Source organism: Sciurus carolinensis, chromosome 2 (assembly GCF_902686445.1).
Source record: "Sciurus carolinensis chromosome 2, mSciCar1.2, whole genome shotgun sequence".
NCBI lineage: Eukaryota > Metazoa > Chordata > Mammalia > Rodentia > Sciuridae > Sciurus > Sciurus carolinensis.
This window is the reverse complement of record NC_062214.1, coordinates 154,919,476-155,182,469: the sequence shown is the minus strand read 5'-3', so window position 1 is coordinate 155,182,469 and position 262,994 is coordinate 154,919,476. Positions and strand designations below refer to the sequence as shown.

The 262,994-nt window shown below is 42.3% G+C and overlaps 1 protein-coding gene across 2 annotated transcripts; it reads right to left on the bottom strand.

The window, feature by feature from the left end:
* Positions 1-38,606: 38,606 nt before the first annotated feature.
* Positions 38,607-247,516, bottom strand: Samd4a (sterile alpha motif domain containing 4A). Of its 2 annotated transcripts, XM_047542032.1 has the most exons (13): positions 247,216-247,516; positions 245,314-245,939; positions 125,113-125,631; positions 89,854-90,117; positions 78,836-78,945; positions 76,617-76,703; positions 69,058-69,391; positions 65,698-65,783; positions 60,391-60,509; positions 56,135-56,336; positions 54,713-54,839; positions 47,091-47,174; positions 38,607-41,411 (listed from the first exon to the last, which is right to left on the bottom strand). In XM_047542032.1, the coding sequence occupies exons 2-13, from the start codon at positions 245,507-245,509 to the stop codon at positions 41,383-41,385; spliced, it is 2,157 nt and encodes a 718-aa protein (XP_047397988.1). In that variant the 5' UTR covers positions 245,510-245,939; positions 247,216-247,516; the 3' UTR covers positions 38,607-41,382. The 2 variants fall into 2 exon arrangements, with proteins under 2 accessions (XP_047397988.1, XP_047397989.1); XM_047542033.1 differs by lacking the exon at positions 89,854-90,117 and having other exon boundaries at positions 247,216-247,509.
* Positions 247,517-262,994: the final 15,478 nt, after the last annotated feature.

Here is a 262,994-nt window from a genome sequence, read left to right as displayed (position 1 = left end):
CTGGCTGTGGCCCTCACCACAACCTGATGGTGCTGGCACTCTGATCTTGAACCTCCAACCTCCACAACCGTTAGCAATGCATTTATATGACCTGGTCTATGGTACTTTGTTATAGTAGGTGCCTGTTCTGTAGATGAGGAGACTGGGGAAGCTCAAGCAATTTGTTCAAGGTCACAGAATTACCAGTGACTGGGTAGAGAAATCCTTCTCCCTGAACATCCCAGAGTGAGGATATAGATCTGCTCATAACCCTTATAAAGTCTTGGCCCAAGTGAAGAATGACATAGTAAAAGAAAACTTTTCAGGGCAAGCAACACACACCTGTAATCCCAGCAGTTGGGGAGGCTGAGGCAGGAAGATTGTGAGTTCAAAGCCAGCCTCAGCAACTTAGCAAGGCCCTAAGTAATTTAGTGAGACCCTGTCTCAAAATAAAACATAAAAAGGACTTGGAATGAGGCTTAAGCACCCTGGTTTCAATCCCTGGTACCAAATAAATAAATAAAATTATACAAAAACTTTTCAGGATCCAAAGGCAATTTAAAAGCAGCTCAAGTCCTTTGCTTAGACTTAAAAAAAAAAATTAGCCTTTTCTTCTTGCTTGATTGAAACTTGGTCAGTAACTCCTTATTTTCCCCTTCTCCAGCCCCTAGCAATCACCATTCCATTCTTTGAGTCTACCAATTTGACTATTTTAGTACCTTATATAAACAGTGTCACATAGTATGTGTCTTTCTGTGATTGGTTAATTTCACTCAGCATAATGTCCTCAAGGTTCATTTGTGTGGTTGCATATTGCAGAATATTTTTTAAAGCTAAATAGTATTCTATTCTATGTATGAAGCACATGTCTTTACTCATCAGTGAACTTCTAGGTTGTTTCTATATCTTGATTATTGTGAATGGTGCTGCAGTGAACTTGGGAGTGGAGAGAACTCTTTTAGATTCTGTTTGATTTTTTTTTGGATAAATACCAACTGGGATTGTTGGATCAGATGATAGTTATATTTTTAATGTTTTGAGGAACTTCATACTGTTTTCTCTAATGGAGAAACATTTTGCATTCTAGCTTAAGGATGGCAGATCATGGAACTTCTCAGCCTCCATGATTGCATGAGCAAGTCCTCATAACCCGTCTCAAACCGGTCCGGTCTCTCTCTCTCTCTCTCTTCACATGAACCAACCACTTCCTCCTTGTTGGAGAAGTTGGGAGCTAGGGAGTCTCTTCCTAATTGTATGGCTCAGTGCCATGGGTAGGGGTTCTGCCAAGAAGGTGACCTGAATCTCCTTCAGTGAGTCTGATTTTGCATTTGCCTGGTGTCCAGAAAACTCTCAATTAGTTTCTGGATTTCTCATGAAGGACCTGTATCTGTGAATTGTTGTTGAATTAGTGTTCTTATAAAGGAGTAGGAGGGCCCAGGTCTTCTTATTCAGCTCTCTTGCTGATGTCTCTCTGGCTTAGACTTTCTGTTATATAAATCACAGAAGTAATGGTGAAACCTCCTGCCTTTACTTCCCACTTCCAATGTACCTCCAACTGCCCCAGAACATCCCTCTTCATAATTTGAGCTTTCCCCATATCTACTTTCTGCTTAACAAAAACTTTTCCCTCCTTTGTTTGTGTCTGTCTACTTGGCTTCTTGGCTATGCTCCCTTCCTGAGGAAGCTTCAGCTTTGGGAAGGGTCAAAGGGGCATTCTGGCTTGCCCTCATTGTTGTGAGAGCAGGAGCATTTGTTCAAGGGAAGACAACTATCCAGGGCATCACCTGTGGCTGATGGGTATGGACCCTGCTCCAGAGATAGGTATGCCCAGATCCTGCTGAGAGCTGGCCTTGCTGTGGTAGGCGTAGGAAACCCACAGCACCCATGGAGGGGTCCTGTACTGAATCTTTGCAGTTCTGTCCAGACTTTTCGGAGGATCTGGGCAGAGTTGAGATTATTCAGTCATTATATATTTTTTTGTTCCTGATTATGTGAAAAAATATGAAGGACTGAACTGTATCTGTCTCCCGATGATAAATGAACTTTTGAATAAATACAGAAATAAAAATAAAGCCAACCAGTAAGCACAAATTCTATAGATAAATAAGTAAAGCTGTTTTATCCACTTTTTTGACAAAGGATTAAAAGTTCCACCCTCACACGAAATCTATCATGTCTCATTGAGACTAATTATAAGTTTATTCAGCATCTTGACAGAGCTCTTGGTCTGCCATCGAGGGCAAGACACTCCCAGGACACACATTACCATTTGACACAGCAGGTAGGTGAGAGCCCTGACTGCCTTCTTGCCCTTTTTCAGCCAGTAATCAATGCCGTACCATACTGAGCTCATTCTGTTAAGCAGTGGCCATGGTGCAGGTGGCAAAGTGTAGCTAGCTCACGGATGGGCCTCCTGTCTTTTGGGTGCATACAGAGTGAAGAGGAAAAGACAAGGTCAAGGCTCAAGCGATAACCAGAGAATGAAGCTGTGTATCATAAGGGAACATGGTGTGGATCATTCATTCCTTCATTTATTTAACACATATTAATGAATTTTGGCTATGTTCTAGGCATGATTCTAGACACCAGGGATAGAGCAGAGAAGAAAAAAACACTCCCTACTTTTGTGGAGCATGCATTCTGGTTGGAGGTTAGAGACTATCCACCCTGATAAATATGTGGTGTGTGGTAGCCTTAAGTGGCAAGGGCAAGGGACAGGACAGAGATGGGGTGATTGTTTTTTTGCATAAGTTATCCAGGATGATGTTTCTAATTAGGTAAAGACTAAACAGAGCAAGGAGAGGGTAAAAGCCAAGAAGATGCCTGGGGGGAGAGCTTCCGGGGTAGGAGTGAGTGCCCAGGGCCTGAGTCTAGAGCACACCGGGTGTCCATGGAGAGCACGGTACAGGACAGAGGTGGGTGGTGGGCTGGGTCATGAAGAGCCTTGTGGGCATTTAGGACACTGGCATTCACTGTGTGAGATGGGAGTCTCTGGAGGGGGTTGAGCTAAGTGGCAGGATCTGACTAAGGCTGAGCAGGGGTACCTGGGTTGTTCTGGTGAGAATGGGATAAAGGAGGAAGTGGGGATCACTGGTGGCTCATGACATCTAGGTCAGAGATGATGATGGCTTAAGCCAGGGTAGCCAGTCAGGGTGAGGGTGTGAGAAGTAGTTGGATTGTGGACACATTTTAAAGGCAGAGTAGGCAGGATCTGGTGGCAGTTAGAAGTAACCCTGGTTGACACTCAGATTTGCAACTGGAGCAACTGGAAGGACAGAGTTACTCAGTGAGATATGACTGGACGGAGGGACACTTGGAGGTCTGGGACACCAGAAGCAAAGACTTAAAATTGGATTAGATTGGGGCTGCAGTTGTGGCTCAGTGGCAGAGCACTTGCCTAGCATATGTGAGGCACTGGGTTCGATTCTCAGCACCGCATATAAATAAATGAATGAAATAAAGGTCTAAAAAAATTAAGAAAAAAAATTGGAGTGAATTTATGGAAGATAATGTCTGCCTTCTCTAATGAGAAGGAAGTTGCAAACTGGTGACTTCCCAGGCCAGATAAGGTGGATTTTGTTCTCATGGTATTTATTAAACAACTTCATTACTTGCTGATGGATTTTAGGTAAATTTTTGGATTTCCTGCTTTTTTAGAAAAGCAAAAGAGATGGTGGTACTGGTTGGTACTGAACGACAGGTCCTTCAGCAGGGCGTGTCCTGTTCATGGGCAGCCATGTCTTCCACTCTATTGTCTTACAGCTGGCTCTCACCCTCTCTGTACCCTGGTTTCCTCATTAGAAAATGAGAGTAACAGGAGTTCCTGGCTTCTGAGGATGTGAGGAAAATTAACAGAGATAATTGATGTACAGCACTAGAACAGTGTTTACTAAGTGCTCAAAAACATTAGTTATTCTTGTTGCTGTTACTATTTTTGTTGTTATTATTACCTGTCTGGTCTTGCCAGGCTTCGAGCTTGCGTGAGGATTCCAGAAAGCTGGAAGATGATTCTAACAGGGGTTGAGAGGTGAGTGAAGCTTCCCTTAATGAACGATGGCACCAAACCAGAAGGCAAAAGGAAAGGAAGCATAGCTCCCAGACACTAAGAAAATTGTGTCCGCCTGAGTCGTATCAGCCCCACAAATCAGAGTTCATTTCTCTCCTTCCGCAGAGCCCGGCACAGTGGCCTGGATCACCCAGTGACTCATCTAATAGTCCTGTGAGTTTGCCCAGCTTGCAGCCTCACAAATTACATCTGCAGCCTCCTTATCAGGCAAGCTAGGAAATTAAACCTAAACGGCTATGGTGTTGCTAAGTAATATGGCATCGTACACAGACACCCGAGGCTCAGCCCGTCACAGCCCCATTAAAGCATCATTTCCCACTGTGGCTAATAAGGTTTGAAATCTTCTAAGGAAACCTGCTGTTCTTTTTTAAGGTCAGAAAACGGGATAATTTGGTTATAAGCAAGAGATAGAATTTCCTTTCTTAGATGCTAGGTGTGCGTGTGTGCGTGCGTGTTATGTGTGTGTGTGTGTGTGTGTGTGTGTGTGTGTGTGTGAATTGGATATCTACAGTTTTGTGTTTAATAGAAGCAGGGGGAAATCAGAGATGGTCTTCTTACCCTCCCTGCACCCCCTGGCCCTGGGCAAGGAGCGCCTTTTCTGGGTTACCTCTGAATCCCTCACCTGGTACTCAGGAGTGATTGCTGAATGAGTGTGGCTTCCCTCTGCCTGGGATACTTCTGAGGGAATATGCAGTGCCAGGGAATGGAGGCATCTGTGGGTTTCTCTCAGGTCTGCTCTATCTTCTATAGTAGGGCCCTAGAGCCATGAGTTGGGCTCCTGGCCCATTGAGTGCTTGGGCAGTTGAGCTGGACCTAGGAGTGGGCTTTCTTTTCCCATTTCTCATCACTCAGACCATTCGTGTCCATTTTAGAGTTTGGCTCCTTGAGGCCCCACAAAGGTCAGAGCCTTAGGGTGCAGCTCGAGAGAACAAGGCAGTAACAGATTTGCCCCTCTGTCCTCTGTGGTCCCATAGCTTTGCTGGACAGCTATGTGTGTTCAACCTATCGGGGCTGTTTGCCCAGGGGTCTTCCCTAGCTCTCCTTTCAGAAAGGATGCCCCTTACCTTCTCTAATCTGGGTTGGGTTGGGAGAGTGAAATCCCCTCCTCTTTAAGAAGTAGCTTTAATTACATCTTTCCTACAATGCTGAGGGTGATTTTCAAGATCCATTCGTGAATGTTTAGCCTCATACCACTTCTGCATGATGACAAGAGTACAGAGCTTATGGGCCACCTGGAGGGACATGCCTACAGCACAGTGGGTGTGTTTGTCCAATCTCGGTCTAAGGTCAGATCTGAGCTCCATCGTCTGGTACCTATTTACAATGGTACCTATTCACAATCTGGCCTAGCTAGTCCCAGTCTTCTCTATACAGTAGAAGGTGAAGGAGAATTCTAGAACTGCCTTCTGACATTTGTGTGATAGAGATGCGGCTATATCCAGAAAAGATAAGAATTTCATATTGGAGATGTCTCCCATTCAAACCTTCCAGAATTGAGTACATGCTTTACATTTTGTGGGTCTGCTGCAGGCTCAGATCCATCACCCTGGGAAAAACTGCTCTGCTAGAACCAGATTTGTGGGGGTCACACAGGCTGGCCATGAATCTGACTGATTACCTAGGTCCCCGTGTGCCTTCCTCACAGGGAGGAGGGGATATATCATGCCATGAAACACTGGACCAAGCAGGGATAGGATTTCAATGTGGTGTTTTATTTTAACATATGCTTAATTTTAAATATTGACCTCCAGTCCTTAAACCACCAACGCACTCTGTTTTGTAAGGCAAATCTCGTATGCTATGATTTCTGATTTGTTTTATGCAAGTGTGCATGGTGCCTGGGTCCCTAACGGTCACTGTCATTTGACTCTTTTTGCCAAGTGTTTTCACTCCTAAGTTAAATCAAGAGCTGCAAGGTTTCCATTCTCTCTCCTACTATTTCCGTGTAAGGAAATGTTGGCCATATTTAAACAGCACCCTTTTCATTTCTCTGGAAAGCTGTCACTTGCTTGGTTGAGTATGTGCTTTCCTTGGATGATTCTTACAACTCATGTTGATCGTGCTGCCGAAAAGCCTTCCTGAGGGTGCGTTAATCACAAACCAAGTGTCTCCGTGACTCTGTTGACCTCCTGAGTGATGGATGTGTTGCTACACGCACGTATCTGCAGCCCTATCCAGTTGCCCTTTCCTGGGTTTACCAATTCCAGCTGAATTGCCTTGGTTGGTGCACAGACCAACCTTTTCCAATGGGAACGGAGACCACTGCCTGGAGTTGGTGGGGTCCCAGGGCAGGACCCAGAAGGTACCACTCCCAAATCAGAAGGCGGTGTGGTGGGGAGCAGCCCATGCTCCTGGGACATTCCTACCTTATTCAGGCTTGTTTTCCTCTCGACCCTGGTTGAAATGTCCTGGCCGATTCTAGAGTTCCCACCCTTCCTTCCTTTCCTGTGAAATTAAAACTGGCAAGAACCCTAAAAAGGCAGATTTAACCATGATAGGTTTTTAGAAAGCCTGAGTTTAAAATTCTGATCATAAACTATTGCACATTCATGGTGGAAAGTGACAATATAAAAAAGCACTTTAAGAAAATGAAATCACTCCTAACCTATCCTTCACCCATACACAACCACTACTAATCTTTTGAAACATCTATTTCAGGACCCTCACCCCACCACACACAGAGTCTCTCATACACATTTATGTAATTTAAAAATGGGAATATCTGATGTTTGCATTTAATATTGTATTATAAGAGTATTTGTCTGCCGAGGGTGGTGGTGCACGTCTGTAATCCCAGCTGCTTGGGAGGCAGAGGCAGGAGGATCGCAAGTTTAAAATCAGCCTCAGCAACTTAGTGAGGCCCTAAGCAACTTAGTGAGACCAACCCTGTCTCAAAATAAAAAGTAAGAAGTTATAGAAAAAGGCTGGGAGCGTGTGGCTCAGTAGTTAAGTGTCCTTGGGTTCAGTTATTGGTACCAAAAAAAAAAAAAAAAAAAAAAGGAGATGATCTTCCTATGTTGTTAAATTATTATATATTATCATTTCTGATGGCCTATCATTCAGGACATTATAGTTTATTTAGCCAGTTCCCTGTTATTTAACTTTTGGGGTGAAGTCCAATATCTTTTTGTTACTACAATCATATCCATAGTAAACATCCTTGAAGATGTTCATTACATCAAAGTTCTTTACATGAACATTTAGCACATGTTTAAAAGGCTTTGATTGATATTGCTAGATATCCCCCTGAAAGGTTGTACACATTTCTTTTTTGTTCTTCCTCCTCCTCCTCCTCCTCCTTCTTCTTCTTCCTCCTCCTCCTCCTCTTCTTCTTTTTCTTCTCCTTCCTTCCCTCCCTCCTTCTCTCTGTCTTTCTCTTTTCTCTCTCTCTCTCTCTTTCTCTCTTTCTTTCTTTCTTTCTTTTCTGACGCAGGGTCTTGCCCTGTTGCCCAGGCTTCAAGCCTGCCTCAGCCTCCAGAGCTGAGACCACAGGTGCATGCCACCACGCCAGGCGATTTAAAATACATTGGTCTGTCTGATAGGTGGAAAGTGGGCATTTCATTGTTGATTTTAATATCTCAGATTACGTGACGTTCAACATTCTGCTTGGGGTAATTGGGCATCAGGGCTGTTTTGAGCTCCCTGGCTTCCAGATGGTAGAGTTTAAGTGTTGTTAGTTATCACTTAGGAAGATGAGATTGGGGCTTGCTGCCAGGGAGCCCAGGGCAGTCAGAGTCATCATCAGCCTTCCGAGCATCAAACCAATCTCCCCGAGTGTCTGTTTCCAATCATCCTCGAGTGGGCCTGCTAATCGGGGCTATCTTACTCCTGCAGGCCCGCAGCAGGGCATCACTGGGTGGAATGTGACACAGGACCCAGCAGGCCTGGTGGCTTTAGCACGCAGTCAGTGCCTGGCTGACTGGTGTTGATTTTCTGCACCTCCACTCTCCCTCCTTCATCAGATAAGCAGATAGCCATACCTCTCATTGCGTTCTGTGGTGTCTGTTCCCTTCCGTGTTGGGGTAACGGGTGTTTGATCCTTTGACATTCCGAGTCTGAGGTGGGTGGATCATCTGCTGAGAGGGTGGCATAGGAGCTTCCCTACTGCCAGGCTTCTATTTTTTCTAGGAATGCAGGACTGGTGAGGGGACAGGTCAGAATGGGAGAGCCAGATTTAGGGAGTGGCCATGGTGGGCGGGGATACACCTTGAGTCAGACCTGCAGATACTCTCGGTGATGGGAGAGCCAGGTGCCGTGGCGGGGCACTGAGAGCAAGTTGATCTACGCTCCTGTCACAACAAAAAATGGCTTTCATGTCATTCCTTACAGTTAGAAAATCCAGGGATGGATTTGATTCAGGAAGACAAAAATCAAGAAGGTGTTTTGCCAGTCTCAACAACTGAGTTTCTGAGAAGAAAATCAGTAGTGATGGGGAGTCCTGGCCTCCCTCTGGCCGGAGCAGGCAGGGGAGCTGATCCTGAGAAGGCCAGGTCCAAAGAGCCCTTCCATCCTCCGCAGCGGCGGGTGCGCCCCAGATTGCTCCCCAGGTGCGAGAGAGACTACATCATTACCTGGCAGTGGGGGAAGGAGACTGGCGGTTTTAATATAGTTTCCAGTCCTGGGAAACAGACACAGGCATAAATAACCGAGAGAGGCAACCGGCAGGAGAATTCACCATGAACATGCCTTTTGTTACTAAGGCTCTGGAAGCTGAGAGGAATCCAAGTCCACCTTTCATTCTGGGTTTGAACTCTGAAGTAACTTGGCTGCAGTTAGGGGATGAAAAGACCCAAGGGGAACCTAATGCCCGGGGTTGAAGGGTTTTCACCAGGTTTGGCTTAAGTGACCCCTGAACTCTTCTGAGGTGATGATCCTAGAGTCTCCATAGATCTTTGGGAATTAGGGGCTAAAGAGGAAGCATCGTGGCAGGAATTGGTGACAACTCTCTTGGCTGCAAGAGGACTTGTGAGCTTGCAGTGGAGTCGGGAGGGAGTGGCACAGGCCATTGGCCATCACGGAGAGGAGGACTGCCTTTGAGAAGAATCTGGCAATTGGTTGAACTTAGTGGTATGCCAGCACTCATTTAATCACCGTGCAAACCTTCATGTTTTTCATAGTGCTTTCCTGTAGATTGGACTTGATCTTCATGATATATTTTCCATAGGATTGTGAAATTTTCATCAGTCTTTGAATGAAAGGAGCTGCTGTCTTTGTTGTGTGATCCTCGGCAGGACATTTAAGCTTGGCGGGCCTTAGTGATCACACGGAAAATGAGATGATAACAGTATCCATCTCAGGGAATTGTGTCAATTGAGTCAATATATTAAAAAAAAAAAAAAGAGCACACAGTGCATATTAATTATTATGATGACAGCGATCATGACAACAGTAGTAATAACCACGGATATTGGATTTCATAGATGGAAGCCGCCTCGGGTGGTTAGTTTCCTAGTCCTCCTGCATGGTTTCAACAAATACCCACTCTTCACCTTCCTGGCCTTGCTAGAGACATGGTGACAAGCATAAGCAGGAAGATGCTTTTGGAAGAGTAACCAGGCCTGTGATTTTAAGAAATAACAGGCCCAAATGAGAAACTTGACCTTGAGAATTTCATTAAGCTCTTCAACCAAATCCAAGGCAGCAGGGAAGTGACTTCTCATGTGAGATCCCAAGAATTGAAAGAGTGGATGCTGTCCTTTAATTTGGTTCTACTACTTGCCAGCTGTGTGACCAGGGTCAGTCTCTGAACCTGTCTGAGCCTCAGCTTCCTCATTTGTAAATAGGAACAATACTTAATAGAGTTTTGGGGATTACTAAATCAGGTGACATCTGCAGCGTGTTTAGAGAGTTAAGTTCTTGGAACCTAGTGAGGGATCAACAAAAGCACATTATTATGTTTGTTATAAATATGCATATTGTTAGAAGCCATCTGATAGTTTACAATTTAGAACTCGGGGAACAGATTGCTTTCACACCAGGGCTTGCCTCGTGATGGCCTCTTACCTTGAGAGATAACACTCCTAAAAATTCCCCACACTGTTGGACCTGACCCTCTGACCTTGCCCACAGGAAGATGGGGAGAGAGTGATGCTCCCTGGTTACACGGGGCTGGATCCCAGAGGTCCTGTGTATCTCTGGGTGTGTGTCTCTGCGCCTGGTCTCTCCCTAATCCAGGAATGGCTCATGGCTCATGGCTCATGGCTCCTACTGCACCATCGGGGTTCTGAGGATCTCTGAGGTGTCCAGACCCAGACTCTCCTTGCCGTCGACTCCTTCCGAGCTCTTCCCCTCTACCCAGCAGTGCTTCTTTCTCAACTTCCCTTGAACGTGCCTACCTCTTCCATGGCTCGGCTGCGCTCGGTGGCTTCCTGCCTCCTGCCTCCAGCCCTTCTGGTTTTCTCTGTCTGCCCTGGGCAGTTGCTCTTGCCTGTCTAGCTCCTGGTTCCTGTTCCTCTGATGACGGCACCAGACCTTCCTTTGGGAATGGAAAGTTAGGAATGCGTTCAGCAGTGAAGAACAAGGAAGCCAAGTAGGGTGGCTGCACATAGGGACTTCACTGTCGCTGCACAAGTCTGAAGTAGGTGGTTGCTTGGGGTGGGGGTGGGGTGATGAAGGGAGGAAGTGCAATTGGCATTTGTCTTTTCTTTCTTTCTTTCTTTCTTTTTTTTTTTTTTTTTAAATAAGAAAAGTCATTGCTTTCCTGGTTATTTCCAGCATCCTTTCATTTATATCTCTTTAGCCAAAACCATGTTAAGTTTCTCTCTAGCTGCAAAGTGGGTGGGGAAAGCTGACTTTTCATTTTTCTAGCTTCCAAAAGGATAATAGGAAAGGGAAATGGGGCTTGGGGTTGGGTTTTCCTGGATAACCAACACCACAGACTACAGAAAATAGCTTGGGGGCGCAGCCCACAGGGCAGTGTTGACCCCCACCCTGGACATGTGATTGGTGACCAGCCGGAACCTGGCAGTGCTCTGGTCACAGTGATTGGCTTGTGGAATGGCTCATGATCAAGGCAGGAAAGTTGGAGATGATGAGACTCAATACCAGACTTTGGTTGAAACTATGGGGAAAGAGAAGCTCTTTCATGTGGTCTTCAGGATGACCTGAGCCTGCAGCCTCTGGGGTCATAAGCCTATTTCATAAAGAAGCTGTTCTATTCCCTGCTCTTGACTTCACCTCATTAAAACTAGTTTCCTCCTTTAACCATTTCCCCCCGACACTTTTGTCAAGATATAATTGATGTAAATGATATATTCGAGGTGTACAATTGAGTGAATTTTGACTTACATATGTATACCTGTGACATTTCTTCTTCCTGTTGTATCTCCAAAACAAACTCCCAAGCAGACCTGTCTTCTGTCTTTATAGTTTAGTGTGCACTCTCTAAAATTACCTATAGAGGGAATCATACGGTATGTGTTCTTTTTTTTTTTTTTTTTTTTTTTTTTTTGACCGTTTTTTGTGCTGGAGACTGAATCTAGTACCATTTAGTATATCCAGTGCTGGGTAAGTGGTCTGTTACTGAGCTGTAGCCCCCAGCCCTTTTTTTTTTTTTATTATAAAATTGTAAACAAATGGGATACATGTTGTTTCTCTGTTTGTACATGGCGTAAAGGCATACCATTTGTGTAATCATAAATCTACATAGGGTAATGTTGTTTGATTCATTCTGCCATTTTTTCCCTTCCCCCTCTCCCTTCCCACCCTTCCCCTCCATCTATACAGTCCTTCCTTCCTCCATTCCTGCCCCCCTCCCTAAACCCAACTCCAACCCCAACACTAACCCTTCCCACCCCCCATTATGTGTCATCATCCACTTATTAGCGATATCATTCTTCCTTTGGTTTTTTGAGATTGGCTTATCTCACTTAGCATGATATTCTCCAGTTTCATCCATTTGCCTGCAAATGCCATAATTTTATCGTTCTTTATGGCTGAGTAATATTCCATTGTATATATATACCACATTTTTTTTATCCATTCATCAATTGAAGGACATCTAGGTTGGTTCCACAATCTGGCTATTGTGAACTGAGCAGCTATGAACATTGATGTGGCTGTATCTCTGTAATATGCTGATTTTAAGTCCTTTGGGTATAGGCCAAGGAGTGGGATAGCTGGGTCAAATGGTGTTTCCATTCCAAGTTTTCTAAGGAATCTCCACACTGCTTTCCAGAGTGGCTGCACTAATTTGCAGCCCCACCAGCAATGTAAGAGTGTACCTTTCTCCCCACATCCTCGCCAACACCTGTTGTTGGTTGTATTCTTGATAATTGCCATTCTAATTGGGGTGAGATGGAATCTTAGGGTGGTTTTGATTTGCATTTCTCTTATTACTAGAGATGTTGAACATTTTTCCATATGTTTGTTGATTGCTTGTATATCTTCTTCTGTGAAGTGTCTATTCATTTCCTTAGCCCATTTGTCGATTGGATTATTTGCATTCTTGGTGTAGAGTTTTTTGAGTTCTTTATAGATTCTGGAGATTAGCGCTCTATCTGAAGTATGATTGGCAAAGATTTTCTCCCACTCTGTAGGCTCTTTCTTTGCATTGCTGATAGTTTCCTTTGCTGAGAGAAAGCTTTTTAGTTTGAATCTATCCCAGTTATTAATTCTTGCTTTTATTTCTTGTGCTATGGGAGTCCTGTTGAGGAAGTCTGGTCCTAAGCCGACATGTTGAAGCTGTGGACCTACTTTTTCTTCTATAAGATGCAAGGACTCTGGTCTGATTCCAAGATCCTTAATCCATTTTGAGTTTAGTTTCGTGCATGGTGAGAGATATGGGTTTAGTTTCATTCTGTTGCATATGGATTTCCAATTCTCCCAGCACCATTTGTTGAAGAGGCTATCTTTTCTCCATTGCATATTGTTGGAACCTTTGTCTAGTATGAGAAAATTGTATTTATTTGGGTTTGTGTCCATGTCCTCTATTCTGTACCATTGATCCACCTTTCTATTTTGGTACCAATACCATGCCGTTTTTGTTACTATTGCTTTGTAGTAGAGTTGAAGATCTGGTATTGCGATACCCCTGCTTCACTCTTTCTGCCAAGGATTGCTTTAGCTATTCTGGGTTTTTTATTCTTCCAGATGAATTTCATAATTGCTTGCTCTATTTCTGTAAGGTACATCATTGGGATTTTAATTGGAATTGCATTGAATCTGTATAGCACTTTTGGTAGTATGGCCATTTTGACAATATTAATTCTTCCTATCCAAGAACATGGGAGATCTTTCCGCCCCCAGCCCTTTTAAATTTTTCATTTTGTGTGCTAAGTTGCTCAGGCTGGCCTCAAACTTGCCATCCTCCTGACTTTGCCTCCTGCATAGCTGGGATGACAGGCATGTACCACTGTGCCCTGTTTGTCTGATTTCTGTTACTTGCCTTAATTATTTTGAGATTAATCTATACTGTTTTATCAATAGCTTGATCCTTTTTATTGCTGAATAGTATTCTCTTGTACAGCTATTCCACTATTTATCAGTTCAGTTGTGGATGGACATTTGGGTTGTTTTCTGTTTGGGGGTTTCAAAAATAAAGTTACTGTGACTATTCGTGTAAAAATCTTTTATAGAGACATGTGCTTCCATTTCTCCTGGACAAATACCTGGGAATAGAATGTAGATTGTAAGGTAGGTATATATTTAAAATTTTTAGAAACTACTGTTTGCTAATGTGGTTGTAACATTTCAAATTCCCATCAGTTCCTGTGGTACATCCTCTGTGTACACATTTTCTATTCTTCCCTATGTATCAAAGTTAGTGCAATATATTTATTTTGGTACTGGGTATTGAACCCAGGAATAGTTTACCACTGAGCCACATACCCAGTGCTTTTTATTTTGAGACAGGATCTTGCTAAATAGCCTTGGATTTGTAATCCTCCTGCCTCAACCTTCCAGGTTCCTGGGCTTACAAAGGTGTGCAACAACGTCACACCCGACCAAGTTAGTGCTTTTTAATCTTAAAAAATTGTTTAATCACAAACCTTAAAAAATAAAAATTAATAAAAGGTCTTTGTCAGGCATGGTGGTGCATGCCTATAATCCCAGCAACTTGATTCCTGGAATTGAGAAGGATTTGTTTGATGTACATGAATGTGCAATTGATTGGGGCATAAATATTTATGATCATTATGTCTTGTTGATTTATGGTTCCCTTAAGCAGTACGAAATGTCCTTCTTTATTCCTTCTGACTAACTTTGGCTCGAAGTCCACTTTGTCTGATATGAGGTTGGAAACCCCCGCTTTTGTACTAAGTTTGAGTGCATGGTATGTTTTTTCCCAGTCTTTCACCTTTAGTCTGTGGGTATCTTTTTCTATGAAATTAGTCTCTTGAAGGCAGCAAATTGTTGGGTCTTTCTTTTTAATCTAATCTGCCAGTCTATGTCTTTTGTTTGATGAGTTCAGGCCATTAACATTCAGGGCTCTTATTGAGATATGTCTTGTATTCCTGGTCATTTGGCTTACTTTTAGTTTTTAACTTGACTTGGTTTCTCCTTTGATTGGCTTTTCCTTTAGGGTAGTTCCTCCCTTTGCTGACTTACATTGTTGTTTTTCATTTCTTCCTCATGAATTATTTTGCTGAGAATGTTCTATAGTGTAGGCTTTCTATTTGTAAATTCTTTTAGCTTTTGTTTATTATGGGAGGATTTTATTTCATTGTCAAATCTGAAGGTAAGTTTTGCTGGGTATAAGATTCTTGGTTGGCATTCATTTTCTTTCAGAGCTTGAATATGTTGTTCCAGGCCCTTCTAGTTTTTAGGGTCTGGACTGAGAAATCTGCTGATATCTGTATTGGTTTCCCCTTATATGTAATCTGGTACTTTTCTCTTGTAGCCTTTAAAATTCTATCTTTATTTTGTATGTTAGGTATTTTCATTATAATGTGCCTTGGGGTGGATCTGTTGTGCTTTTGTGCATTTGGTACTTGTACTTGATTTTCCATTTCATTCTTCAGATCTGGAAAAACTTCTGATATTATTTCATTGAATAGATTATTCATTCCTTTGGTTTGTATCTCTGTGCCTTCTTCAATCCCAATAATTCTTATATTTTGTCTTTTCAAGATATCCCATAATTCTTGGAGGTTCTGATCATGATTTCTTATCATCTTTTCTCTTTGGTCAACTTTATTTTCAAGATTAAATATTTTGTCTTCATTGTCTGAGGTTCTGTCTTCCAAGTGATCTAGTCTGTTGGTGATGTGTTCCATTGAGTTTTTAATTTGGTTATTGTTTCCTTCATTTCAATGATTTCTGTTTTTTTTTTTTTTTCAGCTTCTCTTTTTATTGAAATGATCTTTTGCTTCCTGCATTTGCTCTTTTAACTGTTTATTGGTGTGATCATTCTTTGCCTGCATTTGCTCTCTTATCTCATCCTTTGCTTCTTGGGTCATTTAAATTATGTACATTGTGAACTCCCTTCCTGACATTTCTTCTACCATGCTGTCAATGGATTCTATTGATATAGCATCTGGGTTTGTTTGGGACACTTTCTTCCCTTGTTTTTTCATGTTGTTCGTGTACCTTCCCCTCTAGCAGCAAATCTGAGGTATTACAGTAGACTAAGTAGACTTACTTATAGTGTCCCTGCAGGTTTCCAATAACTCACCTTAAAGTGGAAGATTCATATTAGCAGCACACAATGCAAACACTATGCATCCTTAACCCAAATAGTCCCTATTAAGCTATTAACAGTATTGTCTTAATAAACAGAGATGATGGGTTTGATTATTATCTACAGCATAAACAATAGGTTTGTAATAATGACCATAATTTCTAATGGCGGACAAAGAGGATGGGGAGGGGTGTAGGATGCAATGTTAATGAGGAAGGAAGTGCGTCTATAGAGGTACTATGCCACAGGAATAGTGAAAGTGGAACTAAAAGGAATTGGTTGTTAGCATGAGCAAAGGGAGAGTCTCCAAGGAAACAGACAGATAAGAGGAAAGTAGAGAGAGTGAGAAAAATAATAAAGAAAAAAGAAAATAAAGAAATGTAGGAATAATAGTAGGTATAATAGGAATAATCATAATAATACTACTAATAAAAAAATTCTACAATAAAACTATATTGTACCATTCAAACCTCTTAATCTTCAGTAGCCTGATGCCTGAGAGGTATTTGATAATGCAGTGTCCCAAGAAGGAAGCTGCCCGACTAGGGATGGTGGCCTCCAGGTTGGGAATAATCCATGTTATTGGGCAGAGGTGACCCCACCTGTTGGAAGATGGTCAGCCATGGTGCCGGCACTAGACCCCGGGCTGGGCTGGGTGGCCACATTGGAGTCCACAGGCGCTAATCCCAGAAACTTGGGAGGCAGAGGCAGGAGGATCGAGAGTTCAAAGCCAGCCTCAGCAAAAGTGAGGCCCTAAGCAACTCAGTGAGACCCTGTCTCTAAATAAAATACAAAATAGGGCTGGGGATGTGGCTCAGTGGTTGAGTGCCCCTGAGTTCAATCCCCAGTACTCACTCCCCCACCTCCGCCCCCAATTTCACCTAGACCCTCAATAAGTAGAAGCAGATAAGGAGGCATATGCTTTGGTTAAAGGACTGGGAGCTGTGTGGAATCTGAAGCCCTTTGCCACCTCTGCCAGGGTGGGCCCCGGGAACCAATGTGAAGGCCCTGCTAGAGGTGACAGGCACCAGATGCCTCAACTTTCAGTTAAGTTCTGGGCCTGCTAGAGTACTAGTGATACTGTTGAGGTTCAAGTTCCCCATATTTTTGCAGCAACCATAGTGTCCTCCAGCCATGCTGAAAACTTCCTACCAAGATCATTCAAACTGGGGCGCTCCCAGAGGTTCAAACACGGCAGCCTGGTGAGGGGTAATACTTCTTGCTGGATATGTCTTCCTTCCCTATAGTCCGTCAATCAAATTTGCTTGATCTCTGAGACAAATATCAGAAATTGCACGACTCCAGATACCAGGAACAAAGAGACAAATTGGGAACATTGTGCACAAAAAAGATTTTAATAAAGATTGACCCAGCTTCATGCGTAGATTCTGCCACTCTTCTTATTGTGGTCTTGACAGTGACGCAGGGCAAGACTGAATAGACTGAGTCCGAAGCCATTCATATTCCTGGCGCTGACGGGTCCAGTGCAGCATAAACGGTGCTGACAGCGAGCAGAGGTTCCTTCCCGGGGGCGACTCCAGGGGACCTTCTGCTCTCGGTCCTGTCTCCCACCTCTGCTTTTAGGCTCTCAGCCCCGGTAGGCTCCAAATCCCCGAAGCTGAGGTTCTGTCTGCCTGTGGGAGCTTGATGAGGGCAGATCCCTGAGCCTTGACCTTCATACTTCAGCCTCTGGCCAGGCACCCAGCATTTTTACCCAACTCTCTGAGTGCTCCTTCCTCCTCTTCCTGCTTTTTATTATAGAAAAGAAGAAGTATTGGTACCTGTTGGCCAAAATGTCTGGCGCTTGTCTGATGAAATCCCAGTCATGACTTTGGAGCCTTGGCAGGGAGGGGTGGGCTCTGATGGAGACAGTCTTGGTATTGGGGTCAAGAACACCCAGTTTCTACTCCCTGCCAATGAGATGGTGGGGGCAGGGGGCGTCAACTGCCACAACCTCAAAAGAGGGAAGTTTGATGACATCTGTTGAAATCACAAATCACATGCCCTTTGGCCCAGCAGTTCTACTTGTGTGAAGGGACGTGTGTACAACCTATCTCCACATGCACCCACATGCAGTGGATTTGTAAAAGCAAAGACCAGCAACATCTGCAGGCTCATCAGTAGTGGGCAAATTTAAAGACACATGGTCATCTCATACAATGGAATCTTAAAAAGGATGAGGCATCTTTCTTTATGTTCACTACTACAGAGTGGACTTCAATGATGTTACCAAATGAGAAAGGCTAGGTTGAGAATAATGTATGCTATCCTATGCTTTGTGCCTTTTAAAGTCAAACAAAAAACCTTTTAGGTACACAGACTATGCATAGAGAAATCCACAAGAAACTAACACATGAGTTAACCCCTGGGGCTGCCACCCAGGAGACAGGGGTGGGAAGATGTGTTTTTACTAGAGAGTCCTTTGTAAGATTTGAACTTGTGCTATTCGTATGTATTGAAAGTGAATTTAAACAAAATGTCTACCATTTATATACTGTATGACTTTGGGTAAGTTGCATAACCTCTCTGAACCTCAGTTGTAGAATCAGATGAGATTTAAGTCACAGCATTGCTACAAAGATGAGGACTTTGTAGATGGGTAAGAAGTGCATTTTGCAGGTTGTGAGTGGAATGTTGTAATGGTTTATTGATTATGTTTAAGTTTAAGTTACCATCTGGATATGAGGGCAGGAAAACACTCCAGGGTTAGAAGAGAGAGTGATTTGAGAGTCTGTAGCACCTCGAGGTGACAACAGCATCTTTCCCATCTTGGTCCTCCCCATAGCACCTGGCATGGAACACAGCAAACAGGCACTAATTTGAATTGTGCTCTTTGGAGTTGTTTTCCTGAGCAAGTGAGAGAGAAGACACTGTCCACCAGAGGGCGCCAGCTGCTGTGTCACGTCCCTTCTCATTTCTGGAACCTGTTAGGCTGCCAGAATGTGACAGATTTGGCAGGAAAAATGTTAAAGGCGACCTTTTCCCTCTTGGTAGGGTCATTAGATACGTTGCTCAATTGGTTGCTTTTAGCCCTGGAGGGATTCGTCCTCACTAAAAGTGCTGCCTCACTGGCGTAGCATCCTGAGGGTGGGCTTGCAGTGTGTGCAGGCATGTGTGGTGTATGTGCATGTGTTTATCAGGGTATGTGGTGTGTGTGCACACACGTGGGCTTGCATGGTTTGCAATTGTATGTGCAGAAGCCTGGGTTGTAGGTTCTGAGTCAGTTTGCCTCTGCCTGGAGGGCGACTGCTCAGAAATGGACTGAGCTGTCTCAGGCTTGCTTCTCTGCCTTCAGCAATCAGGCAATCAGACCTAGACCTTATATTTGCAAATTGCTTTTACATTTTCATGTGGCTCCATCCTTCGCTGGACACTGTCTCTCACTGATCCTGTTCCTTCATCATTTCTCACCTCCTTGTGGTTGTATTAACATGTCTCCCAGGGCAGGAGAAGGAAGGACTCCCTGAGACAATTCCATATCCGCAATCAGATTCCATATCCGCATTCAGAGCACCTTTCAGATGCTCTTGCCTGCAGGACAAACTAATAGGCTCATAATAGGTTGCATCTAATAGGCTGTGTAGGTGACATCTGCCTCCATCTTCCCGCTCAGAGCAGACCCGGAGGGGCTCCTCAGTAGCATCAAGGGAACTCATGGTTCCTGAGTTTTTGATCTGACTTTCAAACTGGGCACTACAGCAATGTTTGAAGATTCCTAGGGGACTAGAGAAACAATTTATGCACAGAACTCTGGGCATTTGTGGTTACCTCTAGGCGGGGGAGAATGCTGGGAATGGCCCTGAGCTCTGAGTTTACAGTTAATGACTCTTGCCATTGGCTGACGAGATGTGGACTGGACAGCAGTTGGGTTTGCCATCATGGCAATAATGTTAGTCCCTATCACTCAAGATCATGTCCTACGTCAGACTGTTCTGGTTGCTCTGCATACATACACTTGTTTCATCCTCCTGGACACTACACTGCACAGTATTCCTACTTCACAGATGTGGAAACTGAGGCCAAGAGCAGCAAAGTCATTTATCTGAGGACACAGAGATGGTAAGTGGCAGAGTCTGAAATAGGAAATTGTGCTCCCGACCCCCAGGAATTTGAATTCAGTTCATTCAGACTCTAGTACTTCTTCAAAGTGACCAGATGGAAGAAATTCCCTTTTTACAGGTAAAGAAAGGTAGATTCCAAAGCAGGTATGCTTCTATCCCAGTTTCCAGGGTTCTTCTCTGGGAGAGGAATGCCATACATATTAAAAGCAAAGCACTTTGAAAATGTGCCCGAGTTGGGGTAGGGGCACATCTGGGAGGGGAGGGCCCCTCCTGCAGAAGGAGTCTGAGCCCAGCGCTGTGGACAGGAGGCAGCGCAGAGGGAACTGGAGTCTTCACTCCTGCTGCAGCTGTGGAAGTGGGTGGGAAGCCTCGGCAGGCGCTTCTGCACTCCATCACCTGCTTCTTTTTATTCTATTTTTTGAGTCAGTTCCTCAAACGCCCGGGTTTGCAGGCTTCCTGCAGGCTCTCCACTGAACCCAGCCTTTGAAGGGGAGACAGCGAGTCTGAGCCACCTCAAAAAGACCCTGAAGGCGAGAGCCTGGCTCAGGAAGCGCCTTCGCAGTCCTGCAAGTCCTGGCTTCTGAGGCTTTGAACTTGGAGTGAGCCACAGGTTGCAGCCCAGCTGGAGAGGCCTGATAAAGGAAATTGGCCTGCCCAGAGTCCAGTGGGAGCTAATAGAGGAGAATTGGATAGACACAGGGTTGGGCCTGATTCTGAGATCCTGGCGATTCCATAGCATGTCCTCAGTGGAACAGGAGGTCACCCATCTATCTAGATACCACCTTGACTGATGTTAACACTTCAAGCTCCTCCAGACTCTGAGGGTCTGCAAAGAAGCAGTGAACCCAGGTACAGTGATCAGAATTTGTCTTTGTGATGGGGCCACATGCTCCAAAAGGGACATTGGACCTTAGTGATCTTGAGCCATTCATGTGCTCTCTGCTGCTGGGGGAGCGGGTGGTGACTGGTGGGATTCATTAGTACTATGGTTCAGCTCCCTCTGTGTCTCCTTCTCAGGGTTGGATTGTGCTTTCCAGCTCCCTTGGATGTGATTGTGTGACTTGCCTGGGATGAAATGTGAGCAGAAGGGACACATTTACCCTCTGGTGGAAGGCACGTCATTCTTTTCCTGTGCTGTGGCAAGTATCAGTGCTCCATTTGGTGGCAGCTGTGCTAGCCTGGGTCCCCCTGGCCTGTGGTGGATGAGCAGCCCAGTGAGAGATAAATCTTTGTGGCTTTAAGTCACTGAGGTTTGGAGAGTGTCCGTTAATGCAGCATAATCTAACTTATACCGACAGATACGTGGATAATCAAGTTGATGAATTCTGACTAATGCATCACTCAGCTAATGTGCTGTGCATCCCAGGGAACCAAATTCATTAACCTAATTAAAGTACACATAATTTACAAAATTGAGTCTTTGTGGTCGGCCTTGCAAGCATTACAAGCTCATTGCGAGTGGGAGGAGTTTGAGAAGTGACTTGAGATTGCTGAAATCCTATTGTTTTTTCTGCCTGGGTTAGAGAATCCCTCAAGACACCTGAGGAATGGCGTGGGCCAGGTGCTTGTTCTTAGTTCTTTAAGGAGTTGATGCACATGGCTCCCCTTTAGCCTCATCTATCCAAGCTGCAGAAACACTTAACATCATAGACCACTTCATAAGGAGAGGTGAGCCTGGCGTGGTGGTCCATACTTGTAATTCCAGCTACTGGAGAGACTGAGGCAGGTGGGTTGCAAGTTGAAGGCCAGCCTTGGCAACTTAGTGAGGTTCTGTCTCAAAACAAGAATTGAGAAACAAACAAACAAAAAATGCTGGGGATGTAGCTCAGTGGAAAAGCACCTGCCCAGCAAATACAAGGTCCTGTGTTCAATCCCCAATACTGCGAAAAATAAAAATGGCTTTCCTTAATGTGTGTGTTTGTCGCACTTGACTGCACATTAGAATCAACTGTGGGCTTAATACCCTCCTGCCCAGGCCATGTCCCAGAACAACTAAACCCAAGTCTCAGGTAACGGGACCCAGGCAGCAGCATTTGGTAGGCTCCCTGGTGACTCCATTGTACGGAGGGTTGAGACTCTCAGCCATGTGGGTTTCTCTCCCTCCACTGGGAGCCTTGTTTGAATACATGTCCTGAGATGATCATTTTGCAGAATTCTGTTGCCTATAGTAACCTTGTATCTCAGGCTGTAACAGAGGTTGGGAAGGAAAGGGCCGGAAATTCACTGTAGTCTCCTCACATTGAGTGTTCGTATGGGGTTTCTAGAGCCCAATACAGCACACCATGGTCCCCTTCTGGTAGAATTTGTGATAGATAGACCTGGATTTGAGCCCTACCTTGCCCTGTGACTGTTCATGACCTTGAACAATTTCCTTAACATCCCGAGCTTCAGTTTCCTCATCAGTGAAGTGGAGATAATTGAATGCCAAGCTTAACTGGCTTAGCACAATATTCTCTGCATAACTGCTAGCTCTTTATTATTTCCCCTGGGTGAACTTTCTGGATCATGAGGTGGATCACATGACATAACAAATTCTACCTGCTGCCCCTACGCTCTAGTTCATTCCTTCCCTGATGAATGGGACCTCAGTTTCCTAGTTCTAGCTAGAAACTGGGAGGCATCTGATCCATCCTCAATCATGATCATGCTCTCTTCTAAGCCCCTGATGGATCTAATCCAGTTCTCTCTCTCTTTACTGCCACACCCCAGGGCTTGTGAATTGCCTGAACCAGTATCCAGCCCCTAGAAGATCTATACCCCTTTCCCGGGTTCTCCTCTATCCATTTCCTACAATGTAGTCAGAGTGATTTTTCTAAAATTTAGATCTCCCTATTTGAGAGTAAAACAAATTTTAAAGTTGTAATAATTAAAACAGAAGGGGTGCTGGAGCATGAATAGACACACCTATTGATGGGGGAAAAAAACAGGAAGCCTAGAAAGAGACCTAAATACATAAAGGAGGTTGGTATATTATACAGGTGACAGAAAATCAGTGGAGGAATGATGTGTTATTCAATAGGTAGAGCAGGCATAATTGGGGAGCCAATCAGAGTCATACCTCATACTTTATACTGAGAGTGATTCAAAGCTACACCACTAAAAAGTGAATTAATGAGCTGGGTGTAGCCTCAGCAACTTAGTGAGGCCCTAAGCAACTCAGTGAGACCCTGTCTCTAAACAAAATATAAAAAAGGGCTGGGAATGTGACTCAGTGGTTAAAGTCCCTGGTTTCCATTCCCTGATATAAAAAACATGAATCAATAAAAGTACTAGAAGAAAACATAGTATATCTTAAAGTAGAGAGGGCTTATTAAAGTGTAATTCAAATCTAGAAGCCACAAAAAATTTAAAAATCAGTGACCTAAAACTTTTTTTTTTATTGTAAACAAATGGGATACATGTTGTTTCTCTGTACATGGAGTCAAGGCATACCATTTGTGTAATCATAAATTTACATAGGGTAATGTTGTTTGATTCATTCTGTTATTTTCCTTCCCCCCCACCCCTCCCACCCCTTTTTTCCTCTATACAGTCCTTCCTTCCTCCATTCTTGCCACCCTCCTTAACCCTAACCCTCTATCCCTAATCCTAATGCTAACCCCTCCCACCCCTCATTATATGTCATCATCCGCTTATCATCGAGATCATTTGTCCTTTGGTTTTTTGAGATTGGCTTATCTCACTTAGCATGATATTCTCCAATTTCATCCATTTGCCTGCAAATGCCATAATTTTATCATTCTTTATGGCGGCGTAATATTCCATTGTATATATATGCCACAGTTTCTTTATCCATTCATCAAAAAACTCTCGATGGCAAAAATTGCCATAGCCCAAATTAAAAAAAAAACTGGAAAAATATCTTTGTAACTCATAAGAAGCCAAAGATTAATTTCCACCACATACATACAAAGAACTTCTACAAATTAATAAGAGAAAGACCAACAAACCAATGGCAACATGGACAAACGTAGGCATAGACAGTTCAAGGGAAAGTACAAATGGCTATGAAGCATTTAGGCTGATGTTCAACCTCATTAAGAGGAATGCAAATAAAAAGACTGCTGATGGTATTTTGTATGTGTTAGGTGGGAGGATATAAAAAAAGTTTAGTGACATGTGAATTGTGTACAGGAGAAAAAGCATTGCTGTCACTGCGACTGGTGGTGTCAATCTGTAGAAAGTACCTCAGCAGTAACTAGCAAAACAACCAATGCTGCCTGTGATGGTTAGTTTCATGTGTCAGCCTGGAAGACTGGGGCACCCAGATATTTAATCAAATGCCAACCTAGGTGTTGCTCTGAAGGTATTCTGTAGATGGGGTCAACTCTGCATCACTTGACACTAAGAAGATTACCTCGATGATGTCAATGGACCTCATTCTATCAGTTGAAGGTCTTAAGAACAAAAAACAAAGGTTTCTGGAAAAAGGAGAAAATCTGATTCAGACTGAAACATCAACTTCTGCCGCCTTTCCAACTGCTGGCGTGCCCCACCCGTGCAGACCTGCCTGCCCTTGCAATTGAGTAATTCCTTAGAGCAAGCTCCCTCTCCCTCTCCCTCTTGTTCCATTTCTCTGGAGAACCCTGGCTTATGTAATACCCACTAATCCTGCAACCCTCCTTTCCCAGTGTGGGAAACCTTGCACCTGTGTGAAATAAATGAGACATGTATAATTTATTTGTTGAGCAGTGTGGGTAATAAAGGCAACCCGAGTATCCATCAATAATGGGCTGGTTGAAGAAGTTCTGCTAATCTGCAGAGTGGAGCACTGTGCAGCCATCAAAGTCATGAAGTACTGACAGGGAATGGTCCCAAAATTGATTTAAGTGAAAGAAGAAAAATACCATGTAATGATCAAGAGTGTGCATAGCCTGCTCTTTCCTATGTAGAAAGGGGGAACCAAAATACAACAGTGTTCATATATGTACAAAATCTCTTTTGGTGGACACACAGGAAGCCCAGGAACTAAGTAATGGGACATGGGACAGAAGGGGGCCTTTTCACTTATGCCCTTCTAATATACAAAACAAAAATCCCTTATATCTGAGCATACTGCCTGCTGTCAAGGACAGCTATTGTCCTATGGTACGGTCCATGTTTTTTTTTCTTTACCATCGTTTATGATCCACCCGTGTTTCCATCCCTGGTACCCAACCCCACCACTCTCTGCATTCTAAGTTCCAGTCCCGTATCTACTTATTTAGTTTCTCAAACTGGAATGCTCTCTCTTGCCCCAAATCTAGAATACCCCCAAGACATTCTCCAAGAATTCCTACTTTTATCTTTTTAATAATAAATATTTAATTTTTTTACTTGTATTTTTTTATATTGTATAACATTCAAATCGGGGCAAACATATCTGTCACTCATTTATCACTTCTTTATGGTAAAAATGCTCAAAACCCTTTCTCCTAGTTTTTTTGAGCCATACAGTCACCCTACTGTGTAACAGGACACTAGAACATGTGTCTCCTCTTTAACTAGAACTTAGTGCCCATCAACCAGCCTTTCCCTGTCCCCTTGCCAGCACCCTTCCAACCTCTGGGAACCACTGTTCTCTCAATTCCTATGAGATCAACTTTGTTAGATCCCATATGATGCAGTATTTATCTTTCTGTGCCTGTGGTTTTTTTTTTTTTTTCCCACTTAACATAATGACCTCCAGTTCCATCCATGTAACAAATGGCAGGATTTCATGTTTCTTATGACTGAATAGCATTTCATTTTATAAACGTATCATGTTTTCTTTACCCATTCAACCACTGACGAACACTTAGGTGATTTCCATATCTTGATATTGTGAATAGTGCCTCAGTAAACATGGGACTGCAATGTATCTTTGACATACTGATTTCATTTCCTTTGGATGTATACCCGGTAGTGGGATGACTGGGTCATATAGCAGTTCTATTTTTAATTTTTGAGGAACCTCCATACTGTTTTCTACAGTGGTGCTGCTAATTTACATTTCCACCAACATTGTGTGGGAGCAGGGTTCCTTTCTCCCCACATTCTTCTCAGCATTTACAATCTTCTGTCTTTTGATAATAGTCATTCTTACTGGGGTGAGGGAATATCTCATGGTGGTTTTGATTTGCCTTTCCCTGATGATTAGTAATGTTGAACATTTTTTCATACACCTGTTTGCCATTTGTGTGTCTTCTTTGGAGAAATATCTGTTCAGATCTATGACCCATTTTTAGATCAGATTGATTTTGCTATTGAGTTGTTTGAATTCCTTATATATTCTAGATATTAACTCCTTGTCATATACATAGTTTGCCCATATTTTCTCCCGTTCTGCAGGTTGTCCTTTGCCGTGCTGAAGTTTTTCTTGTAGATGTAATCTCATTTGTCTATTGTTGCTTTTGTTTCATGTGCTTTTGGAGTCTTATAAAAAATACTTGCCCATTCCAATATCTTGAAGCATTTCACCTATGTTTTCTTCTAGAAGTTTCATAACTTCAGGTCTTATGTTTAAGTCTTTAATCCGTTTTGAATTGAGTTTTACACAAGGGTCTAGTTGCATTCCTCTGCAGTGGATATCCAATTTCCCAGTGCCATTCATTGAATGGTATTCTTTCTCTAATGCATACTTACCAAAAAGCAGGTGACTGGAAATGCATGGGTTTACTTCTGGGCTCTCCGTTCTATTCCATCAGTCAGTCTGTCTGTTTTAAATGCAAATATCATGCTGGTTCAATTACTATAGCTTTGTAATATAGTTTGAATTCAGGTAGTAATGCCTCTTGCTTTGTTCTTTTTGCTGAAGACAGCTTTGGCTATTTGGAGATTTTGTGGTTCCACATGAAATTTAGGTGTTTTTTTTTTTTTTTTTCTAGTTTTCGAAGAATGTGATTGGTATTTTGTTAGGGATGGCATTGACTCTATAGGTGGCTTTAGGTAGTATGAACGTTTGACAATACTGATCCTTCCAATCCATAAACACAAGATGTCTTTCCGTTGCTTTGTGTCCTCTTCTGTCTTTCTTTCATCAGTGTTTTATATATTTATTTGTAGAGATCTTTTACCTCTGGTTAAATTTATTACTAGATATTATTTATTTATTTTATAGCTATTAAAATGGGACTATCTTCTTGATTTTCAGACAATTTATTATTTATCTATAACAATTCTACTGATTTTTATGTGTTGATTTTGTAACCTATGACTTTTCTGAATCCATTTGTTAGTTCAATTATTTATTAGTTTTTTTTTTTGGTGGAGTTTTTAGGGTTTTCTACATATAATATCATGTCATTTGTAGTGAGTGAATAAACTATCTCCTTATTTCCAATTTAGATGCCCTTCATTTCTTTATCTTGACTGATTTCTCTGGTTAGAACTTCCAATGTCATGTTGAATAAAAATGGTGAAAGTGTGCATCTCTGCCTTATTCCAGATCATAGAGGAAAAGGTCTTAGCTTTTCCCATTCAGTACAATCTTAGCTCTGGGCCTGTTGTATATAACCTTTAATATGTTAAGGTGTGTTCCTTTTATACCTAATCTGTTCAGATAAAAATCATTAAGAGATGTTGAATTTTATCAAATTCTTTTCTGCAAATATTGAGATGATCATTTTATTTCTGTTTTTCTGTTGATGTGGTGTATCACATTCATTGATTTGTGAGTGTTGAGCCATCCTTGCATTCCTGGGATGAATCCTACATGGTCATGCTGAATAATCTTTTTAAAAAAATTTTTAACAAAGGAAACTTTCTTTTTATTGGCTTGAGCTAATAATACAGCTAAGCAAATACAGATACATTCCCTTTCAAATCCCATTTGTTTACTTATGAAAATTACCTTTAATTCTTTAAATTAAAAGTAATTTCTTCTGCAGAAGGAAGATAAAAGAAATAGTGCTTTTGACCTTCATATCAAAACACCTTTCTGTTTCCTCAGTATGTGGCAAAACTCAGGCAGATTTAACAGATTCTCTAAACCCTATCACTTCCTGTTCCAACACCAACATTATAGGTTTTGGTGTGGATGTGGGGAAAAAGGCACACTCATACATTGCTGGTAGAGTTGCAAATTGGCACAGCCACTCTGTAAAGCAATATGGAGATTCCTTAGAAAACTTGGAATGGACCCACATTTTGACCCAGTTATTCCAGTCCTTGGTTTATACCCAAAGGACTTAAAATCAGCATACTTCAGTAACACAACCACATCAATGTTTATAGCAGCTCAATTTACAATAACTAGATTGTAGAACAAACCTAGATGCCCTTCAGTAGATGAATGGATGAAGAAACTGTGGTATATATACACAATGGAATATTATTCAGCCAAAAAGAATAAAATTATGGCATTTGCAAGTAAATGGATGGAATTGGAGAATATCATGCCAAGTGAATAAGTCAATCCCAAAAAACCAAAGGCCAAATATTTTCTCTGATAAGTAGATGATGATACATAATGGGGGTGTGGGGGTGGGAGGTAAGAGAAGAATGGAGGAACTTTGTATTATGTAGAGGGAAATGAGAGGGGGAAGGGGGCGGGGTATGAAGGATGGTGGAATGAGACAGATACCATTACCCTAAGTACATGTATGATTACATGAATGGTGTGAATCTACATCGTGCACAACCATAGTTTTACCCCATTTGTGTTTAATGAATCAAAATGCAGTCTGAATAATCTTTTTAACATGCTGTTGGATTTCATTTGCTGGTATTTTGTTAAGGATTTTTGCATCCACGTTCATCAAGGATATTGACCTGTGGCTTTCTTTTTCTATTGTGGTTTTGTCTGGTTTTGATATCAGGGTAATGCTGGCCTCATAGAGTGTGGAAGAGCTCCTTTCTCTTTAATTTTTTGGAATAATTTAAGAAGAATTGGTATTATTGTTTCTTCTTTAACTATTTGATAGAATTCAGTAGTGAAAGTGAGGTCATCTGGTCCTGGACTTTTCTTTGATGAGAGATATTTGATTACTGATTCAATCTCATTATTCACTGTATGTTTAGGCCTTCCATCCCTTGAGTTGGTCTTGGTGAAGTGTATGTGTATAGGAATCTGTCCATTTCATCTAGGTTTCACATTTTTTGGTGTGTTGCTGTTTATCATTATTTCTAATAATCCTTTGTTTTTCTGCGGCATCAATTGCAATATCACCTTTTTCATCTATGATTTAATTTATTTGGCTCCCCTCTTGCTTTAGTTATTCTAATTAAGGATTTGTAGATTTTTTTAATCTTTTAGAAAAACCAGTCCTGTTTCTTTGAACTTCCATTTTTTTGAAGTCTTTATATTGTTGTTCTCTATATTTCTGTTCTGATCTTTATTAAATAATTTTCTTTTACTAATTTTAGGTTTGGTTCTGGTTTTTCTAGTTCCTTGAGAAGCAATGGCATATTGATTATTTGCAATTTGTTTGCTTTTTGATGTAGATATTGATTGTTTCAAACTTCCCTCTTAGTACTACTTTTTCTATCTTCTGTAGGATTTGGTGTGTTGTGTTTCCATTTTCATTTGTTTTAAGAAATTTAAAAATTCTCTTCTTAATTTCTTCCTGGATGCATTGGTTACAAAGGAGTTAAAAATTTTCCATGCATTGTATAGTTCCCAATGTTTTTCTTATTATTTATTTTTAATTTTATTGTATTATGATCAGAAAAGATAATTATGTGATTTCAATTTTTAAGAATTTCTTAAGACTTGATAGACCACAGACCTATCTTGGAGAATGTTTGGTATACTATTGAGAAGAATGAATATTTGGTAGCTGTTGGGTAGAATGTTTTCCTGATATCTGTTAGGTCCATTTGGTCTAGGGTCCAGTTTAATTCTGCTGTTTCTTTGTTGATTTTCTGTCTGGATAACCACTATGTTGCTGAAAGTGGGGATTAAAGTCCCCTACTATTATTGTATTAGAGTTTATCTCTCCTTTTAGGTCTATTAATATTGCTTAATAAACTCAGGTGCCCCAATATTGGGTGCATATTTCAATAGTTATTTCCTTTCACTAAATTGACCCCTTTATCATTATATAATGACCTACAATATTGGAGTATTCTGAATTTGTCTGTACAGTTAATTTTACCAATGAGTTTTATGCCTTCCAATGTTCTGATGTTTTCTTCTTACTTGTTGGAATTGCTTTCATTTTGAAGGACTCCTTTCAGCATTCTTGTAGGACAGGTTCGGTAGAGATATATTCTCTTAGCTTATGTTTGGGAATGTCTTTACCTCTTATTCATTTCTAAAGGATAGTTTTGCTGGGTATAGTAATCTTCGATGACAGCCCCTCTCCCCCACTTTGGCACTGTGAAAATATCATTCCACTCCTTTCTCATTTGTAAAGTTTCTGCCGAAAAGTTCGTTGTCTGGTGAATCTGAACGTGCTGTGTGCATTTGTCTCTTATCTCTTGCTGCTTTGAGAATTCTCTTTATTTAGCCTTTGAGAGCTTGGTTGAATTGAATCTGACTGGTAACTTTTGACATTCCTGTACCTGGATATTTGTATCCTTCTCTACATTTGGGAAATTTCCTGTTAACAACCTTTGAACAAGTCTCCTACCCTTTTGGCTTTCTCAGGTTCCTCTTGAATATGAACAGTAACCTAAAAATTTGCTCTTTTAATGCTGTCCTAATGTTCCTATAAGATTTCTTTATTCTATTTCCTTCTGTTTTCTTTTTTCTCCTCTGACTGTATATTTTCAAGTAGTTTGTCTTCAAGTTCACCTTCTGTTTGATCATTGGTCATGCTTCTGTTTGGTCTATTCTGTTACTGATGCCTTCTATTGTGTTTTAAATTTTGCTTAATGAACATGTCAGTGCAAGGGTTTCTGTTTTTTGGAAAAATGACTTCCATTTCTCTGTTAAGAGTACTGAATCATTTTTTTTTTCTTGAAGCTCAGTGAGTTTCTTTAAAACAGCTATTTTGAATTCTCTGAGAGTTTGCATATATTGATGACTTGATGGTTTGATTCTGGCACATTATTTTGTCTGTTAAATGAGGTTGTGCTTCCCTGAAAGTTCTCCATGCTTGCTGGCATATGATGTTGTCTACATATTGAAGGATTGGGTATTTATTTCAGTCCTCATAATCTGGCCTTGTTTGTACCTGTTCTTCCAGAAATTTTAAGTAGGCTGCTTATTTTCTCTGTGGTCTCTTCTATTGCAGCACTAGATGGTGCACCAAGTCCAAGTTTTCTGCAAGTCCACGGTTGGTGTGTTGTCACTATTTCAGCACTAGAGGGCACTCTAAGCTCAAGTTTGTCCTAAATCCATAGCAAGTGTGGTGTTCAGAATAAACTAGGGAAATGCCTTAAAAGGTTGCCTGTTCCAGCAAGCTGTCACCTGGGCCTGGGTAGGCCCAATGCTTTGTCACAGCCATTGGCCTATGGCCAGGTACCAAGGATTCTGTCCAGCTTTGGGCCTCCTGGTGAAGGGGAAACTTGGGCTCTTATGCAAGGACTTGGGGCCTTCCTTCCCTTTCTCAACCTAGCAGATAATCACTTTATTCATGTTATGCTGCCTAGGGTTGGGGGAGGGATAGTATAGGCAGTTTTGTGGCTCCCAGTGCCTCAACACTGGGTCACACCCAGAACCCTCTGAGACCAATGTAGCATAGGGATGGAATGAAGGCCTTTGCTGCTATGGGCTGCCTGCCACTGTGGTCTCTTCATGGCATAAGACCATTGCATCCAGCTACAGGTAATGCTGACTTGAATAGGAGTTCAATTAATGGGGGCCATAGGTCTCCACCTGGCACCTGGGTAGGTACAGAGGCACTGGTCTGGGGTCAGAGTCTCTTGGAATCTCCCCAGTATTGGATTTCACTGCTCTGGCACTGAGTTCCAAGGCAGAGTTCATTGCTTATTATCCTGTTCTACCTCTTGGCAGGTGGAATTTTACTTTGTTATGCTGTCCAACGTTCGGATAGGAGTGGTGGAGAAGGTCCCTTGGCCACCTGGCTAACACAGGTCTGGAGGCTCAGTTCACAGGCACTATCCTTGAGACAGGGACCACAAGGTTCAGCCTGGTACTCAGTTTCATCTTGGCAGGCTGGGACTGGGATCTAAGTCTAAGGCCTGGACTTGATTCCCTCTCCCTCCCCCAAGTGGGCATTGTCTCTCTCCGGGTTGCTTGAAGTTGGGGAGCAGTGATTTGGGCAACTTTACTTCCTGCCTTCTTCAATGTGTCTTAGTATTATACTAAAACCAGGGCTGGGGTCTCTTATCCTGTTTTCTTAGCTCTTGAAAGGTAGCTTCATATGTGAATAGACTCAGCGACCATCCTGCTTCACCCTCTGAAAATGGTCCCTGCTCTCAGTCCCTTTGGGGAGGCTTCCTTTCCTTCAAGAAACCTCAGTAGCTTCCCTCTGTGGTAAATGAGGAGGTCTTCCAGGGAAACCAAGGACCAGGGCAGAGCTCTGCCCGCTGGCTTCCTCTGGGTGTCAAGGTGTCCTGGGACTTCTCGGGGTGACTTCCTGCTGTGGGAGGAGTGTAACAGTCCTTCCCATCCCTGCCTTTCCCCTGGACTCACATGCTTCAGGCTGAGGCTGAGGGACACCATGGGGCCTTCTGGCACAGCTCATGTTTTCTCGGGGGGTGGGGGCAGAGGGAAGAAGCCTCGCTGTGACTCTGAGCTGCACCAACTTGGTTGTGAGGTCTCCTCTGCCTCCAAGCATCCAGTTGATCAGCACCCCATCCTCAGCCCCCACTGTGTGTAAGGAAGACCTGGAGGTGGGCCTGCAGCCGTAAATCTTTGTTTTGAGGGATGGGGTTGGATGTGAACCCATGAGGAGCATACTTGGATGAGCTCAGTGAACTGCAGGTGAATGAGGCTTCGACTCTGGATCTTAGCAGAGGGAAGCAGAGTTAAGAGATGAAGTGGGTGGTCCTGACCCCAGGGCAGGGGAATGAAAGGAGACACTTAGGGCCTGTGCTCTTTGTCTTGAGGTGGGATTGGTGCATGTGACAATGGATGGAAGGAAATGATTTGCTTGTCGTATGCGCATTTTATTTTCTCATGCACAGTGTGCTGCTGTCTTTGTACATATTCCATCTGGGATGAATAACAGAGTCACAGGCCAATGATAAAAGACACTCAGGTACAGGAAATGAATATCAAGCCTCTTCCCAGGGATCAAATCTGGGATAAACATACCAGAAAGCAAAGTGGTGAGATCCAACGGGACAGATTTGATATGGGGGTTTGTAGATTCATCTGACCTCACTTAATTGAAACTGTGAAGAGTTTTATGGCACCAAAAATACTGGAAATATCTCCCAAGGACATTGGAGCAAAAACAAGGACACTCAGTGTGGTTGTGGTTCCCACAGGAGGGTTAACTAGCTGTCTCAAGTTCCAAAAACTCTCAGGAGGACTAGTTCACTCACCAAGGTTTGGATTTTGTTTCTCCTGGATTGGACTTAAAAAAATGGAACCTCAGAAAACTGTGCAACATGCTATTTAAAAACATGTACTCTGAGTCAAATGTAAACACAAAGGTCTGTTTTTTATGAAGTGCAAGCTTTATAAGGTTGCCAAAATGTTTCTCCATTGGTTTTAAAAATTGAAGTAGAAATCATGGAAGAGTGAAGAACTTTCCGCAGAGGAATTTCTCAGGTTGACATCACAGAGAAGTCAATGTCTGTGGACGCCCTATGAGGGAGGTTGGCTGGAGGCAGCCACTGGGTTGGGTAGAAGCCTGGGAGGATGCTGTGAGCCATCATTTGCTCCAGTGGGGCTCCTGAGCCATAGCCGAGATGTCATGTTTAAGGTTTGCCAAACTTCTCAATTCCCCCGACGTCCACATTTCCCACTTCACATACCTGTGTCCAAAAGCCGTGGACAGACAGAAGCAGACACATGCACAGAGCAGTTGCCCTTCATTTTTTTTTTTTTGCATTTAATTTTTTATTTGTTCTTTTTAGTTATACATGACAGTAGAATGTGTCTTGACATGTCATACATACGTGGAGTATAACCTCCTATTCTTCTGACTGTACATGATATGGAGTTACACTGGTTGTGTATTCACATAGGAACATAGGAAAGTTATGTCCAATTCATTCTACTGTCTTTCCCATTCCCATCCCCTCTCTCTTGTCCCTGCTTCACCCTGTCCAATCTGGCAAACCCCCCACCCCCAGCCTATTGTGAGTCAACATCTGTGTATCAGAGAAAAGCCTTTGGTTTTTTGGGATTGACTTATTTCACTTAGCACAATAGTCTCCAGTTCCATTCATTAACCAGCAATGCCATAATTCCATTCTTCTTTATGATTGAGAAAGATTCCATTGTGTTTATGTACCACATTTTCTTTATCCATTCATCTGTTGAAGGGCACCTAGGATGGCTCCATAGCTTAGCTCTTGTGAATTGACCAGCTATAAATGTTAATGTGGCCCTGTCACTATAGTATGCTGATTTTAAATTCCTTGGGTGTATACCAAGGAGTGGGATAGCTGGGTCAATGGTGGTTCCATTCCAAATTTTCTGAGGAATCACCATACTGCTTTCCAGAGTGGTTGCACAAATTTGCAGTCCCACCAACAATGTATGTGTGAACCTTTCCTCCCACATCCTCTCCAACATTTACTGTTACTTGTATTCTTGATAATTGCAATTCTGACTGAAGTGAGATGAAATTTCAGTGTAGTTTTAATTTGCATTTCTCTAATGTTGAACATTTTTCATGTATTTGTTGATTGGTTGTATTTCTTCTGTGAAGTATCTGTCCAGTTCCTTTGTGCATTTATTAATTGGGGTTTTTAATTTTTTGGGTGTTAAGTTTTTTGAGTTCTTTGTATGTCCTGGAGATTAATGATCTATCTGAGGTACAAGTGGCAAAGATTTTTCTCCCATTCTGTGGGCTCTCTCTTCATGTTCTTGATTGTTTCCTTTGCTTTGTTTTTAGTTTGATTCCATCCATTTACTGATTATTGATTTTACTTTGTGCTTTAGGAGTCTTGTTGAGGAATTTGGTCCCTGAGATGACGTGATTGAGAGTTGGGTCTACTTTTTCTTCTGGTAGGCACAGGATCTCTGGTCTAATGCCTAGGTCCTTGATCCACTTTGAGATTTGTGCAGGGTAAGAGATAGTGGTCTAATTTCATTTTGTTACATATGGATTTCCAGTTTTCCCAGCACCATTTGTTGAAGAGGCTATCTTTTCTCCAATGTATGTTTATCCGTCCCTGATTCTTAATCCATGAGGACTGGAAATGGAGAGTGGAGAGTGGAGACCACAGTCTGAGGGCTGTGTTCTAACAGATTCATTTCTAAAGGCTTCCAGTTCAGGATCTGCCTCCCAGTACCAGTGCCTTTACCTGCTGGAACGTCTTCTTCCCTACCCCCTCTGCCCTTCTGTTTACACTTCTTAGAAATAAAGTGATCAAGTCACTCACCATTCTTGGACCAACTTGTAGGCATCCCTTAAACCTGAGGGTCACTTCTGTAAGGCATGGAGGGTGATGTTGGCCTGGGTAGGGGGATATTGACATCAGCAATCTCACACACTGATTCTGCAGGCTGACCCCAGAGCTTGGGGAGGCAGAACAGGGCTACTTCATAGGTATTTGACAGAGTGATTTTTGTCTATTGACCCTAATAAAACAATGAAGAGGAGCTACACGTTTTCTTATCCCACTTTTATTGTATATCGCAAAAGAATTAGACTATGTGGACAAAAGCAACTTGTACCACGGGGGAATTCACAGATAGCGTGAGAAGCACTGACTGGGCGTGGGGACCCCAGAGCTACTGCTGGGGATCAGAGGCTGAAGCGCCCAGGGAAGGGGTGGTTTTCAAGTGCTGGGGTGTGTGGACAGAAAATAGAAAATGGAGTATCTGTAGGCAGCTGTGGGGCCATTGCTGGGAGATGGGTGCCCAGGTGTGATGTGCCAGCATTAGCCACTGTGGGGTGGTGGGGAGATGGCAGCGTGGGCTGCCAAGCTGTGATTCTGGGTGGGTCGGATCCACCCTGAAACCTCCACATCTCCTGGAGGCTCTGTCTCTGGTGATGGATGAGGCTCTTGCTGATGAACGTGACCCCGGCCAACCCTCCCCTCCAGGGACAAGTCTTGGGTTGATCAGGAGCCAGGGCCAGTGATAGGGTGACACTCCAAGGAAACAGACTGAGGTAATCTCATAAGAGGTGGCTTCCAGCACGACCCGCCTCCTCCCCACCAGCCTGCAGAGCTCAGTCGATTAGCCTCACCCTTGGCCCCTCTAGACCCCTGGCTCAACCCCCGCAGCCTCTTCCAAGACCCGGTGCCAGAGGTGTGTATCATCTCTCTTGGGGACTTCCTGCGTGGGGGTGTCCTGCAAGTTCTACTGTAAGGGTCCATTTTCTTCAGGGTTGACCTTTCCTTTCCTGAGGTCACTGGCCGGTCCTGGTCCTGTGAAGCCTTGTGTGTTCCTTCCCCTCTCTCAGCTCAGGGTTACCCTCATTCCTCACATTCCAAGGTGGGGCTCAAATTTTCATTTATACCCCCAGCCCCCTACGTTAGTCATTGAGATGTAGCTCATTTGGGTTACAAGAATTCAACTTCAGGAGGAATTTCATTTTACATCTTAGTTTATGAGGTGTTCCATTATGTTCCCAGGGACTAATTGAGATTCTGCCTGGCTTTTGAGTAAGGTGGGCAAGAAAGGGAGTCACTTATGTGGTCATTGTCACCATGTCAAGTTGTGGTTGCCTCAGAGAACTCTCAGGTTGCTAGGTTATGGTGGCAATGACCTTTATCACCTGTTTTGTTTTTATTTCTTTTTGGATTAGGGGTCTAATTACTTTTGTAAACTTTGAATACCATAGGCAAAAACAAAACACAAAACTTTGAGGTTCAGAGAGATTAAGTAACTGTCCTAAGGTCACACAGCTAGAGAACACTGAAGTCAGAATTCAGTCTCTCTCCAGTCATATGCTTAAATGACATGATATTTAGAACTTACATTAATATATATTATATATCATACTGGAATCAGAAGGTTCATGTTTTACTATGTGTAGGCAAAATCCCAAGACTCCAAGGAGGCTGATTCCATATGCCATGATTAAGGTGTGAAATATTTCAAAAGCAGAGGCTGGAGGAAGGTATCAGCAATATTATCTTTAAGGGTAGCGTCTGTATTTAGAAATATGTCCCTAATTTGGGCAACACTTTCATTGGCTACTCTGGGCATAGATCAAACTGCATAAATTTCTACACCCCTGTCCCCACCTGTTAAGAAAGTAGCTTGGGGTTGAAGACATCATTTGTGCAGCCTGGGCAGGTGAGAATAGTTAATGGGGATTTCATGCTTGCTCTTCCTTGCTGGATTATTTCTAAGACTCAGCTCTTGTTTTCTAATTGATCATGTTGACAAAAAAGAAAATACACACACACCAGTGTTACAAAACCTTGTATTAATCATTTCCCTTCACTTTCAATATAACGTTGATATGAAATATAGCCATGATTCTTAGTTACATGGGAGGAAATGAGTAATAAATACATTGTAGCAAGTTTAAACCACATGGGTGTTTCACTGGTAACAACATTTGAAAACTGTACACTTGCAAAGAAAGCATGTTCAAACATTAGTATATCTGTATATCAGTAAAGCTTTTACATGTAACAAACATGCTCTTTCCATATATGACAAATTTAAAAAATATGCATTGCTTGGCAACATGAGCTAGGCAAAAATATTTCTTTGTTCACTAACTTTATACAGGAAAACAGGACGAAAGGCATGCATGTACAATACGGATGCCTTCACGGGCATGCAACAGAAGAAAGCTTTTTAAAAGTCAGTTTACATTAGGCATAAATACATGAGGGTTATATATTAATAAGGGAGGAAGTTTCTGTTTGACATTATGAACATTCCTGTTTTCTTCCTATTCCTCCCAGAGGAATACACATTCACCTTTAAGTAAAGATAAAGGAATTACAAAAAAATAAAACTCACTTTGCAAACATCTCTGATGACTTGTAAAAAAGAAAGAAAAAAGAAACATTAGTGTTATTACAGCTCCATGTGCAAATTATTCTTCTGCAGGTTCTGCTTGTAACAGGCACACCCAAGTGCCTTGGTTAGGCTTCCCCGCACCCAGGCTGCAGAGAACTGTTGAGGTTATTCCAGAGGGGCAACCAGATGGGGCCAGTTTTGCTTCCCCATGCTGCCCTCCTGATTGCAGACCATGCCTGGAGCCCAGCTCAGCTCTCAGCCAGGGCCCTGGGGATACACATCTACAAACCCTGCACTGGCAGTTGCTACAAGAGGTGCAGAAGAACAAAAGACCCGGAGAAGGCTCCCATTCTGTAAAAGGCAGCCAGTGACACCTCAAAAGAAAATCTTGTTTCCCTCAGTGTCTCTTCAGAATGAATGGGAGGGACGTGGGCAGCTGCAGCTTCAATCCTGAGCACCAGAAAGGAACCCTCAACACCCAGGATTCAAAAGCTTGGTACAAACAGCTGTCCCCGGCAGGCAGACCCAGCGGCATCTATTTTGCTGGCTGGCTCTCGTTTAAAAAGTGAAACTCAAACAAAAGCATGTGAAAAAAAACATATCAGCAGCAATGTTTCATGTCGTGTACACAGTTCATGTGTTTCTTCCTACTGTTTCTGGTAAGAAACCTCTATGAATAAAAAGCACCAATAAAAACATCATACATGATAACAATTATTGTAGAACACCACTGTCCCTGGGACAGCATCGAGATGCCAAGTTGACACACTGCTTAACTCAGAACAAGGGGGGGGGGAACCCACGTAGTGAAATAGATTTTACTCTGAGATTTTTTTTTTAAATTGTTTTCTATGTACTTAATATAAAACAGTTGCATGTGGGGGTCAATGGGAAAATACAAAAAAAAGGCACTGCCGCTTTATTACTAAATATCCGACTTCACAGCCTTAGGCATGCAACTGTTTTTTTTTTTTTTTTTATAAATAAAATTCTTTTGCTTTAGGATTTTTAAATTGAGCTGTATACCTGCAGTCAACACAGGACTCAAAACAAGCTGGGGACAGGCTCCTAATTTCATCAGAACACTCAACTTAAAAAAAAAAAACACTAATATAGCAAAACACAACTAAGTAAATCTATACACAGTCAATGAAAAATAAGCTTTTCTTTTCTTAAAAAAAGAATTATGTTGTTATTAATAACAGACTTTATCATGGTTACCAGCCATAGCAAGTTAATAAGTAACATATCCAAAATAATATCTCTAATAATCAGATAACCATTGTTTCTATATTCAGTGAAGGAATAAATAGAAATTCAGATTTGCAAATACTTTAAGATCTTCTTCCTTTTAAAGGATTCATGCTAATGTGATTGTGTTCACAATCTTTTCTGATAACACGAGTCTTTATGGATACGTGTGTTTTTGCAGCAGTTCCGAACGCTTTCTCCTTTCTCTATGAGATGTGTAATACCCTTGTTTTCTCTCCTCTGTTTCTCTCCTCTGTATTAACTTTCTCAGCATCCCCCAAACACATCCTCAAACCCTCTGGCCTTACCTTTGGCCTTCGTCATTTTGACATATCCTTCCTGCCTTACATGTGATCGTCCATCCCAGCACATTCCCTAACATTATGCTTGTTTAGAATCGGGATGTGAGGGATGAATGTTAATGGCACTTGGTTAAAAATAAAAAAATGAAAAAAAAATGCTGCCTCTTTCTGCACATGGATTTGCATCTTTAGGATTTAGTCACCCAAGGAGAGGTCTAAACATTTTTCTTTTTTTAAAAAAATGCACAGCATGAAATTGTGGATTCAAGCTCTCTGGACTCTCTAATGGTTCTGGCTAAGGTACTCTCAGCCTTTTGCATTGCAAAAGGGTTTCAAAAACCTGATTGCAGTATCCTGGGCTGGTCTGGGTGTACATTTTTAATCTTGAAGGTAAAAGAAAGTTGTTTGGCTTTTATTAAGCCCTTTTAAATCTGTGTAATTCATTTACTTTTTTTTTTAACATGACCATAAGTGATTGCAATAATTTTCATGATCAGATCTATTTAATTGTGACTCTGGCTTCACTTTAAAAAAAAAAAAAAGAGGCACCGTTCTCACCCATTTAATAAACAGGACTTATACCATCTCCCTGATCACGCCTCTGGCTGAGCATTTGTACTGTCATTTACACAACCCAATTTTCCAGTGCAGAGCACGATTTCTTTTTGATTTCCTCTAATACCCTCCACGGCGTCAAATTCCAAAACACAGTCTTTCTTGCCCTTAAGAAATAGAGCTATTACTTTGTGGTACCATAGTTTGTTAATCTCTCACCATGTAATGAGCGGTTTTTCCCCCTCTCCCTTCTGTGCGGATGGATAAGTCAGCTAACAATACAGCACGTCTGACTTACTATACGGATAGAGCCATCCTTCCTACCTCTGCTTTCACTCCCACCGGGGCTGGACTGTGGGAGCCCAGTGCCTCTTGCATGCTCTCTCTGACACTTGCCAACTGACCCTTTATACACTGTTGCTGGGCCTGTCTCTCTTCTCCTTCAGCAGGGACTTGAGCGAATGGGATGCATCCCCTCGGGCTCAGGTTCCTACAGGAAACCCCATTGTGCATGTTTTGATCTCATTTTCTGGGTGTTAGACCTCACCTTTCTTCCACCAGTGGAACTCGGTGGAGCGAGGCCAGGAGTGCTAAGATGAAGCCCCTGGGGAGCGTTGGAAGGAAGACAGGTCTTTGGATGAGAAGCAAATCCAGCCCAGAAAGAGGCCACAAGGTTTGTTTAGACTCTCTGGGTGACCTGGCAGCAAATCCATAGCTGATCACATGCTGCCATCGTCCTGTGTCCTTTCCTAGTGCTGCGCACATTCCAGCCACATCCTCGTCCTTCACATCCACCACACACTCCTCCCACCTAATGGTGAGAGCGGGCAACTCAGGCCTACGTGACTATTTCCATCTTTCCAAGGAGCAGAGCTCGGCAGCCATTAAAAAAGACAACCCTGCTGCTATTATAAAAATAGAGGAAAAAAATGAATCCATAACAACAATAAATCCTTTACAAAAAACCATAGTATGAAGAGAAGTTCTACCCAAACTCTTTACACATTATGTACCCTTTAAAATTCTTATGTAAACAATACACAAATCAAAGTTTATCTGAAATTTTGCTGGAGGGAATTTCTTCCTTCTTGCCCCTGTTGCCATTTGACCTTCTCCTGTGGCTGTTGCAAGAGGGGCCTCAAGGGAACAGTGTCAGGGGAGACAGAAACAGGCGAGCCGCCATCTTGCTTTGGTCGCATGTGTCCACCATCTCCTCCTGTGGCCTGACTGGGAAGCCAGGCTCTCTGAGAAGGCTCCCAGGCTGGGGCTTCTGCTTCCCTCCTGGGTCTCCCGTTTCTCTTTCATGGCAGCCATCCCTACCCCTTCCATCCAGGAAGCCATTCACATCCCTCCACCCGCCTCCCAGACCCACCATTTCCCTAGAGACTCCTCCCACTGGACACACCAAACCATCCCATGACAGAAACAAATGACAATATAACCAATCCCAGGTCTACTGATATGTTTACAAGGATGACCTACGCTCTCACAAAATCAAAATGGGTGAGGGACCAGGGGAAAAAGGCTGCAAAGTATCTTGGAGGATTCTGTGCAACCATGAAGATGGCTGACACTGGACCCGCAGCAGTCGATTTCACGGCCAGCGCGGTCACTCTCATCTTCAGCTTCTAGATTGTGGAGGTCCGGTCAACCCCGTCTGAAAGAAGCACACAAAGGGCATAGGTGAGCGAAACAGTTCTGTGTTGGTCCACTGGTACCAGTGCCGTGCACGATGGGCCTCCCAGTCTCTGAGAACAGATAAGGGCTTCATTCATTCATTTGCAAATTCCACTCAACATCTGGGGGATAGGTTTTTTATTTTAATCTTTTTTTGGCCAGGAGTCACATTGAGCCCAGGAGCCAAGATGGAAAGACCCAGTCCCTTCCTCCCAAGGACTCACATTCTAGACCAGACACAGGCATATAGAAAGACAGTGGCGTTGTGAGTGGTAATTGCTATAAAGCACTATGTTCCCAGACAGCAGGAACATGGAGGAACGAAGTTTAAGTTGGCCTTGGAAGACAAGGACAGTTTCATAGAGATACAAAATGACTTTTGTAGATACTCTTGGTAGCAGTGTACGCCTGATGAGGGAGCAGGAGAGGATGGTGCGGACAGGTCCTTGGCACATGCACAGGTATGAATGATGGATGGGTCATTGAGTGGTGGGGCTGGGGAACATGTTAGAAGTTCAGGATGAAGGATGAGGGGCCGAGTGTCAGGAGACAGGACAAAAACCAGGCAGGGGCTGTAGTAGACTCATAAATGGACCTACAGAGCTCCCATCCCTTTCTTTGGAAGCATGGCCCTCTCGCAAGGAATCCCTGATGAGAGACTGAGAACAAAGCAGTGCGGCTCTGGCCCCTGCCACAGTTGAGCTGGATGTATCTGACTCAAATGGACCCAAATTCTCTGTTTCAAGAATCTGGTCAAAGGCAGAAGCACCAGAGGTGGATATTGTGGATACTTGGAGCTGAAAAAGCCTGTGAAAGTTTGAGAAGCAAGGCCACATCCAAACCTGCCACATCTGCATTTTAGAGAATTGCAGAACCTGGGCTACCACGTGGGGGACATGCACATCAGAGATGAGAAGACAGGAGACCATAGACAGCAGGAGCTGTTGCTGGCTGCCAGTCTTTTTTCAGTTGCCTGCTCACATGGGGTTCTAGAAGTCCCCAGAAGCACACCCTCAGGGCCTGTGTACCATGAGCAGGAGCTGGACACAGCAGGTGAGGAATTTTAAGCAAGAGCGTAACAAGCTCTGATTTTAGAATCGCTTCTCTGGCAGCTATGTCTGGTGGTCTGAAAAAAAGGAAAAGACTGGTGGCCGGAAAGCTCGTTTAGAGGGCCCAACATTGGTCCAGGCTGGAACTGACCAGGGGCTTATCCAGTGAGGAGAGAGAGACATGGATTTGTCATCACAGGAAGTAGAAAAGACTGTTCAGTGAGCGCTGGGAGGATGAGGGGAGCTGCCGAGTGCCTCCCTCACTGCTGAGCCCCACAGGTCAGGCAAAGGAGCCCCAGCTGAGCCCCAGTGCAGCAAAGCTGGCCTACCAGATGGAGCAGGCAGGATGAGGGTGGGAGGCAGGCGTGGCGGAGTGTTCCAGGGAAAGCTGGAGGACCTAAGTGACACGAGAAAGTGACGAGCCCACCACTGGGGTTTCCTGATCTCTTGATGGTGGTGCCAGGCTGGCAACTCTGCCAGTTGAGATGTGGAGGAGAAATGCCTCTTTGAAATTTTTATTGGGATAATTATAGGTTCACATGCAGTTGTAAGAAATGGTCTAGAAAGATCCCATGGATACCTCGCCAGGATTTCCCAGTGGTGCCAATTTGCAAAACCATAGTATAAGAGTGTAATTATGATATGGACAATTCATTGATCTTATTTAGATTTCTCTAGTTTGACCCGTTACTTGTGTATATGTCTGTTGAGTTCTATATAATTTTGGGGGGAAGGAACAACAACCCCTGAGCATAGTCCAAGTATTGAATCACCAGTCCTAGAGGCCACAGATATGAACTGCTAATCAAGAACCTTGTGATTGGTGGCTCTGCAGTGGTCCTGGGAGGAGAGGGGTGTGCATGTGTGCACGTGCCTGTGGGTGTGTGCAGAGGTGTCTATGGTTTGCAGAGGCAGCCCTCCCCTCTCTAGAGGTGTAGTGCACTCTTGCTGGGGTTCACTGGCCTACTTATTAATGCCAAACCTTCAGAGCTATAAAAGTGTGGAGGTGGAGACATGAAAATCTGAATGCGCCCGACACAAGCTGCATTTTCATTCAATTCCAACCCCATGACTCATCATCCAAGGATGACAGTGTTCCTCTGCAGGGGAAGCACCAATCAGCAAGTCCAGAGTACTTGTAGTTGTGCAAGCAGTGCACTCACAACTCCAGGGGGCGCCATTCACCATCATAGATTTTATGGTTAGTATGACATTTTCCAATAAAGCCAGCTCAGTGGCTTGAGAAAGTGATTTGCACAGTCTCCATATTGCCCATGTGGGGCTGGCAAGAAGTGGGTAAGTAGAAAAGGTGAGAAGGAAGAGCAAGGTGAACCCCGGAAAATCAAAGATGGGACCATGTCCTCTTCTCTATGGCATGAGTCACAGCAGACTCCACTGGGAGGAGCCATGATTTTGTAGCGGTGGGCATTCCTGCCCACAGTGCCCTGTGCAGGAGGACAGTGGCCAGGCTTGGCATTTCATCTTGACTACCTCAGGCCACTGACCAGCAAACCCAACAGCTTGATAAAAGCCTCAAAGACTCACAGACCAAGGTGGCAGAGGCAACCTACCACGGGGGTGTCCTCACCATTCTGTTGAAAGAGACTCGGGGAGAGACAAGATGGAAAAGGAAGGCCAAAGAGAAAAGTGGCTTAGACTGGCACCAGGAGGGCAGCAACTCCAGGAGGAGACCGTGAAGACCAGAGATGTCAGGACGAAAGGACGGGCACCTGGGGCCAGTGGACCTGTCATGCTAGAAAGGCCTTTCTGGGATGTGGGATCCCGGGAACTTGACACCCTCCCCCTCTATTCCTGAGTCACAAGTAGGGGAACCTCTTTTACTCTGCTTCCCTCTCCCTCGTCACTTGTCTTCCTGTAAAATGACTTCATTCCTTGGCATTCTGTCCCTATCAAGGTCATCTTCCCTGGTATCTGGCAGGGGCCCGCCAGCAGAGAGGTGCTGTCATAGTGGGAGGACACATTGCCAGTGTGCCCAGCTAGGCCACCCTGAACTTAATTTGCATCCTCTGCTCGGGAAACTGCTTACAAGGCTTCCACCAAAGGAGATGTATTGGAGAAAAAAATAGCAATAAAAAAGTTTAGGAGATTAACACGATGAAGACAATAGCAAAAACTCATCAGTTCAGAGAGGTATTCTGTAAAAATAGAAGTATGGGCTAAAAAAGGAAATCTTTTCAGTGAAAACCTCTCTTTAAGAAAAGAATATTTGGGGGCTGGGGAGATAGCTCAGTCAGTAGAGTGCTTGCCTTGTAAGCACAAGGCCCTGGGTTCGATCCCCAGCACCCCCCCAAAAAGAAAGAAAGAAAGAAAAGAACATTTGGAACTGGGTGAAGTGGCACATGCCTGTAATCTCAGAGACTCAGGAGGCTGAGGCAGGAGGATCGCAAGTTTGAGGCCAGGCTCAGCATCTTAGCAAGGTCCTAAGCAACTCAGCAAGACATTGTCTCAAAATAATAAGTTAAAAGGGCTGGAGATGCAGCTCAGAGGTCAAGTGCTCCTGGTTTCAGTCCCCAGTACCAAAAAAAAAAAAAAAAGAAAGAAAGAATTTGGCATTCTTGCTACCAATGATGATGTTAGTATTTAGTAATTTGATAAGAATTTTCAAGATGCAGTTATCTGAGATACATCAAGTCCTAGGGGGAAAAGTCAGTTCTCTCTGCTAACTCTCAAAGGCAGTAAAAGATGGAGCCAGACTCCCCACCCAGCAGCCATGTGGGGAGGGAGAACAGTGGGCTGATCCTGCCTGACCACCCAGGGTCTGGATGCTTCCCTCCTAGGGGCAGAGCTTCATCAGGGGCCAGCTCGGCAGACTTGCTCCCCAGTGGCAGTCTTAACTCTGGCCCCATGGATGCCCTCATGAATTCCTTTAAAACAAAAAACTTTAAAAAATTTTGAGATAATTTGCACATTATGAATTTCACCCTTTTAAAGTTTACAAACCCTTGGTTTTTAGTAGAGTCACAAAGTTGCATGACCATCACCACCAACTATTCCCATTGCCCCCCAAAGAGATCTGGTACCCATTAGCAGTCGCTCTCAATTCCCCCTTCCCCACAGCTGATGGCAAAACTGAACTTTCCTGTCCCTATGTACTAGCCTATCCAGGATATTTCATATAAATGGAATCTTATACTTGGTGGCCTTTCAGGTCTGGCTTCAAGGTCCATCTTTGCCATGGCATAAATCAGTACTTCCTTTCCATTGTGTGGCTGTGCCACATTTTATTGATCCACATTCATCTGTTGAAGGACGTTGGTGGTTTCCCGTTACTCATTAGGGGCTGCTGACTCCTTAGTAAGGCAGAGAGAAGCTGGTGGCACCTTCCACCAGGGGTATTAGGGATGACCCCAGGAGTCTTTGGAACTTCTAGGATCTGAACAGCTAGAGAGAGAGCAGTGACTTGCAAAAAGGGTTTCTGGAACTCGAGGGGAAGTTCCAAGGAGCTGGGCCTTTTCACCATTTGTTTCGTCTGAAGCCCTGTGAAGTCACACTGGTCCTGGTACTGAGGTCAGGTGGGTGTAGTCCCCAGCCTCCATTCTGCCCCATACAGACCATTTGTCTGTTTCACATTTGGTTTCAAGATAAGAGTATGTTTGCAGAGACTAAAAATCTAAACTCCTGGCCTGGAGGACAAAGCTTTCTGGAGCAGTAGCTGATGGTGGCCTTTGGGCCTACGCTGCATGATGACCAGGACAGGCTCTCGGTGTGTGGCTGACCCATTTCCTGGGTGAGTGAAGCATGCCCAGGCTGCACGAGGCTATGGGGAAGGCCTTTCCACATCTCTGTGACCTAGAGACTCCCAGGAGGGTGGCAGGAAGGGGTGGACATCTCCTCTCACTGGCCTACCAGCAAGCCACAAATAATACAGACCCAGAGAAAGGTGCCTGCTTATTACCTGGACAGCTATGGGGAGGGAGGCTGCAGGCCCAACCCAAGGGGAAGCACCGCTGCCTCTGGGAGCTCCTCATGGCTGCAGTCCTGCACCCGGCAGCCTATGCTTCCAGCTCTGCTGTGGACACGCGGGCACAGCCAAGTCATCCCTGTCACTTGGTGAAGGACAGCTGAGATTGCTTGGAGCCCCAGGAGTCATGCAAGCCCTTTGCAACCAGGGGATATAAAAACAAGCAGGGATCTTTGTTTCAAAACTTCTATTTTTAGAGCACATTGGGATATGCTTGGCCCAGACTGGGGGATCCAGTGCCGAGAAGGAAAGCATCCAATGCTGTGGGGGATGTTCCCACTAGAAGCCATGTCGCTTGTGCCTGACTCCTCCAACTCCCTGAGTTTGGCTGGGACACGTTTGTGATGGGTTCCAATGTGCACAGGGAGAGGAGCCCCTGGGGGATGGCCTTGGTCTATTTGGTTTCCAGGGCCCTGACTCACTTCCCAGGAAGGGAGGGGGCCAGCGTATGGAAGGCCACGCGGCGGGTGCACCAGATGAGGGTCCGACAGCACACCAAGGCTGCCTTCTCCCCGTCTTCTGCCAACCCTCCTGTCCCTTTCCCTGAAGCTGTTGCCAGAGTGCAGGCAGCAGATGGCCACCGTCATCCCAGCATGTGGTGAGGAGGACAGGCAGGGAGGTCACTCACCTCCCAGGGCATGCTCGGTCATACTGAGGCACAAGGACTCCAGCCTGTTGTTAATGTCAGGTTCAGTCACAGGAAGCTGGAATTCTGTAGGGACAAAGGATTATGTTGGTGAGGAGAAAATAGAGGCAAGGAGAAAGTATGCATGATGTCACATGCCTGGAGGAGGGTCTGGTGTCTCCTGGGGAGGACTCAGGGACCTTCGTGGCCAGCGTGAAGGGTAAGTTACATTCAGGTTCCACAACCTCTGAGCTGTTAGACACAGTGTCCACTGTGGAAACAGGCAGCTGGAAGAAAACTGGTGACTAAAAATAGCTGGCCAGAGTCATAGTCTATCACTCCTCTCAGACCCCTCCAGCAGCTTCCCATCAGAGTAAGAGCCAATCTCTGGCTATGGCCTACAAGGCCCCACATGATCTGGTCTCTTGTTACCTCTCTGTCCTCATAAACTCTCCCCTTCCTTTGCTCCATCCCAATCTCTCTTCTACCCCAGGACCTTTGCACTGTGTTCCCTCTGCCTGGAATCCCAGTTCACAGGTCCTCATGGCTCATTCTTTCCCTGCCTTCATAGGTTGGACTCTACTGTCTCCTCAGAAAAGAGTTTCTTAAGAGACAGAGAACCTCCCCCAAGCACACTATCCCTTTCCCCCTGCCTTTTCTTCTTTGTAGCCTCTGCCAACATCAGACATATTATGGATTTTCCTTCTGTTTCCCTAGTTGAACTCTTGGGTCATTGGAGCAGGATTGAGTGCTGCCCCTGCTTCCTTAGCAGGAACAGAGTAGGAGCCCCATCCCCAGCCCCATGAGCCCCTCTTCTGAGTGCCAGGCACTTTGTGCCAGCTCTTTCATCTGCTCAATGAAGCCCAGTTTCCAAATGGGGCTCTGAAGGGTTAGGCCACTTATCAGGGTTAGTTGGCTAACATGGAGCTGGAACAGGACCTGTGTCTGACTCGAGTCGATGCACTCTTACATGCCCTGGTGACTGTGGGTGGCTGTCACCACTCTTAGCCCCCAGTGCACGTTAGCAGGAAGGGCTGAGATGCCTGCTCTATGGCACTAAAGGATCGGCTCCCACTCCTCTATCATCTGGACCCTCTCCATCTCCCCAGGCTTGGATCTCACCTCTCCCCAGGGAGAGACAGCCCCTGGGAACCTCCTCCTCTCTCTGGCTGGGGACCCACTATCAGTACCATCCTGTTCCTCATCCTGAAGAGTCCTCGAGGGTCTTTAACTACCTGGAGGCACCTTGCAACAGGGATGACACTTTTCTTGTTTCTCTCCATTCCCCATAATACCAATTCCTGGCTTCTGCACCATTCATACATGTCTGCTGATTGGTGAAAACCATGGATTAAAAAGTAGAAGGATCCTAGCGGCTCAGGAGGCTGAGGAAGGAGGAGCTTGAGTTCAAAGCCAGCCTCAGCAAAAGCGAGGCACTAAACAACTTAGTGAGACCTGTCTCTAAATAAAATACAAAATAGGGCTGGGGATGTGGCTCAGTGACTGAGTGCCACTGAGTTCAATCCCTGGGACCAAAAAAAAAAAAAAAAAAAAAGAGAAAGAAAGAAAGAAAACCCAGGGGGGGTTGTTGGCATGCAGTATGTTCCAGATGGCTAAGAAGTTCAACATTGTCACAACCTTCCTATGTGACCTGGGAAGTTGTTCCCTGCCTTGGTACTTCAGTTCCTTCTCAAGTGGGAAAAGAAAGCATCCTGGGATCCAAATTTCAGGTCATTTCCCCGCTCCTTCGTTTGTCCACCAGGGGGCACATGGGACCAGAGAGGGATGACTGAGGTTGGCGGTTTGGTGGGATAGGAAGTTGAAACCAGTGGCCAAACCAAAGTATTTGTTTTCTTTGATTAACCATATATTAAGATCTTTTGCAATTTGTGTTTCCCATTACCAGCTAATTCAGAGGCAGATGTTGTTTCCGTTATTTAAAATTCTCAGAGAGAAGGCTGGCAAAATGGATCGATACGAAAAGCACGGGGGAGCAGAGAGTGTTCTTCTGCCATGAGTTCCAGCATGGATGGGTTTGGAAGATAACTGGGCCAATTCCTGAGTGGATGGAGGCCAACTGAGCTTCCAAGGAAGTTGGGAGCCAGAAAAAATGGCAGGAGCATCTCTTGCCCCACCCACTAGTTGCTGCTAAGAGCAGGGTTGGGGCAATTAGACAATCCCTGAGGGAAGAGTATTTTCGTATTTTCATCCATTCATGTGAAAATCATATGCATGCAAAAATTAGCAGTCTTCAGGGTGTGAAATCTATAAAATAGAAACACAATTTTATATATAGCTAGTTAGCAAATAAGAAAAAAAAAAACAAACCTCAGCAATTATAGCCATCCATATGCTCATTGTAAGATTTAGTTTACTCTCTAGCGCTCCCCTTTAAACAAACACTGTGGAGAGATTTGGATAAATAAAGATGCTCGACATTTGGAGAGAAGCGTCTCAGCTGCAGGATTTCTTGCCAACATGCAGCAAAATGCCATTTTCCAAGCCTGGGATTGAGTGTTCCAAAAACGGGGCTGAGAAATGCAGGGCTCTCTGCTCCAGCATCTCCAAATCTCCGCGGCTGTTCTTTTCGGTGGGGAGTCGGTAGGCTTGCTCTCTCGCCCCCAACTCTTCACACTGATGCACTAGGGAGCTGTGGCCCCGCCACTCTCAGGGTGGCTCTGAAAAATTTTAAGTCTTGGGAGAAGCCCATGTGTTCACACTGCGGATGTTCCTAACAGCGTGACTTTTTAATTGTGTATTTGATAAAAACAGATCCGTGACTTCTTGCTGTACGCTTAAGACAAAGTCCTGTTGATAGATGATGGCTTCCATCTCAGATTAGAAACCTTCAGTGATATGTGGCTTGAGGGACAGAACCCTTGACAAAGCCCTAGAGGGGCATTTGGGCAGTTCCTGGCCCCACATTAACCACCAGGCTGTCTCTGCTATGGCTCCTGCTAAACCTGAGGGCTTCTCTTAGTTATCCAGACCCTGGCTGTGACAGACCGGACAGTCAGTCTTTGGTAAGGCAAGAGGGAAAGGGGCCTCCTGACTGAGCTGTCTTTGCTGTTGTCCAAAGTACATCTATTTCTTTAGCTTAGGTGACATCTCTGAGTAGAGGCTTAGCAGCCTTATCTAAAACTCCAAAATCTGAAATCTGAAACTGTGCGCTGACATCACGCTCCAAAAGTTTGATTTTGGAGCATTTCAGATTTTAGATTTTTATTGATAGAGTTCATGCAGATCTTCTCAAAAAAACCAAACCAAAACAAAACAAAACAAAACTTTGAAATCTGAAACATTCTGGTCCTAAGTACTTTGGTTAAGGGATACTCAACCTGTATTAGGAATTCTCTTCCTCAACATTAGAGCATTCCAGGATTTAATGAGGATTCCTAGGGTCAAGGTCATGGAAACTTTAATTGTCCTTTTTCAGAAGTCCCCCAGTTTCAGGGTCAAGGTCAAGAGAAAAGTGGAAGGGAGCAGCTCCCCATCCCTAAGAGGTGCTGCTGTGGAATCCATTTGAGGAGCATGCGTGACTTGTCCTTGGCAGACAGTGGCCCCTGGGCTGATTGTCATGTCCGGGGCACCTACGGTGCAATTCTGCATTGTTCTCTTCAAGGCCCTGAGGCTGAGGGCAAGAAGCCAATTTATCTAGAACTTTAGAATAAGCAACAGGCTGGGCATTCTGGGAAAAATCTACTTTTTTTTTTTGCCTGTGATTCTATGCAAGAAAAGGGTGAGATTTCCAGGATGCAGCCCTGTGAGGTGGCCCTTCTTCCCTTCTGAAGCCTGCTAGGGGTTCTCTTTGTCCTTTTCCCATCAGTCCCCTTGGGGCAAGGAGCCTCCATGGCCTCTGAGCGTTGTGCCAGAGTAACTCCAAGATCCTCTCTGACTGGATTCCCAGGGCAACTGAGTCTGGGTCAGCAGGAACAGAGCTGCTTCCCAAAATAAAGGATCACTCTCTGAACAATTTCCAAATGAATTCTCCAGATGGGAAAGTACCCGGCCTTTGTGAGGAACGTGGCATTCTCCTCTGGAAGCCTCCCTGTTTTCAGGCTTGCGTCCCGCTTGGTGAGTGTCTCAGATCTTGTCCTCCTCACTCTGGAAGGCCCATCTCAGTGTTTCTCAGTCATCCCAGAGGACATGAGAGGAGTAACCCTGGATGGCTCTCCCAGTCGGTCCTGGGAAACACCTGAAGCCTTTCCAGGTGGGGAGAAAGCAAAAAGTCAGCTGAGATAATCCCCATGGGACCCTTGGATAATGTGGAGCTAGGAAAGAAGGAAGAGCCTTTTAAGTCCAAGCAGGGAAACTGATCATTGAAACACAGTGGGAGGCCAGTTCTCATCCCCAGTCTTCTCTGTATTCTGTGGAGATACTTTAAATCTTCCATCCTAGTGGAATTGTTCTTAAGTTGATGGAATCCAGCCTTCCTTAGAATGCACTATACTCTTCATGATTTGCACAGATGATTTAAAATGGATGCCTTGAAGACATCTCAGGGCCAGGAGGGAAACACTCCCTTCTCCTAAAGAAGATTTCTGAGTATTGAATTCTGTGTTGTTATGCATCTCTATTTCATTTTGTGTTCACTGTTCCTTCTGTTAGTGTAACAATAAAAGCTACTTTTTTGCTTTCCTGATTTCCACTGTCCTGATATGACATCTTTTTTTTTTTTTTCCTTCATGACGCTGGGGATCAAACCCAGGGCCTCATGCATGCTAGGAAAGCACTCTACCACTGAGCTACATCCTCAGCCTCTGATCTGACACTTGTAGTCTCTATTCCTAGCACCTACCACAAGCCTCCAGAAGTCTCCATGGCTAACTGGGTCAAGCTGCTTTGTGTGGAAAGGCCCATCTCTCTATGCTGAGCCTTGTTTGGGCCTGACCTGAGGTTAACATCTATGGAGGCTCCTGCTCAGGATGCAGGAAAAGCTCTCTTACAACACTGGTTTGATTGGCAAGGGCAGGGGATGCACTTGAAGCAAAGATTGAGGAGCAGTGCTGTTGGCAGAGTTTCTGCAGCCTCTTTTCCCTTCAGTGAGGGATCCGGGGTCCTGGCTATCTCCTGGCTTATCCTTCATGGTCACATCCCAGAAGCTGCCACCTACCACAGTGCTGAGTATGAGCAGTAGGACTTGGGGTGGCTCCAGGGAAGGTTCACCAGTTTGTTTGAAATTTGGAGTAGTTTTGTTCCTGTGTTTTGGCTGTTATTAGAAATGCTGTAATTCATTAGGACCTGGCTGGATGTGGGTTTGTATGCTTGATAAAGGGATAAATTAAAAAAAAAAAAAAAACCTCAAGGGTTCCAAAGTTCTAAATCTGGTGTGCAAAGCAAATTTATTTAGAGACTTTCAGGTAACTACTTTGAAGGAAAATTGAAGACAAACTATTCTATATAGATACCTCTGCAACATGGAACTATGACTGGGACAGGTAGGGGAAAAGGACACTTTTCCTCCTAAGTCCTGTATTATTTGATTATTTAACTATGAGAACAAGAGGCTTTGTGTGAAAAGAAATGATCTTAGATTCAAGGTTCCCCCAAACATGAGCCAGAGACTTGGCACTGCTCTAAAACAGTGCAGGAGAAACAGAGGTCCAGCCCAGAATCCTTATCAACAGACCCAAAGCGCTCAGGGATGGCTCTGCTCTCAGGAAGTGGAATGTCTGGGCTTGGTCTTCCCAATGAAGATGGGGAAAGTACAGCAAGAACAAAGAGGTGGGGGACAGGAGACTGGGCAAAATGAGGCAGGAAGGGAAAAAAAGGTGAGGAAAAAATTGAGAAGGACACAGTGCATTCAGAATTGAAGGAGATAAAGTCAGCTCTGCTAGGACTCCATGAGGCTGAAGGACAGCTGGGTTGACCGCTGGGATTGAGGCAGGGCGAGTTATTCATTCAAGATGAAAGATCTGCTCATGTCCAGGATGTCTTCAAATTTGTCCAGATTCGCGTCTTCTTCATGGTGCTGGGAGTTGAACCCTGGGCCTGGGCCTGATAGGCAAGCACTGTACCACTGAGCTACATGCCCAGCCCTTTTAAAATTTTACGTTGAGTTTAGGGTCTTGCTAAGTTGTTCAGGCTGGCTTTGACCTTGTGATCTTCCTGCCTCAGCCTCCTGAGGAGCTGGGATTATAGGCAGGTGCCACCCTACCTGGCCCAGATTCATTGTTACTGAGAATGAATTAAATGAAATTTTGCATGAGAACACAGGATTGGACTAAATGACCCAGGGAGAAGACCTTCACAACCCCGCAAAATAGCTATAAGTGTTGTAAACGAAAAAGGGAAAGGAAAAAAAAAAAGGAGTTTTTTAAAAAAACTATTTTCTTTTAGTTGACAATGAACCTTTATTTTATTTATTTATATGCAGTGCTGAGAATCGAACCCAGTGCCTTGCACATGGTAGGCAAGCGCTCTACCACTGAGCCACAACCCCTAGCACCCCCCCCCCCCAAAAAAGGAGTTTTAGAAGTAAAGGAGCAGTTCTTACAGCACTGGACCATATGGTCGTTGCTTCCTGTCATGACATGCCTTTCCCTGGGGTGGGTCTTCTCCTTCAGCATCCTCCCCACTGGCTCACCTCTAACCTGTCTCCCCGTTTGTATTCTCCTGCCTGACCCACAGCTCAAACTCTCCCGTGAATTCCCTATTGAGAGGGGCCAGACTCTGAGTTCCTCAGCTTGAATTCAGAGTTGTCCCCACCCCTCCACCAGGACTACTACAGCTGTCTTGGTCTGCTTGCTTCTACCATAGCCAGATTCAGCTTAGCCATGGCTTCTGGGCCATGTAGTGACACTATACCTGTGCAGTCTTGCTCCTGGGCTCCTTCTGCATGCTACTCTGCCTGCTCTCTTCCTGCCTCTTCACCTCTGATGCTTAGCTCCTGTTCCTAGAAGCTTCCTTGTCCCACCCTGGGCCACAGGACACTTCCCATCCTTGGACTCCCATGGGACCTTCCATGCAGAGTGCCTCTACTGTCCAGGGTGGCATTTTCCTAGAGCTATGCTGGGATGGGGGACATCTAGATAGGTTTATGGATTGCTTGTCTCAGAGTATAAGAGATTCCTGCCTACAAGGAGAAGGGGTTCAGGGAACTATTGACTTTAGGCAATTCTGGCTACCTTGTTTCAGGAGGCATGATGACTAGTAAAACTGACCTGAAGTGGGTCAAGTCATGTTCTTTAACTAAGTAAAGGAAAAGTGGCTGGTCCAACAGCCATTGCTTCTCAAGGCAATCCCAAACCAGTTCAACACGATGGAGTTTTCTGTTTCACTCTCACTTCACACACACACACACGTACACACACGTACACACAGAACCCCTCTAGTGATATCTCTGGCTTAATCAATCTAGAAATATGACTAGTATCAAAAATATCCCCGTCAGATTGTAAGTGACTCTGGGGCTCCACATGCTGGATCCCAGCCAAGCAGCCGATATTCCTGCTGGCAAGGCACAGTTTAAAAAAGGAAAGACTTCTACAAGCTCAGAAGAATGCGTGGTGACAGTTGAGGCTAAGCACTTTCCAGCTGAGTTCATGGGGCATCTATTCTGGCATCCTGGCCTCTGCTCTGTGACAAGGGGAGAAGGAAGTGAGAGATCAAGAGCTGGGTCCTACCTGGCTGCTGGAACATCAGCATGTTCTGTGGAGAAGTGTGGACAGGCAGCGAGCGGGTCCTTTGGACGGAGCTGTGGGTGCGGCTGGGCATACTGTTGCTGCCACCAGGGTTGGCGAACCAGAGGTTCTAGTGAGGGAGGCAAAGTGGGGTCCGTTAGTCCAGAAATCCTGAGGAGGGGAAGGGTAGCAAAGCCCCAGGCAGAATTCAGGAGGCAAACACTCCCAAGTTCTGGAAGAGAGCTGGCAGGCAGCCTTGCCACCTGTATGTTCACAGGGTGTAAGTTCCATTCACTGCATTTCCCCACATGCTCATTCCCAGGCCTGGCTCTAAGCTTCTGCTTAATCTGGCCACCTCTCTCCCTCACTAGCTCCAAAATTTTTTTTTTTTTTTTTTTTTTTTTTTTTTTTTTTTTTTTTTTTTTTTTTTACTCCATGTGTTGCTTTTTCCTGCCACTTTCCTAGGAACTGGGGGAGTTCTATAAATGTTTGCAACAAAGAGTACAAACTATTTCAGGCTCTTCTTTGATTTTTTTTTTTTTTTTCCTTTTGAGTTTCTTACAATTTACTCCACAGTGAGTGGGAGAAGAAAAAGAACCTCTCAGCTGGTAATGCACTGGCCCAACTCAGCTTGTGTGTCTGGGCAGTGACAGCCCCCTGATCAGGGGGGGCTGGGGACAATGATCACAAAATGGTGATTTCTCAGACCCCGGGCCACTTCCCTTTGAGATGGAATCCACCCGTCTCTCTTGGAGTGGTTTTCCTGTTTGTAAGTCAATCTCTCATTCCTTAGTTTCTCATGAGCACTCAGAGCCTCAGCCCTGCTTATGTCTCTCCAGTCTCAGCACCAACCTGTAGGGCCTCACAGGGCTGAGGACACAGGTGGGAAGTAAGGGCAGGGCCATGGAACGGGTCAGCTTTAGATCACCCAGTAAGGACCTCTGGGCAGCCTGGCCTTCACCATCTGGGAATGTGCTCACGTTCCCTTTGATAGCCTCTCTCAGATTTAATTTGTGAAATCTCCATCACAGCTGGAACCATGACAAAGGAGCTATTTGTCACACATAAAAAGGTGGCGAAAGCTCCTTAAATGTTCAGGGTTCTCTGGAACCCAGACCTGGGAGGTGACAGATCTGTTGAGGTGGGCCAAGGATCAAGGTAAAGAAGAATTAGTTGGGGCACATCTCCTTAAAGGTCCTCATCCGCAGGGTTCCTGAGGCTACAGCGTGCAGGGCATCTCCAGCACAGCCAAGGGGTTGCTTTGCCTCCCAGAGAAATAACCTGCACACTGCTGGGTTGCCTGGGCTCAGTCATCCCTCAGTTTAGCTCCTGACCTCTCTCCCCACCCCGGTTCATCTGAAGGGAAGTCCTGAAGTCGCAGGCTCTGAGCCTGACTGACCTCCCTGCTCCCCGGGGCAGGCAAACCTGTCTTCCTTGTTTCATGATGGTAGGGTTGGCTGCGGTGTGGCGCTGGCTGGAGCTGACGAATCCACTGGTGCCCAAGAGGCCTAGGCGGGCAGAAGGGACATTCCGAGAGGGGATCTGGTACTGGCGTGGGTTCCGTCTGCCCATGCCACCGCCCACAGAGCCGGCCGTCGGGAGGGAGTTGGACTGCCCAAAGCCGCGACTAGAACAAGGAAAAAGAACCAGGAGACTATCAATCATTCTTCAGCCCTCCCAACCCCAGGCTACCAGTGGGGTTGCTCGAATTTTGACAGGTAAGAGGTCTGTGAGGTGTTTTGTGCCAGGGAGGGGCTAGGATGAACAGCACATGCCCTGTCCTGACACTTATACTCAACCCTCATGACAACCCTATGAAGTAGGTGCACTATCTCTTTAGAGCCAGAGGTACAGACCTTTTGTGAGGGCCACAGAGCCAGCAGGGGGCAGTGCTGGAATATGAGCCCAGATGGTTAAGCTATCCTGCCTCCTTCCAAGCAGGTCTCCTCCAATCTCTCATGCTGAGGACTAGGGCCCAGCACCCTACAAGAGGCCACACTGCAAGAAAGTGGCATAACCAGAACCAGAACTCCTTCCATCAGACCAAGGTCCAGTTCTCATCTGTCTGTCTCTGCAGCAGACTTGAAGAAGAGAGGCCTGTGAACCCCATTAAATTTTAAGTTATATGAGAAAAAAGAGTCTGTGCTCCTCAATCCTGTATGTCCAGTGACTATATCAGCTTCTGCCACAGTAAATGCTGGTTGAATGAATGAATGAATGAGTCTTGGCCATCATGCTTGTCCCTGTGACAGGGCCCGTGCCATCTTTGGGGCTGACACTCAGGTTGAGAGTAGGAATATGATGAGATGACAATGTGCCGAAGTGCCCTGGATGTGGGACATGGACTGCCATCCATGCCACAGGCCCTCCTTGTGGTATGGGCCTTTCAAAGGAGAGATTCCAGGCTTCTCCTGGGTCCATGCAGGAGGCTGCTTCCTCTGGGTGGGGTGAACTCAGCGCTGAAGAACTCATTTTTGCCACCATGCCTCAGGTTCTGGGAGGCTGCACAGCAGCCAGCAGAGTTTTAAGAACCAGCACATTCTTTCCAAGAGAGTCAGCCTAAGTTGTTCACGATGGTTCAGTGGAGATGCGTTATTGCCAACGGCCACTAGATGGAGTAGACTCGCGTGTCCAGCTACACTGGGGAGTTTGTACCTCGCCTGCGAGGAGACTCCGGCAGACAGGCTTGACGTAGGTTAGCTGGTGGGAGATGGGGGGGGGGGGGCGCTGAACAGTCATTTCCTGTGCAAGAGAGCTGGTGGGGGGGAGGGGGCCAGGGGGAGGGTCTTCTGAGCCTGCAGTGCAGTAGATCTCAGAAAACGTTTCTCTTCACCCCAGAATTCCAAAATTTCCTAGGAGAGATGGGATAGGGAAGAGAATTCCAGACTTGTGTGTTTCCACCTCTAGGCTTTTGTGGCCAAGGGAAGATTCCGGTCAGAAGTTCATCTAAATGTGCAGGAGGACGATGCTTGGGGGGGTTCTTGGTCTCTCCCCTGCCCCGCTTTAAAAACATAATCTCAGAATGAAATTAGGGCCAGGAGAGGTAGAACTAACTTCAAGAGATTAGAGACCTTTGGAGGGAGGATACTGAGGTACATAACAGGTGGAAACAAGGATCAAGTGGGTTTTTTGTGTGTTTGTTTTTGTGAAAATCAGTCCTTTGGTTTCTGGAGTCAGAATTTTGGCCACCTGGTAGATGATTCAGTATTCTGCTATGATATTTTTCCTTATTTAGTGTGCATAGCTTTTTCTCACTTTCCTTTTTGGTTGGATTTTAGAAAGTTATTTCATATGCAAAACACAGCAGTCAATGAGTGTTGCTAAAATGATTTGTGTTTCCAGGAAGGCAAGGCTGTTCTTGAGCAATGTAACAGCAGAGGATGCTGTTATGGGACAGCCACCAGAGAAATGAGGGACCTTGGGACTCCTAGAGTTAGGTCTCAGCTGTTGGGGAGAGGAGAACTGAGCCCAGAACATTCTGGGGATAGGATGTGATGCGGGAGGATTCGACAAGGCTGTCATTTTTCAGACCTTGCTACCGTGTCCTTAGTAGGTTATGACAAAGCTAAGGTTGCTGAGCCACTGTTGGCAACTGAACGCGTAGGTTACTTAAGATCTCTAGGCTTAATGAAATAATCATGCTTTCTGGGTAAAGAACAAAGTGACAAAAGTAAGTTTTCCTTTCTTATTCTCCTCCTCTGTGTATCTGTGCCCCTCCTTCTCTTTCTAAATCTGATTTCATTACCTTGAAATGCATGAAAAGTCTTTGATAAAATGACATAAATAAGAAGCAATTAATTTGGGATTTGTGATAATTCAAGCAGGGGCTGGGCTGTAGTTACCCTTGCATTATTGGAGAAACGGGCCTTCAAAGCAAATTAATAGTATAAAAAGATCCCAGAGGAAATACTTAGGAGAACAAAATATTTTTCAGGGTTTTGGTGATATCCAATTGAACATCTACAATTGATGACTGAATTCATTCTTTCATTGAATCAATAAAAAGAGGACTATCAGGATTCCAACCTGGAAAGCCTTGCATTAGTCCAATCCAAGCAATAGCTCATTAATATTCTGGAAAGCTTGAGGTTACTGTCCCTGCTTTGTCCTGAGAATCAAGGATGTGGATCAAACAGGGCTGGCAGAGGCAGAGGATGGGACTTTGGGGAGGAGGAGCAAAGAGCTCAAAAGCCCTATCTTCAACTTCAACCTCTGAATATTGTCTTCTTGGAGCTTGCTTCCCCAGGGCAGAGTCTGGAGCCTCTTTTCCCTTACTTGGGAGAGGTGCTGCCTTTAGAAAAAGGGAGAATGAAGAGCAGATCTTGTCTTTCATCTAGGCCGCTGGGAGTCCTCAAGAGCACAGAGGTGGTCTAGCCCAACCCAGCAGGACTTGGCAACCCCAGATGGCTTCGGGCCAGGAAGTTGGCAATAGTGTTCCTCAACCTCAGACCATGAGCGTTGCCTGACTCAGCAGTGGTGAAGAGCATAATCCAGGGCTGGCGCTGTCTTGCTTGGTCCACATCCTGAGTGTCCCTGCCTACCAACGCATATGTAAATTGGGTTAATAATAGCAGCTCTATCTCATAGGGTTGTTGCAGGGATGAAATATATTGATATTTTTAAGTGCTTGGATACCACTTGGCACATAGTATGTGCTAAATAAATGTTTGTTTAATAAATAACAGTGCTATATGCTGGAATGTGATAACACTTTCATTTTAAAATAAATAGTTCATGAAGACTTTTGCAAACTACAGCTGGCCTGACCTCCCTTTAAATAATACAAAACAGTGATGTTTTAAGGCACACTTATGCAAATAAATGTCCCACATTTTAACAACACAGAGCTTCTATATATGCACTGAGAAATGAAATGCCTGTGCACCTAACAGAACCTGTTAGTTGCAAGGGAAGAAATTATCTGTTCATGTTTTAAAATGTAAAATAGAATGTTGATTCCTTTCAGGATGTGTGTATTATCACTCCCTTAATTCCCAACGACTCCCCGCCATTGTTCGAGCATTAACTCCCACACCCCTCATTAATTTCTCCTGTAAGTTTTCATTTCAGTTCACTTTTAATATGCAATTGGATTCCTCAGCTTAAAGTCATATGAAGGTAACAGGTTCTAATGTACAACCAGGCTTATTTTTAACTGCATCCAAGAAGCTGAAGTACTATGAAAAAAATCAAGAATGGTACTGCTCCACTATTAGACTGCAGCTCAGACCAAAATAGACTAGCACTGGGCTCTTCACCCTGCCACCAACTATAATTAGCTTGTCTGCTGCTAGAAGGGAGAAAAAAAATTGCATACCACTTAAGGTGCTGGTAGAAGGGCCCATTTTTTGTACTCTTGGAACCCCCTTTGTGGATCAACCACCTGTGTTTTGCTGGCATTCATTAAATCATACCCACTGTCCCTTCCCAGGCTAGTCTAGGCTAATATCATTTAACAATGTAAATTGAGTTACAAAAGCTCACATTCAGCTCTTCTTCTGGGAATGCTCTCCCTAACAGTCTTTCCCCAGCCCCACCTGTTTAACAAATGCGATTTGGAACTCTGGAAGTCGCCACAGGGAAGGAGCAATGCACCACCATACGCCTGCCCCAGGAACAGAGGCAGCCCGAGAGACACAGGGGAACCACCGAGTATCACAAAGAACGAAATCCCAACATACTTTCTTTGCTGTCGATATCCTGATATGTCTAGGAGGGTTTTCCGAGGGAAAGACCGAAAGAGCTTCTGCACCTGCTGTTTCCATGACAACAATCTTTTTTTCTGCGTCTCTGTGAATGCCTGCAGAAACAAACAGGACTTTTAAATGGGTGACGCAGCCTGACATTAGAGGGAAAAACATGCAATTAATAAGGGAAAACATCAGTGTCTCTGTGGTTGCCTTTTCTTCACCTGTTTTCACCCTGGTCCAAACAGCCGTTTAATTTGGGAGCCACCTGTGCTGAAGATTCAAATTATTTGGCATTGGAGGCACCTGGTAAGGTCCATGCATTAAGCTGTTGACAACCCTCATTTTTGGTTGCATTTCTGGCAGATCTGCACATCTTCCCCTCTTCCGACTTCTCTGTGAACTCTACTCATTAACCAAAAATGAATTGCAAAATTGATTGTTGAATACTCTGGCTTTTGCAGACTCCCTGCATTTTCATAATCAATGGAAATTCTAAACCACTCCAAAAATCAATCTGCTTGATGGTGTGTGGTAACCCTGGAATGGTTGGTAGGGCTTCAGAGAATGGAGTAGATGTTCTGCCTTTTAGAGCTTTGCTGAGAAATCTCTAGTTAAGCAGCCCTATGCCCTACAGAAACTCCTAGTGCACCTAAACCTTGGTGATAGTTTAGGAAAATAGGTAGATCTGATGGCCTCTCAAGTCTTTTCTAGTAAAATTGGTGTGTAGGGATGTTTTGCCTTCACCCCCGTAACATGTATCTACATCATGTGTCCTTTTCTGTAAAGTCTTTGCACTCACCACAGTCCAGTCATGAGTTCCCAATGCAGGGTCTCTCAAATTCACACTATATTAAATCAGCCAAGGAGATTATTAAATGCAGCTTCCTGGGCCCCTTCCCATATACCAGAACCTCACTGAATAGAGTTGGAGGGTTGTTTAGGGAGGTTGAGTTTGTAGCAAGTACCCTGGTGAATGTTCAGGTACATCATGCACAATCTAGGACACATGGTCCTAGATGGTGTATGTCCTAGATGGTGAAGACCTCACTTAACATACACCATCAAGTACCCGGACTGTGGCTTAGAACACATGCTGTGGGGAAGCCACCTGACTTGATTGATTAGCGATAACAATAACAGAGGTAACACTCCCAAGCAGTTTTGTCAATAAGGCATGAAAGCCTTTAAGTAGTAATAAAATATTACTTAGAGTAACAGACTAAATGACAAGTTCCCATAAAGGAAACAGATTCCTTAAATGAAGAAAAAAAGTGACAGCTTAATTTTTTCTTAAGGAAGCATAGTCTTTTATGGACCTAAACACAGGAGAACTCTGTAGACAAAAGTAAAATGATGTTATTCACATTATGGAAATGTGACTGATGGCTTGCAAACCCCTTCCTCCTGGGTGATCTTAACCAGATGCCATGGGGCATATTCACCAAGGAGGGCTACCCTACCAGAGCCCTCGGTGCCCCACTGGAGTTAGAGGAACATGGCTAAGGATGTGGTTCTCCTTCATGCTCCTCTCATTTGTGGGTGATGCTAACTGAGTGTCCCATTACACACACACACACACACAGAGGCAGGAGTTTCTGATGGATTACTAAAAGGAAGGATTACTAAACTGGTCAACAGTTTATTCAGCCAAATGTTGAGGACACAAGATGCAGTTGTGCTGGTCAAGATGATTTGGGGAACAGAGTCCAGCTCAGGGGGTCAGAGAAGGGCTCTGGATGCAGATGAGCAGGGCATGAATCCCTTGCAAGTTCCTCTACCCAAGACAGTTCCTTCCAGAAACTGAGTGTAGTGATACCTTGCTCAAAGGGTCACTGTGAGAATGAACTGAGACCACACATGGAAAGCACTGAGAATACCTCAAATGTGCTGTTAGTAATGATTCACCCCAGGCTGCTCCCAGATGCTATAACCTGCCCTTTGAGGGTGGTCTATACATGTTCTTCATATATGATATTCAACAATGACCTTTAGCCCCGACAGGAGCACAAACCAAACAACTTAAAGGTCTTGAACCTATAATACTGAACTGGTCTGGGGCCAGCCTGAAGGATAACTTGCCTGAGTGTCTGAGTCACTAAGGAATAAGTGGCCCACCTTATAGATGTCCTTCTAAGGATATTATTATGTATATGATATCTCCCATGGTGGCAAAAAGCATCCAACAAGATGAGTTGTTTATATCTCAACAGGAACGTCAGCTCACTCACTCACTATTGGGGTGTCAGTCTCTTTTAATTTGGGGTGCAGATAGGAGCCAGTCCCTTGGTAGTGCTGAGTGAGGGTGTGGCTGGGTCTTCTCAGCCAGGAAGCATCAAGTCAGGAAGCCAGAGCTAGGTCCTGACTGGCTCCAGGGATTTCCTGTGCCTGCAAAGTAGTGCTCCATTATAGGGTGTCTGCTAGTGGCTGTAATGCATGACATCTCACCACAGGCCCCTCCACTGGTTGGGCTGGGGAGCAGCTGCCTCTGGTCTGGCAGGGAAGAGAAGATTCCATACCTACAGGCCATCCAGACACCACCAGTCAGCCAGTTCTGAGTCCCCTGTCCCCGTCAGGCCCAGACCCATAATTCTGTCTGAAGGAAGATGACTGCAATGTGTCCTGTAGTTTATGTGCTGGATGAAAAGTCTCATAAAGGGACAAGAACCATCTTCCTGGAACCACTTCAGGACAGCAAGGCCAGAAGACTGGAGCTGTAATCCAGGAATCAAAGTGCTCTCACAAGAAAAACTTCCCTGTGCTTCCTTTTCTATTCCAGGTAGCTAGAAGGGAGGGCTCCGGGCTTAGTCAACACCTTGCCCTCTCTCAGCTGGCTGAGGAACAGCATGCTCTGGCTGTGAGAGGGAGCCCGGTCTCATGAGTGCAGCCTAACCTCCCCTGGATGCGGGCTTGCATCTCAACGGGCCTCGCAGGGAGGCTGTGTTCTGACCACACCGAATGAAAATTCGGCACTTTTGCACTTTCTCAAACTAAAATAATAACAAAAAGCCTTGAACAACATTTTCCCTTGCAAAGTAGAGCATAGGTCCATCCATCCTGACATGAATTCAGAGTAGTGGACGTGTCATAGGCTCCTTCCTTCCCGCAGAAGAAAGGTCGCTTAGGCAGTCAGCAGACGAGACCACTCAGTGCAGTTTTGCATTGGGTTACTTGGGGCTGCCAGGGGAAAGCAAAATGAGAGTCAGGGTGCCCAGGGAGGACCTGCAGGATAGCAGGAAAGTGAGAGGCGGCAGGCCAACATTTCGGGGCTGCTGTAGACCAATTAGGAGGCTTGCATGTTGTTCCACAGAGGCAGCTGGAGGACTCATTATTTTTGTCTCAGGGCTCAGCAACTGGAGGTGAGTGGAAGGCACCTCATCTTGGCATATCTTGAAGTCTCGGCATTGAGGGTGGGCGTGGGAGAGGAAGCAGTGTTCCGGTTTGCTTTTTCAGAAGTTTAAATCCTCCCCAACCCACGCACGATGTCCTCCTCCCCAAGACAACACAGGGCCCTCCAGACGCCACCTCTGCCTGGGCTCTTGTCGCTGCCTTACTGAGTCTTCCCCACAGCAGTCCTGGAGCTGGCCTGTGGCCATCAGCTTAGAGACAGTCCTCTGAGGAAATGCCCAGATTTTGACTCTGGTTAGGTACCTGCACTCCTCTCTGAGCTCCAGGACGTGTGCGGAGGACCTTATCAGGGGCTTTATTGACATGAAAGTGATGACCTGTTTTCTATTTGTCTCACCTCACATCATAAGCCACCTAGCTAGGAGGGCGGCCTAGGCTCTCGATAAATTTCTACAGAAAGAATGAATTGTAAGATCCTCCAATGTGATCTTGCCATCTTTTCTTTCTGTCACTTTTTTCAATTCAAAACAAGGGCAGTGACAGGATTAGAAATAGTAAAGGGTTAGTTGGGGCTTGTGGGAGGTGCCTTGTCACTTTCTGAAATACACAAATAAGCCCTTCAGGCTTTGGCAATCATTAGATAGTGCCTGGCTGCTCTGGAGAAACCACTGCAGGGGAAACAAAAACAAAAACAAAAACAAAAAACCTCAACGACGACAACAACAACAAAAAACAAACCAAAATAAACCTTTTTTTTTTTTTTTAAAGCAAAAAACCCAGCACTTTGAAACAGTTGCATATGCCAGAGAATGGTGTGTGTGAGCGAGCTCCCGACCCAGGCAGCTGACAGAGGTGCTCACACTGACAGAAGGCTTTGGCTGGAGCGAAGGTGGCACGCAAGAGTTCACGCTGCCCAGAGAAGGCACTGTGAGGATGGAGGTTTGGGGGAGTGGGGAAGGAGTGGCTGGGATGAATCCCAGGGGAGACTACGAACCAGCATATGAGAGCAGGTAGCCTCAGGTCATGGACCTGGTGGAGGGCCACTGAAGAGAGACCTTCCATGGTCCAAGGCCTATGTGGTGGCTTGGAGTGTGGGAAGCATGAATGGCAAGTGGGGAAGGACCCAGGCCAGGCTGCCATGCTGGACATTTTCTCCCTTGGGGCCTGCTGGGCTCCTGCCAAGCAGAGGTGAGGAAGCTCAGGGGCTGTTTAACCACCAAAATCCTATGAAAAAAGACCTCACTACATAGGTTCTCTGGTTCCAAGTTTTCTGTAGCCTAGACCTTGTTTCTGTAACTCTTTGTGCATGATGTATGACCAAGGAACCACTGGATGCTGGGATCTGAGGCCCAACTCCTCCTCCCTATGTGCCCACCAGCCCACCCATGCCCAGGAGCCTGCCCAGCTCTGTACATGAAAAATGTGCTCTCACAGTCTGGTAGGCACGGCCTCAGTTGCCTCAGCCCTCCTTCCAAAGGACATATGGCACATACAGTTCCTATAAAAAACCACAGTCCAAACAGCCATCTATCCACACACAAACACACATCCGTTAATCATTTTGTGTATTTCCTTTTTCCCTCCTCCAGTTTTCCTGCACTAAAAGGCAAAACGTTTCAACACGATATATTAAAAAGACTTAAAAACACCCGGGGCTAGTGGCAGGGCTGTGTCTACCACCCAGACTTGCCCACTCAGGGATTCTTCTGGAGTCAGAAGTCCTCTCAGGCATTCCCCTGACAGCAGAGCTCTGGGTCTGGGTGAATCTTTGGTAACACATAAGCTGTGTCTGGGTTTGAGGCAGCCATAGCCGAGTTCTGCCTGAACTATTATTAATGATCATCCACCCTTTAAAAACAAGTTGTTGGAGACTAAAACAATCATACCACAGAAACTCTGAGAAGCATTTCTAATCTTTAGGACAACAGTTTGATGAAACCAGTCACTACTCACCTCATGAATTAGACACTTGTCTATGAGCTGTAAATAGGAACTTATATTTTCCTCATCAGGTCTGGAGACCAAGAGCTGTGTGCACACTGTGAAGTAAGAAGAGAAAAAAAGATGACGAGGACAGATTAGGACAACACACACCCCTTCTAGCCTCTGAGATCTGCCTCTGATTTCCTTTCACGACCAAGATTTTGAGAGGTATGTATGTCTCGGCTTTACATAAGGTTCATAAAAAAGACCAGGAGGCTCCTCATTCCACGGGAGTCAAAGGCTTGGTCACCGCTGGAGCCCTCACCCCAAGAAGCCCCTTGGGTTAATTCCAGTCATACCATTCTATATTAAGCCTTCTGCCATCAGCTGGAGACACACACTCTGTGATAGGAAGAACAGCAGGTTCCTGAGCTCAGTCCTTGCAAGTGGCTCTGTATGAGGGGGCTTCAAAGGACTCAAAGTCCTCTGAGGCCATGGGAGAGCAGCCTCCACCATTTTATGAATGAACTGCACCCCTCTTGCCAGGTGGAGAGGCAGTGGTGTTTGTGGAGGAAGGAGTCTGGCACCTCTTTTAGGCTGCGAGGCGTGTGGGCGTGCACAGGAGCAGGAAACCTGCCGCTCTGTTGCTGGAGAGTTCTTTTCTCTAAGCGATACCCACATTCATACACACACAGGTTCACCTCCATGCTCAAGGAAGTGCTGGTAAAGACAGAGCCGAGTTGATCTGCAGGTAGAATACACGCGGGCACTGGGCTTCGCATGGTCACATATGGTGGCCACTCTGCCCTCATCCTAGAGGCCACAAGGCTCTGGCTTTGCTGGTGGCATTTTCAAGCCAAGTGGCAGGACAGAAGTAGCCAGAGAGCAAGGGTATCTGGCACTCGAACCGATCAAGATTGGAAGCTGGGCATCATTTTTGGTTTCTTCCTCTTTCCAACCAATCTGTTACAGAATTCCATTTATTCCACATCTTTGTACACAGCTTTTCAGTATAGCGTCATGTATAATAACAAAAATATCTTCGTTCATTCATAGGGAGAGACTCTGTTAAATAAACTATGGTTTGTGCATATACTGCATCAGTATACAAACTTTAAAAAAGAATGCAATGGCGCTATTTTAATGGATAGAAACAGCCAAAGCATTTACTGTTTATAACAACAAGTTGCAGAAGAGAAGACCTGTGTGTGTAAAAGTGGATATCCACATGATGACAAAGTTTTTGAAAGGACATCCCTGGACTTTGCAGTGACTGTCTCTTGGGAGGAAGATGGCAGAGCTTGGGAGAGGGGTTGATTTTCACTTTGCCTCTTTTTAATTTGAGCATGAGTTTGGTTTAAAACTTTATACAAGGTAGTTAAAATGTAAACAGAAGCAGAACCACAGGAGTGTCGTCTCATGAGGGCTGAGCCCACCATTGACCTCCTTGCAGGGATGGGGTGCTGGACCACATGCGCAGGGCTGCCGCCACCCATGGGAGGTGAGGAGACTGAGGACCTGCCCTAGCCCTCGAGCCCCGAGGGAAGCCAAGAGTCCTCTCCTGAACCAGATTTCTATGAATTTGTCTTTTTTAAAGAACTTGCCCAGGTGGGGGATGTTTCCTATTGCAACTACATGGCTCAGGTGTCCATATCTATCAGTGAAAACTTGGTTCTTTAAAATGGTCTGAGATATAGGACAATAAAGGGAAAAAATGGTTTTTCTATTCTAAAGGAAAAGAATGCTATTTCCACATTAAAAAAAAATAATCAAGATTTCCTGCAAAGCATTCCGTCACACACAGATTATTCTAATGTTGGACATTTTCAGGGACGTGGACATAAGGGTCTGAGCCCGGGGAAAGGCAGAGGATCGTCTGGGCAGCCTGGGTGCTCTTACCCAAGGGCGATGCTGTGAATTCCATCCTGCCCCACAGACATGCATGCAGCATGCTCATGGTGCACTGCAAGCTGCAGAGACTGAGGTCATCCCTCACTTTGTGCACCGCTTACTTATCAGGCACCTGCCAGCAGCCAAGCACTGTGTTACCTGCAGGGTATCCAGTGGCTATGGAAAATGGTCTGGCAGTGGTGCGGATTAATGGGGATATAGTCAAGCAAACAGGCAATTGCCATCCAGTGTGAACTGGCCTAAAACAGAGAGTAAAGGAGCTGTGGGCTCATGAGAGGGATCCCTGACCCAGTCCAGGGGATCAGGTAGCCTTCTTGGCCCAAATGAGGACTCAACTGAGACTTGGAGAATGAGGCAGAACATAGGTGAAGAGAACGGGGTGAGGGAAGAAATGTTCTGGACAGTACAGATGTGCAGGTTATGTACTGCACAAATGAACTCTGAGGTGAGGGCCTGCAATGATGCATCCATTGGGATAAGATGCTGTTTTGCAATTATCTTTAAAGCTGTATATGGACTAGTAGGGGCCCAGGTCCCTGAAAGAGGGAAAGTATGCACAAAAGCTCAGAAATAAGAGACTACATAAGTTTCTGAAAACTCGAAGACATTTCTGTGTGGAAAGAATGGTGGTGGCAAGGGCAGTGGAGGCAGTCAGGAGAGACTGGTGCCAGGAGAGGCCAGGAGGCATGAGGCATTTTCACATGGAAGTCAACCCTGCTCCAACTTCAGCTAATTAGAAGGTGTGGTGGTAATCAGGTAGGTAGGTGGAGAAGCTGCAGAGTTCAAATCCTAGCCCTCCCTCAGCTGTGCAAGCTGAGGTGGGCTTCTTGGCCTGTGCCTCAGTTTCCTCCTTTGTAAAATGGGGATGTTGGGAGGATTGAGCAAGCTGCCCAGGTGAAGTACTGACAACCACCTGGTACATAGTAAATGCTAAAGAACCACAAGCTCTTAGCACGAGAGTATCTTGTACAGTGGATCAAGCCTGAAGGAAGAATGTAAACACAGCCCCTGGAGAAGGCGAACAAAATGGTTCTGTGCTGAGAGCTCCCCCAATCAGGGCCCCTCTGCAATGCTTCCGGAAGCGAGGGACAGGGTCTCCATGGGCTGGGCATTCTTTTTGCAGGGAGCACTCTGGGCTCTGGACTCAGGTGTCAGTGCCCTGCCGCTTTCCTCTCCTCTCCGGTCACTATGACTTTGGAGAGCGGACCTGCTGCCAAGTGGTTTGTTCCTGAAGCCAGCTTTTTCAGGGTCCATTCCACCTTCCTCCCGCAGGGTCCCAGGTCCAACGGGCTCCAATGGGAATGCCGACACAGTGTGCCCTGCTGAGAGGCAGGAGTTCCATCCCGATGGCACGACCCCAGCCACACTTCCCTATCTGGAAGACGGAGTTCCCGCCATCTACTTGGACGGGCAGTTTACCCAACACCCGGGAGCCCCTCAGGAGCCTCTGCCTCTGCTTAGTGCTACCAGAGAGAATACCTTTCCCCATGACGCGTGTGAACTGCCCGGGCAGGTCCCCCTCCGGCAGCGGGGCGACAGCCAGCTCCCCATCGCAGCTGCTGAGCTGGTGCGGCTGGAGCCCTCCGCTGGCCCCGGCAGAGGCGCTGGCAGAGGCGCTGGCGGCCACTGTGCTGTCTTTGCAGTCGGGGCTCTGGCTCTCGGGGCCCATCAGGGAGGGCTGGTGTTGGGTTGGGGGCTCCCGGCGGCGTGCCTCCGGGGTGGCGCTGGGGGAGCTATAGGCCTTGATGGGGGTCAGGATCATCTGGTGCAGTTCCTGGAGGGGGATGCGCAGGCTGCCCCCCTCGATGATGTCCTGGACAACCGGGGAGAAGACTTCTGTTAGGATCTGGGCGAGTGCCACCTGCATACCTGCCCTCCCTGGCCCTGAGCTGTTCTCAGGACTCACAGCAGCTGACCCCTTCCTCAGTAGGATCCTTAGAAAAGTTTCCACTTTTATTTCATCATTCTAACATTAATTAGTGCAGGTAGAAAATTAGGAAAATACAGATTTGTGTAGTGAGAAAAATATGCACCACCTGAAAATCCCCCATCTACAAATGCCCACTGCTTCTCCTGCCTTCAACACCTTTTCATAAAGTGCATTTCTTGTTTTACGCTCACACCTTTTAGAATTCGTATAACAAAGCTGGGTCATAGGTGGCTTTGTGTCTTGTGTAAGCCTTGTTCCAGATAAAGGATCTGTTCATGCACACCTTCACGCAACCTGGGACACAAGCAGCGCAGGGTGGTGACTAAAAACACACTCTGGGGCAGATGCCCAGGTTTGAATTTTGGCACTGCTGTGTGACCTTATGCAAATGAGTTCACCTCTCTGTCCCTCAGTTTCCCTGAGTACCAAATGAGGATAATAATGGTAGCTGCTTCATTGGGTGATTGTGATGATGTATTTTTACAGCTGCAGCTTATAACCCCTGTGTTGTGTGCTGCTATGTGTTGCGTGCTCCTATGCACCAAGCACCATGCCAGGTAGGGGGATGGCAGACATGGGGACATGGTGGGAACAGCCTTTAGCATTCCTGCAGGAACTTTACAACCTACCATGAGATAGATCTATGATGCCAGGGGCTGGGTGCAGGCCAGGGCTGCCATGACGGGATTTCTCTAGGGAGTGGCACTAGAGGAGGTCCCAGGAAGAAGCATCCCAGGGTAGAGAGAAGACAAAGGCTCTGAGGTGGGCATGCGTGAGGATCAGCAGCTGGCCTGTGTGGTGCAGGTGGCTGAGGGCGGAGGCGTGGGAATGAGGTCTCAGAGCCCCCAGGCCTGGTCACAGAGGCCCGAGGGCAGGGGCAGTGATATTAGAAACTACTCTAAATGAGATGGAAAACCAGGGAGGGTTTTCAGGAGGGGAGTGACAGTTTTAGAAGGATGATTCTGGAAAACATATGTTTAACATATGTATGATAGACGGTAAGTCACATAGACATGTCTTTCTATGTTGTAAAACAAACCCGGATCATTCTGCTCATAGTTGGATAGGCTGGACGTTACTTATTAGAAAAAGGAAAGTTGACTCTGGGAGGACTGACGGATGGCTCTGGACTGGCCGGGTGCTTGTGGTGAGGAGGGTGGTGGGTGGCCAGGACCCTTTGCCACAATGCTGCCTTCCCGTGCTCATGCAATCAAGGCTCTCCCTGGGACCCAGGAAGGACTGCCAACCAGGGTCTGGATCACTAATGAGGTACTCTATCTTCTGAGAGCCCAGAATAGCAAGGACATAATTTTAAAAGCTTGACACCCGAGTACCCAAACCATTCCTGGGATCCTCTCTTGCTGAGAAAAATGGCTCACTGATGTCATGGAATGCAAACATCTAGAACACAATCGTTCCTGCACCCAGACCTTTCCAATCAGCTGAGCAGAGAAGGGCAGGCCAAGGGCGCAGCCTTGAACTCAGGTGCTTCAATCCTGGGCAGCCACACCCTGGTGTCAGTGGTGGCCTGCTTTGTTGTTAGGAAGGACAGCAAGTAGAACCTGAATTGTGCCTTTACCTCACTGGGATGAAGGTTTTATGAAGGAAGTGAATTTCCAGTTAGTCACCAGAAGCGTCCCAAACCTGGCCAGAGCTAGTGTCCAGTCTGCATTAAAGGAGGGCCTCAGAGTCTCCTGCTTTCCCTCCACACACAGGGTGGTGGGTGTGTGCTCATCGTTCTAATTCCCAGCTGCCCCAGGACCAGTCCTTCCCAACATCTGGAAGCATCTGGATGCCAGGGTGTGTGTGACTTCCTTGACTTTGGGCCTGGTGATCTGAGCAGGGCAGGGCACAGAGAGCAAGCAGCTGACTCATGCTCAGGAGCACCTATGGCCTCTCCTGACCCAACTGTGTGCCACCTGGGGACTCTGGCCCTCCCTTGGCTCACTGCACCTGCCGACCAGCACCTGTGTTGTGAGGGTACCAAGCTCCTGTCCAGCCCAGTACTGAGCAGAAGGAAGAAAAGAGAGAAGGGGATGTGGTTCTGCAAGGGGGAAACGGGCAAGCTGAGTTGGGGGGCATCGCATGTGTCCCCGCCATGCCATCGTGTGTCCCTCAGGTGAGCAAACACATGCTTGAGACAGTGTCAACTGCCACCAGGCCCTTGCCTGCCCTTGTCACCTGGCAAGAAGGCTTGGTTGAGAGGGGAGGTGATTTTGATTATGCTCAGAGCTGAACTTCAAACAGGAAACATCCGTGCCCCAAGTTCAAATCTCACTTTTGTTTTCTACTGGGGCAAGAACACCAAAAAAAGGAAAGCATAAACATGATACATGATGTTGGACACTCTGTAAAATATAACTTCCCAGGGCTCACGTGGAGTTTTGTTTTCCCCCTGGACTTGGAACCACCGTCTTAAAGATAACACTTGGCTTACAACCAGTTAGCCAAACCCTTGTTTATGCCAGCATCAGAGGGTGGTGGGCACTGTGACCATCAGGCTGCATTCCTACCTCTTAAGAATGAAGTCCTGAACTCAACACTGAGTACCCACGTTGAGAAGCAGAAGGAAAACAGCCCAACGGGACCCAACCTACTAGCACACTCGACTAGCTATGGGGATTAATTCTCCACATTGACAAGCCCCTATCGATTCTTTATACCAAAAATATCATCCTACATTACAAAGAGGCAAATGAAGCTGTCCAATAACACGTGCCCACTCGAAACTGCTGAGAGGAGGAGTTCATTTGGGAAGCAGATAATGGGGAGTCTGGTCCATGGCAGCAGTCCAGTGATTGCTCATTGGACGAGCAGGAAGGAAATTACTGTCCAGCCAGCCCAGCTCTGGCCTTTCTTAGGTCTTATAGGAAGGTTAGTTCAGTGCCTTTCCTAAGCATGTGACAATGACAATGCAGAAAACATCTGGAAAAGAGAGCTTTGGTCAGCCAAAGTGTCCCCAGCACTGATGTGATGTGTCCCTGGTGCTGATGTGATTTGTCCCTGGCCTTATCCTTCCTTTCGTGTGAGAAGAATTTGGATTTCTCACAAAATAGGCCTACTGGGCCTACTTAGATCATTCTCTCTCATCTCTTTTCCTTCATCAATCAGTTGCTGAGCCCTGCATCAGCTGGGAGCTGTTCTGCATTGGGGATATAAAAGCAGTCATTGCCCTGAGATGCTCATGGTTCTTGGGACCCATACAGTATGCTGGTGTCAGGACAGGGAACTGTGGGGTTACTGTTTGTGTCTGTGTGTGCTGGTGCTTCAAGAAAAAAGAAGAGTAAAGAGCATGAGGGGACAGAAAGGACAGGTGAAAGGAGCCCAGGGATGAAGCTGGAGAGCTTTTCCAGGGTGGACCATGTGGCGGCTGGCTAGAAGTTTGGACTACCTAAGTTTCCTTCTCTCACAACAAGCATCTATCTTGTTACCTTAGGAGGTTTGCTGTCAGGACCAGATGCACTGATATGTGTGGAACATTTTAAAAAGTATCAAATGCACTGTACTACATAACATTATTATTCTAGAAATACTTATTACCTAATGCTATTAAATGCAACTGCTGTTTCTCTGTAGTAGTTGATGAGAAAGGGGTCTCAGATCCAACCTCAAGAACAAGATCTGGAAGAGTCCAAAGAAAAGGTATGGACTTCCAGAGGAGCACTTTTCTCCCTCGAAGGGGAAATAAATGGAACTGAAGTGAGTGTGAGTTTGTGTTTGTTTGTGTGTGTATGTGTGTGTGTGTGTATGTGCATGCGTGCATTTGTTCATGAATGTGTGTTCCTTTCTCCCACCCAGGTTCCACATTCAGAAATGGTTCCATTTCACAATCTGGAAGTCAACTGGAAAGAATGGATGATGGAGACATTTTTTTCTTATTAAAGATAAATTTTGAAACAAATCAACCCCAGTAACCACTATGATCTTGCTTTTTCCTTTCCTATCAAATAGTTTGAGAAGCCTACAGTTCCATACTTGGTGCCTCACTGCACGTCCACAGTGCTGGTGTGTGGGTTTCTGCTTCTGTCCCCTCCCATTCTGTTTTTGCTCAACATGGCTGCAGTGACCAGCTGATGGCCAATTCCAGGGGACAGAGTTTAGTCTCCACTGTATGTGACCCATCTGTGCCACCTGATGGAATCAAATGTTCTCCTTTCGCTGTGGGCACAGCTCAGGGCTCAGCCTCTCTTATTGGGTGCTTTCACATGGAATGGTATACCTCAGGGTGTGTCCTCAGCTCTTCTCACTTGACACTCGCGTCTGGGGGCACCAACTACCAATACACACAGATGACCCACAACTGGATCATTCAGATCTTGCTGTTTCCTGGACTCTGGACCTGTTCTTCTGGTCACCAACCTGCCATCTCTGAGTGTCCCACAGGCATCTCAGACTCAGCCCAATCAACTGAACTCCCTTCTACCCATTCTAGTAATTCCTCCTTTATTTCTGTCCCCAAATGCCACAACATCCAAGTCAAGACCTCCCGATGATCTCTGAAGGATGCCTCTCATCCTTCTCCACCCTCACTGCCTCTGCTGTGGTTCAAGGTCCCATCAAGCCCCTGCCACAGTCTCCTCATGAGTCTCCCAGCAGCATCAAGCTCCTAGAAAGGTTTCCCTCCAAACCTGTGCAGCGTGGCCTACTTCATTCCAGGAAGATCTCCCCTTCTGCCTGGGGCATGTCACTCATCACACTGTGCTGTGAGGTCATCCCAATGCACATCCCAGTATATCCACGAGCAGGAACCACCTATCACTCACGGTCAGCCTCCAGTGGATGGGGCAAATCAAGTGCAAGTAGTTGCCTAGTAAGTGTTCAGGAACCGAATGGAAGAGCTCTGGACACAGAGCCCATCTGTGGCAACTACTGATTATGAACTAGCTTCGGGCGGGGTCCCAGCCATCTCCTTAGAAATCTGGGTTCTATGTGAGGTAAGAATGCTAGAGGGGGCAAGGGCATGGTGACAACATTTCCAACAGCATAGTCAGTCAAGAGGTGTCCGGGGATGCTTGATTTGAGTGTCACTTGCCATCAGTGTTGAACAACAAACCTCAACCTCAAAGGGAAGGAAAGGCAGCCCTCCCAGCTCCCATAGGAAAAAAAGAGAGTCCTCTGCATATACCGAGTGGTTCCTCCCCACCTGCAGGCCATCAGATCCTGAAGGAACAGAGCATCCAAACATTCAGGCAATCTGAAGTGAGCTCAACCTGGTCATCTGATAGGCTTGACTTTACTCTCTCAAAGAAGTCAAAGTGAATAAACTCACTATTGCTTTCCTCTTAGCCTTGAAAAGTCATCTGTTTTACATTCCCATGCCAGGAAACTGGGAGTCAGTAGTGTCTAGTACTGACTAGAGTATGCAGTTAGTACAATTCTAGGTGTGACTCTGGACTTACCACAGCCTAGACGGAACGTCAATGGCACATCAGGCCACCTGTGCTACCTGGCTGCCCTAGTGCTCCAATTTTGGCCCAAGACTGCAATAAAGCAACAGTAATTTAATCTCTCATCTCTGAAGTGAGGGGTACATTTCCTCAGTGATGAAGGTATGAATGAATTCCTGAAGGATGCTCCAGAAATAAGAAAGGAAACATCATGCTTTCACGGTAATGCTTAGCAACCTAATCCTTATGCAAAATAATTGCTGAACTTTTCTAACAGATAGAGTAAAATTGGCTTGTTGAATGTTCCCCCAAAGAGAACACTTTCTTAGATTAAAAATGGCAATGATCACTCAGTTAGATAAGCTGCTTGGCAAAGGAGTTCACATAAAATTATGAACAAAAACAAAACTTCAGGTTCAGTTGTACAGCTCACTTGTAATCTGGAATGCACTTTAAGAGTATGTCTTTAATGATGGATGTACAGATGTGCATGTGAGTAGCTCCTACTTGTCCATCCATCCAGAGATTTTAAAAGAAGCTTTCCTTATTAAGTTTTGTATGCACAATTTTTTTTTGTGTGTGTGGTGCTGGGAATTGGGAATTGAACCTAAGGGTGTACTACCCATGAGTTTTTTATTTTTCAAGATAGGGTATTGCTAAGGCTGGCCTTGAACTTGTGATCCTCCTGCCTCAGCCTTCTAAGTAGCTGGGATTACAGAGATGCACCACCATGCCCAGGTTTTATGCATATTCTCTAAACACACACACACACACACACACACACACACACACACAAAACTTATGATATAAAACATAAATATAACTTTATATTGTGCATGCAAAATTACACACATTCACATCTCTGTGAATAAGTTTTTAAAATTTCCTGCTCCTTTCAAGCGTTTGTGTTCACCAAACTTGCTTGAGGATGGCCTAGTTCAATATTTTGTCCCCTCTCAAAGGCTCCATGGGATAACGGAGAAGTTACCATACACACCCTGTAGGTTTCAAATACCTACAGAACTTCCCACCCATCACTCCCAATACCATCACACAAGAACCGCAGCTCTGGGGACAGAAGCAACACGGGTTCACTTGTGTGTGGAACAGGGCCTGGCTCTCCTTTGGACTTTAGATGAAATCATAATGACACCTAGTCCTAAAGATGACATTGTTACCAGGACGACCTCCAGATACAAGTTTAAAAAGAGAACCTGTATGAGCAGCAAACAAAGACAGTGGGCACCTAAGAATTGCTTTTAATGTCAGAATAACTTTTCCCAGCATTCTACATTTTTGATATGGTTCTTATCAAGTTGTGGGGACTCGTTTTCTTGTTAAATTAAAATCTAAAACTATTCTCTCAAGAGCCAAGTGTGTCTGCCTGCCTAATGCTTTGGATCCCTTCCTTGGAGCCTGGAGTACGCCTTGGTATGCTGATCTCTATAAGTGCTTACGAAGCGGAGGCGCACGTGCGGGGGATTTGACAGCACCTCATCAGAGGCCTGGGATGGCCAGTCATGGGCAGCCTGGACCCAGGATACAAGGAAACATGTGTCACCAGGAAACCTCACTTCAAACCTCACTTTTTCTGACTTTGCTAAGGAAACTGCATGGTATCCTCCCTAAGGTCTGCTAATAACCTTCTCGACTGAGAATTTTCCTTGATCCATTTTCCCATGATGAAGGTAGAAAAGTTCCCTCGCTCCCTGATAACTTACCCTTTCTAAAGACTTCAGGAGATTTTGTCTTTCTTTGAGCTTCTGAATACTGATGACAATTTTATGTCTTGCACCTTTGGTAACATTCTGGAATTAAAAATAAGTTGTATTTTAAAACACATTTTTAAGAATTGGCTTAGAGACCCTCTGAAGCTACTTAGTAGTTTGCTGTCTTATTGGTTCCTACATGTTCATATGTAGTTGATATGCATCTCTCTCTCTCTCTCTCTCTCTCTCTCTCCTTGGTACCTCTGTCAGAAACCTCTTCTGACTAAATAGTCTAACTCCACCTTTTGCATGTGACCTTTAGAACAGAGAGATACAGAATAGCCAATTATTCCACCCAGCAGGACATTTCTTCAATAGTCTTAGAAGATAATTTTAAGTCCCACACCCCTTTCCCCAGGCCCTATCATTTCAGCTCCTCTTGTTTTCCCTGGAGGTTCCAAGCTCATCAGCTATTTGTTGCTTTCTCAAATCTTTCCTGTGTTTACAGGAAAACCCCATACAGTCCACATGGCATCTTATAAAACAGGGAAATTTAAAAATTAGTTTGCATGCCTTCTTCTGTTTCCATAAAGAAAATCAGAATAGAAAATAAATCCATAATTCACTCATCACTTCAGGTAAATGATAGAATTCCCAGAATTGTAGATTTTATCTTCCTAAATCTGTAGTAGTGGTGAACCTAAGAATTCTGTCAGACACTTGTTGATTATAGCTCCTGCAAATTCCCCAGTAGAAGGTCCCTTTCCATTGGCTCGCAAATACAGGACCTCTACCCTGGTACAACTCTTCCACTGAATTTCTTTTAATCAAGGAAAGGATGGGAACCCCAGTGGCACCTACTTTACATAGAAAAATTAAGACTTAAGTGACAAATGAACCCAATTTCTAAGATGAGACATGGGGAGGGTATATTGCTGTTTAGCTTAAACTTTGGGTTGAAGTGAATTAAGTTACTCCGAAAAGTTCGTGTCAGGCTTTGGCTTTGCCTTCTGTGTCAATTATTTCATGTTTTTTCTCAAGTTGAACAACTGATGACTTGGATTATTTTCTCAACTCTGACCCAAACACAAAAATGCTCTTTGAAAGGGTTCTTCTCAATTCCTGGGATCTTGAGGAGTGACCAAGATCCAAAAAGCAGTAGGAGAAATGTTAGGAAGTCGAAATTAGTGCCTTTCATTCTCAGAGAATGTGCAGTGACTTTGGGCTTTGTCTTGCTCTCAATACTGGTATTCAGCCAGGCCTGCAGAGGTTAACCGAGGGTACTGAATAAGCAATGGGAAACCAGAGATCTGCTGGGAGGTATGTATCCAGACCAGCCATGTCCCAAATGGTCAAAATCTCCTCTTCCTGCAGGGGAAATATTAGCTCATTCAGACCATCAGTTCTTTAAAATCTTTGCTCAAAGAAAACTGAAGTCAATTTGAGACATGCAAATAGCATTTTAAACAAGCCAAACAAAGACATTAGTCAGATCTATTGACTGGAACACAGCATGGTAGGAGACATGCTTAGTTTCAGGGGTTCTGTTGACTGGACTTTGGCATCAGTATTGGGGAAGGATGCTTTAGAAGGAAGGAGGAACTTTGTCCTTTTATGGCATATACAAGGGAAGTGAAATCTGAGACCTGGGGAAATCTCCTTCTCAATCATTTTCCCATGCTACTCAAGGCAGTTTAGAAGAACAAAAATATTTTGAACAATTTACTCCAGTCTCAACTAAGACCAGTTTAAATGTGATTGTGGAAAAGTGCTGGGGCAGGTCTGAAGCATGACCTGGTGTCTCTATTCACTGGTCCAGTTAGAAGTTAACTGATACGTGACCGGAGTAGACAGCAGACAATGGACCTGTTCCTATTCAAACAAGCTCTGGGTGGGCAGAGGGAGGGAGAGAGTCGGGAAAACCAAAATAGAGGCAACAACTCCTTGGGGCCCTTGTCCAACGTCACTTCTAGGCGGCTCCACTGATTCCTCCCCAGCACCTTGGAACTTCCGGAGTGTATTTGGATTCTATCTTTTCCTAACTTTCTCTCGCCCTCATTATCCGCTTGGTTGTCTGCTTATCTTCTGCCTCCTTTTGGACTCCGAGGCAAGAGTGGATGCCCTGGCCCCAAGCATCCCTAGAACATGCAAGCTACTGGGTGGATATAAGCCTGGGCCTGCCTGGGGCTTGAGCTTCAAGTGCTGCCTGGGGCACCCTCTTAGGCACATACCTGAGCCTCCAGCTGGCACTCGGTGAGGGCCATCATTTCCTCATAGGTCATCTGGGAGAAAAGCGCAGCGTACTTGTGCAGGCGGAGGCTTTTTAACCAGGCTGGAACATCTGTGGTGCAAGATGTGCAGGAGATGGGGAGAGAAATGAGAGGGGACACGAGGAGGGGACAAAAGATGTGGGAACAGAGATAGGAAGAGGGATGACCAGAGGAACAAAAGAAAAAAAATTTGATGTTACTACTTAATTTTGGCAGCAAATTAATGGACTCAGAAATCTTGGGCAAACAATGACATTCCCGCTGGTGGGTTCCTTTGTTCTACTTTAGACCATGGATTGTTAACTTGGGGTCCTTAGGCTTCAAGGCATACAGGAATTCCCTGAAGTTATATCCCAATTTGTAAATATGTGGGTAGTTTGCTGGGCAAAGGGTCACCCATAGCTTCCATAAGGGGTTCTTGATCAAAAAATAAAGATAAGAAACCATGGCCTTAGCAGAACCACTTACTGTTGATTTGGAAAGAACCAATTTAGAATGTTAAAACAAGATACAGGGAATCTACATCCTAAGGATAATTTCTTTGTAGGTTTAATGCAGATCTCCATATGCTATTTCAGCCCCTTCTGCAGAGATAGGAAAATCAGGTAACAGTGGTACCCCACAAGTGGAGTCAATGGAATCCATAGCCTGATCTTTCTTTCTCCTCCCTAGATCTCAGTGGGATAAAGGGCTTCCTGGACCTGACACTATCACTTTGGTGGGGATGTGTCTGCTGATCATTCCTCCATGCTATAAAACATATCTGAATATTTCTTCAACTTCTTCCTTGTATGTCAACTGAAAATATCACCACTCAAAAGGTCCAAAGATTTGCTAGACCATAGGATAACAGAAATTCCCCAACACACCTGAAATAAGCTCCAAGTTTGGGATTCTACAGTTAAGAAAATTTAATAGTAGCTGTACTGGAAATCCACAGAAATATGACCTTGCTAAGTATAACCAAAACAAAGCACTTGCCATTGTCTTTTAAGTCAGTTTTTGAGTTGATAGAATCTTTGAAAAGTTTCCAGAATCATTCCCCTCTCTACCCCAGCTCATTTTACAGATGACAACATTAAGTCAGGAGGCCTAGATCAAGAACAAGTATGTGGTGAAATGAGGACTAGAACTTAGGTCTCCCAAGTCCCAGTTCTTTCCTACATTGTATCTTCTCTTAAAACAAGGACAAAGAGCCCATCAGTGGTAGAACTGAATAATCACAGACTGCAAGGTACTTTGAAGTGCTGGGGTATTGGGCAAGTGTTATTCATGTTTTCCACAAAGTATTACCAATTATTAACCATGTTGATCACAAGATTCTGCATTGTTGGTTGCTAAGTGCCTTATTCTGAAGCACTGACCAACCACACACATTTCAAAACAAGTGGGAACCTTCCAGTTTTTCAATGTTTTGAGTTGATGAAAGATGGCTGGCCAACTCTGAAATCAGCCTCTGCCTCCTAGGTAAACCAAACCAAAGGTTAGGGAATGTGAGTGGCAGATCATCTCCTGACACTCAAAGACATAGAAGATTGGGGTGCCTACTGAGGCTGACTTGCTGTCACATGAAGGCCTATGAAGGGGAATTTCTGAATAATTAGAAAGGAACATTGGATGGCATTTTAGGAACAGACTCAGTTATCTCAGGCTAGAAATTGCTTCATTCTGTGCTTGGAAGTCCTTCAAATTACTGTGACAAAACAGACAAGGCTTCCCCAGGCATGTCAGACTAACCCTTTATATCCTCCTCCACCCAAACTACCATATTGGGTCAAGAGTCCAGGACATACCAGCTCAGGAGTCTGGTACTTTCCTTGTGTGATATCCTGGAGCTATTTTACCACACTTTATTCTCCACCATGCTTTTGTTTCTGTTGAAATGAGCTAATGCTTCTGCAGAGTGAGCAGCCTAAGCATAACTACAATTCCAACTTTCAAGCCAACTACATGTTCCCACTTTGTCACCAGGTTTCATGATAGTTATTCACATCTTTGAGAAGTCTTAAGTCACTGCTCAGAAAATGCAATGACCATTATTCAGAGATGTCTGGAAAACCCAGTGCCACACTTGGGCACAATTCATCACAAAGGAGTATGAAACAACCTCATGGACCAAATTTTCACCAAGTACCCTTATAGCTTAGTCATGCCAAATCCACTGATAAGCCAAGCAGAATCCTGAGCTACTGATTCATGTTGCAGACTGAGTGCTGTATAAGCCAAGGTGATAACAGGGTGTCTAAGAGTCAGGAAGCACAAGGAACAGGTCTCAGGTAGGAAAGTCTCAGTTCAATCAGTGCTAGTTTGTTTAATACAAAACTCTTTTGACAACTAGAATTCCCCTGATAGAGGCATGGAAGGGCCTACCTCACTCATTTAGTCAAAATAGAGGTCATTGGGAGTAGTTTCCTGGAAAAGACTTCTATACAACTTCGGAAAAGGTTGAGTTAGACCTTCCTGAAGAGCTATTCTAGATGCATTCCTAGGAAATGTAAGCTCCTCTGACTTTCTGTTCTTTGAGGCAGGCACACACTGATGCTGCTTGTAGAGCATCTTAGTGCCTAGCCCTGTGCTGTGTAGCTAAAGAGCTCTCCTTCTTACAGTGGGAACTGAGGAACAAAGAGGAGATCCCAGTTCTTAAGATTCAAATGCTGGATTTTTAAGATGTTGGCCAGGGATGAACTCTAACTAAAACCATAGGTCCTTTCCCAGGGCCCAGATGCCAACCACATGGATGCAATGCTAAAGAACCACCTGATATAAGCTTAAATTTTTCTTTTTTCAATCTGTGAAACTGTGGCTATGGTTGGAAGACAAAGGCAAAAAGGGAGAAGCAAAGCTGTTTCCTAGAGAAGTTGATACATAGACAAAGGCACACACACCTTCAGGGATCCCACCTGGGGCTGATGCCCAGATGTTGAACTTGATCTGAGTTGCTCCTGTTGGACATACCAATGGAGTCCCGAACCAGAAAGTCACTCTCTTATGCAATATGAGAAAAAGAAAAAATGTCTTTACTCTATGATAAAGTGAATTCCTTGCCAAAGGTGGGAATCCTGATATTTGCTCCTTCAACATTTACCAAATCTCTCTTATGGGAGGCAGGCTCTGTGACGACCTGTCCTTCTGATCAAGGAACATTTAATCCAGAGAGCATGACTGTCTCACACACACAAGATTATAATACCTGCAGGACCAGTGCTGAGTATACTCAAAGCTCTAGGGAAGTACAGAATAATGAGCATTGGGTTTGCCTGAGGGAGTAAAGAACAACATCTTGCGACTTGCTGTTGGAGTAGCAGCAAGTCCACTGGGCAGACCATATTGAGGTAGGCATCTCAGAAAGCAGGAAGAATAGAAATGAGGCACAGAAAACAAGAGAACATTCAGGGTAGAGCAAATGGTGGCGAATGGAGGAGAATGGCCAGAGACAGGTGAGGCACATAGTCAGGGATGTCAGATGACTGAGATATGAAATGCTGAAACAAGGAAAGTAGAATAGACTTTGTCATGTGGGTGATGAAAGGCTGTTGAGGTCTGAGTAGTGGAAGCACAATCAGATGAGTGCGTTGGAAAGATGCTGGCTGTCAATGGAAAGGCTACATCAGAGGAATAAAAGAGGGAAGACCAAAAAGAGTTTAAGAAGACCTTGATGATGGACTGGGATGGGTGGCAGAGAAGGAAAGGATGTAAACCGAAGGTACATCAGGGAAGAGAAGGGAGTGAGGGACATGAGGGAGATGAAGATGAATTCTTTGATTCAGGTTTGGTGAGAGAAAACACAAAATCAGCAGATTTGAGGAGAAATGTTGAACTCCATTTTGATCACACAAGTATCAATGCCTTTGGGTTATCCAGGGAGAGAATTCAACTGCCCAAGATTTTGGAAGAGAGGTGTGAGCTGGAGAACAACTTGCCTTGCCAGTAGTTCATGGTGGCTGTTTTAGTCACAGAAGTAGGTGAGATTACTCAGGTAAGGATCAGTGAGGGAGGCTAGGAGAGAGCCCTGGGGGAGCCTTGGAATGGCAGGCTTTGGGGGGAAGGTGTAGGAAGAGAAGGCTAGGAGGTAGGAGGTTTCTAGGAGAAAGCACCACCATCCATGTGCAAGATGGCAGCCGCCAATGTCATAGTCTGCTCTTCATGAAGCTCCTTCTAGATGTTGTGGCAGCCAATATTGGTGTATTTTCTGAGGGCCATTCTTGGTAATTGTGCTATACCCATCTTGGAATAAGTTCTATATTTGGCTATTGATCTTTACCAACTGGATCAAATTTTAAATTATGCTGATTTCTATTTTTCTTTTACAGTTCGAGTAAATCAGCCAGAGAGGTATTGTGGTCTGCCCAACAGCTCACACAGAAGATAGCTCCAATGAGAACTTGATCTGCTTTTCTCCAATGAAAAACAAAACAGTTATAGCTGTATATAACAGCCAGGTCAACAAGCCATGGAACACCCAGCCACAAGCGAGGAGGACTCAGGAGAGAGGAAGGATGAACTTGGGAAGTGACATGAAGAGCAGAAAGTAAAGCACCCCTGGAAGAGGATTTTTCCACAAGAGGGCTCCTGGTGGAATGGGAGATAAAATCCCATTCACCTCGGAGAGCCAGGTGAATATCAAGCCTCTCTCTCTCTCTCTCTCTCTCTCCAATGTGACTGCATTCTTGGGTCTCTGAGGGAGGGAAGATGGAAAGCCAACCAAAGGGCAAGAGGATACCAACTTTTCATCCCTGAAGTAAGTGGGGGAATATTTCTTTTAAGAAGAAAGTACAGAAGTTTAGCGACACCATCAAGATTACCAAAGCTTGTCTTTGCTTCTGGCCATAGCACAATGAACAACCCAATTCTATTCCAGTCTCTGAGCAAAAGAACAAAGGAGCCTTGGTCTCTGGTTCCTTTTGAACTGGAATCTCTTCTATGGAGCATGCTCCTTGAGCCTGAGGAGTGTATATGGTGGGCTCCAAGAGGGCTTTTCTGCTTGTGGGGACAAATATGGGTCTTAAAAGGCACACAGATAGCCTACTTTGGAGTAAAGTACTCACTCCTAAGTATTAGGTGCAATAATAGGGACTAAATGGCTCCCTGCCATTTCCATTAACCATGACATCCATGATTGCTGTTCCATCATTAAATTGTGGCAGTGATCAGTATCAAAAGCTACCCTCTGTGTGCCTGCTTCATCCTTAAAGCACTTCACCTGAAGGAGTGGAGGTTACAAGTCCCAAGACTTTTAGGACCTGGGGGGAATCCCAGCAATTTGTTTTCCAAAGTCATAAGAGATAAGAACTCTTAGCCTGAGAACAGTGAGGCCCTGAGACCACCAAGACCTGTCCATGCAGGTTGTATGTTGGCCTTTAGGAAAAAAGAAAATGAAGCAAATTTATTAAAGTTAACTGAATTGAAGACAGCACTAGAAAGCCAACACTCTGACAGTAATGACTAGTCTCAATGACAGCCATGATGGAAAGTGTCCCAGCAATGCACCAAGTTGTGTCACTCCCCTTCCATCACTTGGACCTTTATGACCCTCAGAAACGCTGTATCCACAACCTTTCTTAGAAAGGCTTCCAGCAGGTTCCTTTTCCTTAAAAAAGATCTCACCTTTCAGTTTTTCTAGGCTTGTTCTGAGAGAGGCAGAGAATCAAAGGTCTATGTTTCAAAAACAACACCAAACCCCAAACCAGCTATTTCAGAGTAGACAATACATTTTTTTTTTTTTTTTTTTTGCTATGGAGAGAAAAAGTTTACCCAAGTTTCAGCCAAGAGAGACTCCTTAGAAAAGGCAAACAGCATATTTTCAACAGTTAATGGGTCTAAAGACCAGGTGTCTTTCAAGATTACTGGTGCCCAAAGTTTCTTTTTTACCTTTATCATGTCTGTATGCCAATAACATATCAGTTTTAATTACCTCTTTTTTTTTTTTGTACCAACACGATGCCACATGTCATAAGTACACACAGTTGATGTTAATTTGCAAAGGTGATGCTGAGGCTCATACTGAGACCATAATGCCAATCTTTACCCCCTTCACACAGGCAACTACTCACTGCGAAAGAATCAAAATCTGTGGGCTTTTCTATCCAGATGTTTGGAATAAAGTCCCTCAAATGCACTTCCTTGCAGATTTGCACAATGCTGAAATTGCAAATAAGGAGAGGAAGACAGAGAGGAACCAGGCTGGGTCAAGGAGGAGCATGGTACCTGTGGGAACCTCTGAGGGGTTTGCACACCTCCAGTGGAATGTTCTACAAGTTCCCACATTCACCAGGCCCCATGCTGTTCCTCCCTTCTGTCTATTTCTCCTCCCATGGGCCCTTTGCTATAGATGACACCAAGGGCTACCCCAATGTCCCAGGCAGAAACCTGGGCAGTGTCCTCAATACCTCCTGCTCCATCACTGCCCACATTCAGTTAATTACTAAGCCCTCTCAAGTCTATCTCATGGAGATCCCATGACCACACTCCTTTGATTCCAGTTTCACTGCTGCTTACCTTGGATCAACTTAATTTTCCTCATCTATTTCTCAAAAATCCTCCTCCTGTCCACTGTTCTCCAATCCAGGATCCCCATCCCCCTCCTCAGTTTCATATACCTTGCTACACTGCTGCAAGAGTCCCACTTCTAATATGTAAACCTAGGCAGGTCATTCTGCTGCAGAAATTCCTTCAACAGCTTTCAGGATAAAAGACAAAATCCTTCACAAGGCCTAGGGTCGGACTTTCTCCTCTCCAGACCCATCTCCCGTGTGCCCTTAACTCTTGTTACGGGATCTCCTTGGTTAAGCCTCTCCTCTCCATGCTTATGTGATGCTGCAAAATCCCTCCGCACAGAACGCCTTTCCTTCTCTATACTGACTAGCCTGTAATCGCAATCTGAGGCTCAGCTCCAGGTCTCTCCTCCGGGAACTTTCCTTGACTTCCCTCCTCTTTGAACTAGAGCCTTACCTGGTGGCTGCCCTAACCCAGGGCAAGTCTCTAACACAACATACTTCCACAGCAGGGCACCTGCACTATGAGGTGTTTTCTGCTCATCTGAGAGTGAGACCACCCAGGTGGGAATATCTCACTCTTGTGTCCCCAGAGCTAATTAGTTCAAAGTCTCTCCCAGCAGGTGCTCAGAAGAGTCCACTGACTTGAATGAGGACACAAGTGAACCTGTGACTATCCCTTCTCTTTGATCCCATCAGGCACAGTCACATCATTCATCAACAGCCTTGGCATTTTGATAAGTTTTGAGATGTTGGGTTTATACAGCATATTTGAGGGGCAAATATGCTGCTTCCACCAACTGATTGCTCATCCCTATCCAGGAAACTATGTCTTTTCTCTCTGTTCTCTTCCTCCCCCTCTCCCTCCTCCTCCTCCTCCTTTTCCTCTTCCTCTCTCTCTCTCTCTCTCTCTCTCTCTCTCTCCTGAAGCCTCTGTATGACAGAAGAGCCAAGGGACCACATTCTACTCCTGTGCTGCTTGAGAACAAAGGAGATTATAACTCTCACAGAATAGAGATTCCTTCCCTTGGGATAAGTCAGAGTGAAGTTTTTGAAAAAATACAAGGACAAATTAATTTGGGGCCACAAGCAGCATGTTTATAACAAACATGTATAATAACCAGGAGCCTCCCCAGGGAATGGTAAAGATGGAAATTTTCATATTCAAACTCAGTGTTTCTCCTCTCCTCAATTGATTTCAAGTTGAGTGGTCAATCCCATTTTTTTCTTGAGCCTCAAATTGTAGCCTGAGCCCCCAACCCTAAGGGACATTTTGTCTGTGCTTGGAGCTGACTTAAACCATCAGGTTAGGTATTTACTGTGAAAAAAAAAAAAAAAAAAAAAGACAAAGTGAAATGGGCAGATGATGTCACTCCTCTGGGAGCAGGAGTTGGTCTACCTGGGAGAGAACGTAGTGGCAGAGTGTGTTGATGACAGAACAGAAAGGAGGCTACATGAATGCATGTGAAAAATAAGAAGGGCAAGAAAGGTTTCTTGCCAAGAGGAACATTCCTAAGGGATGACTGCAGTCAAACCTTGTTAGTCTAGAGGAAAAGGAAGGAAAGGATGGATATAGTGTTTCAGCAAGGTATGCACACCTGTTGGCCAGAAAGATGAATTTGCACTAAATCAAGTTCAATCGTGGTGACTTTTTATTCTTTTCCCAAAGTATGGGGTGAGGAGAACATGCATTCCCTGAAGGTCTGGGAAATCTTCCAAATTCTCCTACAGGTTCCTTGTTCATATAAATTGGGCATTTAAAAATTAGAAAAACAGGAATTTGGTGATGGCATCCTAAGGTAGAACATGCTCCTGTGAAAGGGCTTGGGTCACAAGAAACAAGCACGTGGGTCCAGGAGGAAGCACTAGATCTTTTTAGAAAGCACTTCACTTGATTTCATAATTCATTTCTCAAAAAGCACAAATTAATTTGGAAATTTAAACTCGCAATTGCTCTTAGACATGGAGATCAAATGACAAGCCCTTGGGACAGGTAGGTTACAGGGAGCTTCTTGGATATGTTCCTAAGAGCCGATTTGAATGATCTTTGATGTGAATGGGTTCCTAATGGTGGCCATCCCACAGCAGGGCTGGGCAAGGACATTTTTGTTAGATAAATACTGGTCCTGTGATATTTTGGAATGTTAGAATTCTCAGGTGTGGACTTTTCTGCTCTCTGATTTGTCAGCTGAACTGCAAATGCACTTTCCTACAAACAGAATCCTTCCTCTATAATGTTCCCCCCCCCCCTGCTCCTCCTCCTCTTTCTTCTCCTCCTTCCTCCTCTGCAATGTCCCCCCCCTCCCCCCGCTCCTCCTCCTTCTTCTTTTGCCATTTAACTTGTTGGTGACTTTATCCTAAATCCCAATCCAATTCTCTGAGAGAAGGAAAGTTAAATAGGTCGAAGAAGGTGTAATTACATGGAAAAAGATGCTTTGTTTCCTCCAACCATCAAAAAGCCTGTTTTCTGATCAATATCCATAGGCCTATAAAGAAAATCTTCAATGTGAGATCCTGTCTGTGTCATTTTCTGATTAAATAATATCTGAGGAGATAATTCTTACCAATTCTTCAGAAAGAAATCAAATAAGTTTATATATGGGAGATAGTCCTTGAACTTTGAAAATTTTGGCTTTTATCCTCCAACAGGAATAGGACATTCAGTTTTTCTCTCACTCATGACTCTGCAGAAAAACTATTCATTTCTTACCTCAAAATGCCAACATACAATGAGCATGGTTTTACCTACTTTGGGGGGGGGGATGTTCAGTATATGCATTAAGGCATTAAAAAAAAAAGAAAAAGAAATAAAGAAAATAAAGTATAAGGAAGAAAAAAAAAATGTCCAAAATCCCCACAGTGGGATCAGCATTCTTCCCTGGAAGGGACAAGTACCTCTGTGAATGGCCTTGCCACAGAGTCCTCTTGCCATTCAACATACAAGCCAATGCTTCCTCCCACAGAGTTACTGATTAGAACATCAAATACACCATTTTGGAAACAGACCATCTAGACACTGAACTTCACCTGCACAGAAGCTAGCCAAAAGTGGCCTCTCAGATATTTCAACGTGCAGTGATAGACGCCAAGTCAGGCTTACCAAGAGCATAGCTGAGCTTCGCCTGCTATCTGTCACCTGGGACTCAGCTGCATGAATACATAACCATGTAGTGTCCAAAACGGGTTTTGCTACTTCTCCAAAATTATGATCCAATCCCCCAAAAACCAAGAAAGAGAAGAGGATGTACAACTCCTCCATGCCAAAAGGACCTATTGCTTTTGCTGCCTGTCAAGCACCTTGAAAGACCTGTATGAATCACCAGAGGCAAACTTCAAGACACATCCCACTCCCTAGGGTCATTCAGCACAGGAACCATTATGGGATGGGGGCGCAATGGGGAGGGTACAGTCCTAAGTATCTGAGTGGAAGACCGAAGAAGGCTGGTTTCATTTCCCAAGATAACAGGCTCTGTTTTTCAGCCTGTTTTCCTCTTACAGCAGGTACCTGGACAGGTGTGGGCATGCTTTCTGTGCCAGGCTCCCCTGAGGAGAGGGGACTGGGTCCAGAGCACCCTATGTCAAGAGTGATCATAGAAGGGGAAGTCAGAAACAGCAACAGCTGTGTGTTCATGTTGGCACAGGAGGCTGTATTGGAGTCCCAAAGGTAGCCTGGTGATTGTTTCCCCATCTAATAGTTATCAGTAGGTCTCTGTTGAGCATCTTTCCCTAAGGACTTCTAACCCTTGAACAACTGGAGTCTAAGAATAAATGCACGCACACATCCTCTTTGAACTGATGATGGGTAATTGAGAAATTTGTATCCCCTGAAGAAGATCTTGAGAAGAGGGTAGATTCTGCAGGCAATGTAGGAATATTTATTAGGCTGCACAAAAGGCCTTCATCACCTATCTTGCAAATCTATTATCAGGCTTAAAACACTACCAGAGATTCTCAGAGGTGTTTCCTGTCCCTTAAACAGATGCAGAGAAAAGTGTTTAAAGGTTTCTTTGGATATCAAAGAAAAGGGCGAGAGAAAGGAAAGTACTACTGTAATTCTGCATTAGAGAGATTTAGAGAAGAAAAATAAATAAGTAAAAGATCAGTGGTTTGTTTTTCTGAATTAGCGACAGGTCCCTGGCCACAGCAGCAAGGCAGAGGCTGGAGCAGCTCAGAGGCTTTACAAACAGATGACCCTACCCCTGCTAGCGCTAGTGGGGACCATTTAGTTGCCTGAGGGTCAGTGCATAGAAAACAATTAGGAGGGTATTGACCTCACTTGCTCTGGTTCCTGGACTTGGGCAGGAAGCACTGGAAGGGGTCTTGGAGCCCTTTCCACCAGGGCAAGCCTTGGAGTTCTGGAAGGGGAGGCTCTTAAGCATAAGCCTTGGAGAGGGGCTGGGCTCTTTGGTCTCTTGCTGACTAGCTCTCTTTACCCTTGGGACTCCAAATAAAGGGAGGGACTCGGTGGTTCCTCGTGTGGTCACTCACCTTTCATACCACTACCTTCTTCCTGGAATGTGTTACGAGCAGTGGTCTGATCTTCTAAGTGTTCACTCCCACCACTTCCTGAAGAGGCTACACTGCTTTGTGGAGACAGGGGGGCATGATCGGATGGGAGGCACTGGGGTCCTCTAGCTCGTAAGTCCTCATGAGACATCCATCCATGTCCTAGAGGCTGGTTTGGCACATTCATGGGTGGGGTAAGGGACACAGATCGTTTCAAAGGGCTGTGGTGTGCCTGGCCTGAGAGAACTGGAAAAAAAAATAAAATGAAATAGGTTATTCCCCCCCCTTTAGCCTGGGACGCAGAAGAACCCACAATACCTTTGCACCCTGAGAGATACTGCTGTCTTACAATCTGCCCATGGCCAGAGCAGGTTGAATGCAGGCCTGGAGGGTCCTTCCCTCTGGGTGTTTAGCTGTGGGGACCGCTAGGAGGACTGGGTTGCTCCGAGGAGGCCAAACCTATGGTGCCCACACACGTGGCCTTAGATTTGTGGGTCTGGGTTTAGTTCTAACTCTACAAATCAGGATTTGGAGCAGTGGGCTCATACACCAGGCAAGGATGACAGCCTGGCAAAGTGGCCATCTGCCCAAAATGAAGCTAATAGGTGCTGGACAATTTTTTTTTTTTTTTTTTAAGTACAAAAATCTGACATTACCCATGTTGTTAGGGAGGACTTCCTGAAGGGTGGCAGGCTGGCCACCATTTGGGGATCTTTGCAGGGTGGAACTAGAAGGTGGTGGACTAGTTCTCCCAACTGGGATTCAGGGAACTATCACCTCTGAAGGGTGATGCTGGCTGGGGGAGGGCCTAGCACCAATGAAACCTCGGGATATGGGACACCAGCAGCTATGGGTGAAAGGGTTGATTCTTGCCCATGTCTTTGTCGGATCTTGCCAAACTTTATACTGCAAACACACTCAGGTAACAAGGCTTTCATTCAGAAGCCAGTAGGGAGCTCTCTGTGAGCTGGGAATGGTTTTCACCAGCATGTTCAGTCCTTCTGCATGTGGTACCATCTGCGTAGCCCCCAGTTTTAATTTCTTTTCCAGAAAACTAGGAAAAAGCAACAAAACTCACATAACTAGCCAAATTAAGTTGAAGGCATTCAAAGGAGGGATTTAACCAACATCAATGCTGAGGGAGCCGATGTTACCCTTGGTTGGTTTTTCTGGGTGTGTAAAGTGACAACTTTACAAAATAAGTCTATTCATAACATTCTCTCAGCACCAGTGCCTGACAGGTTCAGTTTATTTTGACTGCTGCTGTACTAACATGGAATTGAGCCACATGCATTTTTAAACATTTTTCAGGGAAGCCATTAAATTCCGTCTCAGGCTCCATCCCCTCCAGTGAGGCATTTGCTCTCTCATGTTCAGATGGGTACTTCTTTGCTGGCATTAACCCTTCCGTGTTTTCTGGCAGGTAGACCAGATATCCCAGGGAAGAGAGGTCCCGCTCTTTACTGAGCTGTGTGTCTGGTGGGGCAGTTCCCATGTAGAGACCTGAGCAGCAGATTACTGTTCCCACACTTAAAAGATAAAGGCCAGAGTCAAAAGGCTGGGTGTCTGGGGCAGTGGGATGAGGGCCCGCTAATGGTCAGCAGGCTGTATCCCGGTCCAGAGAGCAACAGAGCTCAGACCTTGGTAGTCAATGTTTCCATCCAGCCTCCTGCGGCCAGAAGGTTGTGTGTGAAGGGTGACAACAAAAAGGGTTAAAAATGCTTTTATTAACAAAAAAAAAAAAAAAGAGAGGAGCAAAGGAAGCTGCAGAACTTGTATTTGTAACCCCCAAATTTTCTAATTTGAGTAGTTTCTTTCCATCAAAGAATAATCATCTCCCTTAAAAATATGCAATGGGGATATTGTTGTTGTTTTTTAAAAATGACACTAACAGCTTTCATGTTTACTAGACTAGGGAAGCAGCTATTTAAAAAGGCTTCCTGGAAAATGCATTGCTACCTGGTTGGAGCAGAATTAGCAAAAGAGAAAGAAAGAAAGGGGAAAAAAAGCAAAAAATAGAAAAGCGGAGAAGGAGAAAAAATAAAAAAGAAGTAGCGGCAAAAATGAAGAGAGAAGCCAATAGGAAGGAAAGCCAGACATCCAGAAAATCCATTTCATGCCTGTCTAAGTATTTATATAAAATTGGGCAGACTTGTTTGGGGCTGCCCTGGGTGCTGGACACTCCAGCTTAGATGACTTTGCTTTCTGGTACCTCTGCAACCATTTCAGAATGTCTGGTGGGGGCCTTGAATGGTACCAGCCAGGTGTGTCCCCACATGGGAATGGGGGTCCTTCTGCTTATCTGGGATTAGGGTCACAACAGGCTGTGCCAAAGAGGTACCACAGTTCAGAGCTGGTGGAAAACCCTTGGTACCTAGGCTTATTAGAGATCATAACTGAATCAATAACTAAAGGATAACTACCAGGATGATCCTCATCTTTGTTTGGATGCTGAGAAAAATACATATGCAGCAATTAAATTCCATTATTGAATGGAGCCAACTTTCTCCTTTTTTCCTAAAATTTTCTAAAAATCAATGCTGCCCCTCCATCCCCAGGTCATCCTTGGGGAAGCTGCCCGTATCCCAGGACTCCACTGGCTACTGAGATTGGAGCTATGTTTACCTAACTTAATGGGTTCATAGGGATTTGCACATAGAAACCTATACAATTTTTTGTTTTCACATTTCCCTGTCCTTAACTGAAGTCACAGAGGATAGGGCGTGAAGCTGGTCTCTGCCTCTAATTAAAAAAATCAATTGTACCTGAGATGCCAGGGTCTTTTAATCAATGACTTTCTATTAAAGGCCCCATATCCTCTATACCATAGAGGGAGCCCTTTGATTTCTACAGTTGCTACCAAGTTCTGGAATAATTCCCTAAGAGTCACACTGTGGGGACAACCAAGCACAATGCCTGGCACCAATCTTCTGATTTATTTGAGGGCCAGGGCTTTAGAGCCAGGCTGAACATCACACCTAAGTTAAAGGAGAGTCATGCTGGGCAAATGCCTCACTCTTCCAGAAACAGCTGAGAACTGCAGACTTGTCTTTTGTCAGGCTCAAGTTCAGGCTTGTCTTCCTGTAGAGAGGAGACTGAAACCGGTGACAGGTGACCTGCCAACAGTGCCTCTTTGGGGTGAAGACAAATCTGCTGGTCTGGGCAATGGTGACCACACAGCTGATTTGGGTGTCACCTTTTATTCTGGGCTCATTTGTTTGGTATAAAGCAGCAGCGAGAATCATAAATGGCATGGCAGAGTCTGCAAGGAAATAGGCCACACAGTTGTGGAATGAATGAGGTGGCTAGCGGCTGAGTTTCATTGGTTGTCACATCTCTGTGTATTTTTTTTTAAAATAAAAAAACTCATCTGAAGTGGTGACACATGGGACATATGGACATTAAGGCAAAATAATAATAATAATAAAACTTCCCCATGAGTCGGGAGGTTTCTGAATTTGTTTCTACGGTTTATTTTGAATTTCCGCAATCCAACAATCCAACAGTGCCGGGGACTTGAACCTGGGTCTCGAGCTTGAGAGGCAAGCACTCTACGTGATGGGCTAAATCACCAGCATGAGTCAGGAGGAAGAGCAGTAAAAACAGACGTCTGAGAAGCTCATTAGGCTTGTGTCACTGTCCTAGAGTGACCATAGCTAGAGGTTCTTGAACGCTCTTGCCTGCTGACTCCCACGCAGCAGCCAGCAGCGAATACCTCCTTCAGACCAAAGCCACCCCCCCAAAGTACCTCCAAATGCTGAGGAATTAAGTACTCTTTTAAAAAAATCTCCATATAGATCAGAAATTGGTAAGTTCAGCAGAATTGAGGTCCTCAATTTATTCTGCACTTGTGACTTTACAAGTGTGGGTCGGGGGCAGCATATTTCAGGATGAATTTGTTATATTAAAAATTGCTCAGGGGAGCAAAATGGTGTCTGCTTTGCCCTTGAACCCCTGGGAACAAAAACTTAGTATTGTGTATAGTACAGATTCAATGTTGCTTACAAGTTTAAAACAATCTCCAAAGAAATTTCAGGTCTGTATACAGTGTATATGTAGGTATGTGCACACACATCAATAGGATGCTATAATTTTGGGAACATTCATAACTTTAAGTGACCCAAAAGTAAGTATTGAATAAGTTCAGTTGAAATATTTAAAAAGCAGCTAAAAATAACCTTACTACAGCAGTTGAGCAGTGTGGTGGAAGAACAGAGGGTCTTATAATTTGGCAATAAACTTGGCCAGATCTCTCAGGGCCAGCCAGCTTCTTAAGACCTCCTCTAAACCTTATGATTTCTTTTTAGTGTACCAGCTTCTCTAATGAGACCCTTTTTGATGACTTTTTAGGGAAAAATATGATTTCTAGCTCTGGATTCTTTATTTTCTTGAAAGCCTAGAATTCAGGTTTTTTCCTCATTTCCTTTGACTAACTTTGACTTCACCTTGATTTTTAGTTATTGAGATAAGATTCAGACAGAGGTTTTCTAGGCTTTTTAGTACTCCTTGGAGAAAATGAAATAGAATTACTTTTTTTTCCCTCTAATATGAGAAATAATAGGGTTCATGGATAAAGGAAGTTTTGGGATACTGGATCAACTATTTCCCTGGTTCATTGTCAGGTTCACTGTCAAGGGGAGAAGTGATCCACAAAAGCAGTCAGCCTGACTCTTACACCAAAACTTTATTCTAACTAATATTAACAGAGACCTTTCAAAGATACACTGAATACTTCTCTGATAAATGCAATTTGTGCTTTAAAAATTATTGTTATGAGCATAGATTCTTAACATTTTAGAGATTGAAGTCTCCTGCAAGATAATATAATTTAGTAATTTCTAAAATGAACTGTGAGTCCCTGGGTAGTAGAAAGACCCCAAAATTACTATGTACACCAAGCATTGTTAGTGGATGAAATACTGTATTATGAATGAATTTTTTGTGTACATAGACAATATTGGAATTAATACAAGGGAAACAATATGAACTAAAAAGATCTATGCTGAGTGCACGAATATTTTTTGTCTGTTTTGGGGGAGTGGGGATCAACAGATTTGAAGTACAATTGTTGTTTTAATAGAGGCCCAATTTTTAGATATTAGTTATCAACTCACCTGGATCCTATGTACTATTGGTCTAGAGCACTCTCACTTGACAGAGATGATTGTTGCTTTGTTCTATCTTTGTTAAGATGTGTCCCTGGGCAACCCCGGTAGACTCAGGAAGTCATGTGTTTGTACCTTTCCCAGTTACACTATCTGCTCCAAGTCAAGCTCTATCTCTTTGTTACCACTATGTGTTTCCACCTATTTCTAGGCTTGGTATTCTGTTCTAGATTCAAGTATTCAGACTGCTGGAGCTGTTAGGAATTTGACTTCCTTTTGAAGAAAGGCATCAGATATTCCCACATACCTAATATGGTCCTCTTATACCAGACCATAATACTGTGTTCCCAGACCAAGGCTGGATTTTGTGTTCTCATCCTGCCCTCTGAGTCCAGCTATGTAAGAGGGTTTGCAACTTGAATCTTATTAGCATCTACATTTTAAATTCAGGAACTTGCTTTTCTCACAAAAGAAAAAATATGCTTTCTTAAAATTTCAAATTTCTAGATGCTCACATGATAGAATTCAATCCAATAGCTGGCACGACTAGACTTTGTAAAAATAAGTCATTCTATTATAGGGATTTGAAATGGTAGAATGAGGAGACCAAGAATTTGCATATTATTTTAAAATAGTAACTTAGGATTCCTTTCTATGACTCAGGAGACGTGTGCTATGCCTCCGTGGACTCATGACAAAGCAGGGCAGGAAGAACACTTACTTATATGTTGCTAATGGTGTACCTCTAGATTTGCTTCCAAAAGAAATTTAGACGTATCAGTAGAACTTTTGCTGAAAACATCAATTTGAGGACTCGTGGCATATAATTCTTTAAGTTTTGCTATAGGAGATGGTTTGATATTTGTCAAATTAAAAGAGAAAAGCTCAGCCTACTGCCAGCTCCAAAAAGTTATTGTTTCAAAGGACTCGGGAGTGGGGTGTGTGTCTCTGTCCACCTTTAGGTTTGAGGCCTGCTTACTGAACATTATTCAAGTTTCATCCCATAAATTTCTTCTGAGGACACTCACTTCAGAGCCTCTAAAAATTACTATTAGAAGCTTTCAATTGAAAGAATGAAGTTCGCTAACAGTACTTATATGAATAAGTCCAGGCATTTGTTTAAAAAAAAAAAAAAGCCAACATCTTAAGCAATGCTCAGTGATGAAGTGACATTAGACCCTGGATTCCTCTTCTTTGGGTGGTTTTGTGGTGCCACAACCAGTAATCTGAGACCCTGTGGTGGGAATCTTTGGGGAAGAAAAGATTAATAGTATTGCAAGAATACATTTTGAAAAATACAAAACCAGAGTATTTGGTCAGTGACATCATGCAAAAAAACAAAAAACAGAAAAACAAAAAAACCAAAACCAAAAAAACGAACAACAAAAAACCCCACCAGTCACATTTCTGATCACAAACAGATCTGTGTAAGTGGGGGGAGGGGAAGAGGGGAGAATTAATTACTAAGGTTAAAATTTACATGCTCTGCCATCACTGCTTTGGGAAATAGATTAAAAGCAACTCCGGAAGGTTAAAAGCCTCAACTCTGCATGCTTGCTCTCTGCTTCTTGTCCAAAAGTTTGGAAAACCATTGCTTCAAACATCTGGACACCAGAAGATGATTCCCCCAAACAAGCTTCAGCCTGGGGGAAGAAGAGGGAACATGCTACAAAGCAGAGATGTGGTTGGTGGATGGGATGTTCCTGACAGGCCCAAGGAAGAAGCCGCATGCTTTCTGTGAAGAGAAGGTGTCCACTTGCCTATGCAGACCAAACCAAACTGAACTGAACCAAACCAAACCAACCAACCAGATACTTTGGAAGAAGAGAAAGCTACAAAGAACATCACAAGAAGATTGGCAAGTACTTCCGACTAAATCTCTCTTTCCCCGTTTAATCTCCTTTTTACATGATATTGAAACAAAAGCATCCCAATGAAGGGGGAGCTCCTGGAGAAATCTTTCCAATAGTGTGAGTTCTTGTCACTGGTGTCAGCTCTTATTACCTCCAGACGGCTCAGCCTTTGGGCAGAGCAAAGATATATGTTTTTGCCTTCACGTTATCACTTAAACATTTGGGTTTTTAAGAAATAAATTAGAATGTTTCTAGCAGACTTTTATTACTGCATTAATCTTTGGTATATTTCATTTGTCCTCTTTTGTCAGTTTCTATAATGGCAAAACTGGGTGTCATCCAGTAGAAAATCTATTTTAGATAACTGCTATTTGACTTTACAGAGTCATTATTTATGAAATAAGCTGGGCGAGAAGCCAATAAATACATTTTATAGAAATCAGTAGATTTTCACAATTTTAGTTTCAAATCAGGGGGTCCTAAAAGAAAACTGCTCAAATCCTCTCATTCCATTTTATCAAAAGCAATGACATCAACTATGGAAGTATTTTGATATCACTAAAGCCGATGTTTAAGACAACTCTAGGGACTATGGGATCAACCCAGCCATTTCCAAATCTCCTGAACACTGGGTGAACTCCTAGTTTTTCTGCATTGTTTCTTTTCATACCTATGTGTATTTAATCCTTAGGTTTGTTCACGAATTTCTATCCACACAGAGAGTAAAGAGATGCCCAGATACATCTGAAGAATTTGATTATTTTTATGACATCAAGAAAACAATGAAGATAAACAAGTGGCCAGAGTAGATTTAAGCAGTGTTTCCTTTTAAGTTTTCCAAAGTATCTGTAAAATATGCTGCAGTCATTGTGTTTAGGGAAGAAAGATAATCAAGAAGCACAGGGAGCAAGATGTTTGATGACCAAGCTTCCCTCCCACCCCTTTCTCAAAAGAGAACTCTCAAATCGTGACTGCGTCTCCATCAGCTCACGTGCCTGTCCAGGAGGTGCTTCTTGGGTCTACGTAATGCAACAGCCACCCGTGCTTCACAGCTCCCAGGCTGCTACTGAGTGTGGGGACCAGCAAGGCAATCCAGGGTTGAAACTGAAAATAGCCAGGATTTCATGAGTGAGACACCAAGAGCCTCTCAGAGCATCGGTCCCAAGGCCATGGCCAGAGTCACTGAACAAATCATCAGGATATCCTTTTACACCTTGACATCACCAGCAACGCTTGTTAAGAGGAGAAGTGGGTCAATTGCTTAAAAGGAGTCAGCTAACAAATGATACTTTAAAACCTTGTCTACAAGCTCCTGTCTTGAGCCGACCCACAGGCAAGGTCTTCACTGCCACCGGAGTTTAAAGGTTCCCAGAGAACAGGAAAAGGCAGCTCTTACAGGCAATGGCACTTACCAGGCAAGGACGGCCATCACTTGAGGATGCCTAGATCCTGCTGCCAACAGGGTTCCACTCAGCAACCAAATGCATGACTGGTACCAGGATTTTTCTGAGCCTGAAACACTTAACTTTGCCTTGATCAAACCTATTTTTTTTTCTTTCCAGTGTGTGGAGACGGATTATAAATAATTAGGAATGTATTATGTTGTTCTAATTCTTAACTTAGCTTCTCGATAGAGGAATAAGGATGCGAGATTCTCAGCAAGGCAGCTACAGGGCAATTTACTGATTAGGGAATTGGTTCTTGTTTTCATTAAAGCATTCAATCTAAATGTCAAATGTAACAATAACACACAAATGACCATTCAAAAAAAAAAACCCACAATTTGAGCTCACTCTGCTAATTAGATGATTTTTTTTTTTTTTTTTTTTTTTTGCTGTTAATTAGGAGAAATTGGATGGTTTAGGTTCTCCTGGCTTCTTGATTACATTTGATTGAATCACCAAGTGATTCCCAGACAAGTTATCGAGGTTTCGCGCATCCCAATTCCCAATTTCACTTCACCTTCATCCTCTTCCTGAATTCGAAACCATCACAACCTGACCCTGTGGGTGTTGGGACAGGATGGAATCAGTACTGTGTTTCTATAATTGATTTACTGTGGTTGGTAATTACACACAATGACTTGAATTTTTGACTCCACGCAGCATTTTTTCATTTAAATTGTACTGTTCTTTCCGACCCTAGAGAAACAGTGTTTATGTAATTGCTTTCAACACATCTACTTGGGTATTATAAATCAGTCCTGGAATAAAAGACTTCCAGAGTCATGGCAAACTCAAGGTGACTGGCACAACTGGGTACCCAGGACTATTGCAGTTCAAAGGCAGAAATTGACCGGCTTTCACTTCTTATTTGGTTTGAGATGGAGAAGGCTGTCTGTAGCCTTCAAACCTTGACAGCAGTAGGCTGTGCAGGAGAGCAGGAGGACTGAGCTGAGCCTGGATACCAGCTCTGATCCAGAGGTCTGGGGCTCCCTTTGCTTCTTGTCTACTGCTCAGCCCCCCTCACCTGCAAACTGTGAAGATGTGTGTATCACGTGTCTTCTATACTCGTTATTCATGGATTCCACATTGTTGAATTCACCTAATTACTAAAATCTATGCAGACCCTCAAATCAACACTGGCAGCACTTTCCATGGTCATTCACAGACATGAACACAGCAGCAAAAAATCTGAGTCATCTACCCACAGGTTCCAAGCTGAAGTGGACTAGGGGATGCTCTGCCTTCTTGCTTCGTCTTATATTATAAGCCAATGTCCTTCTGTGGTCCACTGAGTACCACGTTTTCCCCATTTTTCACTTTTTGTGAGTGGTTTCACCGTTTAAAATGGCCCCCACGGAGAGTGCGGTGCTGCCTCATATTCCTATATGAAGCAAGGCTGGGAAGGCCTGATGAGTGTTGTTTAGCCGTGTTAGCGTGCTGTTATTGTGTGTTCAATGAATCAATAATATGTGCTAAATAAACATCTTTAAATGAACATACAAAAAATTTCTATACATTGGTTAACAAATATGTATGACCAAACACTCAAAGGAACCTAACCCTATACTTCCCCTAGGAGCAATTTTTCAGTGTTTGCTGATTCAATGCTCACAGCACCTTTATAGAACATAACTATTGTCAACAAGGAGAGTCAGTCATATGTTTATATTGATACAAATTCTTCATCTCACCTCTCTTCCTGTGACTAACCACATTTTTAAGCCAGTGGTCCTCAAATTTACCTGAACACTTAATCCCCTTGGAACCTTTAAAAAAAAATCTTGATGCCCAACCCTGTCCCAGACCAAGTCACTGAGAATCAGAACTTGATCAGGGGGTCAAAACATTTGTATTTTAGATGCATTTGGTTGGCTTTAGTGGATAATCAGGGTTGAGAACCACTGTGTTAGGCTTTCTTCCTGCCTCAGTATTCCCCTCAAACTCTGTCCACATCCTCAGTGTTCTAAACCTCCCAGGGTCAGCTGCTGGTTTGCCTGTTCTTGATAACATGCTGCCAAAGAACGAGCATCTTATTTACTTTTTAAGACGTTTTAAAAAACAAAGCTCAAATCACTGCTTCTTCCACCAACCACTATTTTGTTTGCTTGGGTTCACATAAAAACTTCTGTGTAGGCTCTTCCACCCAAGGATTTATCACATTTTCCTTGCTCCTCAGAAAAACAAAACAAAACATTTTGGTACCAGTTTTCAAATCCAAATGACACCTGGGAAGAAATTTCCAGAGAATTCTAAGACAACTGTTTTGATTCCTGGACAGTAGTGCCTGCCTCTTTGTGGCCATTTTTACTCTTGCTAAGCAAGCAGAGAGTGAAGGTCCTTTCTGAGAGTGAATCAGCTGCAAAAACCTCAGAACGCATTTTCCTAGTCTGGAAATTGGGCTGGTGAGAGAATAGCAATAACTGATTAACATGCCCCCACCCCCTGGCCAAAAAAAAAAAAAAAAAGTGTGTGTAGGGGTTCTGGATCCATGGGGCTGGCAGCATTGGTATCATCTTGGATCTTGTTAGTTGTTAGAAAAGCTGATTCCTAGGTCTTTCCCAGATCTATTGATTCAGGATCTGCATTTTAAAAAGACTCAAATTTGTATTCATGTTCAAGGTTAAGGTGCACCAACCGTTTTTATGTTTTAGAACATAGTTAGAAGATCTTGTTCTCCAATGTCAATAGCTACCTCTAAAGTTGAAAAAAATAGCAAAAATATGGTTTGGATATGAGGTATCCCCCCAAAAGCTCACATGTGAGACAATACAGGAAGGTTCAGAGGAGAAATGATTGAGCTGTAAGAATCTTAACCCAATCAGTAAATTAATTCCTGATGGCATTAACTGAAGTGGTAGGGTGTGACTGGAGGAGATTGGAGGCGATGCTTTGGGGTATATATTTTGTATTTGGAGAGTGGAGTCTCTCTCTGCTTCCTGATGTTGTGAGCTGCTTCCCTCTGCCACACTCTTCCACCATGATGTTCTTTCTCACCTTGAGCCCCAAGGAATGGAGCCGGCCTTCTATGGACTAGGACCTCTAAAATCGTGAGCCCTCAAATAAACCTTTCCTCCTCTACAATTGTGCTGGTCAGATCATTTAGTCACAGCAGGGAAAAAATTGACTAAAACAGGGGTGTATCTTGGTGCTAGAGAATTTATTTAACATGTGGAAGGCCCTAGGTTCAATCCCCAGCATTGCCAAAAAAAAAAAAAGCTACAATTTATAAAACATGTTTTCTTTTCTATTTGGTTTTCATAATACTTCAAAAAGTTGGCATAATCATTCCCATTTTATAGATAAGGATACATAGTTTGTGTATGTTTACATATGTTATAAGTAAAAATGTAGATTTTTTTTCAGGTGCCAAAGCCCATTTATTTTCTTCTAAGAACAATATAGCTTAAATTCCAACCTTGTTTAGAGGCAGTGGAATCACACACACAAAAAAATTATAATTGACCTATTTGACAAATTACAAGATATTCTCTTAAACAGGTCCCTGAGTTTAAAAAAATTTATAGGTTATTCTTAGTTATATATGACACAGAATCCATTTTGACAAAATTATACAAGCATGGGATATATCTTATTCTAATTAGGACCCCATTCTTGTGGGTGGCCACATGGTGAGATTTACTTAGGTATTTTCATATATGTACATAGGAAAATTGTTAGACTTATTCTACTCTCTTTCCTATTCTTATCCTCTCCCTCCCCTTCCTTTAAGGAAAAAAATCTTCTGTGTTCTAAAACAAAAATAAATCAATACCAGAACATTATGAGATGGAGTTTTTGAAAGTGGCACCAAAGATAAAAACAGAAACTGTAGGGGAAAAAAATAACTCTGAGATATCATGAGTTCAAAACTCAAACCAAAGAATCAAACCAAAGAGAAAGCAATACTAGAAGGAGAAATTAATTCCAGAAGAAATCAGGAGTGTATTTTAGAGGTCTCTTTGGAGAGTGCTCCTGGACCACGTGTTCTACGAGACTCTCTCTGCTTTCTGTGACCTATGTTAATCTTGTTTTTTTCTAAACCAGAATTTTTCACTTTACCGTTTAATCAAAAGTTTCTTATACCATCAATTCCAGACATTTGCTTCTTGTTTCCTGGTCTGTAATATCTCCAACTGTGGTAGGAAATTGTTGTGCCTTTCTTTCTCTTTCGCAATTCCAATGATTAACAATAAAGGTAATTTCGTTTTTAGATGCTTGCTTCACTTGTAACATTTCTATAGTCATTGTAAAATATTGCAATAAATTTAAATATTTGAATGTAAAAATAAAAAAACAAAAAACAAAAAACGACACACTGACTACATACCCAAGCATTGACTTGCCAGCTTGATATTTGTTCTGTTGATATTGAGGTAGATATCAACCAAAACCATAGCAGCCCGCTAAAGTGAGAAGACTTTGGAGTCTGAGTTAGAATTCATATGTCCCTTTTGTGCCTCTTTTCTCTGTTAGTAGCTGTCAAAGGCAAAACCATAGGATTTGGGGGGAAAGAGTCAAATCACTTAATGTATACTAATGTGTTTTGCAATTTTTAAAGTGCTAAGGAAACATTAGTGGTTGTCAGAGTAAGAATAACCCAATATAAACCAACACTGCTAATGGAAAAATAAATTCCAAGAACGAGTTAATCTAATGATATCAATGCAGCATTTTCAGTGTATTCCACTGGCAGGGAAAAACCTCTCTGATCACTTGCTAGTGTTTCACAGATTTACAAGAGATGAAATTTCCACTCTGGTCTGTCATACCAAAGAGAATGTTCACCTTGCTCTTTCAGAATTCTCACCTTTATTGACAAACTTTTCTCTACCTGATTCAGTCTTCTTCCCCCATTCTGACTCAACTTGGCCTTCCCTTACCTGAATATTTTAAGTTCACAGTTCATGTCTATATTTGCAAGGGCCAGGGCATATGAATCACTTCCTTTTCCACTAAATGTCAGTACTCAGAATTCCTCATGAGAACTTCTCTTTGTCCTGGCATTTGTAAGCAATACTGATAGACTGAGATCCTTACTGAAGATTTATCTAAGTGCCTCCATTTTATTAAGAAATTCAAGCTGAGAACCTATTACAAGGTTAGGTGACATTGGGTTCCTCCTATGCAAAATAAAGGGTTGGAGTAGATGAATTCATTTGTAACTAGATATGATTGAACATCCACCATGTGCCGGTCTCTAAAAACTGAGGGTGCAATGTTGAATAAGCCATCATGACCCAGTGGATGATCTCTCAACCCTTCCCAAAGCCTATCTTCTACGATGCTATTAGCATATTCGTAGAGTGTGATTCTCTTTTACACCTCAGCTTATTTGGACAAGATGTGAATTTACCCACAGTATTTATTTCTCCATATTTTTAAAAGTCTGCCTGTAACACCAATAGAGTGTCCAGCCAAAGTGTAATTGTAGCCAGCTGCTCACTGAGGGCTAGATTCCGGAGAAGGGAATGCACTGAATTGTATCATCCCTCCCGCCGCTGGCTAGTCCCAATGGTCTAATTTCTCCTCCACATTCAGGATCACATCAAAGGGTGTCTGTTTCCTTCTTACCTGCCTTGGACTGGGGATAAAATACTGTCATGTCCCCCAGTGCAAAGAGAATAAGAGCATCAGATACCACGTGCCATGCTATTTGTGTGTCAGGTACTCCACTAAATATGTCTAGACAGTGTTCCATTGATCCTCACTTAACTATATGAGTAGGCACTATCATTAGCCTCTTCCTGAACCCATTTCACAGATTGGAAGCTGAGGTGCAAAGCAAGTAAGAGACTTATCCAAGATCTGAGAGCAAAGAAGTGGCAAGAGTCAGTGTTTAAAACCCAAGGTTCTCTGACTTGCAAGCCTGTGTTCTTAAGTTGAATGCAGCACTGCTTCTCATGTAAAAAAGAACTTCGGGCTTAAACTATTGACCTTGGTACTGCATAATCAATATCTAAAATCCTGAGCAAGTCCACCAGCTTCTCAGGTCGTTAGCATACTCATCTAGAGAACAGAACAATGGTAACACCTATTCTCCCTACCTCCCAGTGTTGCCATGAGGATCACATGACATGGGTGCTCCCTACATGATCCAATCATCTATGCAACTATCCATGTAAGAATACACACACACACACACGCACACAATATTTGCTGAGCATCTACCCTGTTCTGGAAATATGCTGAGCACTAGGAAGGGTGATGATGAAGGCTACTAAGATGACGTAAGAGAAGATGCTTTTTGAAATGGAAAAATAATAATTGTTACCTTCTGGGAAAAAAGTTTAAGCTAACTTCCTTCTTTATTCACTCATTCTACAGTGCGCTCTCTATGCATAGGGCATTCCACCAGTGACTAGGGCTTCAGATGCCAAAAAGTATCCGTAAGAGACAGGGATGCATAGATGAAAACAGCATTTCTTATCATGTATGATGCCATCGTCTTCTATCATTTTCAAACACACGGCAGCTAGGAGCCTTGAGGTGGTGTTAATATGCTAAGTAACACTTTGCATAAAGGTGAAGAATTACTGAAGGCAGCAAGAATTTTAGGTGATTTCTATTTCGATTAATTTTCAAAGTAATTCTTTTTTTTTTTTTTTTTTTTTTTGCGGTGCTGGGGATTGAACCCAGGGCCTTATGCTTGCGAGGCAAGTACTTTACCAACTGAGCTATATCCCCAGCCTCAATTAATTTTCTACAGCATCTCAAGAACTGATGAGAGTTTCTGAGGAAGTGGCAGTGCACCAGGGCCAAGATGCCTCTCTGAATCCTGGTCCTGCTTTTTGGAATAACTGTACCACTGGATGAAAATCAAAACACCTTTTCTCCATTGCTTCTGCGGTAAATGCTCATACTGTTTCTCTGGCTGAAAGTTGACTTTTTCATGCAACTGTTCAAAATCCATGGCTCTGGGTAGCATGAAGATTCCCTATAATTGAGTCAGAAATCACCTGCTTTGCCACATGGAAAGCACCTCTTTTCCATTTGGGCTTTTCCCAAATGGCTCACAAAGGTCATGGTTCTGGTCTTGTGTGGGTGTTGAGGGCAGAGATAGGCAATATCTACATAAAAAAAGCCAAACCAAGATCTTTTTATTTTAAATTAAATATTGGAGGAGCAATAGACTTAAGAGAAACAACCCAAACTCTGCCCCCTCTTAAAAAACATGAAGATTACAACAAAGTTTCCCTACAGGAAAAGTTGGGCTTGGAGAATGGTTCCCTGAAATAAATACTGTGCCTCACCAGGTTCCAGATGGGGTTGGGATAGAGCTTTCTATTCTTGAGTCAAGTCCTCAAGAAAATTGGTGGTGAGCAATGCCAAGATTTTATTGAAAAATAGATGCTGTTGATGTTGATTATGTGCCCAATGGAGTTAGTCCTGATGGAATTTTAATGATGGTGCTACATTTCTTGAACTCTTCTACCAAGAACATTGTTTTCAGAAGACAAGATGTAATGTTGTAATTTATTCCCCTCATTTATTTACTCCTAAGGTATCTCAAAATTCTAGAACTTTCAAGCAGGAAGGAACTTTAAAAATAGAATGAGTATCATATAATTCACCCTTCCTGGCCATTTTGTCTGTTAAGAACTTAAAGATCTCAATTGCCCAAGGCATTCAAAAAGGCTGATATTGAAGCTAAGACTAGAGTCCTATGTTTTTGCCCTTCCTGGTTCATATCATATCAATGGTCATTAGTTTTCATATCAATATCATTGAAAAGAGGATTAGAAAAAAAGGTTTGTGGTCTAAAGTGGATAATCCCTCATTTGACACAAGAGTTATATACTGCAAGACCCAATGAGGCCTACACATTTGTACAACAGCTTATTTAAGCAGTGTAATCGAATACATCAAAAGGTAGACCTACGAAAGACAACTATATGCATCAGGGCTTTCCAAGAAACAATTTTAACACTGACCTGGGACTTCCCATGTCTGGGGACTCTCAGTGTCTGTCCTTCCTATATCAGTGGTTCACCACCATCTAGCCATTTACCACTGAAGACACATAATGGGATCCTCCCATTTTTGCCAAACTCATCAGAGAGACTGCGCATCACTATTGTGAAGTCGAGTACTGTTTGTGGATTGGAGGAAGCAACACCTTCTTCAGTCAAAGTTCCTACCCATGGAAGACATTCTTCTCTATTCTAGTTGATCTTATCACTCAATTTGGGTTGGATGTACTCAATTCTGTGATTTTATATTATGAAATAATATAAAAGGTTTATACCTGGGAAGTCTATATATAGACCACCAGAAGCCATCATTTACCTACCAAATTCTATATCTAATGAAGTGATCACTCTGTCATTTGAAAATCCTGGGCATTGTCACAGAGATGTCACTGTTTGAAGATCTCAGTCTTAAAGATGGTTCTTTGTTGTTTACTAGAACTTTATAACTAAGCAGAATGTCATCTTAGAGTCTGAAAAAACCTCAGTGGTCATTTAAATGACTTTTTATTCTCCCAGACTAGTTTCTAGATAAGGTGATGGAAACTGAGGATTGGCAATGTGCTGCAGGCACCATTACAAATGAGACCCGAGTTCTTGTTCTAGGTCTGCTTCTACTGGCCATGTGATCTTCAGGCACTCTCTTACCTTCCAAATGCAATAGACCTTTAACTATTAGAAACAGGCCACAACCCATCAATAATGGGAGCTACGGGGGAAAGATGGCTATCAGGAAAAGCGCGAGTTAAAACAGGGAACTTTAAAGAAAGTGAAGAGATTTCAGACACCCCCCCCCCACTACAGATTTTCTATAAAAAAAGACAGATCTATATCCATTTAAAATCAAAGACTCCAAGTAGTATAAAGTTTGGTTTCACTAGCTAAGTTTCAAAGATTGAAACAATTACAGATAAGATATTATTTCTCTATAGAAAGAGATCTCCACACATTCATTTTTTATGCATACGTTCACTCACTTAATTCATTCAACAAGCATGTCTTCAACACCTACAACACTGCCAGCCAGTGTGGACAATAGAAATACTATAGTGAAAAAGACCTCTTGCTCTCTCCTGACCTCTTGTAATTTTTACTATCATGGGGGAAATAGATAATAAACAAGTAAACCAATTAAAATAGACTGCTAATTTATACAGATTTTTTTCTCTGTTCCTTCTAGGAACACTGACATGATAGCAAGAACATAAACCCACAAGAGCAAAGAATGCAGGAGAAGATGATAAAAGATACAGATTATCAGCAGGTCACTGAAATCAACAAAAATGTAAGCTGGAAAACAGAAGGGCATGGGAGAATTGACTCAGTAGACCAAATAAAGGTGATACGTATGTCTAACTAGGAGAAGCATGACAAAAATGCTAGAGAACTCTCCAGAAGATTAGGACTCAGGGGTCAGGGAACTCTGATGGTAGGGGAGGCATGGAAGGGCCAAAAGTAGGTTGGGGCAAAAAGGACAGAAAGTATGTCTGATGTACATGGAGACCCATAGATTCTACCCATTACCCTACATCATCAAACAACTGTCATCTTAGCACTTTTCTCCTAACAGTCCATAGACCCCTGGCAACCAGGAGGACGTCACAGGATTCCTCAAGGGAAAATGGGCCAGTTCATGAAAAAGAATTATACATGGAGATATACATGAACATCCCCCCAGAACCCAGCCAGGCTAGGTTCCTAGCCTAGTCTTCTTATGGTGAAATATGTACATACAGGATCTAGTGTTTTCCCTTTAAATTAAGGAAAAACCAAGAATCAACAGATAACTGAGGACTACCTCTTTCTTGAGATGGAGTCCAGCACAAATAGAAAAAGAAACTCCAAGGAAACATGAACAATTTTGGGAGAAGAAAACTTTAAAAATAAAATGTAATATGTTCAGAGAGGTTAGAAAAGATTTTGCATTCATGAAACAAGAACAGAACAAGAACTCTTAGATTTGAAAATATGATAGCAGTGATTTAAAATTAAAGCAAGCTTGGAAGATTCAGTGATAGGAATCACCCAGAAAAGAAGAAAATAACAAAGTAGAATGAGAAGAGAGAGATGGGGGTGGGGGGAGAGAAACAAGAAAAAGAAAGAAAGAAAACAGGAAAAGTTAAGGAAATTAAACTATCATCAGAGAAGAGCTGTTATCTGAATTAAAGGGTACCTGAAAGAGAGAAGAGAGGAAATTAATGAGGAAAATTCTTTTTAAACTTCAAGAAAGTTTCCTAGAACTGAAGAAGCACATTTTGAAACTGGGAGGGCTAGTTTGAAGGTAACTGGTACAGATTAGAATAGGAGGATAAAAGTTTCCAAGAATGATATCAAAGATTGTATTTAGACTCAAAGAGGATTTTTCACAACCACATATGGGTAGCACTTATTACCCATATTATTACCCTTATTATTATTTTAAATTGAGAAAACCAAGGCCAAGAGAGGTTAAAGGCCTTTCTCCAAGATCACGTAACTATTAATCAGTAGAACTAGGAACTTAACCCCAGGTAGGTCTGACTTCAAAGCCTGTGCCCTGAACTGTAACTTGATATATGGCCTGAGACCTTTGGACACTCTGATTTTGCTATCCATTGTATTAGTGACCCTGCCAAATATGTGCCAGCAGCACATGTTCCTGATGAACAGGGGTCTAACAATGAAGGAGATGTGGAGTAGGGTGGGGTCATTTGTCTCAATTTTTCCTTCAATCCTAGAAATGGGGTCACTGTCACTGCTAGATTTGGGAGTCATGGATCCAAGTTGGAGCAATTCTGCAAAGTGAGACTCAGTTTTGAGCAGAAGAAAGACCTCCACTCTGCTTGGTCATGGGCTTAGGGGTCTGGCTCCCTACAAGACCCCCATGACCACCACAGACTTGTTTGAGGTAGAAATTTTACCAGTTCCAAGGAGTCATACTTGGTGTTGGGATTCTTTTGATTCCTTATGTTGAAGATAAGTCTTGGAATCAAGCAGATTTTAGAGTTCTGAATAGCTCAGTAAGCACAGCCAATATGATTAACAGGCCTCAATCACACTGTCAGTGTCAAACCCAAAGGAAAGTCACTCTGTGAATCAAGAGTGCTCAGATTTGAAGTTCAGCAAATGTTATGGTTTAAATATGAGGCGTTCCCCCCAAACGGCCCATTCAAATCTCTACCAATCTGGATGATTCCAAGGGTCTAAATCTAAGCTGATTGATCTAAAAGAGGGAGGAGCAGAGGGGAAGGCTGTTTGTAAAGTCCTCATTCTCAAGGGAACTACCCCCAGCAAATGCTTCATTTCCCTCTGTCCATGTCATCTAAAGTGACAGAGTGGTCTCACAGGGATTATATCCAGAAGTTAAACTATTTACCCAATATGATAAAGTGGAGTTGAAAAAACTGACCTGCAGCCCAAATCAGCCTCCTGATGGAGGAACCCCAGCAGCCCTTCTCCCTGGAGCTGTACCAGTTTAAGAGTCAACACAAATTACTCAGCCATAAAGAAGAATGAAATTATGGCATTTGCTGGTAAATGGGTGGAAGTGAAGAATATTGTGCTAAGTGAAATAAGCCAATCCCTGAAACCAAAGGCCTAATGTTCTCTCTGCAGATGCTAACACACAATAAGGGGGAGGGGAGGGAAGAATAGAAGTTCACTGAATTAGAGAAAGGGGAATGAAGGGAAGTGGAGGATGGCAATAGGAAAGACAGTGAAATGAATTGCACATAACTTTCCTGTGCTCATGTGTGAACACATGACCAGTGAAACTCCACATCACATACAACCACAAGAATGGGATCCTAAAAGTTGTACTTCATGTATGTATAATATATCAAAGTACACTCTACTGCCATGTATATTTAAAAAGAACAAATGAAAAACAAAGTCCACCCAGGTGTATAAGCTCCTTGCTCCCAAGTTATCCAAAAGGCAGGCAAAACCCCAAAGCCATGGGTAAGGTTAGGAATAAATCTCTTCTCTTGGCCACTGAAGACCCAAGAAGTTGATGTGAAACTCTTTAATTGTTCTGTTCTTTAAGAAAAAACATTTATTCTTGGTGCTGACTTTTCTAAAAAGTTTGTTCATGAAACTGCCAAGAATGGAAGGCGGCTGGCATGCTGACACATAGATGTGAGTGGGGACTGGTCACGAGTGTGACCCCAGCGTTGAGCTATCTCAGTCTAGCACGTGGAGAGCTTTTCTCTGGGCAACTGCTTCTCCAATACCCCATCATTAGCCTGCTCTCTGAACTGCATACAGATTGAGTGGCTAGGGGAACAGGAGCAAGAGAATAATTCCAGAAGCAAAAATTATACAGCTGTCTTTAACCAGAGAGACAGCAAGATCACCAACAGAAAACTGGTGAAGAACTGTGACCATAAAAAGCTTTAGATTTTTTCCACAACGTCATAGATTGAAAAGAAAACCATCAATCAATGTGTCTTCATTCACCAGACTTCCACTTTCTCCTGGTATTGACAATACTTGATCCTGACTAACAATGAGCAATGCAATGGTGCCCACCTTGATATTAGGATCTGCAGCTCAGGTTCACTTTTAGAGAGTGACTGGCCTCAGTCACTTTGTGAGCTCTGTGCCCAAAGGAAAGACACTCTGGGAATCAAGAGCTTTCAGATTTGAAGTTTAACAAATAATGCTTTGTGATTCCTGATGAATTTGGAGCTGCATTGTCAAGAGCAAACAAAGGTACAAATGTGGCCATTTTTATCCAAAGATGCCTTTATTGTATTTGTAATGAACTCTGACTTTTAAGTTAATACTTATGTGTAATGTTCAGTTGAAGTGTTAAGATTGTGTTGCTAGAATGACAGATATCAAGAATATAAGTAATAATAAACATTGACAAGGGTGTGAGGAAAAAGACTCACTCATATGTTGCTGGTGGGACTGCAAATTGGTGCAACCACCCTGGAAAGCAGTATGGAGATTCCTTAGAAAACTTAGAATGGAACCACCATTTGACCCAGCTATTCCACTCCTGGGTTCATACTCAAAGGACTTAAAATCAGTATACTACAGTGATGCAGCCACATCAATGTTTATAGCAGCTCAACTCACAATAGTTAAACTATGAAACCAACATAGATACCCTTCAACAGATGATTGGATAAAGAAAATGCAATACGCGCACACACACACACACACACACACACACACACACACAAAGGAATGTTACTCAGCCATAAAGAAGAATGAAATTATGGCATTTGCCAGCAAATGGAAATAAACCAACTCCCACAAAGGCCATATGTTCTCTCTGGTATGTGGATGCTAACCCACAACAAGGGAGGGTAGGGAGAGGAAGAATAGAAGTTCATTGGATTCGAGAATGGGAAATGAAGGGAAGGGAAGAGGAAGAGGAAAGACAGTAGAATGAATCAGGCATAACTTTCCTATCCTTATATGTGAATACACGACCAGTGTAACTCCACATCATGTACAACGACAAGATTGGAATTCTAATTTGAATGTTATATTCCATGTATATATATTTCAAAATCCACTCTACTGTCAAAAAAGATTGTGCTGCTAAGTTGAGCAGAGTCAGTGACAATATTGTAGGCACAAAATAATTTCTTCAATAATGATAAATGGTTGTGAACAATGCCTTTTCTCACAGTCTAGTTCCCAATGGCCTAATGACTCCACCAAAATTCTCCCAATTTCCAAGCACACTGCAGTCTTGAGCATTCTCATTCTCCCACTACACCCAGTGGATGCAGACCCAGGCCTAGGCCGTACTACAGCCAAGGCCTCCTGTCAGCCTTTCTTCTGGGTACCATTTCTCTCGAGCTCCTGCCTAATTTGGGAAGACAGCATTCTCTGCCTTTACAAGCACAGCTGAGGAGGGGTTAGAGCTACCACCTGCCCCACCCATCCAGCTTCATAATAAAAGGGACTAGTTAAAAACAACAAAATGAAAGTCACCTAAATAATCCCAACACACAGAGAAGACCGTTATACATACTGCAAAAACAGCCATCTGCAGAAATCGTCTCCGTATTTGTTATTTTAAATACTTTACAGATTACTAATTTGATAGAGAACCTCAGGAACTGAGGACCTGCATCTCAGATTTAAAGAATGACGGCCAGTGAAGATTAATTAGCAACTAAAGTGTTCATACCTGGATTTGCAGTTTTAGTTAATGGGAAAATAATTTGATTCCAAAAAAGGCGGTTTCAGGAAACTCTGGAGAAGCATACTCACTATGTAAAATGAAACATCTCTATTGTGTGTGCTTCTGTCCCCTGCTTCATAATGACCCTAATGACAGCTAAGGAGGGTGCCCTCAGTTTCCTAACACTTACCCTCCAGTCAGCCCTTTTCTTCTAAGGAAGCTGAATTTCCAGGCTGAGCAGCGCGGGGTGCCCTAGCGATCTACTGATGCCACCCACAGTTTCTTTTTTTGGCAAACTGCAACTGAGGGACACTCATCGAATTTTATTTTGACTTGATATAGAAAAGTTGTTTTGTAGTTGTCGCATTCAAAATGGTTGGTAGTTTTTGAGATAGCTTGAAAGTTCATGTCCCTCCTCCACTGTGGAAACATCTGAGCTGGTGGCACACAAGCAGACCAGAATATTTATCGAATCTCTTATTTATCGAATCTCTTAAAACCAAGAAGTTTCAAGCAGCCCACTTTTCCTCCCAAAGAATCCCATCATATGAAGCCACGAGCTCAGAACAAGAATGGTTTTCAGGTGGACTGTGATCTGGGCAACAGGTGACTGTCCCTCGTAAGCCTCTCATTTTGGTTTTTACTTTAAGAGAATCCAGTTTTTAATTGTATTTTGCTCCAGAACTTCATTGCCACTAAGGTCTTTACCCATATCTCTTGCCAGTCTTGGTAGAGACTAAAAACACATACTAGTGCCTTTTCTATGAATAAACTTTAATGTATTTCTAAATTATTAAGTTGTTCCTTATTTAGCACTATTACTCAAGGCTAAATCATTGTCTTTTCCTTTAGGATACCTTCTTTTTCCTCCTCTTTCTTCACTAATGTCTTCATGATATATATATTTTTTCTTTTCTTTAAAAAAAAAATATATGTAATGCATGGCCATGGCATGGTACTCACTTCAAAAGGCAAAGTGAAAAGTAGTGTCCCCATATGACCCAGTCCATCACACACCGGTTGCCATCTTCCAGGTAGGAGTTACTGGCATTCAAATTCTTTTTAAAGTGAAAGAGACCAAAATCATACCAAATTTTCACTGAACATGCAGTTAATGCTAACCATAGCAGGTGGAGGGATATCTCTTCCTGCCTTTGGCCCACCCACTTCACTCACTTTCCTCCCCACCCCCAATAGAACTGGAAATTTTTCCAGTACCCTGGAAACAGAATGATCCTTAAGTATAATTCAACTCCATGCCTTCATAAAGTAGCAGGAGCTGGGCTGGGGTTGTAACTCAGGGGTACAGCACTTGCCTCGCATGTGTGAGGCACTGGGTTGGATCCTCAGCACCACATATAAATAAATTAAATAAAATAAAGGTATTGTGTCCATCTACAACCAAAAAATATTTTAAAAAATAAAAATAAAAAAATAAAGGAGTAGGAGTCCCCAAGAGTTTTAGATCACACAGAGGTAGAAGGGGAGTGAATTTATTAATCCCCTGTCCTCTTTACTAGGACACATTATTTTTCTTCCAAATGCTCTGCACTCTTGGAACTTTCATGGCCTGTATCTATATGCATAGACTAACTTATCTCTCATAAGTCTTATTCTGTTATTTAAAGATCATTTTAATAAATTTGAATAATCTTATTATTCATTTAAAAGTTATTTCTGTTCGTAATGGATCACAAAAGAAGCAACATTAACCAATTTTAACTCGTTCTTTATTCTTTCTTTTTTAAATCTGACCCATGTTAAGGCATTTAGTAAGATATATCCCTGAAACCATCCTTAAGGGGATTCTAAAATTTGTGGGATGCTGGGTCTTTATAGAGTTGAATCAAAGTAACTTGGTTTAATTAAGCATATTAGAATAGCTTTGTCATGGGGCTTCCCCCCATAGTTTACTGCAGAGCCTGGGCTGGTGGGAAAAGCTCCTCTAACTATGAACAAGTACAGCATCAACACCAATAGGCGCTGTCTCTTGTCGAACACCTCCTACTGGGAAGTGCTTCCCATTCATTCTTCCATGAATCTGCACCACCACCTAAGAAGCTGGCTAAACTCATCTTCACTTAGCCAAATTGTTTGGCCAACCAGTGCTCTCCCATTAAACTTCTTCCTGTGCTCATGGCTCACCACCTCCTCCAGGACCATAATTTACTTGAGCCTTTCTGCTACCTGCAAGTGAACTAAGAGTCCACTGGATTTGTTCCCAAGCCTGTTTATGCCAGGTGTACTTATTGTGAATGATTTTGAAAAGGATTACAGAAACAATAATGTATGAGTTATAAATACGTCCAGTTTTACATGAAATTAGTTTTAATGCATGAAAACTTGCTTAAATGCTTTACAAATATAAATGCAGTTTTTTTTGGCCGAAAAATCTCCTATTGAATTCAGTGTGTGAGAAAACAATAAGCTGAGTTATAAAAAGAAAAACCAGAATCTAGAGAGGCTTTTGTGCTGGGATTGTTTTTTGCAAATATCTCCAATTTTCCACTTTATTTTAAAGAAGTCAGAGATGATAACCCATTTAAGGGTGTGCTTTATTCAGGAAATAGTTACCTTTTAGGGACCCTAGTCTCAAAGAAAAGGCCACAGTCCTATGTAAAAAGACTATGAAGGGATGTACACACTTAGATTTTACATTAAAATAATATGTCTAAGGTCTTATTCCTTATGATTCCCTCACAACAAACTCATTTAGAGTCCAGTAACTTATCTATGGCTTCACCTAGTTATTGGGAGAGCTGGTCTTTAAAGCTAACTTGCCTGTCTCCAGAGCCATGCTCTTCATTGTTTATACTCTAAAACTGAATATCTAAAATGCCAATCAGCCTTATGATTCTCGCTGCTCTGGTTTAGGTGTGGTGGTCCCCCAGAATTTCATGTTAGAAGTTTAGTCCCCAATGTTATTGTAGGAGATGGCGTAGGACCTTTGAGAGGTGGAGCCTAGTAGGAGGTCTTTAGGTCAACTGAGGGTGCTGCTCCGGCAAAGAGATTAGGGTAGTTTTCATGTGACTCTTGGTAGTTTCCACAAGAGATTCTCTGGTTTTCTGTCTCGAGATGTGATCACTTGCTTCCACACACAATTCCTGCCACTACCACCTGCCACACCGTGACACAACTGAGTCTTGCCCTTGAACCTCTGGAACTGTGGGGGAAATAAATCTCTTTTTTTATGAAGTTAGCTTGTTTCATATGTTTTATTGTGGTAATGAAAAGCTAACTAATAATTTTTTTTTTTTTTTTTTTTTTTTTTTTAGTGTTGGAGATTGAACTCAGGGTCTCATGCATACTAGACAAGTACTCTATCACTAAGTCACATCCCCATCCTACAAATGTCTTAATGACCCCAGGAGATGATTAAAGCATAAAATAACCCATTATAAACCTTTGGGTCCCATATGGGGTTTCCTGGATTTTTCTGAAAGGATATATCCCAGAGCAAGGTTAATTGTAAAACAAAACTCTCAAGAAAACCCTGTTCCTCATGAACTTTACTAACTCTAGCATCATGGAATTTGTCTATGGAAATGGTCTAAACTTTGGCAAGGAATGATGACCCTAAAGTATGTTGGGGGTTTTAGCCTTTTTCGAACCCACAAAAAATCTTTCGAGCATTTTGGAGATTTTGGAACCATCTGCCTTTCTTGTTTCTCATTCATTTTCTTCCTTTATGTTTCTGGTGGGGCTAGGGTCTCACATGTTGCCTAAGCTGGGGCTCGAACTTACAATCCTCCTGCCACAGTCTCCTGAATAGTTGGAATTACAAGTATGTGCTATCATACCCAGATTTGTTTCTTCATTTCATACCTTTCTCTCAATCAGATGTCCTGATAGTATGTTTTACCTTATATGATGTTAAGTGCTAGGTAGGGAAGAGAGGATGGTAGGAATGATATTTGGCATTTAAGAAGTAGAAAATACAGTCCAAGGTAATAGAAAGTACTGCCTCCAAGACTTACCCTCACCTTGACACCTGAAATTCAGGGGTTTAATGTGCTTGATATTAAAGATATCAAAGATACATACATATATATACATATACATAAGCTATATTCACAACACATCTTTCTTCAGTGTAACTTGGGTTTGCCCCTGGAAATCTTAAAAATGAAAAAAAAATAAGCAAATGCAAATTTAAAGTTTTCCATTTGTTTGTGGAACAGCTGGTGTTAGAACATGACTCTCAATCTTGTGAAATAATAGAAATCATAATAAGACTACAGGGCACAAGATGAATTTTAAAGATGCCATCTTGTTCATCCCCCCTCTCCTCACCCTCTATCAGGCTGGTCCAGCTTGAGACTTTTATTCCAGCCAGAATCCATCCTATTTTTAAAGCATGGTAGAGAATGAGAACACAAGAGTCTACCTCTGTAGCTCATCTAGTGTTTAATAACCCTTGCTGCCATTAAAGTCTAAAAAAATCCTCCCAGATGGGGAATGAATGACACAGCCTCATGACCCAAGGTGCACACAGCCCAGGGAGATCTTTCCCTTTTCCCAAGCAGTGGGATCTCGGATGCAGAATAAGCTAGCAGGCTCCTTGTTTACTACAGTGTTTTTCTGACTGTTCTTCTCTAGGCCTCAAAAAACAAACAATAGGCATTATGAGGAAAAACAGGGTTCTATAAAACCTCTGGACTCTTGGAAAAGGGAGAAGTGTTCGTCTGTGTCAACACTGCGTCCTCTGAGACATCCCCAAGTCGTCTTTACAACACAGTATGTATTAGGAAGGCCAATGCCATACTAAAAAAAGTTTCCCCAAAAGGAAAGGAAGCTAAAGCTAAAAATACATCATGCCAGCTGTTATAAATGCTTCTCTTTGAAGAGCAAATGAGGGGTTAAGGAAATAGTGGAATTTTTCAGTTAACATTCCAGGTTGGTTAGATTGTGGGGAGGAAGAAATTTTCCACCAAGAAGGTAGTCTGTTGGTGAAAGACAAAATAATTACATGAAAATTTACAAGGAACTCCAAACTAGACCAGTGGCCCTGTTAGGGTGGGGAGGACCTGCAGCCAACAGGACAGAACCAGAGTCTTCAGATCTTTATTTTTCCTTTTCAGTCTCCAAAGGCCACTTGCAAAGACCTCTTTTCTCTCCAGGGCTGCCTAAAGCAGCTTCTCCCACCCTCTCTTGAGTACCTGTGTTCTGATGGTTTCTTGCGAGCTGATAGGAATGAGCTTGAAGTGGTTGGGGGACTTCTAAGAAAATGGGCAGGACAGAGGGAAAAGAGCTGAAAGAGCTGGCCCTGGCTGCCTAAGGGGGCCACAAAAATGCAGGGTTTTTTCCAAGGTACCAGTTAGGGGGAGCATTCACTTGCTGAAATGGTTTTGTTTCAGAGGTTGGATCTGTGGGTTCTGGTAGACACTCCTTCTGTAAGAGGAAGGACCACCCAAGGAAGGTCCATAACAAGAGCCATCACTACCCTGCCCCTATTCATGCACATACAAATCCAGGTACTGGACGCCCCCAAGTAATTTTTTTAAACATTCGATTTTGAAATAATTATAGATGTACAAAAAATTTCAAAAATACTACACAGAACATTCTCATGTACTCATTACCCAGCTTCCCCCAAGATGGCATCTTACATAATTGTACTGTATTATCAAAACCAGGAAATTGGCATTAACACAATACAACTAACTAGACCTCGGGTCTTACCCAGATCTCGGCAGTTTTTACATGTACTTATTTTTTGTATGAACTTATGTATAACTATGGCATTTCATCACAGGTATAGATTTTTATAACTACCTACACCTCCCTAGTCAAGATCATAGTATGTTTTTAACGGTCTGTTGGTATTAAAACCGATTTGGTAAAATAAGTCACAAAAAGAGTAAAAATACATGTCATTGCCTCTTCGACTAGAGAAGAGCATCAGTGGGGGAGGGTAAAAAGAGGGGGTGAAATTGATCAAATAATGTTACATGTATATATGAATATGCCACAGTGAATACTTCTCTTTTCCGCAACAATTCTTATGCACCAATAAAAAATTTAAAAGTCGCTGCAATAGATTAAGACAGAAGGCTAAATGATCAATATTTAGTGAAAACATTTAGTGAATATTTTGCTAAATATTTAGTGAATTCCTAGGGACACTTTCTCGTTTATTTTGGAAATTCATTATTTTCGTGAACATCTGTCTAGTGAGCCAGGAATTTATTAAGTCCCTACTGTTCAGCAAACATTTATGTCAGGCTGGGCAGACAGGCTTCAGTTTGTATGCCATCTCTTATTGAATTATAGTGGCTGCCTAGGGGGGCATATGGAGGAGGATTCTGAGGCCACATCTGGGCTTAGCAAGAAAGAGCCATTATCTAACTGAGAAGCATTACCACGGGAGAGTGGTTGTTGAATGCATGCCAGGAATTTGCCATCTCCAAAATTTCTGTGCCTTCTTGGGTCACACAATGTTCTGGGTGTTGGGAAAGAGGAATAAAGAAACACAACCCCTGTCTCTAAGGAGTTCATAAATGGGAGTGTGCAGGTTCTTCATCATGAGCCTGTGGGACCAGATAGGCCGAAGGTGTTCACTGTCACAAACCTTTCGCAAGGTTTGGTCGACTTTGTTTCAGCCATCACAAGTGATTCCAAATATAGGGTGCCTAGAACCTGGCTTAGTATCACTACGTTAGCTTCCTGTTTGAAGTCTGCTATGGAAAAGTAAACCATTCAGGAACAGTGTTTCCTGGTTTTCTGAAGTGCTTCTGGAATGCTCTGGTGTGGAGGTCAGCACCACCACTTGCCCCAGACTGCCTGTCTGAACTTTTCTACTCTTCACTGGTAAACCTGGACCTGGAAAAAAACTGAATGGAGTGAACTCGTTTCTGTTTAAATCATTGTAGTACTTAATTCTTCCTAGTATTCTTTACATTTCTATTTTAAACACACTGACCTTTGCTAGCCCAGCATGAGGAAAGAACTTAGAAACTTTGGGTACAAAATGATTCCAAAGTGCTCCATTTGATTTGCCCACTTTACAGATTCATGGTACAGTTTAGAACCTTAGTATTTGTTTTATTAATTCATTTTTTTTCTGATAAAAAGAAAGCATTTTAAAATTTCTGGTAGCGTAGACCTTAAAAAAGTAAATTAATAATAGTACTCACTAACATACTGTTTACCACATACTGGGGATGATTTAAAACTCCTTAAGTAATTGTTAACTCATTTAATCCCTATAACCCATGATGTGGGCATTACTGTCATGGTCACTTGGCAGATGAGGAAAGAGGCATCAAGAGGTTGAGTAACTTAACCCTTCCTAGTTTCTTTTGCTCCTTTCCTTTCTTTTCTAAAAACTTCAGATTGAAGTATCAGTCTCAGAGTCCTTGGTCATCTTCTTTATATCTCTGTCTTGGTAGTCTCAAAGTTTTTAATACCACCCCTGAGCTGGTAGCCCCCAAACATCTATCTCAGATTCGTCCTCTCTCCCACACTACATATCCCTGTATCCAGCTGCCTACTCAACACCTCTGATTCTCTATCAGACATGCCGGACTCATCACACATGACACTAAGCTTCTGATCTGACTCCAATTCCTACTCTACTCAATAAAGATTTTCCCCATCTCAGTGGATAGCAACACTAACCTTCCAGTTGCTCAAGTAGAAAGCTCTGGATTCATTCTTGAATCTTCTCCTTTATGCCCATTTATTCTTCAGGGAATATTGTTAGCTCTACTTTCAAAATATATGTAGACACTGACTGCTTCTCACCCTCCTACATTCACCATCCTGGTTTGAGCCGCCATCGTCTCTTGCCTGCATCACTGAACCAGCCTCTTAACTGATCTTCCTGTTTCTGTCTTTGCCCTGCTACAGTCTATTCATAGCACAGCAGCCAAGAGATCCCCTTAAAAGTGAGTCAGGTCATATCACTCATCTACTGAAAATCCTCCAGTAGCTTCCTGGTTTACTGAGAGCAACACAGAGTGCTTGAAATGGCCTGTTACATCCAGTGCAGTCCACCTGTCCCAGTGATCTCTCCACCCTCTCCTACCATATCCACCTCACTCACTCCACTTCAGGCACCAGCCTTCGTGTTTTTCCCCAAATAAACCAGGCATTCTTTTATCTTAGGATCTTTACTCTAGCTTTTTTCCCTGCCTGGAATATTCTTTTCTGCAGAGACTTGGTTAACTCCTGCAACTCCAACGAGCTTTGTTCACATAATCACCGTCTCAATGGAGTCTACCTTGACCGCCCTATTTCATAATATATCCACCTCACCACTGGGCCTGATCCTCCTGATTCTACTGTTTTTCTTATTTCCACATCACTCATCCGTCTCTCATGACCTGGATGATTTACTTATACACTTAATTTACATACACTGGACGGCCAAGATGCACAAGGGATGGCAACTTTGCCTTATGACCTGATACATCCCAAGTACCTGGAGCAGGCCAGTCCTGTAGAAGGAGCTCAATAAACATTTTCTAAGTGTATGAACACTGAAGTGAATGAATGACATCCAAGTAAGTACTGAATCTAAGTCCTAATAATTCCACCTAGGATACTTCCTGGATCCATTCCTTCTGCTCTGTACCTGCTCCCATTCTAATGATACTTTTATTATTTCACAATTGATTTTTGAAACACTTTGACTCATCACTTGCTACCCATCTGGCTTTGCCCACAGATGACCAACCTTGTGGATAGCACTGTTCCCATTCCCACGGTGTGAATGCATGGCCTCCTTAGGGGCTCTCAGATCCCTTTTCTTCACTACCTTCCTTTGCTCCCCTGTCCTTCATGAACCTTTCCTTTCTCTTCCCTGTCTTCCAACCCTACCTGCACACTACAACTCCATCCCCCTGCTCACAATGCATATTCCAACTTGAAGTGCCACCACCAAAATAACCTTCCTTCTTTCCATTCTAGCCCACTTTCCACTTCCTCTTGTGCAAAGGTTTTCTTGAGCCTCCAGTTCAAAAGGATGTCTCCGTCCCATACATTCACAGCACTTACCATGAAAACCCTCTGGTTTGAATGTGCTTCCTGGAAGTTCATGTGTTGGAAGCTTAATCCCCAATCCAATGGTATTAAGAGGTGGTACCTTCAAAAGGCAATTAGATCACAAGGATTCTGCCCTTGTGAATGGATTAAAGTCATTATCATGGGAGTTAGGTCTGTTATACATGTGAGTTTGGCCCTCTCATGCTCTCTTGCCATGTGATGCAATCTGCCGTGATATGTTGCAGCAGAAGGGCCCTCACTAGATGTGACCCTTCAATCTTGGATTTTCTATGGCCTCCAGAACCATAGCTGAGTAAATTTATTTATAAATATATTTATTTATAAATTACCTAGTCCTTGGTATTCTGATGCAGCAGCACAAAACAGACCAAGTCAGACCCCCTACCCTTTCAACTGACGCTAATCCTACATCCCGGAGTAACTCTTAGAGTATTATTTCTTACTACCCTTTTATATAACTCACGAATTGTTATGTGAAATTTCTGTGGATAATAAGTCAGGAAAAAAGCGATATTTGCTTTTAATTGTGAGACTGATAAGACTTCTTTCTCCAGTTATATTAGAGGTTCCCTAAAAGCTAACACAGTGCTTTAAGCTTCCGAGGGACTCAAACAGTGCCAGGCACACAGTAAGTGTTGGGGGTGGGATAGCCAAATGATTTTGAATCAATACAGGGAGGAAGCCACAAATGCTAAGGGACTTTGTCGAAAGTACAACCACCAAATTGGGGGGTAGGGGTGGATCAGTGGAATAAACCAAGATTAAACACTAAAATATGACTGTAAGAGGGTGGCTTTCTACTTTAGCTACATTAACTGTCATTTATATAGCTGATAATTTGAAAACATGCAGCACTAACTGACTTCAGTTCTTGTAATCATGTTTTGTACAGATATTCTTTTCCACTTTGAGAGAAATAAGAAATGTTGCTCTTCAGTGCAATAAAAGAAGTTGTAAGGCCAACCCATTTTTCAATTGCTGGGGAATGGCCAAAAGTCACAGCATCTTGAAGGCTCCTGGACTATATAGGTGGCCCCTGACTCATGATGGCCAGACTTCATGATTTTCCAACTTCATGATGCTGTGAAAGAACACCATACAACCATTCTGATTTTCTCTTTTAAGACAGTATTTTAATGAATTACATAAGACATTCAATACTTTATTATAAAATAGGCTTCGGTAAGATGATTTTACCCAACTATAGGCTGATGTAAGGTAGTTTAAGGTAGTCTGGGCTAAACTAAGTCAAGGTGTTCAATAGGTTAGGTATTAAATGCATGTTTTTACCTACGATATTTTCAACTTATGATGGGCTTACTGGGACATCATCCCATTGTAAGTTGAAGAGCATTCATACTCTGCATGGCCCATGCTCAGGGAAAGGTGCTTTTATCAGGTGACCATCAGAACTGAAAACCAGGGCACAGACTGTGCTTATCAGTGTTAGCACTTTGCTCCTCACTGTTTTCCCCAGTTTCTTCCACTAATTCATTTAGCAAATACCTATTGTGTGCTTATGATTGCTGCTCAGGTCAGGGTTGGGGACTTTACTTTACTTTACCTTATTTACTTTACCACAGTCCTCAAAAGTAGATACCGTGAATGCTCCCAGTTTGTAAGTGGAGGCCTTGTTCAGAGTGGTTAAATAACATGGCCAAGTTTTAGTTGTCAAACTGAAGGTCTGGGATTTGGACCTTGGAGGGCATTGACACCAAAGTCCTTGTTCTTTCTACTTTGTCAAGTTGCCTCTCAGGAGTTCAGTGTGCATTTGATAGAGGCACAAGGGAACAAATAACCCAGGGATCTGTGGTTTTGTTGAATATGATGGAACAGTCATAGACCATGCAGAGGAGTAAAGCAACAGCATTAACATTATGTTAAAGATATACTGAAATTCAAAATTGATATGGCATAAGTGAAAGAAACTTTCTGGAAAGGAGATTTGAGATCTTTCATCTTCTTTACTGACACTTTTAAAGAGGGCTCCAACCCCTTTCTTCTTCCAGAGGAAGTAATCTAGCCATCTGGTTAAATCTGCAAGTCCTTTGCAACTCAAACGACTATATAAGGGTTCCAGGGTCAAGAAAGCAGGACAGCCATCCATGAACTTCCTCCCCTCCACTGGGTTGGGTAGCCACAGCAAGGAATAAGTTCCTGGTTGGCTACCACCAGATAACCATTTTACAGGTGCAAATCTCAAAACCTGACCAGAAGCGTATAAATCAGTTAATGGAAAAGCATGATGGCCCCAGGCTAATTTCATGACAAATGATATAAAATTCAGACCAAGTTTGAAGAGGGAAGGCTGCTCAGAGCTTGCATTTCTCCCAGCTATCAAAGAATGTTGTTAACAATAACTTGATCCCTTTGCTGACCCAGGAAACTTGGGCCAAGAGACTGTCATCTACCTACGTGTGTCTGCTACGATATTCCTGGCCATCACTGTCATGACACCAGGGCGAGCGAGACTGTTCTTGCTGGATCACTAACCTGTGAAAGACCCTGACTGCCATCAGAACCTTGTGCATAATAAGTTAATGATGCATTAATCACCAGATTCCCCAAAAGTTCAAGTTACCTGTATCTAAATGTAAAAAGAGAAAAAAGAAATTTTCAAAAATCTCTTATAGCAATATCAATGCAACATCTTCATTATTTCCTTGGGTATTCAACTAAGGTACCATTTTCAATTAATGTAGTTATAATTCAACATTCTTACTTATTTGAGATAATCCTTTAAAGAGGTTCCTCAGCCAAAGATTTGAGTGGAGGTAGAGGTCAGAAGCATCATTGCTAACTTTTTAACTTTCTCATGTCTTTTAATTGGGGGTTCCTGCATCAAGTCTAATTTCTTCCCCAAGAAAGTTATCTGGATAGCACTGTATTCATGGTATACGCATCCAGGAATACATTCAAAGGTGGCTGCTTTCCCACAAATGTGGTTTTATATGGGCACGAATGGTAGGTTGGTCACTCTGCTTGACCTAAGAGAGGACTCCTGGACCCGGTGCCCAGCTGTGGGCACAGCACTTTTTGTGGCTAAAAGAACAGAGGGGGCTGTCCTCTGCTGTCCCCTCCCACCAAGCAGTTCCTGACTCACCTCTTCTAAGATGTTAGACTGAGCGAGAAGAAGCCCACAGCATTCACACCAGGCCACAGCACAGAGCAGCATTCTCAGTTAGCAAACCTGCTCCCCCTGGGGAGGAGCAGAAGTGGCCCCGGACAACTGGGGATCAAACCAGGAAATGCAAGGGGAGGGGACATTCCAGGCTGAATTTTTTAAAAAGGAAAAAATATATATATATAAAGAAAGAAAATGCACGAAGCCCACAAAATTGGCTGGTTAACCATGGGTTAGAGTCAGGTTTACAAGATCACAGTAACTCAGTGTCTAAGTAGATCCCCAAACCCCAGAGTGAAAGACATGGGTGAAAGGCATTTCTACTTGTGGAAAAAGGATGTTTTCATCTTTCACCATTTATTCTTCTCTTGCTCTTATTTCTTTGTTGATAGTCTGTCTGTAACCCAAATGTGGACAATCAATCACTTTTACCTGCCCAGCATTTTCATCTTTCCACAAAGATCCACAAATATGGGGTCCAAAGAGCACTTTCCCACAGCCAATTCCCATCAGCCCTTCTCTCCCAGGGTTACAGGGTGCTCAGAGCAGGACATGCTACACACAGCAAGTCACCAAACCAGAGCGCATGAAAGGGCTTCCAGAGGACTTACTTGTACTTGTGCTGGTTCCAATTGTGTTGATTGTGGTGGGGACGGACGAGGAGGAGTAGAGGGGCACATGGCCATTCTCACACCCCAGGCTTTTGTCCTGCCAGTTGGAGGCGTTGATGCAAATCCCCGAGTCCCGCGAGTTCTGCCACCCATTGAGCTTGTCATCAGAGTTCTGTCTTTGGTGATAGTAGTGCGTCTGCCCATAATCCACAGAGTCCGAGCGGCCTCGGCTCTGGCCGCCGAAGCTGGTCGATGTGCGGTCCTCCAAGTGATTCAGCCACATGGCTAGAGCACTGCGGTCTTCCAATGAAGTGGCCGGATGTATCAACGCATAGGACAGCAGCTGTCTGCTCTCCTCAATGTGCTGGTTGTGTTCAATAGAGTGTGCCAGGATTTTGGGCAGCAGTTTCATATACTCTACTTTTGCATCGAGGTTTCCTGGCTTCAGCAAAGGCAGGTGAGTTAACAGGAGGGAAATCACTTTATCCTTGGATTCTTGTTGCCATTGGTTAATGATTCCTGCAAAGGAAAACACAGGGCAAATGAGCAAATACACCCACAATGACTCTATACGCCACACTCTAAAATTAGAGAATGTCCGTGGATTTGAGCCCCAATCTATGTACCTTGGCAAAATTTTTGCCAGATAGTCTGTGCATCAGATTGGTTAGCAGACCTCAGATCTTCAGGGGTCAGGTAATTCAATAAAACACAGATCAAAAATTCTTAGATATGTGGGTAGTCAATCTCATTCTCATTCACATCTCCAATGAGGGTATGTGATGTTGGTCCAAACAAAATTTATAGCTGTTTTCCTTCTTAGAAAAGTCTAGGCCTACCCCCAAATGGACAGGGGAATAAATCTAAGAAAATCTCCATAGAAAAGCCAGTGTAATCAAGCATACACAAATCAGTGTCCTGGGGGTGAAGGTTGCCTGTCCATCCCCATCATCTCTTGAGAAGGGGCTTTAACCCTGGCAAAGGGACTTTTGTGAAAGAAGTAAAACTTCTTACATGGGGAAATGTCAGGAAAAAAAAGGACTCCTCCATCTCCGTGCAGTAAGACTGCAGCTTTCTAATGAGAAACTGACTCAGAAAAACAACTATGGACTCAGAGTTAGATGAGCCACAGATCTGAGACTCAGGTCTAGTGGCACCTCTGATCCCACATGCTAAGTAGGTTATTTTTCTTTATGTGAAGACCTGGTTGTTTCTATAGTGGTAAAATACACATAATATCAACCATTTCAAGTGTACAGCTCAGTGTCATTAAGTGCCTTCACAATGAGGTGTATCCATTTCCAGAACCTTCCATCTTCCCAAACTGAAATTCTATTCCCATTAAACAATAACTCCCTTCTCCCTTCTCCCCACCCCTGGCAAACCACCATATTCTGTCTTCTGTCTCTATGAACCTGACTGTTCTAGGGACCTCAGACAAGTGCAATCACAGTGTCTGTCATTTGGACAGCCTTACTTTGCCAAGCCCTGTGTCCTCAGATTCACCCATGTGAAGATCTGTTTCTAGCACGCTCATCAGGATCCCTTCTGTCCTGTCCCACTCAAAACATCAACAACACACTCTGTCTTGAATGGCTTTTGAAAAGTGGCTTATTTTGGAGGTTGGGAGTTATCCACAGGGCTGGGCAGTACTGTGGGCTGTCACACAGTATATGCAGGGTAGAAGGGGTTCCCATACCAGTAAGGTACAAATGCATTCACCTGTACTGTAAAGGCCTCTTCAGATCCCAGGAAAGAATGTTTTCAAAGAAACTTACAGTGCCACAGTTTGGATCTTGAATGTCTTTTCAAAGACCCATGTGTTAAAGGCTTATCCCCTGGCTTCATGCTACTGGGAGATGGTACGAACCTTTAAGAGGTGGGACCTAGTAGGAGATTTTCTGGTTATTGGGGTTATGCCCTTGAAAGGGATAGTGTAACCCCCATCCCTTTCTCCTCCTCTCTTTTTGCTTCTCAGCTGCCATGAGGTAAACAGCTTCCTCTTCCATCTGCTCTGGCCTTGATGTACTGCCTTTGCCACAAGTCCTAAAGCAATGGGAACAACTGATTGTGGACCAGAAAACTCCAAAACTGAGAGACAAAATAAACCTTTCATATTTTTAAGCTGATTACCTCAGGTATTTAGTTACAGTGACAGAAAGGTATCTAAAGGGACATGGTTTTTGGAGTCAGGCAAACCTGGATAGGAGTCCCAGAACTGCCACTTAGTCTGTGTGGAAACTTAGTAAGTTATTTCACCCGAGTTTCAACTGTCAGTCAAGAGTGGTACCAGCAACCTCTGCTCTTGGATTAAATGAGATAAAATTTTAAAAGAACCAGTCAAGTACTTGAGTTGGAAGAAATTCCTTCTACTTGTTTCTTCATTAGCCAGACCCACATTAGAGTGAATGGGTGATTTGGAGAACAAGTTTTAGAAATAATTTAGAGAAACCAGATATCACCCAGGGGAAATAATTAAAAATTATCAAAAGATTGAAAAGAGGTAGAAAGTAAAAAGGTGAGGGAGACAGGAGTTATTGAGTGTCAAACAATATGAAGAGATGCTTGATTCTTCAAGTGGGGATTTCAGTAACTATTTGAAGTAAAAAAAAAAAAAAATCAACAAATTGAAGCAGGTGTGGGGAGTTAAGATAGAATGTGGAGAAGAACTGAGCTGCCAGAACAATAAAAAGACTCAGAGAAGTTACCAGGAAAACATCCAGAATCTCCATTCTGGTGGTTTGAATACTAAAGCCAGATGATCTAGAGCAGCGCCATTCAATTTTAATATGATGTGAGCCATACACAGAATTTTAAACTTTCTAGTTACCACATTAAAAGAAGAGTAAAAAGAATGAGCTATAATTAATTTTAATGATATATTTGATTTAACCCAATATATCAAAATATTATCATTTCAATGTGTTATACATGTAAAATTATGGAGACATTTTACCTTCTTTTGCTTTGTATTAAATCTTTGAAATCCAGGGTATATTTTATCACTGACAGCACATCTCAATGGGGTCCAGTCATAATAGCAGTGCCCAGAAGCTTGGTAACTATTGAACCGGCCAGCACAGTCTGGAGACATTGGATGGGGAAGGCGGGCTGGAGGCACAGATGACCTCAGGAGGTCCCTCCCAGCGCCCTGGCTCTATATTTAGCTAATTGCCATTGGACACAAGACAACCCTGGTGCATTCTACTAGGTACAGCCTCCCTTCTAAGCAGCCCTGGGAGATGAAATCACCAATTCTAATGTTCTCATCCATACCTTGTCCGCAAACACCAGGCGTGTTTTAAATGCTTAAGATGAAGACAAAATCTATTCTGTACGCCCAAGGGTCTAAGGAGGTACTAGAGATAAGCAAGAGGGACCGAGTGGAAGGTAAACCTGTATCATAGGTCAACAATGAGAAGAGGGAGCCAGGAAAAAACCTGGAACACATACATTTAAAAATGAAATTTGGGAACAGCCTTTAATAAAAATGGATGAGGTTGAGGAACTCCCTAGCTTTCTGCTAGGTCATTTCTCTATTTGGATAGTCTCCCTGTTCACAAAAGGTCAGTCTTAAAAAAAAAAAAAAATTAGGAACAAAAACAGAATGTAAATAGGACTCAGAGTACAAACTAAACATGTTATCTCCACGTAACTGCTCCCTGCCCAGGATTAAGCTGGGATTCAGAGGAGGAACAAGCACAGCAAAGAGGAAGGAAAATGAGAGGATGCTGGCCCTGGTCCCTTCCAGGATTGAAATGACTGTATCCTGAGGACAGGGATTGGATGGGCTGTGGCATGGCCAGGAGGACAACTATGGCTTTTGTTTACTACTACTGGGAACATGAAAATAAGGTCGCCTTCCGAGGGCTAACCACACCTACTTGATCAAACTATCCACTGTGATTGCTAACAGCCCGAGTGTTTTTTATGTGCTGGGCACTCTTCTACACCCTTGTGCATTTAATTACTCATTTAATCCCCCAAAGAAGCTTGTGAGGTAGGTCCTATAACTTGCCTTATTTTACAGATGAGGACCAGAGGTGTAAATGGGGTATGTTACTTGGCCCAGGTCCCTTGGCTAGTGAATGGCAGATTGGAGGTAGGCAGATTAGCTTAAAAATACATAGTGGCTATCATGCTAGAATGGCCTGGCCATAAGCTATATCTAAAGTGTACACATATGTAGAAGTTATAATAATATAAATATATTAATGGAGTATATGGCTCAGCAAAGGAGTTGGCCAGCAAAGGAAATGTAGGAAAAAGCATTACAGAGACAATATAGATGCTATTTTCTGTGGCTTTAAAATATGCTCGCAATTTCTTGGATACTCCTTTTTCTGAAAGGTAGAGTCTAATTTCCTGCCTTTTGAGTGCAGGTTGGATTCAGTGAGTTACTTCCAGGAAATATGATAGCGTGTGACTTCACAAGTCAGGTAATAAAAGGCAAGGTAGCTTTCACCTCGCACTCTCAGACTACCCACTCCGGGAAAGCCAGCTGCATGCTGACAGAACACTCCAGCAACCCAGTGGGAAGGTCCTTCTGGTGAGGAATGGAGTCTCCTAGCCCTCCTGAAAGTAGATCTCCAGCCCAGATACACCTTTAGATGACTGTGGCCTTAAACAACATTTTTTAGAAACCCTGAACCAGAATCACTCATATTCCTAATCTGCAGAAACTGTGTGCAATTACGTTTGTTGTTTTAGGCTATTAATTTGAGTAAGTTATGTGGCCAAAGATAACTAATACACTATCCAAGTGCCCTGCTGAACAAAAGAAAGCTTAGCCATTTGACTTTGGGTAGTTCTGTCCTTCTGAGTCCTATCTCATTCTGAGATAGACCTAGGAAGCTAACCTGGTGCCACTAAGCAGTCACCTGGCTTAGCCTCCCTTGTCCTGATTGTCCACTCACTATCAGCCTTTGGACTTTGAGTTAGCTCCCCAGGCACCTTTAGGGAGAGAGGGAGGGGATCATAGAGACTTGAGGCATTTCCAGATTTCATGGTGGTGGTTTTTTAGGGAAACTTACCAAATCATTTCTGATTACGATTTGGTTTCCTGTGAAGGCCTGCGTACAGGGAGAATGTGTGCTGATTATACAAACTTGGAGTACATCTGGTCTCGCTGATGATGGCTCCTTGTGGCAAATTAATAAGCCAGCATTTCAGGGTCTACCTCCCTGCCTTCTAGTTAGTATGAGTGCTCCTCTGGATGAGCGCCCTAGACACTGATGAATGTGAGCATCTCTACCTTTACACAGAGGCCAGATCCCACATCCAGGAACTGGCCAAGCTAGGCAGGTCCTGCCAGCTACCCATTTGCCTTCTTTATTATATCTACATCACCTTCTAGAGATCAGGGAATCTTCACTGAGATTTATAGTCAACACATTCTCCCCATTGGGGAAGACCAGGAGGAATCCTCATAATTTTCAAATACTTGATCACTTCTGAGATACAGTCTTGCCCTAGACACTTCAGGTATTAGAGGCCTCTAAATTTAGTGCATCTCTACACCACTCACACACACAACCATTGCCCACCCCAATATCACCCTATTCAGGAAGCAGCATGGAAAACTGAAGTCCCCAAACTGAGATTTGATGATGCCAACTCACCTCTATTACAGTCTCTGAATATTTCCTCTATTATTTCTCTGAATATGGAGCAGGATGTTAAATGTGGGCAAAAGTTAATGATTTATAATTTGTAAACCAGTGACACAGAAATAATAAAAGAAAAATATAAAGAGCTATAATTAAAGACCATGACGATTAGAAAAATGTCCCAATGATTCTTGGAGGGACAAAGTATGTGTTTAAATACTAGATCTGGTACTATTACTACACAATGGTATGTCAATGTTTAAGGGCTCCAGTTGTTAGTAAATTATCCTTAAATTGCTATTTTATTATACACTTGTTTTCAGTTTAATAACATTTACCATAAAAGGGTTTCTCACAAGTGCATTTAGGCAATTTGCTCATGCGAGAAATGGCTGGGAATTAAGTGTATACACACAAGAACTACTAGTTAAATAACTGTGCTGAAAGGGAGGAATCCCAGTGGTTCTTAAATGGTTAAATACTCCTTGGCAGAATTTACATTACAATCTCAATCCTAGACACGTTAGGTACCAGAGGCTTCTAAATTTAGTGCAACTCTGCACAACTCAAAAATGGATGATAGCATCACATCGCAAGCATTTGGTAGGGATGTGAACAGAAACAGGGCACCCAAAAAACTAGGGAGAAAAACAGCAGATGCAACATGGCAAACGGTGGGATTCTTATATTGTCACCTGCCCTTGCCTTTTGTCTCTCAAGGTACCCTCTGAGCTGAGAGAAGACTTCCCATATTGGGCAAAGCCCTGCAAGTGAGGTGGATTAAATCAGTTGTGATGGGGGGGGGGGTACTCAGACAATCAGTGTTACTGAGCTCATTAGAGCTACGAGTGACACTTTGAACAGATACAAAGGATTAAGATGATATAAACCCTCTCCCTATGGAGGGAGGGTGATTGCTGGCTTCCCAAGATGCCCTCATCTATCCTCTCTTCCTAATGTTCACACCCTGTGTACTTTCCCTCCCATAAGGATCATGGCAGGTCTATGTGACCAACAGAATATGGTAGAGGTATTCTGATATTAGGTCATAAAAGGTACTGCAGCTTCTACCTTCCTTTTTCTGTTCATTTGCTCTGGGAAAAATCAGCCACACCAAATGCAAAGATGCTTAGGCCACAAGGGAGAGAACCATGTAGCGGGGGGACTTAGGTCTCCTGCTAACAGCCAGAACCAACTTGGCAGCCACCTGATATCTAGTCAATATCAGGACTACAACTTTGAGAGACCTTGAGCCTGAACTCCCTATTTATACTGTCCCAAATTCCTGATCCTCACAAAACTGGAAGATAATTATGTTAAGCCACAGCATTTTAGAGTAATGTGTTACATGGCAACAGTTAACCACACAAAGCACCTCATGTTACTTAGTTTAAAAAAAAATCACTTAAATGCTTCTGCACCTTTGATTCCTCAGAAAAAGCAGAGATCTAGAAGTGAACTACACAGCTCATTATAAGCATTAGAGCCTTCTCTGAGAGCAGAAGGTCATCAGGTCATTCATGGGTACCTGACTATGATCAAAGGACAAGAACCAGTACCTCTGGCTACAGCAGACACCTACAATGATGCATTTGTCATTCCAGAATAATCTGGTTGTCTCTTCAATGGGGATTTTCCATCTATAGTCACTTCCTCCCAGGTATGGTATAGATGGGTATTCCAGGAGAGTTCCTTTGCTCCTGAGTGACCCAGAACATTCAGAAAATTATTCTAAAATGTCAGCCAAAGGTCCAGTTAGGACTAGGATTTAACTTCAGCTTCTGACCTCATCCAGGTTGTGACTGACTATTGCAGGTCTGAGTCTACCTATTCCCAGACAGCCTGTTAAACAGGCCAGCTCCCCAGTCACCTGCCTCAGAGCCGACCTCTGGCCTATGAATATGTGGATGACCCCTATTATTTGTGCTTCCAGCCTAGGTTCCTCCTGAGCTCCAAACCCACATATTCAACTGCATCCTCCACATCTCCAGTCAGATAATCTCGAAGTCAATGTGGCCAAAGCCTACTCTTACTCTCACACTCACCAGATCTCCTCCTTTGCTCTTCTCCCCTATATCAGAAAAATGGCCTCTCTATCTTTCCAGTTGCTCAAGTTAAAACCTTGGAGTATTCTTGATGCTTTTCTCTCATATCCCATGTTTAATCTGTCACAGTATATTCTGTGGGCTGAACCTTCAAACTATATCCAAAATCTGACCACATCTCACCATGCTTCTGCATTCTAATCCCCTCGGCACCACCAAAAGTCTACTGTCAATCAAAACACTCATTTGAAAAGAAAGATCTTTTAATACTAAAAGATAGGTCATGTCACTTTCCTGATTAAATGTTTCAGTGGCTTCGCATCTGCCATGGTTTTGACATGGTTTGAGCATGTTCCGCCAAGGTTCGTGTCCTGGAAGATAGGGCCTCAATGTGGTGGTGTGGAGGTGGTGGGACCCTTAAGAGTTGGGGTCTAGTGGGAGGTAATTAGGTCATGGTACACTGCCCTCAGAAAGAATTAATGTAACTCTTGTGGGATCATTGTTAGTCCCCAAGAGAGTAGGTGGTTCTAAAAAGAGCAAGCCTGGGCCCTGAATCTCTCTGGTTTTTTGTATCAACATGTGATCTCTTCTGGACAGGCTCCTGCCATTGTGATGCCATCCACCATGAGGCTCCTGCCTGAGGCTCAATGATGGGGCCACCCCACCTAGGATTTTAACCTCTACACCTGTGAACTAAATAAACCCTTCATTTATAAAGTACCTAGCCTTGGGTTTTGTTTCGGGTTTTTTTTTTATGGCAACAGAAAATAGACGAATACACCATCCCATTCTGAATAAAGCCAAAGTCCTTATGATGGTCTCTGAGTTCCTCATTGATCCAGCCCCACCGTACTACCATCCCTCTCATCTTGGCTTCTCCTGGCTTCCTTTAACATGCCAGACGCTTGCCTGCCTCAGAACCTAGAACCTTGGGCCACTTTGCTATTTCCTCTGCCTGGAACACTTTCCCCCTAGTGCACATTTAGTACCTCTCGGCTCCATCTTTGCTCCAATTTCCTAGTGAGCCCTTCTCTGTCCACACTATTTAATTTGCCCATCTTACCACTTCAACTTCTACTTCCTAATCCCCAGCCCTGCCTTATTTTCTTCATGGCACTTTTCACTCTGTGACCTGATGAATTTTCACTTATTTTCTGCCTCTCTCCACCAGCTATAAATTCCATGGGGGTTGTGATGGTGTCTCCATTGTCCTGTGCATTAACATTTCTTTATTAATCCCATTTTAACAGCTATATGATTTTCCCCTGGCATTTTGTTTGAGAGTATTTGATAGACTTTTGGATTTCTTATTCAGAATGTTAGGTACTTCCTAGTAATTCTTTAAATGAAGACTGATAGACGGGAATGACCTAAAATAAAAGTAGCTACCATTATGCAAAAACTAGTCACATTTCTCATTGGACTCTGCAGTATTCTGATTATGCCTAGCTTTCAAGTCAAATAAAAACAAGAATATGTAGAAGAAAATAAAAGATTTGTTCAATTTTCTAAGTCTTTGCTACGTCCCCCTTCTCAATATTCTGTTTAAGATAGAAAATTCTGCTAGAAAACAAAAACATAATGGGTGCTTTTCTGATTGTAACTGACACCAATTAAAGTAATCCTTATGAAAAAGATTTGAGAGGCTGAGACAGCAGAATTAGTGCTTCTAATATAACTCTTTTGCAAACATCTGCTGAATAAAAGAAAGCCAGTACCATTAGGGTTATGTTAAGACTGTTGCATGTCCAAATTTTGAGGGCACTAAGTGATTATGTTTTAATAAAACCTCATAGGAATGGATCTCCTAACACTCATACAAATTAAAGATGAAAAAAATCATTACCTTACTCAACAAACATAAGACACATCCTTGTAAATCACATTCACTTTTTTTTTTTTTTAACACCAAAAGCCTTTCAGAAAGACTGTGAATGTTCTAAAGGCAGGAAGATTTCTTACTCACTAATCTTCACCCTCACACTCACAGATCACCACTGCCAAAACCCCACATACCACAAAGTGATGCTCCAGAAGTTTCTTAAAATGAATTAGCAGTTCTCGTGCTGACCTTGCCAAGGATAAAAACATAGAAAGGCCTGGATCTAGTACTAGACTTAGTAGTATTTAGGTTTAGATAGTGTTCTACCAGCAGCTCTAGAAATGAGAGCGTTTGGAGTCTGCATGGTCTAGGTAGCCTAATTTCAATATGACATGTTAATGACCAACTCCAAGGCCCAAATCCTCAGTATTATCCAGACAGTAACCAGGGAAGCATCTTGAGGATTGTACACTGGTCACCTCACAAAAGAATAGTTCATGCTTGGTTCAGTGGGCTGAACTGAACAACAGCTGTTTCACACAATAGGTTTATAAACCTCAGCAAGTCTGGGAAGGGTCAGAGTGAACAAGTTCCACCCCTGACAACAGGCAGCCATTCTGTGTCTTTAAATGATTGTGGACTGTTAAGTCACTGGGTTCCACACTTTCTAAAATAAAAGAGGAAGTTGCTCAACAACTTATAGATAAAATTTCCCACCATGGGAGCTGGGAATCCAAAGTATAAGTGTGAATATAAGAGCCCCGGGGTGTGTTATGTAACTATGTAAATATTGTCACCAAGAAATAGCACATATATATCCCCAAAATATGCATGGTAGAGATGTTGATAGTAAAATCTACATATCACTCATACAGGGACAAGTTACTCTACGGAGGAGAGAACGAACAATTTTGATGAGGCAGGATATTCCAACACTTGGTTACGAATTAACTGGTACTATATTTGAAAAGAAAGGCCTGGATAACTACAAGGACGGAGTTAGGTGACCCTGGCAGACATCCAATGGCATGCTGGAGTCCTCCTCAGGCATAGTCCTGTAGAGGGAGTTAGAGGCACACCTCCTTTCCCTTCTGCTCTGTTGGCCAGCTCTGGGAATGTATGCAAAGGTAAGTGGCAAATGGCAGCTTATTTTCACCTGTTGTGTATGTGCTAAACTTGTTTTCAGGCTAGTAGGTCTGTTGATGCAAGCAGAGTAAAATTTTTCAGATTTTTTTGAGAAGGGTAGTTATTTTCTAAGCTGAATTCCAATGGCAGTGGGTAACAAGGACAAGAGAAAGGATGATGGGGCCGTCTTCCTCCTTCTGGGCATCCTGCCAGAGGTCAGTATCTGGACCAGAATCGGGAAGACTGATGAGATGAGACCTCTGGCTTAGCTGACTTGGTGGCAGTGCTGCAGAGGGAGACAAGTACTCAGAGCCCATAGGTGTAATATCAGTGGACAAGAGTCTCTGGGTCATCCTTCCTGAATCTCCAGCAGGGTGCCTAGAATTCTACAACAAAGGAGGACACCCAAACAGTGAGCAGAAAAGGCAAGGGAAAGGAGAAAGAACAGAGGGTGCAGAAAAGCAGACCCAGGGCAAGAGAGCTGTGCCTTCACACGGCCGAGAAGCTGGAGAGAGGTCAGACCTGGCTGGAAGGGGCACCTTCCTGGAGACAGTGAGCAGCACCTCTAGGTCCAGAGAGTTTAGAAACTTTCCCTCCCTCCCTCATCTTTACCCCCAGGGTTGTGGGGGGCCCGGGATATGAACCAATGAGGTGAAAAACATTGCTAATCTCCAGCCACACTAGTCCCAAGCAGGGAATGACAGCAATGGTCTGTCGTTTCATTTCATTTTAATCTAGCTTTACCACCACCATGGGGAGGTGGGTACACTTATTAATCTATCAGATATTTATCTTCAATTCCTGTCAAAGTATATGGGTTGGTACTAGGATGTCCTTTCCAATGGGTGCCATAGACAGCCACTAGGAAGGTTTTGTAACCACCGAAATGACTTCATGTTCCATGGGGCTCCCTCCTATAGGGTGAGAGGGGATAGGGAAGTAACCCCAAATATCCAAGGCACTTGTGTCATGAAGTGTGGAGGAGGGGGGTACACCTGGGAACTTTTTAGAACTGCAAATTCTGCTCCCACCAGCCCAGATCTACTGAACCAGAAACTCCAGCAAACTCTCTAGGTGACTCCAATCCAGGCTCAAGTTTGAGAACAACTGGTAGAGGAAACTAAGAAAATCATTGGCCTCCAATTTCCAGCTTTGAGATGATCAGAAAGTAAGGTTGATGCAAAACCAGATGGGGAAAATGATTTCTCACCATGAGTAGGGCTGAGAGGAATCAATCCAAAGAGTGGCAAGAACCTATTTTTAAGAGGAAGTTGTTGGACTTAAAACAAATAAGCAAGCAAATGTCATAATATTTCTAAGAGGCTGATCACTCAAGATTTCTATTCATAGCAATAAGGAAGCCATGATTTGGCCCATCTGGGTTTTGAGAGTGCCATAAGAACAATAAAGTCTGATCAAACCTGGGGTGTTGAAGCATCTTTACTGTAGACTCCCACCCTCATGAACCACCCCTACGTGGTCCCCAGAGTGCTGTGCTGGTCCAAGAAGAAGGATTGAGATGGGTCTGTAGGAGCCCAGAGAAACCTGGACATTAGAGACACAACATTACCTCTAAATGGTTGCTCCGGAGAGCTGTTTGGTGAAGTGTCAACTCACTGGTCTGTTGATGAACCACAGGACGTGCAGCAACAGGAGCAAAATTCTCTTGGTTAGAGGACCATAATATTTTGCTGAGTTTGCAGGGGAGGGCACAGACGCTGTACAGGTTATGTGGAGCTGAACACATTACAGTTGAACCAGATGTTAGGTGAAAAATTTGTGAGTTGATGGAATTATCACATAAGAGATTGCTCCATCTCCTCCCTCTCCACTTTGTCCTCCTCCTTTTCTTCCCTCCTCTGGTGTCTGCTAGGCACAGCTTGTCATTATTGAGTGTCTGCCTAGGTATTGTGATGTCAGAGGCCTGCCCCACAGAGAGCCATGCTGAGAAGGGACAAGAAGCCCAGCCCTGCTGAGGGACATGTGACTCTGGTTGGGACAGAGTCTCCTGACATTGTGCTTCCTCTATTTTCCTGATAATATCTTACATCTCAAACATTTCCTGAACTCAATATCCTCCCTGTCAAAGCCGATATGGTACTGAGGGGACACTGAGGCACACAGAAACTGGCCCAAGGTCATGCCATGAACAGTGCCAGGGCTCCTGATCACTTGTACACACCAGTCCAGGGGACCCGGCTGCCTTTTATAGAAAGTTTCCACACACCTTCTATTCCTAACCTCGATCACAAGCATCGCTGGTCCACATGCTTCGGCAGCAGCAGCAGACTGTGTCAGAGACTTAGTAAGTCGCCCCATTTAGGACCATGAGCACAACTTGTTTGCACTGGAAATGAATTAACTGAATTCTAGATACTCTTTGGGGGCTGTTTTTTTTTTTTTTTTTTTTTTTTTTTTTTTTTTTTTTTTTTATTTAAAACACTGCTAACTAAGTACAGACTTAGTTAAAAAATCCAACTTAGATTCTTCAAGAAAAATCAGTATCTCACCACATACAACACTTCCTGGTATTTCCCAAGATGCCGAGAGCATCAGAAATCTATCGTTTGGAGTTGGAAGAATATTTTGCTCAAAACTGTCTGTTGAGGGAAAGAGATACCTTTTTGTTTTGTTTTGTTTTTGTAAGTTGACAATTACAGTAACGGTGCTGAGGAAGTGGGAAATAACTTTAAAAAATGAAATATGTGTGTGTGAATCTAGTTTTTTGAATGACTTGACCTTGAAGTCTAAAGTGGGTAGGACCTTTGGAGGAAAAGGAAGCAAGCCCCTTGGAATAAGCCAGGAAGGTGAAGAATAGACATATAACCTTTAGCACAAGGCCTGCTTCACTAATCACGGAACAGATTCCAGTACCTAAATAAAGCCCAGAAAGCACACATATTAGACCTGGTTCATTTATAAAATAACTGATGGGCCAGCCATGGGAGCAATCGATAGCCACTGAGGTGACTTGATTTTCAAACCTAACTGAAGTAACTTTGAACCATGTAGTAAATAAAATAAAACTTCATTGTAAAAGAGCCCCGACTGTCCCCCATGTGATCTGCTTTCGCTGCCTCCTCATGTGACTGGCCTCCCAATTTAGCGCGTAACCAACTCCCAATGACCTGTAATAACACTATTCCCAAATTAGAGCTCTCAATTTGACTTGGCTTTGGTCCCTCCCTCAAAGCAAAATAAAGCATCCGTTTTCTTTTTTGCACATTCATAATACTCTCCTTTTTGAGTTGCCAACTCAAACCCTGCTCCAGTCAGATTGAGCACTCCTTGTATTTTTTTTTTTTTTTTTTTTCTGGTTAGTCAAAGAGCCTGATGGAAAAACACCAAGAGACAAAAACAAAAACAAAATCAGACAAAAATTCCAAGTAAGTGACATTCAGCTGGAAAAGCTATGATTCACATGCAAATAAAAATCTCCCTGAATTCACTGTTAATATGACGCAACCCCCTGGCTTCAACATAAAAAGGGCAGAATGAAATCACCCACAATTAAACTCACTCTGGAATACTGGAATCTCTGGCGAGGCCTTCCCAGCTAATGATAAGAAAACCCCAATGGTAACAATGAGGCTAAGCGGGTGCCCCGGGCATCCCTATCTCAGCTGACATTCAACCCTTCAAAATCCCTAGCACTTTCCACCTTCGCCCACACCCTCACCAGGACACAGCATGACCTACAAGGAGATGGGGCTCAGACAGGTCTCCCAGGGGCAGGTCTCCTAGGGAAGTCCTCCCTTCCGGGCAGACGTGCTGAGGAAAATGGACTCACGGGTGATCAGGGTGTTAGAACGCAACCAAGATTTCTATGGAGCTCTGGACAAATCTCCCCCAGGATTATACAGAACCTCTGTCTGAGCTCCACAGTAGTGTCATCCTCTGACTTCAAGCCCAGAGACAGGTTAGCAAACCCCTGTGAGGACTGTTTGATAACTTCCCATCCCACTTCCCTCTTTTTTCCAGGAGCCTGGGGTTGATCTGACACCACTTTCTTTTCCTGCAGAAGTAGCCTTTAGGGTACACGCCCCCATCTGCCAGAGAACCACAGAATTTTCTAGACCGAAGGGGCCTTCCTACACTTGTTTGACAGGATTCCGCCCTGATGTTTACCCAGGCTGAGGTGCTCCCAGTCACAGGGAGCCCTTCTACCACTGAAGGGAGCTAGGGTTAACGAGGTCTAATTGGCTTCTGCAACTTTTACCCAGGTCAATTTTTCTGAAATAAAAAAGCTCATAGGCCACAGTAGTAGTATTCACAATAGCCAAGAGGAAGCAACCCAAATATCCATCAAGAGATAGACGGATAAACAAACTGTGCGAAATACATACAATGGAGTATTACTTAACCATAACAAGGAAGGAAATCCTGACATATGCTGTAACAGAAATGTACCTCAAGAATAGTATGCTAAGTGAAATAAGCCAGACACAAAAGGACAAATATTGTACAATTTCATTTGTAGGAGGTGGAATAGTCTAGTTCATACAGACAGAAAGTACAATGTGGTTGTCAGGTGCTTGGGGCCGAAAGAGAGTTATTGCTTAATGGGTACCATTTCTGTTTGGGATGATTTAAAAAGTCTCATGACCAGGGGTGATGGTCCCTCAACATGTGAATGACTTAATGACAGAACTGTATGTTTAAAAATGGTTAGACTGGTAAATCTCACATTTTACCACAATAAAAAATACATAAAAATAAACCTATCCTCCTCTTCCCAAAAGAGTCATCCCCCTAAATATCTTTCTCAGGCTAAAAATCCCATTTTTTCCAATCATCTTTAGGTGATGATTTCTAGGCCCCCACAGCCCTGGCCCCCTCCTCTGGGTACACGTAGTTTCTCTTTGAAAACCAGAGCTAATGGTGGGCTGTGTTCAGCTGCCCGGGGTCCTGCTCTGAGGCACCCAGCTTAACTCCAAGTCAAGAGCTGTGCTGCGGCCTCCTGAAGGCCTGCTTTGGCTACCAGGGCAAAGGTTCACGTCTGGAAGAATAAAACACACGCCACCACCCTGCTGTGCTTCCCCAGGCCAGCTCCATTTCCCAGACAGCTGCGGGCAGCTGCGAATGAGAAGTGAAACCAGCAAAGGCAATTGGGGGAGGGGGCCACGTCTCAGCTGAACACACTCTGGTCTTTTCAGAGATTTCCCGGTACCTCTTGAGTGTTTGGCCAATGGATATAGGGCGGACACACAGGGAGTCGCTTCTTGGCGACCCATCACAAGCCAGGATCCTCTTCCCGGGGCTCATGTATGCAGACCCCCGGTCTAAGCCAGCCCTGCTGGGCTCAGGGACACACTCACACATGGCCCCTTGGCCCATCTGGAAAAGGTCTGAAAGTCTGAGGCAGGAAAGTTCTTTTCTGCATTTTGATGTTGAAACGAGTAGCCTGGGTGTTGGTCTCATTCCACAAGTGAGTAATCCGTTTCCTGAAAGTAAACTGCTCACCCTTTGGAAGTGGACCAGTGATTTGGGGGTCCCATCTGAAGTGTCACTACCTTGGTAAACAATTACTGCACAAGCCTGTAGTTTTTCTGGAAATTTCAGTTAATTTATTTGCTAAATTTATGGTCCCCAAGGTAGTACCCTAAAAAAAGTTAATTCTTGTCTAATGGGTGAGCAAGTTATGCCTGGCATGGGATGGGGTGGGGTGGTGTGTGTGTGTTTCATTTACTAGTTGAAATAACCACATAAATTAAAACCAGGCCTGACTTTAAAATCTCTACCTTTTTCCCTTTTTTGACTCCTGACTTTCTATTAATATTTGAGCCAATAATGGGTTAGCTTTGGAAAACTCTCTTTTTCTATGCCAATATTTTGCCTGGTGTTTGAAACAATAGGATTGAAGAGTCCCTCTTTAGTGAGTCTTCTGGTTTCAGAGATTCTGTATAGACGATTGCATACATCTATCACTTACTGCAAAACCACATCAGGAGATGTCCCCCACCAACACCCCTTTTCTGTTGTAGGGAACAATTCAAACTTCAATCTTCTAGCTTGAAAAAGCCTTTTGGTTTGAAGAATAAAAAGATGGTTCCTTTATGGTTCAAATGATCACTTAAACAATTCTTTCAAAATGACCCCTGTGTCCCTTCCCTTCCTTCATGAAACAGGCACGCTATAGGAAGGAACCTAAATTTTCTGATTGAAAATATGGAGATAGATGAAGTTTTTTCAGAGTTCTGTTGGGAAGAGGGTGAGTTTGTGTGTGGTGGGCTCTCTGTAGGAATAAATTATGCCAAGAAGTGATTTTCAATGAAGACTCACAGGAGGTGATTCAGAACATAGCTGAGCTGGGCGCGGTGGCCCACACCTGTAATCCAGTGGTTCAGGAGGCTGAGGCAGGAGGATCGTGAGTTCAAAGCCAGCCTCAGCAAAAGCAAGGCCCCAAGCAACTCAGTGAGACCCTGTCTCTAAATAAAATACAAAATAGGGCTGGGGATGTGGCTTAGTGACCGAGTGCCCGAGTTCAATCCCCGTTGTCCTGCCCTCCAGAAAAAGAACATAGCAGAGAAAGGTCATTTTGGAGTCCCAACCTCATGATCAGCATTCTTCCCCTACCCCTGTTGGAACTAGCTCTTTCAATAAAGGGAACAGGAATCAAAAGTAACCATGCAGGTCCTCAGGTACCACTGTCTTACACTTGTGTTCCCCAAGACAGAAGTGGGGTTTTCACGAAACTCCTGGACCCTGGCCCTGGGCCTTAGGCTTGTACCTATTTTCAGTCTTCCCTACAAGGATCATCCTAAAATCAGATGCTGTCTACCTGATACTCCATCCTTTTTGGTGTACCCTGGAAAGGAGAGGACTCTGACTCTGAGAGATGTAGGCCCTCCCTTAGTATTCTGCAGACTTGTGGATAATGGAACTCAAGTCCATGAAGATTGGGGTACCAGTGCATACTTGTGTCCCTCCAGAGCCAGGGCTCACTCTGGGTACATAGATTTCCAGGAGGAGGGCCCAGCACTGCACGGCAGCTACCAATGGAAGAAAACAACAAATTGGCTGTGGAGAACCCAGGGTTGATGATCCAGGTACCAGTAACCCTAAAATCAGTGCGTGTCCTGATTCATTTATTTATTCATTTATTCTCTTTCTAGGAGGTTCCTACATAAAAGGCATGTTTTAATTTATGCTTTAATTTTGTACATGTTTCTTGCCCACTGTATTATCTTTATTTATTTATTTTTTAAAGAACACAGCCATAGTCAGAGTACAGATCTAGAGCAGAACATAGTGGAAACTAGATTTAAAAGTAACGGCCTCTTAAATGCTTTTTGGAACAAGTCAGGGTATGCACAATTAAGTGCTTAAAATACAGCCAGTGATCAGTAAGCATTATTATCAACAGTGTTACCAGGACCTGGGAAATGTCAGAGCTTCTTAAAATGAGCCCTCAGTGTGTGTGTGTGAAAGTAGGGGGCTGGTTCAGATTTCAGAACCCAGTTATGGTGTGTTTGTTACATTGCTACTGTCAGTACCCGTGTTCAGCAGCCCCATGGAAACTGCCTCATTTTTCTGTGACTCCCTCGGATGGAGGCGTGGCCTGGGAAGATACAAAGGCCATAGAGCAGAGAAAACAGAATGAAAATAGTAAAGACAAGAGGCCAACACAGACTGAGTAAGCCCTGGCTACTTCTGCTGTGTTTTGAGTCACGGAAATAAGTACAACTTATGGACTTTTCCTCTATAAATTCATGCCACTAGATTCTTGTATGCATGCCTCACACTTTCCACAATTCCAAACATTAAAGGCCAAATCGTGGAAAGAGAACAGGAATCCTGCCTCATGCAGAGATTCCCAAACCACATACACCTTTAACAAAGTACCCATCTCTGGAGCATGCTTTCACTGTTCACCCCTACATTCCCTGTAAGGCCAGTCCTGTAACCACATATTGCATGTTATGGTGACATAATTATTTTATGGTCTCTCTTCGATAGCTCTATATTTCCTCTTAAAGTGGGATATTGACTCATCCATAAATATCTCCGTCCTCTGGAGCATCAGTCTCTCACAGCTACTTTCACCACTTGTCTTTCAGGAGATTTCTAATCCTTACTTTTTCTAAACTCCACTACACTGGTCTCCTTACATATTTTCCATTTGGGATGCCATCAAAAACCAGATGAAGTAAAAGTTTTTCTAAAATTACCAGTGTCCCCCACATATAATGACTGACACACATCTAATTGCTCAAACTTTGATGAGTTTGACTTATCAATAGTCACTAATATCTAATATCATTTGTGGAGTGTTGTTTCTAAGAGTTTGCAAAATCTCTTTCCAAACATGATCACACTGCAGTTTCAAAACAAGCATAAAACATGACCAGTAGGTCATGGGGAAACTGAGGCTTGTGGCAGGGAAATACCTCATCCAGGGGTCCCACATGCTGCCCTATCTTCTAACCCCAGCCCAGCAGCGCTGGGGTCCACCACCCGTCACTGCTGACACCGAGCTGAAGTTTGTTGGAGGAAAGATCTGCACACCATGGCCTGACAGTTTCACTTGTGTTTTCATGGATTTTCTTACAAAGGAATCTAAACCTTGACAGGCATTAGAAATTTAATAATAGTTGAGGAGCAAATCCCAGCATGTCTCCAAAGCAATACAGAATCAAATTCAGAAAGCAAATAAGTTGTTGCTTTATTCTTCTCTCCCTGGCTCTGCTGGTGGGTGTGAGTGCACTGGGTGTGTCAAGAGAGGGGAGAAGGGACTCCAGAACATACCATTATGATTATCGAACAATAACAACACTCTCACTGGCAATGTCCTCTGAAGAGATTAAAAGCATGAGGTTTCTTTTACTTTACATGGCAACAAACTTCTGAAGTAAAAAATAATAATAAAGTAAAAAATAGAAACTGCTTCATTAGTCCTCAGCAATGCTGTCTATTCAAATTTCCTTAAAACCTCAACATTATAAATCAAAGAATGTGCTGAAATGGAGGTTTCTGGATCTTGTTTCAAATAATAGTCATTTTTCAATTTTCTGGAAAAAGATATTTAACAAATGTGGCTAAAATTTAAGTCATGTAAGTTCACTTTCCCTTAAAATAACCATATAAAAAAAGTAATCATATAGGAAAAAAAGCCCTAAGACCCACTTAAAACCCTAAGCATTATCTCTGCTCATAGTTCAGAGATGTTCACAATCCAAGTGTCTCAGTGACAAACCCGAAAATTACACCCTATTGCAAGAAGCAACTCTGCATCAGATGCATTAAAAAAAAACTAGTGCTAGTTATGGGGTCGGAATCCACCATGCATTGCCTAATTTTTATTTTCTGAGAAATCACTTCTTTTTTTCCAAACCAAAAATCTGACAGTTGGATTAAACCAATTCGTACTTCTCACTTGTATGGTTCTTATTCTACAACTACATGAAGTCTAAGATTTCTGCATAATGAAACACACAGTTACCTCAGACAAGGATTTCCCAGCAGACACCGCAAAGGGAGCCATGGTGGTGAGCATAAGCCACTTTTGTATGAATCCAAAATAAGGGAATGTGGCCCTCATGGTGCTTTGAATAACATCCATCTTTGGATGCACACACTTGTCCCTCAGTCATTTTGCTTCCAAATTCTCAAAGTCACTATCTCATCACATTCTGGGTTAGGCCCAGATGGAATCCTCTCAGCAAATCTTGAAGATTATCAAACAGAAATATTACTCTTCACGCATTCTGAGATGGACTTGATAAGGATAAAGGAGGTGGAAGGGTCACTGTGCAGAAACCAGCAATGCAGAGGGACTTGGTTCAGAGTTATCGACTGACTGCAAACAGGTCCCTGGGGATGTAGCTCTAGGTTCTAGGACTGGGACTATAATCTCTTGTACCTCAGTTTCCTAACATGAAAAATATAAACACAATACTCTTCCATTGCTTGTCACTTCCAAACAAAGTCATGGGAGACAACCGTTTGTGCCTTTTAAGACTCGGTACTGGTGTAATGATTGGCTTTTTCACCTGGAACATCCTTGTCTACTACTTCTACAAACTAAAATCTCTATGGCTGCTCAGGCCTTGGGTGTCCACTGATATATGGTTTTTGCCCAGCATCCTGATTCATCAGGAAGTGGAAGAAAGTGATTAAATGCTCTTGGTTGCAGACTGGTATTTTTAGTGCTTTTATAAAAGACTGTTTTTCATATAATTCATTCCTCATAATATTAGCACTTGTGTTTTAAGAGCACGTAGCAGGGAGCTATTGTTAGCGAAGACAGGATCAGAATAAAGTGGTTGAGTTATAAGGGATATCGCTCAGTTTCTTCTTCTGTAGAAAATACCTTCTAAATGTCTAACTTCCAATGGTCCAATGGATTGTAGACATGTGGGAATCACCAAAGAAACAACTTTAAATAGCTGACCTTCTGCCCCAATCTTCAAGAACAATGAGGACAAAGTGCTCATCCATGAGTTTCACCAAAGTTCTGATAATCTGTCATTCATATAAATGTTTAAATCCAAGTCAATAAAAAAATAAAGGTTTGAATTATCTGTCTTACTTGTTTCTCCTATTTCTTCCTGTTGTCTATCTCTTGGCTATTCACTATTTTAAAATCTGTCAATGTACAAAGAAAGGGGAATGACATTTGAAAGAAGTTTAGGAGAAGGTTGGGTGAAGAAGGTAATGTTAAGGGTTGAGATTGTCCAGGTTTCAAATTACCCGCACCTTCTCCCCAGTGATAGAGAGTGACTGCTCAAAACAAGGTCCCTTGGCCCTTGAGAAAACAGAATTAAGGTTATTCTTATCTTCCCCCACCCTCCCCTGAAGCAGATCATGAAGACTTCATTCCAAAGGTGCTGCTTTTTACCTTAAGGGGAGGAATTTCCTTATCCTCAGAGACACAGGGACGCCAAGAAGAATCTGCACAAACAGGCCCTGTTAAGCTCCCCAGGTCACTACCATTAAGTCATGGCCTTCAGTCCCCCAATCACACTTCTGCACCACGGTCCACTCCCTCAAACCTAAGTATGAAAATACACAGGCTCCCCTGTTTCTTTGGGCCTGCTTTTTTTGAGGGAGCAGGGGTGCATGCAGGTACTGGCAATTGAACACAGGGGTGTTCTACCATTGAGCTATATCCCCAGCCATTTTAATTTTTTATTTTAAGACAGAGTCTTACTAAACTGCCCAGGTTGGCTATGAACTTAAGATCCTCCCATCTCAGCCTCCTGAGTCGCTGGGATTACAAGCATGTACTACTGTGCCCTGTTTGGGCCTTCAGTTTTGAAATCTCTCATTCCATGTAAAACTTACATGTAAATAAACTTGTATGTTTTTATTTTGTTAAAATCTGTCTTTTGTTACAGGAGCCTCAGTCATGAACCTAGTGATGGGAAAGAAAGGTACTGGCATTTCAAATGGCATTTCTTTCTCACTACAATAAATAGGTAGGTAGGTAGATAGGTAGGTAGATTAAAACAGATACATAGAAGGAAAGAATAAATGAGAATTGGCTGCAGGACATTGTAGACTATTTAAAAAGCATTCAGATACTAACATTAAACCCCCCAAGAAACTAATTTGGTAGACAAAAATGCCCTTTCCACCAAACAGTTCCAACATATGAGAGAATTTCCTCCTTCCACTAAAGCCAAATATTGTACTGTGCTGTCTAAGGCTAATTAAAACAATATTGTGGTATCCAGGTATGCGTGGGTTACGGAGAGGAACAATCCGCCCCACAAAAATCTTCAATTCGTCAGGCAGACATGGAGTCTATGGTGAGAGTTCTGTAGGAGCTCAGAGACTTTGCTTTGTTTCATTAACATTCACATATCCACTGGGTACGAACTGTAGCTTGGAACTACGATTTCCATTACAAAGCCTCTGAAATGCCAGGAATGAGTCATGGCATTGCGCAGCCTGGGCAGCACACTGATTTTCTCCATTAACCAGGCTACATACTGACAACTTCCAGGAGAAAAGCTGAATGAGTCAGTTTCAGGAATAGACCACATCAGAATACTATGTGCGTGGAGGAGTTAGGGTAATAGGAATTAGGGTGGGTTTTTTGTCATTGTTGTTGTCATTATTGGTTTACTCTCTTTAAATAGAAACAGTCATAAAATTCATTTCTTCATGTATAGTAAAAGACAGATCAACCCAATGATAAAGTTTTGAATACCAATTAGGCTACCCCAATACTGCAAAGTGATCAGTGGTAGCTTTTCCAGGGCAACTCTGCATTCTCTTAACACACACGGAATGCCACCCCTAGGCGACTTCCAAATTCCTCCTCCTGTCCTGATGTTCTTTGGGTGTCTTCCACCAGCTGACTTGAACAGAGAAATAAGAAGTCGGTCGGTATGTACCAAGTTAGAGAACAAAGGGGAGGAAACGAGAGCCAGAGTGTAGCTGAGACTGGGCAGGGTCTCAGCAGGAACCAGAGACCTGACCACACAGTGGATCTCTGGCTAGATACTAGAGAGATGTGCCACGCACAGCACAAGGCTGCAGGCTGGGGAGACCTCTTTTGCATCCTGTCATGCTCCCTTTTGCTCTTCTAGTTCTGGAAACTGGAGTCCAGATCTCTTCAGTCCTATGCTTTCTTGAGAATTGCTCTCTCTGTGCCGAAGAGATGAAGGCCTCGAGCATGATCACCTGGATCCATGGATGAAATCATAAAGAAGTCCGCATGGGGCTGGACATCTAGGAGCTTCCTGACAAGGCCAAACAGTGAAAGTACTAAAAGCATCAAATGGTTAACACCTTGGTAGAACTTCTGGTCAGATCTGAAATTTAAAACCACCATTTGAGATGATTTAAAAATTAAGTGCAATCATGAAAAATGGAGAAAGTCAAATAAAACCAAAATGAGAGGCTCATTAATAAAGGTGATCACCGGAAGTTGGCGTGTCTCTTCTTCAGGATGGACCTGCTGTGGTATTCGGTGGCTCCTTTGCCCAGGATTATACCCTGTTGTCCCCTATCTTTCCTAATGTTGAGCCATGGGCTTGTTTTTTTCTTTTTTTGGATTTGGCCTCCAATGTTTAGGCACGAGTCAGCACACACAGATGAATAGATTAACTGAGCTAATTTAAGGGAGCCCTCCCATGGAAGGATTCTTTTTTAGTCTTCTATATTTAGGGTAAGGTTTGTGCCTGTGCGAGACGCTTACTGAAGAACTGCATTTTCCAAACCTTGCAAGGACTCTCTACCCTGAGATTGTCCTAATGGGCCACTCACTTATTCACTGGAGTTCTGATGTCCCACAGCCACAGAGTATAAAAGCAAGCTCACTCAGGTGACCTTGTTTATGCAGGGTGACCAACCTCACTTTCATAAGCACAGTCAGCCTTGTGTGGATCCGTGCTGGTGGGCATCCCTATCTGGCGAAACTTGATAAAACTTAATTTGACATGACAACACTATCGAATTTGCTACCAGAAGCAATCATTTTGATTAAATCACAGCATTCCTAAATTTTACCTTTAGTAACAAACTAGAGACTTTGAAGCTATGCATTGCTGAAACATGGATTCTCATGTTCTTAACGCTATTGCTTAGTCAGACTGAAAGCATGGCTAAGGAATAAATTTAAAGTTTTGCCCTCAAGTAAAAATTTCAGAAAGTTCTGTTGTTTCTTGGTCACAAAATAAGTTGCTCTCTGTGGGAGAAGATTCTTTGCCTTCTTTAGGATCTCTCCCTATTCCGTTCTTTGAGTACCATTCTGGGGCACCGTGACCGAGACATTAAAGGACCTACTGCACCAGTCACAATGATAAGAGGGTCAAATGATTTTTCTCCCTATGTTCTTAGTATTTAAAGACATCTGCAGGGGCTGGAGATGTAGCTCTGATGTAAAGTGCTTGCCTAGCATGTATCAGGCCCTGGGTTCCATCCCCAGTACCACCAAACACTAGCAAAAAAACAGATTCCATCAGTGCCCTCCCAGTGGCTGAGGCTAAACACCTATATGGTAGAAACCAAGCCAGACTCTGCCCAGTGTCTAAAGGCTGTTAGAGGATCAGATCAATTATCCATTACCTTCTCTTCTGTTGCACAAATTCTTGGGCATACCAAAGAGGTCAGATCTGAAAAAAGTTGCTTTTGCAATATTACTTTTTAGGACTTCATGTCCAAAAAGCAACATAAAAGAGCAGCAAAAATACTGCCCTTCTCTCCCTAAAAACAGAGTAAACTTCCTTGGTAGAATTTTTGCTGCCACTGAATGTATCTACTTCTTAAATGACAAAACTCTTGCCAGGCTTCCTGCTGACACCACAGGGACCAAGGCCTTTGTATAAACTCTTCTTTCCAAGGAAAAGAATGAGAATGCCACACTTTAATGTTTTGGCATTTCTTGTTGGATTCAACCAGGTGGCTGAAATGGATTCAGGTCCCAGAGGAGAAAAGTAAATGGATTTTATCACTCCCTCCCCTAAATTGTATGTGCTCCAAGTCTGGCCTTCTATGGTTTAGACAGTAGGCTGCACGCTCAGATAGAGGCATCAGATGCCTCAAAAGTAGGGAAGCGTGGGCTTCAGGGTCCCAGTCTGAAAAGCAAACCAATACAGACCCATGAGCTAAGGTTTGAAGTTCGAGATTAATGGCCGTTACTATTTACACAGACAGAAGACAGACATTTGATCTACCTTCAGCTCAGCCAATAGGATGACTGTAGAAGAGTTATGCTTTTTCTTCCGAGACTCAGCTGCCCCAGGCTCTGGAGGGTGGAGGGGATGCAGAGCCAGGACTCCTTCCCAAGGGCGGCAGAGCCCCCTTACCCTCACCCCAGGGCCTCCATATACAGCTTCTCCTAAGAATGCCTGGGCATCCTAATAGCAACGAGGATTCAGTGAATTTCCAGAAAATTTCTCCCAAGCATTTGAGAGGTTAAATGAAACCGGTCCAATCATCAAGTGCTAAAAGCGGCAGGCGGCCCGCTTTGCTGACACTGTCACAAAGCCCACAGTTGAGTACAGGGCAGCCATTATTTTTTCACTGATCCTGAGAATGCTTTTATTGCCTGTATTGTTTTCTAACTTTGGAAGCACCAAATAAGGATGACTTTTGGTTCAAGGTAGAAGACATGACTGTTTATATGACCTCACTCATTCTTACATAATATAATAAACAGGCCCTTAGGGCAGAGTCTGAAAGAGCCAAATTCTGCCTTTGGACAAACATGTGCTGCTTCCATTAAAGTTAGGGTGACTTGGTTCTCAGACAGTTGGGGGAAAACTTCAGTCTACAGCAAAGATGTGAGGGGTAAGTCATGGTCTCCAAGCCTAGAATATAGAGCTCTGAAAAAGGGCCACTAAAACAATATGAAGAAAATGCCTTTAAAGCTCAAATCAGCATATAAGTTCCCATCATTTACAAATGTGCTCATCTCCCTTCCAAGCAGGCAAGGTAATCTTTGAGAGCCCTGGCCACCTCTCCAGAGATCATTCAAGATCTCTTTTGGTGAGACTCAAATGCAGGCAAAATGTGCCTGTGCCAGAAGATCACTCTCTAACTGCTAATAGGGTGATATTTCACTCAGTCATTTCGTGGGAAGATGCATAGCTGGTTTCAGAGCAACAAATTACTTTATAGTTGTACTTTATCATTTCATTGTTCCCATGTTACAGACAGACATTTTATGGTAATTGATCTTGATTGGGTATATATATATATATAGATTTATTAATGTACTACCTTGTTCCAAAAAGAATTTTAAATGACTTACATGTAGTCTTAGAAGTTACTCCAGTTCCCCATACACCTAAAAAATAGTATTATCCTTTCATAATAACCTGAATTTTTTTTAAATTGATGATAACCTTTATAGAGCTAAAGTTGAAAGCAGATTAGATCTAATCAATGCTCAAAGCCTCAATTTTTAACAGGAAAACAAATCCCAAGATGACCAGGCATCCTCTCAGGGGTCCTGTGAAATTGGTCAGCTCTTTCTGAAATCTTACTAAATCTCAGCTACAGGTGCCAAGTGGAGAAGGCACGGAGTGACCAGATCCACATCACAACCAGCATCACATCTGTAGAGGTGGAAAATAAAGTCTCCTAGGGTCAGATTTCTCCACTTCCCTTCTACCCTAGCCTGTGCTTCAATCACTCTTAGGGAGAATATAGATGAGTATATCTGAGTGATGGATGCACATCTCAAGGCTCAAAAAACAAGACACAAAAATAGAATAGTTGTCTATACCCCAAAGGAAAACAAATCTGATTCTGAAAAGGAAGCAGTAGATGGGGGTAGTGGTGTGACATTCTGCCATCCCCCTCCTCTACCCACCCAGGCCCAGCTCACCCTCCAGTGCTTCCACAGCACCCTCTTTTGCCCTGCAGTTTAACTTCCTGATGGGTTCTGCAGGCCTGCAGGCCTGCAGTGTTGAGCCCTGATAATCCAAGCTTCGATTTCATGCCTGCTGGCAAGTGGTACAACGCCATGTACACTGGCACTGAGATGGAGAAGCCTACCCTGCATCAGACGGGGTTGGATTCTGGCCTCACACACATTCACTGCTGCATTCTAGAAGATGAATTCGATTCATGCCTTCAGTAAGGTCCAAGATCCCAAGTCCTGATGCTCAGGACTCCACATAATTGTGTCCCAGCTTCCTTCCAACCACTCAACTTCCTTGCTCTATGTGATAGCTCTAGATTTCCCCTTCCATAAATCTCATGTCCCATCTCAGGCTAAAATCAATTTCTCTTTCCCCTCGGTTCCATAGGCTTCCTCTTCTTTTATGTTCTGAGCATTTTCTGTCCAACTCCTGAGATCTTTGTGGGCAGTTCTTTCCTGGTGGATGCAAAGCTCCTTGAGGACAGAAAACTTGGTTCCTGTGGCTCACTCACCCTGAGCCCCATTTTTGCTGGGTGCTACTTGTCAATATTTGTGGGTTGAAGGAGGGAAGAAGGAATCCACTCAGTTAAGGGGTTCCCTGCTGAAGTGAGGAAGAAGTTTGTTCTTTGTTTTCATCCTTATGTGGCTGCAATTTTTATGTTGACCTTTGTCATTTTAGGAGCAATTTTAGCTGCCCTAGGTAAGGAATGCAGGTTGTCTTGATGTTCAAGGCTATGTCCTTGAGTGGGAGGCTATGGTGGTCAAGTTCCCCTTTGTTCTTCCTACATATAGAAAGTAGTGGTGATGACAGTAACAACAGTAGCAGCAATAATAATAAGAATGACTAGTAATGATCACACACATGTACTACTTTATATCCTGATGTATACTCCTGTGTGCTAGGTTTTATCATGCTTATTTTATAAATAGGAAATGAGATTCAGAAAGGTTAAGTCATTTGGTCAACCAACGTCACAAGCTCGTAAAACACAGCACAGAGGCTTGAACCCAGTTCTGCTTGCCTGAGGCCAATTGGCTTCATCTAGTGCCTGGCACTGTCTTTCTCAGCCCTACAGGACCTAAATCACCAGGGTCCATTCATTCTCAACTTCCTGGATGCTCTTGGGGTTTGGCTTTTTAAATGAAAAGCTATCCTTACACATGCACATTTCTTCCAAGAAACCAGATGAATTAGTAACCTACTTTCATGTAGCTCAGAGAGTCCCTAATGACCAGGAACAGACTGGATGGAGATCACAAAACTTTACCAAGAGAGTCATAAGAGGTAGTGCAGATGGGGTGGGGATGAGGAACTGGGTGAGACAAACTCATTTGGAGTCAAACAGGCAGTAAGGGGACTGAATGTTCTGCTTAGAAGAAAAAATAAGTCACTTTTCATTAAGCCATAAAGTAGTCTTGGTTGGCCACAACTTCCGATGCGTTCACAGAACGGCCACGAAACCATTTCAGTGGTCTCGGTGAAACAATGTTTTCGTCTTTACTCAGGAAAAGTGATGCTTTTCACTTGGGGGAGAGGGATAGGGAGGGAATCCCTCAAAATGCAGCAAGCACTTGAACATGATTCAGCTCTGATTCATCAAGTCTGGTGTATTATTCTAGTCATTCTAGGATTCTTGGTGCAAAATGCGTGTTCCCTACACACTTGGCAAAATCATCTTTCCATGCTACTAAATGACAGACCACTTTCTCTGACATGCTCTCAAGCTTATGATATGTTTGAGGAACTTTTCTGTGTTCTTATAAGCAGAAACTGGTAACACCTACAGGAGGCCTAATGTTAAAAGCAACATCAACAGTGGACTAAACAGAAAAGTGCTCACAAAGATTAAACTCCAGAGATGCTCTGTAGGTTGGTTTCAGCCCAACCTGACACTTGGTACACAGTTCTAGTCAAGGTGATCGTGAGATCCCTCCTTGAGAACCTGACATGGAAAACACATGCTTCAGAGGGGCCTCCGAGGAAATCAGCAGCACCTTCACCTGCTCTGAGGGACTCTGGTTCCAGGGCACATTAACCATTTAATGTGGCCCCTGTAGTGAGTGAAATAAGGGAGGAAATGTGGGCAAAGTGTGCATGTCATCCACTTCTATCAGAAACTCAGGGAGTCACCACAAACATTGAGCCCTGCTGGCTCCTGCTTCCCATGGAAGGCTTATAATTGCTATTTCCCCTCAATTTAGGTTAACAGAAGAAAAACATGGTGGCCTAATCTAAATGTCTGCTCTATCGTCTTGGGTGCTGATAGAGGGTCAGCTTTCTTTCTGCTTAAGTTTCCCTCTCGGTTGTTTCTTCTTGACCCTGCAGCATAACAGGTGGAGAGAGACAAGGTCAAACAGGGAAGCCAGACTCCCTGACTCTGTCACTCTTCAGCTTTGTGACCGTGGGCTAGTTACTTAACCCCTCCTACCTCTGTTGCCTCACCTGCAACATGGGGATGATAATAGTATTTACCTCACAAGGTGTTACAGGGAACAAACTAGGAGGGATGTTAAAGGGAATAAAACAGAAAGTACTACAGAATTATTATTACTATTATTTTTTTTCCTTTTTGAATAAATATTCAACAAATATTTATTTAATATTCACTAGATACAGTTAGGGTAAGACCTGGTTGTCCAAGGAAGGACAGAGGAAAAACTATACTAGGAAACAAAAACCACCTATCTGGGATTTGGAGAAACCAGACTCTGGACCCATCATGGCTTTTTTTGCCTGTAAACTCCAAAATCCTTCTAGAAAATTTTGAGAAATAGGTATAAGTACCATGGCAAGGATTGCAACCATGCTATCCAAGTAACCTTACAATCAATGCCACAAACAGAGGGCAGAGAGATGGCTTCCACATGGGCCAGTCTCAGGACGCATCATAAGCACAGAATTTGCACTCAGTCCTGAGGACAAGTTGGAGATCAGGAGATGGAGGTGACAGGCGGCTATTTCAAGTAGAGAAAGGATAATGGGCAAAGTTGCACAGTATTTAGGAACTAGTAAAGAGAAGATTCTGACTGTAATGAAGAACTGGATTGGGGAGAGTAGGGGGAACACACAGGGCTGGTTTGTGATGAACAGTTGGCTGTTTTGGGGGTGGAAACTGTATCAGAATGGAATTGTATCAGATGAATGTGGTGGTAGCTGCAGGAAGGACTGGGCAGGGAGAACAGCTGGAAGACAACTGTACCCATGAGGCCCGAGGAAACAGAGAGTGAGAGATAGAGTCCTCCCACCAGGAGGAAGGCAGGCCGGCACCCAACAGCTGCCCCATCCAGGGCACTGCTGGGGCCTCCCTTATCCATGGCTGTCTTCATTTAACAAGAGGAGAACACGAGCAAAGCGTTAGCACGGTGCCTGACACCTCATAAGGCCTCAGTCAACATGACCCAGAAGACCAAAGTGTGAATGGAGAATCACTGTTCACCTGTGAGTCAGTCATGGTGGGAAAACAGCAGGGGAGAGCAAAGGAGAATGGAATGGGGAGCATTCCCCAAGTCACCAGCCATGGGGGCAGGGAGAAGACAACAGAGGAGCAGACGATGGCAGGAGAGAAACAGGATGTGGAAGAGCATGCTAACCCCTCCTTGGCTCTTCAGTCACATGACATGGGGACCTGGGCACCTAGAGAAGGGTGAGCGTAAAGCCAATGCCCTCCCTGGACCTCAAACCTTGACTGACAAACATGGAGTCCTGGGGGAAGAGAAGAGATGCCCTCAGACTCTCAGCCCAAAGCTACCAGCGATGCAGACCACAGACATCTGCCTGTAGTAGCAAGACAGTTGTCACCATCATTTTCATTTCCAAGAGAAGGAAATTGGGCCGAGGTCAAATGGTGAGTTGGTAACAGCTGAAGGCAGAGCTGAGGACTTTGTCTTGGGTCTGAAAACCTGTTCCCTCCCAGCTGCTCTCAGGGCTCTTTCGCCCCGATCAGCCTTCACAAACAGAGCTAAAACTGCACTGCAAAACACGAGAGCGTGAAATTGAAAATAAAATAGGTGCTTCCACATCTACTTAAATCCACTTAATTTTAATAACTACTGAGGTTAGGCCTTGCGTGAAAGGTGGGAAGTTGATTTAAATCTTGATTTATCTCTTGGTGGACTAATACAATATTGTCATTCTGTTCAAGTGAAGAAAAGGACCACTGAAAATGTCACACTTCTTTAACTTTTCCTAAAACTAAAAGTATACCTCCTGGGAACTTTCTTCCAGTTTTAGTTTTCTATCTTGTTCCATTTCCTCCAACATAGGAGGTTCATATGTGTCTGCAGACCAACAGCAACCAAAGGGTTAATGTTCATTGTCAATCACATGAATTCTCATCTGAAGTGGGAAGCATTTATCTTCTTAGTTACACGTCTAACAATGCATGCTATTTATATACTGGTGACATCTGGCTCAGAAGCGGGGGCTGATATGATTATAAAAAAAATAATGATAATACAAACTGGTTAGCGAAGGAGTGTCCAGAATGAGGGAAAACAACTGTGCCTCTAAGCCTGCTCTAATGTGGAAGTAATTGAGAATATCAGGTGACTGGTTAAATACTTCCTGTTGGTCCGTCCTTCCACTGATCTTGGGGCCTCCTCTTCACCTCAGTGGCCAGAGCACATCCGGGTTTCTCCACAATCACCTGCTGCTTCTTGTGCCTCATTCTGTAACCAGCTGGAGGAACTCCTGTCAGTCTTGCTCAGTCACAGGTAGCTAAGAGTCTCTCATCAGATAATCTAAGAACCAAAGTTCCTTCTTTACTGAACATCAGTGGAAATAATTTGTCACTTACAGTCACTTCCTGTGCTCCAGGAGTTATATGATGCCCACTCAACTCCTTATCAAAACAGAAAATCTACTATAACTAAATGTGAGAAAACTAGGATTTCAGGTTGAGACAGCCCCTTTCTTCTGAAAGCCTGAAACATCAGTTACACAATTCTTTCAATTGACTCTAACAGCACATTTTGGTTATTCTAGACCCAGAAAAACCTCGGAACTCAGGGTTCATTAGGGAAGTTAGAGAAGATGGAGATGGATGATGATCAAGCAGGAATTAATGAGGATCAAGGAAATTCAACTAATTTCACCTGGAAATCTCTGTAGCCATCCATCTTTTCCACTGTCTGCTCCAAATTTGGACCAGTGCCCTAGGGGCAAAAGACAAATCCATCCATCTTAAAAGTCCACTCAGGTGAAATGCCATTCAACTGTGGTATTTCCAGGACAGTAGAGAGGAGCCACTTCTTTTCTAGTTAACCCATCAGGCATCAGTGGTTCCCAGTAACTTGAGAAAAGCATCTGGTTTATGCTCTAGAATAAAATCCCTGAGTGAAAAGCCCTACAAACTCTTACTGAAATGACTGAGGGTGTCCTGTTGGTTGGAGGTGGGTGAATTCATGCTTTGCCATGAAGGTCAAGTCTTGGAGTACTTATTTTTGGGATGTGCATTCCCTCAGTGAATAGGAATCCCATAATCATACCTGCTTTTATGATTTCAAACATTCCATGTTAGCATGAACTATAGCACATTCATATGGCTTTTATTGTTAAAGATAACAACCACCACACTGTAAAATATTATTCTTCCTGAGGGTTCTCAAATACCTCTGTTAACATAGTCCAGTATCTACAGTATTCTCACATTTTTCCCCTGCCATTGTTTGTGCTCTGGTAGAGTCTAGACACAGCCCAGAAACTGAGGAAGATCTTCCCGAAATGTTTTTAATCCAAAGAGAACAGAAAACAACCTCACACACATTGGACGTTAGGACATTTCCAATAAGATTTTTTTTCACTATTTTCTGAGAAATATGTATATTCTTGAACTGTCTAACTTAAGTCAAACTTGAATACATCAAAGCTTATTATTTTAAGGAACTGTGTGTGCATGCACATGCATGTACATGTTTGGCATTCATGTAATTAAACATATATGTCAAACAGCTCAAGCCAAATATCACCTCTTTGATGGAATGAGGACTTTGAAACATACTCCGTTGTTCAACTCCAAATGTTTTCTCCCTTCTTTCTTTCAGAGTCAGATTGCAGGAGCATTTAGGTTTTTTGAACTCAACTATGTTGCTTAAGGAGAGTGCATTTGTGAGAGCCTGTGAAGAAGGTCCTGCCCGGTCCCCCTCAGTCAGCATGTGACCCAGATGAACATGGGAAGGGAGGAGTGTGTCTGCCCTCTCCTCAGTCTGGCTCAGTTTTCTTGTAACCTGTGTAGTGCAAGCATCTTGATATGCTCAATAGACACACTGCTTTTACACAATGTGACTGGCTGTTGCCACTTCGAAAGAAATCCTTTAATCCCATGTGATCGGGACAGTTAATCTAAAAAATTGGTTGAGATATGGAATCATACAAATTATACATACATATGTATACATATACATTTATATAATCAAGGTGTCCTGTATAAACCAAGAAATTTGCGGAATCTGTTTAGGTTTTTGACTCTCCCCTCAAATCTTTTAGAGTTATCTTGCTTGCATTTAATTTCACTTTTTTAAAAGCAAATTCACCATTAGCAAGGCTTTTAGCATTAGGCCACAATGTAGTTTTCATAGTAAGAGTTCTCTATTTCACACTGATTTCATCCTTTCTTCAAAAAGGACAAGTACAACTGGCATAAACAGGTTTGGGACACAACTGTCAACAGGTTTCCAACTGACCTGATGGGATAGGTGGAAGGGCCCTTAGGGCCCCATAGAAGTAAAGAGAATTGGAAATGAATTAAATGAGCTTCAATTGTACCTCATGTGAGGCTCAACCAAAGAAATAGCTGATGATCTATTCTGAGGCTGGAGGGAGAAAAAAATGAACCAGTTGGAACAGCAAAGGGACAGTAGATTGGTCTCTGCTCTGAAGACTTTCTAAGGATTTAATTTTATCTGTTCAGTTTTTCTCTTACAGACTCTTGGATAAACCCTATCATTCATAAGATCCAGTAATACTGCTGAAAACAGAACGGAAAGAGAAAGTAGTCCTGCTACCCAGAAAAACTAAAGGATAATGTATATGTATTTGATGTTCCTAATTCTTCCTGTGGGTGTGGAGGTTCAAGTTGTGTCTTAAAAATCTTTGACCAAAAACTCTAATCCCTAAAATTCTGACTGCACTGAAATGTCAGCTTCATTATCTTGGTTCAGTATTTAAGACCCCACCCACCACTTTATTCATCACTGTTATATGGGACTTGGATAAGAATATTTGGATGAAAAAGTATCTGAGGCTGGATTCAGTCTCAATGTCAAGCACAGACTAGCTAATTCCAACTTAAAACACTTGCAGCTCTGAGGGACGGTGTATTTGAAGAGCCTTTCTTTAGCTCGAGTTTTATTTATTTATGATTTGTTATTTACATCCCGTCTTTTCCATGAAGGATTTGAGGAAGCTTAGCTCTCCAGTTAAACTCATTCCTCATCGGCCCAGTCACTTCTCTCTCACCCTGCTACGTCCTCTTCAATCAAGTAGTTTCCCCAGTGTGATCAATTAACTTGGACTCCTGTGGTCTGGGCCTTCCGCTGAGCAACAAAGACTGTGCGTCCACAGAGTCTGTGACCTTTGGTTAGCTGCCCAGGCACAGGGAGCAGCCCCGGCAGCACAGGAAGCCCTGGCAGAACTTCCCAGGGCATCCCCTTGGGTGTCCAAGACCTCTCTGGGGGTTGCCATGGGCTGTGAAGACTGCCTAGAAATCAGAGGGTCCTTGGTAGCTCCAGACTCTATGCCAATGGAGCCGAGAGTAGTCACAAGGACCCTCCCTTGAGAGAGATGTAGGGCATCAGTAAATGTCCTTCCCAACAGGATCTTACCAATAAGTCCAATAACTGCACCCTTTGTGCAAAACAGAGAAAACCTCAACCTCAGTTCTTAGTGGATATCCACCTATGTCAAGTCTGACTCAATAGAGCAAAATATTCCGAGGAATTATTTCCACCCACCATTGATCCTTCTGAAATGACTAGGCCACCTAACCTGTGCTTATGTTTTATATCTATTATTTAGTGACAAAATACCTGCCAGAGGCATATTTGAAGAACCTCAGGTCAGAGCTGCCACATGTGGCTGCAGAAACAAGGCCCTGAGTGCCCATGTGCCTGGGATTTACTTCTGTCTGCCAAATCCGACTGCTTTCTCCGGCTCCCAACCCTTTGCTCTTGGCTCTTCCATGTGGGAGTGTGGCCACCAATCTCAATGCCTACTCCATACGTCTGTTCCGGGAGAGTGGATAAAGCCCTGTATTCAATCACACACTTCCCTCCACCCTTCTGTTACCTAGCCTGCCCACCTGTGAATTCTGCTCTCCGAGAAGATAAGCATTCAGCACCTGGTAAAAAGTGGTTACTGTAAAGGGATGTCCCAGATGCTTTGGGCCATCTGGAGATGTTTTTCCACCAGTAGGGACAACTTTGAGGTGAGCCAGCCACTCTGTCCCATCAGCCTTTTTTGCAACTAAAAGCAGACATCTGGGAAGAACTGACTGAATCTCTGGGTGTGATCTGCAGTTGTGGAATAGTATGAAACCAACTTGCACGCATAAGGGATGAATCAATGATTCACACTAAGAGGTTCAATAAGGATTGAGATCAATGCACAAAGAGAAGATTTGAATGCTGGCTTCGACCAGGGTGGGAGCCATCTTCACAGAATGGGAAACTCTGGGATATTTTCCTTAAGGGTCTAATTCGATGCCTGCTTGAATCTGCTAATTAGCACTCTTTTCTAAGCATCTGGCTAACCAATCACAGATTAAAATATAGCAGATATACCAGAGGAAAAGCTTCAAACTCTTTGGGACTAGAAAAGGAAAAAAAAAAATCTACAGAACCCATATTGTATATCTGAAATATAGGCATATAAAGAATTTTTATTCTATATTATTCTAATCTAATATTTCAAGGTAAGTAAATTTATATCCTCTTAGATATAAAACTATAGACCAAAAAAAAAGTTTGAATCACATTTTTCTATTTATAAAGTGCTTCCAAAAATTTTAAAGCTACCATTATTATTATAGACTTGCTTGACAGATGAGGAAACTAAGGCTCTAAAAATAACAAGTGTTTGGCCTGAGGTCCAGATCTCTAGTGTCTTGACTCAAAGTCCTTTGTACTTATTGCTCTACAATGTTCATACCATTTACAGATCAAGTCTGTAGGGGGAAACCTTTTAGAGAACTAAAGACATCTAAAGAGCATATAGTTGATAGGCTTGCCTGAATCCTCTCTCTGTGTCTGCTCACCAAATTTCAGATTGTAATAGGCTAATAATTCTATAGCTAAAAGGAGAGGAGGTACATGTTAGGATATTAAGTCTAATAATACAAGCCATTCAAAGGTGCTGGTGGAAAATTGTGTGTGAATCTCATTTCATAAAATGACTATATAAAGGTTGTCTAAGGGGGCAGTTGTTGACATAAGGGGATGCTAAACTTTTGATTGTACTTCTTGAGGAGTTGTTTTCTCCAGTATTTCCATGCAAAGCACAAGTGTAGAAATCAGTCATGCTGGAAAATAAGCTGTGATAAGCGAATTTACTACTCTCAGCATCAAGGTGGTCTGCTCCCACCTATTCTCAGCTGCCATCCTCCTGGTCCTGGAAACTTACGGCCTCCTGGGCTCTTGCTTCCCACACATTCTTTAGTAAACACTTCTAAGTATTAGAAAGAACTTCCTTCTGTTCTTTGCAAACAGAAGTCACTTTGTGGCAGAACTATGCCGGGGCACATGCACACAGGGAGAAGCAGATGGCTGAGTGGCAACTGCCTGGACTTTTGTCTGTGGCCCATCACTTCCTGGAACAAGTTACCCAGCTTCTCGGAGGATTGGTTTCCTCAATTAAAATACAGGGGAAATAAAAAATAATGTCTACTTTCTCCATTCTTCTGAGGACAAAAGGAAATCAGATAATTTATAAATGACACAGCACCATGGAAAGAAAATATCTAATCAGTGAAGTTTGGGAAATTAGATTTGCTGAGACCCTGGGACAAGGGAAATTATATTGACAAGGGACCTTCAGGTCTTCTTCCCAGCACCCCAGCACACCCCCAGTGAGGAACCAGGGCACCTGAACTGTGCCAGTGGTTGAGTGACAGGGCTCTCGAGGGGAGAAACTGGTAGTTTTCGAACTACATTTCCAGAGTCCAGAGTCACTCACATCTTAACAGTGAGGCTCCTTGACTTTTATTTATGTAAAGCAACTTCAGTAGAGTATCCAGGTAAATGTTTGCTGAAGAATGAGAAAGAGGACAAAGATTCATCAATGCATGATTCGTGGTCCAGGGAAAGGAAGGAAGAGAGAGAGAAAAGCCCAAAACAAAAACCCATGAAGCCCAAACAAAAGAAAGGGTCCTAATAGGAATGAATGGACAATACCAGGGCAGGTGGTTGGGGTCTAGAACCTGTGAGACTGATACAGCTGTGGTGCATCCGACCATGTTGCAACCTGCCTGCACACCTTACCAGTAGACATTTGGATCCCTCCAGCCCTGAAGAAGTTGAGTAATGCTCAAGATATCTGGGTTACCCTGGTGTGTAAAGCAAATGTTAGCATGTGCCTGGGTCTGAAAAAGACAGGGGAAACCTCTGTATGGGACCAAGAAACAGCCAAAACAATGTAGACTTGCAATCTTAAACATCTCCTTTGTGTATCATAGTCAGAAATGGGCTGTAGTCCTGGACCCAAGTCTCATTTCCTTGCCTGATTCCTTCCTCATGATGTCAAGACTTCAAAGGTGCTCTATGAGACAGGCGTCCCCAATTTATGGGTATGCACACTGAGTCTCAGAGAATGCCGTGGGTCATTCTGGTTTAAACACCAGCCTGGCCCTCACACCAGTGCTCTTCCTGTCTACCTTATAGTATGTACGTAGCAGGAGCCAGATCAGTGGGTACGTCTTGCTGGTCAGGAGGTGCCCAGCCAGTAGGTGTAAATGATTTTTTAGTCAGATGTGAATGTCAGAAGATGTAAGAGTAAAATAAGAACAAGTGTGATGGACAAAGAGGAGAGAGGCTTGCAGGAACCATGGGAAGATTGAATGACCTTCACTTGGAGGCTGAGTGTTGCACGGTGCTGGGCCAGAGTGACAGTGGGAAGATCACAAATGGCACAGAGAAGTCAAGTCAGTGACACAGCTGGATAAGGAAGAGGCTCTTGTTGCACAGCTCAGCTGTAACAGGACAGCTAATTAGAGCAGGGTGTCACAAGCTTTTAGACATATGAGTCCTGGGCTCAGGATGGGGACTTACCTAGAGGTGGGACTTGGTTATCATTTGCTCAGAGAAGATGACTGAAATGTTGGAGCTGTCTGAGGCCTGCAGGAGAATGTAGCACAGCAGTGGTAATACAAGAGGGACACGGAGCTCATGTGAGGTCGTCTGGGAGTTCTGTGGCCCTAGCCTAACACTTATAATTAATGGAAAGCCAACTAGTTACTTCTCTCATAAGCTCCTCTCACATCCACTTCATGGATTTCAATTAAAGAACATTCTTGGTTTCAAGGACCTAGAACCTAAGGCCAGGCTGCTCTCTTGAATTAAAGATGTCTTTATACCTGCAGAGTTTCAGCTCCTGGAATGAACAGGACCTGACCACCAAGAAATCTGTAGACTATCCAAGCCAAGAGTTGCAGAGCAGAACCCAAAGAGGACATTGCACCTCTGTGGAATGGCTGGTCCTTCATTGACTGTTTTAAGCAGTTCTTAAAATTGTCACTTATTTGGCATGACTGACCTGTCCTAGCAGCACAGTTGGCCCCCAAGAAGGAGTCTGGAGGTCGTTTTACATGGAGCGCATCACTGCAGAGAACTAGACAGGTGTCTGTGCCTTAGCAGAAACCCCAGAACAGCCTTGACAGCAGGCTGCGACACTTCTCAGCAGAAAACCCTGACTACCAAGCTAGAAATAGTCAGCGCTTCCAGCCACCTCGCCTCTTCTCCTCGGAAACCTAGCATCTGTCTGACTTCTCTACTGGCAATGAACAGACAAGACAAGTACACAGCCCAACCACACAGTTCATTCTAGCTGCCCTGGAATGGAGAGGAGGAAACCTGTGCTTAATGGGCTGGGAAGGCAGCAGATCTGTGAGGAGAAAACAAGAAACTCTAATGTAGGAACCAACAGCATGTGAACTGACTCACAGAAGAAAAGAGTCAACTGATTACCAGTTTAAATTTTTCATTACACCCCAGGCAGGTGGTGGGTGGATCAACTTGCCTCAGTGGCCAAGGTATCTGGAATATTTCATAGTGAAATATTTTAATGGTCAATAATAACTATAATTTGTCACTATATGTTTAATGAGGAAATTGGAAAATGAACCATTCCACAGGTGTTAGACACATCTACAGATAAGATGGACTCTATGCATTCCTATAAAAGGCATCCCAAATACCAGTCAAGTTGCCCTTGACTTCCATAGTAAAACAGTCAAGTCTCTCCAGGGGAATGCAAAATGGGGGAAAAATCAGATCAGTTATTGCTTTTCCCTTTGGGCTTGGCAAAATATGACAAAGCAAATAAATAACTACTTGCAGAATCAGCTTTACTATTATTCTTGCCAATTTTAAAGAACTTCTCTGTAAGTATCTCAGCATCTCTCAGTATCTAGCAGACAGGTTCATGTGTGACATGTCAAAAACAATGGGACTTTACCACCACTAAATAAGCCAAAGTCCAAACTCAAGATATAAAGGCCAAACAAGGGTGACCCTAGGAAAAGAAGCTGGCAGGGGTCACACACCATGAGTAGAACCTCTCCAAGGTGTGACTTGGAGAGCGGAGCCTTTGACGATTTCAGCTTAAATATCCCTCCCCACATCAACAGGAATAGTCAACTGAAAATGTGATCCATGAAAAACAATCTCGACAGAATGACATCATTTGAAAATCTATTGAAATGATGGAAGGTAACAAATGGAAAACAAAAGTTAGCGGAGAGTTAAGTTCCTACAATAAGGAAAGGTAAAGGGTAAGAATCCAACCAATTCTGACTATCTGATTCTTATTTCCCATGCCCACCACCAAACTAACTTACTCGACCCTATTAGCAATATTAAATATTGTTCATGTCAAACACCCTTCTAAGCCCTTCATGCGTATTAACTCTGTTCCTTATCCAAACACACCAACGTGGGAAATGTTATTCTTCACATATTACAGATGACAAAATGGAGGCACAGTGGTCAAATAATTGTCCAATATCACAAAACTCGTAAGAGGTCACACCTGCATTTGTACCCAGCTATGTCTCCCTAATCTGTGCTCTTAACCACAATGCCTTGCTGCCTCTCAACAAAGAGAAATGTCCAAGGAAGAGAAAAAATGATGTCAGTGAAGTAGAATGGTCTCTCCTTAACCTTGCAGGAATAAACTCTGTCAACCATTCCCACTCCTTTGATTCTGTGTCCCTCAAGGAAGGTGGACACTGTGATTGCCACCTAGTATCTCCCCCACTGTGGGGAGGGCATGGGATTTGAGCAGATGGATCCACTGATGAGATCTCTGAAAAAAGTATATCTTCTATCTGCAAGCTGATATTTCTGTTTGTGGATTAGACTCCAGTGAACTTAGGAAGTCTCAGTCTTTCCAAGTCACCATGAGACAACTGACAAAAACCAAGCTGTAGATCTGCAAAGCTGAAGCTCAGATTCTAGTCTCTGGTGGTGGTGGGGAAGCAGTAGGCCTTAAAATCCAACCTGAAATAGTCAGCCAACCTAATTTACTCCTCTGCTACATGAACTACCCGAGAGGAAAGAAAAACAAATATCACCTACTGAGCACTGACCATGCACGTGTCAGGCACTGATGAACCTCCATGTACTCCATCTTCCTTGCTCATCTTCCCACACTCTCCCTGGTGAGAGGCACGGGGAGTTCCCAAGTATCACAGATCAGCCCTACTTCTGGGACAAAACTTTTGCTGACATATGACTAAAGGTGAAAAATCTGGATAATACTGTATGAGTCTTTCCTGAAGTTCCACATATAGAGGATAGAAGATTCTCCTTTATTCTGAAATTAAATTCTTCCTACTTCTGATGTTGAAATGTCATCTTTTCTGAAGGGATTGTGATATTACACAACAATTTTAACACTGCTGTTTTTAATATCTTTACCTCAGGATAAAATCTAACACTCTGTTGAGCCTCCTCTATTAAAAACATTTTTTGTTGTTAAAAACATTTTTTGTTGTTGTCGTTGTTGGATCCTGAAACCCTAAAGTGTGAGGTCACTGACCTGGGCTAACATCCTGGCTTCAGCCAGGAAGGGAATTCAGAAAACAAAAAGGTAACCCCAGTGAGCCAAAATGTACCCAGTGTTGCTGCTGTCTTCCTTGCAAAGCTCTGATCTGACCTCTAGTTACTTCTTAAGTCCCCAGTGGCTGCTACCAGTAGGAATTCCCTGTCCTTCCTGTCCAAGCTGACATGCTGGGCAGAGTTCAGGACACAGCTTTAAATGTGGTTTCCTGATTAAAAGGGAGACTCCAGTTAGGCAGGAAGGAACTCAAGCTTGAATATTATATGTCATAGTCATCTACCGCCTCTTAGGAATGAAAACATCCCAGAAATGACCTGGAGCAAAATATCATTCCTGAGAAAACCCCCAACAACCCAGGGAGGAACTCTTACCACCGATCTTCACCTTTTATGTCTTCTTTTGGCAATAAAGTGACACACTGAAGACTCAGTCACCCTAAAATACTTAAAAACCAAATAATATTTGGAACAGCAAATAGTGATGAAAAGAAATAAGCACTAAGAGTAACCAGGTGTAGCATCTGTACCTAGCTAGCAGCACACCCATGAAGTCAGGCGATGGGTAGCTGACTTGGCTCTGCCACCTACTTGCCTTGGAATCTCAGGGGAAATGATTCTCAGAAGACCTGAGAATCATCTGGTCACATTAAATCCTAAAATTTAAAATAAGATGGCTGGTCATGTTAAACCCTAAAATGCTGTGATTCTATTTAGTGCCTGGGAGAAGCACAAGCTAATTTCATATGTCAAGAAGGACAGTGAGAAGTGATGTTAAGAAAGAGTTTCTTGGAGAAATGGTGGCAAATTCCTGAAGGGTCTCGAGACCCTGATTAGACACAGGTGAGTGACGAGCTGATGGAACTGAGTTCCAGGAACATCTCTGATGGGTTCTCCCCAAGGGAGCCTCTTGCCAAATCACAGAAATGCCAGAACTGAGGCCCTATTGCTGAGAGCAAGAGAGAAAAGCAGGAGAATGGAAACAGGAGGGAAAGAAACATCAATAAGGCAAAGGCCAAAGATAAGGGGGATCTTAGGAGCATTAAGAAGTATGTGAGGGACAGGCAGCAGGCATGAGTTCAAGGCTTTGAGGTTTACACAGTATGTAAAGGATGGGGAGGGTAGGGAAGGGAGTTGGGTCAGAAGAATGGTCAGATGAACAGGAAGAACAAAGAGGGAAGAAAAACGAAAGGAATCAGGCCTCTGCCTCTCAATATTTAATAGAAATAGGATTTCTTAACTCTCCCCCTACACATTTACCCAAAAAGTTACCAGATGTGAGATCCTGTGGCCAACTGCATCCCTGTGAATAGTCAGAGATTAAGCAGAGAAAACCCACACGCTTCACGTGAACAATATTAACACCATTTTCCACTGTGAGAACACAGATGTGGCCCATCTGTATGCAGATATGGAAGGAAAAAAAAACTGCACGAAGGGTCCATAACCTTTCAAGAAAAGATTTGGGGCTAAGCTATCCAGAAATAGAACATTTTGATTACAAAATAAAAACTAGGTCAATAAGATAATGGATGTGATTTAAATGAAAATCACAGTATTTGTAATGGGCTAAAAATGGTATCAATGTTACTGCAGAGAAAGAATATAATTAAATGTATTTTTAAACAGCAGCTCCCCACCCCGGGCCGACAAATCCCAGCCCGGCCACCAGTATTCTCCACCTCATCCGTGAGGAATGTGCTGGCATGCCACAAGTTGGTCTGAAGAATGTGGAGTTTCCGTAGGACTTCAGAAGATCCCAGATGACACTGGTTAGCCACATTCTTTCACTCGTAGATCACTGTTACTAATTTAGAAAGCAAAGGAATGGGAAGGTTAGGATCTCACCACGTCATTCTTTTACCGTTTTTCTACTTTCTGGCACAGAATGGTGCAAATGTAGGTAAAGCTGCCACAGGTCTGCCATCTATTGAAACAAGGAACTCTGGGAGAATTCCAGACAGTAAGATGAGGGGGAAATAGAGCCCAACCAGTCTAAGCACAGGCTAGGAATTAAGATAAAGGATGAAGTGCACATTTCTGGTTTTGTTCCTACAACTTGTGACATGATTTTGTGGAGAAACTAAAACTCTTGAATGCAGTTCATCTTCTATACTCTCCTTTGGAAAGGGGCAAAGAAAAGCAGATAAATTAGATGTAAGCAATAATGCTCTGGGTGGTGAAATCAATTACTAAAGTTGGCACACAGAGGTCACCATGGCATTTCCTGAGATGTGTATATAAGAGTCACAGTCAAGGAGTTGGTTTGTGCGTCACAAAACATCAGTGGCCCTTCCAAACTTAGGATGCCTACAGAGGGCAAAGAAAAACAAGTCAAACATCACTCTCTGCTGAATATATGACTTTAGATCATGTGAGTGTGTGTGCCCACTGCATGGAAGCACACACGTGTGTGTATAATTCCCTTATTAAAGGAAATTGCGTCAATATTTATATCCTGGAAATCTCAAAATAAGATATCAGCATGACTGCATACAAATATTAATCATTCAGAAAAGGTTATTTTCAAAATCTCTTGAGGGAAATGCATATTTACTAATAAGTTCTTTTAAAGTACTAACTCTTCCTGTTTAAATTCTAACAAACATACCAACTGTTATTTGCAAAGCATTCATTCACCCTTGGAAAGCATAAGCGTACCTCCCGTGAAGAAAATCTATTCAACAACAGAACTTGTCAAACAAGAGAACTAGGGAACTTATTTCATGGAATGACTAATGTCAGGTTGAACCCCCTCAGTACAATTACGTATGCCTGTATAATATCATTGACTTAATGCCCACATCACCTCCTCCTTACTTTGAGCATTACAATAAAAGGTATTTCAATAAATAGCAAGTCGACAGACATAACCACGAGTCCCTTCTACAAGTGACTTAAGGAGCTCCAAAGCCCTAGTATTCTGAGTCAAGTGAAATAAGTCACTACAGGTTTTGAAGAATTCTCAACCAAAGAGAAGCCAAAGCAATTTGGATAATCTGAGCTCATTCGAACACTTCCAAGTTATTCTTATTTAGAGTTTCTCCCAATCATCAGGCCCTTTAAACCTGGAAGTGAACATAGTGAAGAAAGTATGTGGCAAGGGTCACTGCAGGCTGGGCAACTTCTGTGAAGATCCCAAAAATAAGGTGCTTGGTTTTCTAAAGAAAAGCATTTAATCAATATATAATTAAAAAAAAAAACAAAAAAAAAAAAAAAAAAAAAAAACTCAGATCTTCTATGACTTCAGTTTGGAGATCTTGATATGATGTGAGAAAATAACTAAAAGGCCAACAAGCAAAACACACCAGAAGAAACTCAGTGTAAGCATGTGACATCGGCCACGCCTCTGTTGTGTGGATATGGTGTGGGGGGTATATTATTTATAGGAGAAGGGAAGGAAGATGACAAAATAAGCTCTTGACAAAGAGGATGCAAACTTGTGCTGGGAAGAGTTTGGTGGGAGGAGAAGGTGTCCAAGTCATTGACACGGTCACAGGGTGAACTTGGTCTACTGACTAGGGTATATCTTGGCTTCTTACAAGGAAAGAACTAGTTGGGTGCTGGGGAAACAGGGTGTTTTGAGAGAAAGAGAAACAGCTGCTTGAGCAGGAGCGAGAGAAGGAAGCCCTCTTCCTTCCTGCCAACCTGGAAGCAAAACTGTAGTCCAGTCCCCAGGGCTGCCAAAATGAGACAGGAGCAGGGCTGCAGTGAGCCACTGGTCATGAATGCCCAGAGACCCAGGACAACATGCCACGCCAGTCAAAACTACAGGAAAGGAAAAATCACTAGCCAATAGCGATCCTCTTCCATAACAGGGGTCACGGCAGGAATCCGAACTGTATCTGCTTATGCAACTATTGATTACTCATGCATGTTCAAGAACAGGATGGGCTGGTCAGTCAATAAGTGATGTAAAGGTTTATCTGCAAACAATATGTAAACCCTTTATTCCAGGATCAGAGTTTCTAGCATGTTGTGAGTCTATTGATTTAATTCGCCTGGTTCACTTGCTTTTGTGAAATTTGTCAGGTGAGGCTCTGTGAACTACGGAAGGGGAAGATAAGAGAACTGTCCTTGGAACAATCATTCCCAAAAGTAAGCATTCTCCATAGCCCCTTATATCACCCTATGGGTACATTACGTGTCAATAATAGTAATAGAAAACCTTTCTTTTTATAGTAAACATTCAAATGGCTAAAAGTCTAAATAGACAAGAAATGAATACCAAATAGATCAACGCTGGCCATTTTAATAGAAAAATTATGGAATGTGACATGTAAATGGAAATCTTACATTTATAAAAGCAGGCAAAATGATTATGTGTGACAAATACTTAGAGGCAAATGAGAAAAAGTAGAAAAAAAATTTCCCCCTTCTAAAATAAACTAATCTTTTTTCAGCATACAGTTCTCCTAAGTTCTGACATTTATGCTGGCTTGAAAAAACAATTTAAGTCAACACTTCCCACTCTGTTATTCAACCCTGAGGCATGCGATTTTGATTAAATGGCTCCGAAATACCTTCATGCACAAGGAAGGGGTACCAACTGACTTGACCATGACAAAGTCACCCTGCAGTTTGACTTCTGCTACCCAGTTGCTGTGCTGATGCCCTACTAAGCCTCAAGTTTACCTTCACCCACTCTCTCCTGCTCCACTTTCCTTCGAGGACCCCCACCATACCACGCTGGTGTCTTCAAAAGGCACCTCTTCATTTTCAATGACACCACAACTAGAATGGTATATTCATTCCTCCCCAGGGTCAATTCCTTCATTCCAAAAGGGGATCCTCTGACTTTCCTCTTCCTAAAACCTCTGTCCCGCTCTTGAATACTCTTCTCATTCGGTTTCTCTTTCTCTTCTGGTTTCTCATTTCCCCTCAAACCTTAACCACTTCTCTATCACCAGAGCACTCTAGGATCATTTGTTCAGTTGCCTACTTGAAACCCACGGCCAAGGACATCTGATAGGAACATCTGATTTCACAGGTCCAACACTTGGTCTGAGTGATAAACCTGGTACTTCTTCAGTGTTCCCATCTCAATAAATATCACTCAATTGCCTGGGGCAACTATGGGCGTGGGGGCTGGAATTACTCCTGCCTGCCCTCTTTCCCTTCATACATTTCATCCAACAACAAAGCCTGTTGACTGCCTTCAAAATATAACCCCAGACTCTAAGCCATCATCTCCACGGCCACCAGTGGCTACCTTGGTCCCAGCCATCACATCTTTCGCCTGACACACTGGAGCAACCTGAGCTCCTGGTTTCTTTTCTAACCCTTCCCCTAACATATACTTTCTGGATTACATTCAGAGTGGTCATTTAGGAAGTTCAATGAAACGCTTCCATTCTCCTTCTAGAAACTTCTAAAGGCTTTCCATTACACTTAAAATACAATCCAAAGTTTTATGTGACTTGGACAGCTCTTGGTGGCTCTGCAGCCTTCGAGTCTCCCTCCTCAACTCCATCTCTCAGCAACTTGGCTTTGCTCACTCCAGTCCAGTCACACCGACTGTGATTTCAAGCATGCAACTCTGAAGACCATCTGTAGCATGGATGAAATGTTACCTCTGTGCAAATGTTAAATTGATCCCTCTACCAACCTGCTTCTCTGATAGAACCTCACAATACACAGCCTGTCTACAATGCATCTCGAGCTAGATGTCCCTGTGCCAACACAAATTAGGCACTGCAAAAAGGAGGTGTTCCTCCATCACCAGGCTGGAAGTCTTGCCAGCCTCCAGTGCACTTCAGTCCACAGTTGGCTGCCAGATCCTACCACGCTCCCCAGAAGTCTCAGTTTGCTCTTTCCTCTCCCATCCTCTTTGCAGTCTCGTGCCTGGCCTGGTTGTCCTCTATCTGAAACCCCACATCTCCTCCAATTGCTCCTTAGTTTCCTCACTGCTATAATGAGTGTCTGTCCAGAGGTTAGGGCAACAGGTTCTTTCTATACGCAAATTCAGGTCCACTACGGTTGTCAGCCTCCATTCCTGCCTCCTCCCATTCAGTCCTCCTTTTGCTTCCTTTTGTCTTATGCAGTGCAATACAATAGCCACTCTCCATGTGTGGCCATTTAAATTTCAATTAATTAAAATAAAAAATCAGTTCCTCAGTTGTACAACCACATTTCAAGGGCTCAACGGCCACATGTGGCTGATGGTTACCTTAATGAACAGCACAGTTATAGAACATTCTCATTACAGAAAATTGTTAGTGCCAGAAGCTATCTCCTCTGACAAATTTATTCAGTTCCCACAACAAAATCTTCTGGTAGAATAAATCCCATCCTCACAAAGCCCTTTCAACCTACTAAACTTTCATGTTTCGGTAACAGGAACTTCTGATACTTTCCCCCTAAGATCCATCCCAATTTTAAAGGAAAATAATTGCCCTATCCCTCATCAACATGAATTCTCTTTCATAAAATTTATTTTCTTTGCAGATTATTTACATATTAATATTAAATTTAACACCTTTTTAGTGCTGACTCAGCTGTTATGTCTTTACTATGTGCTTAGGAAGGTTGACTATTTTAGACTGAACAGTCTTGAGGGCTGAGCCAGTATTTAATGGTGCCAGGCATAGAAAGCTCTTTAAAAAGTGTGTTTTAATAAGGATGATAACACAGTGGGGAAGCATTTAGGCTTTGGAGTTAGCAGGCCTCTGTCTGTTCTGCCACTTATCAGTCAGGGACCTTGGGCAAATTATTTAATCCCTCATCATTCTCTATTTAAGCACCTATGAAAGAGAAAAAAGATAACTTTTCCTTATAGAGTAGTGAAAATTAAACAAGATTATACCTGTAAATCACTTAGCAATGGTTGATACATGGTGACCACTCATTAATGTTAGCTGCTACTAATCAGAGTGTGTTAAAGAGTTATAAAGAAAATAAATAATTCATGAGGAGGTTAAAAGCAAGCTGGAAAGAAATCCCAAATGTAATTGTTTGTGTTACAGAGTCAAATGAATGTCTTCAGATACAATGTAATAGATACTACTTAAATATCAAGTCTTGGAAAATATGTATCAGAGTAACATAAATTTGAACATTTCCATTCTATTTCTTGTTTAAAAGCTACATAGAGTTTCCAGTCCTTTGGAAAATTTGTCTCAGAGACAGTGGAACCTTGCTTGGCAAGTTGAACAAGTTTCCATTAGTTAAATGCAAGAAGGATGATTTCATTTTAAAAGTAAAATGTGGAGAGAGGCTAAATGGAGAGAGTACAACTCATCATACTAGTCTTTCAAAAAATCTGAAAAACGAAATGATAATAGGAAGAAGTACGATTTACAATTCAAAGTGCACGTGGATATTATTTTGTATCGAGTGCTTAAAAGTCCATCATCCCCGCAGACAAATAAAATGGGCATGCACATTCCATGCATGTGGAACATCTCTCTCATTAACTTCAGGAGCTGAAATTCAGAGGTGGCCATATATGCTCAACAGCCAAAAGCCAGCACATTAATTCTGCCAAATGAGTAGCCATTCTTCTTTTGCTATAGCTTCTAAATGTGTGAGGCTGGTGGTTCTCAAGGTATGCACCCTGGACCAACAGCAGCAGCACCTGGGAACTTATAAATTCTTAGACTGCTGGATCTACTGCATCAGAAACCCTGGGGGTGAGGCCCACCAAGATGTGGACAATCCCTCCAGGTATTTCTGGTGCCATAGCACAGGGTACACCTGTGCCATTTATTTGCCCTTTATCTGGGGTAGCTCCAATAGAGAAGTCATTAGGCCTCCTTTTGGACAGATAATATTGAAAAAATCTTCTACTGACTCTCACCTGTACTGACACATAATTTGGATTTCAGCCTCATTCACCAAGACTTGATTCTCTGATATCAAAATTAATGGAATCATTAATAATGTTAAGCAGAGCCTATAAAGGTGGACCTCTGTGACTCTTGGGCACTTAAAGCTGGGCCAGGTGGGGAAAGCTAACTCTAGAACCCCTCAATTTTGTCTATCATGAAGAATGGAACCAAAGAAGACTTGTCTCAAAACCTTATGATTTAATTTACTTGGTCCTTATAGTAATAGTTATCCATCTACGATGAAAGACAGTAACAATATAAAGAATGGAGTCATGAAGTTAATGTAGGAAAGCTCCTAACACTTTTTTAAAAATTCATTTTGGAAAGCAAAACAATCATGGAATTATATAACAAAATCCTACCGGCTAAACAAAAAAGAAAGATATAGGCAACCCACTTCAGACGTTTTGTAAGACATAACATTTCTTAATGGTCAAAACCCAGAGGGAAATAGAGAAATGTTCCAGACCTCAAAACTTGAATAATCACATAAAAGAACTTATAAAAAAGAGTCTTAAGTGACATTTGTTATCATTTTTTAGAAGATCCAAAACAAAATCAAAGCTTATTTTAATATTTTGTTGCTTCTATAATGTTGACAGTTATATTTTTACAATTCAAATAGATTCCCCAGAAGAGTGCCTTATTCATTTTTTAGTGGAAGGGAATAAAATTCAATATGCATAAATTTCAGGTCTTGTGCTTTCTTAAAAACAAGGTTGGTTTGAAAATTTGTCTCACAAGGATTATAGAGTTACATTGCTTTTGTAATTAAGACAGTTTAAAGCAACTAAGAGTCATTCATAAACCAATGTAAAAGGTACATTTCAAAAGTTGTATATGGTTCCAATTTCTGAAAGGAGAAGACAGTAGTTACCTCTGAGGGAGCACAGAGAAAATTTTACTTTTTCCACTGAAATCCTTGGGTTCTATTCATATTTGTTTTTGCACATATTTTGTATATTTTTAAGCTTTCATTAGCAATAAGTTAACTCAAAAATAACACATCGACATTACTAGACCATTAACCTTCACATGCGTTACACTGAATGTCACAAATTTCAGGCAGTAGTTTCAGCTAACTTCCTTCGCAATTCAAGTATACCCTCCCCAGATGACCACGGATTCCATCTGGTACAACTCAGTCACCATGCAAATGAAGAAACGGAGACCCAGAGAAGAGGGCAAAAGGGGTTTTCCTACACCACTGAATTTACAGATAATGAAGGCAAAACTCACCCTCAGTTCTTTCCCTTCTCAGCCCTTTCTAAAATTCCTGTCAAGTTGCCTGCCACATGTTCTGCAATGACACTTGTGTGTTTAAGATCAGAATCACACATGTGAACTTCCTACAGTTTTACAAACATGGAACTCCATTAGAATGCTGCTGAATGCCATCATCAAGCCCCACGCTTAACAATGGTCTCTGCCGAGGCAGTCTGAGGGAAGGGCCAAGATCAGGGACTGGGGAGTCTTCTGCCTGAATTTGACTCCTCCAGTTTTTAATTGTGTGACTCACTGCACATAGTCTCTTTATGCCTTCTTTTTCTCATCTGCAACATGGAAATTAAAAACAACATCCAGTTACTCAAAGTTGTGAAGATTAAATAAAATAATTTGTGTCGGGTTTGTAGCCAAGTGCCTGATTCATAGTAAGCGCCCAACAAAAGTTAGCTAATATCAAGTCAACATTTACATTAATAGAGTAGGTACAATTTAGAACCTTCCTCACTAGTTCCACACTGTTTTTAATGTGATATATACTGGGATATCCTCTCCAAAATTCAATCAGATGTGCCCTTCTTTGAGAAGACTTGCATTTATCACAAGTTAGTGACCTTAGATAAGATTTGCCTCTCTGGGGGCAGACTGAGATGCTCTGATTTAATGCATGTGTGTGAAAATACTGTAGAACAGTGAGGTTTCCTAAACAAAAAAGTGATATTTTGTTTTCCGCTTACTTTGAGTCTTAGCTGGGAGTCAAAAGGCCTTCCCAGTGGTTTGCTCTTGAATTTCCTCATCATCCAAAACCACCTCTGACTGTTTCTCCCAGCTGCCTGCAATGCTCGTTTGTTCTTAGGGGTCCATCTAGTTCCCAGCCTGGTGTAAAGTCCCTTCCAGGGTCCTCCATTAGAGCCCCCCCCCCTTTTTTCTCCCCTTGGCAGAAAAGCCCCTCTTTTCTAAGGCTAAAAATGTAAAAATCAAACCAAACAAACAGAAATAAAAACCCTGTGATTAATTTCCTTTTAAATCTGAAGTAGGTGGTTTTCCACTATTGTCTTCAGAAAAGCAGAGGTAAGTCAAATCCTTGTGACCTCCTTAACAATAACATTCTTGAAGGCACAGAGTAAACAATAACTGACAATTTAAACATACCTGAAATACTTTGCCACACATACTTTCCAAGTGTCTTATGATACCACACAACTTCAAAGAGCATACCAATCCTTGCCTACCAGCTTAAATGGAAATTAAAATATCTGAGCCACTGTCAAGGCATCCCAGGGATGTTTTGAGAAGCTTATCAGAACCAATAATAACAACCTATTGAGAGCCCACCTGTGTATCTTTGGACCTAGGAGACTTCCTAGCTTGAAGCTGGTACTTCCATAAAGGACACATGCGATGTCTGGTTAAGTGGCAGTCAGAAGCACAGTTTTGGATTCTGAAACCAATCAAGAGTGTGAGGCCTGCTCTTGCAGTTACCAACAGCTGCCTCAAGGAGAAGGTTCACAGTCAATGTATCTGCACAGAATTGGACCAAACATGAGCTCACTCAGTGAGTTCCACAAACATGCAAATAATTCTGATGCATGTATTCCTTTGTTTTCTCTTTCCTGTTGTTCTTTCCAAAATCAGGTCTGTTGAAGAGAAAAAATACAGTGAGTAAAGCAGGGATGGATGAGGTTCTTGGAGCTGGGTTCCAACTTCTTTGCTTTTGCCTGTTGTCTTCGTGAGTTTTACCAAATTCCTTGCTGATTCAACACTTTACTCTTTGTATCTGCTTAATTTACTTTCAAATCTGAAGGTTTGAAAGAAGATATTAGAGGAAGTAAAGATGTAGTTGAATCAGCAAATCTCTTGAGAACTTGGCAGAGAGGGACTAGTATCTTTTGCCATCCAGGATTTCCAAGCACCATTAACCCCCAAGTTGGGCTGAGTTCTCTATCATTTGTGGGTACAGATGGGTCAGTGACTGTGTGATGTATTCCCAATATTTATAAATGCTCAGAGGCTGATGACACCATATTCAGATATCCAGGACTGGTGGACTTACTTCCCCTTGGTTCAGAATGCTTTTCTCCCCCTCTGATTTGGTACCCAACTCTTTCTCATCCCCTCCAACCTGGAATTAGGAAACTGGATCATCCACTCAGCATCTTTCATTCTTGCTATCTTGATGACTAACAGTACAGGGCTGGTGTTGAATGAATGCTACTCCATCCAGAAAATAAGGCATGGATTTGCCTGGAAACCCGAGGACAGAATTGATGACAAGAAGTTACAGAGCCAGATGGATTGAGAAGGATTCTTCCATGGAGAGCCCTGGCCAGACTAATTTGAGGGCAGCAGTTCACGTCAGGTTTGCCACAACAGCATCCATTTTTATATCTCCTCTAGCCACCTCCAATTCCAGAGTATACCTGGTGCCACCTTGTTGAACAGAGTGCCCTAATAATGTGCTCCCCTAGGACTATCTTCCCAGCCTGTACAAAGCCTTACCCACATCATCGTGACCCAAGCCTGTGCCTTCAGTGCAGTATCAGGAAGGAAATCTGGTAAATCTGTTCAAGTCATAACACTGGTAGAAGACTTGATATATGCATTTTAATAATTTCTACCTTCCAGGAGCTTAACACCTGTTGACTTCTTGATAAAGTCCCAGATAGAAAATTAAAGGTTATTGGTCTGCCACAAAAACATGGCTCCACATAGAAAAGAAAAGAAAAAAACAAAAACCAAAAAAACTATGCTGGACTTGGAGTCAGAAGACTTGAGTTTGAATACTGGCTGTACCTCTTATTGGCTGGTTACCTTAAACATGATATGTACTCTGTCTGATCTACAATGTCATCACATGTAAAATGGAGAGTGTAATGTCTATGTCTCATGGTGCCGTTATAAGGGTCAAATGCAATAACATTTATAACACTGCTTTGTAAAAATCTAACACAGTAAATGAATGAGTGTAGTGAGCAGTGCAGAAAAGAACTCTCTTTGAGGATTCAGAATATAATGTAGAAGGGGAAATCTGTATCCCATTCAACGAGTTTCAGAGACTTGAGCTGTGATCTGTAGGGTCTAATACATGATCATAGTAACAAAATAAAGGTGGCCCATGCTTGCTGGAGATGTTGCTGCTAATGAAGGAAATAATGATGATGGTGCCTTTATAGAGTGATAACTGTATACCTGGCATTTTTCTGATCACTTTATGTGCATTATCTTGTTCAACCTGGCAATAACCCTAGGAGGGTTATTATCCCCATTTTACAGGTAAGAAAGCAGATTGAAACCTAGAGAGTTCAATTCATCATCAAGTGAGATTCACTCAGCACATACTTCTTTTTTCCAGAGACTGCTGAATGAGAGGATAAAAGCATCAGGGAGTAAAAGCGGAGCCTTTATTCAGTAGGAATGAAAGGGTGAATTGGAGAGAGGTGAACCTCAAGAGCAGGGGTGGAATGAAGTTACAGACACTAAGAAGAAACCTGCAAAGATCCTAGTGTGAGAGACCAAAAGGCAGTTCTTTATAATGGAAGACAAAAAGTAGGCTGTGTGTAAGGGGAAGGTCAGTAGGAAGCAGGGAGGATGTAATTGTTGGGAAATCAGCTGAGATTCACCATGGCATTTCCCCCACAGCCTGCCCAGTGCAGCAGGCACGCTAATCAGCAATGTTCTCATTCTCGGAGGCACAACCTGCTGCTGTGACAATTGAGGGCTGGGGCGAGGGCACGCTGATGAAGCTGCTGCCTTCCCAATGCTTCATGCCACCTCTGAGTATTCAGCACCATTCCTGTGAGCAATGACAGGAGGAAACAGCTACAGCTGGCTGTCACCACCAGACTGCTAATGAAAACCAGAGAGTCTGCAAACAGAACTGCCGGCTTCTCACAATCAAACCAGAATGGGATGCATTTGGAAAAGGAGCATTTTCCCACCCGGAGCAGGTTTCCCCAGTGGTGGGTCCCCACAGGATGGTCTAAGAGACAATCAACTGAAATGAGATACGGCCATCCTGACAATGTCTTTGCAATTCTGTATTTGTCTTCTTCTGAATCAATAAATAATTGATTCTTTGTCAATTGGGACTGCTCATGTCCCAAACACAGATAAGGGACTTCAGAGATTAGCTGTAGGTCTTTATGGTTATGAAACAAATTTTACAAAACCAGAGTTAATCATGGAAATCCCTTGGTCCAAATACAAAATTGCCAGGACTGGGAGATGGTGGGGGGGTGGGGAGAGGGTGAGAGAGAGAGAGAGAGAGAGAGAGAGAGAGTGATTTCCAAGGAAACAGTAAAGGTGGGGTTATAGTTTTGTTTTGTTCTATTGGGGGAAGGCCGAAAGAAACCACTCTTCCCTGACTTGCTTGGGGTAACAGGTTGGCAGATGGTGATTTGAAGACACACTGAAAACAAAATCCCAAGGCTATTTTTTATCAAACACAAATATTTTACTTTAATTAGCCAATTCATGCAGACTTTCTGGCCAGATATATTCTTTTGAAAACAAGCAGAATTACAAAGATTTGGCATTTTAAAAGAGAGTCAATGGCAGAATGTTAGACCTCTTCTTAATATCCTTGTCAAGGAGCCAGACAGTAGAACCAGTAACTGGGAGTATGTAGGAGTGTGTGTGTGTGTGTGTGTGTGTGTGTGTGTGTGTTTCAGTCCACACTGGCATGACATTCGAAACATCTTATCCAGGTAGCCAGGTATCAGGCATACTAGCATCCGGGCAAAACAGAGCAGAGTGATGTAAGCTGCCCTGTTTGAAACCCTGAAGCAAAGGAGACACACCCAGGCTGAACAAGGGATGGAGGCTCAACACAGAAGTTCTGGGCGATTCTGAGCATGAGAGGAGCCCTCCTGAAGGGAGGCCAAAGAAAAAGCTGATCTGCCTAATAGGCCACTGGTTAGTACTGCTTCACGTAACCCAGCTGGTGGTGGATGAGAAAAGTAGACCAAGTGTGAAGTTCACGTCCCTCCCACACCCTCACACTCCTGACCAGTTTAGACAGGGGTGTAGGACACATGAAAGAAACACAGAAACTCAAAATGGATTAAGGACCTTGGAATCAGACCAGAGACCCTGCAGATTATAAAAGAAAAAGTAGGTCCAGATCTTCAACACGTCGGCTTAGGACCAGACTTCCTCAACAGGACTCCCATAGCACAAGAAATAAAAGCAAGAATCAATAACTGGGATAGATTCAAACTAAAAAGCTTTCTCTCACCAAAGGAAACTATCAGCAATGCGAAGAAAGAGCCTACAGAGTAGGAGAAAATCTTTGCCAATCATACTTCAGATAGAGCTCTAATCTCCATAATCTATGAAGAACTCAAAAAACTCTACACCAAGAATGCAAATAATCCAATCGACAAATGGGCTAAGGAAATGAATAGACACTTCACAGAAGAAGATCTACAAGCAATCAACAAACATATGGAAAAATGTTCAACATCTCTAGTAATAAGAGAAATGCAAATCAAAACCACCCTAAGATTCCATCTCACCCCAATTAGAATGGCGATTATCAAGAATACAAGCAACGATAGGTGTTGGCGAGGATGTGGGGAGAAAGGTACACTCATACATTGCTGGTGGGGCTGCAAATTAGTGCAGCCACTCTGGAAAGCAGTGTGGAGATTCCTTAGAAAACTTGGAATGGAACCACCATTTGACCCAGCTATCCCACTCCTTGGCCTATACCCAAAGGACTTAAAATCAGCATACTACAGAGATACAGCCACATCAATGTTCATATCTGCTCAATTCACAATAGCCAGATTGTGGAACCAACCTAGATGTCCTTCAATTGATGAATGGATAAAGAAAATGTGGTATATATATACAATGGAATATTACTCAGCCATAAAGAACAATAAAATTATTGCATTTGCAGGCAAATGGATGAAACTGGAGAATATCATGCTAAGTGAGATAAGCCAATCTCAAAAAACCAAAGGAAGAATGATATCGCTAATAAGTGGATGATGACACATAATGGGGGGTGGGAAGGGTTAGTGTTGGGGTTGGAGTTGGGTTTAGGGAGGGGGGCAGGAATGGAGGAAGGAAGGACTGTATAGATGGAGGGGAAGGGTGGGAGGGGAGGGGGGGAAGGGAAAAAATGGCAGAATGAATCAAACAACATTACCCTATGTAAATTTATGATTACACAAATGGTATGCCTTTACGCCATGTACAGACAGAGAAACAACATGTATCCCATTTGTTTACAATAAAGAAAAAACAAAAACAAAAACAAACAAAAAAAAGAAACTGTGGTATATATATACAATGGAATATTACTCAGCCATAAAGAATGATAAAATTATGGCATTTGCAGGCAAATGGATGAAATTGGAGAATATCATGCTAAGTGAGATAAACCAATCTCAAAAAACCAAAGGAAGAATGATATCGCTAATAAGTGGATGAGGACACATAATGGGGGTTGGGAGGGGTTAGTGTTAGGGTTAGAATTAGGGTTAGGGAGGGGGCAAGAATGGAGGAAGGAAGGACTGTATAGAGGGAAAAGAGGGGTGGGAGGGGTGGGGGGAAGGGAAAAAATAACAGAATGAATCAAAAACATTGCCCTATGTAAATTTATGATTACACAAATGGTATGCCTTTACTCCGTGTACAAACAGAGAAACAACATGTATCCATTTGTTTACAATAAAAAAAAAAAAGACGCGGAAGCTAGGTATTTCACCAACACTGTACCACAAGAGGACGCAATAAAGACAGCACAACAAGATAACAATGGCAACTGTAGTGACCCCAGGCTGTGTGACAGGCACTTGCCAAAAACTTCATTTCTAGTATTTCAGTTGATTCCCACAGAACTCTGCAATGTAGATTACTTCCTCTAAATAGAGGTGAAGAAACAAGCTTACAGGGGGTCAGTAAGTGGCCAGGGGCACCCTCCACAGATCTGCTAAACCAGTTCCCTACTCCCTGGGCAGCCAACTTGCCTAGCACCTAGGGAGGCAAGTGGGCTTCTGTGCCCTAAGGTGAATAAACCTGGACTTAGTCAGATTTTTAAAATAATAAATGCCAAAAATCAAAATCAACCTCTCTGCTTGATGGAGGAGCTCTCTTCAACCACACCATTTAAAATAGAACTACCAAATGTCACCTCTCCTGAAATATCTGGAGGCTGGATCCAGATGACAACACTAATTTCAATTTCTAGCCTGGCTACAAATAATAGTAACTAGTTCCCGTGATAATGCAAATCAGTTGGGGATTCTGTTATCACCGAGAGTACACTCTATCCAGAAACAACACAGCATAACACAATAAAGGATTGCCAAACTCTTACAGAAACTTCTCTTGCTGCTCAAAGAAGGTTTGACTTATAGACGAATCTACTTTTAAAGCAAGGACTTATAATGAATACACTTTTAAATCAGAGAATTATAATAATTTGTCAAAATTTCTCCTTTTCTTTCATGTTTAAGACAGAGACTGTCTTTAATGCTGAAAATTGACAATATCCATCAGTAAATATTCACCCTTAGAATGCCAATCTTCTAGAAACCTATTGCCTTTGTTCAAGGTAAAATATGAATGTACTCAGGGATGGGCATAGGATTGACAGAGCCAACTCAGCATGACAAATGGGGGGAATTCCAGGCACATCATTTATGGGAAACATCAGGTTAGTATGTTCCTAAGGTCAGTTGCTGTGAGTTGTGGCTCCCTGGTACAGTCCCCATGAATCACGAGGTTTCACAGTTGCCCAAAGCCTGTGGCATTCACCAGGTGGCTTGCTTAAGCAAAGACAAGACTTTCTTCTGCTCCTGGGGAGTGAGGACTCCATATGTTGTGCCATAATCTCCTTGCAGCAAAAATAGCCTCCGAGATTTACATCAGTTCCAAGAAGGAATGGGGTATGGACGGTGACCATTTGGCAAGAGGCTAACAGGATGGGAACTCTGTGCAGTAACTGCCCCATTTTGATGCCTGAGACCTTCCTTAAATAACAGAGCAACGTGTCAGCAGAGAGGCTGGGGGGTCTGGACATTGTTTATAGGTGTATGAGGAATTCTTATTAAAGACTGCAAGAATTCAAGAGGCCCTGAGTGGCATGTGAAACAAAGGGCAGAGAAATTTCATCTGCTGGGGATCCCATAGGGCTACTTAGGACTGATTTAATGGAACTTGTGTCAAAAAAGGGTCAGAGGCACTTGGTTGCATCCCTTACAAAACTATCTTTTCCCCTCCTCCTTTCTCTTCCTCTTGAGAAGCTGAAGGTGCTGGAGAAAAACACTTCCCTCTCCTCCAGCGGAGGCTGTTGGTGAACTCTGGGGCTACAGGGCTCTTCCTCTCATGCCCCTGTGCTCACAGCACCACGCCACCTCCTAGCTCTCCTCTCCATGTGGTGGAGGTACACCTCTTCTGTTTGGACCTCTCAGTAGCTTTGGCCAAACGGTTGGTCATTTTCTCCTTCTCCTGCTCATCCCTTGCTTGGCTTCTAGAGGGCCACGTTCTGGCTTCCTGCAACCTCCCAGGTGGCTCGCAGTCTCCCGGGTCTGCTGGTTGCTACACTTCTTGCTACCTCCAGGTGTGGAAATGACTCAGTTCTTCACGCGCGTCTCCTTCTCCTGTGGTGAGCACGCGCAGTCTCGCGCCATAGAGATGGTACTTAAAGCAAACACCCACATTCGTGTCTCCGCTCTGACCACACTCCCTCTGGAACTTCAGACTTCCATATCCAACTATCTGTTCAACATTAGGACTTGAGGCACAACAGACATCTCCATCTCAACATGTCCCAAACTGAATTCCTGAGCTTTTTGTCCATGCCTTCTCCATCTCAGTGGATGGCATCTCCATCCTTCCAGTTGCTCAGACCAAAAAATCTTAGGGTGATTCTTGACTCTTCCCTTTCTATCACACCTTCTACCACTCTCTCAGGAAATTATGTTGGTTCTTCTACCTTCCACATCTATTAAAAACATATCCAGAGCATGACCACTTTTTACCAGTTACACTGCTATCAGTTGAGGTGAGACACCACCATCTCTTTTACTCTACCAACCAGTTAACAGGTCTCCTTGCTCTCAAACTTGCCCTCTTGAGGCTTGTTCTCAAATTTGCTCCAAACCTTCAGATTAGAAGCCAAAAACTTTATATCCGCCTACAAGAACCTGGACAATTCCCAGTGCCTGGTTCTCTCACCATCACTTACCTCTGGGGTTCCACTTACCAGCAACCCCTCTTGACCACTCCTGTTGGGTCACACCAGCCATTGGTACATCCCAAACTGGGGGCCTTTGCAATGACTGTTCCCAGTGCATGGAGTAACCTCCCCTTCAAGGCAAATGGAAGCTCCTTTACCTCCTCAACATCGCTGTTCAAATGTCACCTTCTCGATGAGGTTCTCACTACACTATTTAAAATCACAACCCTCTAAAAACACCCATCAACCTTAGCTTGCCTGACTTTTAATTTTTTCCACAGCACATATAAGCCGTAACAACCTCTGTGATTTACTTCTTTTACACTAGGTATTGCTTGCTATTGTCTGTCTGCCACAGCCTCCATTAGAATGAAAGTTTCACAAGAGTAAGGCTCTTTATTTTGTTATTTGATGTTACCCAAGTGCCCAGAACTACGACTGGCACATCATAGTTGCTTGAAACCATTTCTGGAATGAATAAATGAATGCTTGGTTATTGCATGCTAAAATAGGATCGCTGGAATTTCAGATCCTAATGGTTTAATTTATAATACTGAAGCAATTGTTCTCACTGGTTGGATAATTCTTGAGATTGTTTTATGTCTTGTAGGCTCTACTCTTAATTATAAAAGACATTTGTGAACTATTAAGAAATGGATTCATTTTTCTATGCAAACGTTCTTGAATAACAAGTTTCTGGTTTCAATGGATGTAACTCATTTGCCCAGGGTGCAGAGCACAGCACAGGGATCCAGAACTCCAGATGTCCAACCTTAGCGCGTTGGCCTTTGGTTCAGATCCCCAAAGAAAATTTTAACAGGAGTCTCACTGACACAGCTAAGCATGTGAGTGTTTCAGTAGATTTTTAAAATCTTTTTAAAAATTTAATTTTAATCACATAAATAACATGTGAGTATATTCACACTATTAAAACAGATAATGTAAACCCTTCCTTGACAATCACCTTCCTGTGGGTCCTACTTCTATTCATTCTTTCATTTTATTCAACATTTAATGACTAGCTACTATATACAAAATACTGCTCCAAATGCTAAGGACACAGTAATAAGATAGACAAAAAAGAAAAGTCCCACCGAGTATTTCTAGGCTTTCCTAGCTCAATACATAATAGTAATTGGCATTTATTTGTCATGTACCAAGCATTTTATATATATTTAAGTCTTTTATTCATACTATCATGTGAAAATGGTGCAATTACTCTGTTCATTTTATAGATAAAGGATAATGATGCAAGGAGAGAACAGATTATTGCCCAAGATCATACCTCTAGTAAATGGTAGCACCAAGAGAGCACCACAGTCCTTGAGTCCCCTCTCTCCTCCCAGCACTCTGTACCCAAGTCAGCAGGCTGTACCCCCTCCATCTCACTACCCCCTGAGGCACTGCTTTAGCTCCCAATTAATCCCCCTCCATCCTTCCTCTTGCCCCACCTATCACTCTCCACAGGTGAATTTTTTTGGGGGGGGCAGGGACTGGGGATTGAACTCTGGGGCACTCGGCCACTAAACCACATCCCCAGCCCTATTTTGTATTTGATTTAGAGACAGGGTCTCACTGAGTTGCTTAGCGCCTCACTTTTGCTGAGGCTGGCTTTGAACTCTCCATCCTCCTGCCTCAGCCTCCCGAGCAGCTGGGATTACAGGCACGGGCCACCACACCTGGCTCCCCACCTAGTACTCTCTACTCCATGACCAGAGATGATTTTATAAGCCAACTTTTAGAGCCTCTAATGGCTTTCATTGCACTTAAAACACAACCCTTAGCAAAGTCTGTACAAACCTTGCCTCCTGTGCTACTCCCAGCCGGTGCTGTCCTCAACTGCAGCCTTCAGGAAGGCTGGCCAGCTTTCCAGCCTTGAGCACACCTGGGCTGTTTCTGCCTTGGAGCTTAGCCCAGTTGTGGTGCCCCTGATCTTCTTTTTTTTTTTTTTTTGCTGTGCTGGGGATTGAACCCAGAGCCTTGTGCTTGCAAGGCAAGCACTCTACCCACTGAGCTATCTCCCCAGCCTCGCCCCTGATCTTTTGTGGCTGGTTCTGTTTCATCATCTAGGATTTAATCTCAAAGTGACATTCACAGAGTAACCTTCCCTGACCTCCCACACTAAAGTTGTTGCCTGTTTCCACCCCACACACCCAGCCTCATACACTATGATTAGGACTTTGGATGGTATAACCTCTTTGGATGGCCAGTTGATGACCTCCATCAAAATCTATATGCACATACCTAGCCATTTGACCCAGTACTTCTACTTCTAAGAATTTATCCTAAATATAAACTTGTACACGTGAGAAATTTTATATATGTAAAACAGGACTGTTCATTGCTATGTTGCTTTTAATAGCAAAATGTTGGCAACAACATAAATGTCCATTTTTGCAGACTCCTTAAGTAATCATATACAATAACAGACAAATGCATTAGCTACTTTTTATGCACCAACCAACAACTTCATGAGCTAAGCACCATTATAAGCCCTATTTTAGATGACAACACTAAGGCGTAGAGAGTTTAAGTAATTTGCTCAAAATGCATAGCTAATAAGTGGTAGACTGGAGATTTAGACCCCAGGTTCTTGGTCTCTATGCTATGCCATCTCCCAATACACATTTCCATGGTACTATGCAGCCATCAAAAATAGCAAGGTATTGGATACAGACTGATATGAAGTGATCTCCAGGCTGTGCTGGTAAGTGAAAAGAGTGGAGTATAGGACAAATGGGTAGAATTTAGCCTCTTGGAGTTTAGGATTTTTTAAAAGAATACTAACATATATGTTTGTTTATATCCATATAAGAATATTTAAAAATAGTGGGGAAATATGTAAGAAATAGCAGTTACCGTGGAAAGATAAACAATAGGTGGCTAGGGGCAGGGATGAGAGAAGGTTTATATTTTATTCCATATTCTTTATATATATATATATATTTAAAAAATGTTTTTAGATGTTGAAAGACTTTTATTTGATTCATTTATCTATATGTGGTGCTGAGAACTGAACCAGTGCCTCATACATGCTGGACAAGCACTCTACCACTGAACCACAACCCCAACCCCTGCGTATTCTTTTGTGCCTTTTAATTTTTGTTGTATAGGCACAAACATACACATATTACCTACTCAAAGAACTAAATAATTACAAGTAAACCATACTACCAAGCTGAGATTTTCCCAAAAGGAAAAAGAATATGCCCAAGTCACTATCATATCATCTGTTGTATTTTCTTTATGCATGTAATAGTAAAGGTCTGTTCATTAGTGTCGATTTATTTTATGACTCTACTAGAGTCTTTATCTAGAATAATTTGGTTTTTCTTTGTGGTGGTGGGGGGAGACAGTCATGTGTATTGCATTGAACACGTAAACTCACTAGATTTGTCTAGAATGTAAACTCTCAGAAGGCAGGAACTGTGTACAGTGGACTACTTGGTATATAACTCTGAAGGAATGGATAATGGCAAGTGCCTAAAAATCAAGAACTGAGGTGATCAGACAGTTCAACAGTAAGAATCTTCCACATCAGAAATGCACAAAAGCATTTAATGTTTTAGTTCAACAAGTAAGTTTCTCAGTATGAAAAAGAAAGATCTTTGGTTCAAAGAATATGACTATGCTATTAACATGAACACTCAAAGTAGAGATTCTAAGGAAGCACTATTTATTGATAAGAATATGAAAGAAAAAGAAAATAGCCCAAGCCTTAAGAAACCAGAGACTTAGAAATGCTATCTAGGAATCTACAGATAATTTCCTTATTTAAGTTATTTGGGGTTATAAAGATGATTAGGGAAAACTCCCTGTTTGAGGTTGGACATACAACCCAGCATTTCCACTTTTGGGTATACTCCCCAAAGAACTGAAAACAGGAACTCAAAGAGGCATTTCTTTTGGGGGGTGCTGGGGATCAAACCCAGGGCCTTGTGCTTACAAGGCAAGCATTCTACCAACTGAGCTATCTCCCCAGCCCCTCAAAGAGGTATTTGTACACCCATGTTCATAGAAGCATTATTCACCATAGTGAAAAGGTGGAAGCAACCCTGTGTCCATTGGTGGATGACGAATAAAGGAAATATGGGATACATCTACAAGGGAATATTATTTAGCCTTAAAAAGGAAGGACATTCTAACACATGCTTCAACATAGATAAACCCCAAGGATATTATGCTTAACTAGAAAAACTAGACACAAAAGGATAAATACTGCATGATATCACTTATATGAGGTACCTAGAGTAGTAATTCACAGAGATAGAAAGCAGAATCATGGCTGCCAGAGAGAGGGTCTGATGAGGTTTTTGCAGTGGGTGGGGAGTACCAAGGATTGAACTCAGGGAACTTGGCCACTGAGCCACATCCCCAGCCCTATTTTTTTTTTTTTTTTTTTTTTTTTTTTTTTTTTGGTATTTGATTGTAGTGCCTCACTTTTGCTTAGGCTGGTTTTGAACTCTTGGTCCTCCTGCTGCAGCCTCCGGAGCAGCTGGGATTACAGGCATGTGCCACAGCACCCAGTTCAGTCATTTTTAAATATATATACAAAGTTTCAATTTGCAAGATGAAAAGAGGTCTGGAGAGGATGGAGGAGATGGCTATGAAACAATATGAATGTACTTAATATTACTGAACTGCATGCTTAAAATGGTTAAATTGTAAATTTTATGTGTATTTAATCACAATTTTAAAATTTTGAAAGTAGAAGATCTAGAGATCGTGAAAATACACCATAAGCTTTAAAGAAAAAGAGTTACAAGAAAATGCATATAATACCATGCTATTGGGTAAAAACTAACATAGATATATCATGAAAAGGAGGCAAGGTGTCATCAGTAATTACCACTAAGGCAGGAAGGGGGAGATAAAGCAGAACGTTTTCCTATCAGCCGGTGTGCCTCAGTATTGATTGAACCTGCCACAGTAAGAACATATTTGTTCCTATTAGCTTCCTAGGGTGGCTGTAACAAAGTACAACAAACTGGGTGCCTTGGAACAACAGATATTTATCGTCTCACAGTTCTGGAAGCAAATCAAATTGTCTAAAATCAAGCTCTGAAATGAAGGTGTTGCTGGGCCATGCTCCCTCCACAACTCTGGAAGGAACCATTCCTTGCCTCTTCAGAGGGGCCGCTGGTGGCTGTCAGTCCTTGATGATCCTAGGCTTGCAACTGCATCACTGCAATCTCTGTCTTCACGTGACATTCCCTCTGTGCAGCCCTCTTCACAGGTGGTTTCCTCTTCTTATAATCATGCTGGATCAGGGACCACCTGAATGATCTCATCTGAACTCCATTATATACACAAAGTCTCTGTTTCCAAATAAAGTCACATTTTGGGGTGGGGGACATAATTCAACCTATAATAACAATCGTCTTTTAGAAAAACCCCACAGTGAAGGTTGCTTGAACACTCAGGAGCACTCAAGAGGATAAGTAAATCCTCTAGAGATAAGACTGAAAATTAAGAGCCTGGATTTAGGAGACACTGCAATAGTTTGAATCCCAGCTCATTCGCTTACAAATTACACAATCTTGAGGAAGTTCACTAACCTCTCTGCCTCAGTTTCTTTGAGCTAGCAACTAGTTCAAAGGGTTGTTGTGAGAACTGAGTGAGTTATAAAATCCTTGGAACAATGTCTTGTACACAGTAAGTGTTCAATCAACATGAGCAACTGTGTTATGATTATCACCATGTGCAATATCCCAACAGGGATTTTAACCAATGGACAAAGAAAGTCCTGGGAGGCTAATTCAGGGTAGGATCAACCTGAAAACTGCAAATAAGACTGACAGTCTGCATCTTTAAAAAGTTCCTCTGGGTTAACCTTAGATCTGACATAGACTGCCCTAGAAAGCATTCTTGGTGACAAGCACCTATATTTTGGTATCACTACCCAATGCCCATCTCTGTAGTTGCTCAACCAACCACTGTGCTCCATGGTCAAGATCAGCGATTTCATTGACACACGGTTACATTGCTGCATTAAATATTCACCATCCAAGCAGTTATCTAAGTATTTTCCTAGATGCTGTTCCATCTGCAGTGTGGAACTCAAGCTGTTGATGGCTGTTGGGGTCTCTGAGCAGCCCCACCTAAACCATCAGGGCAAAACACCTGGCACTTCGTGTGTAGCCCGAGGGAGGGGTGCAGAGCAGGCCTCGGCCCCAGGCCTCCCACTTTCTGTGATCAGGGCCCTATATTTGGATTTTGATCTCGGCCTGACTTGCTGCTAAATCTGTATCCAGTTAATCTTACAGGGTTGTGGGGGAGGAGTCACGTTGCTATGGCAATCTAACAACTCTGGGCAGAAGGAGAGGAGAGGAAATGGAATTTCAGTACCAGAGACCACCAAAGGACTCAGAAATACACATTTCTGCCTTTGTGTCACAGAAATGAATCTTGATATGCTAAAATAAACAGGCCTCTCTTCTCTTTTTCACAAATTTCCAACTATTGACAAAAATAAAAGCCTGCTTATACAAGTACTCTATTCACATGTCATTTCCTAACAGGACAGAAACTAAAACTCACACTTCATTCAGCAAGTCAGGAAGTCAGCTGACTTCCTTTAAAACCCTCTCTCCGCATGAAACAAGCAATTGTCTAGTCTGGATTTTATACATAATATTACTTTTTGACCTGCAGTTTACAAATAAACGAACCGACAGACACAAATAGAATTTCGGCCCTTTCATCTCTCCCAGCGGTTTAAAGGAGACGGAGGAGGGCAAAGGGTGAAGGAGATTGCCTGGTAACCCAGAGACCTCGTGTTCCACAGTGACCTCCATCCTGCCACACAGTCTCAGAGCTACTAGCACAAAGAGCAGCTGACTCCAGGGTTTGTCCCTGTTGTCCTGTCTACATGCTGAGGGAGCTTCTGAGGAATCCTGCTGAAAGTTAAATCACAGTCAAACAAGCAATAGCCAGAGACTGAGACTGTGTGCTAGCTATTCAGGAGCTAGGGAATTGAACAAATGGTGAGAGAAAGTTCTGGGAGGCTAGTTCAGGACCAGGGAATGTAACTGCCCATCTGCATGTTTGAAAAACTACTCTAGGTTAACCTTAGCTCTGACATCACATAGTAGCAGTGGAGACAAATCTTTAAAAAAAAGTCAGGGAATGGGGATTTAGCACAGTGGTCAGCTAGCATGTGTGAGGCCCTGGCTTCCATCCCCAACACTGCAAAAAGAAAAAAAAATAGAAGCAATCCTGGACTTGATTCTCTTTACTTTCTGTCCCTCTTATCTCTCTCCCAAGATAGTTCTTCTGAGCTTGAGCTAGAAAAATTGACTGAAGTAAAATTTGTTAACTCAAGGGTCTGGGGGTGGGGAGATAAAAAGACAATGAATGATTGGTTATAATCATGTCACTTGTTTAAATTTTTAAGGGAATAATAGTTACTTAGAATTACCCAACAAGATAATATATAAACAGATCAGAGAAATGTAATCAGGGGAAAAATTGTGGAGCATGATTTGGAAGTTTCTAGTCCTATACAAGTTACTAATTTGCCTGAACTTCAACTGCTTCAGCTCCAAAATGGTTATGAAGATACATTGCTCTGGCCTCAATTATTATGAGAATCAAATGAAGTCATACACATGAAAGGCTCCTATATACTCTTCTACTTCATGCCCTTTTTTCTTTTCTTTCTTTTTTTTCTCCCTCCTTTTTTTGCCTTACTGGGGTTTGGAGTTTCATGCATGCGAGGTACTCTGCCAGTAAGCTACATCCTTGATCCTCCCATAAACTACTGTTCAATAAATGAAATGCATTGCCACCTCTATTAGAGTCCAGGTTTGTTGAGCGCAGAGAGTGGATATTCTGGTTGTATATCCTTTGGCCTCCACTGGAGTTATTTTTATCTAGCAGCAAAAAGGAATGTAAACTGAAAATAAAAGTGTGCTAACCAAATATGCACATGGGTTTTTGACTAATTTTCCAAAATCAGGTTTAAAGGAGAGTTGTTCATCCTGGAAAATCAAAGTACTTGGCCACCAGCAGGCAATCAGCAAAGCATCTCAAAGGCACAGAACCCAATGGCACCTTCTCCAGGAGATCACTCATTGTAGTGCAAGAGATAAGAAGTTTTAGTTCATAACATTCTAGTTGGTAGAATGCCATGTCAATCTGCTTCTTACTCCAGTTCATAGCATTAACACTAAATTAGAACTAATTACCATCTCAGCTGACAATTTAGAGGCCATTAAAATATAGATTAGCCTGAAAGAAATAACAGTGTCCTGTGAAAAGGGAAATTCTGATGGAGAGGAGATAAACTCCAACATCTCACACTTTGCGTATTAATAACCCTGTTAACAGGTGCTAAAATAGGATGTCACGGAAGAACTACTGTTGCCTTTCCCGACCTCCTGGAACCTAAGGTCTAAAGGTCAAGGTAATTCACACACAGGTGCACACACATAACCAGCAACGTATCGACCATCACAGTCAACACTAAGCCTTGGTCAGGTGCCAAACAGATTTTGCTTAGTGTACTTCATAAAGAACTAGAAGTTTTTGAGCAGAAGTCAAGAGGTGTCAAACTGGAGTGGGATAATTTAGAGGTCTGGAAGGATAGATCAGGGGAAAATGCAGGGAAAGTGAGGCAAGAGAACCTTTGTTCATGGACTGGTTAGTTCCCATGAACCCAGCTGCACAGGGGAATTCAAAGAGCTTAGCTTTTTTAAGCGTTGTATTATAAAGCTTTATTTCTTAGGTACTTTCTGAGAATTCCGCATTTCAAACTGTCAACTGCTTGACTGGGGGGCCCTTCCTCTAAGACTTGCAAATATGGGAATGGATGTTTTAAAGCAGTGCGAAGGGATTTCATTTTGTAAACATTACCTGCTGATGGGAAGAACCCCAGTTTGTCAATAAACAAGCTCCACCTGGATTCACAAACAAATCAAAATGGTTTTTGCAGCTTCTGGAAGGAAACTTATTCTTGATGTTTGCATTGCTGAACTTTCTCAGGCAGCTAATTTCAAAATGGCAATGTTTACGTTGCGTTCCCTACAACCTCACACCTAGTGTAGAGAAGACTAATGACAGTGTCTGAAGGCAGAAGCGTGGGAGTAATTGCTCAACAAGTCAGAGAGCTTCGATCTGAACCCTGGGCAGCAGCAGGGAAGCCCATTACTCCAATTGCTGAAATTATGTCTTGCTGGAGTCAAGTTCACAGAAATATTTAAAGAATTAGCAAAACACTATTATTGGCAGTTTGGAGGGGTGCCTAACTTCCTGAAAACCTTTTTGGGGGTATGTGTGGGGACCAAATGAGGAAGGAGGAACAAAGGAAGTCATACACACACACACACACACACACACACACACACACACACACACAGCGCTAAATGTTAAAAAAGTTTATAATGGTGTCTTTTTTGTGTGGTGCTGGGGATTTATAATGGCTTTTTTTTTTTTTTTTTTTTTGTCATAGTAGAATGTTTAGAGAAGACATGGGAGGCCAAATCCAGGTCATAATTCATCCTAAAGAGCAAACAGACTATTGTTGTCAACTCCAGATCATGTTCCAGAGACTTCCATTAGCCAACAAGATCCTTGCATTTGTAAAGCACCCTGAACTGTTGTATGTTTTTAATCTGCTCCTTTAAAAAAAAAATTATTGCATATCTTTGTTGTTTCCTTCATGTTTTAGTCAGTTATGGTCACTTTCCCTACAAAGAAAGTCTCTTTTCACAGGTTTTTCTTTATATTACAGTCTATATTTATATTACAAAGTAATAATGAAGTTTGTTCATTCTTTAATTGAACCTAATAGGAATTGAGGATAAGAGGCTTTTTTGCTAGTTTGGTCCGTTCTCCAAGTCTATTAGCAGTCACAAGTGACCTAGAGGGAAGACAGCATTTACTTTCTAGGTCTCAACTGTAAGCCTTTTACCAAACCTCGGTGAGCACATCATTTGTGCTCAGTTAAATTGGTTGTTGCTGAAATTTCCTGCTAGCATTGAAATAGATGTCAAAGTAGGTGGTATCCAAAGGTCTTGGATTAGTAATGCTTGGGCTCCTTGGCTCAGTCAGGGTTTGGGTAATGAGGGTCCACAGAGGTGGTTCACGAAGAAAAACACAGAGCCATGCAGGAGTGTTTGATGTCTTTTTCCTTCCTGCATTGCACATTGACACATAAGTTATCATGTGATTGAAGAGGACATAACAGAAATCGAATAGCAGATGATGAAATCAAACCAGTTCTTCTCAGATATCACCCATTAGATTGTCTCCTTAAATTGTCACATTAAGTTCTTATGAAAACAGAAACATCCTTCCCATTTTCTTCCCAGTTAAGGTATAGGAGAATGGGCCCTGGGCATCATCCATAGTCCATTTCCTCCTAATGTTTTAGGAAACATGGAAAGAATGAGAATATTACAGGCCAACAGAGTGTAAAAGAGGTTTTGCAGTAATAACCAGGTCCCACCTCACACATTGTTATCCCCCAACTGTGTTCAGAACATTTCTGCATGGGTGCCCATGCTTACCTCAAATTCAGTAAGTCCAAATCAGTCTCCTTCTTGTGGTACCCCATAACAATGCCTATCTTGGCTTCTCTGCTGTCTCCAATAAAATACGCCATCTTCATTCCAGTGGCTAAGAATTCATACTTTGGAATCATATTTTCTGTTTTTCCTCCTTTCACTGATAACTAAACTATTTCATAACAGAGTTGATCATAGTTATTGGTCATATTAACCACATTTGGGGCCCTTCACTGGTCTGGATTAGACCTACCTCTGAATATAAATGTTCTCCCATGTACTCAGAGTCTTTTTTAAAAAAATGGAGGGCTGGGGATGTAGCTCAGTTGGTAGAGTGCTTACCTCGCAAACACAAGGCACTGGGTTCAATCCCCAGCATCACAAAAAAAAAAAAAAAAAAAAAAATGGAAATGGGATTTGAGAGAGTAAAACCAATCTTGGAAATTCCATGAGGATCCCTCTGAGTCCCTATCAGGAAGCTGGAAGTGGGAGCAATGAGATGGCTTGAGAGAAAAACATGGAGCAACTCCTGGAACAGGTGTGCAGAGCAGCAAAGATGCCTCATGGAACTAAAGAGCAGCCAGGCCAGCAAGATCTCATGAGAAAAAAAGCTGGCCTGCCTTGGGAACAAGGAAAGTCATGGGGAAGCATTGGCAGACCCCATGCAAGCCTGTCAGAGCTGGCACACTCAGGGAGCCAGGAGAGAGCACAAATAGAACAGGTTCCTGCCCTCCCCAGCTCACAGCCCAGTGGGGGAAACAGAAAACAACCAAGCCTAGAACATAACTCTCCCCATTGACCCCTTTGCCTGGGTCTGATTCTATGTTCTCCAAACTTTACGCTTAGGGTTCACCTTTCATGCAGTTCTGCTTGCTTGCAGGGAGAGAAGGCCCTGTGGCAATCCTATTTATCAATATTCCATAGCTTTCTTTTATACATCAGCCTCATGAGCTGGAACACTGAGTCTACCCCTAGGAGATGGATCTACTCTAGGTATGTTGATGAGCTGTACCAGGAGCATGGCACATCTGTGGCAGTTTCTTTGCTGTATCTTCACCTAAGTTTGCAGAGTTTAGAATCCACAGTAATTTCACAGGGCTCCCAGATGATGAAAACCATTCTCAACAATTTCTACCTCTATAGACATGAACTCACTGGCAGTGATGTGTTTCTAAAACAAAAGACCTCTTTTAGACACTATCCAATGGGTTCTAGCAATCTCTGGATCAAATAATTATTCAGCTGGGCAATTAATTTACTTCCCTTCTCAGGTGACATTTCTATCAGTCTATAGGGGCTATAAAAAGTGCTTCTCAAACCTTAATGTCTGAACTTCAATGTGCAGTCCTGGGGATCTTGTTGAAATGTGGACTCCAGTTCATCAGTGCCGAGGTGGGGACCTGAAGTCCTGCATTTGTAACATCTTTGAGGTGACTCAGATGCTGCTGATACATGGAACATACTTTGATGAGCAAAAATCCCAAAGCACAGGATGCACAACAGACCCGTTAAATCAGAACCCCAGGGTTGAGGTCATAAACTAGAAATGTTAAAGCTCCAAGATAAGGCTCAGGGACAAGCAAGGTGGAGACCTGCCAGTCCTGATGCTTTTCCAGGGTCAGGGGTCTTCTCTCAGTCAGAATCACTGTGCTTTGCCCTTGGGAACAAATCCACATAACTCTATCCACAGAGGTCTGGACTCCCTCCAGTCTTTTAATTTCCTCAATGATAAAGTAGAATTGCCTAAATTTCGGCATGTTTTACATGTTTACATTTATAAAGGCCATGCCTTTAACACAAAGTACAACTTTATGGATAAGCTCATCCGAAGATAACATCACAAGCCTACAGCTGAGGCCCATCATGATCCTACATCCTGCCTTCCTTGATAGGCCGTGAACAGGCCCCTTTACGAGCTGCTTGGTCATTCGAGAAAACTTTTCTCTAAGAACCAGATAGTGGGAATGCAAAATGGAAGAAAGACATAAATATAACTCTCACTTTCTCAGTAAAACATCAAAATTGATGTTAAAAAAAACCTGAGAGAATAATTTCTAATTTAAACAAAACAACATCACAGCAATATAATCAAAAATGCTTTTTACCCCAGTAACAAGCCTTATCCTAGTGTGACTGCCACAAAGCAATTTCCATTCAAGAAAATTAGTGTTTTGCACAAAATCACGGAGATTGTGCACAGACAGCACCTTTTGACACTTGAAAAATCAACAAAATACTTCCTTTCCTCCAGAGAAGAAATTTAATTTGCTCAAAGAAATATTCATTATTCTATTCCTAAATTTCACACAAAATATACACAATGAATAAAAATATTCTTTCAGGATGAGTGACTTCCTCCAGACCACTGTTCTCTGTGCTTCACTGGCAAGTCAGAAACGAAGTCTAGCTGTACCTGGACATACTTCAAAGTCAGAAGTATGCATCAGAAAGCATCAATGTGCTCTAAATGTTAGGACACAGATTTGTTTTCTTTGGAGACCAGAAAGAAAGAATCTGGTCTAGAATCTAGGGATGCTCCTGTCCTTCTGAAGGTTCTGAACACAAACACAGGGACTCGTCTTCAGGCATCTCTACCCACCTGGGTCCTACTGCACCACAACCCTCTGAGGCTCTCTGTGGCCTGGGAGGAAAACTGCTCTGAGGTTGTGCTGTTTGAGTTCAAAAGTTACTATTTTAAAAATTCACACAGGAAATCTGGGAGTCGGAAGGTGCCAATTCTTCACCTAGAGGTCAGGTCTGTAAAACAGCCTTCACATGCAGACCCCTCTCTCCTCCTGCCAGTTGCCCTGATCTCAAACTTCAGAGACTCATAAGAAACAATAAATGGAACGATGAGTTTTTTCCCTAGGTTCCGTTTTAAAATTATAAATAAGTTTTCTCAGAAAACACCATAGCTCTCGTATGTATTCCTGATACTTTTTTTTTTTTTTCCTGCCTGGTTTAATTCCAGTTTGAAGAAAAAGAGCTCAGACCTAAAAACAGTCCAAAACACTCTGCCTGATACCTAGAAAAGCTGTCTCTCGGCTGGCAAGAGAGGGCCAGCACCATATGTCCACACCATTTATTATCATTTGGCTCGTTGGGATCCTCTAGGTAGACTGCAGACATGTTGAGGAGAGACCATCACTACTGTTTGGCTCACCGGGCATTGTGAGCAGGGTCTACCAGCACGAACTTGGGGGTCAGTTTTACTCCATGTCAGTGGTGAGGATGGGTGGATGGCTAAGACTTACATAGTATGCATTTTTGTTCCAGGCATTGTTCTGGGCTGTTTCTATTTGCTTATTCTTTCAATTCTTAGAACAATCCTATGAAGTGGATTCTGATCTTAGTCTTCTTTACAGATGAGTTTTGGTTTCACAGTTGCTATCTCTGAGACCTAGAGCAAGTTAAACCAAACTCTCCAATTCAACATTTTAAAAAGATGAGGGTTATAAAAATCTCAAACTCATGAAACTTTGTATCTAAGGCTCCTCTGTAGGGGGAACACAGATATAATGCAAAACCAAGGATATCTGTCAGTATCAGTTGGGAAAAAAAAGCAGTGCAAAATTTAAGGTCATTTAGGTGATAAAAGTTCTCTTGAGATCAATGGAAAAAGAAAACATCTCCCAAATTCAGGGAGAACCAGTATTTTTAAAAATTAATTGATTTTTCTGCTTGTTACTTTGAGTTAAAACAAAACAAATTTGAAAAAAGATTACCCCAGCCAAAGAAGGATCTTTTCTGATTCCTTAACATGCACTATAATAAACTTGTTCTATCTCCAAGTATATGTTACGTAGGAAAGGAACACCTGCTATGTAAAATGCATCAAGAGCTAAGGGATATCTCATAGACATAGCCAGAAAAAAAAAAAAATACAGAGAAGGCAAAAGCTCAAGATTACCCCTCCTGTCCCAGAGGGAGAGAATTTCAAATATAATTTAGGCTTGGGTAGGAAAAAAGTCATTATCATTTTCAAAGTCTTAGTAACAGCTATATCTAAATACTGGAAACTGATTTTGTCTAATTCACATTTTGACTTAAAATAATTATCTATTAATTATATCAATAAGATTATCATTCTTAGTAATTTTTCCCATTTAGAAATCATTCTATTTTAAATCATTGTTAAGAACAGATTTGATGGCAGCGGTTTTCTCATTGGAAAAGATTCTACAGCTCTACTTTCAAAACATATTTAAAGTGACATTATTTGATCAATAAAGGAACTATTTTTAAAAAATATTTTTGGTTGTAGATGAACACAATATATTTTATTTATGTGGTGCTGAGAATTGAACCTAGTGCCTCACACGTGCTAGGCAAGTACTCTACCACTGAGCCACAACCCCAGCAATAAAGGAACTATTTATATATGAAAAAAATCTTTTCTGCACACTTTTTAAGACATGACTTTTTTTTTTTTATAGGATATTAATCCTGTTACATAGTTAGCCTTAGGAGAAACTATATTGCTTTAGAGATCCAATAAATAGTGAAGTAAACACTTTTACTTCCTGCCTAAAATGCCTTTGAGTAATTTTCCAAAAGACAAGTGTTAGCTTAAAAATAAAATAAGCAACAAGAAAAGGGCACTAGGGGTGGGTGGGGGGACAAGCATCTTGTCAGTTACTGGCCTTGCTTCTCTGTGCACCAAGCAAGAAGCAGCTCTGAATAAATAAACCTGAGTAACTGATGTCTCTCTCCAACCTGAGAAAGATCTGTCTCCAGGAGGATCTGTTAAATCAAACAAACTTTTAAAAATATACTCAAAGACATATTTATTCTAACCTCCGCTGAAATTCCGCTGAAATTCTCCTGTTTATTTTCAAGTACGAAGGGAAGATAAGTTTGACAAATTCTTGGGTGGATGCAGTTTGGCTAAACCTGTGATTTCTCAAAGTCAAAAGGCACGTTTGTTGTTTCCTTTGTGATCGATCCTGAGAAGATAGCATTTAAGATCTCAAAACTTCGAATTTGTTATCTTTTGGTTTTCAAGTAGTGAGCTGGTAAATGTTGTAACAACATATTGGTTCTCAGCAGACAGAGAAGGGATTTATAGCACGTGCCAACTTCCTTGGTGAAAATACTCCTAACGTGCCTAATTTCAGACTACCAAGGTGGTGTCAAGGGAAGTTTAGTTGGAGAAAGCCGTGCATGCTTACCTAAGGAAGCTAATGTGAGCTGACTGTAGCACACCGGTGGAAATAAAGTGCACCGGCAATGCCATAGAGCCATGTGCCGATTTAAATCTGAGTTGCAACAGAAACCATCTTACCCAGGTTGAAAGCATTTAATTTTTTATTCTTACAATGTTTGTCACCAAAAGATTGATAATGTTTGAAAACAATCAATTGCAAAATCCCCTGGGGCGCGAAACATGGGAATAAATGGAATGACTTCTTAAAAGAACAAAGCCTATTATATAATCTCCTCTACTAACTCAGAGTCACTAAAAGGCAACATCTATCTTGATGTCAGAAAGATTTTGAGTGCAGATATCAAAAACTTGTGAAAACATAGTTTACATCCTGGTTAAAATCAGGTACCCAACTTTTAAGAAATTGACAAGTTTGGCATGGTTATGAGTTGGGGGGGGTGGGGGCAGGGCGAGGAGTGTCATGGGAAGCCTTTGCTCAGTGATCCAGGTCCAGTTCAAAAGTTGTTATCCTTAGAACCCAACTATTAATTGTGTAAATGATGTGTGAGTAGTGGCTGTCAGAACACCAATAGAGAGACTCTTAAAATTAATGATGAAACCCAATGACTCTTCAAGATGACTGCGGGTGGTATCAGCACATGGAATACCAGGAATTTGTTCATTCTGAACTTCAAAGAACACAAAAATGTGAAGCCACAAGGGAACTGTTCAAACCTAAAATAGCTTCCTACTTTCCTCTGGAAATGGAAGAATTATTTCTTCCTTATACATTCTTCCGTACATAATTCTACCAACCAAGCTTGAGCATCAAGTGAAGAAAATGATAAAGTGCTTTCAGTGAAATTACCATCACCATAATGCACGTGTTCATGTTTTATAATAGAATCGGCTGATCCTTTATGTATTTTAATGCATCGTTGTATTTATTTTTTGTTCAAAATGTCCAGCGTACTTGAGAAGCCACTATTCTTTTATGTACGGTTGAGAAAGAATCACTGTATATGTCCTCTGGAATGTACTGTCTCAAGAAAATGAATGATTCTTCCTTCTTCCCTTTATTCTCATGGCACTGCAAAGGATATTACCATGTTTAAACATCACCACACTAATTAAATATTTAATTTCAAGGCCTTTAAAAATTCCTTGGTGTGTAAATAGATATTTGCTATTTGCTATTCATCAGGGTCTTGAATAAATCATTTGACATATCTGTAAAACAAGGATAAGATTTTTGCCCTCAAAGGTAAATTGGCTGGAAATAAATTGCAGTCTTGGCTTCTTCAACTTTCACTAACTCACACTCAAAATCCTTCTTTGCAGTTAAAGGTCATGGTTTTTCCACTGCTACTTGTAAAAGGAAATTTTACATTGTTTTAAAAAAAAATTCAGAATTGTTGAGATGTGCATTGTTACTTCAGAAATTTGGAGTCAAAATAAACAACTACAAAGTCAGTGACAAGCTAAGCACTAAAAAGCTGTGAAATGTCAAAACGAAATAATCACCTTAATAAATCAACAATAGTAAGTGTAATTCTGTAAAAACATAGCTTAATCAACGGAACGAACATCAAGTCAATTTCCACATTATTAAGTAAGGGAATGAGCCAATAAGGGGGATTATAGTGTCCATATCTGACTATCTAAAGACAGAACAATTTGTTCTGGGTGACTGGGGATATCATCTTGCCAGGAGCATAGGCCTGGACCAGGAGGGAGGCTTCCCACACTCCTACCCTGCACCCAAAAGAGCACCCACACCCAAGACCGGCATAGATTCATACGATGACGTGAAGTCACAACCTGCAGAACAGGCTTCCAACACGACAAGAAAGGCAATTAAGAGTAATATATTAGTGTGTGATCTTTTTTGTGAATGTGCCTATTCATGAAAGACTTAAGAAGTTCTAAAGATCAAAAAAAAAATAGGTATTATCACATAATTCAATAGTTATGGCCAATTTTTTTCTCTCCAGAATTTAAGAAGTGTGGAGTAATGCTCTGGATAGTTTTAAAGAGAACAATAAAGACAGATATAAAATGTGGATGAGCAGAGGGAGTGAGGTCATTTTAATCTTTCCTATGGGAAGGTTTATGTTGTCATGCTCCAGATGAATCTTAAGTAGAGGCAGTTATTTGTCTATCGTTATCTTCTCTAGAAATAGCCTGTGATTGTGTAGTCACAAAGGATCCCATGAATGGAACACTTATAAATACAAATAAATTTTACTTAAAATTCAGTGGAATACAATGAAAGTTTATTTTTGCATAGGAAACAAAAGAATTTCGCCCCATTTAATTTCTACTATTATATAATTAAATCTACCTTCTGTGAGGACAGAGGAGTCTCCTTATATGTAATAAAATAATGAAATAAAGTTTTTAAAAATAGTCTATTTTTAAAGTTATCACTTTCACTTTAAGTAATATTTTAATACTTAAAAGAACAGTGATACCATCTTTTTAAGGAAGTAACAAAAGTACTATACATTGAAAGAGTATAAACAATACCCAACTACAGAATGCTTTGTGTTCTGAAAGTTCATTTATAAATAGGTTGTGTACAATCTGGAATTTTTTTTAAAAGAAATAATGCTATAATGCTGATCAGGAGCCTAGGACAACCCATAAATATTTACTTAGCCCACAATGATCCAGAAATGTAGTACCTACAGTACCACCAACTCTAAAGAACCACAGGTCAGGATATTTCTACATGAAATAATTCAGAGTTCCAACTTGAGGAGTTAAATGCATCTCTGTGGTCTGAACACATTTCTCAGGGGTGGAGAGACTAGTGGTTCATGTACAAATTGGCAGAAGTTGGCATTTTTAGTAAAAGGTATAGAACTATGTGTTTTCACCTACTAATCACAGAACTTCGGGTTTTCTTCAGCTGCAAAATAGAAGTAAAGATATCTGGGCTAGTTATGTCAGAGGTTTGCTGGGAGAATTAAATAAGATAAAGCACCAAAAAGTGACACTATAAACTATATTAAGGCACCTCCTATTTCTCCAGGTAGGGAAGTCTTCATTGACAGACAACCCAAAACCACCAGGGAGGTTGGGTGACTTGTCCAAGTTCAAGATGGGCTTGTGAGAAGCGGAGAAAGAGAAAGGGGAAGAAGGGGACCAGGGCACTGACTTCTGGTCTATCTCTGTGGTCACTGGATACATGGTATCTAATGCACCCATTTAGTGGTTACTCTGTCCAACACTCTGGCATACAACCAAAGAAAGAGGACACCATAGGAATGGTACATTATGAGATGACCAATCTGAGCAGAGAGAACCACATGCCACCCCAGGTTTCACCTCTGACTCTTAAGACTTTATTAGACAACCAAATGGTCACTTTCCAGGTCACAAGTTCTCTATATTGGGAGAAATCATGTAGCTTCTCCAATCTTCCTCTTAAGAGGTTGATACTTTGGTTTTTATTTTATTGGCCAAATAGCTGAGAATCTATGGAACTCTTTCAAAAAGCTTTGTGTCTCCTAGGCAAAAAGGGCATAACTACTTCCTTTTATTAATGTGCTATCAGCCACTTGACACATTTACACAAAGAGAATAGAGAGTAACTAAATGCTTCCCACATGTTTACACAAGATTTACATTAGGTATGAAAAGGGGATTTAATTAGTATGTAGGGGAAAGAAGAGAAGAGAAATGCACCAACCACTGTCAAGAAGAAAGAAGTCCTGGCAATTGCTTTTAAAAAGTCACTTCTGTTATCAATAACTGATTTTATGGAATGCATTTATGTCATTAAACACACTGAAGTTTTGCATTATCCAAACAAATGCTTACTTTAAAGCCATGGTTCTCAAACATTTCAGTCTTTGGATCCATTTACATTTTTTTTTTTTTTCCAGTGCTGAGGATGGAACCCAGGGCCTTGTGCATGCTGGACAAAGGCTCTACCACTTAGCTACACGCCCCAGCCCTGCATCCATTTACACTCTTAAAAATTACTGAGAACCCCAAACAGTTTTTGTTCATTTGAATATACCCATTTAGGTTAACTATATTACAGGAAACTTTAAAGTATTTATTCATTAATTTATTTGAAAATATCAATAAGCCCATATGTTAACATATTTACATATTTTTATTAAAAATTGTATTTTGGGGGAAAAAGTCTTCAGTGGAAAAGCCACTGTTTTTACATTTTTGGAAACCTCTTTCATGTGTGTCTTAACTGAAGTCAGCTAGATTCTCATACCTCCTTCTGTATTCAATCTGGTGTGATGCTCTTTTGGTAAAATTATATAAAGAAAAGCCAGCCTCCCAGAAATGTGTTGGAAAAGGAAAGAGTATTTTAAAGCATTTTCAGGTAACTGTGGGTATTCTTCTTTGACAAGCACTAAAACTTGACAATGGTTTGCTTAAAGGGTACTGTGACGTGGGATCTAAAACCTTATTGAAGAACTCGCTGTCTCTATATTCATAAGAAAACACAAGCAGAAGGGCAAACAGGTCTTAATATTACTGTGAAAGAGTTTGACCTCCTGGCTCCCCCAAAAGAGCCTTAGGAACCTGGGTTCTCCAGACCACACCTTGAGAACCTATACAGTTGTCATATGATGTGTCAGTGCTTTGTGAAACTTAAGGGGAAAGGTGAAATGACCTTACAAAGAAGGAATGCAAGAAAGATCAAGTGTAAATAAATCATTCAACCCCGATCCACCTTCACCTTCTGGGAACTGGAAAACAGGCACAGTGAGGCAGGAGCTTGGAGAAATGGCCCAAGCCAAAACCTGGGAATATAGTTACATCCTAATGGTCCTAATAGCTACATCTCCAAAAGGGTGATGTTTTCAACAGTACACCAGAACCTTTGGGTACATTGTAGAGATGCTTTGTTGCATCATGACTGTTCATGACCAGCCCTAGCCCTTTAAACCAGTTTGGCATGTCACATACCTCGAACCTACTTACCAACATAGAGAAATCAGTTCAGGACACCAGTTCTGGTAATGCCTATTTCCTCCCAACCTGCTCCCACCTCCTGCTGATCTCCACCCGGCTCCTGGTCCAGGCCTTCTGCTCCTATATGCAGCTTTGTCCTTATCAGAATCGGCTAGCGCATCTGCTTTCCTTGGTGTTTACTTTCTATGAGGATCGTGGCTCCCCACCCCACCCCATCCTTCAAGCCACACACCCAAGTTTTGGTAACCAAGTGGAAGAGGGTGGATGCAACTCCTTGAATGCATCATTCAAGAAACTGATACTTTTCAGTCTTGCATGAATTTTTCTTTTTGCCTGTTTCTTAGTACCGCACAACAGAGAACATGGAAATAAGTCATTTTCCAACATTAGCACATTTAGGAAACAGGCTCCTACAGTAATTAAACTAATGAAGATGACCCTAGATTGAAGAAACAGCAATTAGAGTTGACTGAATAGGCATTAGGGGAAATGAAGACATTCGCATTCAAAGATGAGATTTTTAAATAAGAGATAAAATTAATAACAGCCCAAACTGTATAAAGAGCTTCTAATGACTCAAAGAGGACTTGGAGACATGCAGATTAGTCCATCACATTCAAGTGAAAACAAAAACCATGGTTGCCTCTCATGAAAATTTGGACAATACAGGGCAGGCTGAAGGAAACTGAAAAATTAGAAGAAACTGGCTAACTCTACACAACATAAACCAATCAGGAAAGGCTTTCCTTTAAATAAAAAAAAAAAAAAATACACATTTCCATGTATATTTTTAGTTGTTTCCCCCACCCCAACACCAATAACCAACTTTTTGAGAGCCATTCAAATCCTGCGCTATTCTTAAGTGCAATGTGGAAACCAATGGAAACCTCATTCCAGTGGGTGCCCTTCTCTGCCTGCCTGGCTCACCTGGCTCACCTCGGCAAAGGGGTGTGCAGATCTGGGGCCACCAAAGTGAAGGCCTGACTGGAGGGTTTCTATCCACAGATTGATACATGTCTGCTAATCCTTAGCAATTGTTACTGGTTTATTTCCCATCGTGCTAGGCATGTTAGCATAATCTAGTATGTTTGCAACCTTAAGGAACCCACGGGCCAAAACGAGAATGAGAAAATGCTAGCAGAAGGAAGTCTCCTCAAATGCCTTCTCTAGGCTACGATTCTTAGGTAAAGGTGAATCGAGTGGTTTCCTGGAATCTGAGCTGCCCATTCTAGAAGGCCACTGGTGTTCTAAGGGCTGCTCGTTCACCAGAATGGGGAGCTTGGTGAAGCCTCCAAGACCCCTGGTGGAAGAGAGCAGGAATATGCTCATTATGGCAGTTGCTATTATTATTAATAAGTGGGGCTTTATGGATAAAAAGGGAAGAGTCATGATATTGTTAACATGAATTCTTCATTAATTCATCTTTGAATCTTTTTTTTTTTAGTTTTTTTCCTTTAAGACGTATATGCCCAGTCGTGATTCAAGAACTGCCTTTTATAAACCAAAGTACAATATTTCTATGTCATTATTATATATAGCTTTGAGTAATCATGGTTAATGTGATTTTTTAATGCAGAAGTTAAATGTGCCATAAACTCTAATTATCATCATGCTGGGTTTTGATCATTATTATATGGTGAAACCTTAGAAAAAAATGAAACCCATCTAGGTACAGTACTGCACACCTCTAAACCCACCTACTCAGGAGACTGAGACAGGAAAATTCAGTTCAAGGCCAGCCTGGACAACTTAGTGAGACTGCACCTCAAAAAAAAAAAAGAAGAAGAAGAAGAAGAAAAAATGTAAACTGATCACAGGTCTTAACAGCTTTTCATTTTAATTCTACAGATTTGGGCATATCTGCTAGGGAGAGTCAGGGGGAGGGGAAGGAAAAAAGAAGGAGGGAGGGAGAGACAGACAGAAGAATCAAAACTATTTTTTTTTTTCCTGGCTACAAGTGTTTTTCATAGCTTATCTTTTTTTCACGCTCATCCCTAAAGAATGCACTGGAGCTGAACTATTGTAAGACTGTGTCAGATTCAAACTATTTTATCATTGGCTATCTGCTATTTCACAGCAGAATTGATCTGACTTTTTTTTTTTTTTTCACAAAATCAGAATAGACTTTTATACTAGCAAGGCTTTATCAACAGTGACTTAGTGTTACATGTAACTTACCTCCAAAATAAATAAATAAATAAAAGTTTCAGAAATTAACTGTACCACAGAAAACATTTAGCTGTTTAAAAAAGAAAAACCCAGCTGTTAAGGCACAGAACCAAAGATCAGAGAAATGCGCCAAGAAATAAGTACTTTTCAGATCGAGCAGAGAGCATAGTAAGAGCTAGTGTTGGCCCTCGGTGGTGCCAGGCCGAGCTAGCTGGTACGTTCTCGGGTAGAGAAAAACGCCTTTCTGGGGGTGACTATAATGGGCACTCTGTGAGCTCTGGGGCCTGGAGCTGCTTTCCGACAGACGACTTTGTTCCTTCTTTACACGGACAAGTTCAGTTTATATTTTCTGTAGCAACACATTCTCCTTATTTCCAGTGAAGATGATGATTTGGCCACATTTCAGTTTTATTCTAATTTGAAGAAATGAGCCCTAGTTTTGTTTGGAAGAGAAAATGCTACAAACACCCTTGTTTATTTTGGAAACTTTTATGAAAATATTCAAAACAGAATGAAAGGGATTGAGTTCTGGAAGGGAGGGGGTTGTAGTAATAATTAAAAGCAAAACCCTGGTTGGAGAAAGATCTAAAAGACAAAAAGAACTCACTAACTGGTTGGAAGTTTAAAACACAGCATGCACAACCCACCCACCTGAGAGGCTCTGACTTAGCATCAACAGTGCTGATAGAAAGAAGAACAAGTATCACTACCCCTCTTCTTGCAGACAACAAGTAAATGCCTTAATGAAAAAGAAAACCATAAAGAGATGGTGATTTCACTTTTATTTCCAAGACTAACTAATGTCTTTGTTCCTGTATCAAGTTTACACCCTCTAACAAGATATTCTGAGTGATTCTACTAACTTGCTCTCAGTCTGACTCACAATGGACTCCCCTGACAGTTAAGAAAGTTTCATTCAGAATAAACACAGGGCCGAGGAAAAGACTGCAGTGTGGCCAGAAGGAACCTGAAATGATGTACCAGTCAATTACATAGCTATTTCTTTCACATTCATTTTCTGGTAAATTCACCTTCCTCTCCAGATGCCATAAATTAGCCCCTCCATAAAACCATCTGAGTGCCCAAAGGTACCAGCAGATAGAGACAGAGCCTATCTTTGGTGACCATATTAAAACTGCATTCATTTCTGACTGGCTGCTGTAACAACTGAGCACAAACTCGGTGGCTTAAAACAGTATACATTTACTCTCTTACAGTCCTGAAGGTCAGAAGTATGACATGAGTCCTATGGGACTAAAATCAAAGTGTCAGCAGAGCTGTGCTCCTCTGGAAGCTCGAGGGGAGAATCTTTCTCCTTGTCTTTTCCAGCCTTTAGATCTGCCCACATTCCTTGACTCGCGGCCCCCTCCTCTGTCTTGAGAGCCAGCAGATTTGAGTCTTTCCTCACATCACTTCTCCCTGACGCTGATTTTTCTGCCTCACTCTTTCACTTATAAGGACACTTGTGATTACACGAAGCCTACTCAGATAATCCCAGATAATCTTTCTATTTTAAGATCAACTAGTTAGTTGACCTCGAACCAAACTAAAATAAAAGAAACTATTCTTAATTCCTTTTCCCCATGTAACATGACATTTCCATAGGTTCTGGGGATTAGGAGATAGACATTTTTGAGAGGCCACAGGGACCAAGAAAACAAACATTTTATCTTCATTAAATTTTCAATAATGTATCTGACTCATGAAAAGTGCTTCATTCTTATTAAGTGAATTTAACATCATCCCCAAAGGTTTGGATTCCTACCTTGTTTCCGTTGCTAACTGTCTAGCCAGTATTACTCCACACCCTTGACTGCAGTGCCTCATCTTTAAAATGGGATTCTTATTAAGACCATGCCCCTGCTTTTCACCTCTAAATCTATGATTCTTGCCATATTTGCACCTAAGAAAACCACAGCCTTCTTCTCCCACTAAAAGGACAAAAGTAGCTCTCAGTATAACTCTCTGCCTCCAGCTAGTATAAATGCAAAATCCATTACTCAAGAAATTTTGCCAGGCATTCATTCAACAGGTATTTAACTCAACACCTATTATGTGCTGGCAGAGTGTGTCTGGTACTGAACAAAAGTGGCATATTCCCTGCCCTTTCTGAGCTTCAATTAGCATTTTCCAATAATTCCTGCAGAGGCTGCAGAGGGAAACTATTTTCTATTATTTATGTCTTACTTCCTTTCAATACATATTTGAAAGCATAGTATATAAACATGCATGCAACAGGAATCTTTAAAATTAGGAAGTGAGTAACAAAAATTTATGGTTTGGCAGGTGAGGACCTGACTGAGACACTGAGACTCAGAGCATATTTTTAAAAAAAACATTTTTAGTTGTAGACAAAATGCCTTTATTTTATTCACTTATTTTTATATGTTGCTGAAGATTGAACCCAGTGCCTCCCATGTGCTAGGCAGGCGCCCTACCACTGAGCCACAATCCCAGCCCCTCAAAGCAGATTTTTAAGTTCTGTAGAAAACACCACAGGGTAACGAGTACTTTCCAATATATTCTCTCTTTGATCCCCATGGCAACTGAGTCAAGTGTGGAAAGTATCATGATTGTCCCCAATTTCCAGGTGAGAAATTCAGATCCACAAAGCTTCAGTAAGTTGGACTAAGGTCATGCAGCAAGTGGCAAAACCCAGGACTCAAATTTAGGTCTTAATTCAAATGACTTTCTCTCTTCACTTCTGTCATCTTGACGTGACTGCTGCTTTCCTGGCTACTTCTAACTTCAGCCTCCACTTTCTTCCTTATACTTCCTACCTGACCGCAGGTATCACTCAATACTGTCCTCTCTTCACAGTCTTACCAGCTCCTCTTCCTAAACGCAAGCCAAAGATGATCCACTGTGGGCACCCAAGGAATCTCATTCCTCAGAAAGTTCCACTGCCATCCCTCTCCCCCTGCACCTCAGGAATGTCTGCCTGGATGGTACAATCCAGGCCCTGGCTCTGTGTTCTGACCTCAGCTCTCTTCCCTATTTACCTTGTTGGTCCCATTTTCCAACCTCTAACCTTGAAATCACTGAACTTTACGTCATATTCTATCAAGGCTTCTTGTTCCTGAGTCCCATGCTGATCCCAGCTGGTAAGAGAAACTCCCTTGAGCCTTGTGGAGTCTCCTCTGGCCAGGCTACACCCTGCTCTCCAACCCCACCTCTGCTTCCCCACCAACCAAGAGGGACAACACAGTCCCATGAAGGAGACCTGGGTCCTTTCTCTTCTTGGGGAATAGCCAAGACAGTGTTGGCAAATACATGGAGATGTGTTGGCTGCCAATACACCTTCCAGAGCATTTCCACAGTGAAAATAAAAGCTAATTGTAGACTCTATTCTGTCACCAAACTACAGGAGCGGAAGTGAAAACTTTCAAGTGCCAGTTATCATGCACCTTGCTAAATGAAGAACTTAAGTCACTAAAGCTCTCAGGACTTTGAAAATTAAATCTTTAAAATGGTCATCAAGACATGAATTTCACAATCAATAACGTGAAGAAAGAGCCTACAGAATGGGAGAAAAATTTTACCACATGCACATCAGATAGAGCACTAATCTCCAGGATACAGAAAGAACTCAAAAAACTTAACATTAGTAAAACAAATAACCCATCCAACAAATGGGTTAAGGAAATGGGCAGACACTTCACAGAAAAAGATATGCAATCGATCAGCAAAATATGAAAAAATGTTCAATATCTCTATCAACTAGAGAAACGCAAATCAAAACTACTCTAAGATTTCATCTCACTCCAGTCAGAACAACAATTATCACGAACACAAGCAACAATAAGTGTTGGCAAGGATGTGGGGGAAAAGGTACATTCATACATTGCTGGTGGGACTGCAAATTGGTGCAACCACTCTGGAAAGCCGTATAGAGAGTCCTTAGAAAATTTGGAATGGAACCACCATTTGACCTAGTTATCTCACTCCTCAGTCTATACCCAAAGGACTTAAAAACAGCAGACTACAGTGATGCAGCCACATCAGTGTTTCTAGCAGCTCAATTCACAATAGCTAAACTATGGAACCAACCTAGATGTCCTTCAATAGATGAATGGATAAAGAAACTGTGTTGTATATACACAATGGAATATTACTCAGTCTTAAAGGAGAATAAAATTATGGCATTTGCACGTAAATGGATGAAGTTGGAACATATCATGCTCAAAGAAATAAGCCAATCCCAAAAAACCAAAAGCCAAATGTTTTCTCTGCTGTGTGGATGCTGATCCATAATGGGGCAGGGGTCTGCAAGGAAGAAAGGAGGAACTTTGGATTGGGTAGAGGGGAATGAGGGGAGGGGAGGGGGCACGGGGTGGGAAAGATGGCAGAATGAGATGAACATCATTACCCTAGGTACATATCTGACTGAATGGTATGACTCTACGTCATGTACAACCAGAGAAATAAAAATTGTGCTCCATTTGTGCACAATCAAAAAGCATTCTGCTATAATATATAACAAATTAGAACAAATAAAATGAAATTAAAAATAAAATAGAAACATGTTTCATAGAAAACTCTGCAGAAAGATGCTAAATGAATGTCAAAAGTCTGGTGGTGACTTTTAGAACATGGAAACCAAAGATGGCCTGTGCCCTCCATCTTTGCATACTACTGTGTCTGCCTCAGAGAAGCGTCCTGCAGCCTCACAGCCCACCTGACAATGCAGGGCAATCTCCCTCCCCAACCTCAGCTGTGCCTCCCACACACAGCACACTGGGAGCAGGCACATGTCGCAGAGTCAGCAGCACCAAGCAACACTTTGCAAACAGCTTGTAAACACTGATGCCATACAAATCCGAGATGGCCCCTCAGGATGGCAGGGGGCTCTCCAATCTGGAATTTTCACTATTGGAAGCCAGATGAAGCAGGCCCAGGGTGCAGAAGCAGCACTGCAAAAATGAGCATGAATACACGTGCGCAAACACGCACACGCACGTACCAGAAGCAGGGCATAGGCTGTTCTCCTTGCAGTAGAAAAACGGGACATGCTCCACGGTTCTTAAAAGGTGCGGCTGTTCCTTAAGCTTCTTTTTACAGCTTCCTTACTCTCCCTGTATTTAGGACAGCCCTCAGGTAAAAAGGGGCATCTAATAAACACCTGTTGAAACAGGTTTATTGTTTTATTCTATTTCAGGCTCTAGTCTGCAGCAGTAGGAGGAATGGGAAAACTTGTTTTTAAATATCTTAACAAGGATACTGTAAATACAGAGAATCCTTTAAAAAGCTGTAGTGGAAAGAGATCATGTTTAAAATAATTTTTAAAGTGACACACACATGCACATGTGCATAGGCTTAGTGCCCAAATTGTTTTAAGAAAATAAAATTTTACTCACAAATATGTCTATGACATTAATTATAGTAGCCAAATACTAAACAATGGAGCAATGTAGAAATTATTATAGCCATTAAAATTCTATTTATAAAGAACCAATGCCTCTGGCCTTAAATTCAGCAGGAGGGACATTCCCTAGTGCCTCCTGAGAATTGTCATATTAAGTGGCTGTATCACTGTGAGGTTTCCCTGGCCATTTTTAAACAATTCAATTTAATGACTACTGAATGTTGTTCACTGTGCTGTTTTTAAAATTCTGATTTGCACCAAAACACTAATTTTTTACAATTACTATGTATCCAATCTTAGTTGATCGGAATTTCAGATGGCAACAAATAATCCGCTTCCAAAATAAAAGAGTAGAGGCAGGGGTATAGCTCAGTGGTAGAGAGCACTCAGCATGCACAAAGTCCTGGGTTCAACCCCCAGCACAAAGAGGAAGAGAGGGAGGGTTGGACAGAGGAAGGAAAAGAACTTCAATGTCCCAATAATGCACCCAGGAAATCCTGCCGCCTTATCCAGATTTAATGCTGATGATTTAAAGATACTTTCCACTAGTTATGCACTATGGGATTTTCACTTTCTCCAGGGCCAGGGTGAATTTTCAGCTTATGGGCAGCAAGCCTTCGCTACAGCACAAACCCAAGTTGACAGATACTGAGTTCAAGGAAGACACCACTGCTGTAATCATCAAGTGAAACATGGAAATAAAAATCATGATCAACTCTATTACTTTCTGCAGTAACACTATTCCTCTTCTAGGTGATAAAATTTAACTGTTCTTACTGATCAGACAGATCGGAAATTTGAAAAGAGTTTGGGCACAGGTAAAAGTGGCTGAGCTTCTCTCACTTGGTGTTCCCTGGTAGAAGTGCTCATAACTAAAACACTGCAAAGCAGTCTAGAAATTGTACATTTACAGAGACAGCGTTAAAGACACTGGTAATGCTCTATTTCTTAGGCGAGGTGGTTGGCACAGGGGTATCTATTTTATTAGCACTTAACTGTATATAAATGTTACATACTTTTTTGTACGTGTGATAGGTTTCATAATTTTATAAAGATCAGAAGTACAATGAAAATGCAGACCTTAATAAGTTTATGGCAGGGAGCTGTTTTCTCTTCATTTTGGGTTTATAAACAACATTTATAAAAGTTTATGTAATTCAGAACTGCAAAAGATCAGAGACTAATCTAATGTTTTTCCATTAGATGTGCCATCAACTCCTTACTTGGAAGAGTGGGTTTCTTAGCATCGAAGCTCCGTCAGAAGAGTGATCCCATATCTCTCTGTTCTTAACACCACCCCTGGTTCTGCTTTCCTTTCTTGATTCGAGAGCCTCTTTTCAATCACCTGAACTGCTTCAATGGCGATACAGCTTTAATTTGTGTTTCTCTAATATATCCAGAGATAAAGTTAGTATATGCTTTAAAGAGAAATGTTGTAGTTGAAAGGCATTGTGGACACCCACCATTCTTGACAGAACAGCCCCCTGGAAGTCCCCCAAACTGGACTAGTCAAGCAAGGGGCAAACAGCTGATTATACTACAAATAACTGTGGTCAGCCAGGAAAACTAAAGGGAAGGAAGCACCAAAATAAAATAATGGAAGTAAAAAATTCTTCTATTTTTTTAAATGCCTTCTAAAATGCTGACTATGTATGCCAGATGCAGAAGAACCCTAAGTGTCCCTAGGAGTAAAATGATAGACATGAACCAGTCCCGAATGGGTCAACAACGTATTCAGAGTGGTATTGAAAACAGGACTCACTTGCCCAATAATTCCATTGGCTAGAGGACAAATGCCTGTACAACCACTAAAAATAATCAGTTTCACAGGCTGATGGACATAGTGGGAGCCAGTTATGCACTCAGGACTCCAAACAGAACCAGGCGCCCTGAGCTTTGTAAATGCACACATTGATCCACTTCTGCTAGCTTGAAGCAAGAAGTAGCTATTGTTAAATCACCAGAGAGCTCATTTATGCCAAAGTTAAAAATCCATATTCATAATACTGCCTAAATTATACATATTCTATGCTGTTTTCAGGTTTAATTATCTTTGGGCTAATGAAAAGTAAGATATAAATAAAACAAGGACATTTTAAAGTAGCAACAGCACTATAACCAGTTTTGCTTTTAAATAAATGGCTAGATTTATTTATGAATTTTATCTTAGCTACTGGGGACCACCATGGCCCTGGCAGAGGTGCTACAAGTTGAAGGATGACCCAACGGTCTTAGGCACTGTAGAAGATGCACCTCCCACCGCTGTTCATGGTCCTACCCAGCCCCCTCATCCAGGATGACGACAGTGGAGCAGGCACCTCAGTAAAGTAGTAGGTACCTACAACGGTGTTCCATAAACTCTATGGTTGCAAACAAATCAGCAGGTTTTGATTCAGAAGGTCAGGGGACCTGAGAATCTGAATTTCCAGCAAGATCTCAGGTGATGTTCATGCTGCTAATCACCAGTCTGCACTTTAAGTAATAAAGACCCAGACATTTAGCCTGACAGACATGACAAATGGAGAAAGTAAGAAAGTCCTGAGTCCTAAGAGCTTCCCAATTATAGCTGTCCCTCTACTGGGAAGGTTTCTGTCCATAAGTCTCCCAGCATTCCCATGAGAACAGTTTTGTATTCTTGCAATAAACCCCCATCTCTTTATCTAGCTCACACTGGTTTCTGTTCCATGGGACCAGAAGAAGTTTGACTAGAACAAACACAAATGAAAGTATCTTCATTCCTGAAAGCCACTGTCTCTGCCATTCTGTTTTTCTAGTTTTTTTTTTTTTTTTTTAAGGCAGTCCTCTAGAAACTAAATGCAATATTTTGGTTTTAAAATAAAGAAGCAGCACATTATGTATACAGTGATTTGCTACTTCATCCTAGGGACTGGTCCAGACCTGGAAGGATGTTCCAAGGAAAGGGAGCACGGACTCCATAGCTACCTAAGCTCTGGTCATCCAGTCCCACATCCCCTTCCTAAACTAGATGCTTTCTCTGGTCTGGCTGGTGACTAGGTGAGAAAAAAGAAGTCTGATACAAACTGGATCCCAGGATCCTATTGTTTCTGTCTAGTCACCAACTTTGATTCTATTATTTTCCTCAACATTCTCTCCACCATTATTACCAGGTGTCTTTGGACACCTAAGGGTATTTAAAGGATCGGGGTCTTCTTTCCAAGCCACCAGCTTCTGTTTCTAACTGGAAAGCAACTCTGCAGTCATATGCAAGCTTCAATTAAAAAATGTTTTATAGGGCTGGGGAGATAGCTCAGTTGGTAGAGTGCTTGCCTTGCAAGCATGAGACCCTGGGTTTGATCCCCAGTACTGCCATAAGAAAAAAAAAAAAAAAAGTTTTATAAATAACTCTGAAGTGTCCAGAGAGCCCTTGACCATGCAGCCCACTATTTAACCTCAACGAACTCTGCTAATTAATTACTCTAACCCTTATAATACTGAACCTAAGTCAAGTGACAGTCCTATGATTTACATGAAAACAAAAACAATTGTGTGGTAGGCATTACAATTTTATACTTTAAAATGCTGCCAGTTTTCTATCAAGGCTCAAATTCCTGTTTTGCTCAGATTCCTGTTCTTCATCCTGATTTAAATAGGAATGAATCAAAAAGGATAAAGGAGAAGTTCAGAGGGAAGCAGGAGACTAACACAAGAGGTCAATCAATAATATGACTGTGACAATAATATGGGTGATACTATTTTATTTATAATCTGGACTCTACCTACTTCCATAATGGATTTAAAATGGCTTAAAATAAACACATGGACAGGATAGCCGAAATAAAGACAAGAAGAGATAATCCACATGGAAGAAAGAGGAGATGACCACCAGGAAATAGAGATGAAAGTTATTGTAATGAAGCACTAATTTTGGCTCTGAGCTTTAGGAAACCCAAGCTGAAAAGGAAACATGATAGGTTATGAATTCTCAATTTCATAAAGGTGGAAGCAAATGGATTTGTCAGCAGGGACCATCCATTTTCTATTGCTGAGCTCAAAGAGGAAATGATGGCATCATCCCTCCCCCAGATGTACTAAGAAACAAGGAATGGCAATTTCAGCTGAAGCCAGGGGGCCACTTTTTCTTCAACTGTTGGTAGAAGCCAAATCCCAGATTCTGAAATGCAGCTCAGCAAAGGTGCACCTACGCAGAGCAGAGTTAATGCAGTGTCCGTAGGGTGTTTTCTGGGGGCTGATATGAAATGGTGGCTCTTTAGAGAACCTGGAATAGTTGCCTTGCAAATTTTCTTCCTTAAGAAATGATCCTAGTTGCTGAAGCACATTTCAAGAAGAGCACATAAGTACTGTTGTCTGATGTTCTCTCAGGAAAGCAAAGAATCCTGTCTTGAATTCTCACCAGGAAAGGGGCTTTCACCTTCAAAAACAGCTCCTACAGGCAAGGCCAGTATTACTTGGAATGGCAACTTCTTGACATGCTTGGTATCTCAAACAGGTACTTCGGGAGATACCAACTCAAAGTTCTCGATGACAGAGAAAAATAATTGTAGTCTACGAAATGAAGGACAGGAGTTATCTGGTGGCTAACTCAATCACAAAGATACAAAGAACAAATTCCAAGAGAAATTATATTCTGTTGACAATGGCCTGCATTTCAAGTAGTTGGGTCAACGGGAGTATTGGATGAATTTTACCAAGATCTTTTAGGTACATGAACGCATGTACACACACACACATACACACACACAAAGGTAAAACAAAATCAGTAACAAGAAAAAAATCTTAAGAAAATACCTTGTAAAGGTCTTAGTTTCAGGTGTGGGGCGATCAGTGTTGAAATCTTATTTCTTAAGTAACTGCCTCATCAGACAACCTGGGTTTATAACAGCTAAGAAGGAGGGGCCTGCTTTTCTGGTTTTCCTTTGCTCTACAGAAATAGCATCTAACTTGCTCCCAAACAGAAAAGAGATATTTAGCTATAATTTAAAAGAAAAGAAAAGAAAAGCCAGGACACAGCTTTGCTTCCTGAATTCTAAAATTGAAATTTGATCTGCCAAAAGGTTGTCATTACTCACTCCAGTCTGGCAGTAGGAAATGATGTGGTACAAGGTTTGGAGTAGAATTGAAAAGCAAGATTAATGATCTGGGTATCTGCAGGAATACATGTCTCTTCTCTCTGGGATCCAAGACTGTAAGTCTATAAATTCTCCCCCAATTTTTATTTCAGATGGAGAAATCTCAGTGTCTTAAGAAGAAAAAAAGCACAGGTTTTAAGAGGATGTGTACTCATCTAATTAACTTATAAAATCAAGACTAATCAGAAAGAACTATACCAAAAACTCTTAGAATGTTGATCGGTTCACTAGCTACTACTGACATCAGCAATATTTACATATTTCTTTGTAGTTTACAAAGTATTTTATATTTTCAACTATGGTATGATCTCATGTAATTCTTATAATAATAAGAAAAGAGACCTTTCCAGATCATGCAGCCAGAGAAACAACTGTGCCAAAATTGGAGCTCAACCCTTTTAATACAGATCCTCATCAGAAACATTAGGGCCCATTTCTCTTGATGCAATCCAAGAAGTATGATATTTTTTAAAAAATTCTCATAGTATAGAGAAAAAAAATTGTGAAACTTTTGTGAGTTTCTGCTATCTGAACTATAGTTAAAAAAAAAAACTTAAAGTTACTCAGATTATGTATAATGGATGATGTAAGCAGACAGAAATACAGTATGATTCTGTCATAGATACATAATAGGTTGCCTTTATGTTAGGCTGTATATATTCTTATTTGAGTCTTCACTTCTTCCAATTGTGGTTATTATTCCATATATACAGAGCATTTTGAAATAGGAATTAAATGCCTTAAAATGGTTATAGTATTTGGTAATGTCTATCAAAGGTTAAATGTGTACTATACTAGTAATTTCTCTTTTAGGAATTTGTGCTAAAGAAATAAGGACAAGTTCATACAAGTGTAAGTTACAGGATGTTCCCAACAGTGTTGTTTATACTGATAAATTGTAAATTGTCTATTTATCTGTTTTCTTCCCTACTGTGTCTTTATTTTATGTTTCACTTTGTTTTTTCTTGGAGGTTTTTGTTTGTTTGTTTGTTTTTTGCCATGAGCCTGTTTCCTTTAAAAATTAGAAAAACAAAGATTTTTTAAAAGGGTTAAGGAAGAGAAAAAAATAACTCTAAACACAGAAAATCTACTTTTTCCTAAGAAAGAGAATCAGATGAGTGTTTAAAAAATGTGTACAGAAGAGGTACATCACATTATCTTATAATAACAAAAAATCAGGACAAAATTAATTTTTGTATCATAATAGTATCTTATAAGTATGATCTCCAGGACATAGTTACAAAAAATGTGGATGCTTGCTTTTATTACTGAGATAAAGAAAGATGATTAAAACAGAGTGCATAAGGTATTACTGCACTGTGTATATGTGTGTAACATATGCAGAGAAAAAAAGATTCAGCAATTTATGGCAATATAGAATTAGCCCTGGTGGACAGCGTAACAAAACAGCTGGTAAGCAGGGACCCCAGAACCAGACTGCCTGAGTTCAGATCCTGACTGCCATTTCCTAGCTGGATCATCTTAAACATGCTAACCTTGTTTGTGCTTCAGTTTTCTCATCCATAATGAGAATAACAGGGGCGCCTGCACCAGAAGATGTCATCGCCATCACCATCATCATCATCATCATCTGTGGCATTTTTTTATTATCAGTATCCTCTGCTTTTTTTGTGTGCACGCAAGTGCGTGCGTGTATGTGCGTGTGTGTGTGTGTGTGTGTGTGTGTGTGTGTGTATTGCTGGGGATTGAACCAGTCCTCTAAGACTGAGCTACATTCCCAGGCCTGCATTTTTGGTTTTTTACATGGATCGCTTATTTTTAATACTTAAAATAACTGACAGCAGGGACTCCAACAGGTATTTGCATACCTATGTGCACAGCAGCATAATTCATAATAGCCAAAAGGTAAAAACACTCCAAATGTCCATTGACGGATGAATGGATAAGCAAAATGCGGTATATGCATATCATGGACTATTATTCAGCCTAAAAGAGGCTGGAGATTGAGGCAGTGTCTAAAGGGGCAGCTCCTACAAAGTTTAGCACATTGTTTCCAGGTAAGAATGCATGTTCAGTGCTGCCAAATCTTCCATTTCTCAAAAGAAGTATGAAATTAAAGTATGAAATTTGATGTGAATCTCCCCAAAGTCAATAGAGAGATATAGTTTTGGTTTTGATTTTGTTAGTTTTCTTTTTCAGGAAAATGCTGTGTGCACTACACAAAACACTTCTGCACAGGTCTCCCTTTCATGACATCTGATTCAAAGGTTTACCTAGAAGCAACAGCATCCTAACAAACCCTGTCAACCCTCCAGATGACCACAGGAGTGCTGTGAACAGGGAGGCGACTTTTCTGAATCTGAAAACCTTCCCTCCAGGGTGGATATTCTCCTTCTGCCTCTCCAGATCCATTCTCCACCCTTCTTACTCTATGTGCCCTGGGAATCTGCCTCCTTAGATCCATCTCTTGGTTCCTGCTCTCTGAGGTTTATTTGGTAATCCAATGGTATGACCAGCAGGCAGCTGAAGCAGGGAAGAGAGAAGGGTTGCATGTTTATACCCACTCCCTACAGGCTGCTTCAACAGTGGCTGCAATCTTCTGTCGAGGCTGTAGAAACTAGGAAGAATGGTTCTTTCCTACAGCTAAACTCTTACAAGTTTCCAATAGATTCTCCCTTTCCTTGTTTCTTTTGGACTAAGTAGTAATAGCTGTCTGTTGTTAACTCTCAGATGTTTTGCCAGCTCTTGGTGATTTTCCTGAACACTGCCTACACCTAACTGACAAGTGGCCCTTTTATTTAAGTCTTCACATTTACTGTTTTGGAGACATCCTGCTTTCCTGCCAGCACCTGATTAATAGGTCTTCCATGCCACATACCATGATCTAGTTACCATACAAATAGACATGATCAAGATCCCTTCCTTCCAGACTTGTCCTCAACTCCATAAAGGAAAAAGATCCACTAGTAATGCTATCTTGCTTCTATTGTGCCTAGTTGGAAAAAAAAAAAAAAAAAAATATATATATATATATAATATACTATTTCTTGACCCTTTCATGAACTCCAATTTCTAACCCTCACTTCTGATTTACTAAGATCCTTAGACAGGCAGTCCCACTCCGGAAACACAAAAGGCAAAAATCAATATGTTCCTATTCAAAATACAGAGATCTTTTCTTCTGTTTTGCTGAAATACCCACATCAGAAGGGTAATAATTTTTTGTAATTGTGAATGAGATGTGCCATTAAGATATGTTATATTACTTAGGTGTGGTGGTACTTGTCTATAATTCTAGCTACTCAGGAGGCTGAGGCAGGAGGAGGATTACAAGTTATAGGTCAGCCAGAGCAACATAGTAAGATCCCATCTCAAAAAAAAAGATATGTTGTATTAAAGTCCCACCACCACCAGTTAACTTCACTAAATACTTTCAGTATCCTACTTAAGCTAAGTATCTAAATATTCAAGTATCATATATTAAAAATCTGCATTAAAGACAATAGAGTGACCCTCTTCTTGATTCCTTGTATTGTAATTAAGAATGTAAAGATTTCCAACCTTACTAGATTTTAAGTTTATTTAATCATTTATTCAACAAATATATATTCAGCACCAACCCTGAATCCATTTTTACACTGAGCTATGAAGAAAAGACAACTCAACCTCAAGGAATTCACCATCTATGCGGTCATACATTTGTAAGACAATGAGATGATGCTCTAGAAGAGATGTCTTCAAGTGTGAGAAGAACATCAGTGAGGGATTGCTGAGATAGTCTATACAGCTAAAATAGCAAGATATTAGGAGTTTCCTTTGTGGTGGGACCTTAAAGAAAAAAGGCAGTTGTCACATGGAAAAAAAGGAAGGTATTCTAGACAGATGGAAAAACATTTGCAAACACCAAAGAAAGACGGTCAAGTTATACAAGTTTGTAGGCATTCCCATTACCGAATTTAGCTCATGACACAGAATAGGTATTTTCTGAATGAAGGAAGGGGAATTTCAATTGCAAAAATTTAACTGTCTTCATTATTCAAATTCCTGTTATGGGTAACAATATGATTAATCATTCATGGTTGGCCCTAAACTGGAAATAGGCCTTGTGAAATGCATTATTTGTAATGCTCCCAAAATTAAAAGAAAAAAGTCATATGTTAGCAATGCACATTCCTGTCTCTTAAATTCCAATGCAAAAATTAAACTCCAACAAGTTGCTGGTATGTTTGTATGACTGAGACTAGTTTAATATTTTAAATTCATTCATGATTTAGTCATCTTGTCATAGCAACTATTTTAATGTGTCCCCAAGAGGAAAAATACAACCACCAATTAAATCTGATTCAATGATAAAAATTTTAACCTCTGAATAATAATAAAAATTTGGATTCTTGACTCCTTCCTTTTTTTAAGCTCTTCCTCTGCTATAGTTTTTCATACCTAACAAGCCCTGTCCTGTTATTTGTGCTAATCATCTTACCTCTACCAGGAGAACCATATGTGGTCTGTGTACTTCAAAGGTCTGAATACTCGCTGATGATCTAATTAACACTAGCAATTTAAAAAGTAGCCTTTTTTGTTCTATAACGTATGCGGATAATATATGCTAATTAAAGGCATGCCCAAAAACCAAGGTGAGTCCACACAGACTGTTAACATTGATCGTCCAGCGGAGAGGGCTGTCGGGGAGGGGAGGCTTACTTTTTATGGTATACGTCTCTATCATAAATCTCTGAAAATCTTAAATAGAGTAACCCCATTTTATTTGTGTAATAGAAGAAATAAGGTAGTTTTCTTGGAGTGGGGTAGGCCCATGAGTCATCTTCCTACGTATGATCTGGTCTGGAGGATCTGGCAGTTACTGCAGGAGAAATCCCAAAAAACAAGTCCTCTTGCTTCCTCTCCACCAGCACCAGCGATCCCACCTCCGCTGGGCTCCACCCTGAGGCGCCGCCCCCTACGGAGCCCACCAGCCAGGTCTAGGAAACCACCTTGAGAAAGCACGTCCCCAACAGGAGCTGCTCGCAGGGTCTCTCCAGCTAAGGAGGCTGTAGTGCTTTCAATACTAAACATACTTGTTAAAATGGAAATTTAAATCAGCTAGAGAAAATCAGTGATATGTGTTGGTTCCAAGCACACTTAATTTAGATGCTATTTCTGCCTTTAAAAAAGGACCACTTAGCCGGGAGCAGTGGTGCACACCTGTAATCCCAGCAACTCAGGAGGCTGAGGTGGGAGGATTGTGAATTCAAAGCCAGCCTCTGCAATATAGGGCAAGGCCCTAAGCAACTCAGCAAGACTCTGTCTCTACATAAAATATTAAAAAAGGCTGGGGATGTGGGTCAGTGGTTAAGCGCCCCTGGGTTCAATCCCTGGTACAAAAATAAATCACAATCAAAATTAAGCATTCTATTAATAATTAATAATTTCCCACAGAATGAAGATGATAAATTATAAGTTATTATTTCTCCTTAAGTCATTTCATCCTGCCTTCCCCTTATATAATCCAGAAGGTAGTAAATACCACCTTCTTACATTGCCAGTTTTCAGTTGTATCTTCTCTTTAAAATGGACAGAAAAGCATCACTTATCACAATTCATGTGAGACCCATTCTGGCGAATATAGGAAATACTTGACAGATGAAGAAAAGAAAAATCACAACGAGAACAGAAATATGACAACAACAATTCTAGAATATGAAGCTAATGATAATCAAGAATTACTTAATCAGGAAGAAATTACTTAAGCTCTCCAGGAAGCAAGAACAATAATTATGACAAAAACTCGAACATCTATTTATATAGAACACTAGAAATCATCCCAGGGCTCAATAACAGAGATGGCTAAATAAATTAGGTATCATCCAAGCAGTGGAATGGTATGCATCCATCATGGACCACATATTCAGAATGACAGAACACTGATAATTACTGAAGTTGAGTTGAATGTTGGTATTGAAGGTTTTCTTATCTCATTCTACTTTCTTAATATAAACATGCTTTCTAATACTGGTGACATGGGAAATGCTCATAATACACCATCAAGTGAAATGGGTAGAAAAAAGGAAAATGCAAACCCTATAAAGTGCATGATTCTCATTTTGTTTAAAAACAAATATAAATACAGAGGAAGCAGCATGCAAGGAAGTACTCTGGCATGCCAGGCAGAGAGTGGCTCTGGGACAGGATCAGCGATGTTGCTGCTTTTCTTCTTTTACTTCTCCGTATTAAAAATGTCTTCAGATGAAAATGTTCACTTTGAGAACTAGCAAAAAGAGAGGGAGGACCATGAGTACAGTCCATGAGGGGTGTGATGTAAAGAGTTTGTAGCCACTGCCTGGGAGAAACGGAAGACCAAGAGAAGATCACCATGTCGAAGGAGCTTCCAAGCTATTTGAGGAGGCAGCTTGAACTTGAAAAGGTTCCTAAAGCTACAGGCTGTAGGTAAGTGTGGAAGGAGGCATTCATACAAATGCTGGGGCAGTTCTAAAGAAACACAGTCACAGAGCTGTGACGGACACTGACCTCACAAGGAGGGAGGCTCTGATGATGGGTGGGATTTGAAGATGGTGGGGTGGAGGAACATGGAGGCAGAAGGGTAGATTGAGTTTAAAGCACACATGGAGGACAAAAAGGGGTCACACAGAGTCACTTGTGGTTGAAATGGAGATCTCGGAGAAGAATGGTGAGAAATATGGCTGCAAAGTTACATCAGAGCAAAGATTTCCGACCCCATCGGACTTCATGCCCCTTCACCATGCCGAGATGAAAACCACAGCTAACGTAACCTAATCAGCATATAATTTTAATAAATCAATGTTATGACCTAGCTGTAATATAAAGAAGAAATAAAATGGAAACGACTCATGATGATATAGGTCAAATTACAATATGGAAATGTTCAGGTACCAGATCTTTAGAAGACCTCATAAAGCAGTCAGATAGATTCTTGCCCTAGGCTACTGTCACTATGAAGGCCATTCTATATGTGCTGACCAACACATCAATTTCAACACCACAAATAGTGATGACAATGTAGGCAACCTACGTAAAGTCTCAAACAAAACAAAATACAGGTTTCCTCCATTTAAATTGCGCGAGAAGTATCTTTTGCTTACAGAGTAAGTTCTAGGGCTCTACTGGTTATCAATAGGATTTTTACTTTCCTGTTGCCTGGTGGACAATTCAAAGACCAGTGGGAAGCAGGAAAGTTGCCCTGAATGTTGTGGGACATCTAACATTCCTGGCCCCACCCACTAAATTCTCATAGCAAGCCACTCCTTGATACTGTGAAAACCAAAAATACAACCACAAATTTCTGAAGTCCTCCCTAGAGACAAGGACCAGTTTTGCTGAGAGCCCTGGGATAGAGCTAGACTCAGCATTTTTCAGTGGGGGCAATAGTGGCATATTAGCAAGACAATTTCTCATGTGTGAAACTGTCTCATGTATTGCAGGATGCTGGGAATCCACGTCATCCTGTGCTAACAATCAGTCATGGAGCTAGCCAAAACCAGCCCTCATCCATCCTCTTTGGCTGCTACCTTTGAGAGGCACTGACCAAGAGCTTAGAAGGCCTAAGTGACAAACTACTACAGAAACTGAGGGGAAGACAAGGTCTAAGATAAGGAACTCTAAATTTTCAAACTTTTAAGTCCCTCTATGATGCATCTCTCAGAGAACTTCAGATTAGAATCATTACTGCTGAAGCAAAAAAAGAAAATGATAAAGGCGCCCTTGAACATTTAGACGTTCACCTCTTTCTCAAAAACTAGGGCAGGCTTTTTGAGAGAGGGGCCAGCTGTTAGAAGCAGGCTATCTGCTAGTCTAGGAAATACAAAGTCTACAAGTTGCCCACATTTGGGTTTTCATGCCACTCTTGGAACAGAGATGTAAAGAACATAATGTCACTCCTCAGAAGGACTCTGCACATCTGTCAGAGTGGCCATGACCAGCCAGGAATGAGAGAAGAGAGGAAGACACAAAGACACTCAGAGAAGACAGAAGTTGCCTAATCAGTATCTTCTGGCCTCCTATAACCCAGACCATTTTAAGGCATTTTCAAGACCTGTCTGTTCCTTTACATTGTTTTATTTTTCTTATGGCACTTACCACCACACACAGTGCTAGTGGCCACATCATGATCATGAAGATATTCAACAAATACTTAACGCATGTGTGCTATATCCACATACTATTTTTGATGCTGCAGGGAAGCAGTCAGCAAGCCCATAATACCCTCCTTTCATGGACCTGACATTCTAGTGGGGAGTTCACATGAGAAACAGATATGTAATGTCACATGTCATGTGGGGAAGAAAACCAATAGTGAAATAATTCAGGATAAGGGGTTTAGATAGGATGACCAGTTAGGCTTTCCTGAGACGCAGACATATGAACTGAGGATGTGAGCCATGCAGACATCTAGAGAAAGAGCAGCACATTAAAGGGGAATCCCTGCCTTATGTGAAAATTAGAGTTAAGACATCATGATTAACTAATCATGCAAAACAAAGCAATTGACTTTACTTTCAAATTGGGGAAGGGGCTATGCCTTATACACAGCTGGATTCTCAAGTTCTAATATAGTATGTGTTCTTTTTTAATAAAAAATATAGTTCTAAATGAGCACAAAATAAAAATGAATGAATAAATTCATTTTTCCAAGCCACCTTATTCTTTCCTGGAAGGACATAGATGCTTCCCACATAGAGAATCACTGGCTCTAACTTATGTTAGTGTCCCTTGGCTCATTAAATAACTTTGCTTGCTACTTGATTCTTGGTACTTACATTGGTAATACAAATTTGATGCAGAATGGACCAAAAAAATGCCAATATGGCAAATCCGAACAAAGCATCCATACCATATGACTATAGAATTCAGACACAGTGGAATGAGAACAGGAGGCTTTCTGACCCAGTAGGTATGATCTAGAGAACATCAGCTTCAAGTGACCTACGAATCATTGTTTCCAACCCCATCCCTAGGTGGCACTGATAGAAGAGTATGTAAATTACTCTGTTTTTGAAAACTTCACACACAGTGAATCATTGGTCCTGTTAAACTCTTGTCCTGCCTTTTATGTGTCTTAAATTGATATGAAGTAAACCAAATTCCAAAATGAAAACTTTCTAGGATAAAGGTACTAATTTGGATTTTTTGGCATACTGTTTAAATAGACAATGCAAATAAGAAAACATTCCCATTCTCAATATATAAATTTATAGGCTGGGTGGCACACGCCTATAATCCCAGTGACTTGGGAGGCCAAGACAAGAGGATTGCAAGTTTGAAACCAGACTCAGCAACTTAGTGAGACCCTCAGCAACTTACTGAGACTCTGTCTCAAAATAACAAATGAAAAAGGGCTGAGGATATAACTCAGTGGTAAAGTGCCCCTGGGTTTGATTGTTTAGTACCAAAAAAGGACAGAAGAAAGGAAGGAAGGAAAGAAGGAAGGAAGGAATTCATAAGTTTTTTCCTTTTTTGGTGGTGGGTACTGAGGATTGAATTCAGGGGCACTCTACCACAGAGCTATACCCCCAGTCTTTTTTTTTTTTTGAGATGGTGGGTCTCATTAAGTTCTGGAGGCTGGCCTTGAACTTGTGATCCTCCTGCCTCAGTCTTCTGAGTCACTGGGATTACAAATATGTACCACCAGGCCTGTTTATAAGTTTTAATAACCTAACACTCTTCCAAGAGGATTAAACTAAAATTGAGTAGTTACTTTTTCCTTCCTTCTAGAAAACAATACCACACAGGGTGAGAAAATAAACTTTTGATAGAAACAACCTTTGCTTTCTTTTTCCTATCAATAGACTGCACAAAAGTTTAAAACTTCCAGACATCAAATCATACTATACCAAACTGGTGTAAGAAACCATGGATTAACAAAGAATGCTGATTAATTAACTAGAAAAAAACAAATGTTCTAACAGAAAAGGAGACAGAAGAAAAGGACACAAACTATAACTGTACCATAAACAGATGAAAAAGTATCATCAAAGAATGTAACTGCATGTAGTGAGACTCTATCAAATCAACAAGATGGTCATTTTTTAAAACAATACCTGTTGAAGAAAAGAAGACAGGAAGTAAAATACATAAATGATATAAATGATCATGCAAGCATTCATTGACCCAGACTCTCAGAAGGATGAGCTGGTTAACATACTACCTTTGCAAAATTTTCAGAATATAAGATCCAGAAATTACACCTCTAGGCTTATGTCATGAGGCAATGACCATCCTTGGAAGGATGTTTATGATGGCATTGTAAAAGACTGGAAACAACCTAACTGTTCAAGCCCAGCCATGGAAGGCTACAGATACACAGGCATTTAAAATACTATTGTAAAAGAAGTTATAATTATTATTATTATTACTATTAAAATACTAATGACATATTCAGGATAGAAAGGCAGTTGAGATATATATTTTCACAAAATAGCATGTTCACACACACACCAATGTACAATATTTTCATATGCCATTTGCACATATGTGTAAAAATTATTTGATAGTTATGATAAAAAAGACATCTGAATAGATTCAAGAAAATGAAAAATTGCACTTTAGGTGTTATGATTTATGTGACATTTTCTCTTTTTTTGATCTTTCTGGAAAAGATTCAAAGTGGGAACACATCAGTGACCCTAGGCATACTTTCAACCACTGGGAACCTAAATTTCCTCATCTGAAAATGGAACAAAATCAATTTTGTGGGATTTATATAAATTTACGTGATTATTCTTATAAGAATGTTGTCTTTTTAAAGACTTTGCTAGGACCTGATTTGTACAATTTGATAATTTGTTCAGTCACAAGAGATAGTTAATGAAAAAACCCAACTTATAAGAAACAACTTAAGTGCCAAATTCCACTTCACCCAATTAATGCTTCTACTTCTTTATGTTGTAATCCTATCTAGTGTAAACTTAGATCAGAACATTTTTAATCAGAAAACATGTTAATTGTGTTGCCAAGCAATTGGGTAAAGGGCAGTAGCTGAAGAATCTTCTATTTCAAGAAATTAAATCATACTTAGAGTTAAATAATAACCCAAACATAATTATTTAGCTCATTCTATTGAATGCACTTTACTTGGAGTGCCTACTATGTGTTAAACACTATGCTAATAATGAAGTTGACAGAGCCCTCTTCAATGCTTTGAGCCTGAGATCAAAGAAAATTCAAGTCTAAAGAGTTAATCTGAACAGTTGCCCCTAACTTAAAGCCCCATAGACAACGGCTCCTCTGATAAAATTCCTCTGCTGCAGAAAGAAAACCCTGGATGCTTTAGCCTTCAGCTGCTATGTCTGAGCAGCGAAGAGCTCCTACTCCTGCACATGCAAGTCACCACACTCTAAACCCAAAACTGAAGTGCAATTTGCCAAAAATGAGGTCAGTCTAGCACATAATCACAATTCCAATGGTAAAATAATGCAGCACTTTATTTGAATCTAATTTCAGTGTAAGCTGGCCAACGGAAGCACCTGTTACATGCACTGCACCTTCTTTTAACAGCTCAACAACAAAATACTATAAATATTCATTCCTTACAAATTTCTCAAAGGTCACTTTTAAAGGGAAGGTTATCAATGGGACAACTGGTAATAGACTGACTGTATTTAAAGGCTCTCCGCTTGCCTTGTAGAAGGCAATGGCAATTGAGATAACTGTAATGTACTATTACTACATTGGTAGGGAAAATTAATGGAAAAATATTACTAGGTGTACAATTCTTAAGAGCACCACATATGACGATTTAACTGAAAACCAAAGTCATTAAATCCTATAAAATACTCTTTGCCTGAACAGTGCCAGCACACCTTTTCAAAAGGTTCCTTGAATAATAACAGTGTTACAAATAACCTCTTTAACCTCCTGTAACAACAGCCTAGATTTTCAACAGCTGTCAAAATAGATTCCAGTATCCATTCTACTCAAGTGTGTTGGAAGAAGATCTTAAAACTGTCAAGGAGTGTCAGGATGTGGGGAACTTAGCATGAAATGTAACTGAGCTGACTCCACCAACTACAGAGAAATGGAGAAAGCTCAAATCAGCTCAAAGAAAAAAGATCAATCAAAGGAGAAGGACAAGCAGAAGATCACATCCAACTACAGGTCAAGTCCCAGTTCCTGCCCAGAAACAATGGGTGTCGCCTAACAGGAGAGCACAACCCAGAACCCTCAACAAGCATGTCACTCATTCCACATAACAAACACCTCCTCTGCGCCATTCATTCTGCAGATACTGAGGTTATTGCTGCTTTGAAACACCACGTTCGGCAAAGAAAAATAGAAGACTTCCAGTAATACTTGAAGATACGCCATGAGCATTTGTTTTAGTTTAAGCAGTATAAGTATGTCCCTATTCTGCAGCTCAAGAGTAACTGGTACGGGCAGTGCGGATCCGGTAATTTTACTGGCAACGCCACAGGAAGCCTTGTCCTCCTGGACTCAACATTCCAGTGCAAGATCTCTAAAATGATAAATAGATGGTAAAATCTTTCACCTTTTTACTTTAAGCAATCTTTTAAACTATGTGAAAGTTAAATTAATGGCACAATTTATTCTCATATACCTTTCATCAGCGAGATTACCAATTCTGAGTCCGTATCACCTTAACGCATAACCATTGCGGAGCTGTGGACACCCTATCCCTCCACTCCTTCAACACGCATCACCTAATAATAAGGGCCTTTTCTAATGTGACCAACGTATAACTGTATGTTATGGTTTGGATGTGAGGTGACTCCAAAAGCTCAGGTGTGAGACAGTGCAAGAAGGTTCAGAGGAGAAATGATTGGGTTTTGAGAGTCTTAACCTGATTGGTGAAATAATCCCTGATGGGATTAACAGTGGTAACTGGAGGCAGGAGGGGTGTGACTGGAGGAAGTGGTTAATTGGGGGTGTGACTATGGGGCATAAACTTTGTATCTGGAGGGCGGAGATATCCGGCTCTTCTTCCTGATGATGTGAGCTGCTTCCCTCTGCCACATTTTTCTTCCATCATGTTCTGCCTCACCTTGAGCCAGCCTTCTATGGACTAAGACCTCTGAAAAATCATGAGCCTTCAAATGAACTTTTCCTCCTCTACAGCTGTGCATTTAGTCACAGCAGTCAAAAGGCTGACTAAAACACTGTGACATAAGGAAGTTTTTAATTGATATAACATTATGCCCTAGTATATAGTCCAAAATACTGTCCTTTGTGGCAATTGTTTCCCAGTCCAGGATCCAATCCAGAACCCCATGTTGCAGTTGGTTGTCCCATTTCTGCAGTTCCCTGTAGTCTGAATTGGTTCCTCCACTAACATGGTCATTTCAATCCAGCATGCTAAGTGCTGAGCTGGTGATATACAGAGGCAGCGTGGGAGCTTGGGAACAGCAGTGTACTTCCTTTTTTATCTCACACAAACATATCTGCTCTATTCAGGGCTCAATAGCTGATGAACACCACTCACCATGCTAACTCTTCAGGGGCTCCATCGAATACCCAAGCATCTCCTATTCTTACTCTGGGAGTCTTTCCTTGTCTCAGTTAGGTTAGAGAGCAGCAATTCTTGTTCAAATTATTCCTGTCAAAAATGTTGTGAACTAAACATATACACACCACAATTATTTTCACATCACCCACCAGCAGCTTAATAGCAGAATCCACACAAGACTCCAGTTTGACCTTATCACTCAGAATTTCAGTTATCATTTGCAAATATCACAATAATCTGGAAAATGTGCTAACACAGTTCATTCTGTCACGAACAGAAAATGTGAAAATTTGGGAGGTTTTGCTAAAAACAACAATGACAAAGAACAATGACAAGAAGCCATTCTTTTCTGACCAACACTTGTTAGATAAAAGGTAGAAGTGGAAATAATATTAAAGAATAACAAGCAAAACATGATTATTTTCTTGTTTAGCTGAGACTTACAAAAATATTCTAAAATTCTACACTAAAGAGTATTAGGCTGGATAACAGCTTTTATAAAAGGTTGCCTCTTTAAAATAAATTTTTTAAAAGTTATCACAAATTTCTAAAAGAATCCAAATCACCAATTAATATAAAGAATTCCTATAGCGTGTGTTAAATGGTTCCATCTACAGTCCTACTGAAATATTCACAGGCAGGGATACAGTGGTCATAGCACAATATTTTATGTAATTTTCCTCAGAAGAAATTCTTTTGCAATGACATTTGAGTTCTTCAAACTTGAAGAGCATGCTTGATGATCTCATCAATTAAAAGGATAAAAGTAGAAATGCAGTTAACTTTGACAAACTTCAGACAGTCCCTCCTGTGGGGACCTTGGGTCATACAGTTTGCAATCCCAATTGAATCATCAGATCCAGGCCTTGGTCCAGACCCAGGGGTGGTTGGCGGTCATCAAGAGAACCATGTGTTTATTTCAGCTCTGCTAACCAGGCAAAAACTCTAAAAAAGAAACCATGGTTATCTTTCCTGGACCTTTTAAACACCCACATTCTTGAAATGTTTATCCCATTGTTTGAATTAGTCCTTTGAGAAGAATGACACCCGACTTTTTTAATAACATGATAGAGCTTACAAAGTGTTTTACACATACATAATTCTGACAATAGCCTTGTGACTTCCATGGTGGAAACTCCATTTCACAGACCAGAAAGCTGAGGCATAGAGAGCTTAAGTACTTTTTAGAAGTAACAGATGATGCCGAGACTTCAACCCAGGTCTTCTGTGAGGACTTAAAAAGCAGCAGCATCTCTTTCATCCGGGCTTTACCACACACATCATAGTAAAAGCATGAGGATTCTCATGTTGTCCTGTTTACCATCAAATCTTTATGTGCTTAGATTTTTCTCACAACCTAGGTGCCCAGTCCCTTGTGGGCTAGGGCTAGGAGTTAAAATCTCTTTATACTCATTCATCCATTCTTTCATAGACCTCCTGTGTTTCAGGAATGATAGTAAAAGAAGGAGGATAAACATGAATAGGACTCAAGGTAGTCTGACAATGGACAATATCAATACCCTCTAACTAGGGTTGAACAAAGGAACATGCAATGAACTAGCAAGCCCTGAAGGGTCGGGGAACACTCTCGGGAGGAGCGCAGAGGACAAGAAGACCCCTGGTTGGTCATATCACTGTGCAAATAAACACCCAGTAAGAAACTGCTTATGTAATGAATGAATGAAATCTCCTCCCACAAGCAGCGGACAGTCATGAATGACAACCAGCAGGGGCTGGGATCTAGGATAACTCCGGAGTGGCTGAGTCAGATTCTGCATAAACCAAGAGGACATTACTGGAACTGTGGTTAAACATGCTAAAATCAAGCCAAGCCTTCCTACACTGTAACTCTCTGTGATTCCAAATTACGAGTGCTGGTTGTCATCCAATAAAAACAAATCTCCGCTTTATTGTGAATAAAGAAACAAAAGGAGGGGGTCCTGGAAAGAACTTTAAGGAGAGCATTTTAATGAATGTAGTCTTTGAAATTCAGGTGGAGAATCTCTCATTCTCAGCACAAAAAGTCATTCAAACCAGTCTCCTGGTTGAGTCAGCCAAGAGAAAGTTATGAGACATCAAAATCTGGGTCACGGGCACTCAGGAAGTGACTGGGTGTAACACCAGCCCTTCTCCTACCAACAGGTTCCCAGAGCTGACCTCAGCACACCTCAGTCTTCTCAGATCTTCAACAAAGGAGCTGTAGTAGACAAGGTCTATTCTACCTCCTTAGTTTTATATTGCTAGAAAATGAAATCATTGGAATTAGTTCTTGATCGATCTTAACAAATGTTTTCCTGGACCAATATTCAGAAAAAATCCACCATTTACAAATAATAGGAAATCTCATTTTAATTTACAGTCCTCAAGTTGGTGCTTTGCCCAATTCCAAGTCCTAAAGAGATCCTGATCTAGCACATTGATTCCTAGTTTGTCAAACTCAAGGATGCCATGAGCTATCTGGTATTAGTCTTTCCCCTCGGCAGCTTGTAGAGTCCAAGTCCAGTCCATTCATGCAGAGGTGGCAGAAGCATCCATTTCATGGGTCTTCCTTAAAGGAAATGTTTGACTCAAAACCCTTCATGTGATTTTTTTTTTTTAAATCCAGTGGAAAAAGAAGTCAAACCCTAACAAGTGAAACAGCATTAAAATGTAATAAGAGGGGCATTTAAATGGACAAGCCAAATAGAATCTTCTAAGATTAAATATATAAAATGTTAGCATGAATGATTAAACCTACCATTAAAAATCATTAAGTACTTTTTTTAAAATGCCAACATTGTAATTTAACTAAGAACTGGAATAGCTCCTCAGCATTCTTGAGGTAGCATAGATTCAACATGGGATCAGAAACACATTGGTGACCTTAGGCACTTTTTCAATCACACTGAGCCTAACTTTCCTCATCTGCAAAATGGAAATGATAACTATTTTGTGGAATTTACATAAATCTAGAAGTCAGTTATTATATACTTACTGTGTGCAAGACACTTGGTGTTAAGCATCTTATGTAACTATGTAATATATTACATGTGATTTTCATGATTTTCTGCTTGTTTATTCATTCATTCAATAACTGGAAAGCAGTTGTGTTTATGTAGCTATCTATACAATGCTTGACATATACATACAAAGTGCTAAGGAAAAAGAAAAGATGAGAAGAAAATGAAGGAAAAGAGAAAGGAAGGAGAGGGGGAAGAGAAGAGATGAGAAGGGAAAAGACAAGACAAAATAAGGAAAGTTATTATAAGTTGAACATTCCCGACTAATAAACTCAAATTCTGAAATGCTCTTGTCCGAGCTCAAAAAGTTTCAGATTTTGGTGTATCTTGGATTTGGAGCTTTTGGATTAGAGTTGCTCAACCAGAAAAGTCTACACAAATATTCCAAAATCAAAATCTGAAACACTCTGGTCCCAAACATTTCAGATGAAGGATATGCGACTTGTACCATACAAAGAATATCCTCTGGTCATTTTTAGAACTATCTGGAGAAAATTAAAAATATTTGGAGATCTAGACTGTGTTTGTGAGTTACCTCTGCTAATAAATGACTGACACACTCAGTGCTTATCACTGCTTCTGGGTGACCCAAAACAACCTGGTTCAATTCAGATCCTTGCATCTGGTCTTAAGTGTGGTATTACTCTCATAGTGACCTAGCTTCACCTCTCTGACAACTTCAAAAAAGAACTGAAAATTACCCTATGGGTGTATTTCATAAACAAAAAGTCACAAATCTGTGGCCCAAACTTGCCAAGAACTACAGGAGGAACATACTAGAAATAATTTGAAGACTTTTACAACCACCCTTCCTCATTCACTCTTTCATTCATTCACTCACGTGGTCTCTTTCTCTTCTGCTCCCAATAATTTTCTTTTCCTATCTTCATTTCTTATTCACAGAAGTTATAGAATCTTCAGGTCAGAAGGGACTTTGGAAGTCACCTAAGAGGTCACAGTCTTTTGCACTAATCTTTGCAATGAAGAGGCAGTGGACTGGCGCTGAAGTCAGGTTGCTTGTTTTCAAGTAGAATAATGGCAGCTCCTACCCCATCTTGCAGGGGTTGCTGGGATGAATAAATGATATAATATATGTCCTCAATAAACAGGAGCTAGTCTTACTTAGAAGTACTATTTTATGCCTGGCCCAGTGCTAAAGGTTCATTTACTCCTAATAAAACCCAAGTCACTGTCTCCTCGTTAGCATATTCCCATTGTTCAGACAACTCTGCACATTGCAAAGTTTCTCTTACTTTGAGCTAAATGAACTGTAGCTTCACCCCACTGCCAGCTACATAAATATAAAATTTAACCCCTCAACTCCAAGCCCAAGGACTCTCCCGTGACAATTCTTGGCTTGTCTTCTTCCAGTACACCTTGGCCTCCAGGTGGCCCCACAGCTTCTCCCTTCTGACCACATCCTGGCTTGTCCATCTCTTCAAACTATGGAAGAGATTTCAGGGGGCACCTGCTGGGCACGGTGGCACACACCTCTAATTCCAATGGCTCCGGAGGCTAGGGCAGGAGGATCACAGGTTCAAAGCCAGTCTCAGCAACTTGGCAAGGCCCTAGAAAACTTAGTGAGACCCTGTCTCTAAATAAAAAATTAAAAAGGGGATGTGGTTCAGTGGTTAGGCATCCCTGGGTTCAATCCCTAGTACCAAAAAAAGAAAAAGAAAAAAAGAGAGAGAGAGGGGACAACCACATTGTGACATCATTCATAAGAAGTTCTAAGTCTACTAAAAACCAGTTCTTTTCATGCATGATATTGCTGAATCACCTCTACCTAACCCACAGCAGTGACCAGCTTGATTATAGGCTGTGTTGGTTCTGCCTCTTTCCCTGTTTCTTTCTCTCTTCCTAGCTTCCTTTCCCATTGCCTGGCATCTGTGCCCCAAATAAACCACCTGCACAGTCAGCCCTTGCATCCTTCTCCACTCTCCTAGGAACCCCAGGCTAAGTCACACATATAATGATGTTGAATCCTGAGCCCTGGGGCACAGCACCAGAGACCTACCTTCAGGCCGATAGTGACCAGAGCCAGGCCTGTCAGTCACCAAAGTCACTCTAAATCCATCCAGCTAGACTCACCTGCCCTACTTCTTCATTTGATTCATCAGGAAACAGGGTTTTTAATCAAGGCTTTGCTGAAACTTAGATATGGGCTGCCCACTGGAATTCCTGGGATCTACCAGAGCATGCAGTCTCTCCATGAATGCTATCTCCATTCCCTTCCCATTCCCCCAGCAAAAAGGAAGTGACATTAGCTCTCCATAGCCATTCTTTCCATTCTTAGCAAACGATCCTGGTTCCTATTTTCTTATCCAAATGCTCACAAATCATGTTTTAAATACTTTTGTGGGATCTTGCACAGAACCAATGTTAACCTCACCGATCCAGCAATGGATAGAACCTCCTTTCTCCCACCTTTCCCTTGTTAGAACTGAGACAATATTATTTATCTTTTTTTTTTTTTTTTTTTTTTGCAGTGCTGGGGATTGAACCCAGGGCCTTGTGCTTGCAAGGCAAGCACTCTACCAACTGAGCTATATCCCCAGCCCAATATTATTTATCTTGAGGGTGTTGATGCTGCTGATTCCTCTACCTCTTCAAAAATCCAAAAGTGCTTCAACATTGGCATTTTTGTCACACATTTTAACTGTTAAAATGATATGTTAGTGCACATACACAGAAATGTATGCAGCAGAAGGCAATGCTGCATATGTATTTATGCTGCACACAGACACTTAAATTCTACTGACAGATCAGGATAGGCTGCATCAGAAATTCCAATGGTTGCACTTTATGGGAGTATGCTGAGGAAGTGGGAAGAGATCTTTCCCATTCGGCCTCTGGAGCTGACATTTTTTTTTTTTTTTTTTTTTTTCTTTGCGGTACTGGGGATTGAACTCAGGGCCTGGTGCTTGTGAGGCAAGCACTCTACCAGCTGAGCTATCTCCCGGCCCCTGGAGCTGACATTCTTGCTCTTTCTAGCTTAAGCTTACAGTCCACAGCATCAGCAAAAAATTAAAATTTAAAAAATGTATATCTTTCCAGGAGCTCATTTTCCATGGGACACTGATCATTAGAATACCTGGAAATTCCAGCAGGGGCATGTCCAAAAACCTGAGGGAAATGAAACAAAGAGTCCAGCTCTGCCTCTCTCAAACAGTGACTCAGGTGGAGCTGGGAGAGACAGTTCCAAGAACCAGGCAGTGAATTATTACTGAAAGTAGTACAGAGAATGTTCAATAGTGTAATGAGTGATCACACTACAAAGACAAAAAAGAGCATGCCTAGCTCAGAGCTTACATGTATAACACTTGAGATGTTTAAGCCAATGGTTCCATCACAGAAAAACACACTTGCATCACAGAAATGCTCTTTGAATAAAATAATCTGTGCCAGAGAGAGTCTAGTGTACATTACCAGTTAAGACTGACCAAAGAGTGTTACCAGAAGCACGCTGTCCTGTCCCTCTCCTTCTCCCACCTTTCAAACACATGTTGCCACCACAGCACTTTGCATGTGAAGCTACCTTTAACTGGAAGAGAAACTCTGAAAACGACCTTTCTCATAGCAGAAAGTTCAAGTGAGCAAAAAAGAAGTAAACTTCATCCTAACACTGAGCCATCTGGGTCAGCTTCAAACCTGAACCTAAATGAGGGTTCTAACAGGTTAGTGACCTTAAATAGCGGTTGGAATGGTGGAAAGAGCATGGAACTGAGGAGAGTTCAATTCTAATCCCAGACCTGCTGGCCCTGGCTTTGTCAATCAGTATTTCATCTCAGAGTCTGGGGAAATTACCATGGTCAGTCACAGATTTTCAAACTGCCCTCGCTGGACAGTTAGGGTTGGTAGGAGGGGACAGCAGACATCTGCTTCCTACAAACTTCATGTAAGTTTTCATTTACAATGAAAGCCTTCTGATCCACACCCATAAAACTGAAAAGCCACTGCACCAAGTCACCTCTAACAATCTAGGATCTTTCCACTCAAAATGAGATCCACAGACCGACCGGCAGCATCAACATCACCTGGGAGCTTATTACAACTGCAGGTCAGGCCCCATTACAGACTTCCTTCATCAGAGTTTTCAGGAACAAGATCCCCAAGTGATTTGTATGCACATTAAATTTTGAGAAGAACTGGTCTGACACGTTTATGTTTTCCTTTAAGTGTTTTAGATGTTACTGCTTAACACTAGTCTAATCAAAGTATCCTGCAAAAGTATTCTACTGGGAGGAACTACAACTAAGTCTCAGAAGTTTATGGATGCTTAAAAGGGGTGAAAATATTAAGTGCCCAGATGTTTTGTTTTCCTACCTTTAAAAGTTAGAAATCACATGTTTGGATTAACCTAGGGATGTTCTTTCCTCCGTTTATCAAGAGATCATATCTAGTGGACAATATGCTTCATGCTTCCCTCTCTCTATTCACAATTACCCTTTGAAGGCCCAGGAAGCCTGCCCCTGACATGGCATATATATGGTGTCCCCTCTATGCATGGTTTCCCTAATGAAGCTGGCATTACTGGTATTAAAAGGCAAGAATTTTGGGGGGTACTGGGGATTGAACTCAGGGGTACTCGACCACTGAGCCACATCCCCAGCCCTATTTTGTATGTTATTTAGAGACAGGGTCTCACTGAGTTGTTCAGTGCCTCACTTTTGCTGAGGCTGGCTTTGAACTTACAATCCTCCTGCCTCAGCCTCCTGAGCCTCTGGCATTACAGGCATGTGCCACTGCACCCAGCTCACTTCAGCTTCTTACACAAACAAAATCACTCGGTCCTCTCCCTTTCACTCCAGTTTGGTTCTCTCATCAGAACTGCACTGTTTAGCAACTGTTGATGGTCTAAGCATTACATCTGTGTTTGTTTAACCTCCACTACTTGAGTGTAAGCTCCTTGAGATGAATTATTACACTGACTTCACCCTTTGGCAGAGCACCTGGTTCTCTGTTGGGGTATCTGGTGCATGTATATGTGTTCAAGAACTTAGTCCCACAATTTTATGCAGGATACTGATCACCAGGTACCATCATAATGGTAAAATCTATCATAGAAGAAATCACAGGACCATTTGATTCCCCCCCCCCATAAACTAAGATCAGAAAACTGTAGTAAAATGTTGATATTTGGAGAAAGAACAAAACTCAGGAATCAACTTCTGAGTTTCAAGGAGTCACAGGCTCCTACATAAAAACAGGTTGGTTCTTAGGAACCCTAAGCTGGTTCTCAGAGTGCAGGTTTCAGAGCAAGGCCCAAGCCTTGACTAACTAACCAAGAGAATGCTCAGTTCCTACTCTGAAAGTTCTGCTTTCTTGGGGAGAATCCTGCCTCAGGCAGCTTCCATGGAAGCAAAAAATAGCTCAGAGGAGATGTCTGATTCTGCATCTTAATCTATGTGAATTGGATGAGCTCAGTCAGGCCTTAGAAGGAATGATTAGGAGGGATGAAAAGGAAGGAACAGGCTAAAACTCAAAGCGGTGATTTCATGAAAACCGATTTCTATGCTTCCCACACTTTCCCTAGCAACTGGGTTTACAGGACTTCACTGATCAATGGAGACAACCCCCCAATTTCTCCTCAAGGTGAAACAATGTATCCCTCTTCTGTTGTCAAGTCTCTTCTGAATTACCCCTCAGCAGACAGATGGGGCAGTTTTAAAGTTTCTTCTCAGTCCCCCGAACCCTCCATTCGCCCCAGTTGTTTACTTAAACATAAAAAAGCCAATTTGACTGCTGTGAAGTTTGTCTTCCTCTTCCTTGCTTTGATGAAGCCTGTTTATAACACATACTCAGTTGCTGAAGCCCTTGAGCAACTAAGCTAAACAACCAAATCCAAATAATTCACAACAAAGAGTCTAAATGTATATGACCCGCTATAGTTTACAATCAGTTAGCTTGCTCAGTCATCCCAGACCAACCCAAAGAAAATTACAGCACCCTCAGTGAAAGGGTTTCATAGGGAAGGTTCCTATATACTTCATTCTACCAAGTGATTTTTTCTTTTCACATTCACCAACTGAAGAAAAAAGTGTTGACAAGTTATTTGAGAAAACTGGGTCAGGCTGCCTGCATTTTTTTTTTTTTAAGGACCCGACATGATATAGAATGGAACAATGAAGGTAAACTCGTAGGTGGAACACAGCAGTAGCATTTTAGGGATCCAAGTCCTCATCAGTCTCTTCTTCATAACCCTTCAAATGAAAAGATTTCTGATCATTTAGGAAAATACTATTTATATCAATTCCACATTAATGAGTGGTGAACTTAAACATGAAGGATAAAATAGATCCTAGCCGGGTCATTAACAAGGAACTTCCAGACCATAACAAACCATTATTTTTATAGATGAGAAAACTAAGGCTCAGAAATTAATCAGCCTCGTCTGATAGATTTCAAAATCCATATTCCAAGAATCTTCCACAGATTATGCCCTCCTGTGGGTAGAAACAGGTACTTGAACAATACTTCTCTTTCCATCTCAATCCTTCCACCTGACGCCCCAATACGCTGATGTCCCAAGATGATGCCACCAGGGGCCAAAGCAGAAACTGAACTGAACTGCCTCTTCCTCCACGTTTTGCCTCTCAGAGGACCGTGCATGTACCAGGGAAGCTCTTCCCCAAAAGTATACAAATACACAAATACAACACTTAGCACGTACTCCCACACCCATGAACCACACTGCTCACACAGACGCACCATACCTGACACACATCCACGCAACACACTGCCCCTACCACACACACACCTCATAATCCACCCCCCACTTCAATCACTGCATAACCCCCACGACCCACACACCACACACACACACCCTTTTCATCTTTTAACTTTTCCTCTTCATTCGCAGCAGGCCCCGGTCTTAACGTCTTCTTCAGTTCTTGATCATCTGTGCAGGATTAACTCCAAATTCCTTGGCTGGCAAAAGTCCTGCACACACATTGCTTCTGCTTCTCACTTCTGCCCTTTAGAACTCAGCACTCTGCGTTCTTTCAGTCACTCTGAACTTACGATTTCCTGCACACAACCAGTCCCTCTCACAAAGCAATGTTTTTTGTTTTTTGTTTTTTGTTTTTATAAATTCTATTTTTTCTGCTTGGAAAATGTCTCTACCATCCTGCTGTCCACCATCCTCATTCTATATGAAACCATCTTCTCTTCACCCTTTAAGACTCTACTCAAACACATCTGGACCCCTGCCTCCAGCAATTAGCTGCTAAGTTCACAATGCCCCAGCACTCTATCATCCATACTTTTAATTTAACCCCATATTTATGCCTCAGCACCTATGATATTAAATTAGTTATTTACTCAACACTGAGAGTAATCTATCATGTACCAGTTCCTGGAATACAGTAAGATACCTCTATAGTCCCATTGTATAACACTGAGCCAGGAAAATAGTAGGCAGTCAGAAAATGTTTGTTGAATGAATAAAGGAATGAAGGAACTATAAATAAGATCTTATCCATATCATCAAGAAAACCTCTTCTACTTTCATTGTACTCCATTTGTGACCTAAAAAAAGGGCCCTTATCTAAAGTTGTAAGGTACTGGAAATAAGCCTCAACTTAGAAAGATGACCATGACCAATACCCAATGACCAGATCTGGAGTGAAAGAGATAAACACATGCATTCACAAGCAGGCACACACACACACACACACACACACACACACACACACAAATCCATATGGATTGTGTTTGTCGGTTTTCCATTAATAAACTTCTAAACAGGTAAGTTTATTGTGGCTCACAATTTAAGAGATTTCAGTCCATGACAGGTTGGCCTGATTGCTTTGGGCCTGTGGTGGCACAAAACGGCAGAGCGAAACTACTCAACTTATGGCCAGGGAGTCAGAGAAGAAGAGGAAGGGGCAGGATTTCATTGTCCCTTTCAAGGGTTTGCTCCCAATGACCCCAAGATCTCCTACTCTTAAAGTTTCCTTACCTTTCCATAGTGCCAAGCTGGGACTAAGCCTTTAACACATGGACCTCTGAAGGTCATTAAAGATCCAAACTACAGTAGGGATTGAGACAACTATTTTCTTTGAATCTCTGATAACCATGAACCTGAGGCAAAAGATGAATCAGTGAATCACTAGATTCTCAGTACATTTAAGAAAATAAAAAGTGAATATTAAAACATATCCCACAGATCTCAAATAAACCATGTGTAATGTGCAGGCTATTTCTCAATTTAAATAAAGAGTCCTGCAGAAAACAACCAAATTCACATAGTTACTAATTATTTTTTTCTTTTCTTTTTTTTAAACTGAATCAAACCCCAGATATGAATTTGGTTCCCATTTACCAAGTTTTAAAATCTCTAAACACTAGAAGAAATGCTATGCTTCAATTGAAGATTACAAAATAAATGATACTGGATGACTTTGGTACGAGAAATCTTAGCCACTCAATGAATGAGTCATTCTGCACAGCAGAGTTTTCTGAATTGGGAAGAACAGCTTTGGAGGTTAATTATCTTGGGTATAAATATTTCCCAAGTATATTGAACACTTCCCTGCCTTCTTAAAAAGTGTATTTTTTTAAATGTACCCTTTTGGTAGTCTGCTGTTATTATCAGTAAATAGCAATTATTACCTTATGTCATCAAAAAACAGTCACCTACAGGGTCAATTGAGGTTTCCCACCTTATAGTTCAAAGCCTTCGGGGCTTGTGCTCCAATTCTTGTGTCTGAAGTTATAGTTTTTCTATCTCCTTCCTACTCATCAGCTTATCAGAGGGTCACTTTCACCGCTGGTTACAGCAGACCCTCACCCTATTCTAAATGTACTACTCCCAATATACTATGGATTATTTTTCAAATTAAAAAAAATGTTAGGATAGTGTCTAGAATAAGAGTAAGAATGTTCTGAAAGAGGACCTGAAGTATACTTTGAATTTTCATGCCATCTACTCTAGTTGCTAAGTGGATGTTTTTGCCTCCTTCCTAGTTCTTGGCTAAGTTCCAGAAATGTAGAGAGGCACAACAGGTATGCTGGACAAATCTTGATTCTCTTTATGATGCCTGCCCTCCAAAAGTAAACTAAACCATCACATCATATGACCTCCCGAGTGAATTTCTGTTCTGGTCACACAACAAAACAAGTACAAAGGTTTCCATGCAGGTAAAATGTTTAGGTTGAATGATTAATCCAGAAACTGAGAGATGGTCCCTACCTTACATAATGTTTCTATATTTTGTACATCTGAATCATTTAGCAGCACAAATAGGTAGGCATTGTAAACAGGTATGGTTAAAGAAAAAAGTTTGAGGGAAAAATTACCAAATGATTTCAAAAGACTCACAGAGGTTGAATTCTTGTTGAATTATATTTTTGTAAATTAAGTCACTCATTTTGAATATCATACATCTAATTATTCACTAAACTGATAGCTGCTGTATTGGGAAAAATCCTCTCCATTACTCAAAAAAATATATATTGCTCTGACATTTAAGTAACATGAAAATGAATTATCATGAAACAGACCCTACAAGAGTCAAAGTTAAGCATTCAACATAAATGACTTACTTAAATTCTCTGTATTCTACAAAATGAAAAAGTTTATATAATCTTGTTTGTCAAACTGGAGGAAGCAAACCAAGCAGGGGAACTGTGCTACCCACTGACATTAAAGACAGAAGCAAAGAGAGAGGATCATCAGTTACCCTAGTTATATTTCTACACACTAAGGAAAGAGGCTGGCCCTTCCACTATTTATAAACGTGGAACTCAACCAAAGGGGGCCCTGTCACTACCACCCTGGAGTAACTGTATGGGCTGTCAGGCTTGGGATGAATGGAATCTCCCTCAGAATGACCCTCCACACTTGGCAGTGCAGGATCCTTTGGGTGCAGTCAGGAAAAGGCCAGTGAGAATTTCCAGCAGTCACTTCCACCCTATGATTCTATATATGGAAACATCCCATTCTAGCCTCTTCAGCATCATGAGCACCATACCAGGGAGGAGGAATGAGGAAGAGGCTGGCTCTCCTCTTGCTACTCTGAAGGCTCACTCACTTTAGTGCCTCCCAAGCCTCCATGCCTAGACAAATGTCATCCAATAGCCCAACCTCTTCCTATTCTTTCAGGCCAGCAGCTTTAACATGGAACAGCTGGAAGAGGACCCTGCATTCTTTTCTCTGCATAAACACTGGGGGCTCTCTGTTCACCCTCCTGCAGCAGCATGAACCAAAGAATTTCCCCCATCCAAAATCACAACCATCAGCCCATGCCCCCACCCCCAGTCTCCCCTTACTACCAGTATATAATTTCAGTCTGTCATCACTCATGCTAGCAAATGGCAAACTGCTGGACCTTTGGAGTATATTCACTTTCTGTACTAGTTGAGGTGTCTATAAATACTAGTAGGGTAATGGGAAACAATTCTATTCGGGAAAGTTTCCTAGCAAAAAGCATTGAGGAACCAAATTCATGGCCTGCTCTTCCAACAAGATCCCTATCAACATGGATAACGTCATGACCAGTAAGTGTAGCCACATCATATCCGTACTGCAAATGTCATCTTAATAGTCTGTATCATCATCTACATATTATTCTGAAGACCAACCTCTAAAACCGTAATATTCGTGGGGGAAAAAAATAAAATAAAATTGCATTTTCAGGTGTTCTTCATACAGCCTGATCCGAGCTTGGCTGCTGAAGGGCAGTCCCGGGCTTCTTCATGTGTTGCTTAAATCCAGAGCCACGTTGCCCAAAAGAAGAAGGGGGTGGGGGAAGCCCAGAAAATCCAGACTCTACGTGACCTGACTTACTTATTTCCCAGGAAACTGCATGAGAGAAAAATCAATCATTCATGCTACCGTAGCTACCACACGGAATGGACTAAGGAGTTCACAGTGGGCAAAACCCCAAAGCAGCCAGCGGAGCTAAGTAGGCGGCGAGGACCGGGTGTGTGTGGGGGGGTAGATGCCAATGGCCCCAGGGCGGGTGCCGTCCGGGTCCCCACCGGAGGCGGTCAAGGGGCGGGGCTCCGGCCCCAGGCGGTGAGACTGGGTTGGGGGCAGTACCGTGGTGGCCGCGCACTTACCGGGGCTGTTGGCCTCGCCTTCCAAGACGTGCAGCTCGGCGCAGTCGGCCAGCGAGTGCTCCAGGCAGAGCTGGAGGAAGCGGGCCTGGGTCTGGCTCACGCGCTTGAGCAGCGACAGCAGCGCAACAGTCTGCTCGCACTCGTTCCAACCCTTAAACCAGCCCGCCAGCACCCCGACCTGGTCGCGAAACATCATGGTTAGGGGGCGGCCCTCGGTCTACAAAGCCCCTCAGCGCCCCTACCCGCCCCGCCCGCCCCAAAGTTTGGCGGAGCCGCAGCCCCGCGGCCACCGGAGACGCGTTCCGGTTCCAAGGTGGCTCTGGTGCCCGGACGCTGCAGGTACTGCCTCGGCTCCTGCCTCTCTTGTCTGGTTTCAGTTACGTTCCGGTGGTTCTGGCTGATTTCCCTGGAGACGATGACAGACAGTAGCACGGAAATGTTTCTTTTTTTAAAAAAATAACGATTAAAAAAAAAAAATCCCTCACAAGGCACACAACTGAATGAAGAATGCTCTTTTCCCCCCTTCTCGTAGCTTGGGGATGGTGATTTCCGTCGTCCCGGGGTCTTCTCCCCGCTGGGTGGCAGCTCGGACCCTTCACACCCGCATTCCCGAGCGGCGATCACCACTGGAAGGAGAGAAAGAGCTGCAGTGAGACCTCCGCCAGTGAAGGAGCGCGCCCAGGGGGACGAGTGCATCAGAGGGTGGCTGTGGGTGGGGGCGTCCCGCGGAGGTTGAGTCCGGCAAATACCAGCCGCCCCTCCGCACCCTGGTGCAGGAGATGGGCTATTCCCGTGCGGGGAATGGCCAGAAGCCTCCTTCCCAGGTGCAGGAGGAGACCCCGCGGCTTCCTGTTGCTGCGGCTGCGAACGGCTAGTGCTCCCCTCAACGCCCCACCCGGGGTGGCCTCAGGAGCTGTGCGAACGCCAACACCAGCAACAGATCTTCCCCGTGCAGAAAACTTGCAATGCGGCTCCGAAGGGGCGCGGGGGTGGGGGTGGGGGCTAACGCAAAGCAGAGGCGGAGGCAACGACAGCCCGAGTTCCTTCCTCCTCCTCCACCCTCTCCCTCCTCCTTCTCCTCCTCCTACTCCTCCTCCTCCTCCTCCTCCCTCCTCCTCCTCCTCTTCCCTCCTCCTCCTCCTCCTCCTCCTCCTCCTCCTCCCCAAGAAGCAGCCGAGCGGCTGCAGCTCCATCTACAGCAAAAGCCAGCATCTCCACCGCCTGGCGCCCCTCTGGATTTAGGCCGTGAGCAGCCGCGGCAGCAGCTCGAGACAAAAATAAACTCTCCCCACCCAAAGCTCCGCGCCCAACGGGCGGCGGCGTAGCACAGAACCCTGGCTCCCCAGCGCCGCGCCGCGCCACTCAAGCCCACCCGGGAGGTCTCCCAGGGCCTGCTTTGCCTGGAGCGATCAGCCTTGTGCGTGCGTGTGCGCGCCTGTGTGTACGCGCGTGTAAGCCTTAGGCATCCTGCCCCCGCTGCCGCCGCCCACGGGCGGGTCGGTAGGGCCCTGCGCCTAGTCTGCGCGTCCCAGGCCGAGGCCGCTGGGTTGCGGGACCAGCCGGAGCACGCGGCACAGGGAATCAGCCAGAGCCCGCAGCAAAGCTTCTACCCGCAGCAGGGCGGCACGGCGGGGAATGCAGATCACCGCCATCCGCACACGCCCCCCAACGACCGCGAAGAAGAAAGTTCGGCTTCGGGGACTCCCCCAGTACTATCTCGGCTGTGGTTGCCGCCACCAGCGGGGAGGAGAGCCCAACGGCTCAACAGTCGCGGGGAGGCTCGCTCCCAGCCTTCTGCTTCCCGGTTTCCAGAACTTCTTGGGTGTAGGGTGAAGCCCCCAGCAAGGGACCCCAGTGACCACTGGGTCCCCCGCCGGGGGGGCGAAGGAAAGGGACGCTTACCTTGTTGCGGCTCATCCCTGCGGCTCGGGGCCCTACTCGCGGGTCCGGGGCCGGGGCGACTCTCAGCGGGGTTGGGGGCTCCCGGAGCGCGGTCTGCTGGCCATGCCGTCGGGGCGGGCGGAGCTGGGAGAGAGCTGCGCTGCGGGTCCGGGGCGCTACTGCCGCCGCCGCTGCTGCTGCCTCCAGTGTCGGCTCGCGGAGGACTGAGCCGCCAGAGCCGGAGCTCCCCACATGCTACTGATTAACATACACCATTACATCATGGGCTTGGCAGGGAGCGCCCAAGAGGGGGGAGAGGAACCCGGGCGGCGGCGGCTGCACGCGGGGGGAGGAGGGGGGAGGATCCCCGGACCCGGCAGGCGGCTGGGAAGGGGGGCAGATTCCTAAGTGGGAACCAGAAAAGGAGGAGGGGAGCGAATGGGTGGAGCTGGAAGGCGCTGAGGGGTCGGGCTGGGGGAACCGTTGAGCAGAGCAGAGAAGTTTGGGGAAGAGGAGGGGTCCGGGTGAATTCCTCACTGAGTGTAGAGGAAGAGCCCGGGCTCTTGAGCCACCCAAGTCGGGACAGAAGGGAACCCGGACGACGTTTGAGCGGGGGCGGTGCTGCCACCCGCTGCTCGTCCTTGGGAATGTGGTTCACCAACTCCGGTGACCCCTGGATCCTGCTGGGGCCCGTGGGTGAGCTGTGTGACCCGCGGACAGCGGACACCCAGAGTCACTGCCTCTAGGGGTCAAGACGGGTTCCGAGGGTCACGGGCGCGAAAGGAGAAGAGGGTGAAGGGTAGTGCGCAGGGCTGGACGTGCCTGGGCACCGGACTCGCTGCAACCCTGGTCCGTGGAGTACGAGAAGTGCCTTGCCCCGCCACCCTTCCGCCCAGGTCGAGTGCTAGATGCCCTTTGCCTCCTGGCCCCCCGGCGCCACTCCCGGTTCTCGCTCTCCCTGGGGAGGCGGCCGACTTCAGTGGCCCGCTCGCAAGCTATGCCTGGCGCGCGGGCTGCGGCTTCGGGTCTGGAGCCGGGACAAGCACCGCCCTGGGCGACAAGGAGGCGGGGCGGGGCCACCTGTCAGCACGTCGGAGTCGCTGAGCCGGCAGCCTTTACCTGGACCTGGAGCTGGCGCAGGGCAGGCGGAGGCCAGGCAGGGATTTCAGGCGCGTGAGATTATAGACGTTTTGGACTCTGCGGCCCAGACGCACAAACTAGGCTGCAAAGTGCCTCTGACTTGTCTCGAAAGTAAAGCGTTGCTTTAAATTACCTTAAAGTCTTAAAAATCGCTGTACCTTTTAATAGGAGTTAAAAATTCACTAGGAGGACTTGATTTCCAAACCCAGACTTTCTCCATATTTTCAGAGGAAACCCCGAGTCCTCGAACATTTCCCCCTGCGACTTGAGGCGTGGTTATAAAGGAATACTTCTGAGACATCAGGGACACGCATGCTTCAGACCCAACTTTCTCTATTCTCTCTAATATAGTATTTTAAAGATAAACTGAGATATTATTCCATCAATTAACACTTCTGTCTTCCAACTCCCGCACATGTCCCTGTTATTTCAATCACTTCTTACTTCTCTCAGATTTGATTTCTGCAGCGTTTATGTCACGTCAGACTTGTAGCAGCATATACCATCTGTTAGGGAATTGAAAGGTCTAGTAGAGCTGCAAAAATTTAGGTGTTTCCATTACAATAGAGTGTGTGATTTTTTTAAGTTCATTTTTAATCAACCAGGAAAGTTATCTGCATAATTTAATGGATATGTTGCCCTATTTAGAAAGCAAGAATTCTGGAACCATCTTTTATTTTTGTTTTATTACCATAGAGGCAGAAAGGCTTAATAGATCATTTTCTCCCACATGACTGTCAGTTACTCCTTCATAATAACTTGTCACACATGACTCTCAGCTAGTCTTTCGTAATAATTTCTCTCAGGACGACAAGAAGATTTTTCTCTCAGGACCCTTCCTCAGTTCTAATCGGGAAAATTAGAGTATGGGCTAACTGGGTATACACCTTACTATAAAACTGTAGCCAAAATAGATGTTCCCCATGTGGGGCCTTTGGTAGTCCCCAAGAATGAATTTTTTTTTTAAAGAAAGCAAAAAGTAGGTAACATTTCTTGTCACCTGCTGCTTACCAAACGAATAGTAAAGCTGAGAAACAAAACAACAAAACAAAATCACCTCGATGCAAATATTCAAGAATTCTACTTATGCTGGTGTTAGAAAATAGTGCCATCTGCTGGACGAGTGTAGTCCTACAGTAGCCTTTGACAGTAGGAGACCTTGATTGAGCTAGTTGTTGAATTCTTACTGCCCGGTGGCTTTTGATTAAGAAATACAAAAATGAGTATAACATGAGTTAACTAGTCCCCTTGTTTTTGTGGTTCCACAATTCCTATGGCTGAGCCTTTTCGCTGATGAGGATAGTGGAGAAAGAACCCGGTGATACTGTCATTTGCTATTCCCCGGAGTGAAGTCATGACTGAAGGAATGAAAGTAATACCATCAACTAAATATAAAGTTTTGTATTAAATGTGGATTTTTCCTATGGGAACCAGTGCCCAGTTATTGACAGTTAATGACTAACAAGTACTAACTACTCACATGACTTGGAAAAGTAATAAAAACAACATTTCACTAAAGGATAAAGGAGGTATTACTATATCTATGTCCACAACTTTCCTTTTTTGAAGAATTTATTGAGTACCTACTTTATTCCAGGCATTGGATGAGGCAGTGATTATGCTGAGTACTCTGAGTAAACCCAGTAGAGGCACTCAATACACAATGTTTACTAACCAAATGATACTCAAGGAATAAAAGATAGATCAGGTTATCAAATCAATCAGTATTATTTTGCTTTTCTCTCTGAAATGTGTAAAGGGAAGAAATTGGTATTTTCTTAGTAAATAACACTTTTGGTCAAATAAATGTTTAGATGTCTCAAAGATTATTAATTCACAAAAAAATCAGTACCATATTTACAAATCACTGGTGAAGAAGGTGTCTAGGTATTATCTGTAATAGACATAATAAATCCATGTCTATTATTTAAAACTCGTATTTCTTCTAGCAGTAATAAGATAAAACAAACTGAAGAAAAACATTGGATAAGAGGCATTGGAGCTGTTATCTTTAAAAGTTTTTGAATTAGCAAAAGTATTTTAAAAATTTCTGCATAAAGGTAAATTACATTGAATTCAATCATTCAACAAATATATAATAAGCACTTATTCTCTGCCAGGTCCTCAAGATGAAATGTTGAAGACAGATGGTATCTTTCATCTAACATCAAATCTTACATAACACATATATGTATATTTATGCATAATTATTTAATATAAAAAGGAAATATGAGTAAAATTTCATTTATATCATAGGAAATAATATATGTATATGATATGAGAAGATTATACCAAAGTAGTAACTATAGTGATTCTCCCTGAATGTTAGGATTACTGAGAATTTTTGTCTTGTTTCTCTATTTTCCTGTTTTTTCTACTATAAGTTAAAAATTAAAATTCTGCATGAACTCAGCACTATACGCTCAAATGAAATTTAGAAATTGTGATAAAGAAATTATACCAGACTGGGAGTGTAGCTCAGTGGTAGAGCCTTTGCCTAGAATGGGAAAGACCCTGAGTTTAGTCCCCGCACTGCAAAAAAAAAAAAAAAAAAAAAGACACCAAAAACCACATTTGTTATGGTTTGAGTATGATGTGTCCCCCAAAACCCCATGTGTGAGACAATGTAAGAAGGCTTAGAGGAGAAATTATTGGGTTATGAGAGCCTTAGCCCAATCAGTGAATTAATCTCCTGATGGGATTAACTGGTAACTGAAGGCTAGTGGAATGTGGCTGGAGGAGGTGGGCATTGGGGTATATATTTTGTGCCTCTGGGGCATATACTTTGTATCTGCAAGGGGAGTCTCTGCTTTCCAGTCATCATGCGAACTGCTTCCTTCTGCTACACTCTTCTGCCATGATGTTCTGCCTCACCTCTAGCTCCAGGGAATGGAGCCCAGCCATCTGTGGTCCAAGACCTCTGACACTGTGAGTCCTCAAATAAACTTTTCCTCCTCTATAATTGTTCTGGTTGGGTCTTTTAGTCTCCGCAGTGAAAATGCTGGCTAAAACAACATTTGAAAAAAAAACCTAGCTGTAAAATTTACGTCTTCAACTTCTAAAAATTGTGTGTAAGTCAGTTTTGCTTCCTGCCTGGGTCTTGTCCTAGCCTCAGTACTCAGTCTCCCTGCCTCAGTTCTTATCTTTCCATTGGCCAGCTCAGCCATCTATGGTTTCTCAGTAGACATGGATACATTTCAGCTTCTCTGGCTTGGCATACAAAGATTCCAGGATTTGGCCACTCTCTGCTCTTCTGGACATCTCTTCAACATTTTATTCACCAATTCATTCAACAAGAAGTATTTATCAAGTATAAGTCACTGTGCTAGGCAAATAGAACGTACAAAGATAGAAGAAAGGACCTGTTCTCTTCTACCTCTAGTGGGAAGTCCAATGTATAAACAGACATGCACACGTGAGCACGTGTACACAGATACACACACCAAAAAGTAAAATGTGAAATGGGTTTAGAGGGAGGACTGGGAAATTAAGGATACTGAGGATCTCTTGCTTTTTGAACTGTCGTTCATTGGATGAATGTTCTCAACAGAAACAGGCAAAATTTAAATATTGATATCATTCAGTGAGGTGCCAGGATGTCCAAATATTATTGTTCATATTCATAAAGCATCTGGAGAACTCCATATTTATGTACTTAAAGTCATATTTCTTTGAGCAGTAATAAGATTAAACCAGGAGAAGAGAGGCAGACCTTCCCAGATTTTCCTAGTGCCAGTGTGCTAGAGGAAAGTGATCTCACTGTACCCATGGAATATGCTTTTCTAGATCATCTGGCAATCCAATTTGTAGGATTCTATACCTTATTGAAGTAAAAGTACCTTTACTATAAGGTAAAGTATACTAAAGTGTAAGTATTAATACAAAAATGTTAATTTCAACATTGTTTGAAATAGCAAAACATTAAAATACCTATCTAAAGAATGGATTAATAAATCATCAAACCTCCGTGTTATAAATTTGACTCATCTATTTTTAAAAGTGAGTTATGTTTAAAAATGCTTCAAAATATAACAGATTGATGGACAGATAGAGGGACAGATAAAACATATAGCAAAATGTTAATTGTAGAATATAGGTGGTATATAGATATATAGATATTTTCTTAGTTTTGCTGAATGTGATGATAGTACTGTGGTTATGAAGGAGAATACCTATTCCTTTTTCTTTTTTAAAGAACGTTCATGCTCACATTTGGATTAAGATGTTTGCAACTTACTTTGAAATAATTCAACAAAAAACACATTAGTACATAAATAAAACAAATGTAGCAAATATTGAATCAGATGCTGAGTATGAGGTATATAGTGAAATATTCATTCTCCTTTTCTGTATGCTTGAGGGTTTTTTTTTTTTTTTTTTTTTTTTTTCCAGTACTGGCAATCAAACTCAGGGGCACTGTACCACTGAGCTACATTCCTGATCCTTCTAAATTTTATCTTTTATTTTAAGATAGGTGCTCACTAAATTACCTAAGCTGGTCTTGAACTTGCAATGCTTCTGCTTCAACCTTAGCCTGCGATTGCAGTTGTGTGCCACCATGCCTGTTGAGGTTCTTAATAAAAAGTTTAAAAATAAAGTAGAAAAGTTTTAAAAGACAGAGGTGGGGGCCTGTGAACAGCATTTGCAAAGGCAAGAAGATGTGCAAACCCTGAGTAAGTGCCATCAGGGTTTGGCATTAAGAACAATGATGTGAATTGTAATAACATCAAAGTTCACTGCAGTGTTTCTCAGAGGGGGTCCACAAACCTCAAGCATCTGAATCTCCTCAGGCCTTATTGAAAATACAGATCCCTGAATTCTTCTACTGATGTAGTGAATCAGACTCTCTAAAGGTCCCAGATGAGTCTCAATTACAGTGTTTACCAAACTTCCCTCTTACAAGATGCACCTGGAGCATATATTAACCATACAGATTCCCACAGCCCTTGCCGGGTGATTCTGATTTACTTGGGCTGGGGTCTGAGAATCTGTATGTGTAGCATATGCTCTAGATCATTTTGTGATCAGGCTAGTTTAGCAAACACCAAGTTAGAAAAATCTGAAGAGCCTCAGTGCAATAGTTCCTAAATACACTTGGATAAGAATCAACTGGGCTGCTGGTAGAAGCCACCCATATTTGCAGAGCTCACCAAAACCTACATACAGTCTTCTGGGGATGGGCAAGAAAGTCCATATTTTATTAAGAGCCCCGGGTGGTTCTTGATTTCATACAACAAGGGACACAGCTGAACACAGGTGTGCAAAGCCACTTGAAAGAATCAACTGTAGAAGCCACAGATGTGGGAAAAGGAGAGTGGCCACCCAAGGCCCATGCAAGCCCTCTCCAGAGAAAAGACAGCACCTCTGCCCTCTCAGATGCACTCATGACTTCTTAGGTGTTCTGGTCCCCACATTCCAGTCTTGAGAGTGATGAAAAGATGTATCTACAGGAAGAGAATCTGCCAGTAGGAGTGTGTGGCTTTTTGGTGATCTCCATGTTGGAGTTTTCACTATAAATTGATATTTTGTTTTGCTATATTTAAGGCAAAAACCTCACAAGTTTAGCTGAATGTATGTCAACCCCTGAATGATGGCCTCATTTATTTATTCCTTTATTCCTCTCTCTCTTCTTCCTTCCTTCCTTCTTGCAAAAAGAAGAGCCCAGGTGAATTTGCTAAGGTAATTATGTCCCTTTGGAGGTTTCTGGGGAAATACTTTGTCCTGCAGAGGCTCTGACCCAGCAACAGATCCGGGGTTTGGCAGGTGGAAGAAGATGCAAGACTCAAGACAGTAGACATGCTTTATTCAGTGGTGGCCACAGTCACTGGCCAGCCCCCAACTTCAGCTTCAGTTCAGAGCCAGTTCCTTTTTAGCCCTTCCCCTAGCCCATTTCCATAGGCCCTTTTTATATGCAAGTCACACAAAGAAGGCACACTGCCAACAGGTTACATAAAGGGGGCAGGAATGAATGCTCACAAGTTAATGTGTAATGACCTTGAGCCTATAAGCTAAATCAGAGTGTTTCTGGCCTTGACTAACCAAAACATAGCCAGTTACCAACCCTGGCTACACACTAAAAACAAAACATAGCCCCTGGAAGTCTCAGCAAGGGAACCTAACTATAGCTATTTTTTGACCTGCCCCAACACATCTCGAAAGCCCTCTCCAGGCACCTGCACACTCTTTCCTATGGACTTACCTAGCATATTTAGACAAAGAAAGCTGAGTATCTGTCACCAAAATAAGCTTTTAGTTGCTGTGTAGTGGGTATCTTATGTTAAATTATGGTGATAGGATATGATATTTGAAAGTGTACTAATTTGGAACAATAAGAATTAAAACTTGGCAATTTTAGTTGGTTTTTTGGTTTTTCTGGCCCATGAAATTCAGAATTTTCAAAGTCAGAGGTCCATCCCTCCAAGTGGCTGTTTAGATGACACTGGAGTGGCTGCTATATCCTAGTGGTTTGATTATTAAAGCATACTTTCCTCAAATCTGCTCTGTCTATAACTTCCAGTCATGGCCATGGAGGTGTGCTGCTCAACTCTCTTCCAGAAGAATCAGCTATAGGTGGTGACCCTCTCTACCTGCTGCCTCATTGGTTTCACCATGGTGTTTGTGCCAAAGCCATATTCCCCGGAACTGCCTCTAGCCCACAGTTGAGTATGGCATGGGTTTTAGAGCCAGGCCATCCTTTACCAACATGGCACTCCTTAATAGCAGTTTTTGCTCAAGGACACCCTGCCCTACAGGGACTCAGATCCTGGGAAACAAATTTGGGATCCCAGCAGGTAAAATAAGATGCAAGGTGCAATTGGGATAGTAGACATGTTTTATTTGGAGGCTGTGACAGCTCCCCAAAGTCTTTCCACAGGACTTTTTTATATGTATGCCAAACAAAGAAGGTGGAGTGCCAACAGCTTACCTAAGTAAGCACATGCTCACAAGCAGATGTTTATGACCTTCAGTACATATGCTGAATCAGGGTGCTCATGACTATGTACTCAAAACTTTTCTGGCTGGAAGTCCTGGTGAGGGAGCTAACCATTGCCATCTTGGACCTGCCGCACACATCCCATCCACCTGACCGACTTTCTCAGAGCAGTACCATGGTCTAAGGCTCTTCCTACCAATCCTCTCTCCTTTTACAGATACCATGCCTACACTCCAGTATGAAGGTTCTCTCTGCTCATTCTTTCTTCCTTCTCATTTAACATTCACAGAAATTACCCAAATAAATGACTTTCATGTCCAACTTCTTCTTGGCATCTTCTTCAGAAATTTTCCTGAACTGACATTGGCGTAAAGTGATACTAGAAATGGAACAAGGTATTACAAGTGCCACCTCTGCAACCATAAACAAGTACTTCATCTATTTCATCATCTAAGTTCAGGATAATTCTCACCTCATAGGGTTGTGGTGAGACTTGAAGGGAATAATATGTAAAGTGCCTCACAGTGCCTGGCATGGGTTAAATAGTAATGGCTTGTCCCATACCTACTGCCATTGTGGGAAAACTACACTGACTATTTGAAGACTATTTTGAGCTCCAGAATGCATATTTTATGTTAAAAAAAAAAAAAAAAGGGAGCAGAGGATAAATTTTCTTGAAAGTTGCATATGTTAACCCTGGAAGTTTCCTAGGATTATCAGTGTGTAATGTCAAACAATCTAAAGTAAAATGAATCAGTACAAATTCTAATTTCCAAAGATGATAAACTTGGGGAAATGGGATTTAGCTGAGCTAGAAATGTAGCCAGGGTGGGCAGGGAAACCTTTCATAACCGAAAGGAAGTCAGCATAGGTGATTTTTCTGAACTCTGAATGTAGGAAACGTGCAGTCATAGACACAAGAGTAGGCCAGAAAGAGCATGACATATAGAAGGAATTGACTGGTACAGGATTAGACCCGAATGACTGAAGAGAAGTTATTTTGAGATAGGGTCTCACTAACTTGCTTAGGGCCTTGCTAAGTTACTGAGGCTGGCCTGCCTCAGTCTCTCGAGTCACTGGGATAACAGGCATGTGCCACCATGCCCAGTATTTCTTCATAAGTTGAAGAGCATCTGTAATGTTTCCTGAAGGGTGTGCACAGCTACAGGGAAGTAGTTTCTGTATTAAAAATAATTTTAAAATAATCATAATGTTTGTTTTCACAAACTTGTTAGGAGGTCAAGAATTAGCTGGCATATTCCTTTGCTCATATAGTAAGTACTTGAAAAATATCAATTTTCCCTCTTCTGCATAAATCAGGGTGCTTACTTGACTAATGTACAGCTTGAGTCAGCCTCACATGACAAACTTTATTCACCCTTGGAGGGTAAATTTATTTTGGTACTGGAGATTGAACCCAGGGGTGCTCTACTACTGAGCTACATCCCCAATGTTTTTTTTTTTTTTTTTTCAATTTAAGTTTTTATTTTGAGATAGGGTCTCACAAGTTGCTGAGGCTGACCTTGAACTTGTGCTCCTGGTACCTTAGCCTCCCAAATCACTGGAATTACAGGTGTGTGCCACCATGCCTGGCAGATAAGATCTTTTAAAGCCATGTAATTCAGCCTGATCATGACGACCAGAGCTTGACTCAGAACTCAAGGGGAGGAAGGAACTGTGGAACTGGTGATGACTGGGATATGGGAAGACCAAATTAGGAATCAATTCTGCTTAGATAGCAGCAGTGAAAGGCAGGCTGGGTGAGGGCCAGGGGCCAGGGCTCAGGGAGACCAAATTTGAGTTCAGATCTTATTATAAAGAGCTCAGTGTGTTGGCAGGAGCACATATTCAAATAGAAAGCCAGTGTTTTGTTAGCCCAAGGCAGAATGGTAATTTTATGTTCCAATTTCCAATTTTCACATTTTTACACCAATGGGGTCATAGCCTAATAATCCGAACCCACACTAGTGCTGCTGGTTGGTACAGGAAAGACAGGCTAAGGGAAGCCTCCGTGAAGTACTGGGACTTGTGGGGATCTGTTTACATTTTTACTAAAGTTCTCACTACTCTAAGGATGATTTTCAAATAGGCTTTTTTTCTTTTACTGTTTTTTTTTTTAACTTTTATTTATTTATTTATTTTCATTAACTTTTTTTGACAGTGATAAATACCTTTTAAATTATTTTCATACATGTATATAGTGTAATAATGTCTGTCTCATTCTACCGTCCTTTCCCTCCCCACTCACCCCACTCTTCCCCTCACTCCCCTCTGTACAATCCAAAGTTCCTTCATTCTTCCCTACCCACCCCCATCAAATAGACTTCTTAAACCAAATTGTTATGGTTTGGATCTAGACTGTCCTCCAGAGGCTTGTGTTGAAGGCTTGATACCCAATGCAACCAGAGGTAGGGTCTTTAGGAAAAGGTTGGATCATGAGGATTCTAACCTCATCAGTGGATTATTCCACTAATGGATTCATAATTTGATGGCATTATTGAGTGGAAATTGTAGAAGGTGGGGTCCAGATGGAGGAAGTAGTTACTGGGGCTTGTGCCCTGGTAGGATTTATCTTGTCTCTGATCCCTTCCCCCAACACCACCCCTCTCTGCTCCCTGGTTGCCATGAGCTGAGCAGCACCATATTCTTGTCATGATGTTCGGCCTTATCTCAGGCCCAGAGCAAAGGAGACAGCCAGCCATAGACTGAAATCTCTGACACTGTGACACAAAATAAAGCTTTCCACCTTTAGGTTGTTTTTCTCAGATATTTCATCACAGTGATAAAACGTTGGCTAACATCCTAGTTTTAAGTTAAACAGAATGCACAACCCAAAGGTCATGAACAGTTGTAATTGTTCTTCAGGAGCCAAATTGAAATGTGAATTGGATAAATGTTAATTCTGTGAAGAAAAAAAAATCTCTCTCTCTCTCTCTCTCTCTCTCTCTCTCTCTCTCTCACCTGCCTCTCTCTCTCTCTCTCTTCATTGCTGGGGATCAAATTCAGAGCCTTGGGCATGCCAGGCATGTACTCTACCACTGAGCTACACTCCAGCCTGAAAAAAAGAAGTTAGTGTTGTAAAATATACAAATGGCTTTAACCATTCTTAAGTGTAATATAAGTGGCATTAAGTACATTCACAATGTTGTACCACTGTCTCTGAAGTCCATTTCCAAATTTTTTTCCTCATTCTCAGCCCCTGTCAACCACCATTCTATGAATTGACTCTCCTAGGTGCCTCACATAAGTAGAATCATACAATATTTGTCCTTTTTGGGAGAGTACTGGGGATTGAACTCAGGGATACTTGACAACTAAGCCACATCCCCAGCCCTGTTTTGTATTTTATTTAGAGACAGGGTCTCACTGAGTTGCTTAGTGCCTCACTTTTGCTGAGATTGGCTTTGAACTTGTGATCCTCCTGCCTCAGCCTTCAGAGCCACTGGGATTATAGGTGTGAGCCACTACGCCCTGCCTGTCCTTCTTTGACTGACTTTTTTTATTTGGCATAATATCTGAGATTATAAAAATACTGATACATATCTATATAATTTATAAATATAAAAAATATATAAATTTTATTTATTTATTTATCTCCAGTACCTGGCTCAGGGAGTGGAATGTAGTAGGCACTTCAAGTGAGTAAATAAGACCAAATAATATACCTTGAAGAAGAATTTTAAGGCATCTTTCTCTGGAATGAAGTTAGTTAGAAAGGACTAACCTAATTTTTCAAAAATTTATACACATTCTTTTTGACTGATTTCTAAAAAACATGATCCAAGTCAATTAACTGGAACAGTTACTCAAGCAAAATAAAAATATAAGCAACTGAACCACAATTTCAAACACAAATGTAGATGGGTTCTCACTTCTTAAACAAAGTGTGAAGCATTAATTATAGGATTTTTTTTTTAAATAGTAGAACATCTCATAATGTGTCATAGATAAACTTTCCAATAAATACAGTCAGAGGTTAAATGTAAGTATTGCAAAATCACTCCTATTTACAGGACTTATGTAGGTCATGATTGCAAAAGTGGAACTTATGTATTTGTGGAACTTGAGGAGAGATAACTTGCTTCCAGATTGGCATGAGAAAAATGTTGCATGTGGCTGCAACCTAGAGGCAGGACCAGGTTGCACTAAGGGCTAGCATCAACTCCAGCAACATGATAGAAAAAAGGACTCAGTCTCTGAGCACTGAGGTCTGAGAAGGAAAGCTTTATTCAGGAGAAATGGAGCACTTGTCACAGGGAAGCTGCTTCTGTCTTTACTGTGTATAACACTGTCTTTTATATGCTTGCAGTTAATCTAGCCATACATCTTAAAGGCCAAGCTTTGCATAAGTAGTTACTAGCCTATTTGGCAGATTATCAGTCGGTAACAGAAAGTAACAAGCAATTCTGTGAACCCAGGAGGTGACAGGCTCACAAGCCACAGAGGAGCTATCTTACAGACCACAGGAGAACATCCTGTTCACAGAACACAGGACAGGGGGATGGTGCCCTAGTTCCCAAGGATCCTGGCTGGTACCTCGTCTTGTGACAGAACGCCATGTAGGCCTCCTTCCAGGGGACAGGGCCCACGGAAAAAGAAAGTAAAAATTGCTTTTCCTGAAAGTCATCAAATCCTTATTCTGATCTTGGCTATTGATTCAAGAATTGCCTATATTGGGGTGGGAGAAATTATTTGGAAACTGAACCTGAGACCAGGAAACATGGGGTCTGCAGGTGACAGAAGAGACTGAGAATTGGCTCCTTGACCACTGAGTGGAGCCCAGGGAAGCCGTGGGGTAAAGCCTTCCGGTGTGGACCAGCAAGTATGGGGCGCTGGAGGTGTGATGATTTAAAATCTCCAGACCATTTGGCATTCAGTGAAGAGCTTGGAGTCTATTGAAGCCTAAACCCTGCCTCCAGGAATTCCACCTACAAGATTACCTCTCTCATTCCAGCAATCCAGAGGATGGAACAGACGACCCCAACTACTGAGAAGAGAAGCTGAGAATATTTTGAACTCCAATGGAAAGAATTCTTTAACTTTTCATCAAGATTTTTTTAAAAATTCTTTTTTACTGTTTAATTGTGACCTTAATGGACATTTATACAGTTTCCTTTCTTTTTTTTTCTTCTCATCTCTAGCATTTTGGAAGTCAATTATTTTACATGGATTAGTTTTTTGTGAACTAGGATATTTGATTATTATATTTTAGTTTTGTTTTATATTATTTTTATTTTTTATTTAAATTTTTGCTTTATGTATTTTTTTCCTGTTTTCCTTGATTCTCTCTTTTCTTTTGCTAACAGGCAATAGCTATTGTTCTCTCTTGCAGTCTTTAATCTTTTACTTCTGTCTTTTCTCCTTCTCCCTCATAAACATCACATCCTATATCACTTCTGTTCTCTCCCTGTCCACCACTTGAAAATGTAAACACTTTTGCAAACTTACTGTTTTTATTATAGGCATAACTTATCATATTGTTTCTCTTTAGTGTGATAATTAACATTGTAGATGTCATAGTAGGAATTCTTTGGTTTAATGCTGTAAATTGTTTGCATTGGTTGTTGTTAGTATTTGTCTCTCCCTAAACAGTGAGGTAGAGGAAAGCTTCAGGGATGCTATAAGTCCACAGGATTGGAACTCTACTGCCTCAGATCCATACTGTTGGATGGGTAGACACACAAACAACATGAAAAAGCAAGGGAACAAATCACCCCAGTCAAACCAAGATACTCCAGTAACAGAATTTATTGATGTCACAGTGGAGGAAGTATCAGAGAAGGAGTTTAGAATGTACATAGTTAAACTGATCTGTGAAGCAAAGGATAATGTAAGAGCAAATACAGGTAGCAAAAGATCATTTTAATAAAGAGAGAGAGAGATTCTTAAAAGAACAGAAATCCTTGAAATGAAGGAAACAATAAACTAAAAGAAAGCATCACCAACAGACTAGGCCACTTGGAAGACAGAACCTCAGGCAATGAAGACAAAATATATAATCTTGAAAAGAGTGTTGACCACAGAGAGAAGATATTTAAAAACCATGAACAAGGGGGCTGGGGAGATAGCTCAGTCGGTAGAGTGCTTGCCTTGCAAGCACAAGGCCCTGGGTTCGATCCCCAGCACCAAAAAAAAAAAAAAAAAAAAAAAAAAAAAACCATGAACAGAACTTCCAAAAATTATGGGATAACATGAAAAGAGCAAATTTAAGATTTATCAGGATGAATGAAGGTGTGGAGATACAAACCAAAAGAATGCATGATCTTTTCAATGAACTAATATCAGAAAATTTTCCAAAGCTAGAGAATGAGATGGAAAATCAAATACAAGAGGCTTATAGGATCCCAAATGTGCACAATTACAACAGACCCACATTAAGTCACATCATAATGAAAATTCCTAGCATACAGAATAGGATAAAAATTTAAAGACTATGAGAGAAAAGCATCAGATTACATATAGGGGGAAACCAATTTGGGTCTCATCTGATTTCTCAACTCAGACCCTCAAAGCTAGGAGGTCCTGGAATAACATATACCAAGCTCTGAAAGAAAACAGATGCCAACCAAGAATCCTATATCCAGCAAAATCAAGTTTCAGATTTGAAGATGAAATAAAAACCTTTGAGCTTTTATTATCACTTAGTTCACATGATAAACAAAAATAAAAGAATTCACAACCAGAAAGCCTAAACTTCAGACTATTCTCAACAAAATATCTGATGAAGGTGAAATGAAAAAAAAAAAAAAGTGAAAATCAGTGAAGAGAGGAACTACACTAAAGGACTAGTCAATCAATGGAGAAATATTGAAATTAAAAACTAGAAATAAGGGCTGTGGCTGTAGCTCAGTGGTAGAGCACTTGCCTAGCATGTGCAATGCACTAGGTTCGATTTTCAGCACCACATATAAATAAGTAAAATAACGGTCAATTGACAACTAAAAAAAAAAAAAAAAAAAAAAAACTGGATATACACCAAAATGGGAACACATTTCATATCCCAATAATAACCTTGAACATTAATGGCCTAAACTCATCAATCAAAAAACATAGACTGGCAGATTGGATTAAAAAACAAGACCCAACAATATGCTGTATCCAAGAGACTCACCTCACAGGCAAAGACATCCACAGACTAAAGGCAAAAGGATGGGAAAAAAAAATATCACTCACATGGATTTCGTGAACAAGTAGGGGTTTCTATCCTCTAAAATTGACCAAGTTATGTAATTAAGTTATATATTTAAGTTATATAATTATAATTATACAATTGTAATATTACCTAAATACATTTTTAGCATCTGTAGGGTTGTTTTGATAGTCCCTTTCCATGAATATTTTTTTCTTGCTTTTTCTCTTCATTAGACTTATTAGATTTTTATCAACTTTTAACTATATTATTTCTTTTCTATTTTACATATTTCTGCTCCTACTCTTATTTTTTCCTTTATACCACCTAATTTGAAAAGAATTTGATAATTAATCTAGCTTCTTTCTAATACAGATACTTTATAAGTGTGCATCTGGGTACTATTTCATCCCAGAGATTCAGATATTTTGAGCTTTTATTATCACTTAGTTCAAAGCACTTCTTATTTTCTTTTCTTGTACTTTCTTCTTTGATCTGTGAGATATTTATAAGTGTGCCATTTAGTTTTGAAGTGGTTGAGATGTTGGAGTGGGGTTTTATATATCTTAAAGTGATTGATTTATAATGTAATAAAAC

Excerpts from the sequence above, each read along its gene's own strand:
- Samd4a (XM_047542032.1), bottom strand. The coding sequence starts at position 245,509 with ATGATGTTTCGCGACCAGGTCGGGGTGCTGGCGGGCTGGTTTAAGGGT. Across the intron at positions 65,784-69,057 it reads CACACGCGTCATGGGGAAAG|TGTGCACACAGCTCTTGGTC; the intron begins GTATTCTCTCTG and ends CTTACTTCACAG. Across the intron at positions 41,412-47,090 it reads GACCGAGCATGCCCTGGGAG|ACGGGGTTGACCGGACCTCC; the intron begins GTGAGTGACCTC and ends TGCTTCTTTCAG.